General features: G+C 42.8%; 12 protein-coding genes, 4 non-coding genes and 4 pseudogenes across 37 annotated transcripts in view; 13 read left to right on the forward strand and 7 right to left on the reverse strand.

Annotated features, from left to right (window-relative positions):
• Positions 1–3,272: 3,272 nt before the first annotated feature.
• On the reverse strand, positions 3,273–3,380 carry LOC130847253 (small nucleolar RNA SNORA26). The gene has a single exon (XR_009052036.1). It is a non-coding gene; the product is annotated as a small nucleolar RNA SNORA26 (small nucleolar RNA).
• Positions 3,381–5,870: 2,490 nt separating this feature from the next.
• On the forward strand, positions 5,871–5,972 carry LOC130847317 (U6 spliceosomal RNA). Its single transcript, XR_009052088.1, has one exon. It is a non-coding gene; the product is annotated as a U6 spliceosomal RNA (small nuclear RNA).
• Positions 5,973–6,772: 800 nt separating this feature from the next.
• Positions 6,773–6,854, reverse strand: TRNAS-GCU (transfer RNA serine (anticodon GCU)). The gene has a single exon. It is a non-coding gene; the product is annotated as a tRNA-Ser (tRNA).
• Positions 6,855–7,028: 174 nt separating this feature from the next.
• Positions 7,029–60,942, forward strand: KNL1 (kinetochore scaffold 1). Of its 6 annotated transcripts, none has more exons than XM_057724244.1 (26): positions 7,029–7,324; positions 12,955–13,465; positions 14,558–14,597; positions 16,315–16,380; positions 19,772–19,833; positions 27,521–27,573; positions 27,820–27,853; positions 29,844–29,881; positions 32,050–32,102; positions 33,344–38,425; positions 41,042–41,180; positions 41,578–41,645; positions 42,038–42,136; positions 43,853–43,968; positions 45,524–45,614; positions 46,196–46,312; positions 48,009–48,096; positions 51,612–51,689; positions 51,856–51,895; positions 52,856–52,957; positions 53,413–53,513; positions 56,236–56,304; positions 56,965–57,074; positions 57,276–57,394; positions 58,443–58,565; positions 59,306–60,942. In XM_057724244.1, exons 2-26 carry the CDS (start codon positions 13,431–13,433, stop codon positions 59,403–59,405), a joined length of 7,023 nt encoding a protein of 2,340 aa, XP_057580227.1. In that variant the 5' UTR covers positions 7,029–7,324; positions 12,955–13,430; the 3' UTR covers positions 59,406–60,942. The 6 variants fall into 6 exon arrangements, 4 of the variants coding, with proteins under 4 accessions (XP_057580227.1, XP_057580226.1, XP_057580230.1 ...); XM_057724243.1 differs by having other exon boundaries at positions 13,412–13,465; XM_057724245.1 differs by lacking the exons at positions 7,029–7,324; positions 12,955–13,465 and adding an exon at positions 17,789–17,903 and having other exon boundaries at positions 14,564–14,597.
• Positions 60,943–61,369: 427 nt separating this feature from the next.
• On the forward strand, positions 61,370–63,940 carry LOC130844681 (DNA-directed RNA polymerase II subunit RPB9-like; annotated as a pseudogene).
• A 24,634-nt stretch (positions 63,941–88,574) lies between these two features.
• On the forward strand, positions 88,575–90,351 carry LOC130846551 (heterogeneous nuclear ribonucleoprotein C-like). 2 transcript variants are annotated; one of them, XM_057724863.1, is made up of 3 exons: positions 88,575–88,687; positions 88,733–89,086; positions 89,126–90,351. In XM_057724863.1, exons 2-3 carry the CDS (start codon positions 88,770–88,772, stop codon positions 89,691–89,693), a joined length of 885 nt encoding a protein of 294 aa, XP_057580846.1. In that variant the 5' UTR covers positions 88,575–88,687; positions 88,733–88,769; the 3' UTR covers positions 89,694–90,351. The 2 variants fall into 2 exon arrangements, with proteins under 2 accessions (XP_057580846.1, XP_057580845.1); XM_057724862.1 differs by having other exon boundaries at positions 88,733–90,351.
• Positions 90,352–90,706: 355 nt separating this feature from the next.
• On the forward strand, positions 90,707–128,746 carry RAD51 (RAD51 recombinase). Its single transcript, XM_057721716.1, has 10 exons — positions 90,707–90,947; positions 93,666–93,768; positions 95,556–95,693; positions 106,607–106,724; positions 107,952–108,043; positions 116,054–116,148; positions 126,559–126,672; positions 127,166–127,295; positions 127,511–127,632; positions 128,237–128,746. Exons 2-10 carry the CDS (start codon positions 93,682–93,684, stop codon positions 128,358–128,360), a joined length of 1,020 nt encoding a protein of 339 aa, XP_057577699.1. The 5' UTR covers positions 90,707–90,947; positions 93,666–93,681; the 3' UTR covers positions 128,361–128,746.
• A 1,229-nt stretch (positions 128,747–129,975) lies between these two features.
• RMDN3 (regulator of microtubule dynamics 3) lies at positions 129,976–151,871 on the reverse strand. Of its 6 annotated transcripts, XM_057721709.1 has the most exons (14): positions 151,716–151,871; positions 145,791–145,861; positions 145,195–145,388; positions 143,262–143,454; positions 142,710–142,853; positions 137,381–137,669; positions 136,501–136,603; positions 133,745–133,805; positions 132,101–132,176; positions 131,869–131,946; positions 131,546–131,644; positions 131,230–131,283; positions 131,010–131,090; positions 129,976–130,697 (listed from the first exon to the last, which is right to left on the reverse strand). In XM_057721709.1, exons 3-14 carry the CDS (start codon positions 145,379–145,381, stop codon positions 130,644–130,646), a joined length of 1,419 nt encoding a protein of 472 aa, XP_057577692.1. In that variant the 5' UTR covers positions 145,382–145,388; positions 145,791–145,861; positions 151,716–151,871; the 3' UTR covers positions 129,976–130,643. The 6 variants fall into 6 exon arrangements, with proteins under 6 accessions (XP_057577692.1, XP_057577694.1, XP_057577691.1 ...); XM_057721711.1 differs by lacking the exon at positions 151,716–151,871 and having other exon boundaries at positions 145,585–145,824; XM_057721708.1 differs by lacking the exon at positions 151,716–151,871 and having other exon boundaries at positions 145,779–145,809.
• GCHFR (GTP cyclohydrolase I feedback regulator) lies at positions 151,543–155,387 on the forward strand. 2 transcript variants are annotated; one of them, XM_057721726.1, is made up of 3 exons: positions 151,543–151,742; positions 153,513–153,607; positions 154,875–155,387. In XM_057721726.1, exons 1-3 carry the CDS (start codon positions 151,707–151,709, stop codon positions 154,996–154,998), a joined length of 255 nt encoding a protein of 84 aa, XP_057577709.1. In that variant the 5' UTR covers positions 151,543–151,706; the 3' UTR covers positions 154,999–155,387. The 2 variants fall into 2 exon arrangements, with proteins under 2 accessions (XP_057577709.1, XP_057577708.1); XM_057721725.1 differs by lacking the exon at positions 151,543–151,742 and adding an exon at positions 152,286–152,516.
• A 177-nt stretch (positions 155,388–155,564) lies between these two features.
• DNAJC17 (DnaJ heat shock protein family (Hsp40) member C17) lies at positions 155,565–201,037 on the reverse strand. 2 transcript variants are annotated; one of them, XM_057721717.1, is made up of 11 exons: positions 200,848–201,037; positions 165,981–166,050; positions 165,642–165,700; positions 165,326–165,413; positions 163,853–163,938; positions 163,516–163,612; positions 162,885–162,928; positions 162,385–162,462; positions 161,585–161,665; positions 160,980–161,090; positions 155,565–155,764 (listed from the first exon to the last, which is right to left on the reverse strand). In XM_057721717.1, exons 1-11 carry the CDS (start codon positions 200,923–200,925, stop codon positions 155,642–155,644), a joined length of 915 nt encoding a protein of 304 aa, XP_057577700.1. In that variant the 5' UTR covers positions 200,926–201,037; the 3' UTR covers positions 155,565–155,641. The 2 variants fall into 2 exon arrangements, with proteins under 2 accessions (XP_057577700.1, XP_057577701.1); XM_057721718.1 differs by lacking the exon at positions 200,848–201,037 and adding an exon at positions 186,941–187,498.
• Positions 157,462–160,073, forward strand: C2H15orf62 (chromosome 2 C15orf62 homolog). Its single transcript, XM_057721724.1, has one exon. It carries the CDS (start codon positions 158,157–158,159, stop codon positions 158,682–158,684), a length of 528 nt encoding a protein of 175 aa, XP_057577707.1. The 5' UTR covers positions 157,462–158,156; the 3' UTR covers positions 158,685–160,073.
• Positions 180,025–181,679, forward strand: LOC130846670 (thymidylate synthase-like; annotated as a pseudogene).
• Positions 200,995–210,315, forward strand: ZFYVE19 (zinc finger FYVE-type containing 19). 2 transcript variants are annotated; one of them, XM_057721713.1, is made up of 11 exons: positions 200,995–201,360; positions 202,617–202,738; positions 202,909–202,962; positions 203,327–203,469; positions 203,566–203,711; positions 204,057–204,165; positions 206,094–206,303; positions 206,745–206,824; positions 207,137–207,235; positions 207,370–207,497; positions 207,580–210,315. In XM_057721713.1, exons 1-11 carry the CDS (start codon positions 201,307–201,309, stop codon positions 207,656–207,658), a joined length of 1,224 nt encoding a protein of 407 aa, XP_057577696.1. In that variant the 5' UTR covers positions 200,995–201,306; the 3' UTR covers positions 207,659–210,315. The 2 variants fall into 2 exon arrangements, with proteins under 2 accessions (XP_057577696.1, XP_057577698.1); XM_057721715.1 differs by having other exon boundaries at positions 203,351–203,469.
• Positions 208,910–229,094, reverse strand: PPP1R14D (protein phosphatase 1 regulatory inhibitor subunit 14D). 5 transcript variants are annotated; one of them, XM_057721721.1, is made up of 6 exons: positions 228,978–229,094; positions 219,399–219,526; positions 218,774–219,017; positions 209,672–209,755; positions 209,420–209,452; positions 208,910–209,226 (listed from the first exon to the last, which is right to left on the reverse strand). In XM_057721721.1, the coding sequence occupies exons 2-6, from the start codon at positions 219,413–219,415 to the stop codon at positions 209,161–209,163; spliced, it is 444 nt and encodes a 147-aa protein (XP_057577704.1). In that variant the 5' UTR covers positions 219,416–219,526; positions 228,978–229,094; the 3' UTR covers positions 208,910–209,160. The 5 variants fall into 5 exon arrangements, with proteins under 5 accessions (XP_057577704.1, XP_057577702.1, XP_057577705.1 ...); XM_057721719.1 differs by having other exon boundaries at positions 209,394–209,452; XM_057721722.1 differs by having other exon boundaries at positions 218,774–219,526.
• TRNAG-CCC (transfer RNA glycine (anticodon CCC)) lies at positions 215,381–215,453 on the forward strand. The gene has a single exon. It is a non-coding gene; the product is annotated as a tRNA-Gly (tRNA).
• Positions 228,871–239,897, forward strand: SPINT1 (serine peptidase inhibitor, Kunitz type 1). 3 transcript variants are annotated; one of them, XM_057721706.1, is made up of 11 exons: positions 228,871–228,985; positions 229,287–229,826; positions 236,100–236,227; positions 236,443–236,581; positions 236,666–236,836; positions 237,012–237,038; positions 237,368–237,493; positions 237,609–237,659; positions 238,684–238,854; positions 239,077–239,124; positions 239,536–239,897. In XM_057721706.1, exons 2-11 carry the CDS (start codon positions 229,370–229,372, stop codon positions 239,745–239,747), a joined length of 1,530 nt encoding a protein of 509 aa, XP_057577689.1. In that variant the 5' UTR covers positions 228,871–228,985; positions 229,287–229,369; the 3' UTR covers positions 239,748–239,897. The 3 variants fall into 3 exon arrangements, with proteins under 3 accessions (XP_057577689.1, XP_057577687.1, XP_057577688.1); XM_057721704.1 differs by lacking the exon at positions 228,871–228,985 and having other exon boundaries at positions 228,991–229,826; positions 236,666–236,884; XM_057721705.1 differs by lacking the exons at positions 228,871–228,985; positions 239,077–239,124 and having other exon boundaries at positions 228,991–229,826; positions 236,666–236,884.
• Positions 239,898–253,412: 13,515 nt separating this feature from the next.
• Positions 253,413–255,649, reverse strand: RHOV (ras homolog family member V). The gene is made up of 3 exons (XM_057725275.1): positions 255,208–255,649; positions 254,948–255,006; positions 253,413–254,739 (listed from the first exon to the last, which is right to left on the reverse strand). The coding sequence occupies exons 1-3, from the start codon at positions 255,413–255,415 to the stop codon at positions 254,296–254,298; spliced, it is 711 nt and encodes a 236-aa protein (XP_057581258.1). The 5' UTR covers positions 255,416–255,649; the 3' UTR covers positions 253,413–254,295.
• A 15,302-nt stretch (positions 255,650–270,951) lies between these two features.
• On the forward strand, positions 270,952–271,680 carry LOC130845968 (translationally-controlled tumor protein-like; annotated as a pseudogene).
• A 7,032-nt stretch (positions 271,681–278,712) lies between these two features.
• The window catches only part of VPS18 (VPS18 core subunit of CORVET and HOPS complexes), an 11,249-nt gene continuing 6,056 nt past the window's right edge, over positions 278,713–283,905 (forward strand). Inside the window, exons 1-2 of one of the 2 annotated variants that reach the window (XM_057724866.1) lie at positions 278,713–279,125; positions 280,195–280,336. In XM_057724866.1, the coding sequence (XP_057580849.1) occupies positions 279,035–279,125; positions 280,195–280,336 (233 nt within the window). In that variant the 5' untranslated portion in view covers positions 278,713–279,034. Of the gene's footprint in view, positions 279,126–280,194; positions 280,337–283,814 lie in introns of those variants that run through there. The other variant, XM_057724867.1, reaches the window with a different exon arrangement.
• Positions 281,749–282,421, reverse strand: LOC130846672 (craniofacial development protein 1-like; annotated as a pseudogene).

Below are 283,905 nucleotides of genomic sequence, written 5' to 3' on the forward strand. Positions count from 1 at the left end.
TGGTTTTATATATATATATATATATATATATATATATATATATATGGCGTGTGTGTGTGTGTATATTTGGTTAAAAAAAAAAGGAAAGGTTAAAAAAAAAAGGAAAATGATGATTAACACAAAGTTTAGTGAAGTAGCTTTCTCTTTGGTAGGAAGATGCGAGCAGGAAGGGGCATACAGAAAGCTTTAAAGGTGCTGGTAATATTCTATTTCTTTAGTTGGACTGTATATACATTGTATTGGTTTTATGCTTTTAAGCTGTATATATATAATATATTACATGTATGTATTATATCATTGTATGTATAATATCTTTCCAGATAAAAAAATTTTTCTTTTTTTTTTAAATTAATTTATTTTTTTGGGGGGTACACCAAGTTCAATCATCTGTTTTTATACACATATCCCCGTATTCCCTCCCTTCATTGACTCCCCCCCCTTCGAGTCCCCCCCACCCTCCCCACCCCAGTCCTCTAAGGCATCTTCCATCCTCCAGTTGGACTCCCTTTGTTATACAACAACTTCCCACTATCTATTTTACAGTTGGTAGTATATATATGTATATATATAAGTGTTAAAATATCCCTCTCTCTCTTCTTTTAACCTTTGGTTATCTCTGAAATAGTGATTCTCCTCTTCTGGTCACCCACTGCACAACTCCCAAGGACTATTTGACCTCCATGCAGCTGGTGGGTACCACTCCCAAGTGCTTCAGCCATGGGTCACTTTCACCAGGGATGGAAAGAGAGCACCATATGTATGGAATTTTGGAGACTAATGATAAGCAATATATAATAATTTGCAAAAGTGACTGACCACTTTACTATGCCTTAGCAGATTCAAACAATGCCTCATTACCACAACAGAGCTGAGAGATCTAAAAGCAGTTTAGAGTTTTGGTATTCTAGATTTGGCATGCTTTCAGACACAAAGAGAGACCTGTGCATTGAATTTTCTAACACTTTATTTTTGTGACATCTAGACACAAAATTCTTGAAAATACTTCAGTAATCCAAGTAAACAATAAATGATACAATTTTTCTGTTTCTTTTTTCTTGTAAACTTTCCAACGTTTGAAATGCTGGAGTTTAAAGTACGTTAAAATTTTTAAAAGAATAGCTTTATATTTCATCCTAAATGCTAAATCGTCCAGAATCAGAATTGAGCCAAATTATGAGGATTAAGAATTTTGCAAGCAAAGGAATGTTAAAGGTTGCCAGCAAATCACCAGAAGCTAGAAAAGAGATGTGGAACAGATTCACCCTCACAGCCCTCAGAGGGAACCAACCCTATTGACAACCTGATCTCAGACTTCTGGTCTTCAGAAGTGTGAGATAATTTCTGTTGTTTAAGCCAAAAGAAAAAAAAAATTTAAGTCCTACATCATGGGCTAAAATAAAGGTTGCCTCTGTTATTTGCTGGGTTATAATCAAAAAATGATTACTGACAGTCATTGCAAGGAGAGTTGATTTAAAGTGATCCTTTTAGTGAATACTGTCAAGGAGCTATTTCAATTTTCTAAAAGCAAAAGTTTTTTTCAGGTGTCAATTCTGTATCATTCAAAAATTTTAAAAATAGAATTTAAAATCTATAGCTATATTAGCTATCAACAGCAAGTTGATCACTGAGATGACTTAGAATTGTTAGTGGCCTTTTTTTATTACTCAGTATGCTGTCATAGTTCAGAACAAATGTAGCCTTCATTTGTCCATCATAACATTTCTAAGCATTTACTAAAGGCATTTGATCTAGAATTGATAAATGTAAATCAAAAGATTTAGATAAAAATATTGAATAAAGTCAGAATCTTTGAGAAAGCCAGAGGGGGAAAAAGCGCTTTTGACCTTTTATTTAGGCCAAAGAGAAATACAAAAAACCTGACCTTTTACTTAGCCCAAAGAGAAATACAAAAAACTTACTACTTCATAGTACCAAAATCAAAAAAGGAATTATTGCTTCTGTTTCTAACTCCATGGAATCATCAGTCATGTCCTCAGGTCTTGCCTTCATCCATTAATTTCACCCTACTGAAGTTGGGTTTGACCCAGTTTTACTTCATTCAGGAGATTTCAAATGAAAATCTTGAAATCTGAAATCTGGGGCATTGCTCATTCTCACTGTGATGAGAAGGAAAGGTGTAACTGGTTCTTGCTTGCTATCTATCCACAGCTATCTTTGCAGAAGATACAAAGCATGAGATACAAGCGTTTTTTCCCACTTCCCCTAGTCTGTTGGTATTTATTCCCTTTGTCTTCCTAAGCAAATTTACTATAAACTAGATTTCAATTTTTGCTCTATTGATGTTCAGTATGAAAATATTGTTTAGTTTTCAGCTTAGTAGGCATTCCCAGAAGTTATTACAGCAAGGTGGACTTTTCATATTATAGCGTGCAGCTGAAGGAATGATTTGAGGGAAAAAAAAATTTTTGAGTTGGTGTTGCAGACTCAGAGAAGAATGCCTAGATTCATTCTTGAAATTCACAGGTCTTGTCACAACTGTCTTCCCAGAGATGGTTCTCAGTGGGACCACACTTCCTAATGGTACAAAATGAATTCACTTTTGTCATTGCCTGCCTCTCAAAACTAGTCTTTCCAAGTCTTGCAGCCCTGGGTCTGGGTTTTTCTTGAAAGAGTTTAAGAAAAACACTGGAGGCATACCAAAAAAAAAAAATTCACTGGATTTCAATTCTTCCTTCAGAGCTTTGTCATAGGAGGGCTGCTGACAACATAAGGACCTGCCTCAGGCAGCAGACCATCACCAACTAAACACTGTATAGTTCTTCCCAGAGCACCTCATTCTCCAGAGAAAATGGGTCTTCTTGAAGCTGGACTCAGAAAATGAAAACCCATTGCTTGGCACTGAAGTAATAAGAGAGCTGGAATATGCTGGTAATGCATTGGGCTGTGCAATGGTTCTTTTTCTCCCAATCTTCCAGAGGCTGAGGCGTCCTGCAGTAGTTCAGGACAGGACTTGTGAAGAACCCTGCTGTTGACGGAGAATGGTTTCCTTGAGCTGTGGTTTGTTGACAAAGTAGGGGGCGTTATGGGGATCTTTCCTCACAAAGCAGCCATTCCATCAAGAACTATCTAGTCCAAGTCTTCAACTGCAGCTTCTCCAGCAGATGGCACCTCTAACTCTTTTACTGCCTTCTTTCCTTGGTTTACTATAAATGTCTTTTTCCATTACTAATCCCAGCCCCCACCCCCAAACACCCAGGCTTTTAAATAATCAGGCATGTTGTTAATCCTTTTTTTTTTTCTTCTTCTTCTCCAGCTGTGACTCCAGACAGAATTTTTACAATCTGTTCTCTGGGTTTTATGGAGACTTACTTTACCCTTCTATGTTAGCCTTAATCCTTTTGATTTTCTTAGAAAGAGATAAAATAAGCACAGTTCTTATACATCAAGAGAACACAGAAATGCAAAAAATTGGAACTGTTATAGCAACACTTACTGCAATTTCATAAGAAAGAAACCACAAAGGAACTAATTATGAAAACAGGTAAAGAACTGAGGAATAGAAAAGTGAGCTTCCATTCATGTCTTCTTTTTATTCTCTAGACACATTCAGTGCTTTATAGTTTCAGAACTTCTACAACTGAAGATTTTCCTTTAAGAAAATAACCCACTCACGTTTTATTTACAGAGACTGAGTACATTGCTAGACCTTATCAATTTTCCATAGGAAGTGATCACTTCAGCAAGAAGCAGGTAAAACAGAAAAATGATGCAGACTTGCCTGTCTTTAGAGGGGCTGCAGCAGCAGTGGGCAATGTAAATACTATCTGGCAAGTGCTGGGGGAAACACAGGGAGCCACAGGAGCATATGAAGGCCCAGAAGCAGGAGATCACGGGACTAGGTGAGAGAAATCTAAGAAGGAGCTGGAGGTTGCAGGGCTAGGGGAGACTTCTCAATGGCGATGACATCTCAGCTGAGATCTGAAGGAGGAGCAGGAGGCAGTCAGGCAGGGGTTGATGGAAGGAGGCATGGGGCAGCAGGAGTATGATCCAGGGAGAGAAGTAGGTAAAGCATTGGCAAAGGTCTTGGGGAGAGAAAGCAAGGCCTAGTTCAGGGGAAGGTTAAGATCAGTGTCTTGAGGACACTTCAGAAAAGTCCCTCAGGGGCTCTTAACCTTTTTTGTGACATAGATCTTTGGCAGTCTGGTGAAGCCTATGGGTCCTTTCTCAAAATATTGTTTTTAAATGCATAAAATTAAGTTTGTAGGAATAGTAAGTCAACCAATTAAGTTGGAATACAGTTTCAAAATAATTATGTTTGTGATGTAATACCAAGTGAAGTAAGTCAGAAAGAGAAAGAAAAATACCATATGATATCACTTATATGTGGAATCTAAATATAAACAAATGAATTTATCTACAAAACAGAAACAGACTCACAGACAGAGAGAACCGACTTGTGGTTGCGGGGGGTGGGGATGGGGAGATGGATTGGGAGTTTGGGATTAGCAGAGGCAAACTATTATACAACATATAGAATGGATAAACAACAAAGTCCTACTGTATAGTACAGGGAACTATACTCAATATCCTGTGATAGGGACTTCCTAGGCGGCACAGTGGGTAAGAATCCGCGTGCCAATGCAGGGGACAGGGGTTTGATCCCTGCCGCAGAAAGATACCACATGCCGTGGAGCAACTAACCCCTTGCGCCGCATGCACTCTAGAGCCCATGAGCCACAACTATTGAACCCATGTGCCGCAACTACTGAAGGCCACGTGCCTAGTGTCCATGCTCTGCAACAAGAAAGGCCACCACAATGAGAAGCCTGCACACCACAATGAAGAGTAGCCCCCACTCGCCACAACTAGAGAAAGCCTGTGTGCAGCAACGAAGACCCAACACAGCCAACAAAATAAATAAATAAATAAATAAATAAATAAATAAATAAATAAATAAAAACTATCCTGTGATAAATCATAATGGAAAAGAATATGAAAAAGAATATATATATGCATAACTGAATCATTCTGCTGTACAGCAGAAATTAACACAACATTGTAAATCAACTATACTTCAATAAAATAACTTTTTAAAAGCTACTGTGACCTAAGAATATAATGCATGTACTTCCTTATGAATGCATAACATTACGAGATCTAATGGCAGATCCAATAAATACCATCATTTTGAAGTAGCAGTAATATGCATAAAGCAATAACAGTAATGTGATATAACAATATCTGTTATTTCTATTGGTGTCAAAAATCACAGGTAAGAAAATAAAATAAATAAATAAATAAGCAAATAATAAAAGATAAAAAAATCACAGGTAAGCTTAATTACCTTACTAAGGTTAACATTACTGTAGTTTGTTGCTTACCTTTATTGAAGGAAGTGATTACAGTTAGAGATTAATGAAAAAAAAAAGCTGCAATTTTTTTTCACCAACCAAATAACTCATTGAATTCTATCCAAGGACCCCTTGGGAGTGTGTAGAACCCGGGTAGAAACCCTTCCTAGCAGTAAGGTAGCGAATGGATTGAAGATCAAGGCTGAAGGCAAGTGCTGAGGTAACCCTCAGCCCTCAACCCAGGGAGACAGCAACATTTCCAAGGGATTTGGACTGACAAAGGAGGAGCCAGTAGAGCCTGCCAGCAGGGGCTACTGCCTTCACCCTCAAGGCCACAAACTCCGCTGAAGCCCTGCCCGGTGCCACGTACCGTACAGTACAGAGGGAACGTATAAACCACTACGGCAAAGGGATTGATAAACGCTGTTTACTAATTTCCAGCACCATAGAGAATGGTGGTTAAGAGCCACCAGAGTTCAATAGACTTGGGTTACAACGCCTCTTCTGCAATTACAGAAGCTATATAACCTTGGACGAGTTTATCTTTCAGCGTCCTCAACTGCAAAAGGGAGTAATAAAAATGTCTGTCATGTACAGAGAAGATTAACATGGCTCCTGCGCAAGGATGACATGCGAATTCGTGAATCGTTCCATATTTTTTAAACATGAATTCAATTTAAAAAGTCTATTATGATCACAGGGTTATGATGAATTAAAGTGCTTAAAGAATTAAAGAATTCATTGTGGTGCCTGTAGATAAAAACTGGATAAATGAAGGTTGTTAAATGTGAATCGAATGAATCGTCCTGATGACTTTTCAAGAGGGGGAATCTCTCTATTCTTTTTCTACTCCGTTTCTCCCTTTCTGCTTAAATCCAAGAGAGGAATTACAACCTTCTCCTCTGGGAAGGCAGCTGTGTCTTCAGCCTCTGGCTTCTATATACTACCAAGTTTCCACGTGTCGTCAACATCTTTTTAACATTGAATACTTTTCTCGAGCACCTGCAACCTGCTAGGGGCTGTTAGAGAATTCTGAGCACTGTCTCGCGGTAGCTTTTGAAGTGAAACCTGATATTTCATAGTAAGGACAGGTATTAAAAACCCTGGGGTAAGAGTCGACAGTAATCGAAGTCCCTCAGGAGTTGGGTTAAGTAATATAAAGCAGACCATTAGAACATATGAGAATAGCAATACTCGTGGAATTCTATGCACTGTTGTTTGCTTCATCGAAGATATTAAATCATTTTTTAATTAAACGCTGATTCCCTAAAAATGTCTCTTACCCTCCTTTTTCTTTACCTGTAAGGTCAGAATGCTCCAAAAGCCGCCTTTCAAAGATTCAAATCGGAAGTTGTAGAATAAATTGACCAGTAAATCACACTTGGTACAAATATTCAACTGTTTCCATTCTGCAAGCAAATTTACTTACAGCTGTTCAATTCAGAGGCAAAAAGCACTTTCGACGAGGATGGGATTCGAACCCACGCGTGCAGAGCACAATGGATTAGCAGTCCATCGCCTTAACCACTCGGCCACCTCGTCCCAGAAACCTACTCCTTCCTGGTAGCTATAGGGAGTAAAACTGCAGGGATGTGACGCAATGTGATGGAAGCCGCCATTTTGTACGGAAGCAAATATCCGATCCTTTTTATAGCAAGAAATCAAAAGAAGATGGCCGCTCGCATGCTGTGGGGAATCTGCAGAGGGAAGGGACAAAGGAAAATTCGGCAGAAAATGAGATAACCTTGAAAGAAACAAAACTGGCATACAGGCTGGAAAGGAAGTTTGATTAAAGCAGTCTTAGAAAGGCTCGGGAGCCTAAGGGGCGGGGCTGACGCGTTGAGCGGCTTTGCGCATGCGTTTCAACTAGGCGGTTAGATTTGAATGCCTCACTGAGGCCGTCGGGGCGTTGTGACGTGAAGTCGAGGGGAGGCGGTGAGCCGCCTCTCTGAGAAGAGTGCCGACCCCAAACAAGTCTGAGGAGAATTTGTCAAGCAGTTGGGCCGCGGCGGGTAACTTTCGCCCTGGGCTTCGCGGGGGGGTTTTAAGTTTTGTCTGAGCGGTCTGGAGACCCCGCGGTGGGAGGTGGGGGACGCTCCTACCGCTAGGCTGCCTGGGAACGCGCTGGGCTCAGGTACGCACGCTTCTCCGCGGGTGCCGGCCTCTTTTTTTCCTCACCTCGGCCTGTGCGTGTGCCCCCTCCCTCCTCCCTAGTAGTCTCCGTCCACACCTGGGCCGCACGGGCCGCCCCGGGTCGCTGGCCTGCGGCTCTCTCCGCGGCCCCGCCCCGCCCCGCCATCTTCTGTCAGCACTCCCGAGCTCTTGCTCGCACCCCGGTTTCTCTTCCTCGGGGAACTCACAGCTGTTTGCATTTCTTACATCTTTTCTTAGCTATAAATGAAGTGACAGCAATAAGTGATTTTAAACTCTCGGCTTATGATTTATTTACAGTGTCTGATCCGAGTGCTAGCAGCACTGAGCAGATTTTGGATTTCCTGAGGATGTAATAACATAAACAAATATAACCAGTATTTTAGTACGCCACAAATAAGTTTTTAAAAAATCTTTCTCTGTCCATTATTAGGCCAGAGTTAAGGAATCTTTTCGTGCTGTTTATTATCAATACTAGAGTTTAAGAATAAAGTTCTGAAAGAAAGTACATTGCCTATTGGAATTTTAAGGATAGATTTATGGAGATATGCCAGAGAAGACCAAAGCAGAGCTTACTCTAGGTATTAAGGTTGAAGTTTTCAGTTGAGTTGGATCAGTCGAATTCCTCAGATTTGTAGTGGGTTCCTTGTTGTCTTGTGCTAGGGCTGGGAGGGGATGATTCAGGCCCTCATCTAGAGTACAGTCCAGAAAGGGAAAGGATTAATATACACAAATAACTATAAAGCAAACAGTGTAAAGAATTATAGGACATTCTAAAGGAGAGTGGGAGCACAGAAAAGCTTATTTGATGCTTTTTGTTAATGGAGGCTAAAGGAGGCTTCTTGGAGAAAGCATTTGAGGTGGAATTTGAAGGGAAGAATGATGTATAGAGATAAGTTATGTATTGTAAGATTTTGCTAATTAAAAGTTGTATTCAAAGCAGTATAATTCTTCTTGACTATGTGAATGGCTGGGAATGTTTATAAGATGATAAATGTGCGTAAAATGAGTAAAAATGTTTGGAGTGGTAGTATTAATGATGTGTTTGATGCTAAGTAAGAGATGGTAGAAGATATCCTAGATATTGGTTGTAGGACAGTGCTGTCCGATAAAACTTTCAGTGTTAATGGTAATGTTTTATTTCTGCACTGTTCAGCACCGTACTCATTAGTCACATGTGACTGTTGAGCACCTGCAGTGTGGCTGTTGTAACAAGAACTATATTTTAAACCTTATTTCATTTTAATGAATTTAAATTTTAATGAATTTAAATTTAAGTGATATAGACTCTAGACCTGTGTTGCACAGCACAGGCCTGAAGTTATATCATTGGACACTATGAAATATATAAACTCTAGATAGTGGTAAAGTAAATGAAGGAGTGGACAAATAGCTAGATAGTAAATTTTCAGGCTTTGCAGGCTCCATGGTCTGCATCATCTCTGTCACATTTCTTCTTTCTTTGCCTTTTGTTTTGTTCTCTACAACCCATTTAAAATGTAAAAAACAACTGTTAAAACTACTGGCCCAGCAGCCGCAGTTTGTGGACCTCTGGATTATTTAGACTAGTTCCCAAACTTTCTTGGCTCATGATGCCATTAGGACAAGAGAAATACCTAACAGTTCTATTTATTAAGTGCTTAGGTCCAACCAGTTTTAGAAGTTGTTAAGTGGTCCTAGCCACTTAGTAGCCATTTAAAAGAGTAATATATATAAATTGAAGGAAAAGATAATATTTTTATTTTATTCTTAAATAATCACAATTATTTACTAATTGGATATGTGTGTCTGTTGGACACTGCACAACTTTCAGATCTTGGAATCAGATTAGATACTGCCACCCTTGTTTCCTGTACCACATTGATCAAAAGTACTTGCTTTATATCACAGCAACTGCCAAAAGTCCAGCTTTGCAATATGTTATCAAAACTAAATGTAATGTGAATGGTTACTATTTTGAGCTAGCAGTGCTGGATAGACGTTGAGAATTGTTTCTCTCAAAAATTTAAACTATTCCAGAACACCTTTGTGAGTATGCTGTAGTAGCCCTCCCTGAGTGCCAGGTGCAGTTTTGCAACCAATCAGTAATCAATTAATGTGGTAGTGATCAAAAGTTCAACCATAACAGCATTTTACACTTGAAGCTTAATGTGAGAATCTGGAGTCTCCTATTTCTGTTGGAGGTGGAACTTATAGATATGTAATAAATAGAATATTTTTAAAATAGGACATCAATAAGCTTTGAATCTTATTACTTAATTAAGTGCGAACTGGTCTGCTGCTTAGACAGGAATGATGCACAATGAATGTTTCGACAATGAAGATGTTTAGGTGATCCTGATTTGACAGTATTTAGTATTTTTAATCTGTGAATTTTAAATATGTCACTGAATTTGAAAATATTCCAAAAGGAGAAAAAATATGCAAGACATTGATCATGAAGGTAACTTTAAAGAATTTTCTTAATTAGTCATTCATCAAATCTTTATAGCTCATATTACTTACAAAGCACAGTGCTAGATTCTCAGTATATAACAGTGAACATAAGAGACACCAGCCCTATTCTCATGGAGTTTACTGTTCGGGCAAGGGTATGTGGATGCAGATAATCAATAATCAATCTGTAATAAGAATAGAAGAGAGTTTTATCGATGATGAGTGATGACTTAGAGGGCTGGGGTAGGGAGGGTGGGAAGAAGTCGCAGGAGGGAGGGGATATGAGGATAACTGTATAAAGACAGCTGATTCACTTTGTTGTACCCCAAAAACTGGCACAACAGTGTAAAGCAATTATATTCCAATAAAGAGCTTAAAAAAAAAGTTTTATTTGAGCCAAACTGAGGACTGTAGCCTGGGAGACAAGCCTCTCAGATAGCTCTGAGGTACTGTTCTGGAGAAGCATGATTTTCAGCACAGTTTTGTATCTTGTCAGAACAAAGAACATCAAACATGACAAGGGTACATTGCTTCAAAGTTTCCCCAAAGAAGACAGATTAGTATGCGCACAGTGAGTCAGTATGGCTTTGGAGCCTGGGTAGGGAGCCTTATCATTAAAGGAGTACTGTCACTCCCAGAAAGGGAGACATTTATCTCTGTCTTCAAAACAGACATTCTTTACTTCTGGACGGTGTACCGTTTTCTTTAATGGTTAAAGCAGATGTACAACCTATGTTTGATAAGCCACAACACTGGCTGTTCTAATTAGAATAAAGTTCAAGCCAAATCATGTGTAATGCAGAATGGCTTCCTCATACTTCACTATGTGAAAATTTCTTCCATCAGGTAATTTGGGAAGATAAAAGGAATAATTAATTTACATAACAGGCTTTCAAATTACAGTTGTGGTAATGCTTCAAAGGAGACAGACTGTGCTACAAAGAGTACTTTTCTTGGCTTTCTTGGCAAGAGAAAATAGCAGATATAAATTTAATGACTTGGGAAAGAGCTGTCTTGTGCAGGAATAGAAATGCCAATGTGGCTAGCGTAGAGAGTGAGGAAGACAGTGGTATGAGATGAAGTCTGAGAGGCAAGCAGGACCCAAATCTTGCAGAGCTTTGTAGTTCCTGGTAAAGAGTTTATTCTCAGTACAGTGGGAAGCTGTTAAAGGGTTTTACATAAGAGAATGTCTTAAATGTGATTTATGTTTAAGAAAATAACTGCCTACTATGTGGAGAGAGGACTTTAGGGGGATAAGAGTGAAAGTAGGGAGACCAGCGAGGTGGAAATGGCAATATTCTACTTGAGAGATGATGGCAGCTTGAATTATGGTGGTGGCACTGAAGATAGAAGTGAATGATTTGGGATATATATTTGAAATGGAACCACTAAGACTTGTCAGTAGATTGAATAGAAGTAGAAATAGCTGTCATACTTGTTTGATCTCAGGAAAAGTTTTCAGTTTCACCATTAAGGTGATATTTGCTGTTAGTTTTTTAAATAGATAAACTGTCTGTTAGAGTAAGGAATTTACCTTGTATTCCTAGTTTGCTAAAAAAATTTTTTAATGTGAAAGGGTATTAAAAGTCAGCAAACTTTTTTTTATCTGTTGGTTGAGATAATCTTTCAATTTTTTCCTTTTAACCTACTAGTATAGTAAAATGTAAAATTGACTTTCTAACATTAAACCAGTACTGCATTTCTGGAATATAACCAACATGACCATGATATATTGTCCTTTTCACAAATTGCTGGCTCGTTTTTGCTGGTTTTTTTTTAGGGTTTTTATATTTATTGTAGTGAAATTAGTATGTAATCTTTCCTTTGTTGTACTGTATTTATCTGGGTATAGGGTGTCTCTGTGTGTGTATGTGAGATGGAAGTGGTTGTGGGTAAGAAAACTTTAAATACAAAATAATAAAGTAGTGAAGGTGGTTGCTTTTGGGAAAGAGGAGAGTATGTAATAGCTTAAATTTTTTAATTAAAAATACTATTTTAGGGCTTCCTAGGTGGCGCAGTGGTTGAGAATCCGCCTGCCAGTGCAGGGGACACGGGTTCGATCCCTGCTCCAGGAAGATCCCACATGCCTCGGAGCAACTAAGCTCGTGTGCCCAAAAAAAAAAAAAAAAAAAAAATACTATTTTAAGTAGATATGGGTGTTATCTGTGAACAGGGGGTAAGTGAAACCAGAAGAATGGATAAGCAGACAGAGAAAGCGATGGAGGACAAAAGGAGAGGGTCAGAGTTCAAATCCTAGAAGATGCCCATCACATAATATCTATATTAACAGTAAATAAATAAATTGATACTGAAAAATAAGCAGACTTTTACTTCAGGTTCAGGTTCATTATGGAATATTGTTCTTTAATTTGGCTTCTGTTATATATGGTGAAAACACGTAAAATAAGATATCTTTTAAGTACCTGTTTTTTTGTTGTTTTGGTTTTTTACTTATTGCTAAAAGTGTAAGAGCATTGATTCTGACAGTTTACATATGTGTTATTAATTTAGTATTGTGGTAGAAATGCTAATATTGTTGAGTCAGAATCTCTAGCTGTTCTGCTTTTTGAAATCTGCAGTGGAATTTTTTCTTACCCAGGGGTAAAGTTCTAAGGTTAAAATGCATAAAGTGGAAATATAGTTATGGGTAGGTAGGAGCTAAGACCAATTAAAGAAACTTCAGGTTATGATTCTTATTGCACGCTCTTTCCAAGACAGATACTCATTGAGTGGGATTGTAAGCATAATCAACTACACTGTTTAAAATATTATTTTTATGTGTTAAAATTTTTTTGCTGAGTATTTAATGTTAAATTTTCATAAGACAAATATGCATTTATGCAAATATTAGTATTTTGATAGATGATTAGACTACATTTTGAGATTGAATTGTTATATAATCCATAAACTCATGTAAACTAGGGCAAGTTTTTATTTGAACCATTAAAGTCCATATCATTCCAATCAGAGTTAGTCACAGATTTCATCTTGAATGTGAGAATTTTCCAGGATTGGTAATTATAACAGAGTAGCTTAAAATCCTTGGACTTCCTAGATGGCGCAGTGGTTAAGAATCCACCTGCCAATGCAGGGGACACAGGTTGGATTCCTGCTCCAGGAAGATCCCACATGCCACAGAGCGGCTAAGCCAGTGTGCTGCAACTACTGAAGTCCACGTGCCTAGAGCCCATGCTCCACAATAAGAGAAGCCACCTCAATGAGGAGCCCACGCACCACAACGAAGAGTAGTCCACACTCTCTGCAACTAGAGAAAGCCTGTGTGCAGCAACAGAGACCCAGCACAGCCAATAAATAAGTAAATTCATAAAATAAAATAAAATCCTCGAAAATTCTCATGCTTCATAGCTCCATAGTGAAGTTTTTCCTTTTTTTTTCCCCTCCCACAGAAAGTAATCCTGAAATCACAGCTCTGTTCTGCTCTTAATCTCTTCACAGATTACAGTTTCTCTTCCTTTTTTCTCACCTTTTCTCATATTGTGTATTTGTTACAGAAAAAGTTTTTCTTCGAAAATGGATGGGATGTCTTCAGAGGCTAATGAAGAAAAGTAAGTTTGTGAAATGCAGCTAAAAATGTTGAACTCTTTATCAGAGAAAGATACTTTTCCAATTAGTGAGATGTTAATAATTTCTGAAATGTTTTCCTAGTCCTTCCAGGGAAAAGAAGTAAATGTTACAAAGTCACAGCACTCCTTGCCATATCCTTATATAAAGTCATCTAGAGTCAAAACTGAGAGAGACTTTAGAGACCACCTCCCATCTCTTCAATTTAAGGATGAGAAAATTGAGGCCCAAGGAAATGAAATGATTAAAGTTGGTATCACAAACTAGTGGATGTTTACAGCCTATAGGCATATACACATATATGACAAAGAAAAACATTGTCTAAACGATGTTTTTTAATTTTTCAATTAGTTGCCAGCATTTCAAGATTTCATACAACAGTTAGATTTCTAGCTTTTCCTGAAAAATCAAGTGTTGCAACACTGGGCTCATATTCTTGCTTGGCAGCAACTAACCTGAGCAGAGGATGTAGTAGCTGTGACAATCAAACCAGGCAGGAAGGAACTCACCTTTATAATATCAATACCACCTATTTTTCTTGCATCTGCTGTGTTATCTGTTTGGCCACCATAGCCAGTTGAATATTCAAAACCTGGTCTAAAAATCAGAGTAGTAAAACCAGAACTAGAGTCTCTTGATGTATGGTCCATTTATCTTTTTTTGGGGGGGGGGCAGGGCCGAAGCGTGGCTTGCAGGATCTTAGTTCCCTGACCAGGGATTGAACCCTGGCTATAGCAGTGAAAGCACACAAGTCCTAACCACCGAACGGTCAGGGAATTCCCTTTCTTTTTTTTTTCTTTTTCATTTTTGGTCCATTTATCTTGTAGTTGTACTTATATCAACATGGAAAATTGTTTTACTGATTGTTTTCCAAGGGATAGTCTTATGGTATACCATATGTATTTTAAAACACTGACTTTCTAAATACTGAATTTGTCTTGTAATATAAATTAAGTGAAAGTGATGCCAAATGTTAAGTGATGACCAATTTAAAAGCATGTAAGGGATTCTGTAATGGTGGTTTTAGAAATTCAGTCTTTTACCACTGCGTATGTAAATTTTTTTTCCTCTTTCAGTGACAATATAGAGAGACCTGTTAGAAGACGACATTCCTCAGTAAGAAACACTTATTTGAGCTAATAATTGTTACCTTTTATTGAATGATGACTATATACCACAGTAATTTTGAATGGCATCACCATTCCAACCCTGCTGGCTTCTATTGCTTTCTAGATAAAACTCAAATATTTAACCTGATTACACAATTCTGTAAATATACTAAAATTCCTATTTTATGGATTTCATGGTGATTTAGTAGATTGTGTGCTATGTAAATTATACTTTAATAAAGCTGTTTAAAAATGTATTTAAACTGGTGTACAAAGCTGAAGCAAGACACAAAATAATTAACTCAACCCAATTTAAGCACCAAATTTATCGAGTTACAAAACTGAAAAAAATCCAATGATAGGGATGATGTTAGGCACAACTTAACTGACCAGGTGTTCCGACAATAGCACCAGTCGTTCCAGGGTACTTTCACTGTAAGCATCTTTGCCACAAGCACTTAAGCCACATAACTAATTGGCCGCAGTGCAATTTCACTATAAAGTTTAAGTAACTGATAGTTTGATTTCATTTCTTCATTGATACATTACTCTCATTTTTATATTACATAAATCTGAGAGAGGTCAAGGTCTCCAAGGCAGAGTTGAACCCATATTTCCCATAGAATTTTGGAACATCTGTCAGCAGACATATGACATTATGCCAAGAATAAACAACAGTGTGGAAGGGTTTTATAATGCATTACAAAGCTCAATTACAAATACTTATCCTAGTATTTGGAAACTGATAACCTGTCTTAATGAAGGAAGAAATTTTAGTGAAAAAAGGTGCAATGCCAAATGATGAGAACAAATCAGTAAACAAACAAAATGTATAAAATACTGTGAGCAAAAGACAGAAGGCAAGTGATTAGGTACAACCCACAAAATTGTCAGTTATTTGCACAGTATTGCCATGAATCTGCACACATTTTAAATTTATTCAAGTATTTTGTATTTTGCAATAAAGTCTTTAACTTTTTTATTCATTTTTCATATTTCATTATGTCCTTTTTAATGTCCCTCATTTATCTTTTATAGCGAAATTGCCTTACAGCCAGTTAGTTATGCAGCAAAAATGTTTGCAGCAAAGATGTCTATAGCAAAGATGTGTGTGCAAAGATGCTTATGGTGCTAGTACTGGACACGATCACCAGTACTAGGATTTCCTTTCATTTTTTATACTCTGATCATTTCCTCTAGGTAATTGCCATTATCAGAATGGCTTTCTCTCTGTGATTACTACAGTACATCTAGCTCTCCAAACTTCCAGGTTGAAGTCCAACATGGAAATAGTGTCTATTTTCTCAAGATAAGAAACAAACAAACAAAAAAACCCAGAATACTCAGGATTAAATCATGTTGGCTTGATTATCTCAATATGGGTCAAGTCCTCATTCCCAAACAAGTCACTATTGACGAAAGAATACCATGTGCAGATTGTTCTCTGCCAGGGCTAACTGTTGAACCCTAGAGTTCAGTAGGGCTTTACCCAGACCACATGGGATGAGAGTAGGCAAAATAATTGGGGAATGTGGGCAAGGAGGAGGGGATAGATGTCGAATATTTAAACCAGCCACAAAGTATACAGCTGAGCAATATGAATTTGAGGAATTTTGAGATTTTTACAGGAATTTTAGCATCTCCATCTTTCTGCTTATGGTATAACTTGAAATAAAGTGATTATTAATAGACACAGCAGATTTTCTTAAACAATTCTCTTCTAGATTTTGAAACCCCCAAGGAGTCCTCTTCAGGATCTCAGAGGTGGGAATGGGAATGAAACCGTTCAGGTAAGTCTCTGGTACAAATGCTTTATAGATGACTATTTTCAGTGATATTTTTAATAGTTAGGAACTTTATTAGCTATGTGAAGGGAGAACGTCATAAATGATTCTCAATTGAATACGTACAGGTAAGCATCCAGTGGCCTTTGGGTTAAAATCCAAACACTTGAGCAAGCTGACACTCTTGATTTTTAACCCCTATTTACTTTTCCAGCCTTCTTTCTTGCCACTCTCATACATGTATCTCACCATTCAGAATTGCTTACCATTCCCCCAAACAGACATGAACTGTCAAGCCTCCAGGTATTTACATGTGATGTTACTTTCTAGATGGCTAGTCCCTCGTTTTTGTTTATCTGTCAATACTTTATTAAAATTTTTTTTTCAAACACACTGACAGGTAGAAAGAATTTTATGGTGAATGTTCATATAGTCATTACCTAGATTCTATAATTAATATTTTATCATACTTGGTTTGTCATATATTTGTCATCTTCTTTACCTGATAATTCCTATTTGATCTTTAAGACTCGGTTTTGGCATCACTTCTCTTGGAAAATCATCCCTTAACATCTTCTATTGCAATTGTTTTACTATTTGTCCTTTATAAATTGAGAACTCAGGTCAGGACTTTGTTATGTGTTTTTTTTTTAAAATGTATTATGCCTGGTGTATAGTTCACTTTCAGTACATTTTGTTGATTGATGAAATGCGTATAGTTTTGGAGACTATAATTCTCAGTGCTTTCTCTACTTCAGCCTCTCTTATCTTTCTGTTTCTCAAATACACCAAGACTTTCCCTGCTTCAGGGCTTCTGCACATGCTCTGCCTAGAATGCTTTCTCTCTGCTCAACTCTTCATCTGACTACTAACTACTCCTTCTGGTCTCAACTTAAATGTACTACCTCAAAGAAATCTTCCAGGAGTCTCAGGCTATGTTATTTTTTTATATATAGTTTTTGTTCATACCACTCATTATACTTAGAATTTTGTATTTGTGTGTATTTTTTGTTTTAATGTATGTTTCACCATTAATCCCCAGTAGAGTAGGGACTGTTGTTTCCTTTACCATTCTTTTTCCATCACTCAGCATAGGATTTGGTGTGTGTGGTGTTATTATTCTTTTTTAATTTAATGAGTAAATGGCAGATTCATAGACTCATAGAGCTTTAAAACCAACAGGGCTTCAATAGTAATCTTGAATCTAATTCCTTCATTATACAGATGAGAAATATGAGGTCCAGAGAGGTTAAATGTTTTGTCTAAGCCCACACAGTTGGTGGCAGACTTCAAATGAGCTCTAATCTCCTAATTTCTAACTCAGTACTCTTTCTAATATGTGACACAAATTTCAGGTTTTTTTAGTAAGAAATATAGTAGTACTTACTATGTCCATATTATTGTCATTATTAAGCTCCAAGCTGCCTGTAGTGTCTGCCAAGGATCTTAACAGAGAGGATGAACATTCCTGATTCTTTGTTATGACAAAACTTATGCTCCAGTATCCAGAATTAACACAGTAAAATTCTGTATGGATTTTGTTTATTTCTCTCTTTTGCTTTTTGTATTTGGTATCTATGTGAGTAAAAATATTTGCCCTTGTTAAGGAAGATGAGGGAAAATAAAAATAGTATATTAAAATGAAAAGGTGCTCAGCATCACTAATCATTAGGGAAATGCAAATCAGAACTACTGTAAGATATCAACTGATGCCCATTAGGATGGCTACTATTAAAAAAAGAAAAAGAAGGGCTTCCTAGGTGGCGCAGTGGTTGAGAATCCGCCTGCCAATGCAGGGGACACGGGTTCGATCCCTGCTCCAGGAAGATCCCACATGCTGCGGAGCAACTAAGCCAGTGCACCACAACTATTGAGCCCATGTACTGCAGCTACTGAAGCCCACGTGCCTAGAACCCATGCTCCGCAACAAGAGAAGCCACGGCAATGAGGAGCCCTCGCACCACACCAAAGAGTAGCCTCCACTCCCCACAACTAAAAAAAAAGAAAGCCCGCGCACAGCAAAAAAGACCCAACACAGCCAACAAAATTAATTAATTAATTAATTAATTTAAAAAGAAAAAAGAAAAAAAAATAGCAAGTGTTGGCTAGGATGTGGTGTTATATTGGAACCCTTGTGCACTGTTGGTGGGAATGTAACATGGTACAGTTGGCTGTAGAAAATAGCAATTCCTCCAAAAATTAAAATAGAATTACCATATGATCCAGCAAGTCTACTTCTGGGTATATACCCAAAAGAATTGAAAGCAGGGTCTTAAAGATATGTGTACCACTGTTCACAGCAGTGTTATTCGCAGTAGCCAAAAGGTAGAAGCAACCCAGAGTCCATTGACAGATGAATGGATAAACAAAATGTGATGTCAATGGAATATTATTCAGCCTTAAAAAAGAAGGAAATTCTGGATGAACCTTGAAGACATTATGTTAAGTGAAATAAACCAGTCACAAGAAGATAAATATGTTATGAATTGCACTTACAAAATAACTAGAGTAGTCAGATTCATAGAGACAGAAAGTAAAATTGTGGTTGTGGGGAGGTTGGGGGGGAAAGGGGGGGACTTGTTTAATGGATATAAAGTTTCAGTTTTGCAAGATGAAAAGATTTCTGGAGATTGGTTGCACAGCCATATAGAGGTACTTAACACTAGTGAAGTGTACACTTAAAAACAGTTAAGATGCTTGAGTATGTTGTGCTAAGTAAAATAGTCACATAAGGACAAATACTACATGATTCCACTCATATGAGGTGTCTAAAATAGTCAAGCTCATGAAAGCAGAGAGAACAGTGGTTGCAAGGGGCAGAGAGGAGGGGGAAATAGGGAGTTGCTAATCAATGGGTATAAAGTTTCAGATATGTAAGATGAGTGAATTCTAGAGATCCACTGTACAACATTGTGCCTATAGTTAACTGTATTGTACACTTAAAAGTCTGTTAAGAGGGTGGATCTCATTCTTACCACAATAAAATTAAAATTAAAATTTTTAGAAGTGGTTAAAATGGTAAATTTTATGTTAATTGTATTTTACCATAATTAAAAAAATTTTTTAATCTTAAAAATAGTATAACAAGGGTCCCCAGTCTTTCTTCTACTTGATAGCAAAATAACCATTCATTTAAAGGAGAGAGATAAGGTAAGGGATAGTAAGTAATCACCTTCTTTAAATATGTTGTTTGTGTCACTGTGCTTATTATCATTCACGTTGAAAATCATATTCATGTTAAGTGTTTCTGTATTGGAATTTTTTGGAGAATCAAATTAATTATCAAAATAATATCACATTAATTCAGAATAAGACCTGATTTCTGTCTGTTGTAATCTTGGGGACCTAATTCACAGTGGTTTCATTAAAAATCATATCATATATTCTCTGCCCTTAGGAATCAAATGCTTTGAGAAATAAGAAAAACTCTCGTCGAGTCAGCTTTGCAGATACTATAAAGTAAGTTGAAAAGAAAAATAATTAAAATGTTACAGGTAATACTTTTTTGTGTGCCACACCAACTATGTTGGTACTAACTGATTCAGATAATTTGTGTTTCAATTAGATAAGTGTTAGAACATTGTTATTTAAAAGGCTGTTATGCTTAAAAGAGAAACATTGAAAGCATCCCCTCTGAAGTCCAGAACAAAACAACTATGTCTTAACCACTGTTATTTAACATTGTGTTGGAGGTGCTGACCAACAAAAATAAGCTAGAGAAAGAAAATGGAGTTATAAAAATTGGAAAGATGGAGATAAATCTGTCACCTTTGTGGATTAAATAATTGAATATTAGGAAAGTCCAAGAATATCAATTGAAATACCTCTATAGACAGTAGGTGGCAGGATACAAAATTAATATTTGGAAATTAGTATATTTGCTATGTAAAAATAATAACCAGATAGAAGATAAATGTCCTTTTTTTCCATTATATTATATTTTGTTTCTGTAAATTTAATAATAAAGTCATATAAATTATACAGGGATTTCCCTGGCATTCCAGTGGTTAGGACTCCGGACGTCCACTGCAAGGGGGCACAGGTCTGAACCCTGGTTGGGGAACTAAGATCTTGCATGCCCCATGGCACGGCCAAAAAAAAAAATCGTACAAATGAAAATAAGTTCCTGAATAAAAAGATTGAACATCATAAAGATGTCACTTCTCCCTAGGTTATTAACTTAACGTAATTCTTATATGTAGTGTTTTTATGATTATTTTCTTGATGCTCAGCAGTATATTTGTATTTCCTCATTATTTGAAGAGTTGTTTAATTGAGAATTTTAAAATTCTTTTCTGGGTGGTAAAGGCATTTTGTGGTCATTAATTTTCAGTTACGTTGTAAGTGAGAGAATGCTAATCTGTATTTTAATTTTTATTACAATTTTCTGTGTGATCTCGTATATGATCAATTTTTGTGAATGAGCTGTAGGTACTTGAAAAGAAGATATATTTTGTATTTTAGGATGTATAGCTTGATATATATCAATTATATCCATTTTATACGTGTTATTTGGGTCTTCTGTTATTTTATATAATTTTAGTCACTTTAATCTGCATAAATTAGAGAAGTAAATTAGTCTCTAATTGATAGACCATCCCTCTCTAACTCTCTTTATCCAGTAGTTTTTCTGTTCATTGGTGTATGGTCATCATTGTTATAACTTCATTCGGGATTGCACTTTCTAGCATTATGAAATATTCATGTTTGCTTTGTTTATTGCTTTTTGACCTAAATTCTACCTAGACTGATGTTAATAAGATTTCTGTCTCTGCTGTATTTTTGTTTTCATTTTTGTGGTATACCTTTGTGTATTTTTTGACCATGTATGAGCAATGGTAAAGTTAGTCTATTTCCTCTCTCTCCCAACCCAAATTTACTTAATAATATACCTTTGTACTGTTAAATATGCTTAAACTTCGGTTAAAACTTCATTGTTTTATGTGACATCCTTTGGTGTTTATAATGGATGAGGTAATTGGCCTACTTCTTTCTCTCTTTTTCTCTCCCTCCTAATTCCCTTTCCAATTTTTTTTTTTTTTTTTTAGGTTGTATCATCTCTTTCTCCCTCTCTCTCATCTCTCTCTCTCTCTCTGGGTATTTGACATTAGGGCATCTGTTACATTGGTTTCTTAATTCTATTATATATATTTAAATATTCACATCAGTTTTACTACTATAGTTGCCCTAATCATCTCTTGGTTGACTGAGGCTTTTTTCTCTTATGTTTTCCCAAGAAGTGTTCATTGAAACAATATTCCCTGAGTTCTTGGATGTTCAAAACTGTTAGTTATAGCCTTTATACTTGAAGATTTAGCTGGATATGAATCTTCAGTTCACATTTTCTTTTTTTATATATAAATTTATTTATTTATTTTATTGGCTGTGTTGGGTCTTTTTTGCTGTGTGCGAGCTTTCTTTAGTTGCAGTGAGTGGGGGCTACTCTTTGTTGTGGTGCACGGGCTCCTCATTGCTGTGGCTTCTCTTGTTTGGAGCATGGGCTCTATGCACGTGGGCTTCAGTAGTTGCAGCACATGGGCTCAATAGTTGTGGCTCGGGCTCTAAAGTGGGCAGTTGCAGCACATGGGCTTGTGGCTCACGGGCTCTAAAGCGCAGGCTCAATAGTTGTGGCGCACAGGCTTAGTTGCTCTGTGGCATGTGGGATCTTCCTGGAGCAGGGATCGAACCCGTGTCCCCTGCACTGGCAGGCAGATTCTTAACCACTGCACCACCTAGGAAGTGCCACATTTTCTTTAAGGAACTTGTTAATATGGTTCTGTTGTCTTCTGGCATTGAATGTTTCTATGAACAAATCTGAGGAAAGCATGATTTTTTCTCCCTCACAAATGACTGGATCTTTTTTTTTTTGTTATGACTGGATCTTTTTGATAGGCTACTTAACAGGTTTTTTTTTTCTTTATCTTTGAAGTTTATTGACTTTACTAGGATACATCTTCATTTTGACTGTTTGGGGTCTTTTTTTATATATAAATTTATTTATTTATTTATTGGCAGTGTTGGGTCTTTGTTGCTGCACACGGGCTTTCTCTAGCTGTGGCAAGCAGGGGGCTACTCTTCATTGTGGTGTGTGGGCTCCTCATTGTGGTGGCTTCTCTGATTGCAGAGCACAGCCTCTAGGCGTGTGGGCTTCAGTAGTTGCGGCACATGGGCTCAATAGTTGTGGCTCATGGGCTCTAGAATGCAGGCTCAATAGTTGTGGCACACGGGCTTAGCTGCTTCATGGCATGTAGTATCTTCCTGAGGCAGGGATCAAACCCATGTCCCCTGCATTGGCAGGCGGATTCTTAACCACTGCGCCACCTAGGAAGTCCATGTTTTGGGTCTTGAATCTTGAATTAACCCTTTAAATATTTTTTTCTATTCCATTATTTAAATTTCTTTAGGGATGCACTAATTTATAAATGCAAATTATGTTTATATTCTTTGCTTTTCTTCTGTATTATATTCTCTCTTAATTCTTTTTATTTTCTTTTACTTTGTTCAGTTAAAATTTTTTTCATGTCCTTTACCGTATTTTCCAAGATATTTATTCACCCTTGTGTCTCTTCCAGTTTTGCCTTCATTCTGTGATTATTATTATTATTTTTTGCTTCTTTCATTAGTTTAATCTATTTGTGTGTCATTTCCTAATTTCTAACTATCTCTTCTTTGAGTTGTATTTCTGCTTTTGTCTCTTGTTAAAAACATTATTATTTATTATTTATTTATTATTTATTTATTATTTTGACTGTTCTGGGTCTTAACAGCAGCATGTGAGATCCTCGTTGCAGCATGAAACTCTTTTTTTTAAAGAACTTTTATTGAGATACAGTTAACAGACAACAAACTGCATATATTTAGAGTGTACTATTTGGTATCCCAATCTCCCAATTCATTCCCCCCCAACCCTCCCCGCTTTCCCCACTTGGTGTCCATATGCAAACTTTTAATTGCTGCATGCATCTGGGATCTAGTTTTCCATTCAGGAATTGAGCCCAGGCCCCCTGCATTGGGAGTGTGAAGGCTTATCCACTGGACCACTAGGGAAGTCCCTCTGCTTTCATTTCTGTCTTTCATAGAGATGGTTGCTTTGTTATGCTTTTTAAATGCATAGCAAACTGTGTGCGTGCAATTTTCGTTTTCTCTAGGACAGCATTTTTCTGAGTGTTTTTCTTATGTTAATAATTTGTTATGTTTTGCTTTCTTTTAATCTTATGGCATCTTTATGGATTGTATGCTTTTTACTCATCACTGAATGGGTTGGATTTTCCTGAACCAGCTATTTTCAAGACATTTCTGTGAAGGGGGAGGAGATGTGGTGGTATTCCAGGGTAAGCTATCGTTTTGTAAACAGGCCCTCTTTTTAGCTATCATAAAGACAGACTGTCTACATAATATCACCTCTTTCAAATTTTATTTAACTCAGACTGCTTTAACTTGGCCTTTTGTGAGGTGAGCTCCTAGATCAATTTAACCTTGAATTTAAACATTTTAGGATGAGGCTTGATTGTTTCATGTCCAGAAATCTTCCTAGGGAAGTCCTGGCTTTGATCTACATCGTTTTCCATCCCTTATTTGTTTGTCTCTCTCCTCCAGTTCTTTAAGAGAACTTTATTTACTCTATTTATTGTTTTTTGGCTGCATTGGGTCTATGGCCTTTTTTTAGTTGAGGCAAGCAGGGGCTACTCTTTGTTGCAGAGCATTGTTGCAGAGCACAGGCTTCAGTAGTTGGTGCATGGGCTTCAGTAGTTGCGCTCGTGGGCTCTGGAGCACAGACTCAGTAGTTGTGGCTCACAGGCTTAGTTGCTCTGTGGCATGTGGGATCTTCCCAGACTAGGGATCGAACCTGTGTCCCCTGCATTGGCAGGCATATTCTTAACCACTGCGCCACCAGGGAAGTCTCCAAGTTCTTTATGTTAACAAACCTTTAGGATCAGACAGGTTAAAGAAATTCAGTTCTGTAATTGCCATCTAAAACATGATTTTGCATTAGGATAAGTTTATAGTTGCCCAGGATTTCATTTGTGGGGCTATTGGGAACATGTTTTCTTCTTTTCCTTAGAGGAGTAGTAAGTAGATGTTGGTAAGGGGTGAAGAATGGGTTTCCCAGTTAGCATCAAATAGTGTGTGACATCTTTCTTTTACTGAGTAGTTCCAAACAGTAGGTGCCTTCTGAAATATAAATTTGTTGTTGTTGATTGATAGTAATTTTAATTGTTTTACAGCTCTTTTCTATCCAACTTTTATCCATAAATCAATTAATGTCTTTCTGGATAAACATGAGTTGTCAGTATTTCATATGTATTGAATTCTGGGGTTGGGGGGCAGGAAAGATGTAATAAGATTTGGTATTATCAGGGAAGGCTAGCTATTGCCTGCCAGTAGACTTCCCTAGGTTGTGTATTCCTTGGTGAAGTTGCCACTGTGTTCCTAGATCTTGCCCTTGGCTTTTCAGACTCTGTATTGTTTTTTTCTATACCAAAAATGGGTCAGTCTCTTAGAGATGAGCTTCTACAAACCAGATTCACTAGAGATTTGTGTATAAATAAGAGTGCTACTACTAAATATATCATGAGAAACCAATCAAATGAGTCAGAACCCTTATTTGAGTAGATCATTACATTCCTTATAGGCATTCTACCTAAGAAAGTAAATTATCATGGAATATGGCTTGCTGATCATGGAATCTGAACTATTAGTTATTTGAATGATTCAGAATGTTTAATGGCACCAGGCTAATGAATCCATTTCCACAGTAGATACATACACACCTATTGCAAGACCTGCATGTTTCTGTCTGTATATTCACTGTATACTCCTTGAATGACCAAGGTTTAATTTAATAACTCATTTTCTCCCCTTTGTTTCAGATTAACTTTTCCTTCACATGCTGGTTTTTGTTTGTTTTGGTTTTTTGGCTGCACCACTGGCTTGCAGGATCTTAGTTCCCTGACTAGGAATTGAACCCAGGCTACAGCAACGAAAGCACTGAGTCCTAACCACTGGACTGCCAGAGAATTCTCTCACATGTTTTCTTTAGGAATATTAATGTTAATGTAAAAATAACTATTTTAAATTTCCTGTTAAGCATTTGATTGTTCCTTGTGCTGTGTTAGATGTTTTTGTGTAAATTACCTTTTTTCTTTTGAGTTACTTCCTTGGGATTATAGTCCCCAAAGTAGAATTGCCAGGCTTAAAAGAAGAAGCGATTACTTTCATTATTACATTTTGTTACTGGTTTTAGTGCCTCTAGTAATATATTGTTTTTCCCAATACACTGTAAAGATTAGATTTTAATACTTAATTTTGGCTGATTTGATTGATTTTACTGTTATCTTGGTTATTTTAATTTGTACTTTATTTGTTATTACTCTTTTTTCTACATTTTGTTCACTTATGCTTTTTTCTTCTCATTTTGAAGTGTTTCATTTTTTATTTCCTCATCTACCTAGACAATATTGAAGAAAATATTTTAAAGTTTTTGCGTGGTTGAACCCTCTAAATTTGTGTTATTAAAGCATGTGTCTCTCTTGGTTCATAAATAATTTTTGCGACAGATTGTACCTTTGAAAGCTTTCCCTATATTACAGATACTATGTAGGTTGAAAAAAATGAGAGAGCAAGGAACAACCATAATTAAAATAAATATACAGAAGCATAGATATGGAGGAAGAAATTATTTTGCCCTTTCGGTTAGGTGTCTCTATATGTTTGCTAAATGTGCTTTATTAATTATATACATTTACAACTTACTCTTTGCCTACCTAATATGTGGTGTTCTAAAATTTGGATCTTGAGGCATCTAAATATATTTCTGCATTTTTTTCTTTATATTTCTTTCATATTTTTCCTCTGACTTTTTTTTATTTACATGTAATTTGGGTTATTCATTGTTAGTTTTCATTGATAACTTTCCTCTTATTGTATGATAGCAACCTTGTTTAGTTCTAATACTTTTTTGTGATGAAACTTAATGTGTTGGATAACTTCATAATTATCTTTACTTCTCTGTTGTTTGTCTATAGATAATTTTTTAGCTGTGAAAATTTTAAATTTTACCTTATAGGTTGTAGATTGAGTTTAAAATTTTAAAAAATTTAGTCAATAGCCATTTTTTAATAGGGTAGCTCAGCCAGTTTACATTTGTTAAAATCAGTACACCTATTCTCCCTGGATTGTTGGGTAAATTTAACTAATTATTGTTGCAGATTTTTGTTTTGTTTTTTAAACAAGAATGGGTATTGGATTTTATAAATGCTTTTAGAGCATCTATTAAAATAACTATAGAGTTTTTCCTAGTTTAATTTTTAATATGATAAAATAAATTTTTGGATGTTGAATTATCTATCATTCCTGGGATAAATCCAATTTAGTCATAAAATATTCTTTTAAAACATTGCTAGGGAATTCCCTGGTGGTCCAGTAGTTAGAACTCTGCACTTCTACTGCAGGGGATACGGGTTCGGTCCTTGGTCAGGGCACTAAGATCCTGCATGCCACAAGGCACAGCCAAACAAAAACATTGCTAGAGGGACTTCCTTGGTGTCGCATGGTTAAGAATCCGCCTGCCAATGCAGGAGACATGGGTTCAATCCCTGGTCTGGGAAGATCCCACATGCCGCGGAGCAACTAAGCCCGTGCACCACAGCTACTGAAGCCCACACACCCTAGAGCCCGTGTTCCACAACAAGAGAAGCCACTGCAATGAGAGGCCCGAGCACCGACTGCAACTAGAGAAAGCCCACATGCAGCAACAAAGACCCAACATAGCCAAATAAGTGAATATATATATATACATAAATAAAAACATTGTTAGAGGCAGGTTGCTAACATTTGGGGATTTCTGCACTAATATTCATATGTGAGATTGGCCTATACATTTTCTTGTATGCTACTCTTACTTGGTTTTTCTATAAAATCAGTCAGAAAGCTTTACTTTACCTGTCTCAAAACAGACTATAAATTAACGTCATAGTGTTCTAATTAAAACTTGCAGATTTTCGGGAGTTCCCACGTGGCCTAGTGGTTAGGATTCGGGCTTTCACTGCCATGGCCTGAGTTTAGGGAACTAAGATCCCACAAGCCGTACAGCACAGCCACACAAAAAAATTGCAGATTTTTGGTAATCTTTATTTTTCTTTTCTAGAGTATTCCAATCAGAGTCTCATATGAAAATAGTGGAAAAGTCAGAAATTTCAGGTAAACTTGTTACTGTAATCCCTGCTAAATCTGTTTTCTATGTAATTATGCTGTGGTTATCTAACCAGATAATTGGTATAACTTAATATCCATCTTATTGCTTAAAAAGTATAACTTGAGTAGTGGGGGACAGAATGTGAGGTGCGTCATTAGTATTTTTTTTATTGTTGTTAATGTCCTTATGCAGTTTTTCTAATGTTTTATCAGTGTATTATTGAAAAACTTTTATCTTTTCTCTATTTATAGAAACAGAAGCAGGAGGAAATGTCCTAGTTATGCAGTAAGTAAAAAAAATGTGATGTAAATTATACATCAATTGAAGTTGTTATAAACAACTTCAAAGTTGTTTATTCCTATTAAATGAAGTGTTTTTTAAGTTAATATTCTTTCTGTTTTTTATTTTTATTCCCTTTTGTGGAATACTTAGAATTAATTCACAAAACAAATTCTTTGCATAATGTAATATACTGCTATAGCTGATAAATATGTGAATTGTACAGCTTATATTAAGAGGGATGAAACAGTCTACTTTCATATATAAATCCTTAAATACATCAGCTAGTACAAAACAATAAATACCAAGTCTTCAGATTTTTTTCATTAAATTAGTTTTTCTTATAATATTTTTTTAATTAATTATTTATTTTATTTATTTATTGGCTGCGTTGGGTCTTCATTGCTGCCCACGGGCTTTCTCTAGTTGCTGCAAGCGGGGGCTACTCTTCATTGTGGTGCGCAGGCTCCTCATTATAGTGGCTTCTCTTGTGGAGCACAGGCCCTAGGCACGTGGGCTTCAGTAGTTGCGGCACATGGGCTCAATAGTTGTGGCTCACGAGCTCTAGAGCACAGGCTCAATAGTTGTGGCACATGGGCTTAGTTGCTCCATGGCATGTGGAATCTTCCCAGGGCAGGGCTCGAACCTGTGTGCCCTACATTGGCAGGCAGATTCTTTACCACTGCGCCACCTAGGAAGTCCTCTTATTGTAATATTAATACAAAAATTACGTAGTAGAGCTTAACAAATGAAAAGATGCTTATCTTCATCATGAGAGAAATACAGACTATATTGAGATATAATTTTTCATCTAATCAAGACTATAGGTAAAGTTTCTCATTGCTCGTGGGTATATATTGTAGAAGGCAATTGGCAATATCATTCAAAATTTTAAATGCACATGCTCTATGGCTCAGAGATTTCATGTCGGGGGATTTTTCTTACCAATACACTTGTAAATGTGTGGAATGATGAATAAATAAAGTTATTCACTATAGCATTTATTTTAATAGTAAAAGATGCAGAAGATCCCGAAGGTCCATCAGTAAGAGACTGGTTAAATAAATTACAGTTTTTCCATGTAATTGACTAGTGTTGAGCTGGGAAAAAAAAGAGTCTCTTTATATACTGACACAGAAAAATCTCTAGGCCATATTGCTTAGTTAGGCTCCTCACAGATAACCGCTGCTAATATCCTTCCAGAAATGTTATATGTATATCCAAGTGCATGTTTAACTTTTCTTTTTTTAAACAAGACAGAAATGGGATCACTCAGTGTCTTGTGGCACTTTCCATGTTGTTACATATAGATCTACCTGTCTATTATAATCTGTTGTATGTCTCCTCCCTATTGATGGACATTTTGGGTTGTTACCTTTTTTTTAAATTAATTAATTCGGCTGTGTCAAGTCTTAGTTGTGGCATGTGGAATCTAGTTCCCTGACCAGGGATCAAACCTGGGCTCCCTGCACTGAGAGTTCAGAGTCTTAACCACTGGACCACCAGGGAAGTCCTTTACCTTTTTTCTTTTAAAGGTAAATTTCTAGGAAATGAGTTGCTTTACAGGTTATTCTTTAAAAAAAAAAAAATGGAGAATTCCCTGGTTGTCCAGTGGTTAGCACTCTGTGCTTCCACAGCAGGGAGCCCAGATTGGATCCCTGGTTGGAGAACTAAGATCCCACAAGATGCACGGCATGGCCAAAATAAAATTTTTTTTAAATAAAAATCTAAAAATATAAGCAAGTGGCATGTATTAAGCATATTTTTATAATGTTCTTGAAATTTAGATATCTGCAAAAAAAAAATTTAATGGTAAGGTCCTTTAATTGCTGTGTAATTTTTTCTGCAAGTATTAGATGAGTCGTTTTTTAAAGATGTCTTTGGAGTTTTCTGCCAGTCACCCTATGAAAACCTTTTCTCTACCTACTCTTTTAACTGTTGTGATTCTTGATAATTGTCTGTAGTATAGATTTTTAAATTATTGTTTAATTTTTAGGAATAAGAATCCAGAAGATAACTACTGTGAGATAACTGGTGAGTATGATCATAATACTTTTCTTATCATACGATTTTCTCTCCATCTAGATTCCTTGAAAAGTAATATGTAAGAGAACCATGAAGAAAAAAATGTAGAGAAAGTGTTCATCCTTACACAAAATCTTTCATTTAAAATTTCACAAACATATTTCTCTGAAACCTGCTGTTCCTCTTGTTCTCTATCTTCAACTCCCACTCAGTCATTCACTCAAGTTAGGAATTGAGTCATTTTTTACCTTTTCCTCCTTTCCCTATATCTATTTGGCCCTATTCTCTTTCTTTTTCTTTTTCTCTTTCTTATTTTTCCCCTGGCCATGCAGCTTGTGGGATCCAGTTCCCAGACCAGGGATCAAACCTGGGCCCCCTGCAGTGAAAGCACAGAGTCCTAACCACTGGACAACCAGGGAATTCCCCAGGCCCTATTCTCTTTCAATTCTGTCAAAATATCTTACCCATCTGTTACTTATTCTTTGTTCCTTCTTGCCAGTATTTGAATTTAAGTCCTCAGTGTTCTTTCTTTGGCTATAGTATTTAGTTTCTTATCCTTCTAATCCATTCTACATATTTCTAAATCTTATCATGTTACCTCCCAGCTTAAAAAATTGTTCAGTGACACTGTTTTACTTACAGGATACAACCCACACTCATTAGCATAAACTTAGAAAGTGTTTTATAATTTGGCTTGTTTTTTTCTCCAACTTTATAGGCATCCTGTACTCTAGTGCATGAATAACTGCTTGCATGTTCCCATGTGGACTTTTCTCCTGCCTCTGTCCATTGGTAAATGCTATTTCCTCTACCTAAAGTGATCTTCCTACTCCAGTTTGCCTAACAGTCTTCTCATCTTTCACTTAACTTAGCTTTTCACTGAGCTTAACTTTAGTGCTGTTCAAAGTAGCCAGTCCACAAACTGTTACAGTCCATGACTGAAAAGGAACTTGCACTAGAATGTAAATCAACTATGGCAGTAAGCTACTGTTTAGTTACTGACATTTTTTTCTTAGCAAAGCTTTACTGATGAAAGGAATTTTACATCAGCTGCAAGCTCCTTATCTCAAAATGAATTAATTGATAATAAGCAGTTTACAGTCTGGCACCATACATTAAGTAATACTGACTTAAATTAAGCCTTCTCTGACAAAACCAAGGAGTTAGTCTCTGTTTTGTGCTCTCACAACACTCCTTTTACTGTCTATTGTAGAATTTATCATACTGTATTTCAAGTGTTTACTTTTGGCTCTCTTAAACTGGGAACTCTTTGAGTCCGGAAATTTTGCCTTGTTCTTTGTGCTTTAGTATATAGTTGAGTTTTGGGGCACATAATAGGTTCTGAACCAATATTTGTTAAATAAATGACAAGAATGGAAGCTTGATATGTAAATGAGGCTTTAATAAAAAGCTCATAATTACTTCATCATGTTCAGTCAGGGTTGCCATAAACTCTTTAAAATATTCTAAAAATTTGCCTTTAAACTTAAGCATTTTTAAGTGTATTTTTTGTTTTATTATATTTATTTATCTTCAATCCATTCCTTATTTCCAACAACCAGTTTGTTACCTAAACCTTTCTATTTCAGTTCTAGGATGTCTTGAGTCTAATCTCTTATTTCCATTCTTATTGTCTTTTGCCCTGACACACACTCTCAACATGTTTTATCTGAACTATCCGAGTGGCTTCCTCATTGGTTCCTCTTCTTTTGAATCTACTTTCTTCTACGTCTCTTGAATTATTTTTATAAAATACACATCTCATCCTGGGAACGTCTAGATTCCTTAACATAGAATAAAAGATGCTTCAAAATCTTACCTAACATTTTGGTCTTATCGGTTGGTACTCTTTACTATGTAACTTCTACTATCCAGGAAATAAAAATGGAGAAGTGAAGGAGGAAAAAAAGTAGTCCATACTTTCCACCTTTAGAATCCCACCTTTAAAAATCTCTACCACATTCTAAAAATATTTCAGTCACTCAGAGAATACAGTAATCACTGATCTGTCTCTAAAATGGGACAATTTATAGTCTCAGTGAAATTTAGGAAGGACTTAGTAACTGAAAAAACTTTATAAATGTTTGTAACTGATGAAACTCCTAAGAAAAGGAAAATCAGGCTCTTGGTGATATATATGTTTGTCATTGACTATGGTTTTTCTTTTTATTCAATAGGGATGAACACATTGCTTTGTGCTCCCATTCAGACCCAGGTGCCCCAGAGAGAGGTATAAGTTCATGCAAGTGCCTTAATATTTTAATCTTCTTTGATAGTTAAAATTTTTAAAACACAAAAAATATAATGTTAGTTGATATAATTTAGGGATTACTTACCAAAATGGACCAACACAGACTGGAAAAGCTACCTACCTTTGCAGTTAACTAAGTATAGTTATATCACTGCCAGTTTAAATAATAGGGAAATACGTTAATTATATCAGGACTTCTCAACTTTAATGGGCATATGAATCATCTCAGGATTTTTTTAAAATATAGATTCTTATCCAGCATATCTGGGGTAGGTCCTGAAATTCTGTACTTCTAACAGTCTCCTAGATGATACTAATATACTGGTCCACAGACCATACTTTGAGTAGTAAAGAGTTAGACCATGTCTTTACAAGTAAAACCACTGCATTCAAAGACAACTCAACCCCCAAGAGTATAGAGTGTACTATAAGCTAGCCATCATGCATTTATTCCTTCCAAGTCTTTTTTACTTAGAATGAGAATGACCTATCTAATATAATAATTAGAATTTTCATTATAGTTACATTTGGTATTGTAAGTCTTTTCATTTTTTGGTCAGTCTAGTGGGTGTATAATTAACCTTAACTTTTAATTTGTTCAGAAACACTAAAAGTATTCAGACTTTAGAAAAAAATTTTAATAACAAATTATGTGCTACACACCACACGATTGATTCAAACAAACCCATATATCATGAAACCACCATTTAGAATTGTTTATATAAAACTCTTTCTTTTTAAAAATTTTATTTATTTATTTTTGGCTGCATTGGGTCTTAGTTTCGGCACATGGGATCTTCATTGAGGCATGCAAGCTCTTCATTGCAGGCCCTTTAGTTGTGGCACATGGGCTTCTCTTTAGTTGTGGTATGCAGATTTTCTTTCTCTAGTTGTGGCACACAGGCTCCAGGGCATGTGGGCTCTGTAGTTGTGGCGTGCAGGTTCCAGAGCATGTGGGCTCTGTAGTTTGCGGCACACAGGCTCTCTAATTGAGGTCTGCAAACTCAGTAGTTGTGGTGCGCAGGCTTAGTTGCCCTGCGGCATGTGGTATCTTAGTTCCCTGACCAGCGATTGAACTCTCATCCCCTGCATGGGAAGGCGGATTCTTTACCACTGGGCCACCAGGGAAATCCCAGTACTCTTTCTACATAGTACATGTTATAAGATACCTTTTTAGAAGTTTGCATTTGATCTGACGTTACATTTTGCTTTTGTTGTAGATTTCAGTTACAGAATACAACCGTGAAAGGAAACATGCGAATGACCAGACAGTCATCTTTTCAGATGAAAACCAGATGGACCTGACAGCAAGTCACACTGTGATGATTACCAAAGGCCTTTTAGATTGTACCAAAAGTGAAAAGTCCACCAAGATAGATACTACATCATTTCTGGCTAACTTAAAACTTCACACTGAGGATGCAGAAATGAAGAGAGAATTAAATTTTTCCATGGATCAAAATGCTTCTTCAGAAAAGAAAATAAATTTCAATGACTTCATAAAAAGATTGAAAACAGGAAAATCGAATGCTTCTCCTTTTACAGGACCTGATAAAGAAAATTCTGAGATGCCTGTTCATTCCAAAAAATCAAATAGGGCCTCTTCTCTACATCAAATGCATGTATCTCTTAGTGTAGATGAAAATAGCAATAATATGACTAGACTCTTTAGAGAACAAGATGATGGGATGAATTTTACCCAGTGTCATACAGCCAATATTCAGACTTTGGTTCCCACATCCAGTGAGGCCAGCTTAAGGGAATTTAAAGGTGATGATAGTACAATTTATGGCAATGACTTTATGGACTTGACAATTAACCACACTATACAGAAGTTACCTTCAGCAGATAATCTGTCTGAAATAGAAAATCAGACTCAGAATGTCATGGTGGATATTTCAACAGATTGTGAAACTAACGCACTAGGACAGAAGACAGTCTTTAAGGATAAACTGAACACTGCTTTTCAAGACCCTTCCTTAAACCCTGAAGATGACGTACATATTACTAGAAGTCATGTTACAGGGACAGAAAGTCAAACAGTCACACAGACTTCCAACCAGGATATCAGAACATTGGCCATGACCCCAGAATCTACCAGTCCAGCTATTCAAGATTATAAGACATTTTTCTATTCTAGTTGTAATGATGCCATGGAACTGACCAAGTGTCTCTCAAGTATGAGAGAGGAGAAAAGTTTGCTGAAGCATGACAGTAATTATTCTAAAATGTATCCCAAAACAGATGCCATCTCTCTTCTCAGAGAGAAAACTATTTATTCAGGAGAAGGTAGTATGGACATTACCAAGAGTCACACAATTGCAATAGATAATCAAATTTTTAAACAAGTTCAGACAAATGTACAGATAGCAGCTGCACTGGTATCTGAAAAAGAAATGATGATCCAAAATCACATAATCGTGTCAGAGGATGGGAAAATGAATATAAGTTATAGCTCAGTTCCCCATGTATCTAAGGAAAGATTACAGCAGAGCCTGGAAAATCCTTCATTTATTTCATTGACCGACAAAAGGACTGAAATCTTCACAGATGAAGATATGGATTTGACTAAAAGTCACATAGCTAATTTAGGAAGTCAGTCTCCTCTTGCATCTTACAATCTAGCATCTGAGAATACCAGTAAATCTCACTCTCACAGCAAAAGCCCTTCAGATGAATGGGAAGAAATGATGAAAGGTTGTGTTCAGCCGTCCCGACAACCAAACATAATATCTAAAAACATCTCAGCTGACACCTGGGACAAAGAAAAAGATCAAGTTTTGAATATTTCACCCTATCTTGGTAAAGATTCTCTTCAGTCATCTAATATTAACCAGGACATAGCAACAAGCCATAGTATAGTATACTCTCATGGAGATCTTGATAAACAAGTACCACTGGGAAATAATAGAAATACAGTTCCTTGTGAGCAATCTTTGTTTCCTACTACAAAGCCATTATTTTCATCTGGAGGACAGTCTGCCATGAGAAATCATAATACTGCTGTTAACAGTCAAACAGTGAAATCTGTACCAGACCAGAATTCTAAACTGCCTGAGCCACTGAGGAAAAGTTTAGGCAATCCCATGCCTGACTGTTCTCATGACAAGATAATTACTTGTTTAGAGAAGGAGCAAAATATGGATCTAACCAAGAGTCACACTGTTGTCATTGGATTTGGTCCTTCTGAAGTACTAGAACTAGGTAAGACTAATTTAGAAAACACTAACAACCAACTAACAACAGTAAACAGACAGAAAGCTGTGAAAGTTGAAAAATGTAATGAAAGTCCTATAGAAAAAACTGGAGTATTTATTCCTAATGATATCAGAGATGTGTTAGAGGACAAAAGTGTACAGAAAACTGGAATGCTGAATAAAAAGCAAGACGTCAAAATTTGTGGAAGGAAAAGTCTTGGCAGACTAAAAATTGATAAGACTCTTGTATTTTCAGAGGGTGATGAGAATGATATGGATATCACCAAGAGTTATACAGTGGAAATAAATCATAGACCTTTACTAGATGAACATGATTCCCATTTGGTGCCTTTGGCAAGAACTTCTAAAACTGTTTTGTATACATGTGGGCAGGATGACATGGAGGTCACCAGAAGTCACACAACTGCCATAGAATGTAAAACTTCCTCACCAGATAAAGTAACTACTAGGCCTGTGGACAAAACTGTAATGTTTGTAGATAATCATGATGAACTAGAGATGACAAAGTGCCATACTGTTTTCATTGACTACCAAGCAAAGGAGAAAACTGTGCATCCAGACAGACCTAACTTTGAACTACCCAAAAGAAAAAGCCTAGAAAAATCAAAAGTGACACCTACTCCTGCTGAGGAGAATGTTTTCTTTCTAGACAATGGTGAAAGTCATCATTCAGTAACAAAAGTCAGCCACCTAACATTACAGGGGGAATGGTCTAATAGTGATCCTTTAGAGAAAGCTGTAGCATTTACAGCTGATGATAACATGGAAGTGTCTAAGTCAACAGTTTGGAAAAATGACAAAGATGTACAAAAGCCTGGATTTCTGAATGAACCTCTATCCGGCAAAAGTCAGAGAAGGAAAAGCCTTAGATTCAAAAATGACAAGACCATTGCATTTTCAGAGAATGATAAAAATGATATGGATGTCATCCAGAGTTGTACAGTGGAAATAAATAACAAAGGTGTCCTGGAAGTTAGAGAGGACTCCTGTTTGGTGCCTTTGGAAGGAACTTCTAATACTGTTTTGTATACATGTGGGCAGGATGACATGGAGATCACCAGAAGTCACACAACTGCCTTAGAATATAAACCTCTCTCACCAGATAAAAGAACCACTAGGCCTGTGGACAAAACTGTTATGTTTGTAGATAATCACAGTGATCTGGAAGTTACTAAGTCCCACACAGTTTTCATTGATTGTCCAGCCACTGAGAAAATACTTCAAGAGTGCCCTAAATTTGGAATAGCGAAAGGAAAAACCTTAGGTGTTTCTTTTCCTAAGGATGGTAGCTCTGTTCAAGAAATCACTAAAAAACAAGCACTGGCTGTAGAAAACAAAATTGTTCTTCACACTGAGCAAAAGCATCATGTGATACCCTTTGTTCCTACTAATACATTGTCTGGGGGTCAAGGTGAGAGAGAAATCAAATTCCATAGTACTGCTGTGGATGAAGCGGTCATGAAAGCTGTAGGCCAAGCCTGTGTATTGGAAAAAGGCAAAATTGAAAGCTGTCACTTAAATAGTACAGATAGAAGAAATGTGGATTTTACGTGCAGTCCTGCAGCTGCTATTTGTGGATACAGTGATAATTATTCCTGTTTACCTAATGTTTCCTTTTTTGATAATTTGGAGGGGAATGTCGTGTCCTTATGTGATAAAGATGAAGATGTAAAAGCCAGTCATTGCCCAGTGCAAAATGATCTTCCTTACGCAAACAATTTAGCCAGTGAATATTATTTGCAATCTGAGGGACTGCCTTTTTCTGCTCCTTGTTCTTTGTTAGAAAAGGAAAAAGTTGTTCAGACCAGTTCCCAAGGACAGTTGGACTGTGTCCTAACAGAGCTCAAAGAGGAGCCCCCAAATCTATTAGCTAATGAAACTTTAGTATATGGTGAAGATTTGGGGGAGATGACTAAGCTTAACTCAAAGCAAGTATCTTTTAAGCTTCCAAAGGATCAGATGGAGGCTGTTGTTGATACTGCAGAACATAGTTTAAAGAAAACCTTTGTTGGTGATGTTTGTGTTGCTTCTCAGCATCATCTGTCAACCCAGCAACCTCCATTACCTCAACAAGGACAGAGTATCGTCAGTAAAGATGAAACAATATTGTCTAAAGCAGGAAATAAGAATTTAAATATTGTTAGAGGAAATTCCTCTGTACCCACATGTGAAAACAATTCCACAATTCTCAATAACGAGAAACAGTTTACTATGGCCTGTAAAAAAGAACTGAAGAAAAATATTCAAACATTTGAATGTAATACAGCTATAGGTTTCCACAGTAACTCAGGCTTGACTAAGCAAGTGATTCAAACTGATATCAATCCTAGAGAAGCATCTGATCCTGTAATTGCATCTAATGCTGCAACTGTTAGTAGTATCAAACAAAATCTGAATACTTTGAATGGAAAAGCTGAAGAATTTTTAGATTTCCAACCAGTTCATATACCACCTTCTCCAGAACAATTACTGGAATTAGTAAATAAGGCACACAGTGATATGAGTAGAGTGCAAGCTACAGAAATACATAATGTTAACATAGTGTCCAACAGTGTTAAAGATGATAGAGATGAAGATAAAACTTCTCATAATGGAGCTGAAATCAACTCTGTACCATTAATGACAACTGTAAAAGATAAAGTGAGGAAATGTTCTTTGGGAATATTTTTGCCCAGATTACCAAACAAGAGAAATTGTAGTGTCACTGGTACTGATGACCTGAAGCAGATTCCAGCAGACACAACTAATTTAAATCAATTAGAAACTCAGCCAGTCTCCAGTAAGGATTCAGGCATCGAATTTGTTGCAGCTAAACTGAACTTAAGTCCATCTCAATATATAAATGAGGAAAACCTTCCTTTATATCCTGGTGAGATTAATTCTTCAGACTCTATTATAGATACTGAGGAAAAGGCTTTGACTGAGACATACCAAAAAGAGATTTCACCATCTGAAAATAAAATGGAAGAAACCTGCAATAGCCAAAAAAGAACATGGGTACAAGAAGAAGAAGATGATATTCAGAATGAGAAAAAAATCAGAAAAAGTGAAATTGGGTTTAATGATACTGCACAAGATCAAGAGGTGAGTTCTGTCTTGAATTAAGAAATGTTCTTGATTTTTCTATGTCCTTGAATTTTAGTCTTGTGTAAGAAGAAATTGATTATTTCCAGTTATAGGACTGGAGAAATATTCCTGTGTAGAATCTTAGGAAATTAATTGACTAGCAATTTGAAGTGACAGATGGTCACAAAAAATGAAATGGAAAGTAGTTACAAAAATTAATATTGAAATGTGTAATTCTAAATATTCTGTCACTTTCTAGTGATTGTCATGGTGAATTGGCATATGATAATCTAGGCAGGGTATATGTCATTTGACAAGTCATCTTCAGTGTTAAAATATTTGGAGGGTAAAAAGCTTTTTATTATGCAAACTTCATAAAGAAAAGCTGGACTGAATTTTCTTGGCTAAAGAAAATATATAGAAGCTGAGAGTCCATTTCTTTTGAGGATGAGAGAATGCCTAGATCGTCAAGTACCTCAAAGTGAAGTAAGTGAGATTTTGAAGTCATAGTAGGTTCTTTTTTTATTTTGCAACATCTGAGCTTTTTAGATGTCCTGAGGTGACAATGTATGAGAAAAGGTAGAGCTAATGAATTAACCAATTTGTAAATATCTTTGTTGTAATTGATAAAAAGGCAACATCTTGGACATGAAATTGGAAACCGCCTGAGAAATGTATGTCAGGACATGTTCATTTGGTTGGCAGCACAGGGGCAGAAGGAAGTATAAAGGGAGGGATGTATGAGGATGTGTTCATATTTATATTTTGATGATAACCATTGATGTATATACCTCTCTTGGCTGTGCTATGGGAATACATGGTTAAGTATTCAGTAATTCAGTGGAAACATACCTCCTTGCTAATACTTTACTAGTTTAGATCAGTTAATAAATCTTCTTAGAAGCGTTATACTTCTGTTACTTTATGTCACATTTTTAATTCAACATTAAGGGAATGTAGTATTTTAATCATAACTGCCAATATCTTTATCTAGAGGCCTATTGCCATTTTTGTCTTTTATGAAATTTTTGTCACCAAAAAAGGCAGAATTACATTTTTTCCTTCCAGATTGAGTTGGTGTAGTGTATTCTTGGTTATCAAAATACCCAGCTTTGGGACTTTGAAATGGTAAATATTTATGATGTGTGTAAAAGCATGATATATAACTGTATGATCTTAATTACATAAAAATGGATGCTTAGTTATGTAGATACATAAACGAGACGTAGAAAGACACATCAGAGGGTGAACTGCTTGTGATTGTTGATGACTGGTTTTTGCTTCTTGTGTTTTTTGGTTTCCTATTACGCACATGTTAACTTTTAAGAAATAAATCTTATTTTAAAAACCTTTAAAAAAAAGTCATAGATTTTAAAAGTTGAGGGAACACTGATTTGGATAACTTGTCACTTAAACTGAGTTTTATAGGTGGAGAAATAAAGGTTAAAAAGTATCATAGGTTCATAGAAACAATGTTTAAACTCTGTTAAGAAGTATGTAAATAAGCTTAGAAGATGATTTCAGTGGTTCTTTAAGGTGAGATTCTGAGGAAGTTGTTCTTCTGTGAAGCTTTACGAAAGTTGTAACATTAATATAAAATGTGTAACTGAATAGATTCTATGAAAATTAGTATTATTTTGTTTAATAAATATTGGGTATCTGCTATGTTCTAGGAACTGTTTAAGTCCTGGGAATGCTTCAAGTGGGAATTTATGGACAAAAACTTGTTCTCATAGAGCCCACATCCTAGCATTTAGACAAGGAATATATTGCCCTTAAAAACATAAGCAAGTAGGTAGATGAAAATGGCATTTAAGGCTGTAAAGTTAAACGATTCAAATGGTAAAAGCCGGACCGTATGACTTATTTGACTTCAGCCAAAGGAGTGTTGGTCACCTGGGGAAGGAAGTACTAAAGCCTGGAAATAAATTTCTCTGTACTCTAGACAGGGCCACCATGTACAGCCAATATTCTTTTTTTTTTTTTTAATTATTTATTTGCTGCATTTGGTCTTTGTTGCTGCACGGGCTTTCTGTAGTTGTGGGGAGCGGGGGCTATTCTTCATTTTGGTGCATGGGCTTCTCATTGCAGTGGCTTGTCTTGTTGCAGAGCACAGGCTCCAGGCGTACAGGCTTCAGTAGTTGCAGTGTATGGGCTCAGTAGTTATGGCTCGTGGGCTCTAGACTACAGGCTCAGTGGTTGTGGCACATGGGCTTAGTTGCTCCACAGCATGCGAGATCTTCCTGGATCAGGGGAGCCCTACAGCCAATATTCTGTTTTGGTTTTCTACAGTGTAGTAGCCCTGACCCTGGTGACTAATAGCTGAATAATTGGAAAGGTCAACATTTGGTAGCGCATAGGATCTGGCTATAATCTAGATACTTCAGAGAAACAATTTGCTTATATAGTATAATGCACAAAGTTATTTCTATATATTTTTAAATAAAATTACTTTGAACTCTAAAAGCCTAATAAGTTACCTGTTACTTATTCTAATTCTTTACTAAGGTATTTTATATGATTATAGATAAATTTTATGTTAGAAGTATTTCTCTTAACATTCAACATTTAGCCATTATAAGTATACAGCAGCATAGCTTTATTCTTATGATGTTCCTTTATTGATCATTTCAGATTTTTGATCATCATGCTAAAGGAGATATAGATAAAAATGTTAACAGTGTGTTGATAAAAAGCCTGAGCAGGACCCCATCTAGTTGCAGCAGTTCTCTGGATTCCATCAAGGCTGATGGGACCTCTCTGGACTTCAGCAGTAAGACCTTCATGAAGGCTAAATAATAGAAATTATCTGCTTACTTGACTAATAATAAATGTATTTCAGTTCAGGACATATTTGAAATTTGTATAAGCTTTTTGGGAGTTGATAAGTAAAATAATATTTAGTTTATTTTTAATTCTTAATTATTTCAATAAATTGAGAAGTGTTATATTACAAAAGTGATTTTTTTAAGAGGCTTATAATTAGTAGAGAAATATACATGGAGCCTTAAAACTGTAATATTCTTTGCCCTACAGAAGGCTGTCTTCCTAGAAAAATCCTAGCAGATAGTTTCGATAGCATGAACCACACATAAACCTGAACAATAACTAAAATTAAGTTTACATTTTAATTTTGAATTGTTCATCACTTGAATTTGCTTTGCTTCTAGCACACCCCGGTAGTCAAATAGAATCACAGTTTCTCAGAGATACTGTTTGTGAAGAGAACTTAAAGGAGGTATGTTAAAATATTTCTCATTTCTAATGCAACTAATTTCCTTGTTTTATTTTCTCTTGTTTAATTTTTTTTAATTATGAAATATTTCAAATATACAGAAGACTAGTTGTCTTTTTTGTTGTTGTTAAGGACCGGACATGGCAATTAATTATGTGGAGTAGAATCACAATTGGAAGACCTATGTTTTGTTGTTTTTTTCCCAATTTTACTGTTACTGAACAAACTTAAGAAATAATATTAGATAAAATCTGCTCATGTATAGCCTACAAATATCTGGATAATGTTTCCACAAATATATGCAAAGTATTTTAAGCTATTTAGAAACAAGGGAGGCGGTTATAGTCAAAATGACTCACCTTGAATGGTCATGCAAACTTTTTTTCTTTCCTCAGAAACTCAAAGATGGGAGAATAACAATAAAGGAGTTCTTTATACTTCTTCAGGTCCACATTCTAATACAGAAACCCCGACAGAGCAATCTCCCAGCCAAAGTAAGTTCAATTTCTTGGCAAAATAGTTATCTCAGTTAAAATAGACTGTACTTGTTTACTAAACTGCATCAAAGCAAGCATTTATTAAAAAACAAAGAAAAAGAATCTAAGGAAGCAAATCTTCCTACAGAAAGTTTTCCTATAGAAGGTACATTTGGAGTTAGCATAAAAATTGATTTTTTAAAAAATAATCATGAATTTTGAAAAGGTAAAATTTTTATTCTCATTCCTTGCCATCTGTTTTGTTTTTTATACTTTTTTGTGAACATATGCATTTTCCCATTATTATAAAAACCCAAGTACAGCAGAAGTTTTTAATAAACACTTTTTAAAATCAAAAATATATAATCATGGAATACTTAAATAATACAGTCAACAAACTCAGTTTAAAAGATTAATAGACTTAATATCACTTATATACAAAATTACATAATGTTTTTTTCACTTAAGTCTGTCGAACATTTACAAAAATTAGTTATGCCCTTAGCCACAAAGAAAACATTGAAAATATTGAAGAGAAAGAAAAGAGATTTCATGGACATCATCTGGTCTTAATCCAATAATAAAAGGACAAATATCTTAACTTCTTGGAAATTAAGAAACACATTTCTAGATAACTCATATTAAAGAGGAGATCAAAACTATTTGGAAAGCAAAGTAAGGAGAATATTTAATACCAAATCTATGGGATATACAGCAGAAATTATACTTAGCAGCAAAATAAAAGCCTGAGATGTCATTGTTATAGAGGAGAATCTAAAAATAAAGGATTTCTTAATACTCACTTTAAGAAATTGGAAAAAGAACAATAAAATAACATCCATAAAGACAGGAAGACAGATTTAATGCAGGTAAATAATAAAGTTAATGAAATAAAAAACAAAAATTAATAGAAAAGAGAACAGATCTAAAAACTGATACTTTGAAAATGTAATAAAATAAGAAAACTCTTAAAGAGCTTAATTAAGAAAAAGGAGAGGGGGGACTTCCCTGGTGGCACAGTGGTTAAGAATCTGCCTGCCAGTGCAGGGGACATGGATTCGATCCCTGGTCTGGGAAGATCCAGAGTCCTGTGCTCTGCAGCAAGAGAAGCCACCACACTGAGAAGCCTACGCACTGCAATGAAGAGTAGCCCCTGCTCACCACAACTAGAGAAAAGCCAAATGCAACCATGAATAAATAAATTTAAAAATTTTTTAAATGTCCAAAAAACATTTAAGATATTTTTAAAACAACCAAATTTTTACTGCTTTATTTTACGTATGCCAGAAAAGTTTGAGTTCAACCTGGGATAGAAATAAGGAGCAGGACTAGAGAATGAGAATAGAAAAGGATAATCTTGGAAACTGGCATCTTGTTTCTTTCTTTTGAGGAAAAGGTTTTTGGTAAGTTTGAATTTTCAGGTATTAATAGTTTTTAAAATAATGCATAGCCATTTTCTTTCCCCACCCCAAATTTATTGAGCTATAATTGAGAAATAATACATAGTTATTTTCAAATCACTTTCAGTCTTTTGAGTGGAACATCCACAGTTCCTCTAAACATCTGTGGGAAATGGACTTCGATATCAGAGACTTTATTTCAAAGTCCAGCTAGTAGCTTACTAGGTATATATGAATTTAACAGAGTTTTCAAGTTTTTCTTTGTAGAACTTGTTCTTGAACATGGTTTGTTTCTCAAAATATCAGTTTTGAGGGACTGATTTTTTTTTTCCAGTTTACTATAAACACATCAGCTACTCCAGAAGATCTGTTGTTAAGTCAATATGTTTACCGACCCAAGATACAGATTTATAAAGAAGATTGTGAAGCTCTTCGCCAGAAGATTGAAGAGTATGAAAGTTTTCATTTTTTGTGTGTTTTGTTGCATGGGTAAATAATCTGTGTGGCAAGGTTTTGATTAGAATAACACTGGCATTAGGAAAAGTTGATGTCATTAATTGGCAGCGTGATATGGTATATGGGAAGGAGTTTCAGCTTTGTAGTCAGACAGATGGAAGTTCAATCCTGGTGACAGCACTAGCTGTGTAACCTTATGTAAGTCATTTAACCTTCACTTCCACATCCATCAATTGAGGATAATAATACCTATTTAGTAGGTAGAAATGAGCAGTAGAAATAATGTGTATAAAAAGTTTGCATGCCATTCTTTGCAAAGAGTAAGTCTTAATAAGCAATAATTATTAGATTATGATATCATAAATTGCAAAAGAACATCTTTAAAAGAAGATAGTACCCTTTAGAGATTTATATATAGTGTCTAAAGTCAAGATTGACTTTGGATTTATAATGTTATCACATTTTCCCTTGATTTGCATTTATAAAAGAACATGGTTTTACTCAGACTATAGGTCAGTGATTTGGTGTAAATAGATGCTGCAGACTAAGTTGCAAATTAGGTATATTTAGATTTTCGCAGGTAAATCAAGACTTGCAACTCAAGACAATGTTTATATCATACTTATCTAGAACTGACGAACTGAATTTGAACCAATCTAACAAACAGAAAAGAAATAATCTTTTAAGAATCATGTAGTTTTAAAACTTTCATAGTGTACATAGATGTCAAAATATAATGTACACATGAAACTTATATAACGTTATAAACCATTGTTACCACAATAAATAAAAATAATTAAAGGGCATTACGTAGTTTTAAAACTAGAAATTCAAGATGCCGTTAAATTATAGTACTGCAGATTTGCCTGATTCTGGCTCGTTCATTCAACAAGTAGGTATCGAGCACCTACTATGTGCCAGGCACTGCACTAAGTCTGGGGGTTCATCACTGAACAAGACAAGTTTCTTATCTTCATGTCATTTAAAAGAGTTGGGTGTCTCAGGATTTGTCTGAGACTTTTGTTTTGAATGAATTAGGTAGATCTTGTATACAATGAAAAGTTTGTTTAGATGTGGTCTACTGTTTGATGTTGCATTTATGTGCCTGTATATATCTTCTAACTCTGATAAAAATTCATTTCCTCTACTTATTAACAAGAGACTGATATATAACTTTGCTGCTTTATTAATGCTGTTCTATAAAGGTGAGATAAGACAACTCAATTGGGAACCTTTACTTAAAATAATAGCTACAACTTCGCAACAATTATGCATTCACAAGCTTTAAGGATTCTTTACAAGCAACATGTTTTGAAACAAATTGTTGCATTGAGATGAGAATTCCATTATGGAGGGAAGTTTTTTTGAATCATAACATTCTTGAACTGTTCTACAAATGTTGAAATAATCAGGCTGGCCACTGTTCCTGAGTGAACTCCCCTTTTTATGTAGAAAAGTACTAGGAAAAATTAAGTATTCCTGTAGATCTGAGTTGATTCATTCTAGCTGACTTCTGAACTCCATGCTAATGAACTTCTCTATGTTTTAGATTAAAGCTTTCTGCACTGAACCAAGATAAACTGTTGACTGATGTAAATAGGAACCTGTGGGAAAAAATGAGACACTACTCTGATGAGGAGGTACTTTTGTCTCATTTTCTGAATGGGAATCAGTGTAAACATTTTGAGTAATGTTTATTGTGAAAGCAGTAACTGTTACTTGATAATTAGTGGTAAGTTCTTTAATTTACTTGTCAGATGTAATTTGTAATCAAGATTTTATTATACATGAATAATTGTTAATATATAATCTTTTCAAACCTTAGGTGATCAATTTAATATATGAAATATATTTGAAATTTATTTAGAGTTCCCTCCTTGTTTGCTTTTCACTTAGATTTAGATGGGGAAGAGGTTTACTTTGGTTAAATGATAAGCAGCTCACTTTACATTTGCTCTAATTAAAGAGTTTTATTAACTAAGAGCCTGTCATTTTCTAATTTGTAATATAAGTGAATGAAAAACAGGAAACAAAATTGAAATCTTTGGTTCTGGACTTAAACTATTAAATGGAATTAAATTTGCAAATTGAGAAGCCTTAGGAATCAGAGTCTAGGATGGGCAAAACTTAGCAGGCAGCAGCTGAACTAGCCTTCCCAGACCATTTGCCTTTTCTAACTCATTTGTTTTACTGCATTGTAATCTTTAACTTTCCCTTACAGCTGAAGGCCTTTGGAATTTACCTGAACAAAATAAAATCGCGTTTTACCAAGATGGCTAAAGTCTTCACTCACCAAGGAAAAGTAGCTCTATACAGCAAGCTGGTGCAGTCAGCTCAGGTAATTCAAGACAGTTAAAAGCTTAGAAAGATTTATTAAAATTACTTTATACTGGTTGTGGAATATGAAGGATGTTCCTTAGGAGACATGTAAATGAGAATTGGGCAAAACCTTAGGATTTTTCATAAGAGATAGGGTTCAGTTTACCAAAAGTAGTAAATCCTGGCATCTTGAGTGATTCTAGAATATATTTACTAGCATAGGCCTATGTCTCATCTCAAATTTGTTAACCATTATACATTTTTTTAAATAAATGTATTTATTTGCTGCATTGGGTCTTTGTTTTTGTGTGCAGGCTTTCTCTAGTTGTGGCATGAGGGCTTCTCAGTGCAGTGGCTTCTCTTGTTGCAGAGCATGGGCTCTAGGCTTCAGTAGTTGCGGCACATGGTCTCAGTAGTTGTGGTTCATGAGCTCTAGAGCGCAGGCTCAGTAGTTGTGGTACACGGGCTTGGTTGCTCCGTGGCATGTGGGATCTTCCTGGCCCAGGGATTGAACCCATGTCTCCTGTATTGGCAGGCAGATTCTTAACCACTGCATCACCAGGGAAGCCCCCATTATACATATTGAAATAAAACAATATAGAATTCTGATCTTCCACTGCTAAGGACTATACTGTAAGTGTTGTCTTCCTCATAGTCCATACTCAGCTGTGTATGTGTGTGCATGTGTTTAAAGTAGCATTTCCCAAAATGATCATCCTTTAAGAAAGGTCTTGCATAAGGCAGAAATAGAGGCACAGATGTAGAGAACAAACATATGGACACCAAGTGGGGAAAGTGGGGAGGGTTGGGGGGGAATGAATTGGGAGATCGGGATATCAAATTGTACACACTAAATATATGCAGTTTATTGTATGCTAAAAAAAAAAAAAGAGTAACAGCTAATGTGAAAGGGAAAAAAAAAAAAAGAATCTGCCTGCCAATGCAGGGGCCATGGGTTTGATCCCTGGTCCAGGATGATCCCACATGCCACAGAACAACTAAGCCTGTGCACCACAACTGCTGAGCCTGTGCTCTAGAGCCTGCAAGCCACAACTACTGAACCCACATGCCACAACTGCTGAAGCTGGCGTTCCTAGAGCCCACGCTCCTCCACAACAAGAGGAGCCCCCACTCTCCACAACTAGAGAAAGCCTCCATGCAGCAAAGAAGACCCAACGCAGCCAATAAATAAATAAATAAATAAAAATCAATTTTTTTAAAAGAAAAAAAGAAAGGTCTTGCATAAAAAAACTTTCCATTGGCAAATAAGTCTGGGGAATGTTACATGCAGTGTCCTCCTTTTGGAGAAATGTAATAACTAGCATATTAAAGTCTAAGGTCAGAAGTCTTTTTTTTTTTTTTTTTTTTTGTAGTCTAGAAAGGAAAAAATGCTGTAATTCTATTTGACCATTATTTCCCAAATTTGTTTGACCATAGAGCATTTTTTATGAACTCTTTTTAAGTAATATATATTAACATCTTATAGTACATGGAAATGCTAAAATAAAGTACAGAATATGAATTTATATTAATCTGTTATGTATGCTTCAAAAAAAATTTTTTAAGACCAGACTTGAAGATTTGATCTTCATTTTAAGATTTGCCTGTTCATGAATTAGACATAGCAGTTATGTTAAGCAGTTTGAATCATTTATAATGCTACAATGTTTTGTTTGGAGGTTTAACTTGACAGTCTATGATATTGTGTGTTTTAGAATGAGAGGGAGAAACTTCAGATAAGGATGGATGAGATGGACAGCATATTTAAGAGGATTGATAACTGTCTCACTGAGGTGGAAATAGGTAAAGTATCTTGAATACTTTTACAAAAGAAAATGTAATTGTATCTAAATGCTTCCCTACAGTACACATTGCTGGTAGCACTATGCTGAAGCCTGGTATTGGCAGCTTGAGACATTAGAGCAAATTAAAGTTCCTTTACTGTGGTCATTCATAACATAATCAACAAGAAATGCCCAAGATAGTAAGTCTTTTTGGAAAGCTCTTTATAACCTTCATGTTGTATTGTTGTTGTTTTAATAAATGAACTTATCTGTATTTGAAAATTATCTCTCCTTTCATTTCTGTCTCTCATGATCCCAACTTGTTAATATTGTCTTGAAACTGCTTTCTCAAAAATCACAAAATTTCCCATAATCATCAAATTTGGTAGCTCTCAGTCCTTAGCCATCTAGATCTCCTTCAGCATTTGACCCTGCTGATTATTCCTTTCTTCCCGAAACTTTCTTCTCCCTGAACTCTATAATATGGCACTACCCTGACCCTATTCTTTTCTCCTGGCTGTTCCTTTTAACTCCTCTGTTGCCCCTTCTCTAACTAACCCTTGTGTAGGCATTTAGATTTTCCTCTAGGAGTTTTATAGTGTCTGGCCTTACATGTAGGTCTTTAATCCATTTGGAGTTTATTTTTGTGTATGGTGTTAGGAAGTGTTCTAATTTCATTCTTTTACATGTTGCTGTCCAATTTTCCCAGCACCACTTATTGAAGAGGCTGTCTTTTTTCCATTGTATACTTGTGCCTCCTTTGTCAAAGATAAGGTGCCCATGTGTGTTTGGGCTTACTTCTGAGTTCTCTATTCGGCATTTAGATTTTATCATCTACTCATTTCTGTATTCTCTCCCCTCATGCTTTCATAATTAACAATTATGTTTATATGAATAATTCCTAAATTCAGTTAAATTCATCAAGCATTTGTTGAGCACCTACTACATACCAGATACTGTACTTAGCATTAGAAAAAAGATATTATTAACATACACACAGTTTTTTGCTTTTAAGTGGCTTATAATCATTTTTGGGTGAGGGCATCTTTAGCCTCTTTCTCTTGAGTTCCAGATTTAACATTTCTAGCTTCTTGCTGAACTTCTTGGCAAAAATGTCTGTAAGTACCTTAAACATTATGTGAAAAAATGGAATTTACTGTCTTCCCTTTCCAAAATAAAATCTGAAAACTTGTTCTCTCCATGGTGTTTCTCATCTCTGTTAACGGCATCACCATTCTTATAAATTGTAAAAGGCTCAAAATTTTATTGTCTTTGAGTCTCTCTTATCAAGTCCTATCATATCTGCTTCTTCAATATCTCCTGTATTATTTCTCATTCCCGTTAAGGCTATCATTAATTCTGACACCTGCTATTTCAAGTCTTCTAACTAATCTTTATACACTCTTAATTTCATTCTGTCTCTTTCCAGTCTAACTTGCACATTGCTGCCAGATTAATAATTATGAAGGACAGTTTTCATTATGTTACTCCCCTGAAAAACTTTTCTACTTTTCTGTTTATTACAAAATAAAATCCAAACTTCTGAGCTTGGCATTTAATATTCTCTACAGTCATTTTCAGATATTCCTTTCTTATATGATTTTACTATTATTCCCTTACACATCCTAAATTCCAACCAAATCTTGTTATTTGTATGCAGTCCTGCTACTTTGTCTTTGCCTAATGAATTCTCCTTCTCTTTTTTACCAAAGGACATGTTCTCTATCTCCCTTGAGCTACCATGGCTATTTTGTTAGTACTTCTTATAGTACCTATCATATCTACTTGTAATTATGGTTACTTTTGTATAGTTTATTTTCCTAACTAAATTGTAAGCTCCATGGAGGCAAAGATCAGCTTTTATTTTTCTCCATATCCTTCAAAGTTCTTATTTAGTACTATGCTTTACACAGAATAAGTGCCTAGCACATGTTTTCTGCATTGAGTTGATAATAAGTATATGAATTTCATCGTCTTAGACTGTCCCCCCCTTTGTTCATTACCTTGCTTTTATCTATATCAATTCTTTCATCCTTCCTTTCTTTTCCTTAAGACCAATCTTTCCACCTAAACTTTGAAATGCAGCCCCTTTTGTCTTCTTATAGCACTGATATTGTATATTCAACCTCTCTGCCTCCTCCATTGGATATATTCACCTCTCTCTTATCTTTAAAAATACCAACAACCACACTCTTTTTCTAGGTACCACTGAATGGCTCCCTATTTCTTTCTTCATTATTTCTTAAGCAAATTCCTGAGTACCTATTATGTGCCTTGTATAGTGTTCGGTGCTAAGAATACTATGGCCACTAAAAACAACTTTATGCCCTTGTGGAGCATTCTTTTTTTCATTTATCAATACTTCCATTACTTTCTTTTAATTCAAACATTCATACACGAAGAAAGGTTCCCATACTTTAATTTTTTAACATAATATACAGAACCATGATACTATTTCAATTTCAAATTATGGGAGATCACATTCAAATATGCTTGGATTTGACAAGTTGCTGTTACAGTATGGAGAAAAGATTATAAGAATTAAATAGTTTTATGGTAACTGCTATGGAAGAGTGGTTTCATGGTGCTATAAGTTCCTGAAACAGAAATCTGACCTAGTCAGGTCAGGAGAGGCTTCCTTCTGAGGAAGTGGCATTTAAGCTAAGACCTGAAGAATAAGTAGGAGTTAGAGTGAGAAGGGAGGGAAGAGCAGACTATTCAATATGAATAACACAGGCAGAAACCCTTCTATGAGAAAGAAAAGTACAAGGGCCTGAAATAAGGTCATTGTGGCTAGAGTAGAGAGAGCAAAAGGGAACACAGTCTGAGGTGAAGCTGGAGATGTCAGCTTTAGGAGCCAGGCCAAGGAGGGCCTCTTAAGGAGTTTTGATTTTTTCTCAGAACAGTGAATAGCCATTTGGAGGGTGTTAAGCACTGGCCGCAGTATAGATACTGGATTTGAATAGATCAAGAGTGAATATAAGAAGTTAAGTAGTTATTGGATTGGTATGGTTAGAAAGGACAATAGCTTATATTAAGGGAAACTGGTGGTGGTGAAGGAAAAAAGTAGTTTCAGAAAATATTTTTGAGGTAAAAAAATCTAAACTTGCTTTGGATGTGGGGAGAGAGAAGGCTTTTAAGGATAATTCCAAGGTTTCAGAAACAAATTAAATTTAAAAATTTAAATGTATGTGTGTGCATTTGTATACGAGTATCTGTTTCTGCTTAGTCCATGGAGTTGCCTAACAATAACTTTGATATACACAAATAATATATAAACAACTTCCATCTCAGAGTGTCCCCTGAGAAGCTGCTATTGGAGATCATTGCCATATGACTCAAAGTTCACTTGTCTGCCACTAGAAGCAAGTCTTTGTATGAAATTACTATTATAGCTCTGTATTTTTTGGTAAGGAAAGGTGGGGAAAGATGAATGTTTGTGAAATATTCTTAACACTTCATTTGGGGACCATTCATTATTGGTTGTTTAATTATTTTTGACTGAGTTATTCTAATGCATGTTGTCTACTTTAGAAACTAAGAATTTGGAGGATGAACAGAAAGATGATCCTGTGGAAGAATGGGATTCTGAGATGAAGGCTGCAGAGAAAGGTAACTGAATTAATTAAGGAGATAAATGGGGGGAAATTCCTCTGTTCTGATTTTATTTATTTAGATGAGATTAGTGAGGTGGACTTTTCAATAAAACAGATGATTTTTGTACCAATATTTTAATGTGTATGTTCTGATAGATTTGTTTTTGTTTTTCTTTTCAAAGAACTGGAACAGCTGAAAACTGAGGAAGAAAAGCTTCAAAGGTTAGCTTTGTTTGAGTGTTAGAAAATATGCTAAATTTCACATGGCTAAGGGACTTCCTACCTCCAGAAACTGACAAGATTGAGGACATGAATATTGACTAAGGCTAAGTCAGGGCTTCTACTCCACTTTGAACTTGACCTTGGAGGCCATCTTAGTCAATAGTATTTTCTAAGCATTTATTGTTTACAGACCATTAATCCAAGGCAATAGTTCTCCATCTTGTATAATATCAGGATCCTATTAAAAAAAATCTAGCATTAAACTGCTTATATATGAAACTTAAGTATAAATAAATATAAAATGAGGAATAGATCTTATTTAACTATAAGACTAAAAGAAATCGAATACAAATAGTGACAAAACCAATAAAATTCTAACTGAAAACATAAATTTGACAGGTGATAACATTTGGCTAAAATTAAATTGATGCTAGCAAAATGACTAACAAAGTGTAAATTCTGTTTAGCTCTAATAAACTGAACAAAACCAAATGCAGGCACTGAAATTATGGCATGTCTCAATTTTTTTTTTTTTAAGGTTTTTTTTGTGTTTTTTTTTTTAATTTTGTTTATTTATTATTTTTGGGGGGGTACACCAAGTTCAATCATCTGTTTTTATGTCTCAATTTTAAGGTGGGCATTCTTACAGTCAACATTATGCTTACATTTTTAACATCAAAATGAAAATGTAAATTTTAATGATAATCTTAAAGAACATGTGAATCCCTAAGAATATCTTTGTGGATCCCAATGAGAGCCATTGATTTAGGCCTTTCCTAATTAGACCCACACTTCTAGCTTAATGCTTATCAAAAAACAAAGAATGCAGAAATGGATGTCATTCACCTCACTGGGGAGCCATTTACCACATGACTTTTTCTTATAAACTTTTATTTTAATGAAGCCTGAATTCTCTAATAGTGGCCTTATCATTCTGTGAATACCTGGTTTGACTTGCAGAAATCTCTTAGAGCTGGAGGTACAGAAAGAGCAGGCCCTTGCTCAAATAGACTTTGTGCAAAAACAAACCAATAGAACTGAAGAGCTACTGGATCAGTTGAGGTAAGGAAAAGTAGGTGGTATTAATTTGTGTTTTATCCTATACCTTTGTGGTTGTCTAAATCTACTAGTGCAGTTGACATGTGTTTGTAATATGTATCACTGTTTTTAACCTATAATACAATGCATTCTCAAAAAAAAAAAGTTAATATACTCAACACCAAGCTGAAGGTATATAAGGTAGGAGAGCTATGGAATTATAATTTAAAAATATTTAGTATTTTATATTGCCTAGATTTGGTTTTTCTCTGATATACAACTCAAGATTGAGTCAGTTCTTATTTCTTTCAAAAGCATAAGTTTACACATTCGCAATATTGGAATTAAAATAATGATTGTCTCCCAAGCCAGTAGAAAACTCCAGCAGCTGCTGAGGGTACTATTCAGGTGATATAAGAAGTTAACTCTCTTCTTTTATCTCAAAAAATGTTTTTTTGTCTTGTTTAATCTGTCTTCAGCATGTCTGAATGGGATGTCATTGAGTGGAGTGATGATCAGGCTGTATTCACCTTTCTTTATGACACAGTAGAACTCACCATCACCTTTGGAGAGCCAGTAGGTAAGTAGCAAGAGTAAGATAATTCCTCTGCATGTAAATGTATGGCTAAACTTACTGAAGATTCATCTCTGTATTTTAATACAATAATAATTATTGACATAATGAAAGCACTGCTGAAAATCTTAAGAGGCAATCAGTTTAGTGATAAAAGAATTTTATTTTATTAAATAAAAAGTAAAATAAAAATTCAGCTAGTGAAAGTTGCTCTTTGTCAAATTACATTAGATGGTAGAAATTTTATCCAAAATAATGGATCAACATGCTGTTCACATCTATTTACTCTGAGTTCCTTTTTTTCCATCTGTCTTTCGTGATAGAGGATTTACTCTAATGATTATTTTTTTCTTTCTTTTTTGCCTGTGTTTGGTCTTCACTGCTGTACTCAGGCTTTCTCTAGTTGCGGCGAGTGGGGGCCACTCTTCCCTGAGGTGTGGGCTTCTCAGTGCAGTGGCTTCTCTTGTCGTGGAGCACAGGCTCTAGGTTCGCAGGCTTCAGTAGTTGTGGCACACGGGCTTAGTTGCTCCGAGGCATGTGGAATCTTCCTGGACCAGGGATCAAACCCATGTTCCCTGCATTGGCAGGTGGATTCTTAACCACTGCACCACCAGGAAAGTCCAAATGCCTGATGATTCTTGACCGGTTGTTTATTTTGTACTTAAGTTAACCTAAAAAGCTAATTGGAAATTCTGTGTGTATTAGTAGGTTTATCAAAGTAAGTAGGCATTACTATATGGTAATTTGAGTCCTAGCTAGTTTGTTAAAATCTCCTGTCAGTATCTTTAGGCCTTTTCTCTTGAAACAGATACCTTCAGCATAGCCAACCCTGGGTGATCATGGCCAAATGGAAACTTAGGATCTTTATAATAATCTCCCAGCCTCCAAACCCAATTCCCCTTAAAAGTTCCTGGGAATTCCCTGGTAATCTAGTGGTTAGAACTCGGGGCTTTCACTACATTGGCCCTGGGTTCAATCCCTGGTCAAGGAACTAAGATTACACAAGCCATGTAGCGTGCCCCTCCCCCCCAAAAAAGTTCCTTTTCTAAATGAATACCATCAACTTCCGTTTAGGTCCAAAATTAAAACTTAGGAATCACTCTACCTCTTTCTTCCTTACTAGGCATATCTAAATCATGAATAATACTTATTGATTTTAATTTGATATTCATCCACTCTTTTGTGTCTCATCTATAAATAGTCATCTCTAATGTAAATGACTACAATAACACTATAGCTGGTCTTTCTGGGTCTTTTCCTTTTCCTCTCCAATTCTTTCTCCTTCCTGTAGCAATAGTGATTGTTGAAAATTTTATCATGCACCTCCTACTCTTAGACTAATGATCAAAATACTTAATATAGCCTGTAAGGCCCTGCATAAATTGAATTTTTCCTCCTTTTCCTTCCTCATCATACACTGTTCTCTACACATTGGCCACAATGGATTTCTTTCATTTCTTTAAAAGATCATGGTCTTTCATGTTCAGTCATATTCCATTCTACCTCAGCACATACATACTGATGTTTCTTATGCCTGGAAGCTCTTTCCCTTAGTCCTTCTGAGCTGTTGTTTTAAAATTACCATAAACTGAGTAGCTTATAAACAACAGAAATTTATTTCTTACAGTTCTGGAGGCTGGAAGTCCAAGATAAGGGTGCCAGCATGGTCAGGCAAGGGCCCTCTTGCAAGTTGCAGACTTTTCATTATATCCTCACATGACTGAGGCCTAGGTAGCTCTCCAGGGTCTCTGTTGTAAGAGTACTAATCCCATTCATGAGGGCTCCACCCTCATGATCTAAGCACTTCCCAAAGGTCCTACCTCCTAATACTATCACATCGGGCATTAGGATTTCAGCCTGTGAATTTGGGACCTCCCAAAAGTTCTACCTCCTAATACTATCATACTGGGCATTAGGATTCAGCCTATCAATTTCAGACCATAGCACCTGCTCTTCACTAAAGAAATGCCTACTAATAGTCCTTAAGAACTCAGCTAACTTACCACTTTCTCAGGAAAGTTTTCCCTGACTCTCCTTTTACTCATTCTCTCTGCTACTTGCCCTCCTGGTATGTGTTCTCATTGCTTCCTGCAGTTTTCTTAATTGCGCTTATTACAATTTATAGTTCTTGGTGTGTTTATTAGTGCAATTACCTGTGTCCCCCTGAGTTGTAAGCTTCTTTAAAGCATAGATTGATCATATCTGTTTGTCTCACTATCATATCCACAATGCCTAATACATAGAAAATATTTACCAGAGTGAAGAGAATCAGAATTTGAGAGACAGGAGATAACTTTGGTGTCTAGAAGAGCAATCAGCTCTCCTAGCTACCTAAAATTCATTACTATAATGCTAAAAGCATAAATCATTTTCACTGTATTGGTACAAAGATAGTAGGTCTGGGGAGGTTGTAGTCATTTTCTTTATATGGTTCCTGAAAATAATATTATCTTTGCACAGAAGTTAGGGGTCAAAGGAGGAGCCCCTGATAAATTACAAAAACGTTCCACACCTTAAATTTCCATTAAAGGCCTGCCAGTTAATATAGTTCAGCATTCTCAAGGGAAACTACATACACAGAGAATAATAGGATTCAAGGATAAACCTTCAACTGCCTATGAAAAAATCTTGCTACCCAGAAGGAGTAGGATTCTAAAGTACTAAGTTGTATTGTGGCTTTAAGTCAGATAATAAAAAGTAATACTATACTTGTGCTGGTTTTTCCTAGTTGGTCTCCCTTTCCTGGACAAGGCTTACAGGAAGATTGTTGACCTGAATTTTCAATCTCTGTTAGATGGTAAGTTCCAAACATTTAATCCAATAAGACTTTGTTGGAAATTTACGAGTGTAACTTGCTCCCTGAGAACTCTTTTACATGCTACATTAAATGTAAACCACAATAATAATAATTTGTTCTTAGAAATGTGTATTAGACCTAAAACTGCTTGAGTATTATTCCAAATATTGGGTGGGTTTTAAACGAAATTTTGTAAAAAATTATTACTAGATTTTGAACAGTGCTTAATAAAAGCTATTTCCATAATTTACAGATTACCATTATGAGTCTTTACTCTATATCAGGCATGTGTATTACTTATATCAACACTACTCCCCATTTTACAATTAGGGAACTACAGCTCAAAAGAAGTAAGTATTGTGCTTAGAATCACTCAGATAGTTAAGAAAACCAGAATTTAAACTCAGGGTTATGTTACATTTAAGTCTATACTTTTAGCTGAGTTCTATTCTGTATGTGATAAAGGCTTGAGTTTCTATCAGACTGTCTTATGTTCACTATATCTGTTGATTTATGTGTTTGAAAATAAAATGGAGAAGATACTTAGACACCTAGTAGTTTGAAGCTATTTCTAGTTAATATTTCTAGCTTGTATATATATATTATTATATATAATAATAAGTAATACCCTGCTTTTGATTTTTTCCCCCTCTTCTTCAGAGGATAAAGCTCCGCCTTCCTCCCTTTTAGTTCATAATCTTATTTTCCAGTACATTGAGCAACAGGAATCCTGGAAGAAGAAATGTACAACACAACATCAGGTACCCAAGGTAAATTCCCATTGAAGTATTTGAAGGAAGATTGTGTTAACTGTCTCAAAAAGCAGAACTGAAATTTTATATAGTGGATCCTGAAGTGATAAATATCTTAAATTGTTTAACTTTTGGGGGTTCTTTATAGAAGAGCCACTAAACACTGAACTGTTTTCATACTCTCATCTTTTTTTTTTTTTTCTTCCCTATTTTTCCCAGATGCTTCAAGAAATCTCACTGGTAGTGAGCCATTGCAAACTCCTTGGAGAGGAGATTGAGTTTTTAAAGCGATGGGGACCAAATTATAACCTAATGAACATGGATGTGAATAATACTGAGTAAGTATGTTAGTTCCCTAGGGCTGCCATAACAAAGTACTACAAACTGGGTGGCTTAAACAACAGAAATTTATTGTCTCACAATTCTGGAAGCGGAAAGTCTGAGATTCAGGTGTCAGTAGGGTCAGTTCCTTCTGAAGGCTATGAAAGAAAATCTATTCCATGCCTCTTCCTAATTTCTGGTGATTTGCAGGCAGTCTTTTGGCATTCCTTGGTTGTAATCCCAACAGCTCCTTTCATTTTCACATGATTTTCTTCTTTGTGTGCATGTATATGTCCAAATGTTCCCTCTTTATTAGGACACCAGTCTTTTTTTTTTTTTTTTAATATTTATTTATTTATTTTGTCTGCGCCAGGTCTTAGTTGCAGTACACAGAATCTTCTCGTTGCTGTGTATAGGATCTTTGTTGCAGCATGCAAACTGTCAGTTGCAGCATGCATGTGAGATCTAATTCCCTGACCAGGGATGGAACCCCGGCCCCCTGCACTGGGAGCTCGAAGTCGTAGCCACTGGACCACCAGGGAGGCCCCGGACACCAGTCATTTTGGACTAGGGGCCCACCCTACTCCAGGAGGACTTCATATTAACTAATTAAATCTGTCCAGTGGTTAGGACACTGTGCTTCCAATGCAGTGAGCGTGGGTTTGATCCCTAGTCACGGAACTAAGATCCCACATGCTGTGTGGTGCTGCCTAAATAAATAAATAAATAAATAAATAATTAAAAACTGCGATGACTATAAATTAGGTTACATAACTGATGTGCTAGGGGTTAGGGCTTCAACACATGAATTTTTAGGGGACAGAACTCTATAACAGTAAGTAATTAGTTGAAAGCTTATTAAAATAATTTTATTAATGAGTTTCATGACTAATGAAAATACAACCATAATCATACTTTGTTCCAGTTGTTTTACCCTCTGTGTGTTTGGTAAGGACAAAAAATGATGTATACCAAAGTTTCACATGCCATTATAAAAGGAAAATATATTTGTGTTTTGTTCTATTTTTGTTTTGTATTTTTAATTGAGAATCCCATCTTTTACAGATTGAGGCTTTTATTCTCCAGCTCAGCAGCATTTGCAAAGTTTGAGATAACTTTGTCTCTCTCAGCCCATTATCCATCTGTCCCATTGCCTTTCTCTGTTCAAAATCACCTTGGAAACATTGGGTGAGTAAAGGGCCAGCAGGAAAGGGCTTCCAACTACTTCTTTAGCTTTGTTATATCCTTTGAAAGATCTCTTAACGTGTTCAGAAAATGGATAGACCATAGTGAAAGCCAGATGTGACTTCTCTCTGACTTCATTTTGAAGAACTTGTTATTTTAAAGTCAGTGACCTTCATTGCTATCTCCAGTGGATGCTGGAGACAGTTGGTCTATTTTTTTATACTTGTTCCACTTTTTGAACACCCCTGCCTAAAACAGGAATCAAGAAGGAAAAAAAATCCTGCATAAGCTCAACCCATATCATATTTGGAAAACTTTTATGGCCTTAAAAACAGAATAATCACTTCAAAAGCTGTGTGGTCATAATGTTTTTCTCAATTAGTCTGTGTAAACAGACCTAAAAATATTTCATTTCTGCTGTTTATTTTGTGACTTTTTGGACACATGCTGACAGATTATAAGATGATAGAGTTTAGAGTATGCCCATCTCAAATCCGTCAGCAAACACCAACAGGTCTCAATAGCCAAAGAAAATAGCTAAGTCAAGATACCTAACAATTACATACAGAGTTGGTTCTTAGGCTTTATTTTTGGAACCTTAGTTCAAACTGGACAGTCTAATTATTTCCAGAAATGCCTATTTGTGTTTCCTAGCTGACTCAAAAACTGTACTCAAAAATATGAATTCCACTGAAATGAAGACACGTTTCCAGAAAAATTAATTAACCTTTTGTTCTTTCCAGCCAAGATGAAATTGCTGCCATTATATCTAAAGCACCACTGGAAGACAACTACCTAAAGAATGTAGTCAAGCAAATTTACCGAGATCTGCTTCAGCACTGACCGCTATATCTACCGCTAGACCCATGGACTGAAGTTATAACAATCAAGCACAGTACACTTAATATTAATATTATGTCAGGATCTCCGTTGCTGTTTAATCTTCATCTTTAGGTCATAGAAGCCTAGTAATATTTCTTCTGATGATATTATAGTTAATTTGTATGGTTAGTTTTTAAATTTCTACAGTCAGGAATGATGAAAGGCCTCAAATAGCCTGCTATCAACTTACTCATTTTTCTACCAAAGGTTTAAGTAGTAGAACACTTAGGGAAAATTTTCTTGTAACTAAAGTTGTGCTCTCTGCTTTAGTACAAGCCCTAAGGAGTAGCTTTTAAGTATAAGAGGAGGTGTCACCACCTACAAAAACATTAGCCATTTTTCCATATATCAGGCTATGATTTTTAGTTGCTGGCTTTGGCCTACCAGGTATTTCTGGGGTAGTTATGTCTACAAACCACACATTTCTCCTTTTGCTCCATTCCAGAGATGTTATTAAGGGAAAGCAATAGCACTCATCTGTTGGAATGGTTGCCATCTTTTCTTGAAGGCCTTGCCTTCTTTTTTACAGTGTCTATTAGTATTTTCCTAATAAATATAATTTTATAGGGAAAGTTAATTCATTTTTGGTCCAATACATATATGTAAATATATTAATGTTTTTGTGTTTGTGATGTAGTAAGGAGATGTATATAGAAATCCATAAAGATGTATAGAGGGACACCCTTCTGCCCGGGCAGTTTCCATCTTTCTAAAGGATGCTTTACAGCAAGATTCTCGGTCTCCTTTTATTTAATAACCAGCTTCAAACAATATCACACCCAAAACACAGGTTTGTCAAGTTTTAGCAATGGTAATGAACTTAATATAAGTATTGGTTTCTGAAGCCATCCCTTCTCATACACAAAAATAAGCACATCCATTGATATTGAATGATCAGTATTATCTGTAAGATAGACAAATATGAAAAAACTCTACCCAATCATTAGTCAAATCCTAATCATGATAATTTTTGTTTCTCTTATGTTTAAGTCTGAATTAAAATATATTTGCATTTTTAAACTAATTCATCTTAATATATTGCTTTATGCTTTAGGGTCAGGTTAAAGACCTATGGTCCCACGAATGTTATCTGCCCTCTTGATTGGCTTTTACTTCTGAGCTACTAGTTAAAAGAGCAATGGTCTTTTAAGCTTCAAAAGTTAACATAAAACTCATTTGCCATAAAAATCAAGATGTAGATGTTCCCTGTTTCTGTGAACTCCTTGAAAAAATTTTAAAGTCACCAATATGGTCTAATTCTCATGAAACTTAAATTAGTTTTTTGACTAGAGTTGTTTTATTTCTTTTCTGTGAACCTAAAAAGTAGTTTTGTTTTATGTATTTTGGTAACTGGGAATGACCAGTTCCAAGAATGATTTAGCTTGTAATGATGGTCTCTGCTTTCTTGGGCTTAGAGTACATAATTGTAATATTTACCTAGTTATTTGATTTTTTATTTGCTCAGAGTATTGGCTATTTTTATAAAATTCTTTGAAAGTTTTTCTTCTACTGATTGGAAACAGGTTATTTTTTGCACTATTAAAATAAGTTTATTATAGGGGACTTCCCTGGCAGTCCACTGGTTGACTCCATGCTCCCAATGCAGGGGACACTGGTTTGATCCCTAGTCAGGGAACTAAGATCCCACATGCCATAGGGCATGGCCTAAAAAGAAGTAAATACATAAAAATTTAAAAATGAAAAAAATAAGCTTACTATATGAAATATTTTAAAAGCAGTATCTCTTTATGAATTTTTTTTTTACCATGTATCCAGTACATCTTTGAAGATATGCCAAAGAAATCTCCATTTAGGAACACCCGCCTATTTGAAAACTCAAATAACATTAAAGTATGTCAGGACTTTAATGAAAGAACCAGGTACAAACCGTAGTTATCCCTATATCTCTAAAGCAGAGGTCCCCAATGCCCGGGCTGTGGACCAGTACCAGTCCGCAGCCTGTTGGGAACCGGGCAGCACAGCAGGAGGTGAGCGGCAGGCAGGCAAGGGAAGCTTCATCTGCTGCTCGCCATTGCTCTCATTACCGCCTTTTACACACATCCCTTCTCTGCCCTGGCTGTGGAAAAATTGTCTCCCACTAAACCAGTCCCTGGTGCCAAAAAGGTTGGGGACTGCTGCTCTAAAGGACAGTAAAAGAAAACTATTTTGAAGTTCCTTAGGAAACTATAAGTTCTTATGAGTTAATGGAGTGGTTCTCAAAGTATTGTCCCTAGACTAGTAGCATCAGCCTCACCCCAAAACTGCTGTATTAGAAACGCTAGGGGAGGGCTTCCTAGGTGGCACAGTGGTTAAGAATCTGCCTCCCAATGCAGGGAACACGGGTTTGATCCCTGGGCCAGGAAGATCCCACATGCTGCAGAGCAGCTGAGCCCATGCTCCACAACTACTGAGCTTGTGTGCCACAACTACTGAAGCCCACATGCCTAGAGCCTATGCTCCACAACAAGAAAAGCCACCACAATGAGGAGCCTGTGCACCACAATGAAGAGTAGCCCCTGATCGCAGGAGCTAGAGAAAGCCCATGTGCAGCAATGAAGACCCAACGTAGCCAATTAATAAATAAATAAATGATTTTTTTTAAAAAAGGAAAGAAATGCTAGGGGAGGGGACCGGCAATCCGAGTTGTTGGGTTTTGTTACTTTCCTTTTTTCAAAACAACTTTATTGAAATGTAATTCACATGTGACTCATCACTTAAAGTGCACAAATGAATGGTTTTTAGTATATTCACAGATAGGTGCAACCATCACAATTTTAGAACATTTTCATCACCTTAAAAAAACACTTTTCAACAAATGGTGCTGGGAAAATTGGATATCTACATACATAAGAATGAAGTTGGACTTTTACGCCATATGGAAAAAGTAACTCAAAATGGATCAAGGATATAAATGTAAGAGCTAAAACTATAAAACTATAGAAGAAAACGGGAAAGTATTCATGACATTGGATTTGATAATGATTTCTTGGATACAACACAAAAGCCCAGGCAACAAAAGTAAAAATAAATAGAACTATCAAAATTTAAAACTTTTGTGCATCAAGAGATTCAATACAGTGGAAAGGTAATGTATAGAATGGGAGAAAATATTTGCAAATAATGTATCTGTTATACCCAGAATACACAAAGAACTCCTTCAATAACAACAACAAAAACCAGACCACCTGATTTAAAAATAGGCAAAGGACTTTAATAGACATTTCTCCAGGGATGATACACAAGTGGCCAACAAGCACATGAAAAGATGCTCATTATTTGCATTAGAGAAATGCAAATTGAAACCAAAATGAGATACCATTCATACCCACTACAATGACTGTAATCGAAAAGAATTGGAACTTCCCTGGCGGTCCAGTGGTTAAGACTCAGCGATTCCAATACAGGGGGTCTGGGTTCAATCCCTGGTCAGGGAACTAAGATCCTGCATGCCACACAGCTCAGCTGAAAAGAGGGAAAAAGACAAGATAACAAGTGTTGGCAAAGATGCAGAGAAATTGGAACCCTCGTGCAGTGTTGAATTGATAGGAATGTAAAGTAATGCAGCTGCTATGGAAAACAGCATGGTAGTTACTCAAAAATTAAAAGTAGAATTACCATAGGATGTAGCAATTCTACGTCTGAGTACATACCCAAAAGATGTGAAAGCAGGAACTCTAACAGAGTATACCCGTGTTCATAGCATAGTCACAGTGGCCAGAAGTTACAAGCAATTTCAGTGTCTTAACAATGGATGAATGGATAAACAAAATGTTATATACATACAATGGAATATTATTCAGCCTTAAAGAAAAAAAAATTCTGACACATGCTACAACATATATGATTCTTGATATTATATGAAATTAAACAAGCCCATCACAAAAAATATAAATACTGTGTTTCCACTTATATGAGATACTTAGTGTGGGCAAATTCATAGAGAAAATGGGAGGAGGGGAATGAGGAATTCTTGTTTAATATGTATAGACTTTCACTTTTGTAAGATGAAAAAGAGTTCTAGAGATTGCACAACAATGTGGATATACTTAACACTACTGAAATGTACACTTTAAAATGGCTGAGATGTCAAATATTGTGTATTTTACCACAGTTTAAAAAAAAAAATAGGTGTTGCTATGGAAACAGGACCTAGGAACCAGGCTTCATGGTTATTACATTCTGCCAGGAATGTGACATGTTTAACCAAAGGAGGACAAAGAGAACCACATTCTTCTCTACTCATGCCAGAATCGTGGTTACCAGCCAGAAGAGGACAAATGCTGCGTCATCTACATCAGCAAAATCATGCAACTGACCCAGAACATCACTGACGTGTCCCAGGATCCGATGTTGCTAGGAACTGAGCACCATGGCTGCCAAAAGTGCAGTGAAAAGAGGCAGTGTTCTTCCAGTCGCACAGAGCCAGGGCTGAGGAAGCCCTGAGCCTGTACTATATGTGCAGGTCTCCACGCTTTGGCCACCACTGGAGTGAGTGAACCCCCCCAGCCCCACGTGTATAAGTGCTGGTTTCCTCTGTGCAAAACAACAAACAAAACCCATAGCCTTTAGGTATTGCCCTATATCGGCACATCACCCCCACCCACCTTACCCCTAAAGCAACTGGTAATCTACTTTTTATTACTATGAATTTGCTTATTCTAGACCTTTCATATAAATGGAAGCATACAATATGTGATATTCTATGACTGGTTTCTTTCATTTAGCATAATGTTGAAGGTTCAATCAAGTTATGTATCAGGTTCATTCATTCCTTTTTATGGCCAAATAACACTTCATTACATGAATATACCACATTTTGTTTATATGTGATTAGTGTAATGGAATTTTAGAGATTACACAAGCAACAAAAATATACATACAAATTAGACTTCATCAAAATAAACTTTTATGCATCAAAGCATATCAAAGTGAAAAGACAATTTAAAGAATGAGAAAATAATTGTGAATCATATATCTGAGAAGGATCAAGTATCCAGAATATGTAAAGAATTATTACAGCCTAACAATAAATAGACAACACAATTTTTTAAATGGACAAAGGACTTGAATAGACTTTTCTCTAAGGAAGATATACAAATGGCCAACAAAACAAGTACATGAAAAAGATGCTTGACATCATTAGTCATTAGAGAAATGCAAATTCAAACCACAATGAGGATACCACCTTAAACTTACTAGCATGGGTAATACAAGTTTTTAAAAATGGGAAATAAGTGTTGGATAGCATGTGGAGAATTTGGAAAATTATGATTGCTGGTGTGAATGTAAAATGATGCAGGCACTATGGAAAACCATTTATCAGTTTCTGAAAAGGTTTAAACAGAACTACCAAATGACTGAGCAATTCCAATCCTAGATATATATCCAAAGGAACACATATGTGCAGAATATAGAAAAATTGTACAAATCAACCAGTTTGCAAGGGAGAAATAGAGACACAGATATAGAGAACAAACATATGGATACCAAGTGGGGAAAGCGAGAGAGGTTGGGGTGGGATGAATTGGGAGATTGGGATTGCCATATATACATTACTAATAAGAAAAAAATATCAGACTGTACACTTTAAATATATGCAGTTTATTGTATGTCAATTGTATCTCAAAAGTTCTTAAAAAAAGGAACTGAAAGCAGGAACTTGAAAAGATATTTGTACATAAATGTTCATAGCAGCATAATTGATATTAGCATAAAGGAGGAAACAATTCAGGTGTATAAGACAGATGAATGGATAAACAAAATGTGACATATACATACAATGGAATATTATTCAGCCATAAAAAGGAATAAAATTTTGATACAATAAGAATGGACCTTGAAAATACTATGCTTAGTGAAATCAGCTAGACACAAGAGGACAAATATTGTATGATTCCACTTATATGAGGCAAATACAGACCTTATTCAGTTCCACTAGTTTTTATATGCAACTCATTTGTGTGTGTATAGTTTTTTTTAAGTATTATTTATTATTTTTTATTATTATTTTGTGGCTGCATTGGGTCTTCGTTGCTGTGTGCGGGCTTTTCTCTCTAGTTGCGGCAAGCAGGGGCTACTCTTCGTTGCGGGTGCAAGGGCTTCTCAGTGCAGTGTCTTCTCTTGTTGCGGAGCACGGGCTCTAGGCCTGTGGGCTTCAGTAGTTGCAGCATGCGGGCTCAGTAGTTGGGGCACACGGACTCAGTAGTTGTGGCTCACGGGCTCTAGAGCATGGGCTCAGTAGTTGTGCATGGGCTTAGTTGCTCCGTGGCATGTGGGATCTTCCCGGCCCAGGGATCAAACCCGTGTCTCCTACATTGGCAGACAGATTCTTAACCACTGTGCCACAAGGGAAGTGCTATGTATAGTTTTATGCAATTTTATCATGTGTAGGTTTGTGTAATGACCACCACAATCAAGATACAGAACTGCTTCATCACCAGAGTTATGACTCCCTTATGCTTCCACTTTATATTCACACCCACACCTACATCCTTATCCCCTGGCAACCACTATCAGTTTTCCATCTCTATAATCTTATCAATTTTAGAATGTTATATAAATGGAATTATAAGGTATGTAAACTTTGGTACTGGCTTTTTTTTCACTCAGCATAGTGCTGTTGAGATTCACCCAAGTTGCCATGTGTATAAATAGTCTGTTCTTTTCTATTGCAGAGGATTATTCCCACTGTATGGATATATCATAGTTTGTTTGATCATTCCCCCACTGAAAAATACTGGGCTGTTTCCAGTTTCTGGCTATACTAAATGAAGCTGCTATGAATATTCATGAACATATTTTGTATGATCATACATTTTTCTTTGGGATAAATGCCCAAGAGCTTGCTGGGTCACAGGACAAGTATGTATTTAATTTTATAAGAAAGTACCATACTAATTTTCAGAGTGGGTGTACCATTTTACATTCCCACCAACAGTGCATGAGAGATCCAATTTCTCTACATCCTCATCAGCATTTAATATTATTAGCACAATTTTTAAATTTGCCATTCCAACAGATGTATAATAATATGCTTGTGGTTTAAATTTGCATTTTCCTAATGGCTAACATCTTTTTGTGTTTGACATCTGTATGTCTTCTTTGATGAAATGTCTTTTCTTTACTACTGAGTTTTGAAAGTTCTTTATGTATTACAATACAACTCTTTTGTCAGAGATGTGGGTTGCAAATTTTTTTTTCCCAGTCTAGAGCTTGTCTTTTCATCCTCTTTTGCAGACCAAGTTAAAATTTTGGTGAAATCCAACTTAATTTTTCTTTTATGGATTGTATTTTTGGTGGCATATCTAAGAACTCTTCACTTAGTCCTAGTTCCTGAAGATTTTCCCCTCCATGTTCTTCTAAAAGTTTTATACCTTTTGCTTTACATTTAAATCTTTTATCCATTTTGAATTATTTTTTGTAAAAGGTTTAGACTGAGGTTCATTTTTTGCCTTGCCTGTAGAGTTGCTTCAGCACATTTTTTTTAAGAACTTTTATTGAGATACAATTGACATACAATAAACTACATATATTTAAAGTGTACAGTTTAATATTTTTTTCATTATTAGTAATGTATATATGGCAATCCCAATCTCTCAATTCATCCCACCCCAACCCCGCCCCCGCCCCGCACCACTTTCCCCACTTAGTGTCCATATGTTTGTTCTCTACATTGGTATCTCTATTTCTGCCTTGCAAACCAGTTGCTTCAGCACATTTTTAAAAAGTCTATCCTATGGAATTACTTTTCTCAATTAACTTTTTTGGTGTGCAATATTTTTATTGTGGTAAAATACTTAACATTGATCATTTTAACCATTCATAAGTGTACAACGTCAGTGATAGATATTCTAGTTGTTTCTGATGCAAATGTTTCTCTAGGCTCTAGAGTATAGGGCACATTCTGAAGAGAAGTTGCTGTCAAAAGATATGTGAATCTTAAGCTTTACTAGATAAAGCCAAATTGTTTTCACAAGTATATCAATCTTTCCCGAACCTAATCATGAAGATAATCTTTTATCTTCTAAAACTTTATAATTTTTCTATTCACATTCAGATCTTTAATAAACCTGAAGTTGGTTTTATGTATTATGTGAGGTAGAAGCTTATTTGGTCTTTTTTTTTTTTTTTCCCTTATGTGCATACCCAATTGTCTGAGCATCATTTATTCTTTCCCTACTGAGAAATGACTTGTGTTACCTCTATCATAAATGAAGAATCCATGTGTGTATGGGTCTGTTTCTGGGTTCCTTATTTTGATCTTTTTGTCTATAGCCAAGCCAATAAAACACTGTCTTAATTACCAAGGTTTTAAGATAAATTTTGATATCTGGAGAAGAAAATCCTGTCATTTTATTTTTCTTCAGTATCACCTTGGCTAGTCTTAGCCTTTTGCATTTCCACATAAAACTTAGAATCAGATTGTAAAGATGCAAAGGAGAAAGGGAGACTTGTTGGGATTTTTATTGTGATAACATTGACTCAATAGACCAATTTGAAAGAAATTGGCATATTTACAATTTTGAGTCTCCAATCCATAAATGTCTCTTCATTTATATAGTCTTCAACTCAAAGCCTTTGGATAAATTTGATAAGTTTCCCAATAGAGATTGTGTACATATTTTGTGAGATTTATTCTTGTTTCTTGTTACTTTTTGATGTTATACATGATACCTTTTTCAAATGTCATTATTTTTGCTATTATGTAAAATACAATTTTTATGTGTTGATTTTTATAAAGCCACCTTTCTAAAACTTAGTAATCCTAATAGTTTATGAAATTTCTTCTCAGTTTTTTTCATATGTATAATCATATCATCTGTGAAATTCAGTTTTATTTCTGCCTTTACAATAATTATTCTTTTTCTTTCTTTTTCATGCCTTAATGTACAAGATTAAACTTCCAGCACAGTGTTGATTAGAGACGGTGATAGGCAGGCGTGTTTGTCTTGTTCTCATCTCAAAGTAAAGTTTCACAATTAAGAGTGATGTTTACTGAAGGTTTTTATGTTGTCACCATTGCTGTTGATATACCCTTTATCCAATTAAGAAAAGTTCCCTTTACTCTTAGTTTCTAAAACCTTTAACTTGAATGAATCCTAAAGTTTTAATCACACTGTTTATTTTGTTCATCGTGATGACCATGTGATTTATACTTTTATCTGTTAGTGTGGTGAATTCTAGGAATTCATCCATTTCATCTAGGTTTTAAAATTTATTTGCGTAAAATAGTTAATACTATATGCTCTTATTATTTGTTCTACAATGTGAAGAAGATATGTTCCTTTTATTAATCTTGACTTTGGCTATTTGGAATTATTCTTTTTTTATCTTGATCAGTCCAGCTAGGAGATTATTAGCATTTTAAAATAAAAAATCAAAATTTGGCTTTGCGGTTTTCCAGTTTACTAATTGTAACATGTGCTGGACAAGCTTAAGAGCCAGAGTGTGAATTTTAGAACCCTCTTTGTGTTCTCTTTACTGATGATTGGGAGGAAGGAGAACTATGGCCTCCTAGGTCTTCATGTGGAACAAAGAATAGGTCTCAGTAATTAATGATTTTAAAAGATCAAAGGGGCTTCCTAGGTGGCGCTGTGGTTAAGAATCGCCTACCAATGCAGGGAACATGGGTTTGAGCCCTGCTCCAGGAAGATCCCACATGCCACAGAGCAACTAAGCCAGTGTGCCACAACTATTGAGACTGCACTTTAGAGCCCATGAGCCACAACTATTGAGCCCATGTGCTGCAACTACTGAAGCCCACGTGCCTAGAGCCCATGCTTCACAAGAGAAGCCACAGCAATGAGGAGCTCGCACACCACAATGAAGAGCAGCCCCCACTCACCACAACTAAAAGAAAGCCAGTGCACAGCAAAAAAGACCCAACAAAGGCAATAAAATAAATAAATTTATTTTTAAAAAAATCAAAGAATGCAGGAACAACTATCACTGGGCAAGAGAAGTGACTATAGCAGATACAATAATCAATCACAAAATCATCCAGTTCTGAATCAAGGGTAAAGACCAGCCATAAGCACATCCTTGAGCTGTTTTTGCAGAATCTAAACCCCCTTGAACACTCAACCACTAAACCAACTGGAGCTTGAGGATTGATGATGCTGAACTTTGCTGACCATTTTTACTTCACTCAAATAGGTGCCTGGATTTTGTCAACCTAGAGTGATCTTTGCCTCATTTTAATGCTAAAATATCCACCACAAGGGTAGGGGTTGCCACCATTTTTTAACATTAAGTATGGGAACATGTTGTGCTCTCAACTGGAATTCCACCTCTACATGGAAGATCACACTCACACTTTCATGAATATGCATGCACCCTTAGCTTAACATTCCCCTGATCTTGCTGTTCTGGGAGACAGTGCTTTGAGAGCTATCTCCCTGTCTCCTTAATTGTTGCAGGTAATAAACACCTCTGCCTTGATCAAAAGTACTTGGTGTGTTCATTGGCTATGCACCCCAAAGCACAGACCCATTGAGTCTGGTAATAATTTCAGGTGACGCTGGCAGATCCTGATCAGGGACTAGGGTAGCCAGCCACACTGGGGTGAAGCAGTTGGTGAGGGCAGTTCCTCCAGGGCTTACTCACCTCCGATATTGATCGGGCCACCTGGGGTCTCTTGGTCAGTCAGAGGTCTCTTGGTATCTCTCAGTTCAGACTGCTCGCAGGCTGATCTCTGTGGGCAAAGTGCCCACCTGAACAACACTTGTTCAGTGCCAGCAAACTTCAGAGGGTGAGTAGAGTTCAGAACTGGTGCTATAAGTACTAATGTTGGGATAATTTCACTTTTGATTAAAGCAGAATTTCAGGAACGCGAAACGGATTTCAGGTGGGACAAATTAAATCTTGGGTTTCTATAACTCTGAGAGGTTGTGTTCTTCCTGGGAAGGAATCAGAAACCTCTGTGAGTGGGAACTTCATTCCTACTGCTCTGGGATATTTCATTCCTCCTGTGGGAGACTAGAGACCTCTGGGTTTAGAAGTCATGTTTTCTGTGACTTGGGGAGATTAAGTTCATTTTTTTAATAAGAAACAAGTGAACTCTGGGTGCAGGGAATGCAGACCTGGATAGGGTTACTGAAATCAAGTTTCTGGGACACCAGAGACTTACTGGACCAGGCGACTTGTCGCAGTTTTGGGGGGATCAACAGAAAACTTGCCACAACTTAGGAGTTCCCACCTGAGATCTGTTGGACCAGATACTCAACCACATTAGGTTTTTCAATCAGGAGGATGAGAGGTGGGAAACCATTTTCAGGCTCAGTAGGAACAGACTCTGGTGTCTGTAGCTCGCTAGTATCAGTCAGCCCTTGAGAATGGCTTCTTCCCCGTAGTACATCGGAATGGGAATCATTTCTGTTCCCTACTGTAGTCTGTTGGGATGTATTATAAATAATTGGGAATTTTTTGGGTATCAACACGTGACAAAGAAACAGATGGTGATTTTCTGTAATGTTGTCTGGCCCCAAAGTATTAGGAAGCCAAAAGAAATGGCCAGAGAGTTTATCTCCAAATTACAACATTATCCTACAGTTACTTCTTTGCTGCAAAAGGTTAGAAAGATGGATGGAGATTCCATATATACAAGTGCTTAATGGCCCTTTGTCAAAATTAGGAGTTGCATAAAAAATGTAAAGTTGCAGCAATCTAAAAGCCACAAAGGATTAGGAAAATGGTTCTGCCAATCACAGAGGACCTATCAGAGGAAACTCTAGACTCAGGACTTCCCATGGGAAGGGCCCAACCACTTGCACCACCCCCTTACCAGGTACCTCTTACCAGGTACCAATCCCTGACCCTGTACCACCCCCTGACCCTGCTCCGCCTTCCTTGTCAGCACTGCCTCCTGCAGAAGTGAAGAAGGAATTGCCGGTTCCCTCTCAAGCTTTTGGCCTGCCCCTTCCTCCTGTGCCCTCTGTTTCACAGGGAACCGCCTGAAGTGGGGCTAATTATCAACCTAAGGTTCCTGTTTGCCCCCTCAGGCAGGTCCCTGATGCTGAAGCTGGGGCTTACAACCCTCTATGTCCCCTTCTCTACCTCAGACCTCTATAACTGGACAGCACAGACTAGAAGCCTGAGAGAGGATCCAGAGAGGTTCGTAGATTTAATGAGTGGAATTTTTATGACTCAACTCGAATTGGGCAGATCTTCAGTCTCTCTCAACCTCCTTACAACTGAGGAAAAGATGAGTGTCCTGTTGAAGGCTAGGGAAGAGGCAGATAAGCAGCACTTAACTCAGCCAACCACCCGATCTGGAGACCAGCAGCGGAAGCAGTGTCCGCTGTTGACCCTATGTGGGATCCTGTGATTGGGTGGATAGGGCCTGGCTTGCGCATTACCACAGTCTCCGACTTAAGGGGATAAAGGCTGCTGGCGGGAGACCCATGAGTTGGGGAAAAGTCAGAAATATTCAGTAAGAGCCAAGTGAAAACCTGTCAGCATTCCTAGAGATGACTAGAAAATGTCTTTGACAGTATACAACTCTTGATCTAGATGCCCCTAAGAGTAACCCAGTGGTCAATACATTGTATCTCAGAGGGCCCCCGACACATGAAGGAAACTGCAGAAAGTAGCTATGGGCCCAAATACCCCAAACTCCCAGTTGGTAGATATTGCTTTTGGAGTGTTCAACAACTGAGATATGGCTGAGGAAGAAAAGTGGGACAAGAAGCCGAAAAGTTAAGGCACCCTCCTGGTTGTTGCTCTCCAGTTCACCTCAGGTAACCCACAGGCATCGGATGGACCAATGTGGGTGAGTAACTCCGGCCCCCACTGAGGGACCAAAGTGGGGCCACCAGTGAAGTTGGAGCCCAATCAATATGCTTTCTGCAAGAAGGAAGGGCATTGGAAAAGGGAATGTCCTGACCAACCTCAGAGAAGGAAGGCCACAGAAGTCCCAAAGCCCATGATACCACTGGTAGAGGAAGACTGATGGGGCCTTATAATCCCGATAATGTATAATCCCAATCTCCCCAGAGGAACACCGGGTTGTCTTAGAAGTGGAAGGGGAGAAACTAGAATTTTTAATAGATACCTGAGTCACTTAGTCTGGACCACTCTGAAAGGAAGACTGTCCAAATAGAGTGTACTGGGCTTCCTAGGTGGCACGGTGGTTAAGAATCTGCCTGCCAATGCAGGAGACACAGGTTCGATCCCTGCTCCAGGAAGATCCCACATGCCACGGAGCAACTAAGCCCGTGTGCCAAAAAAACAAACAAACAAATAGAGTGTACTATTAAAGGGGTATCAGGCAACTCTAATAGATTCTTTTTAGAACGCTCCATGCTACTGGACTCCTTCCTTTATGTCCCGAGTGTCTCATCCCTCTGTTGGGATGGGACCTGCTCTCAAGAAGTTAAGAGCCTCTCTAAGTGTTGACATAATGGAAAGGCATATCTGTCGGGGGCGGGGGGCGGGGGGGAAACGGCTTTTACTAGCCCTGGGAGAGGGTATAAGAAAGCCTGAGAACATACCTGCCCATATCTTAACGAAGGTGAACCCAGCTGTATGGGCTCAGGGTCGAGTAAGAACTAAAAACACAGCTGATTAGGATCACCTTAAGGAATGTTGACCAGTATCCTCAAACAAAGCAGTATCCCCTTAAGCCTGAGGCAATCAAGGATGAGTTACGTAGGCCTAAGTGAACTGGTGACTATGGTTGTAATTTTTATGGTTTTTGTCTGAAATATTACTGGCTTTTAATCTGTGTTTTTCAGATATAAGGAAACATTTCCCCTTAAGCTAATTATGATTTACAGCAACTTGGTAAATTATACCTATGTAAGCAGAATTGAAGCACTTTTCTCTATATGGCAGAGTTCTGGAATATGTCTTTAGCCAAGAATTTCATCCACTTAAATATGTTTATAACTTTATATAAAGCAAAAAAGAATGTGTGTAACTATAGTGAGCAATAATATTTTGTTCCTGTTATCTGATATTTGCTAAAAGGAAAATAAAAGATGAATGAAAGGAAAAGAAAGAAGGAAGGAAGGAAGGAAGGAAGGAAGGAAGGAAGGAAGGGAGGAAAGAAACACCTTTCTTTCTACCTAATCTCTCCAGAAACTGGAAACTCTTAGGTTGCCAGCAGCCTAATCAGGTGAACAAGGAAGATCACCTCCTGACAGGTGCAGAAATCACAAGGTATTTTGTGATTTCAAGAAGAGAGGAATTTGGGACTTCTTAGGTGGCACAGTGGTTAAGAGTTTGCCTGCCAATGCATGGAGCACGGGTTCGATCCCTGCCCCAGAAAGACACCACGTGCCATGGAGCAACTAAGCCTGTGTGCCACAACTATTGAGCCTGTGCTCTAGAGCCCGTGAGCCACAACTATTGAACCTGTGTGCCACAACTACTGACGCCCACGTGCCTAGAGCCAAGAGCAACCACCACAATGAGGAGCCCACACACCACAATGAAAAGTGGCCTCTGCTTGCCGCAACTAGAGAAAGCCCGTGTGCAGCAACGAAGACCCAATATAGCCAATAAAATAAGTTAAAAAAGAAAAGAGGAATTCATCCGAATCTGTAGGTATCATAGGTGGAATCTGGCAAGCTCTTGTGAGGCTTTTCTGGCCTTGCGAGGCGCTTTAAAGATTCAATCTGAGATTCCTTATGAAAAGTTTCAGCACAGCTAATTGACCCTATATGATCAGTTAGACATGTAAATTATCAGGCCAAGTTTATTGAAATTAGACTTATGTAGCAAACAAATTAGTCTTAATTTGGCTATATTTGGTAGAAATTAGGATAATTTTAGAGAGAAAAATATTACATTTCAGTAGATTTAAATTCTAGTTTTGTTGAGTTCTACATTTACTGTCTAAGACTCATCTCCCAGAGAGATCCTTGTTGTTATGTTACATAACTGTAAGGTTTTTTTTTGAAGTACAGTTGATTTACAATGTTGTAGTTACACATATATATATTCTTTTTTTATATTCTTTTCCTTTATGGTTTACCATAGGATATTGAATATAGTGTTCTGTGCTGTACAGTAGGACCTTGTTGGTTATCCATTCTATATATAATAGCTTACATCTGCTAACCCTCCCACCCGATCCCTCCCCAACCCTCTTCCCCTTGGCAACCACAAGTCTGTTCTCTGTGAGTCTGTTTTGTAGATAGGTTCATTTGTGTCACATTTTAGATTCCACATGTAAGTGATATTCCACATGGTATTTGTCTTTCTCTTTCTGACTTACTTCACTTAGTATGATAATCTCTAGGTCCATCCATGTTGCTGCAAATGGCATTATTTCATTCTTTTTATGGCTGAGTAGTATTCCATTATGTGTGTGTATTTTCACATTTTCTTTAACTATTCATCTGTTGATGGACATTTAAGTTGTTTCCATGTCTTGGGTATTGTGCATAGTGCTGCTATAAACATAGGGGTGCATGTGTCTTTTTGAATTATAATTTTGTTTGGATATATGCCCAGGAGTAGGATTGCTAGATCATATGGTGGTTCTATTTTTAGTTTTCTGAGGAACCTCCATACTGTTTTCCACAGTGGCTGTACCAGCTTACATTCCCACTAAGTGTAGGAGGGATCCCAATTGTAACCTTTAATTAAATTCTTAAAAGTACACTCTAAGTTTGTTTCTAAAGCTTATCACAGCAATCTATCTTTAGATGAAAATCAAATGCTCTATGACCTGCAACCAGGAAATTAGGCATCTGTCTCCAATTTAGATAAAAGGACCCTTACCAGGTACCCTTAACTAGCTCATGTGCAGTGAAACTGAAGGGAATTGATTCTTTTTTTTTTTTTTTTTTTTTTTTGGCACACAGGCTTAGTTGCTCCGCGGCATGTGGGATCTTCCTGGAGCTGGGATCGAACCCGTGACCTCTGCATTGTCAGGCAGATTCTTAACCACTGCGCCACCTAGGAAGCCCAGGGAATTGATTCTTGAATTTATATTTCCCACTTAAGAAGGGCCTCTGCACTGAACTGGTCTATAGAAAGAGCTACTGACTTCAAACAACATCCACAACAGGATGAGAAGACAGCAGCAATGGTAGGCAGAATCTGGACCAGGCTAGTAAGACTCATCCTACTAATTTAATTGAACTGTTTAACAAATGTTTGTAACTGCCTATTAATATTGAAAGTTAATTGTCTTATTTCTAGCCATACTGGTGCCTCCAGTGTTTAGGATGGAAAGAAAATTCTCTAGTGAAGTTGTCACAGATCCTCACTACTCATGACATGTATCACTGCTTGCTTTAAGTCTACTGCTAAAAGCACATGTACAATCTTTGTGTAACAATTTGGTATAATTGATAAATGTATAGCCTATAAAATGTTTCCCAATTAGCACACCTCTGAGCTTCTTCTCTATGGTCTGATTACGTTTTCCCCAAAGTGGATAACTTGGCAAATATCTGTATAAACAAAAAGGAGGCCTATCACTGAGGGACATGATGGACCTAAGGTGAGGAAGCAACCACACTGGCACTGAGAGACAAATGTTTTGATCTAGACAAAGATTTGCAAACAAAAGGAAGAATGATAGAAGAAATCTTTACACTGAAGTATGGGGAAGTCATTCTGGCTAACCCGTAATTAACTTGAACTTTATGCTGACCAGAGTCGCCTGTTTTGAGACCTATCAAACATGTATTGTATATCTGCTTTGGCCATTGAGGAGGGGAATGCATTTGAAAATCAAAATGGAGTGGCTGTAGTTTAGGCATCATCCCAGGTGGAGCTGGATGGCCACTGTGGATATGATTTTTATGCTTTTTTTTCTTTCTTTTTGGCCTTGCCAGCAGCATGCAGGATCTTAGTTCCCCAACCAGGGAGCGAACCCGTGCCTCCTGCAGTGGGATGTAGAGTCTTAATCACTGGACTACCAGGGACGTTGTGCATTTTTATTTAATTTTTTTTTTGGATATGATTTTTAGACACATTCCTGTATTGCTATATTTTCCGAACTGTGTCAAGGATGCTCACCAGTTCTCAAGTCAGTGTCTGCTGCCAGTTGCCAGCTGCAACCTTGTAGTCTCCTCTTTTTTTTTTTAAGATTTATTTATTATTTTATTTATTTATTTTATCTATTTATATTTCTTTTTGGCTGCGTTGGGTCTTTGTTGCTGCATGCAGGCTTTCTCTAGTTGTGGTGAACAGGGGCTACTCTTCATTGTGGTGCTTGGGCTTCTCGTTGTGGTGGCTTCTGTTGTTGCGGAGTACAGGCTCTAGGTGCACAGGCTTCAATAGTTGTGGCACATGGGCTCAGTAGTTGTGGCTCAGGGGCTCTAGAGCACAGGCTCAGTCATTGTGGCACACGGGCTTAGTTGCTCCGCAGCATGTGGTATCTTCCTGGGGCAGGGATCGAACCCGTGTCCCCTGCATTGGCAGGCAGATTCTTACCCACTGCGCCACCAGGGAAGTCTCTTGTAGTCTCCTCTTGTAACTATTCATTTTTTTTATTTTAGATATAGTAACAAATGAGATAACTCAAGCCATAGCCTCCCAGCAGAAGGCACTAGATTCTTTAGCCAGAGTAGTAATGGTCAATAAAATTGCTTTAGATTAGATTTTAACAGAAAAAGGAGATGTATGTGTAGTGGCCAACAGCTCCTGTTATGTGTATGTTAATACTACATATGTTAAAAACCTCCTTAGATAACACTAGGCAGTTGGCTACAGCAAGTCTCCCCAAAAGTGCCAGGTACAGACTGTATTTCAGGCTTATTCTCCTGAATTCCTCAGAGAATAAGATCTATTTTTCCAGGTTTATTTAAGTTCAGGGTGTCACTCCTCCTCCTCCTTCTAATTGAGACTGTTGCACCAAAATGGTGGACCAAGGAACTAAGATCTTAATCATGCGAGAGTAGGGTCCAAGACCTGGAACTTGGGAATATTTCTAAGTAGGTGTCCATTCCCCAGCTGAGGCAGGACTATACCCCATTTTAGTAGGAAGTCGCCAGAGTGGTTATTGCCGCATTCCCTCAAAGATCTGGAGAACTTTAAAACAGGATCGGAGATTAGAACTGAGTCCCCCCAAAACTGAGTTCCCCTGAGTTTGATTAACCCCTCTATCTAAAACTATTTCCTTTCTTGTCCTGCCTCTGTTACCCTCAGGATTGAGGAGTATCAAAGCAAAGGGATTAAAACTGAGCAGGACCCTGTGAGGGCCTCATAGGTACAAAAGCCCCTTGAGTCCCCCATTTCTTATTGTAGAAAAAGACTACGCCTTCTCTGAATTCCAAAGAGCAGACTCAAGCAGTTACTAATTAGGGGAGTGAGGGAATGCACAAACAAAGGAAAAATAGTCAAGAAACAATAGTTCAGTGATAAAACATAGTCCTAGTTCCTCCTCAAGGGATATACATAACACTATGTTGAATATCTTTGAGTTATGCAGAAACTAAGACCCCCTGCCCAGGTGGAAGATGGTGACTATGTGCTGACCACAAGCATGTAGACCCCAGACTGATTAGAACCAGGCTGATGACTGAGATTCTTGAAACACCACCCTGTTACCTTACCACCAACCAATCAGAAGAAAGTCTATAAGCTGATAATGCATGCCGCAACCCTCACGCCAAGTGTTGCCTTAGAAAATACTTCCCTGAAAAACAAAACAAAACAAAACAAAACAAAACTTCCCTGGGGACTTCCCTGGTGGCACAATGGTTAAGAATCTGTCTGCCAATGCAGGGGACACAGGTTTGATCCCTGGTCCAGGAAGATCCTATATGCCATGGAGCAACTAAGCCTGTGCACCACAACTAGTGAGCCTACACTCTAGAGCCTGTGAGCCACAACTATTGAGCCCACGTGCCACAACTACTGAAGCCTGTGCCTAGAGCCTGTGCTCCGCAACAAGAGAAGCCCAAAATGAGAAGGCTGAGCACCACAGTGAAGAGTAGCCCCTACTCTCTGCAACCAGAGAAAGTGTGCATGCAGCAATGAAGACCCAGCGCGGCCAATTAATTAATTAATTTTTTAAAAAAACAAACACTTCCCTGAGGGACTTCCTCGGCACACTTCCAATGCAGAGAGTGTGGGTTTGATCCCTGCTTGAGGAACTAAAATCCCACATGCTGAGCATCATTACCAAAAAAGAAAACAAAAAACTAAAAAACCCCTCACTTCCCTGTTCGGGCCTTTTAAGCATGTTCCCCTTGCTCCTTGCCTGATGCCTTGCAATAAACGCTGTTCCTTCCTTCACCACACCCCAGTGTCAGTAAACTGGTTTTGCTGCACAGCGGGCAAGTGGACCCTAGTTTGTTTTGGTAACAATAGTACCTCATATAAACAGATATATATATTTTAAATACATAGGTATGTTAACCAAGGTTCAGTTTGGCTACTTTCATGGGAAAACTGTATGCCTGTGAGTTTACCGGCTGTGACATTGATTGAAATTCACATTTCGTTGACTCTTAAGGAATCACAACAAAACTGTACTCAGCTGAATCTTGGGGAAATATACTTTTAGAAAGGTGTTTTTTATTTACAATGCATGTCTGCTGCCCAAGGTCTCCTTCCATTTTGTTGGAGTACTAAGGAAATTGAATTAGTAAGGAGCAAATGAGATTGCTTGGTATACATCACCTATATAGTATTCTGATTTTTAAAAAATGCTTAACCTGAATCCAATCATAAGGAAGTAAATAACCAAATCCAGAATCTCTGGACAACTGGCTTTAACTCTTCAAAAGTGTCAATGTTGTTGACCTAAAACAGACTTCCAGATATTTCTCCAGCAAAAAAATGGGTTTATTCAGGATCATCAGAGAATTACAGTTTGAGATCTGCAAACATGGTGGGTCACATACAAGTCCCCACACTACAAAGAAAAGAGAACATTTTTATAGAGAGGAAAAGGAAGCTGGGAGGGCTACAGTAAAAAAAGAGTTCATGGCTTTTTGATGGCTGAGTCCTTGACAGGAAAGGAATCTTTCTCCTTCTTTTTGCTGGGCTCTGCTATCAACACAGGGCATGAGAGCTCCCCACTCTGGTCTCCTGACTCTACTTAACTGAGGTTTATTAATTTTTTAAAAATGTCATGAAACCAAAACAAAACAAAAAGTCAGGGGAAGGACTTCCTTAGTGGTCCAGTGGCTAAGACTCTGCGCTCCCAATGCAGGGGGCCCAGGTTTGATCCCTGGTCAGGGAACTAGATCCCACATGCTTCAACTAAGAGTTTGCATGCCGCAACTAAAAAGACCCTGCATGCTGCAACTAAAGATTCCGCATGCCACAACTCCTGCGTGCTGCAACGAAGATCCTGCGCGCCACAACTAAGACCCAGTAGCCAAATAAATAAAAAAATATTAAAAAAAAAAAGACGGGAACTCTCCTAGATTACGGGAGACTAAAGAGTCTTTTTAAGACCAATGCCTGATCCTTGATTGAATTCTGTATTTAAAAAAAAAATCATAAAGCATATTCTGGGGACACTTGGAAATTTGATTATTAACTATATATAGATAATATTCTTTTATCAATGTTAAATTTCTTGAGTGTGGTAACAGTATTATGTAGGAGAATGTCCTTATTAGGAAATACATGTCTGCAACTTTTTAAAAAAACAATTTTATTTATTTGTTTATTTATTTATTGGCTGCGTTGGGTCTTTGTTGCTGCATGCTGGCTTTCTGTAGCTGAGGAAAGTGGGGGCTACTCTTCATTGCAGTGTGCAAGCTTGTTATTTTGGTGGCTTTTCTTGTTGCGGATCACGGGCTCTAGGTGCTCGGGCTTCAGTAGTTGCAGTGTGTGGGCTCAGTAGCTGTGGCACATGGGCTTAGTTGCTCCATGCACGTGGTATCTTCCCAGACCAGGGATCAAACCCATGTCCCCTACATTGGCAGGAGGATTCTTAACCACTGCGCCACCAGGTAAGCCCTGCAACTTACTTTCAAATGACTTTTTGAAAAATATATATGTAGGAGGGACTTCCCTGGCGGTCCAGCAGTTAGGACTCTGTGCTTTCACTGCAGGGGGTGTGGGCTGGATCCCTGGTCAGGGAACTAAGATCTCACATGCCACCTGTTGTGGCCCCCACCAAAAAAGTATATATGTTGGTATGTGTATATATGAGTGTGTGTAAGAGAGACAGAGAAAATGAGAGAAAACACATACAGCAACATGTGCGATGCACTGTCCTTTCAACATTTCTATAGTCTTTTTTTTTTTCATTTTTTGCCACACCATGCAGCATGAGGGATCTTAGCTCCCTGACCCAGGATCAAACCCGTGCCCCCTGCAGTGGAAGCGCAGAGTCTTAACCTCTGGACTGCCAGGGAATTCTCAGGCTTTAATTTTTTCAAAATGAAAAATTGGAAATAAAAAGAGATTTCCCTGGTGGCCAAGTAACTAGAGGTAGTATAGTTCTGAGAGAGATTTCATCCAGGCTTTAGGGAAGCTGGATGAATCACTTTTGTTCTATAAGGAAGTATATCTTCCTGCAACTGTTTCTGATGTCAAATTTTGTTTCTTTCCTCCATAGACTATGCCAAATTCTTGCTGGTGCTGTATCCCCAAACTTTAAAATTTTTCCAAAATGAAAAATGTTATTAAGTGTTCTTTTTTAAAAATCAGACTTAAATCTGTATTATTTTTAGTTTTGGAGTGGTAATACTTTCACATGGTCCAGAATTCAAAAAGTACCAAAAAGAAAGTAAAATGTCTCTTTTAGTCTGCTCCCAGACACCCAGTTTCCCTTCTTGGAGACAACCAATGTTACCAGTTTCTTGTCCATCATTCCAAAGCTATGTTGAATACAAAAGCAAACATGTATGCAAGTAGGTATGAATGTGTAAATATATAGTTCTTCTCTCCTTTTTTACACAAATAGCACATCAGTACACACTGTCCTTTGCTTTGCCATTTTCCTTTTTTTTTTTCTTTTTTTCTTTTTTAATATTTATCTATTTATTTGGTTGTGCCAGCTCTTAGTTGCAGCAGGTGGGCTCAGTTGCAGGTCAAGGGTTCTTTAGTTGTGGCTAACCGACTCCTTAGTTGCAGCACTCAGGCTTCTTAGTTGCAGCATGCGAAATCTTAGTTGTAGCATGTGGGATCTAGTTCCCTGACCAGGGATGGAACCTGGGCCCCCGGCATGGGGAGTGCAGAGTCTTAACTACTTTGCCTTTTTCACTTGACATATCTTGATAGGTTCAGATCAACACATAAAGAGCTTACAACAGGGCTTCCTAGGTGGCGCAGTGGTTGAGAATCCGCCTGCCAATGCAGGGCACACAGGTTCGATCCCTGCTCCAGGAAGATCCCACATGCCACAGAGCAACTAAGCCTATGTGCCACAACTACTGAGCCTGCGCTTTAGAGCCCGTGAGTCACAACTATTGAGCCCATGTGCTGCAACTACTGAAGCCCACATACTGAAGCCCACATGCCTAGAGCCCATGCTCCGCAACGAGAAGCCACGGCAATGAGGAGCCCACGCACCACAACGAAGAGTAGCCCCCACGCACTGCAACTAAAAGCCCGGGCACAGAAAAAAAGACCCAACACAGCCAATAAAATAAATAAATTTATTTAAAAAAAAAAGAGCTTATGACACACATTTTTCCTTTCTATTAAATTGTAGTCTACTGGATGGAGGTACCATATCGCTATTGATAAACATGTAGGTTGTTTATCACCTATTGCTACTGCCTACTATGCTGAAACTTTGTACATGGATAAGTTTATCTGCAGGATAGCTTCCTAGAAATGGAACTGTTGGATCAAAGGCTAGTTGCATTTGTAACTTTAATAGATGTCACCAAATTGTCCTTTAAAATGGTCAAATCAATCCTACTAGCAATGAGTGCCACAAACTTGCTAATAAAGTACATTCCAAACTTTTTGGTGGTATCTCAGTATGGTTTTAATTAATATTTCTCTCATTATGTATGAGGTTGAGCTTCTTTATATACGGTTTAGAGCAATTTTTATGTCCTTTTCTGTGTACTGTTGATAATTTTTGCCCACTTTTTCTGAGTTTTTATCATCGACTTGTAGAATGTCTTTAAATATGAAAGAACTCTTTGTGAGATAGATTGCCAAATTTCCCACCAGTTTGTTGGTTTATTTGACTTTATTTATGATGGATTTTGCCACTGAGAAATATAAAGATATATAGTGATAAAATGAAATTCATATTTTAAGGCAAGACAAGAAAAATTTAAACATAAAAATTTTCTCTGCCCTTTCAGGCCTCCTCCCTCCCCTCTAGTGTGCATTGTGCATCTGCGTTATGCATTAACAAGACGTCCCCAACAGCAGAAATACCCGCTCAACCATAAAGATCAATTTTTCTTCTTCTGGCACCAGCCATGTAATCCTTAGACAAAATCATTCCTTTCTCAATCCTGAAAGGGGTCATGATGAACCACCACCCACACTGTATGTGTAGACATCTTTGGTGAACTTAATGTATAAAGACAGAGATTGGTCCAGAATAGACTAGACCAGACAAACTGGGAATATACTGGGAGATACTAATGCAAGTTAGCTTAAATATTTACTTACGACTTTATTAATGTTACCAGCTATATTACTTGTATTCTGCCTATTTTACAAGATTATTGTATTTTGCACTACCAAATGTGTGACTGAGCCTCCAGTATAATGATAATGACTAGGGAACTTGAAATGATTGACCAAATATATAGTTTCATAAGATCAATGACTGTAATAGTTTAACTCTTGATATAGGAAGAAGCCGTTTCCTGGATTAGTAAGACAGGCCATCCAGAGGCTTTGGGCTACTGTTAACAGAGCTGAGTCCAGTAATAGCACAGTGAGTAGCCTATCAATGAAATCCTCTCCTGACCTGGGAGTGAGTATTCCCAGTGCTCTGAGACAAATTGGTCATGAAATGCTTCCCATCCTTGGTCAAAATTAAGACACAAAGGGAGGGTTTTGTAAAATTAAGCATGTTGGCCACCGTCCAGTTCTATAAGATTCAAGTCATTAGCAGTGCAGTCACTGACCTACAGTATACCCTAGAAAGGAATTCAGTTTGAAGAGCAGGATTAGGCATTTCGTGCTCTGGGAAAACTGGCAGAACTGGCCTTCAGATAGTTAGATATTTTCAAGAGAAAATTTTATGAACCCAGTTTCTTGCATCTTCCCATACTTAGAAAAGCACTAACACCATTAACTAAGATATCTGTTCCTTTCAAATAGCACTAACTTTCTACCAAGATGTGTGCTTGACTGCACATACCCCTTCGTTAAAAATCACATATATACTGGCCTCCCCCTTTACTTCTTTGGAATAGTCCTCAGAGCTTTCCGAAAGACTGTCTCCTGGGTTACAATCTTCAGGTTGGCTCAAATAAAATTTTCCATTTCTTTCTTAGATTGAATATTAATTAATTTTCCATCACAATAGTCAAATGTATTGATATTCTCCTTTATAACCTTTGGGAATTGTGTCATACTTAGATTTCCCCTCCTGTAAGGCCCATGGTTTCTCTTAGAGCTTTTATGGTTTAATACTTTACAGTTATATCTTTGACCCATTTAAAATTTACCCTAACATAAAATATGAGATAACAATCATAATTTTTTCAGTTGGCTATGTGTTCATCCCAGCACCATTTAATAACTATTTTTTCCCACTGATTCAAAATTCCCCTTTTACCATACACTAAACTTCCCTATGTATTCGTATCTATAACTGAGTGTGGTAAGCAGAATAACAGCCCCCAAAGATGTCCACATCCTAATTCCTAAAACCTGTGAATGTTACCTAACATGACAATAGGGACTTTTCAGATGTTTTGAAGGATCTTGACATAGGGATACTATCCCGGATTAGCTGGGTGGGCCCAGTGTAATCACAAGGGTCCTTATAATAAGGAGTCAGGATGTCAGAGTCAGAGAAGGAGATGTGATGATGGAAGCCAGGGTCAGAGTGATTGTTGGCTTTGAAGATGGAGGAAGGGGCCTCAAGCCAAAGAATGCAGATGCCTCTAAAAATTGGAAAAGGCAAGAAAATAGACTCTCTCCTAGAACCTCCAGAAGGAGCACAATTCTGCCAACACTTTGATTTTAGCCCAATGAAACCCAGAATTTAAGATTTCTGACTTCCAGAATTGTAAGATGATATATCTGTTGTTTTTAGCCACCGAATTTGTGGTAATATGTTACCACCAGCAATAGGAAACTATGACTGGGATGACCAGTCTAGTCCATTGATCTATCTTTTTTGTACAAGCACATTTTAATTATTGTAGTTTTATAATTTGTTTTACATTTATTTATTTATTGGCTGCATTGGGTCTTCGTTGCTGTGTGTTGGCTTTCTCTAGTTGCAGTGAGCGGGGGCCACTCTTCGTTGTGGTGCGCAGGTTTCTCATTGCAGTGGCTTCTCTTGTTGAGAAGCACAGACTCTAGGCACATGGGCTTCTGTAGTTGGGATGTGTTGGCTCAGCAGTTGTGGCTCAGGGGCTCTAGAGCACAGGCTCAGTAGTTGTGGCACTTGGACTTAGTTGCTCCGTGGCATGTGGAATCTTCCTGAACCAGGGGATCGAACCCATGTCCCCTGCATTGGCAGGTGGATTTTTAACCACTACACCACCAGAGAAGTCCCTACAATTTGTTTTAACAGCAGGTCGGTTCAGGCCCTTTTATTTCAGAATTTTCCTGGCTCTTGCTTTTTATTTTACCATATAAAGGTGAGAACTAGCTTCTTCAGTTCCAAAATAAAAACTTTGTTGGATTTTTTTACTGAGATCATATTGTATTAAAGATCAACTAATGGAGGACTGCTATCTTTTAAGATGTTGAGTCTTCCATTACAAGCAGATAACATGCTTTTCTGTTTTGTGTCCTTTAATTGCTTGAAGTTTCCTTTAACATATACTTTTCCTGTTACCTTTATTCTGAGACATTTTATATTTTTGTTACAATTTAAAACTATCATCATAAAGTTAAAACAAATTTGTACAAAAAATTCAAGCCATACAGATGAAGACAAAGTCTCCAAAATCTTACTAGATAGTATCCTTCTACATACTAGGTTCTCTTAGCCATAAAGAAGGGCAATGACAGTTGGGTAGGCAACTGACAGTGATTGCCACAAATCTCACTGGGATTTCTATTGGGAATGCACTGATTTTGGATAATTTTCAACTTTATAATATTGAGCTCTTCTGGGAACATAGTTTTAGAGATTTCTCCATGCAGATCCTGAACATTTCTTAAAGTTCATTCCTAGACATTTACGGTTTTTGTTGCTACTATGAGATTTTTTTTTCTATTACATTATCTAGTTAGTTTTTGTTAGCACTTAATAAAGCTCTGATCTTTTTAATATTTTGTAATTAGTTACACTCATGGACTCTCTTATTGTCCCTTAAGCTAGCCAGGTATTTAATCATATCTGTAAATCTTTTCCAACTTTTATTATTTTTTATCTTTTATTATTTAATTCTTTTATTACATTCAGTAGTACTTTCTACACAACAGTAAATAATAGTAGCGAGAGATAATTTTGTTCCTGATTTTAATGAAAGTGTTCCTAACATTTGCTATTGTTTCTAACACCTAGCGAAGAGATGATGGCAGCTTGTCTGGGATATCTATATCTATGTATTATTGATCAGGTTAAGAAAATATCTAATTCCTTTTTACCTTTTCCCCCCTAAATCAGGAATTTATGTTGAACTTTTTTGGATATGTAGGGGAGCAAAACTTGGCATGCCAAAATGTGTCTTTGGTTTGTGGGTTATTTCGAACTGAAAACAATCAAGGCCCAATCAAGGTCAGGAAGTAACTCTAACCTTCCCCCAGTTGCCTAAAATGAGTCCACTCTGTGTTCCATTGTCTCTGCATGGCCCAACATTTATTTGTCAAACGTTTGCTTTTCCATCTGCTTGTGAATTGCCTTCCTCTCCTTTGAAGTCCTAAACCACTATCCCCAACAACCTCTTTTGCCTTTTGCTAAATAAAGATGGTATTTAAGGTGAGGATTTCTGCTGTTTTGCGGAGTTACTCAGGTTTCCTGGGTCACTTCCAGGTATACATGTTATCAAACTTTTGTTTGACTTTCTCCTTTTAATTTGTCTTATGTCAATTTAATTCTTCCATCAGCCAGAAGAACATAGGAGGGTAGAGGAAAATATCTTCCTCCCTGACAGATGCTTTTCCAAAATGATGAAATTAACCATTTGGTTTTTCTCCTTAATCTATTAGTACAGCCAATTATAACTGACTTCCTATTATTGAATCATCCTTGCACTACTCAAACATATCACGTGGATGTGACATGGGGTTTCCCCTTCTGGATTTCCCTTTCTATACTCCAGGCTGACTATGCTGATGAGACCACTTTCTTTCTTGACACAAATGATCAGATTTCTGCTGATTAAGTTTTGGTCTTATTAGAAGTTGCCTCCTTGAGATTTCAGATAGGTCACTTATATTGTAACTTTGGATATATTCAAAACTTTTCAATTACAGATTTATAAATATTCTCATGGATTGCTAACTTAACTGTTAACGAGAAATCTATTTTGTCTCATTTCCAACTTCTTAGTGGGTTGTCTTAGAGGAAAAGAACATAAAACTACTCAAATTTGTTTAAGTAGAAAAAAAGGGGAGATTATTGCAACGTAAGGGTATCTCACATATCTCAAGAGCATTAAGTGCTGCTGGGCCCCTGAGAAACTGGAAAAATGTGGAAAAGAAGTCAGAATTCAAAACTATTTCTTTCTGTATGACTCTCTTCCACTTTCCTAGTCTCTCAATTTCTTAATCTTTCTGCAGATGGGGTTTCTCTGGTTTGACATCCACACAAACCACAGGAATTCCATTTAAAAAAAAATAATTTCTATCTTTTATTTACTTATTCTTGGCTGGGTTGGGTCTTCATTGCTGTGCGCAGCCTTTCTCTACTTGCCGCAAGTGAGGGCTACTCCGTTGGGGTGTGCAGGCTTCTCATGTGATGGCTTCTCTTGTTGTAGAGCATGGGCTCTAGGCACTCGGGCTTCAGTAGTTGCAGCATGCAGGCTCAGTAGTTGTGGCTTGTGGGCTTAGTTGCTCTGCAGCATGTGGGATCTTCCCAGACCAGGAATCAGAACCGTGTCCCCTGCATTGGCAGGCGGATTTTTAGCCACTGCACCACCAAGGGAAATCCCAAGAATTCCATTTTAATGAAAGGTCAAAGTCATGTATCTTCACTCAGCCAAGAGGGGTTGTGGGTTTGCAGGTGCTCTAACGAAGGGACTATGTGAAGAATAGGAGGATACCATATCTCTGCTATGGGAGGCAGTTCACTATTATCCCCAGGTACTATCTACAATCACTAAGTTAGGTTGACTCTACCTCCAGAATCCTTCCTGAATCTGTTCTCTCTGTCATTGCTCTAACTCGGGCCTTCATCTCTTGCCTGATATATTGCAAGAGCTTCCTAACAGTTTTTGCTGTCTTTACTATCACTCTCCTGAAATCTCTCCTTCAACGCCACAAGGTAATGGTGTGAGGATTAAATAAAAACTTCACGAATTTTAAAGCACACCACAAATATAAAGTAGTGGGGAACAAAAAATAGGTCTAAGCAATGGGTTAAAAACTTTCAATGGTTTCCCCATTACTTAAAGAATAAAGGTCAAAGCTCTATAATGGTCTTAAGCCTCTTCATAGCCTGAAATAAACGTAATTTAACAGCCTCAGCACCTGTTGAGACACTTCCTCCCTCATCAGACAACAGTATTCCTTGACCACATCGTTAATTACCATACCCATACTGCTCTATCCGCTTATAATATATTCCATCTCCTCCTCTTCGCCAAGGAAACCCTACTCACCCTTTAAAACCTCAATCAACTTTCTAGTAAACCACGGTAAGATTTACATTCTCAATATCAATGTCTTCTTTCTCCGGAGTTCTGCAAATCTCCAGTAAAGTATCACAGCTTGACTAATATTTTCAGTCCTTTCTTCCTCTCCTCCACTAGCTCTATGTTGCAATTTCACTCATCCACTCGAGCGTCCTCAGCTCCACCACCTACAAGGGCTTAGAAAGCGCCTGTTTCCGGAATTTGACTGAGTCGGCGGTTCAGAGCAACCTGAAGGGCCAAATGCCCCAGTTTACATACTTACGAAACAAATCAAGAAGAGCTCTCAAAAGCCTATTTCTCGGAAGACTGAGCGGTTGCGGCTGCGTTGCGGACCTCGAGCAACAGCCGGCTTCTCCACGTAGAACTCGGGAGTAGGAGGTTCAGAATCGAATCTCTTCTCCCTCCCCCCTCCTGGTTACAAATCACTTGAAATATATAAGTTAGTGGAACTTGCTTGAGTTTTTCAGCTTTGTGAGGCACCTTATCATCCAAGACAATGGCCAGCAATGTTACCAACAAGACGGATCCTCGCTCCATGAACTCTCGTGTATTCATTGGGAACCTCAATACTCTTGTGGTCAAGAAATCTGATGTGGAGGCAATCTTCTCAAAATATGGCAAAATCGTGGGTTGCTCTGTTCATAAGGGCTTTGCCTTCGTTCAGTATGTTAATGAGAGAAATGCCCGGGCTGCTGTGGCAGGAGAGGATGGCAGAATGATTGCTGGCCAGGTTTTAGATATTAATCTGGCCGCAGAGCCAAAAGTGAACCGAGGAAAAGCAGGTGTGAAACGATCTGCAGCGGAGATGTACGGGTCAGTACCAGAACACCCTTCTCCGTCCCCTCTACTCAGCTCCTCTTTTGACTTGGACTATGACTTTCAACGGGATTATTATGACAGGATGTACAGTTACCCAGCACGTGTTCCTCCTCCTCCTCCTATTGCTCGGGCTGTAGTGCCCTCGAAACGCCAGCGTGTATCAGGAAACACTTCACGAAGGGGCAAAAGTGGCTTCAATTCAAAGAGTGGACAGCGAGGATCATCTTCTAAGTCTGGAAAGTTGAAAGGAGATGACCTTCAAACCATTAAGAAGGAGTTGACCCAGATAAAACAAAAAGTGGATTCTCTACTGGAAAGCCTGGAAAAAATTGAAAAGGAACAGAGCAAACAAGGAGTAGAGATGAAGAATGATAAGTCAGAAGAGGAGCAGAGCAGCAGCTCCCTGAAGAAGGATGAGACTAATGTGAAGATGGAGTCTGAGGGGGGTGCAGATGACTCTGCTGAGGAGGGGGACCTACTGGATGATGATGATAATGAAGACCGGGGGGATGACCAGCTGGAGTTGATCAAGGATGATGAAAAAGAGGCTGAGGAAGGAGAGGATGACAGAGACAGCACCAATGGCGAGGATGACTCTTAAGCACATAGTGGGGTTTAGAAATCTTGTCCCATTATTTCTTTACCTAGGCGCTTGTCTAAGATCAAAATTTTCACCAGATCCTCTCCCCTAGTATCTTCAGCACATGCTCACTGTTCTTCCCATCCTTGTCCTTCCCATGTTCATTAATTCATATTGCCCTGCGCCTAGTCCCATTTTCACTTCCTTTGATGCTCCTAGTAGTTATGTTAAGTCTTACCCTGTAATTTTTGCTTTTAATTTTGATACCTCTTTATGACTTAACAATAAAAAGGATGTATGGTTTTTATCAACTGTCTCCAAAATAATCTCTTGTTATGCAGGGAGTACAGTTCTTTCCATTCATACATGAGTTCAGTAGTTGCTTCCCTAACTACAAAGGCAATCTCATTAGTTGAGTAGCACCTGAGAGCAGCTTTGAGTTAGAGGTATGTGTGTTATACCCCACATATGAGTGCTATGTGGGGCTGTTCAACACAAATGTAACAATGTATTTTTGTGAATGAGAGTTGGCATGTCAGATGCATCCTCTAGAAAAATAATTAGTGTAATAGTCTTAAGATTTGTTTTCTAAAGTTGAAACTGTCGGTTATTTTTGTGAACAGCTTGATGTTTGGGACCTTTTTTTCTCAAAATAAACAAGTCCTTATTAAACCAGGAATTTGGAGAAAAAAAAAAAAAAAAAAAAAAAGCCTATTTCTCAGAGAAGGTGAGGAGCTAAAGCTGCGTCGCCCGCCTTGGTGCATACTGGAAATTGTAGTCTCGGGCGGCCCACTACCTCTTGGGAGTTGTAGTCCTTGATCTGGTAAAGGGAAGAATGACGCAACTTCTAAATTCTGAATTAGTTCTAAGGCAGAAAAAGAAAAGGGGAACCCATAACATCCTGTAAGGTCAAGCTCCCTGGGCCCATCTCTCGGTCTCACGAGTGCCCGAAAGGGCCAGAAGGCGTACCCAAGAAGGGCGGAGAGACGTTACGTTGACGCCGGCGTGACCCTGCCCAATAGGATTTGGCGGGATTTCTGAAAGCTGCAGGCAGAGCGCGCGCTGCCGCCTGGGACCGAGGCCTGAAGAGAGCTGAGGAGCGCAGTGGGGAGCTGAACCTCGCCTGCGTTTCGTGCAGGAGGCCGGAGCGAGGGAGTAGAGAGGTGGGGCGCAGGCGAGGGGGGTCTGCAGTCCGTCGGGGGTCGGGAGCGCGCGGGTCCAGCGAACGGCAGTCGGAGCGCGCAGCCGCCCGAGCGAGGAGCGCTGCAGGCCGAGGTGAGTGTGAGGCACAGACCCGGCCCCTTCCCACCGCTGAGTTAGTCTCCGCGTAAGCCGGACCCGTACCCAGGCCCAGACTTGGGCCCCGGCTGCCACAGCGGGCTTAAGGGCCCCTCCGTGCCAAGTGAGAAACTCGGAGGGGGCGGGGCGGGGCGGGGCAGAGCAGAGCAGAGCAGGGCTGTGCCCGGGCTCGTCCGACCCTCGGAGCTCATTGTGGCGAAAATAGAAGCGCATGCTAGAGTTGGGAGGAACCTTATAGGCTTTCACGTCCAGCATCCACTTCATGGGCGTGGGCGAGGAAGCCAAGATCCATAGAGGTGCCGTGACTTAAAGTCACAGCTCTTAAGCCAGAGCCAGGGTTTCTGGATTTCTGGTCAGTTCCCCTTCCATTACACAAAGTTTTGTTTACAAAGTACCCACCTCCAGTTGCCAATAAGGTATTTGCGTTTTTAATGCGGAAGACCGTTTACGTGATGCCTAGGGAATGATCTGTAGGGAGGTTTGTTGTTTTTAAACTTCTGAAGTGAAGTGTAATATACAAATAGAAAATGCACAGATCAAAAGTGTATACAGCTCCATGAACGTTTACAAAATGAATATGCCTGTGTAATCACCATTCAGATCAAGAAATAAAATGTCAGCACCCCAGAAGCCTCCCTTATGCCCCCTTCTCTAATACTCTCCCTTCTCCCCAGAGGTAACTGTGTTGACTACTAACACCATTGACTAATTTTGCCTGTTTTTGAATTTTATATAAAGGAAGACTATATATTTTTGTGCCTGGCTTTGGTCAACATTTTGTCTGTAGGTTTATAAATGTCTTTCCATTTAGCAGTTCTTTCTTTTTGCTGTGTTGTATTTCTTATTCATTATAGCTATGGTGGATATCTGGATTGTTTCTAGTTTTAACTTTTATGAGAAAGGCTGCTGAGAACATTCCTGCATACGTTTTGGTGCACATGTGTATGCTTTTCAGTGGGTTAATAATACAGAGTTGTGAAATTCCTGGGTCATAGCATTTGTCTATCTTCACCTTACATATTTAATACCATTTTTCTAAAGTTGTCCAGTTTACACTGAAACCAGAGGTGAAATGAGTGTTTAGTTGTTCCACACGTTTGCTAATACTTAGTATGGTCAGTTTTTTAAATTTTAGCTATTATCTTGTGGGTTTAGTTTCAATTTTCCTGATTATTAATGAGGTTGAGCATTTGTTGATACATTTATTAGTTATCTGGGTATCTTCTATTGTGAAGTGCTTGTTCAGATCTTTTGCCTATTTTTATATTGGGTTGTCTGTCTTGCTTGCTGATTTGAAGGAATTCTTTATATATTCTGATTATCAGCCCTTAGTTATATTTGTAGTAAATATTTCCTCTCCTCACTATTTGACTTCGTACTCACAGTGGTGTCTTTTGGTGGATAGAAGTTCTAAATTTAGATATAGTCTAGTTTTTCAGTCTTTTGCTCTTTGGTTATTGCTTTATGTATATAGTTCAAGCCTTAAATTTAAGTTGCATTCGGGTGATTCTGATATTTGGAATTATTGTAAATTCACGTTATGCTAAACATGCCATCTAAGAGAGCTGCTACACTTGAACCAATCAAGAACAAACTGTTACCTTCTGTCAAGTCTCTAAGAATGGAGATTTCTTATCTGTTATCTTTTGAGTTAAATTTATCTTGCTTTTTCAGTTGTCCAGGTTGTTTTGGTGTGATTTAAGTACATTTATTCTTGTGGACATCAAGACTAGTTTGCTTTTACTAATACCTTATAATAAAAACTTTTATTCTTCATTCTTTTCAACCTAAGCAATCTTAACTATCAAAATAACCTTACTTTTGGTATAGGCCTTATACTTACATGGAAGATTTCAAACTGAGCAGGTTACCTCTATGTTATTTATTCATTTGTGCATTCAGTGAGGTCTGGAATTGATTAAAATGGTGATCTTTATGGCACTCCCCTGGCAGTCCAGTAGTTAAGACTCTGAGCTTTTAATGCAGGGGGCACAGGTTTGATTTCTGGTGGGAGAACTAAGAGCCCACATGCTGAGTGGCAGGAAAAAAAAGTGATCTCTAAATTTCATACACTTCTATTAGAAGCAGAATGTGTGACTGCAAGCCATGATCCTTGCCTAAGGTGGGGAGAACTTCTCTCATCTCAGTCCATTGTTTCTCTATCAGGAATGGAGGCTTATGGCAATTATTCTGTACCTTCATTTAATTTCCTATCCCATCATCCCAAAACCCTGCTTGCTGGAAGAGAACAACGGAACTGAAATAGTTTAACCTTTCATCAGTTTTTTTTTTTTTTTTTTAAGCAGAGTCCTGGAAAGTCTGCATTCACCTGCCAAATATTTACCAAACACCTAAGATTTATAATGTATTATGAGGTGTATACAAATAAATAAGACTTGGCCCCTTATCCATAACGAATACTCAGCAGGGGAATAGAGGGACATAGCTGATCTAGTTAAACTCTTCATCTTTAAGAAGCAGCATAGCCCTGGCTCTTCCTAAAGTCTTTCTGATACAGGTATCTAGGTGGAAGGGAAGGTTGGTGAGAGATTTTTTTCTTTTTCCTGCCATGGGTAGGTCAGTGATTAAACCAAAAGCCTAGCAAGTAATTCTTTAAGATATTTACTGTAAAACTATGTTTGCAGCTCTGTACTTTCCCTAGTGTTCTTCCTGATGGCCATCTGTGTTTTTCAGTATTGAACACTAAGTAATGGCTATGCAGATGCAGCTTGAAGCAAATGCAGATACTTCAGTGGAAGAAGAGAGCTTTGGCCCACAACCTATTTCTCGATTAGAGGTATGTGCTTGGTTGCTAATTTTAGAATCATAATGCTGGACGAGATTGTTCTACCTATTGGGAAAAATCACAACCTTTATATAAACCATTGGTTTACTACCTAAGGTCAAAATCCAAATTTGAGTTTTTTCAGGAGAATTGTCAGGGCCAGATCTCTTTTTTTGTCAAGAATTCTCCTACTTCATTGTTCTTTTTTTGAGCTGGATGTGAAAAACTAAGAAGCCCTAGGATCCCATGGTAGAGTCTCTGCTGTTGGTACCAAGTATGAGATTACTGTCCAGGGAATTACAATGGCCTGAGCCAGCTATGCAGGAAGGAGAGAGTAACAACATCTCTCCACTGACCTGGATGTGTGCTGAAGTTACTAGGAAGACAGCTGTCATAGGCAGGGAGAAGGGCTTGGGGTTAAGTTTTAGGAGTTCAAAACTCTGCACAAGAACATCAAGCACCAGAGCTGGGGACTTGCACTTTTTCTGCACATTGTGCAGAGGCCCCAGGGTGAGTGCGGTTGACTTGGGCTGAAAGAAGCAGGAGAGGGGCTTCCTAGGTGGCGCAGTGGTTAAGAATCCGCCTGCCAATGCAGAGGACATGGGTTCGATCCCTGCTCCAGGAAGATCCCACATGCCATGGAGCAACTAAGCCCGTGTGCCAAAAAAAAAAAAAAAAAAGCAGGAGAGAATGCTGAGAAAGCCTTCATTCTTCTGTCTCTTTATGCATATTCCTCCCATCCCCCCTAAGCTTCAACTCTCCGGAAGTTTCTTAAACAGGTTTGAGATAAACATTGGAGAGTTATGTTTTTTTGGGTTTTTTTGGTTTGTTTGTTTTAAGCTCTTTATTGGAATATAATTGCTTTACACCATTGGAGAGTTTAGAGTCATAACTTTGGGTTTCAGTGAGCATCTTTTTTTTTTTTTTTTTTTTTTTGGCCATACCGCGCAGCATGCGGGGATCTTAGTTCCCTGACCAGGGATCAAACCAGCACCTCCTGCAGTGGAAGCTCTGAGTCTTAACCACTGGACCACCAGGGAAGTCCCCACAGTGAGCATCCTTATGCCCACACATGTGTACTGCTTATTACTTAAATATTAATAACAGACCCGGTTTCTATGGTCAGGTATTATTCTCTTCCCTCTCCCAAACCTTCCCTGACCCCCAAATATGTACACATCCCCCTAATAATTCACGCTCTCCCAGAAGTCATGGTTTTGGTGGCTAACAAAACCATAGCTGACTTTGTATATAGGGAGAAAGAAGTGCCTTTGGATGGTTTGTTTTTGAGAAGTGGTGTATAAATGCCTGACCAAAAAATAGTTTTCCCCATTCTTAATATCAGTTGTTAAAGCAGAGCTTTCCAGTCATTGTGCTACATAAAGGTTATGCTAAGGTGTGCAGAACTTAGCTCTGGGCAGTCTTATTTGTTTACCCCAGCTTAGTGTAAAACATATCATTTTTTATGTGTGCTTGATGTGGAAAACATTGGGAAAGGCTGGTTTAAAGTGGCCCTTTAGAATCCCAGTCATTAAAAGTTTATACTTACAGGTTTAATCCAATTCATGGCAAGAGTCTGTTTTAATATACATAGTGCTAGTTTAAAATTACTGGTTTTGATAATGAATACTTTGATGATTTGTTATTAAATGCCTCACATGTAGGGCATATTTTTCAAAGCTTTTGCGTATAATATCACAGTTAAAAAACAGCTCTGTGAAGTAGGTAGAGCAAATATCTATGTTAGGCAGATGAAGGAACCAAAGCTTAGATCTATCCATGGTTTTGTTCACTTGCAGCAATGTGGCATAAATGCTAATGATGTGAAGAAATTGGAAGAAGCTGGATTCCATACTGTGGAGGCTGTTGCCTATGCACCAAAGAAGGAGCTAATAAATATTAAGGGGATTAGTGAAGCCAAAGCTGATAAAATTCTGGTAAGTACTGCTTATGTGACCGAGGGAGGCAGTAGTAGGAGTGGTACAAAAGAGTGCACAATGGAAGCCTGCAGTCTTCCTCCTTCCATCCCTTGTTGTGTCACCCTCTTCCCCTTTCCAGAAGTGACTGCATTACCAGTTAATTATCTTCATAAATGCCTCCTTGCATAAATTGGGATTTTTTCCCAGGGAATTGAAATATCATTGGGTATGATATAAATACTGCCAAACTGACTACCAGTTTGCACTCCCACCAGCAGTGAGTGGTATGTACCTTATTGTTCTAGATATTATGATTTCATGCCTTAGAAATATACTCATTAGTATGCAGCCACTAAAAATAGTTCCGAAGAATATTCATTGACATAGGAAGATGTTCCTGTATAAGAATGCAGGTTAACAAAACATGTGTTTGTGTGCATATATATATATATATATATATATATATTTTTTTTTTTTTTTTTTAATGTGTGTATTTATATATGTATAGCACATACACTGGGGATAAATACACTAAAATATTAACGTTGTTTCTGGATGGTGAGCAGTTTTTATTTTTACCTCAATTTTTTGAAGTTTCTATAATAAACATGTATTACTTTAAATAGAAAAGCTGTTTTTATTGCTTGAATATTAAAGTCTGTTAGGCTCTCAGTGTGTATAATCTGTTAGTCAACTCATCATAAGCAAGATTCTTTAATAATATAAAAAAATGTGATTACAAATCATATGCTTGATTTTTTCTTAACCTTAATAAATGACATAAAAGTGATTTCACTGGCTTAACCTAGATGAGGTAGTAACTTAATAATCCTTTATATTATATAGCACTTTAACTTTTTTTTAATTGAATTTTTATTTTACATTTGAGTGTAGTTGATTTACAATGTTGTGTTAGTTTCAGGTGTACAGCTAAGTGATTCATATATGTATACGTATATCCATGTTTTTTGTTTTTTGGGTTTTTTCCCCGAGATTTTTTTCCCATATAGTTTATTACAGAATATTGAGTAGAGTTCTTGTATAGCACTTTAACTTTGAAATCCCATCCCTTTCATATACACAGTCTTCTCACTTGGGCTTCATAATGACACTGGGAAAGATAGGGCCAATATTATCTCTGTCTTACGGATAAGGAAACTTAGGCACAGTGATTCAATTATTTATCCAAAATTATGCAGTTGAGCACAGAACTAAGACTAGAATCCCATTATTTTCTACCTCATATACTGTGATCCCTTCTCATTTACCTCCAAAGGCTTACAGCTGCTATTCATTTTCCTTGCTTCATATATTCCTTTAGCACTCATAATACTTTGTGATTACATTTTATTTTATGCACTTATCCTTTGGTATCTATAGGCTATACCTTGAAGATAATTGCAGGTTAGGTTCCAGACCACCACAATAAAGCAAATATTGTGAAAAGCGCCATGAATTTTTTGGTTTCCCAATGCATACAAGTTATGTTTACAGTAGTCTGTAGTCTGTTAAGTATACAATAGTATTATGTCTGCAAAAACAATGTACATACTTTAATTTAAAAATACTTCATTACTAAAAAATGCTAATCATCATCTGAGCCTTCAGCAATTCATAGTCTTTTTGCTGGTGAGGGTCTTGCTTTGATGTTGATGGCTGCCGACTGATCTGAGGTGGTGGTTGCTGAAGCTTGGGGTGGCTGCAGTGTTGCAGAAATCGGTCCGTCGAGAAACCAGGCACCACACTCAGAGGGTTGGAGAACTCAGGTTTATTAAGCTGGGGGCCCCAGAGGAGCTAACGCTCCAAAGTTCTGGCCCCCGAACTCAGGGTGAACTTTACTTTTATAGTGCACATGTTTACAGAGCATGGAAGTTTCCAAACAGAAACTTAACAAGAGCAGGTGCAGAACATTCCATTTTTTAGCAAAACATCTTAAAGTTACATTGAATTGTTAGGTCATCCTGTTTTTCTGTTTTTCTCCACACAGCAAGCATATTTCATAAAAGCAAAACAATCATGGAGTTGTTTTTAGCTCAGTGTAAGTTCCTAACTTTCCTCTTCAGCAGCAGTTTCTTAAAATAAGACAACAGTGCAGTTTGCCACATATTGACTCTTCCTTTCATGAATGATTTCTCTGTAATATGCAGTGCTGTTTGATAGCATTTTACCCACAGTAGAAATTTTTCCAAAATTGGCATCAATCCTCTCAAACCCTGCCATTACTTTATCAACCAAGTTTATATCATATTCTAAATCTTTTGTTGTCATTTCACCAATCTTCACAGCATCTTCACCAGGAGTATATTCTATCTCAAGAAACCACTCTTTGCTTATCCATAAGAAGAAACTCCTCATCCGTGAAAGTTTGATCATGACATTGTAGCATTTCAGCCACACCTTCAGACTCCACTTATAGTTCTTTTGTTACCCACCAGGGTTCTTGGCCTCCTTAAGCGGTAGAAATTGATCAGAGGCCAGACAAGAAATTCAGGCAAGGGGCCCCTGCTGCAGCAGTGGGGGAACAAGAGCCTGTTAACAAACAACAGTTTCCATTGCTTGCTTGATCCCAGTGGAGGGGGGGCAGGGTAGGGTGTCACGCGGGCGGAGCTTGTTCTGCCCACACCTTAGGTGGTGTTGTGTATAGGGGGCATGCGGCTATACCCTGCTCTTGCTCCAAGTTCTTCAAAAGTGGCTGTTGGGTTTTTTGGTCTCTTTGTATCTTTTGTCCAGAATTTACTCAAACTGCACATGCGCACAGTTATTTTTAGTCCCATACAGTTTCTTGGTATTTTGTTGCTTTAAGAGAGGTGTGTCCAGGTGCAAGCATTGCAGCACTGCAGCAGAGGGTCCCAGGTCCCAGGTCGCAGCCTGTCTCGCTTTTGTTATTTCCACCACATCTGTATTTACTTCCTCCACTGAAGTCTTGAACCCCATTAGGGACATCCGTGAGGGTGAGAATCAACTTCCAGACTCCTGTTAATGATATTTTGACCTTTTCCCATGAACCATGACTTGTATATATTTTACATTTGGTAGTATATATATGTCAGTGCTACTCTCTCACTTTATCCCATCTTCCCCCTTGCCCCCTCCACCCCGTGTCCTCAAGTCCATTCTCTACATCTGTATCTTTATTCTTACCCTGTCACTAGGTTCATCAGTACCATTTTTTTTAAATTCCATATATATGAGTTAGCATACGGTGTTTGTTTTTCTCTTTCTGGCTTACCTCGCTCTGTATGACAGACTCTAGGTCTATCCACCTCACTACAAATAACTCCGTTTCATTCCTTTTTATGGCTGAGTAACATTCCATTGTATATATGTGCCACATCTTCTTTATCCATTCATCTGTTGATGGGCATTTAAGTTGCTTCCATGTCCTGGCTATTGTAAATAGTGCTGCAGTGAGTATTATGGTACATGTTTCTTTTTGGATTATGGTTTTCTCTGGGTATATGCCCAGTAGTGGGATTACTGGGTCATATAGTAGTTACATTTTTAGTTTTTTAAGGAACCTCCAAACTGTTTTCCATAGTGGCTGTACCAACTTAACATTCCCACCAACAGTGCAGGAGGGTTCCCTTTTCTCTGCACACTCTCCAGCATTTATTGTTTCTAGATTTTTGGATGATGGACATTCTGACTGGTGTGAGGTGATACCTCATTGTGGCTTTGACTTGCATTTCTCTAATGATTAGTGATGTTGAGCATCTTTTCATGTGTTTGTTAGCCATCTGCATGTCTTCATTGGAGAAATGTCTATTTAGGTCTTCCACCCATTTGTGGATTGGGTTATTTGCTTTTTTAGTATTAAGCTGCATGAGGTGCTTGTATATTTTGGAGATTAATCCTTTGTCAGCTGCTTTGTTGGCAAATATTTTCTCCCATTCTGAGGGTTATCGTCTTGTTTATGGTTTCTTTTGCTGTGCAAAAGCTTTTAAGTTTCATTAGGTCCCATTTGTTTATTTTTGATTTTATTTCCATTGTTCTAGGAGGTGGGTCAGGAAGGATCTTGCTTTGGTTTATGTCATAGAATGTTCTGCCTATGTTTTCCTCTAAAAGTTTTATAGTGTTTGGCCTCACAGTTAGGTCTTTAATCCATTTTGAGTTTATTTTTATGTATGGTGTTAGGAAGTGTTCTAATTTCATTCTTTTACATGTAGCTGTCCAATTTTCCCAGTACCACTTATGAAAGAGGCTGTCTTTTCCATTGCATATTCTTGCCTCCTTTATCAAAGAGAAGGTGCCCATATGTGCGTGGGTTTATTTCTGGGCTCTCTGTTGTGTTCCATTGATCTATATTTCTGTTTTTGTGCCAGTACCATTAAGATGTATCTCTTAAATAATAAGACCTGAAAGGCAGAATTACTCCTTGATCCACAGGGTACATAATGGATGTTGTGTTAGCAGGCATGAAAACAACATCAAATCTCATTGTACATCTCCATCAGAGCTCTTGGGTGATCTGGTACGTCATCAATGAGCAGTAATAGTTTGAAAGGAATCTTTTTTTTTTCCTAAGCAGTGGGTCTCAAAGTGGGTTTAAGATATTCCGTAAGCCGTGTTGTAAATAGATGTGCCATCATCTGGACTTTGTCCTTGCATTTATAGCGCAGAAGCAGAATAAATTTAGTACAATTCTTAAAGGCCCTAGGATTTTCAGGATGGTAAATGAACATTGGCTTCAACTTAAAAGTCACTAGTGGCATTAGCCTGTAAAAAAGAGTCAACTGGTCCTTTGAAGCTTTGAAGCCAGGCATTGACTATAATAGCTATGAAAGTCCTTGATGGCATCTTCTTGCAACCTAAGACCGTTTTGTCTACATTGAAAGTCTGTTGTTTAGTGTGGCCGCCTTCATTCATTATCTTGGCTAGATCTGCATAACTTGCTGCAGCTTTTACACCTTGCTCTTGAATGTTATGGAGATGGCTTCTTTCCTTAAACCTCATGAACCAACCTCCGCTAGCTTCAGACTTTTCTTCTGCAGCTTCCTTACCTCCCTCAGCCTTCACTGAATTGAAGATAGTAGGACCTTGCTATAGACTAGGCTTTGACTAAAGGGAATGTTGTGGCTGCTCTGATTTTCTACCCAAACCACTAAAATTTTCTCCATATCAGCAATAAGGCTTTTTCACTTTCTTGCCATTCGTGTGTTCCTGGAGTAGCACTTTTAATTTCCTTTAAGAACTTCCTTTGGAGTCATAAACGGTTTGGCACAAGAGGCCTTTTGGCTCATTTCGACTTTTGGCATGCCTTCCTCACCAAGCTTAATCATTTCTAGTTTTTGATTTAAAGTGAGAGATGTGCAATTTCACTCCTTTCACTTGAACACTTAGAGGTCATTGTAGGCTTATTAATTGGCCTAATTTCAATATTGTGTCTCAAGGAATAGGGAAGCCTGAAGAGTGGGCAACATGGGGGAATGGCCAGTGGGTGGAGCAGTCAGAACACACACAACATTTATCAGTTAAGTTCACAGTCTTATATAGGTGTAGTTTGTGGCACCCCAAAACAATTATAGTAACATCAAAGACCACTGACCTCAGATCACCATTACAAATGTAATAATAATGAAAAAGTTTGAAATATTATGAGAATTACCAAAATGTGACAGAGACATGAAGTGAGCAAGTGCTGTTGGAAAAACGGCATGAATAGATTTGCCTAACACAGAGTTGCCACAAACCTTTGATTTTATAAAAAACGCAATATTTGTGAAGCACAATAAAGTGAAGTACAATAAAATGAAGTGTGCTTGTATGTAGTGAACAGAGTTTGATTAGCTTTACTCTTGAAGTTTTCTACGATGTAAAGCAAGTATTTATAAAATTATATTTTTATAGTTTATGTTGATTACTGTTACAGTTTCACAGAAATTTCCTCTGAAAAATAATCTTTGAGCGCTAAAAATGCATCCTACAGTTTCAGTGCATGTAGTTCTGCCATGTAGCTTAGTCAGATGGACAATATCTGAGATTTATTTAATATCTCATACAATAATATATATACAACCCAATAAATTCTGTTTTATTGGGTATTATACTAAGTTTTGATTTTTTTTAAGTGCTATTATTTTTATGGTGTTAATTCAGTCAGGGCTCAAAGACTGTAATTCTTAATTTAAACCCTTAAAGATGTTGCCATCCAATGAAGTAGAAGTTGTTGTTTATTGGATTGCTGAAATAAATTTGTTGAAGTGGTGTCAATTGAATAAGTGAGAATTCTGAATACCAGATACCTCTTTGAAAGATTGTGATATTAAGCCAGTAGGTGTCTCTAAAGTCTATTTGTTGTTTCTTTCTGGGCATTGGTTTTTGTGACTGAACAAATCTTGACCTTTGCTTATGCTGTGTCAGACTTTGAAAACTCCTACAGATTTAAGACAGATGAAAGCAAGCTTATTATACAAATGAAAGAATAAAAGTCAAGTTCTGCCAGATTAGGCAGTTGGCATGGTTTTTACTGGAAATTTCACTTTGGTTATAATCTGTTCCTTTAAGAGCTCATAGACTAGAAAATGTTGGGGTTAAAATGACAAGAAGGGGAAACATATCCTGTGAGTCTGGGTTTTTTCCTTCATATTTTTGATTAAAATTTTTGAACTTACTGTAAAGTTGAAAGAATTTTACAATGAACACTCATTCACCCACCATGTAGACACTACATTAACAGTTTAATATACTTGTTTTATCATCTATCTGTTTATCTCTCTATCCAGCCATCAATCCATCTTGGGTTTTTTTTAATGCTTTTTGAAGAAAGTTGTAGACATCAGTACGTTTCCCCCTAAATATTTTAGCATATATTAACTAGAGTTTATTATTGGTTTATAGTTCTTTTCTAATTTTCATTAGTCTTTATTCATCCTGAAGATTAGTAGAAGTTATAAGAAAAAAGAAGGGAAGAAAATTCTCAAAGAAATGATACAAGATTTCCCAGAGCTAAAGGGAAGCAGAAGTGTAAGGCCCCACCGAATGTCAAAGACCCACATGTAGACTCCTGAGTGTGAAATTTTCAGTATACCAGTTATAAAGAGAAGATTCTGAAAGATTTCAGAGAGAAAAAAGTAAGTGACCTCTAAAGGAACAAAAATCAAAAAGATAGCACATTTCTTATTAGAAATCTGGATAGGAGAAGCTAGTAGAGCAATGCCTTCAAAATTCTGAGGGTAAACAATTTTAAACCTAGAATTCTATTTGTAGCAATATTATTCACCCAGTGTTAGGGCAGAATACAACATTTTCAGAAATACAAGGATTCAGAACATTTTCTTTCATCCATTTCTTCCTTAGGAAGTTACTCAAGAATATACTTTACTAAAATGAGGGTAGAGGGACTTCCCTGGTGGTGCAGTGGTTAAGAATCCACCTGCTAATGCAGAGGACACAGATTCTGATCCCTGGGCCAGGAAGATCCCACGTGCTGCAGAGCAACTAAGCTCATGCACCACAACTACCTAGCCTGTGCTCTAGAGCCTGGGAGCCACAACTACTGAGCCCACGTGCCACAGTGACTGAGCTCATGTGCTGCAACTATTGAAGTCCTGTGCTTCTAGAGCCTATGCTCCGCAACAAGAGAAGCCATCGCAATGAGAAGCCTGCGCACCGCTATGAAGAGGAGCCCCTGCTTGCCACAACTAGAGATAGCCCATGTGCAGCAATGAAGATACAATGCAGCCAAAAATAAAGAAAATAGTTAAAAAAAAAGAGGGCAGAAAACATAGGATCTAGGTTGGAGTGCCTCCAACTCAAGTAAGTCAGTGAGGGAAAGCTCAGGACAGTAGGTATCCTGAAGAGCAGACAGCCCCATTTGCAGAAGGAGAGGATATCTTCAGAGTATGTAGTAAGATTGAGAGGTTGGAAAATTTGAGAAATGATAAAGTCAGAGAATACTAGAGAAAGACCTAACTCAGATATAAAAGCAGGGTAAAATGGAGCATGATGTTGAAACTAGTGGCATATAAAAAATTCATTTGAATTTGACAGAAACCTTTAAGAGACATCGGTTAACATTGGAACCTTAGTGAAAGAATTGTATCTCTAGCACACCATTTGCTTCTGCAATAACTATAATATAAATAGTGTAAGGAATTTCCAAGTGAAGTGTTAACGCATGTAGAGAAGTTTACAGAATAATGCAAACCTACTATTCAACTATTCATTGGTTTTTTCCCCTTTGTATAAAGTTTTTAAATTACAAGTTCAATCTCTACTTGCTATAGATTTATCCAGATTTTTCCTTCCCTCCCTTTCTCCCTTCCCGCCTCCTTCGTTCCTGCCTGCCTGCTGCCTTTCTTTCTGTTTTTCTCTCCCTCCCTCTCTTTCTCTTCCTTCCTCCTTTCTTGTAACTAACTTCCTTCCTTCCTCCCCCCCCCCTTCTCTCTCTCTCCTTTTTTTTTCTTAAATTTTGGCTGTACCGGGTCTTCACTGCGGCGTTACAGGCTACTTAGTTGCAGCACGTAAACTTCTTAGTTGGGGCATGCATGCTGGAACTTGGGACTGTGGAGTTTTACCCAGTGGACCACCAGGGAAGTCCCTCTTCCTTCCTCCCTCCCTTCCTTCCTTTCTTTCTTTTCAAACACTTTACTGAATTTAGATTCAGGCTCAGCTAATTGTTTAGGGCCTGGATTTGGATTCTTTTCCTACTTAGGTGAGTTATGATAGTTTGTCTTTCTAGGGATTTCTGTATTTCTTATAAGTTATCTAATCTGTTGGCATAGATTTATTTTTGTAACATTGGTAGCAGTGTCCCCTCTTTTTATTTATTGATTTGTTTGTTTGTTTATTTATTTGGCTGCATTGGGTCTTAGTTGTGGCACACTAGATCTTCGTTGCCACATGTGGAATCTTTAGTTGCGGCATATGAGATCTGTTGCAGCATGTGGAGTCTTTTAGTTGTGGCGTGCAAACTCTTAGTTGCAACATGTGGGATCTAGTTCCCTGACCAGGGATTGAACCCAGGTCCCCTGCTTTGGGAGGGCGTAGTCTTAGCCACTGGACCACCAGGGAAGTACCCCCTCTTTCATTTCTGATTTTAGTGATTTGAGTCTTTTTAAATTAATTTTGTTGATTTTTTTTCAGAGAATCAACTTCTGGTTTCAATGGTTCTTCTCTGTTGTTATTTCTATTCTCTATTTCACTAGTTTCCACTCAAATTTTATCTTCTTCCTTCTGCTTGCTTTATGTTTAGTTTGCTCTTTTTTCAGTAACTTAAGGTGGGAAGGTTAGGTTATTGATTTAAGATCTTTCTAATGCAGGCATTTATAGCTATAAATCTCCATTTAAGCACTGCTTTTGCTGTACCCTGTAAGTTTTGGTATGTTTTGTCTTTATTTTCATTCATCTCAATGAATTTTCTAAATTCCCTTGTGGTTTCTTCTTTGCTTTACTGGTTATTTAGGAATGTAATGTTTAATTGCCATGTATTTGTGAATGCATTTATTTTTAAATTTTGGAATCAACCTGTAGACTGATCAGTAATGATTTATTAGTGACTACAAAGTAGGATTAAATGTTCTCAACATTGACAGGGTAAAAGAAAATGTACAGCTGACAAGTGGAAAAGTAGACGTGGAGAGAGCAAAGATCAAAGGACAAATGTCCTCATTTAACAAAGTAGAAAGTTAAGAGATACATTCTGTGGTTGGTAGAACGGGAAACAGAGATTTAAATATGTTGGACTTTGTACTGTATTGTCAGGCAAAGTACATATGTGTTGGTCTATCCTAGTTTTTTATTTTTAACTACATGAATATATTACTTGATTTGGAAATTTAAAAATTAATCTTCTCAGAGTCTCTAAGTTAGCTATCCTTTATTTGCCAGACATAAAATAATCCTAGAACTAGAACTACTAGTATTTTTTTTTAATTTATTCTTTTTCAATCTGTGTGTTTTTTTTTTAATTAATTAATTTATTTTATTGGCTGTGTTGGGTCTTCATTGCTGCTCACGGGTTTTCTCTAGTTGTGAGCAGGGGCTACTCTTCGTTGTGGTGTGCAGGCTTCTCATTCCAGTGGCCTCTCTTATTGCAGAGCACGGGCTTTAGGCGCATGAGCTTCAGTAGTTGCGGGACATGGGCTCAATAGTTGTGGATCATGGGCTCTAGAGCGCAGGCTCAGTAGTTGTGGCACATGGGCTTAGTTGCTCCGTGGCATGTGGTATCTTCCTGGGGCAGGGATTGAACCCCTGTCGCCTTCATTGGCAGGCGGATTCCTACCCACTGCGCCACGTAGGAAGTCCCTAGAACTACTAGTATTTTGATAACTTTTTTTTAAATTAATTTACTTATTTGGCTGCGCTGGGTCTTAGTTGTGGCATATGGGATCTTCGTTGCCACGTGCAGGATCTTGTTGTGGAATGTGGGATCTTTAGCTGTAGCATGCGACTTTTAGTTGCGGCATGCATATGGGATCTAGTTCCCTGACCAGGGATAGAGCCTGGGTCCCCTGCGTTGAGAATGTGGACTCTTAACCACTGGATCACCAGGGAAGTCCCGATAACTTTTTTTTAATAAATTTATTTATTTATTTATTTACTGGCTGCGTTCAGTCTTCATTGCTGCACACAGGCTTTCTGTAGTTGTGGCAAGTGGGGGCTCCTCATTGAGGTGGCTTCTCTTGTTGTTGCAGACATAGGCTCTAGGTGCATGGGCTTCAGTAGTTGTGGCACGCAGGCTCAATAGTTATGGCTTACAGGCTTAGTTGCTTTACAGTATATGGGATCCTTCTGGAGCAGGGATCGAACCCATGTCCCCTGCGTTGGCAGGCAGATTCTTAACCACTGTGCCACCTAGGAAGTCCCCTGATAACTTTTTAAAGAGAAATCATTCTGGAAATTTTGTTAGATGCTATCTCTTCCCACTGTATGCCTGGTTCTTGTTTTACTAAATATATTTTGTTGATTTGACATTTCTTATTTTTCCCCAGACTGAGGCAGCTAAATTAGTTCCAATGGGTTTCACCACTGCAACTGAATTCCACCAAAGGCGATCTGAGATCATACAGATTACTACTGGCTCCAAAGAGCTTGACAAACTACTTCAAGGTGTAGTAATCCCTTATCCTATGTTGTGAACTGCAGTTAGCAAAGCATCCAGGTTATAGAACATAACTAAATAAAATATTTGGGTCAGGTTTATGCGCTAGATAAAATTAAGAAATAAAGAGAAGTATTCACGTTGAAGAAGTAAGACAGCTGGAGGATGAAACTTGACTTAAAAAATACTAAAATTATCTGCCAATTAAATAATTTAATCTCCATTTAATGTTGCATTCTGAGAGTGAGCTCCCTTTGCCTAAAGAAATAATTATAACCTTTTATTTAGCACAAGGTAGAAAATTTGATTTCTACCTTGGACTCATTAAAACACTCCATGCTTAAATACTGCATTGTAGTATCAGTACATTGTAGTGCATAGTAATCTGCAGAACTTTATACAAAGCTGTAAAATTTTTGAACTTTTGAAAGCATTGCTGTCCTACATTTTTGCAAAGTTAGATTTGGTTTTGTTGCTTCCCCAAATATTTGATCATTCAAGTTTCCTTTTTTTTAGGGCACAGAATAACATGGGTTCAGGAATTACACTCAAATTTGAGCATTTGCCTTCTGTCCTGTTCCCCCTCTCAGCATTTAGTGGCTGTATTACATGGTTCAAATTACTTATTGTGTTCTATGCCTCAGTTTTCTTATTGTCATAATGAGGACAAAAAGACTTCCTACCTTATCAATTATTGGAATTAAATGACTTGAGATATATAAATACATAGCACAATGCCAGATATACAAGAGACATTTGGTAAACATTAGATATTATTTATAATTTATTTTTTTAAATGACTGCTTATTAACTTGTGATGGTATAGTTCTGTATATTGATTGTGGTGATAGCAACATGAAGCTGCAGATATTATAAAACTGCATAGAACTACACACACCAAATAAGTGCATATATAGCTGGAAAAAGCTGAATAAGCTCATTGGATTGTATCAATGTCAATTTTCTGATATTGATACTGTACTGTGGTTATGTAAAACGTTAACACTGGGGGAAGCTGGGTAAAGAATTCATGGGACCTCTGTACATTTCTTTGCAATTTTCTATGAATCTAGAATTATTTCAAAATAAAAAGTGTTTTTAAAATTACTGCTTGTTGAAAATTGGGTTTCTAAATTATATAAACATCTTTCTGATGAGCTCCTAGGACATTTCTGGTTATTGTTTCTAAACATTTGTATTGTGCTAAGAGGTGTTTCTTATTGCTCTTTTATTAGGAGGAATTGAGACTGGATCCATCACAGAGATGTTTGGAGAATTCCGAACTGGGAAGACCCAGATCTGTCATACGTTGGCTGTAACATGCCAGGTCAGCTGCTGGGGCTCTCACTAATCGGATCAGCAAGAATGAATTGATTCCTGCTATTAGCAAGCATCTGTTAGCGTGGACAAAAAAGGCACTTCCTCTGTCTTCAAGAATGCTATAGCTAGGGGCCTTTCCTGGCGGTTCAGTGGTTAAGACTCTGCCCTTCCCCTGCAGGGGGCATGGGTTAGATCCCTGGCTGGGGAACATGAGGTGTGCTGCATACCTCATGCCATGTGGCTCAGCAGCCCCCCCACCCCCCACCCCCCGCCAAAAAAAAAAGTGCTATAACTAGTTAGAAGATAGACTGCTACTGCAAAACTTCCACAGCATAGAAACTTTCAGATTATTAATTTCACATACTTTCTTACCATCCACTAGGCCTCCCCTGGCTTCACCTGCCCTCTTCACTAGTTTAGATTTTATGATTCATCATTAAATGATTCTTCATTAAAGTCATTCCTTTACAGATACTCTCAGATTTATATCCCCCATCTGAAGAGATGCCATTCTTAGATGAACCCTACCTGTCTTTTCAGTGCTTATTCCCAAATAGCTGATCATGCTGGAGAAAAATCCTAACATAAAGTTGATTGGCCTCACTTTAAATTCAAGATGGCAAACTTTAACATTCAATACTGCTTGGCAGATCTGTTGAATTTCTCTATTCAGGCAACCTTTTTGCCATTCAGTAAGACCGCTATCTCATGCTTTGTCCTTTATCCTCAAACCTTCATGCTTCTTTTCAACCCTCACTCAGCCAAATGACCAGCCTATTCTTCACATCAAAACTGTAAACCCACCTACCTGTTTTTAAAAACTTATTTTATGAAATATAGTTGATTTATAATGTTGTGTTAATTTCTGCTATACAGCAAAGTGGTTCAGTTATACTACTATATACACTTTTTCATGTTCTTTTCCATTATGGTTTATCACAATATATTGAATGTAGTTCCCTGTGCTATACAGTAGGACCTTGTTTATCCATTCTATGTATAATAGTTTGCATCTGCTAATCCCAAACTCCCAAACCATCCCTCCCCCACACCCCCTTCCCTGTTCTCTATGTCTGTTAATTTGTTTCTGTTTTGTGGCTAAGTTCATTTGTGTCATATTTTAGATTCTGCGTGTAAGTGATATCATATGGTATTTGTCTTTCTCTTTCTGACTTACTTCACTTAGTGTGATAATCTCTAGATCCATCCACGTTTCTGCAAATGGCATTATTTCATTCTTTTTTTATGGCTGAGTAGTACTCCATTGCATATATGTACCACATCTTCTTTATCCATTCATCTGTTGATGGACATTAGGTTGTTTCCATGCGTTGGCTATTGTAAATAGTGCTGCTGTGAACATAGGGGTGCATGTATCTTTTAGAATTAGAGTTTTGTCTGGATATATGCCCAGGAATGGAATTGCTGGATCATATAGCAACTCTATTTTTAGTTTTTTTGAGGAACCTCCATACTTTTTTCCATAGTGGCTGTACCAATTTATATTCCTACCAATAGTATAGGAGGGTTCCCTTTTCTCCATATGCTCTCCAGCATTTTTTATTTGTAGACTTTTTAATGATGACCATTCTGACTCGTGCAAGGTATATCCACCTGCCTTTATACCCACCTTTTCTTATCTTGGGTGTAGATAGTGTCTCTTTAGAGAAAGTGTCTCTTTTCCTCTCAAAGGCCCATCCTAGTGTGATCTGGTTACCATGTCTTGCCACTTTCTCAAGGACCCTACAACTTCTATTTTCTGCTCTACATCTTTATTAAGTTATCGTCATTGTTATACAAACATGCCTAGTATCTCCTCCATTACGGAAAAACCTTTCCTGGACCCCTTCTGTTTCTTCTTCCTTTACTTATGCTCCTGTTCATGGACAGATTTGGAAAGAGACACAGTGAGGTAAACAATTGCCTAAGATCATATCGCATTTAAGTAGTAGATACAGGAATCAAACCCAATTTCAGAGCCCATCTTCTTAACATTTTCATAAAAGTAGAACCTGGCTTGTTAGTAACTGGCCAGTAGTAACTGGCTTGTTCTCTGCTGTATTGCTAGTGCCTAAGTCAGTGCTCAGTAAATACTTAAGTGGATGGAGATGATCGAATAGATATCCTAAGGCATACCTGATATATTATAAAATAAAAGGTGTAGAGGAAGTAGCATAACTGTTTAAGGAAGAGACAGGATTACTTCACCCTAATCATTGAATACTTTATGACAAAAAGAGATTGGACCGGGTTCCTGAGGAATGCTAGTTTTATCAGGTAAATAAAAAGCATTTAACTATAGGAAATGGTATGAACAGAACAGAGGGCAGGAAAGCATAACATAATGAGAAGACTATAAAATAAGCCCATTTACCTAGCTCCGAGGTTGTATTTGGGCAGGTTGTAGGAGATAAACCTTTAAAAGGACACATCAAAACCATTTTACAAGGTCTTGACTTGCAGTGTAAGAAGTTTAGACTTGATTCTATAGAGAGAGGGGATCATTCAGTATTTTTCAACTGAAGAGAAATATGAGCAAATTTTCAGAATATTCTGGTAGCAATTTATTGAATGAACTGAAAGGAGAGGCAAGAGCTAAGGATAACTGAGCTATAATTGTTACAAGCACTAGCTGATCAGGACTAAATAAAATAATGACACTGAAGGGATATAGGCAGAAGATGTAAAGGGTAGCGCTTAACGATTGACAATAAAAAGTACCTGTCAGCCTAACAATGTATTACTTTGGTAAACTCTAAAAAAGGATTTGGGAGAGAGAGACAGTTTTATGGAAAGATGAGTTCAAAATTAGAAATGGTGGGTTTGAAGTGATGAGACAACCAAGTGAAAATTTCTAACAGTATTTAGAGGTGTAGAACTGAGTACACAGAAGTAACGTTGGAATCTCTGAAAATGAAAGATCTATGAGAGAGAGAAACAGAAGAGTAAGTGAACAAACTTTTCACTGTTTTCCACCTCCTAGCAGTGTTTGGGGGAGCACTTTTTCCTCTTTGTGTGGGTTCCTAATGTTTCCTCGCTTTAAGGGTGTGCTGCATACCTTAAAGCCAGTGAGTGGCTAGCCCACAAAGTAACCTGGAACCTGGCCCATTCCCATGGGCCAATCTTTTGAGGTTTTATTATAGTTTTAGGTATTTTGAACAAAATGGCATTACGGAGCTTCCTTGACATATGATAGGGTAACATCTCTGATAAACCTATTGTAAGTTGAAAGTATCATAGGTCAAAAATGCATTTAATACACCTAACCTACCAAACATCGTAGCTTAGCCCAGACTACTTTAAACATGCTCAGAACACTTACATTAGCCTACAGTTGAGCAAAATCATCTAATACAAAGCTTATTTTATAATAAAGTGTTGAATGTCTCATATGTAGTTTGTTGAATACTCTACTGCAAATGGAAAACGGAATGGTTGTAAGTGTACCAGCTGTTTACCCTCCAGCTCAGGTGGCCGACTGGGAGCTGCGGCACATTGCTGCTGCCCAGCATCGTGAAAGTATTGCACAGCATAGTGCTAGCCTGGGAAAAGATTGAAATTCAGATTTTGAAGTACGATTTCTGTTGACTTTGTATCACTTTTACACCATGGTAAAGTTGAAAGATTGTAAGTCAAGCCATAGCTAAGTAGGGACTACCTGTATTTGAATCTAGATAGATTATATTCACTTCTCCCATGGACACAACTTACCGATGGAGTTGGAGAATAACTGAAAGGAATTCTGCCTCAGTGTGTCAGTATGACAAAGGTGGGCTTCCCAGTATCTTTCCATCCAGTGTGAGGTCTTATCCTCTCAGCAAAATAATAGTCATTCTTGGAGCTCATTTATAAATTTAAACATCAAATATAAATTGTTCTCTCTTGTGTTTTTTCCCCTTATAAAACAAGTTATGAACTATTGTTCATAATTTATTCTGTATTTAAATAGCACTTTATAAAAAATGTTTATTACATCATTGTAATGCAGTGCTATAGTTAAAGATGGTATGTGCCATTAAAAAATATGGATTTTGTTAGGATCCTATGTCTTGGGTAGGGTTCACATTTAGTGAAGCACATACAGTCGCATATTAGAAGCTAATATTATGAGACTGATTTTCTAAAGTCACCCAAAAAAATCTGTCTCATTTTTTCATATTATAGTTATGTCCATCAGTCAATACTTCTGTCTTGAAGTAGTGAGTGCCATTTCTCCTTCTTTCCTTCCTTCCTTCCTTCCTGCATGTTTATTTATTTATTTTGGCTGCACTGGGTCTTAGTTGCAGCATGCAAACTTCTTAGTTGCAGCAAGCATGCAGGATCTAGTTCCCCAACTAGGGATCAAACCCGGGCCCCCTGCATTGGGAGCATGGAGTCTTACCCACTGGACCAACAAGGAAGTCCCGCTATTTCTTGAAATAGGAAAATATTTTTGTTCTTCGTGAAAAAAAGTTTATCTAATAGCAAGAGGTCTTCTCTTTTTCTCACTTGTCATTTTCCTTTCTCACTTGTCATTTTGTGTTTCTCTTATCAATTGCTCTACTGATCTTTTCATTGCAACCAAAATGTCACCATATGATACCCACATTAGGATTCCAGTGTCAAGTAGACCTAAGCCATGTTGGCTCATCTTATAAATAACTCTGAGGAGAAGAAGAGTTAGGGGGATAGGAGAACTTTTAGGATAAGAGGGGATGCATTGAGAAGAGAAAGAATGGTATAGTAAGCTGTGGAAGCTATAGCTTATTGTCCAAAGCACCATTAGAAAATTGTTAGCCAAAGGGAAATAGGACTGTTTAAAATATCACCCAGACATAGGTCATTTGATATGATACGTGACTTCGCAGGGGATTGGGGGGAAGGTTTGTGTCGGGTCTTAGTTGCGGCATGCAGGCTCTTTGTTGCGGTGTGCAGGCTTCTCTCTAGTTGTGGTGTGTGTGTTTTTCTCTTCTCTGGTGTGGCGCATAGGCTCCAGGGCAGTGGGCTCTGTAGTTTGTGGCATGCGGGCTCTCCAGTTGAGGCACGCAGGCTTAGTTGCCCATGACATGTGGGATCTTAGCCCCCTGACCAGGTATCGAACCCTGCTCCCCTGCATTGGAAGGCGGATTCTTTACCACTGGACCACCAGGGAGATCACATGACCTTTTTAAATGAAAATGTTTCCCCCTTGTTGTTTTGACAGGGATTCATGTGGAATAAACATTTAGAGTACATTACACAATTTCTATAGGTGCCATGGCAACTCGTATCATGCTGATGCTCTTAAGTTGTACAAACAGACTCCTATATTGGGGATGTTTATTAAGTTGTCACATAATGCCTGTTAACAATAAACTGAAGGAAAATTCTAAAATAAACATATCCTCTCTATAAAAATAACTGAACATTCACAATTGGCTGAATAACTGTGGATCTTTGACATTTTTTGCAGAGAAAAATAACTCTAATTCATTAATAATAGAAAGGATTACATGTCACCAGCCTAAGAGCTGGAACCAGAGGTGCAGAGAGGATGTTAGATTACTATTTAAATCTAAACATTATCACCTCACATTTGTTCAGATTTTTTTTTTTTTTTGGTTTTTTTTTTTTATTATTATTTTATTTTTTGGAGGGTACACCAAGTTCAATCATCTGTTTTTATGCACATATCCCCGTATTCCCTACCTTCCTTGACTCCCCCCCCCTCGAGTCCCCCCCACTCTCCCCGCCCCAGTCCTCTAAGGCATCTTCCATCCTTGAGTTGGACTCCCTTTGTTATACAACAACTTCCCACTGACTATCTATTTTACAGTTGGTAGTATATATATGTCTGTGCTACTCTCTCGCTTCGTCTCAGTTTCCCCTTCACCCCCCGCCCCTTGTTCAGATTTTCTTAACTTAATGAAGTGAAACCCCATTATGTATTAGATCTCTAATAGTGAAGTTATATAAAATTGAGAGCCATGCTTAGATGACAAAAATGAATAGCCCATGCTTGTTCAGAGTTCTAGAATAATTTTAAAATTCTAAGAAGATAGTGTAACATAAGTACCAATTTTAAATGCACATACCCTTGACAGAAAATGTCTTACAGAACTTTTCACATAGTCAAGAATAAATGTATAAAGAATTTATACCATAGCATTATAAAATGGTGAAAGTTTGAAACAACTTGCTTCACTACAAAATAGGAAGAAGAGTTAAATTTCGGTACTAAGCAGTTACTAAAAATAGTTACTTTGTTGGTGTCCCAGTCAGGTAACACAAGACTGAGGGAGAGTGAGGTGGAGGAGAGTGAGGTGGAGGAGACAAAATGTGCTGAGGTGCGGCGCACGTCGTCCATCCCCTTGCGACTGGCCCAGTGATACACTGGGACCACGTCCACTTCTCTGCTGTCAGTCTGCCTATCAGTGCCCTGTCCAGCCACTCATGGCCTCCCTTCTGCCCAAGGAAGTCTGTTTAGCTGGAAAAGAACTCCCTCTCATGCTAGCGCTAAAGATACAAGAAAGTAAGAGAAGGAAGAACCTTATTCATCTTAATTCCTGGGGACTTAGCCCCCTGAATATCAAGATTTTCTCCTCCCCCCCAAACTGAGGAGCTTCTGCTTTCTGTCCTTGACTGGTGGTTTCAAACCTTTCCTGTGTCAAGACGCTCTTGTTGTATACATATCCTTTGCTCCTTCCATGGATTCCTGTGATTTTGAAAGATTTAATCTGCCAACCTGCCAAATGATAACATAATGATTTCCCCCTTTCCACGTTAGCAAAGCCTTCTGTAATTGAGGATATGCTAGTCAGTGCCCTAGAGGTGGAGGATGTCATAAGTCTTCCGAGTACATCTGTATGTCAGCACTGTGCTAAACACTTTGCATGAATTATCTAATCTTCAAAACAGTGCCATAGGTAGGTTTTATCTACATTTTACAGAAAACGTAGAAACTGACAGTTATTATTCACAGGGTCACATAGCAAGTGGCAGAATCACATATATAAATGGTGTTTGTATGAAAATGTATAGCAAGTGATCTGGAAGAGGACTCCCGGGAGATGGGGGTGATAAAGAAGAACTTTCAGTTTTTTACTTGTTTCTATATTGTTTGAATTTTTAATACAAGCATGTAGTACTTTTATAATTTTGAAAAAATACATTTTCTCTGAAATAAGAAAAGACAAAATTATGGTGCTTCCAGGCACTTAATGTAAACTGTCCTGAGGAATTTTCCTCAGAATTTAAATGTGTATTAGGCTCCAAAGTAGATGTCAAGGGTGGAAAGTACACTTTAGTAACATTCAGTTAAAATTTGTAGGACTCAAGGATGTTTGGCATGGGATAGGTAGCCTGAAACATTTCTCTGAGGAGCTCATAAGACAGTTTTTATGGCATTCCTCCATTTTCTTTCCTTTTTTTAAAACTCTTTGTATTATTTTTCCTTTTCTACTTTTGTTCATTTTTAACATCTGTGTGTACTGTTGGAGCAAACACCTTTTTATTCTTTGTTGCTCATACTGTAAATGTGCTAAGGATGCCCCTGGGGTATTGTCAGTCTCCTTTAGCAACCCGAAGAAATGAACTCTGCTCAGTAAAGTGAAGTGTAAGTGTGCTCTGGATATGCTAAAATTAATTGGGTATTAGATCAGGATCCCTTACTTATTAAAGCTAAGTAAATGATCTTCCAAATATTTGTTGTTGTGAGAGAATTGATTAGTCTGTGTTGGTATACAGTCATAGAATTAAAAAAAAATTAATAGTTTATTTTTTTAAAAAAAAAGGAAGAATTTTGTCACCTACTTTGTATTTCCAAGCATTCCAACTCTGGCTAGACTATATCCTCACATGTTATGGGACACAATGAGCTTCATATCTACTTCTAACTGTATTTCTATCAGAAGTGGATGCCTCCTCCCTACCTCTGATTGTCACTTTAAAGTGTCCTTTTGCTTTATTGGGGGTGGGAGGAATTATAGACCCACCATGAGGAAGTTGGTCAGTTATATCAGAAGTACAGTGTCATTTCCACTGTTCTTTTTCTCTCTAGCTTCCCATTGACCGAGGTGGAGGTGAAGGAAAGGCCATGTACATTGACACCGAGGGTACGTTTAGGCCAGAACGGCTGCTAGCAGTGGCTGAGAGGTAGGTTACTGGATCAGATGAGAGAAATATGGCTCCAGCTGTCACTGTAGTGATTGCCAGGGTTAGTCTGGCTGAAGGGTGTCTCTTCTCTTATTGCTCCATATCCCAAAGTTGTATGCGTGTTTCAAAAGAATAACCTTCCTTAGAGAGAAACATGCTTCTTTAGTCAGAAATCTATGAGTTGCTCTCAGACTGGATAAAAAACAAGATCCAACTATATGCTACCTTCCAGAGAACCACTCTAGATTCAAAGACACAAGTAGTTTGAAACTAAAAGGATGGAAAAAGATACTGCATGCAAACGGTAACCATAAGAGGGCTGGAATGGCTATACTAATATCAGACAAAATAGACTTTAAGACAAAAAACATTAGTAGAGACTAAAAGGTCAGTTCGTTGGGAAGATGTAACAAATGTAAACATATACCCACCTAATAGGACCCCAAGATATGTGAAACACAAATTGATATAATTGAAGGGTGAAACAGACAATTCAAGCATAATCATTGGGGACTACTTCACTCTCAGTAATGGATAGAACATTTATCAGATGCCCTGATAAATGAGCGTCTACAAAAAACCTATAGCTAGCATCATTCTAATGGTAAAAGTCTGAGTGTTTTCTCCTTAAGATTGGAAATAAGACAAGGATTTCCATTCACTGCTTATATGCCACGTTGTACCAAAGGTGCTAGCCACTGCAGTCAGAAAATGAAATAAAAGGCATCCAGATTGGAATGGAAGATGTAAACTATCTTTATTCACCAGTGACATGATACTGTATGTAGAAAATCCTTAGGAAGCTACACACACAAAACACTGCTAGAACTAAATTAGTTCAGGGTTGCAGGATGCAATCTCAATATGCAAAAATCCATTGTGTTTCTATATACTAGCAGTTAATTCAAGAATTAAGAAAATAATTCCATTCACAGTAGCATCAAAAAGAATAAAATGCTTAGTAATAAACTTAACAGAAGTTCAAGACTTGTACACTGAAAACTAACATTGCTGGGAGAAATTAAAGAAGATCTACATAGAGAAACATTCCACATTCATGAATTGGAAGATGCAGTTTATTTATTACTTTGGCTGTGTTGGGTCTTTGTTGCTGTGTGCAGGCTTTCTCTAGTTGTGACGAGTGGGGGATTACTCTTTGTTGTGGTGCATGGGCGTCTCAATGTGGTGGCTTCTCTTGTCACGGACCATGGACTTTAGGTGCACGGGCTTCAGTAATTGTGGCTCGCGGGCTCTAGAGTGCAGGCTCAGTAGTTGTGGTGCATGGGCTTAGTTGCTCCGAGGCATGTGGGATCTTCCCGGACCACAGATTGAACCAGTGTCCCCTGCACTGGCAGGTGGATTCCTGACCACTGCATCGCCAGAGAAGTCCCTACAATATTATTAAAATGGTAAGGTAGTTCCCTGGTGGCCTAGTGGTCAGGATTCCAGGCTTTCACTTCCGTGGCCTAGGTTCAATCCCTGATCGGGGAACTGAGATCTCACAAGACAAGGTGTGACCAGAGAAAAGGGTAGTTCTTCCTCAAATTGATCTACAAATTTAACACAACGTCTATTCAGATTCCACCAAGCTTTTTTGCAGAAATTGACAAGCTGATTATAAAATTAATATGGAAATGTCAAGGACCCGGAATAGCCACAACATTTTTTGGGGGGAAAAAAGAACAAAATTTGAGGTCTCAGTTTTCCCAATTTTAAAGCTTACTGTAAACAACAGTAATCAAGACAGTGTGGTGCTGCCATAAGGATAGACGTGGATCAATGGAACAGAATTGAGAGTTCAAAAATAAACTGTTTCATTTATAGTCACCTGATTTTTGACAAAGGTGAAAGTTTAGTGGAGGAAATAAGTCTTTTCAATAAATGGTGCTAATGTAGTTAGATATCCATATGCAAAAAGATAAATTTAGACCCTTACCTTATTTAAAAGTTAATTAATACGTAACTTTTAATACATAAAAGTTAATTAAAAATGGATACCAGGGGCTTCCTAGGTGGCGCAGTGGTTAAGAATCCGCCTGCCAATGAAGAGGACATGGGTTTTGAGCCCTGCTCCAGGAAGATCCCACATGCCGTGGAGCAACAAAGCCCATGTGCCAAAAAAAAAAAAAAAAATGGATACCATTCTGGTGATTCCTCAGAAAATTAAACATAGAATTACAGTATGATCCAGAATTCCACTTCTAGTTATATACTCAAAAGAATTGAAAGCAGGGACTCAGATAGTTATACACCACTGTTCATGGCAGCACTATTCACAATAGTCAAAAGATAGAAACAACCCAAATATCCATCAACAGTCGAATGGATAAACTGAATGTCCTATATACATACAATGGAATATTATTCCTCAAAATGAAAGGAAATTCTCGCAATATGCTACAACATGGATGAACCTTGAAAACATGCTAAGTGAAATAAGCCAGTTGCAAAAGGACAAATGTATGATGCCTCCTATATGAGGTACTTAGAGTAGTCAGATTCATAAAGATAGAAGGTAGAGTTGGTGATTGCCAGTGGCAGGGGTGAGAAGAATGGGGGGTTATTGTTAATGGGTACAGAGTTCCAGTTTGGGATGGTGAAAAAATTCTGGAGATAGGTGGTAGTGATGGTTGCACAACAATGGGAATGTACTTATTGCCATTGGACTGTACACTTTAAAAAAAATTAAAATGGTAAATTTTATGTTATGTATATTTATTATATATATATATTTTAAAACAATGATAGTCCTGGACTTCCCTGGTGGCTCAGTGGTTAAGAATCCCCCTGCCAGTGCAGGGTACGTGGGTTCAATCCCTGGGCCAAGAAGATCCCCCATGTTGCAGAGCAGCTAAGCCCATGCACCACAACTACTGAGCCTGTGCTTTAGAGCCTGCAAGCCATAGCTACTGAGCCCAAGCACTGCAGCTGCTGAGCCTGTGTGCTGCAGCTCTTGGAGCCCACACACTCTAGGGGCCATGTGCTGCAACTACTGAAGCCTGCCTACCTAGCACCTGTGCTCCACAACAAGAGAAGCCACCACAATGAGAAGCCTTCACACCGCAACAAAGAGTAACCCCCACTCACCACAACTAGAGAAAGTCTGCACGCAGCAGCGAAGACCCAACACAGCCAAAATGATAATAATAATAATAATGATGATGATGATGATGATAATAAGTAAATGAATAAATTAAAAAAAAAAGAATGATAGTCCTATATTTAGCTAAAATTACAAAACTTTAAGGAAAAAAACAGAAAATCTTTGTGACCTTGAAGTGGGCAAAGATTTCTCCGCTACAACACCAAAAAGCAGTCTATGAAAGAAAAAAACAATAATAGAGTCAGTTTTCTTTTAATCAGAATTTGAAACTTCTGTGCTTCAAGAGCACTATCAAGAAAATAAAAACACAACCCAGGGACTTCCCTGGTGGTCCAGTGGTTAAGACTCCGTGCTCCCAATGCAGAGAGCCTGGGTTTGATCCCTGGTCAGGGAACTAGATGCCGCATGCTACAACTAAGATCAGCCCACATACTCCAACTAAAGATCCCACATGCGGCAGTGAAGATCCTGCATGCCACAACTAAGGCCCGGGGCAGCCTTAATTAATTAATTAATTAATTAATTAATTAATTAAAAAAAGACACCCCAAAGAATGTGAGATAATATTTGCAAATCATATATCTGATAAGGTTCTAGTATCCAGAATGTATAAATAACTCTTACAACCCAGCAATAAGAAGACAACCCAATTAAGAAATGGGCAAAGGATTTGTATAGACATTTCTCTAAAGCATATAGACAATGGCCAATAAGCACATGAAGAGGTATTCAACATTATTAAAGAGGAAATACAAATTAAAACCACAGTGAGATACTACCACTAGGATGGCTGTAATGAAAAAGATAGTAACAAGTGTTGGGGAGGATGTGAAGAAACTGGAACCCTAATATTCACATTGCTGACGAGAATATAAAATGGTGCAGAGTCACTTTGGAAAAAAACACTGTGGCAGTTAAACCTAAATTTGCTCTATGACCGAGCATATTTCACTCTGGTTATGTACCCAAGAGTTATGAAAACATGACTACACAGAGACTTGTTTGTGGATGTTTATAGTATGGTAGCCAAAACCTAGAAACAACCCAGTTGTCCATCCACTGATGAATGAATAAATAAAATGTGGTTTATCCATACAGTAAAATACTATTCAACAATTAAAAGGAATGAAGTACCAAGACATATCACAAAATGGATGAAAAACATGCTAAATGATAGAACTTAGACACAAAAGACCACATATGATTATATTTATATGAAATTTCCAGAAAGAAAATTGATAGAGGGAATCCCCTGGTTGTCCAGTGGTTAGGACTCCATGCTTCCACTGTAGGGGGCATGGGTTCAATCCCTGGTCAAGGAACTAAGATCCTGCATGCCATGAGGCAAGGCCAAAAAATATAAATCTGGAGAGACAGTAGATTCTTACTTGCATGGGGCAGGGAATAGGGACAGAAAGTAACTGCAGATAGACTTAAGTCATCTTTCTGAGTGATGGAAATGTTCTAAAATTGAATTATGAAAGTCACTGAATTTTACACATAAAATGGGTCAATTTTATGTGATATAAATTATACCTCAGAAAAGCTGGTAAAGAATTTGTACATTTTTGCACATCCCCTAATAGAGCTTTCAAATAAACTCTCAAATTTTTTTACTTAATTTTCGCTTGTCTAGGGTCAAATGTGATAATTTGATCCCTACTACACATTTTACTGAAACCTAGTAATTAAATGCAATTTAATTGCATGTTGAGATGTCAGACTCACGTTGTAACCTGCCTGGCTAAGTTGAGGAGAATTTTCTTTTCTAGTTTTATAATTATAACCAAATTCTGTTCCCAGTTTACAATTTGAGGAATCCAAGCCATCAAAGGTATGCCATTGAGGCATAAAATTAGGTCGGAACAATAATTTTAGCTCTTTGCTTCTGCTTACAAAATCCCTGTCAAGAAGAATTACTTTCTTGCAACTTGATCTTAGTTTTCTGAAGATGAGTATACTAAAATGTATCTTCCCTCCCAAAGTTGTTTTTGGTGTTCTACAGAAATCACACTTCTAATTTTTAAGTATGCTATTTTATTAGTTGAAGAGTTCTTTTGAATAAAGTCATTAAGATTTTGTCCAGTAGTATAAATGGGTGTTCAGATAGGATATATGAGATAGTAGAATGTTGGCTATGAGGACTGGGACTTTGTTTTGATCACTCACTGTATCCCCAAGCCCTAGAACAGAGTATTCAGTATTTGTTAATGAATTAATATTTATTAATTAGAGCCATGTTTATGGCTGTTTTTGTCCAAGAAAAATGTTTAAATAGAAATTTCATTAATTCATTTTAATCACTTCTACCTATCAGGAAAAATTTTTATAATTGAATTTCTGTTTATATATATGGCATTTAAATTTATTTTTCTGAGAAAGTTACAGGACAGGGCCTCCTCAAGATAATTAATACCTAATTTCCTTTCACAAGGAGACAGTCCTCACTGATTAATATTTGCGATGCCCTGTTGAAGAGTATTAACCCACATTCAGGTGACTAGCTTGGGGATTCTAAGACTACATAGCTGCATTAGCATCACCTGGGAAATTGTTCGAAATGCAAATACTCTGATTTCACCCCAGACCTACTGAATTAGAAACAATCAAGAGACTCTGAGGATAGTGTCCAGCAGTCTGTTGTTTTTTTTTTAATTTATTTATTTATGTATTTATTTATTGGCTGTGTTGGGTCTTCGTTGCTGCATACAGGCTTTCTCTGGTTGCCGTGAGCAGGGGCTACTCTTCTTTGCGGTGCACGGGCTCCTCATTGCCATGGCTTCTCTTGTTGTGGAGCACGGGCTCTAGGCACATGGACTCCAGTAGTTGCGTTACGTGGGCTCAATAGTTGTGGCTCACAGACTGTAAAGCACAGGCTCAATAGTTGTGGCTCACAGGCTTAGTTGCTCTGTGGCATGTGGGATCTTCCTGGAGTAGGGCTCAAACCCCTGTACCCTGCATTGGCAAGCAGATTCTTAACCACTGCGACACGTAGGAAGCCCTCCAGAAATCTGTTTTTTTTGTTTGTTTTTTTCTTTTTTTTTCTTTCTGGCTGCGCTGCTCAGCATGCAGGATCTTAGTTCCCCGATCAGGGATTGAACCCGTGCCCCCTTCAGTGGAAGCACAGAGTCTTAACCACTGGACCACCAGGAAAGTCCCCAGCAATCTGTTTTAACAAGCTCTCTGGGTGATTGGGTGCTTGCTGCAGTTTGAGAACCATGGTCACAATTGCTAGCTACAGTGTCCCTACCTTTTTTGAGTATTCTTTTAAGTACTATGAGAGAATGACAGAACCCCCTTGAGGCAATACAGCTGAATTTTTCAAACTTCTACGTTAAGAATCACCTGAGGTTTTTGTTTTTGTTTTCTTTTAACTATGAAAATTCCCATTTTATTTTTTCCTCCAGCTTTATTGAGATATAATTGACATACAGCACTATATAAGTTTTTGTGTGTATATAGTTACTTTATTAATGTACAGTTGATTTACAGTATATTAGTTCCAGGTGTACAGCATACTAATTCAATATTTTTATAGATTGTACTCCGTTTAGTCATTATAAAATATTGGCTATATTACCTGTGCTGTACAATATATCCTTGTAGCTTTTTTTTTTTTGAATATAATTGCTTTATACTCTTGTGCCAGTTTTTGAGGTACATCAAAGTAAATCTGTATTTATACATGTATCCCCATATCCCCTCCCTCTGGCGACTCCCTCCCACCCTCCCTATCCTGCTCCTCTAAGTCATCACCCATCATCGAGTTTATCTCCCTGTGTTATGCAGCAACTTCCCACTAGCTATGTATTTTACATTTGGTAGTGTATATATGTCAGTGCTACTCTCTCACTTCGTCTCAGCTTCCCCTTCGCCCCCTCCCAACCCCGTGTCCTCAAGTCCGTTCTCTACATCTGCATGTTTATTCTTGCCCTGTCACTGGGTTCATCAGTACCATTTTTTTAGACTCCATATATATGCATTAGCATACAGTATTTGTTTTTCTCTTTCTGGCTTACTTGGCTCTGTATGACAGTCTCTAGGTCTGTCCACCTCATTACAAATAACTCAATTTCATTCCTTTTTATGGCTAATATTCCATTGTATTTATGTGCCATGTCTTCTTTATCCATTCATCTGTTGATGGACATTTAGGTTGTTTCCATGTCCTTGTAGCTTATTTATTTTATATATAGTAGTTTGTACCTCTTAATCCTCTACCCCTATTTCCCCCCCTCCCCCATTCTTCTCCCCATTGGTAACTGCTAATTCTCTATATCTTTTAGTGTGTTTCTATTTTTTTATATTTGTTTTATTTTTTAGATTCCACATATAAGTGATAACATATAGTTACTTGTCTTTTTCAGACTTATTTCACTAGGTATAATACCCTCCAGGTCCCTCCATGTTGTTGCAAGGGGCAAGATTTCATTCTTTGTTATGCCTGAGAAATATTCTGTTGAATATGTATATCACATCCTCTCGATCCATTCATCTGTCGTTGGCACTTAGGTTGCTTCCATATCTTGGCTATTGTAAATAATGCTGCTATGAACATTGGGATGCATATATCTTTTCGAATTAGTCTTTTCATTTTCTTCAGATGTATACCCAGGAGTGGACTTGCTGGATCATATGATAGTTCTATTTTTAGTTTTCTGAGGAACCTCCATACTGTTCTTCCATGTATTTTCCAAAGTGGCTGTACCAATTCATATTCCCATCAGCTGTGCATGCAGGTTCCCTTTTCTCCACATCCTTGCCAAAGCTTGTTTTCTTTTTGAGAATAGCCATTCTGACAGGTGTGGGGTGATCTCTCATTGTGGTTTCGATTTGCATTTCCCTAGTGATTAGTGATATTGAGCATCTTTTCATGTGCCAGGTATTTAAGTATGCAAATTACCATGATTCTTCCCTGAACGTTGTGATTCATTAAGTGTGGTTTAGGCATAGGAATTTAATTTTTTTTACAGATTATTCTTATCCTTAAGGACATTCTGGAAACACTAAGGAAGTTGCTTATTTCCAACCAACTTTTTCTAGGTTGCGGGAACTGAAAATTCTTTGTGCTGCTTCAGGAATGTAAGCACAGAAATCCTCACAGCTGTCTTTGTGAACTCTGCTGAGAGAAAAGCCAGGATTGCTTTGTTTTTCTCGTCATCCATATTCTGATAGTAAAAGATAATCTCCATTCCTGATAGTAGAATATATCAATGTTTCTCGAGGCAAGACCAGAAGAATTATATAGTATAGTACTTAGGGCTCTTCAGTCTTTTTTTTCTATCTTACAGTCATGATTTAAATATAAAAAGTTTTATCTCCTCATTGCCATTTGGTTAGGATTCCAAGATAAAACTCTATCTTCACGTCCAGACTCAACAGACTTATCATCATCAGTCCACTTTAACACCAGAGCTAAACTTCCATTTGTGTTGATAATGGCGAAGAATAGGTGGTGAGATGTCCAGGAAAGTACAAAGACTGAGTGTGCCTAACATGATGAACTCATCGTAAGATGTGGAAAATCTTATGATGGGTGGAGTGGGATCTCCTGATATCGAGGTTCAGCTTATTGCAGTGTTATTTCAAGTGCTAGAACATTCTTTTGTTTTTCTATTCTTTTGGGTAGGAAAACTATTTATGGAAGCTAAGTCTCAGAAAAATGGGCTTGACACAGTGTTATGCTTTTGTAATGATCAGAATCTCTGCATAGAATAGATTGCTTCTTTTAAAAGATTGATAAAATCTTAAGCATAGAAACTTTTGGTTCTCAAGGAATTTAGCACATTTTGTTTAAACAGATTACCTTTTGAACTGTTACATAAAGGAGTCAGTATTATACTTCTGGACTATAATGATTTTAGGTAACAATATGAAAATACTGCTTGAGTTAAAGTCATGATATATGATTCTCTTTTGGTTTGGGTTGTGGAGAAAAGCTGTATTCAACATTTATTTAGAATTTACTAGGTATAAAAAAAAAATGTGCTGGTTGGAAAGGCCTAGTCTTTTCCCTTAAGGAATCTGTAGTCTGGTAAAAGAATGACAGGTAGCTCCTCACAAGTGCCATAAAAAGGCCTAAATCAAGTTTTCTGGAAGAGCATAAGAGGGAGAATCTACTTGAGAGGTCTGTTTGAGAGGTGAAGAGAAGCTTTTATAAAAGTACAGGCATTTAGTTGAGTCTTGATAGATGGATAAATCAAACTACCTTTGAAGAAATGGAGTCCCATTGCAACACATTTAATGAGAAGTTGTCTTACTTGAACCACCTTGAGTATTCATGTCTTAGGTAGCAGTTACAAAGGTGAGAAAATATAGATTGTTCTGGACTTCCTAGGTGGCGCAGTGGTAAAGAATCCGCCTGCCAATGCAGGGGACACGGGTTCAAGTCCTGCCCTGGGAAGATTCCACATGCCACAGAGCAACTAAGCCCGTGCACCACAACTATTGAGCCTGTGCTCTAGAGCCCGTGAGCCACAACTTCTGAGCCCATGTGCCGCAACTATTGAAGCCCATGTGCCTAGGGCCCGTGCTCCACAACAAGAGAAGCCACTACAGTGAGGAGCCTGCGCACCACAATAAAGAGTAGCCCCTGCTCTCAGCAACTAGAGAAAGCCCGTGTGCAGCAACGAAGACCCAGCACAGCCAATAAATAAATAAAATAAATAAATAAAATTAAAAAAAATATATAGATAGATAGATTGTTCTAAGAAAATAGGGGGTATTTTTAAATGCGAAGGGGAAAAAAATCATTATTGAGGTATAAGACGAATTAAGGTATCACTTATTTAACCATATTAGATACAAGTCACATATTCTATAACTGTAACCAGTTACTGGCAAGAAGAAAGGGGACAGTAGATGAAATATACTTCTCTTAAACCTCTTACAGTTTTGAATCCTTGCTTAGATTGCTTTCATTCCTATATAACAACAGTTTATGTGGATTTGTTTAATTGATCTCTGAGTGATTCATTGTTTTTGTTTCAGTCCTAATTCTGTCTTGCTGCCCTTGGCTTTTCCAGGAGAACATTGTTTCCTTATATTTGGAAATTTCTCATTCTAGTTCAGGAGTCCTCAAAGAATAGATTTGATTTATTCTGAAGTCCTGCCAGGTGGATCTACTCTAAAGCAGTTGCTGTCATCTCTTTCTCTATAGTTTGCCTGGGCTTCCTAATAGAAAAGGAATTATAGTCTTTAGCCTTTTACTATCACTTCTTACCTACCCATCCAGGTAATTTTGTTGTTAGAGATGAATTTCTCATCTGCCTGAGTTGTGTGCAGCCTCAAAATGTTCTTTCTTCTAGATATGGCCTCTCTGGCAGTGATGTCCTGGATAATGTAGCGTATGCTCGAGGATTCAACACAGACCACCAGACCCAGCTCCTTTATCAAGCATCAGCCATGATGGTAGAGTCCAGGTATGTGGTCAATAGAAGATACTGAATATGTTCCCAGAGCCCTTACCCTGAATCTTGTACAGGCTGTGGCCAATTTCATAGTAGCTTGAGTTAGAAATGGGGAGATTTGGGGCACTTCCCCGGTGGTCCAGCAGTTAAGAATCCATGCTCCCAATGCAGGGCATACGGGTTTGATCCCTGCTCAGGGAACTAAAATCCTGCGTGCTGCCTGGCACGGTAATAAGTAAATAAATAAACACTTTATTTAAAAACAAAAGAAACGGAGATTTAAGTTTTAGTTCCTATTTTGACACTTGCTTTGTGTTCTTAGGTCAAGTCACTGTTAAAATACAAAGCTATAATCCACCTGAACTTGTTGGAGATTTTACTTTGTTATAGGGTAACTCAAAAATGGATGCTGTATAAATAAATTATGTATGTGTGAGGGTGGTGGGAAAGGGAGCAGAATCTGACAGGCTAGAAACAGGCTTCAGAGAATCCGTGTTCCCTGTAGGTATGCACTGCTAATTGTAGACAGTGCCACCGCCCTCTACAGAACAGACTATTCAGGTCGAGGTGAGCTTTCAGCCAGGCAGATGCACTTGGCCAGGTTTCTGCGGATGCTTCTTCGACTTGCTGATGAGGTGAGTTGTGGGATAGGGACAGGCCCCTACTTTCAGGGGCCATGAATTACAGTAGCCTTGTTGGGAGGCCAGGGTTCCAGGGTCTGGTATCATCAAGATAACAGTTCGATATAGAGACTTTAGTCATTCTTTGCTTTGTGGGAGATAGGGGTGGCAGCAGTACTGTTCTTGGAATGTCTGCCCCCAAAAAATGACATTTATCCTTTCCCTGTCAGTTTGGTGTAGCAGTGGTAATCACCAACCAGGTGGTAGCCCAAGTGGATGGAGCAGCAATGTTTGCTGCAGATCCTAAAAAACCTATTGGAGGAAATATCATTGCTCATGCCTCAACAACAAGGTAAAGTGATGGGATGAATGGCTTCATCGTGGAATGTCATATTAATTGTGAAGTAGACATGAAGATAACATTTCCATTTAAACCTTGTTAAATCTGCTGTTCTGTAGTTAGGGTAAGCAAGGGCTCCTAACCGTAACTGTCGTGCTCTGGTTAGAAGAGATATTTGCTTTTAGATCATAAAGGAGGGCTTCCTAGGTGGCGCAGTGGTTGAGAGTCCGCCTGCCAATGCAGAGATCACGGGTTCGATCCCAGCTCCAGGAAGATCCCACATGCCGCGGGGCAACTAACCCGTGTGCCAAAAAAAAAAAAAAAGAAAAGATCATAAAGGAATTAAAAGCTCTCAAATGTGGAAAAATAAATATGAAGAACTGATATGTCTCTTATTATTAAAAAAAAAAGTTTCAATATGGAAAATCCACTGGGGAGGGCAGGGGGTGAGCAGAAATTGATTCCTCTGGATTGGAACTGCCCTAAGGAATATGGAAAGATCTCCGAAGTCCCTCTAGGAAGTATATATGTCTAAAAAAATTTTAAATCTACCATAAATAGGAATAGAATTTTTTAATTATAATAACTTTGGTGCTTCGGTCTGTCTTTGCCTCAGACTGTACCTGAGAAAAGGAAGAGGGGAAACCAGAATCTGCAAAATCTATGACTCTCCTTGTCTTCCTGAAGCTGAAGCTATGTTTGCCATCAATGCGGATGGAGTGGGAGATGCCAAAGACTGAAACATGGGTTTTTTTCCTGTGATAAACCTTAAGTGCTGCAGCCTAATGGAGAGGACTGCTCCCTGGGGTTCTTCACAGGCTTTTTCCTGTTGTGACTGCCAAGAAAAGGCTTCCAGGAAAACAGCTGTTATATCGGCTTTTCTTATGGTGTAAACATGAGACAGGTCAGTAGTCACAAGCTGATCTGAAATGTTTATTCCTTCTAGACTGTATTAATCTCTGTGTGAATTCTTTGGTTTTGGAGGGTAGTTATGAAATGCCTTTGATATCATAGTGTCTTGGGGTTGACTCAGGACTAACTGCTGCCTATTGGCCAGTCGTACGTCTTCAAGAGAACTAACTAAAGCTGGGGAGACCTGACTCTTCTCACTGTCTGAATAATGTTGGAGAAAAAAAAAAAAGCCTGAGCTATGTGGCAGAGGGAGTGGGTCTCCTCACAGGTTTCTTTTTCTGTCAGTAAAACTGTTAAATCAGAAGCAGGTTTTTGTGTGTCTGAATTAGCTCACTTTAGATAAGGGGTACAGAGTAGGCCTGCTGGGCCACCAGCCCTTCACCATCGACACGTTTTTTATATGCTAAGAGCAATTCAGGATAGTTCTGGGATCTTAAACAGTTCAGAAGCTCTTTTAAATAGATTCATTTGTAGGGAAAGTGCTGTTTATAGGAGTTATTCTGGTACAAGCTCAATATTTCAGGCTAGGGCCTTTATAATATTGTTTTGGCTCTGGGTAGGAGTGATCAGTTTCTGTTGCTTTAAAGTTGAAAATTTTAAAGGGAAGTCCCATATTCAGATGATTCACCTTATTCTCCTTCAACCTGATAGAAAAATATCACAAGATGAATACACCATGGCTTTTCTGTGGCCTTTGTTTTTATTCTGTAAGTTTTGTATAGGTCTGGTACTTGCCCAGATTATTCTACTTTAGGGATTTGAGATACTCCTTCCTTTTCAAACTTCTACTCAGGGTTCTAACCAACTCTTCTAATTTCAGAGGGCCTCTCGGCTAATATTGGGAGGAGAGGCAGTGCAAATCTCTGCTGTTGCCTGTGTTGATTTTACTATATGTAGGGAGATAGGAAGACACAATTTAATGCAAGTTTGTTTTAAAAACAGTTCTGTTCCCTGACTTTATAGAACAGAGTACCTTGTAGGTCTTTTTCATTTCTACATCACAAAACAGACCTGAGATGATATAATAAGGCCACAGTGACAGATTCTGGAATGAAAGCTAGGTTCTTATATAAAAGTATCTTATTCTTTTAGTCCTATAAAGTATTTAAGTGACTCTGACATAAAAACTTGTCTCAATTTTTCTTGCAGGTAGGATTTTCTTTTCAGGTGGGATTAGGCTTTGTGCTGTTGGCCCTGAGAGGGTCAGGGAACACCTGCTTAGTTGAACTAGGCCTTGTTAGGCTAAAAATAAGCTCTACCTGTGTTTCACATGTAACTAAAATTTTCTCTGGAAGTAGTATTAACCAAAGAGCTTATCCTAAACTATTTGGTACTGTTTTCCTATTTGTCTGCAGTGGCCTCATAGTAGGAAACAACTGTGGAAGTGTCAAGCAAGCATAAGGAGCTGATAACAAATAAACATAGAAAGGGGATTATAATCACTTCTGGTTAAATTTGGTTTATTTCAAGTTTGTACCAAAATATATTCCAGGCAACTCCTCACATCATCATTTTCACAGCCTCATAAACTTTGTGCGCTGCTGTCGTTCCAAAAGCTGCCAGGATTCTGGAAGTCAAGTGGTCCAGCCCCTCGGCCCAGGAATATAGTTACAATTCACATGATAGGTGAGGAGAGGCAACACCCATGGACTCCTCGACTTTTCCTTTTATCCTGGTAGGTTAGGGTGTGATCTTAGGACTATACACTTTGGTGTTGAATATTAATCACTGAAAAAGATTAGCGAAGACAGGTTCTGTGTTTTGTTCCTATAGCTCTTTGGAGTTCATCCACCTCACCAGTAGTTGGAAGGCCAGCCTTCAGTGCTCTACTCACTCCACCTATAGTCTTGATTTTTTAAGAATTCACTGTATGGAGAGAACAACAGAAACCCAGGCCTCAAGTACTTCCCCAATTTCAGATTAGGTAAGGGATTAGAATAAATTAACCAGTAGACAATAGGAGGAAATTGGGGAATGAGCAGGTAGCAGTCAGACCTAGGAGTCAGAACACTCCCATAACCAGTCTTGCTCAGTTTCCTGATCTAAGCAGGACCTAAGGGGAAAAGACTTGATTTTTTCCCCCTCAAGTCATGAAGGCCGTTGAAATGTGATTATTCTCCTAAAATTACTTCCAATTCTTCCAGGTCCTTCTGGAAAGCTGAATCCTAGGGAGACAAGAGAATAAGACTAGGACTCAAAATCTAAGCCAACATTTCCCAAACCACTGGTACAGAGAACCATTTGCTTCCTTGCTGAGCTGTTATCACAGTCTTCTTCCTACTTTCCCAGGAGAGCCTAGAGCCTATGAAATCTGTCTCCTCCCCTAGGGGAACATGTATATGAAAGAGCCTGCATGCAAAAGCGCAGACTCTCTTTTGGAGGGAAATAAGGCCTCAAGGGAAGACACTTTTTCCTGAAAAGGTCACATAATGACTCAGTGAAGGATGCCAGTGTTAGAAAAGCTCTTAAAGTATTACCTCCTTAGTGACATTTGGCAGCTCCAGGGCCAACTTCATCCACTGTTTAGCTTCAGGGTTTTTCCCTAGTTCTCTGTAGCACTGAGAAGAGACAACAGTGAAAACCTGGGAGAAACACCACCAGCAGACTAGAAAGGGGTGAGTATGTATGCCTTCATAAGTTTCCAGAAATATCAAAATACATATTTTCATCTATGTTGAAATAGGCAGGTGGGTGTACCTTGGAAATATATATCCTTCCTGCTTTGGAAAATCCTGGCTGTAGTTCTTCAGCCTGGAGAAGGGAGAATGCATTTCAGTAAGGGGTTCCAAAGTCCAAGTCAGGCTAAGTTTATTAAACAGAGTTCCAGTCCCCAACATGGAGACTGATTCAGTGAATCTGGGAATCTATATTTTTCATAAATTCTTCTGGTGGTTCTGATTTTCCCATAGAAAAAACTGCCCTCTAGCAGACCCCCCCCCCCCAATAATATCCTTAGGGAAAACAAGGTCCCCCTGGCCTCTCTGGCTGCTGTCCACCCTCCCTTCCCCGATACCTTTAAGAAGCTCTGGAGGGCGTCCTGCACAGTGGCACCGAGAGGGCTTTCAGACAAGGCTGTCACAGTTTTTTTTTCCAACCAGCCCAGGTGAGAGACCTGCCTCCAAAAAGGTCAAGGTGTGACTAAAAACTTAAGTATCGACTATTCTGTACTGAAAGCAAACAGGGCCAAACAGGACTGGGTCCAGTCACCACTAACACGACCATTTGGAGGAAATGACAGGTAAGGCGGACCAGGCTGAGGACCCTGCTCTTCCTTGCAAGGTGATCAGTTCTCAGGACCGTTAGGGCCCTTATGTCAAGCCCTGAAATTTAGCTCACCTGATAGCACCACCTGCCAAGGAGAAAGTGAGCCATGGGGTTTTCTGGCTTGAGAGCAATGGCTTTGTCCACATGCTCCTGAGGGGAAAATATAAGCTAATATCAGATAGCAGAGTTACTAAGGGAACAAGCAAGTCACAAAAGCTGTAGGAACACCTTTGCACGGAGCTGGGATGGAGCAGGGAATCTGGACTAGACCAGCACCAGGGAAAGAGGAGAAGCCTTTCCTCACCTTGAAGCTAAAGCCACTCTGGATGCGCCTCTGGATGCCCTCATGCTCAGCCAGCTGACCACAAAGCACTGCATACCTAGGGGGAAGCAGCAGCAAGCTCAGGGACAAGGACTGAGTACCATCCCTGCCAGGGTTGGGCTTCCCACCCATGGCCAATTGCACTGCCCCTGCACCCTCATCCAGAAATAAAAATATTTCCATCTGTACTTAATTCCTCTGTTCACAGACCTGTGGTCCCAATTCATATTCTTTAGGCTCACAGTTCTCCAAAGTACACTAGGTACAAAAAAGGTGGGTCTTCCACAGTGAAGCTCTGTTATACTTAGTATTAGGCAAGGTCTCAGTCCAGATTTCCCCTCATAATGAGAACAGCCATAGCTGTCATGAAAACTTAAGCAGGTATCTAAAAATCAGCATCAAAGTATGAGACCTGAGTATACTGCTTTTTGTCTCCTGAGCAGACATTAAAAAAGAAGGTCTCATTAGCCTTGGAAGTATACAGGTATATCATTGGGAAGCTGTTTGGGAATGGGGTACTCTAGGAATTTCTAATGTTAGCTTGGGAACCAACAGAAGCAGAGGAAGAAAAGGCCTCCGATTTCAGCCCTCTCTTCCACATCCTCCCTCCTAGGGGAACAAAGCCAGCCAGCTTCCCATCTTCTGCCGTCAAAAACACAGGTCTTATTACCCCATCCCCCAGGCATTATTTCTAGAAGCACAGTTGACAAGTGAGTGTCTAAAGGCTTTTTCATGTATTAACTAAATACCTGAAGGTATTTGTATCAGATACTTCCAGAGGCTCATTTTAGTCCAAACAGTTGTTCCCCAAGAAAAGCTAAGAAAGTATGAAGTAAATTTCCATCCTTGGGAGCCGAGGAGCCCTAAGGGAGCCCACAGGGAAACAGCACCTGTGACACCCATGAAGCAGTGACCTGGCCTCTAAGGAGAGCCACTGCAGAGAGAAAGTTTCAGTAACAGATGGGAGAAACACAGCCTCTCCCAGCTCAAAATCTGAGGGCAGTGTTATGGAAAGCAAGCAGGGAGGTGGAAAAGGAACATTTTTACTAAAAGTCTGAGGCGCTGGAACCAGGCCTCCAGAACACAGGTTGGCCCTGACCCATGCAAGTTGGCAGAACTTTGCCTCACATGAGACCACAGGCAGGGCTGATGGTTTTGTAGGCTAATATTATTGAGTGCTTAACTTCCTAGGGGTGAGCACACATCTAATTTTCCTCACACGAGCCAAGCAAAGAAGCCAAAGTCCACCACCAGCCAGGGATCACAGCTAGGGGAATGAAAAGCTTGTGTGGCAGAGGGGAACTGCCAATGTCCCAGCCTCCCTGAGAAGCCAAGGACCCACAAAGTTTTGTAGCCAGAGATGACTAACAAAGCTGCTCATTTCTCCAAGTCTCAACAGAAAGAAAGTTGTACTACTCCCCCTTGCCTCACCCCCAAGGCACTTCCCAAAGAAAACTCCCCTGGGTCCTGAGCTTGGGGAAGGGTGGGGCATATGGAAATAAAGGCCAGAGCTCCCTCTCCTGGTGCCTCTGGCAAATGCCTTTGTGGCCAGGGCAGAGAAAAGAAAGGGTTTTCCTCCACTCTACCCATGCTGGCTCTTCCTGGGCCCCTGCAGGGTGTTATTACCACTGGTGACACTCAGCACTCTCATCCCCCTTCCTCAGAGCAGCCTCCGCTTCCTCTTTTCCTGTAAGACAGAGGTGACACAGAGTTGACAAGGGCCCCCTGGCACTCCTCCACAGGAAAGGCTGTGGGAAGAATGAATGCTCTAGCTCTCACCAGTCCCCACCCAAGCAGGACGTGTAAATAGTTACACACTTGAGCAGAATGATTTTTTTAAAAAATTTTTTATAACACCCACCTGATGTGCTCGAAGCATCTCAAATATAAAAGGACTCAAAAGCAATCAGAAACTGTCCCTAATAGACCATTACTCTGGAGAGTTTTTGATTTGGGATCTCTGTGGATAGGCCTCAGGGTGTCCATGAATCCCACTGAAGTTGTATATAATTTTAGGTGTATGTGCATTTCATTGAGGAGAGGGTCCACAGCTTTGATCAAATTCTCAAGGGGATCCATGGTCTAGGAACATTAATCATGGCTCCAGGCCAGAATGCCTCATCAGAGCCAAATGGACTGGAATTTGACCAAAGATGACTTTTATGTAGTTCTTGCCCAAGCTTTTCAGGCACCAAAACTAACAGAAATCAAGGCCTAAACACATGCAGGCTCTTGACAAGGGTCCCCAAGAATGTCAGGGAGCTGGAGCCCTCCAGATGAGGACGATCATGCCCACACACTGGAGAAGAGAACACACTGCAAAATGGGACATCTGCTTAGAACGGAGAGGGCCTCCATAAAAAAGAATGAAATAATGCCATTTGTAGCAATATGGATAGACCTAGAGATGATCATACTAAGTGAAATAAGTCAGAGAAAGACAAATACCACATATCACTTACATGCAGAATCTAAAAAAATGATCCAAAGAACTTATTTACAAAATAGAAACAGACTAACAGACATAGAAAACAAACTGGTTACCAAAGGAGAAGGGCCTGGGATAAATTTGGAATTTGAGATTAACAGATACAGACTACTATATGTTAAATAAACAATAAGGACCTACTGTGTAGCACAGGGAACTACATTCAATATCTTGTAATAACCTATAATGAAAAAGAATCTGAAAAAGTATATGTATAATTGAATCACTTTGCTGTACATCTTAAACATTGTAAGTCAATTATACTTTTAAAAATAATAATTAAAGTTTTTTTTAATGGAGAGGGCTTGTAAGGGAACACAGAGAGAATGGAACAGAAGTAATGGTTGAGGTGACAGGCTGGCTAATCTGAAATGCTTCCTAATGTTTAAGTGATAGTAATCATGGTATAATGTATATGCAACAAATACATTTAAAGAGAGCAGATGCGAGCCCTACATTCCCTGTCCAAGCAGAAGAACCATACAGCTCCACCACTGAGGGCATTGTTGCTTAGGGGACTTCGCTCTGCCCCCTTCAGAGCACTATCTCACTAGGAAAATAATGGTGAAGAATGAGGCAACCCATTCCTGCTGCCTCCTGGTCGTCCAGCTTCTAGAGACAGAACAAAATGGAGGACTTTAGGTCCAGCAAGGATGGTCCTAAAAAGCTAGAATCCCAGAGCAGAGCCTTCAAAGACACTCCATAGTTATCTGACCTCCAGCAGGAACAGATCTGTTCAAGGGTGCTATGCTCCAGAAGCCAGACCAGACCAGTGCTGGCTTAGCTGCTCCTCTAACCACTGCCCTACCTCCACCTTTACGATTCATGTTGGCTGTTAGTATTCTACCATATAGTACCCTGTACTATACTGGCAGAATTCTACAACTGTTTAGAATAATGACCTTGAGGTACTGTCAGACTCTACATTATCAAAGATTCAGTGTTTGCAAGGCTGTACTTATAAAAGTGGGAAAACAAACAAATCTACTTTAGATAGTTCAGTTAACTTTGGCTAACTGAACCACAAGATCTGGAAGTCCATTGATGGTACCCGACTCAGGGTGTAGAGTTAGGCAGGACACATCATCTTCCCCATAAAACCAGTCTTTTTCAAGTCCCAGGATTCTCAATGACCTCATGACAGAGAAGGGCAGGCCTTGAACCTGGCACAAGTCAGATGCACCCTACACCTCCGGGGAACAGATTTTGACAACAGAGTTGCTAAGCAGACCCCAGGCCTCTAAGTTAGCAGTATTCTCCCAAGCTGCTCTTTCTGGGCACTCATCAAACATTCCGCTCATTATATTCTTAAACATCTGCCCCACAGGCTCCATAACTGAAGCCAGATTCCTAAGTGACAGCAAAAAACCTCCTCTGATTAAGAAAGGTTTTGCCCTTTGGAGTGGAGGAATGAGAGCAAAGAACTGTGCTGATATGATACAACCACAGCTGACCCTTGAGCCACGCAGGGGTTAGGCGCGCCGGCCCTCTGCCCAATCGAAAGTCCACGTGTAGCTTATAGCCAGCCCTCTGTATCCTTGGGTCCAACCAACCATGGACTGTGTAGTACTGTAGTATTTCCTATTTAAAAAAATCCGCATGTAAGTGGACCAGCGTTGCTTAAACTGTTGTTGTTCAAAGGTCAACTGTACTCTTAAAATCATGTACACCAGTGTGACTCAAGCACCATGATGTGCAGAGAAGCAGAGACTGCTCTCTGTCTCCAGGAGGAAGCAGGAGTCTCTGGGAACCAGTTTGTCCTTAGTGAGTAGTTGAGTCCCAACTGCCCCAACAGCCTGCATCTTGGTGGTTCCCCCGGGCCCCAAGCCAGTGGACTGGTTCCACCATCAGAATCAGTCAGTGGCCTTCCCACCAGGAACCTGTCAGCACCTACCACTTAGGGCATAGGACCTCTTCTCGCTCTCCTCCTCGGCAAGCTCACACATGTCACTGTAGGCCCGGGCCAGGCGCCAGAGAAAGTCCTGCTGGCTTCCATGCTGCAAACCAAAGAGGGATGAGGCCCCCTTCTCTCAGCTGCAGAGAATTCGGGCTCTGCTCTTCCCACACCCTACATTTGAGTGTGTTATAAACATTGATAGCAGGCCACCCCACGTGACCTTTCACAGGCAGTTAGCTGATGCCATTATCTCTAGTCAGTAGACTGCACAACCCACAGAGTGAGGGCATTATCGCCTCCTAATACTGTGAGGGAGAAAGGTCAACTCTAACAGGTAACAAGGCACAGCAAGAGAGAAGTCTTGCTGACAATGAAAAAAATTGGGAAATGCCCAAGAAAAAGGAAATTGTAACTTTGGGGGCATTTGTAGCTAGGTGAGCATAAATTCTGGCAGTGAACCTGAGGAGAAGGGAATTGTGGTTGAGTGACCTACACACTTGTCACTTGCGACAAAAACTTCAAATGGGGCAAGCGCTGTGGCTCTGCCTCAAGGGAAATAAAAAAGGGAAAAAACATTCCAGTTCTTTCCACATTTCCCCCTGTGGTGAGAGGAGGAGCTCTTTTGCAGTAGCTCTACAGGAGGCAGCCGACTGCCCTGGGGGTGGTGGAGGAGGAAGCTCCGGGGCAGGCAGCACACAGGCCCCTGGAGGCAGCGCTCTGCCTCCTTGGAAGAGGATGTACAACCCTGGGGGGTAGATGCAGAACTAGCCATTTCACTGTCATTTCCCTTCCCGTGTCACCTTGCAGGGTCACTGACACATTCGCTGGAGGTTCGCAGGGGAGGGAGGGCAGACAGGCCTCCCTGTTGGAGCCTTACCACCAGCTTGTTGTTGAGCAGCAGCTGGAAGCCCGACCGCTTGCCCTGCTCACTGCCCTGGTGCAGCTCGTCCACCTGCTGCAGGAGGGGCAGCACACCTTCTGGTCCAGGAGAGCCTCCAGCCTCCAGGGCGTCAGGCGCTGGGCCTGAAGCCACCTCCACCGCCAGGTCCAGAGAATCCTTTCTCCCCATCTTCACAGTCTCACAGCTTACTTCATCTTCCCCATCATCGTCACTCTCCTTTTCAGAGTCCCGCTCATAGTCAGACTCAGCGTTGGCTGTTGTGTAACTGTGGCAGAGAAATGTAAGTGACAGGGTCAAGGGAGGGGATTACTTAGCCTCAGATCCCCTAGGGTCTAGCCTCCACCCACAAAGAGGCACTCTCCATGGCACTGCTGTCCAAAGCGCCAACTAAGAACCATTCCCCGCCGCCAACCCCACACTTAGGGGCAGGAATTAGTCCTTGAGAGAAAGCTTCCTATGGGAACTATGGACTGGGAAGATGATCCGGGAGGGGAAGAGTGACCAACTGGGGGCCCTGTGACAGTCAGAGGCCAATATGAGAATCCCCTGCTTAGCTACCACCAAGTCTGCCAGAAAACAAAGAAAAAGAGAAAGCCTAAAAAGATATGTACCAAAATGTCAGTAGATCTCCCAGGGTAGAGGAATTAATTTTCCCCCTATATTTTAGTATTAGATATGATTGCTTTCGTGAGCATATATTCTTCATATAAATAAATAAAAGTTTAAGATAAGAACCTTACGATGTAGGTGGAGCTGATCTCCTGAGCTAGATGGCTCACCAGGCTAAGGGTTTGTCAATCATGTTTCCTTTATCAGCCAAATGCACCTGCCAGAACCAACATGGCTGGGTGCCAGCCTCTGCGGCCATGGGCGGCCACAGATACCCACATTTTCTTTCTCAATTCAATACATACCTCTGTCCCAAGTCAGCAACCAAGTCTAAACCACAACAGGAGTAGCCCTTGGAAACCTTGGGAACTTGCCGGGGGTGGGGAGGGGCTGTTTTGCAGCTGGAAGCAGGAAAGGAAGAAGATGCAAACAATCCCTTGGGAAGGTGTCTGTGGGGCCACTATGAGCCAGGTGTCTCCTGGGGACCCCAACACTGATGCACCCCCTGAAAAGGAAGCCAAGTTTCTCTTGGATCTTGGCCTCCACTGGCAGCTAATTATCGTGTTTTCCCTAATTGCCAACTGAATCAGACAAAAACTGAGCAGAGCAGAAGATAAGGCTTCCAGGGGTCACAACCAGACACCAAAGAGCCCTCCAGACAGTGAAGGAAAAGCAGGTTCCATCAGAGCCACAAGGTCCCAAGGCACAGGGAAGATCTTCGAGTCACTTAAGGATAAGCCTTTCTCCATCCTGGAATGAAAGAGGTAGGATCCCTATGGCTGGAGCAATCAGACCTGAAGGTGTGAATAAAGCCAGTACAAGGCAGCCTGAGGTCGGGGGCTGAATGCTGTAGGCCAAAGTGCTGTCCTCATCCAGAAAGCCAGAGATGACAAGGGGCCAGGCTCCAGAAGGCAGCAAGTGAGCAACCAGACCTGGTGCCCGATCCGCCCATGCTGTTTCTTTATAGAGGAGCTTTCAGACTCATTTAACAAAGGGGCTCCAGAAACATCTATTACGGGAACTCAGGTAACCTTCCTAACCTCGCTTTTTAAGAGGTTATCCAAGTATCTCTCCCCTCTAGCAATTTACAGTAAAAACTTTAGAAATTAAAAGGACAAGGAAAAGTGTTATCAGATTTCACAAGCAACCTGGGTGGTAGGAAGCAAGACCACACAGGGGCAGATAACCTGCCCCAAACGAGAAAGTCAAATCAGCGTCTACAAGTGCCCCTACTCAGCCCAGCCAGGCCCAAAGGCAAAAGGAGTAAATGGATTTTTGGGGGTGTGCGAGCTTAAGTCTCATCACCTCCCACTGCAAAAAGAAGGAGAGATCCCATTCCCTGCTCAGCTGAAGGCTGCCTCAGCAAACCAGGAATCTCCCAGGGAGGGACCCCTGCTCTCATCCCTGCTGGAACACAGGCATCACACGGTCTCTCCAGGGAGCTAAGTCAGGGAGAAGGTCCTCCAATGCTGTAATCCCTCCGGGGTCCTAAAGGCCACAGAGCTCACATGGACTAGGAAAAGGAGAGGTCAGGAGGGGTCTCGCTGCCACCCAGAGTGAGAGCTGGTAGAGCCCTGTGAGGCAGGGAGGCTCTAGTGAGACTGGCATGGTGAGGAGACACTTTTACTGCACCTCAGTCCCACTTCAAGGAGCTCTGCCTCACTAACCTGCAGCCCTGCTACCTGACACGCAGCAGGCAGGCAAACAATGTTGAGTGAGTACAGACACTAGCCCCATGGGCTTCCAGCCCCATCTCTTCCAGAAGTGGTTTTTTGCATGCCAGAGCTGCAAGGGCTGCTGTCTCGACAGTCACAATATTCTCTCACATTTCCTGGACCACCAACGCAGCCTCTGGAGAAACCCACCAGAGAAAAAGGAGTGGCCCTTTTGTTTAACACCCCTGGCAGCTTTTGAGATGAGTTAGAGACGGCAGAGACCTTTGAAGAGGTCTGTGCACTCAGGCAGGACACTTCCCACAGTGGGGCAAGGACCCGAGGCTCCCTTAAAGCAAGGAGGCCACTGTACTCCTTGAGGAGAGCCCCCAAGTCGGTGATCAAGGACTTGGCTACACACGCACCCCCTCCTGGCAATTACGTTTCTTTCTTTCAACTCCTAAGCCCATGAGAGGTGCTGAGCTGAGGCATTCAAAGACAACCAGGCCTGGGCCCTGACCCTGAGAGATTCCCAGTGGCAAGGAAGATAAGACCAAGCGGAACGAGGTGATAAACGCCCAAGAAGGAGTGGTGATGAGGTTGTCGGAGGAGCTGGGATTAGGGCGAGTTGGGTTTTGACAGGGAGGGACTAAAGCTGTGTTTGGAACAATGCCCTGGGAACAAACTCAAGAACCCACCCAGTGATTCTGACTCTACCATATTCAGTTGATCCCTTGGGAGCTCAAAGCTGCTACTTTATATTTGGAAGAAGGAGGGAACACAGCTTTCAGTGGAATAGAGTAGCCCATCAAATCATCTTATCCTTTCATCCCTCAAAGAAGCTCTCCTTCCCCAGGGCCCACATGCTTAAAGTTATTACAGACTCTGTGGTCTCCTCCCAGAATTCTCTCTTGACCATGACCATGGCAAAACGAATGAATCACCATGGCCACTGCTCCAGATAGAAGCCAGCTGACCCAGAGTCTTGAACCACGCACAGCCATGGGCTTCCACAAGCCACGGGACCGGTCATGCAGCTGAGCCTGCTAGAGCTGCAATTAAGAAAGTCCCCCTTCCTCTTACGCCCCCACAAGTGGCTGGCAGCCCTGTCCTGCCCTTTAGGGCCTTGGGAGCTCCAGTGAGCATCCCAAGCTGTGACGTGCCCACAAGCTTCCCTGGTTAATCTCTCTGGCTCTCACTGCCCCTAGAAGTTTATACAATTTCAAAAAATCATCACAAAGGTGTCTGAATTCTATATCCTGGTCTCTGGCAGAGCTGTGACCTCTCCTTCTGTTCTACACTCTTACAACGTTCAAATGTCAAGTGATCGGCTTCCTTCGGTTGCAAAGAGATGCTCCTTAAGTCTCAGGCCCACTATCAACTACGTGTCCTTTCTTTTCAATCCAGACGTGTCAAATATTAATTACATTTTTGCCCCCTCTAACGCAGCCCTCTGGAAGCATGTTCTCAGCCCAGAAGTACTAGGTAAATTGAATAGAAAAGGGCTACTTCTGTGAGCCCTTGAGAATACAGCTAATAGGGCTCAGACGACCTAGGCAACAGTAGTCATGCACGGAGGACCAGAGCTCTTTACCAAGACTTCACTTATTTCAAGAGGCCCCTGAGCGATAATCAAACTCAGCCCAGATGCCCGACGGCAGCGACCGGGAAAGACAGTGATACTACTCTTAATTTCCTTAGGAAACCAGATGAGGAGAGGCAGGAGAAGATAGTGGTTCAAACAAGAAACAAGACTGAAACTTCGGAGGAAGATGTACTGAACAGACCATGCTGCTCTGGGCAGGTCTTCCCTGGGCAGTGAGCCGAGGCCATCCATGGCAAGAGCGCCCCAGGACGGCAGGCAACACGTCTTCCTGTGAAGGCCCTTCTGTGCCCCGATGACCAAGCAGATGAGGCTGGCTGAGCCTGTGCTTAGGAGCTGCACAACCTGGGCAAGCCTCAACCTCGCTAAGCCTCAAGTCTCCACCTGAGAAACAGGGCAAAGAACGTCACCGGAACCGCGTGAGGATTAAGTGAGGAAACACCTCTGAAGTGCTTCGCACAGTGTCTGTCACAGAGGAAGAATAAACGGTAGTTACTATTATAAAGTGTTTCAGCTGAAGGGGGACATGCTGCAAAGATCATCCTGAAAGGCTGGTTGTAGCTCCTAGTTTCCATGTGCGTGTTTTTAGCTAAACCAGTCATTCTGACCTGACAGAAGGCTTGACTGTTGACTTCGTCAGTCTCTTCCTTGAGGAGGAAGAAAGGTCATCAGAGGCCACCAAGGAGAGACCAGCCTCTAGACCTCACACAGGCCACCTGGATGACTGGCCCTCACAGCAGAGAAGGGCAGATGCTGCCACTGACAGCACTGGGCACCGCAACGAAGATGTTCATTCAGACTCCATCCCTGGGACCAAAGTTTTGAAATGGCACTAGTAGTTTAAAATCAAAAAGCCCTTAGCCTGACCAAATTTGGGGGTTGTCCACCAGACTCCTGCCTGCGGCCCCATCTCACCATAAAGCCTATGGTCAGACCTAATGGGCCACCAATGAGTCAGGTGAGTCACCGCCCATCTGTGAAGATGGCAAGGTTGCCGAGCAGGCCGCCCTTTGGGAAAGAACCTCCCGAGGGAGGGAGCATGCTTAGTGCTTAGAGAGCTCTGTGGACCCGGCCCAGCCACTCAGTGAAGGAAATACAGTCATAAAACAAAGCTTACAAAGTCCTTGTGATAACACAGGATGCCCAACCAATGTTACAGGAAAACAAAAACAAAGATATAATAACTAGGTAAAGAAACAAACCCACGCAGAGGAAAATAACAGATGCAAGCACTAACCACTGTTCAGATTTCCATTTGTCTGGATGACATAAGATGGATGGTTTTTCTCATTTCAACTGTTCTGTATTTCATTTACTTATACCCTTACCTTGTTCCAAAAATTATTTACAGAAGCTTGGTGTGAATTTTCCATTATAAACATTACTTTTACAAAACGTAACCTGGCTGAAGCCACAGCTGTCTCCAGGAGAGACAACTCACCCGCCTTCGCTCTCGGCATCTGTGAATGCGGCTCCCGAGGTGGCCGTGAAGTAGACAGAGCTGGAGCCGGTGGAGTCACTCCTCTCCCGGGCAAACGGGAACCTTCGCCGCCGAGCCACTTTCTGGCTCTCTTCCATGTGGGATCTGGAAAGCAGGCTCCATTCTAGAGGGTGCCATTAGGCCCCATCCAGCCCACCTTTCTCCTCACCATGGGGGAGCCTCTTACTACTGCTGCTCATTAAAGGGCCAAAAGGGCAGAAAGTCTTGGGTCTCTACCCTCAGGAGAGCAAGAAGGGCAGCTCGTTGGGCCCAGCCTGCTTAGTCAGAACAAAGCATTTCAGCTGCTACAACAGACCATGAGGGCCCAAAAGCAGCAAGAACTTATGCAAGGCATGGAATCAACCACATGGCTTCCCTGCCAATTAGGTGAGAAGCTGTAGAACTGTCTTCATCCTTAGAGACAGACAGCAAAGGCTGAAAAAGCTGTAAGGGTAGGGAAAAGTTGGGGGAGGTGGGCGAGAACAAGGCAGAAAGGGAGGCTGCATTACTCACCGGACCTCCCCCACAATCTGCCCAGCAAGCCCCTGCAGGCTGCTCCTCAGCTCCTCTACCTCCCGCCGCAGTGCCACCAGGCTGGTGAGCACAAACTCCAGGCGGTCCAGCACCTCCTCCTGCCCTTCTCGGGGAAGGCTCGGCGGCACCGCAGCATCACCAGACTCACCTGGGACTGCCCGCATCGGCCTCACTGGAGGAAGGAGGAGAGGAGACACTGATGGCCATGGGATAGAGTGAGAAAAAGATCTTGCACCCAGAATTCAAGAACACTTGTTTCTCATTGGAGTTCAATTTACAAAGATCTTTGAGGCTCAGAGAGCATATGTTCACAAGTCCCAGGTAACGATTCAGAAAAAAATCAAGGTCCCAACCTCTAAACAAGAGCCCTCTGTTGCAAAAATCTTCCGTAGGGCCCTTCAGCAGTACTGCACACCACAGCAGGCAATGTGAAAGGCTCACAAGGGTGCAGTATCTAGAAGTCAGGACAGCTGTCCTGCTAGAGTAAAAGAAAAACCCTTTACCTGACTATATACTGTGCCCAAATCCCAGGCAGTCAGCGTTAACCACACAGCAAAACTAAAACTGAGCTCACTCAAATTCTGATCTTTCACTTCACAAAGAATAGCAAGGAAAACTCTGAGCTCCTCCAAGAGCTTCATTTAGTATCAGCAGAAAGGGGCAAGGAGAAACGGGGCAGCTACTGAGATAAAAAGGTACACTGGGAAAAGCCCACCCAAACCCCATTGGAAAAACACCATTGCCAAGCCCTGAACTGAGCTCTAGGTAAACGCTAACAGTAAATGCTAGAAAACTGATAGCTACCTAAGGCAAGTGGACCGGAAAATGTAAAAACAGGAAAGAAACCAGGAAGGCAGGACCCACAGTCCAAGCAAGCATAAAGCTATTAAAGTAAATCTAGTAACAATCTAGGTCGGATTACAATCACACCCAACAACTTTCCAGTATGTAAAGCAAGAAAGATCCCTGGGAATGCAGCCACTTTCTCCCAACTTCAGCAGAAGAAAGGCCACTGCTAAGAAAGTACAAACAAAATACAACGAAAAGAAAGGAAGGACACCACACTTACAACACTAGGTTACCACCAGGTTATAAATGCTGACGAACAATTGCAATGTAAGGCGATAACTCTTTGAAGACTCTTCAGAAACTAACTTTTCCAAACCATCCGCCACTGGGTAATCAGAGGAAACACGTGTTCCCATTTAGCACAGGGCGAGATTTGAATGCTCCTCTATGGCACACACAGGAGTGGTTTGAACCAGCCCTAGATACTTTGTTCCAATGAGTTCACATGAAAGTTTTGCAAAACTGGAAGCACCACCCATTTCAGCTGTGGCTGGCTCCCAGCCATATTCAGCTTCAATTGTAATAAGTGCACTCCCAGCCCCATGCTGTGGGAAGTCCATAGGACCAGGTGACCAGGCCCAATCCTGCCACTTGCTCTGTGACAACCCCAGGCAAGTTACACAATATTTTCCAATCTCAACTTATTCATAAGAAGGATTAAAAAAAATTGGGCTAGACAGTCCCCAAGGTACCTTCAAATTTTAACACCTAATTTAAATACACAAGCCTCAAAAAATTTTAATTCCTACTAGTTTTTACTTTTGCCTTCCTTTGGACTCATTAAACACCTCACCCACACTAAACAAGTGCCTTTACTGCATACATAGCACACCTGTGGGCAGAACTAAACGTGAAAGCTAAGCCTTTTCACAGTATACTTCCCTGGGATTACAGGAGAAAGACGACAGAAGAGGAAGGCTGCTTTTCCTTTTCAATAAACTTCCCCGCACCCACCCCTCTATTCCTTCCCCCGTTGTCCCGTCTCACAGGTTCTGCTAAAGGCAGCCCTGACCCCAGGCCCACCCCTCAGCAGTCACTGAGGCCTCAGGGGACTGGCTCCTACCCTGGCGTCCAGGCTCTGAAGTCTGCATGTAGTCTAGGGAGCTGCGCTGGCTCTGGCTCTGGCCGTGGGGCTGGGTCCGTCTCCATCGCTGGCTGTAAAGGGCACACAGGAATCCAAGGCCCGCGGCGGTGCCCAGCAACAGTCCTAGCCCGGCGCGGGCGCCACCCAAGGCCCCCAGACTAGACATGCTGCACCTGCAGCCCGCGTGAGCCACCGCGAGCAGGCGGGCGAGGGAGGGGGAGAGAGATTCGTGAGCGTGGTCCACCAATCCCCAAGGTCGAATCCCTGTTGATAATCTCCTTGCCCAGACCCCGAGCACCCCCCACCCTCACGCTAGTCCCGCCCCTAAGGTTTCTGCTGGCCCCCGGACCCGACCACCGCGCCGCTCACCCGACCTGGACGCAGCCTCCGCGCCAACACGCCCCCTAACCCCGGAGTCAAGTTGCTGGGCCTCCAAGCTCCTCCCCTAGCCTAACGACACGGCAGACCACAAACCCACCGCCCTGGCTGCAAACTCCTTGGCCTCCCCGCCGCGCCCTTTGAAGGCGCCCTGGCCTGTCAGGAGCTCAACTCAAAAGACTCACCCCGCGGCTCACCGGTGTGGCAGCGGCCGCCGATTCGCGCTGTCAATGAGCGTGACGTCATCAATCGGTGCCAACCATCAGCCCTATAGGAAGGCGGGGTGAGAGGATCACCGAGGCTCCGCCTCCGATCCAGGGTTTTTCCAGGGGGCGGGGCCACGGGCACTGCCGGAGGGGAGGAGCCAGCAGAGAGCTGGAAAGGGAAACCGAGGACGGGTTAGAAGCCGGGAAAAGGGGGAAAGCTGGGAGACTGCTTGGGCCGGATGCTCGAGCAGTAGCACCTGCGGTCTGGGCAGCTGAGGTTCCATTTCCCTCCAGTCACACCACATTACTTAGTGTTCCCGTAATATGCTCCGCATAGTCACCCCTTCTACCTTTTCGACCACTGCTCTTTCTGCCTGGGAATGACTTTTTCTACCTGGAAAACGCGACCCTCCTCCCACCTTTCCTTAACACTTGGTAATAACTGACTGTGTTTGGTTTCAGCTTAATCAAACAGATTAACTGATAAATTGTTGGTTATCTACAAGAGGTACATAACCCATAGTCCCCAGGGCCAGCTTTTGCCAGTTGACACCTAAAAACTTATATCGTAGATACACACCCCGTCATTTAAAAAAAATTCTTAAACTTACACTGTCGTTATAACATTAATCAGGGACAGGGTTATAAAAACTATTTTTTATTTCCAGAATGTAAATGAAATTCATTCCTATAATGATAACATTTGTTTAACGTTTGGGCGAGGCTGAAATTTGGATAGATCTCTGATTGCTTAAATTGGTTCAGATACCGTTTCACGTTTTTTTGTCTGTTTTTTCTTGTATCTGTGTTAATCACTGTTTTCTACCCACCTGTGGCCCATAGTTTCTTTTATAATTCTATTTTACTCCTGTGATTTTATGCAACTTGTAAATTTAGAAACTAAAAAGATTTTGTGGACCATGATTCCAATTTTATTGTCAGCATTTCTTAAAAGTTAAATTTTAAGTGAGAGCTGAAATATCTAGACCAGTCCTCCCCAAATACTTGACTAGATATTATTTATTTACTTTTTAATTGTGAGATATTTTACACATTTAAGAGTACACTTGCTGGGCTTCCTAGGTGGTGCAGTGGGTAAGAAAACACCTGCCAATGCAGGGGACACAGTTTCAATCCCTGCTCCAGGAGGATCCCACATACCGCAGAGCAACTGGGCTGATGCGCCAGAACTATTGAGCCTGCGCTTTAGAGCCCGTGAGCAATGCGCTTCACAAGAGAAGCCATGGCAATGAGGAGCCCATACACCACAATGAAGAGCAGCCCCCACTCACCACAACTAAAAGCCTGCGCACAGCAAAAAAGACCCAACACAGACAATAAAATAAATAAATTTATTAAAAAAAAAAAGAGTACATTTGCTGTATAGGTACATTGCAGTGAATCACTGAAAAGCAATGAGGTACCCATCCCACAACCTAAGGAATAGAATTTCACCAATACCTCCTACTCACTTTTTAAAATAAATTTATGTATTTATTTTTAGGCTGCATTGGGTCTTTGTTGGGTGCAGGCTTTCTCTAGTTGCCTTGAGCCGGGGGCTACTCTTCATTGTGGCATGTGGGCTTCTCGTTGTGGTGGCTTCTCTTGTTGCGGAGCATGGGCTCTAGGCTCACAGGCTTCAGTAGTTGTGGCAAGTGGGCTCAGTAGTGGCTCACAGGTTCTAGAGCACAGGCTCAGTAGTTGTGGTGCACGGGCTTAGTTGCTCCACAGCATGTGGGATCTTCCCGGACCAGGGATCGAACCCGTGTCCCCTGCACTGGCAGGCAGATTCTTAACAACTGTGCCACCAGGGAAGTCCCCCTCCTACTCATTTTTAAGGATTCAGTTTGATTGCTACCTCTTGAGATACACTAAGAGGTTAACTATGCTGTCTTGCTGGTGAGAAAGGAATGTTTTTAATATCTTTTTCATATTTTTCCTCATTTTTCTGAAATAAGCATGTATTTCTTCTGTGGTAAGAAAAAATTTTAACTTTCCTTTGGAGGGAATAAAAACCTATTTCCTCTGGGGAACCTTCCCAGACCACCACCTTAGTAGAATTAGTCTTTTTATCTTTCTTTGCTCTTGAGGTTTGGTTATCTCTATTATACTTGGTTCCATGATCATTTGCTTTCTAGACTGTCTACTACACTGGGCTGCTCACTCTTCCAGGATAGAGTTCATGCCTGATTCATCCACTATGTTTAGCACAGCTCTATGCAAAAGCCATCCATAAAAGCTGAATGGAGGAAGGAAGAAAATAAGGAATGACCGATATCCAGCCCCTGCCACATGGACAGTGCTTTTGCTACCAAGCCAGGTTTGTTTGCCCAACGTGTTGCAAGCCAAATGCTGAGACATAGAGATTTGCAGCAGAAAAAGAATTTATTCACAAGGCAGTCAAGCCAGGAGATGGGAGAACAAATCTCACATCTGCCCCTCTGAAGGCTTGAGATATTTATGGCATAAAGAAGCAGGGTGGTCTTAGGCATGGGGAAAGGTGATTAGAAGTAGGGAAAGGTGAGGTAAATGGTGTTCTGTGCAGGCGTATCTGGAGGATATGCTTCTTCATGGGATGCTTGTTCAAAAATGGAGGCACTTAGTGTGATCTGAGAGTGGAGTTTTGGCTCTCTTATGTCAAAAGGTTGTTCACTGGACACCTGTGAGTCCCCAGTTTTAGGGTCAGTGGTCCCAACCAGTCTTAGCCGGCTTGAACTGAACAAGAGCTGATTTCAATTTCCTATAAAACAAGCCTCCCTTACTATAGCAACCCATACTTCAGAGGTATTATCTATACAGGTGGTTAAGGGGTCTTGTGACATACTACCCAGAGTATGTGATGCTTGGAGGGTATGAAATTAAGAAGGGGAAGAAAAACAAATTAAACCTAGCTTAATCAGTGAAGACAGTTTAAAAGCAGAGGGGTTTTTAACAAGCTGTTCCTTATCTGTTGTTCTGTAAAACAGGCTGAAGAATTTCTGCTAGTTACAAGCCTCTGTTAACCCTGTGGGCACATTTTCATTTTCATAATGAAAAGCTGACTTGTAGAAGAACAATTTCTCCTCTTTTTACAGGGGAGGAAGATCTGCTAGATAAACTGATCATGGCAAGAGGCGAGGCCAGATGGGAAGACTAAGCAGGGGAATTCATTTCCCCCTCAATATTAAAGATGTTATCTGGTGTGCATGCGTCTGCCAGGGCAATCAGCAGCGGGGTGGATGATTCTGGATGGAGCCCTCTATCTTATGCTGCATCTGCAGACCAGTTTTGCAAATGTAATAAATCCCTGGTGGTCTGAGATAGGCTAATAAATCCCTGGTGGTCTGAGATAGGCACTGCCTTCCTGTCTGCACCCCACCCCTCCACAGCCCAGCCTGAGAAAGGAGAGTAGAGCAGACCCCAAAGCCCTGTCCTGCTCTCTGCCCAGTAAATGAAAGGCTTATGTACCTGGCTCTTTCAAGAGAGGTGACATATACCTTCGGATGGTGGCCTTACCTCTTGTCTCTAACCTCTAAGACACTTGACACTTTAAAAAAATTGCTCTTATATTTAATGGCTACAAAATAATACTTACGTGTATAAAAATCGAGTATATTTATAACCCTTCGCACTCACATCCTAGTGTAAGAGAACATCATTTTTTTCTTTTAAGAACCCTGCATGTCTGTCTCCACTCCATCCCTTTCCCTTTTCTCAGAGGTAACCACTACCCTGAATATTACATTTATTGTTTCCTTTTCCTTTATAATTTGACTACATATGTCTTTATCTCTAAATCATATTGTTTAATTTTGCATTTTTGTGAGCTTTAGGTAAATAGAATTATTCTGTATTTTCCCAAGATTTGCTTTTTCATTCAGCATTTTTGTTGCTATAGTTTCCATTGTATGAATCAACTAAAAACTTCTCTACTTTTTATGGCCATACAGACTGTTTCCAGGGACTTCCCTAGTGTTCCAGTGGCTAAGACTCCACACTCCCAATGTAGGAGGCCCAGGTTGGATCCCTGGTCAGGGAATTAGATCCCACATGCCACAACTAAGAGTTTGCATGCTGCAACTAAAGATCCCACACACTGCAACAAAGATCCTGCACGTGGCAACAAAGATCCTGTGGGCTGCAACTAAGACCCGACAGTCAAATAAATAAATATTAAAAAAAAAAACCTGTTTCCAATTTTTTGCTAATTAAAAACAGGGCTGTTTTGAATATTCTTGTATGTGTATCCTGATGTGGTCAGTGAGTTTTCCTAGGTTTATCTAGGAGAGGTTTGGTGGGTCACAGTGATGCACATCTTAAGCTTTACTAGATGATATCAAATTGTTTTCCAAGGTGATTGTATGTCATAACACTTTGCAATCCCAACAGTAATGTTTCAGTTGTTAGACATCTTCATCAATATATGATGCTTACACATTATTATTATTGCAAATGTGTAAAGCAGTATCTGTGATTTAATATGCATTTTTGGAATTTCTAATGATATTGATCATCATGTTATATGTTTATTGGCCATTTCCAATAATGGAAATCTCTCTTTGGAAAAGTGCCTATTTGAGTCATTTGCCCACATTTCTTCTATTGCTTTATAAGAGTTCTTTACATGCCCTGGGCATTAATCATCGTCAGTTTAAGAAATCCTTTGTTAAGCATGAACACGTCTTCTCTCTCTAGCTGAAGTGTTAGCCCTGGAGGTTGAGAGCAGGAATAGAGAGTACAGAAAAATAAATGAGACCAGTAAGGATTCTTCAGGGTTACAACTTCCTATTTCCCTTACACTTTTCTCCACATCAGTCAAAGTGCTGGAGGCACAGAGCGTGCCCTGTAAGTACCCTTCAGTGAAGGGCAGATTTTTCAAGAGCCTGGGAGGCAAGGTTACAGGCTGGCTTTGTTTTGCTTTGTTTTTTAAAGAACCAATCACAACAAGGCAGATAAAGAATGTTGAGTTGTCAGATTTTGATACACCCAAATGAAGGCGTGGATGCGTGAGGGTAATCGCTGCTCTCTCTTTGGTGGCTGGTGCCGGGAAGTTTCTTTAGCCCCAGGTGTTGCCTTGTGAGCGCCTGCACGTGAGCCTCGTCTCGCCAGCTTGTTGAGAAGCTCTCTGAACCGACCGCCAGATTCCGTTTGTTTAAATCTCTCCAGACTTGACTTTCAGCCAAGCTCTCAGTTCCTTTACAGATTTACCTACAAGGCCACGGAAATGCGAATTTCCGCCGCTGTACTAGGAATTACAGTCGGGGAGGCGGGAATGCTCGGTGCACCTGAAGCGTCTCCTGCCCGTGTACCGCGCGCTTAAGGAATCTCTGGAGAACGTGTCTTGGGCCGGGAAGTGGGGATCTGTTAAACCTTTTAGAGGCGTCCCTGGGTGGGATGGGCAGGAGCTTGGGAGGCCTCAGTGGGGTCGCCGTTTGCTCCTTGCTCTGTTTCACAGCAGAGAGGCGGCGGCGGGGACCAAGAGGACTTTGGTACCTGTTATTGGAGGTGTTGCAGTAACACGGCGCAAGGTCAACACGCGCGCAGGGCGCCATGGCCCGCCGCAGCCAGCCGAGCCCGGCGGGCCACCCTCGTCTCCAGTCCGGGAGCACCCCCCGCCCCCCCACCCCGATCCCTCTTCGCCGCCAGACAACCCGCGGAAGCGGCGGGTGGCACCAAGGGTCCCAGTGAGCTGCCCCGGGGCTGGGGGCGGGTCTCGAATCTCCGAGCTCCGGGGCGCGTCACGGACGCCCGCTCCTGATTGGCCCGCCGAGGCGGTAACAGGCCAGGCGCTGCGGGATTGGCGCCGCCGGAGGCCAAAGCGGGAGTAACTGGACTCCGGGCGGTGGGTCGTAGTCCCTGAGCCTGAAGGGCAGGCGTCAGCGCCGGGCCCAAAGTCCAGGGAGGGAGCCTGACCCGGACGCGCGCACCATGCCCTACCTGCTCATCAGCACCCAGATCCGCATGGTGAGTACCCGCTGCCCGTCCCTGGGAGTTGACGTTGGGCCCGGGTCGGGGGGGAGGGGGCGCTGCAGACCGCACCTTGGCGCCTCCCTCCCGGCCGACACCGGCAGGTGGCTGGACCCGGAAGCCGCCCGGGACACGCCCCCCTGGGCGGCGGGGAGGGAGGCTGGGGCTCGGACTCAGCTCGTATCCAGGGGCTCGGCGAGCTCTGGCGGCCCGGCGCCTCCAGCGCCGCGAAGCGGGGCCAGGTGCGTGCGTCCCCACCACCCACCGAGCTCCGGGCGTCTGCGGCTCCATCCCTACCTGCCTGCGGGAGGTCGGAGCCTCGGGGAGGGACCCAGGAAGTCCTGATCTCACGTGTGCAGCACCCAGTGCCCTACACAGAGCCACTCCGCCGGGAAGTGGGGAGTGGGAGAAGTGGACTAACCTGAAAGAAAGAGATTTGGAAAAGACGCCAAGACCGCTGTGTCAAGTGGCCCACCCACAGCCACTAGCCGCACCCTTAGGCACTCCCAGGAAAAGCTCTCCCTAGGCCTTAGACAAGGAAGAGAAGAAAGAACCCTGAGAGCCGCTGGGGTTAGAGGTGGGAGAACACCATTCAACAGTCGGAAACCACGCCCCTTTCCCTGGGCGCAGTTTCCTCTGGAAAAAGAAGATGCTGGCTGCTCCGTGAGTCCCCTTTTGGCTTCGGAATAATATGACTGGGTCCTCAATCTGGGTAGCAGGATGCTTCTCTGCGCCTTCCCACTCCCCAATGCTTGGGAGATCCATCAGAAGGTACACAGAGCTCCGTTGGGATGCAGGAATAGCAGATGGGCTCAACCATGGGACAGGAGAGGTCTTGGCAGTGCCACAGGGCAGTGGCTTAAGAACCAGTCAGCTGTGCAGTTGCAAAAATGTATACTCCTGTAACCCTCCCAGACCTCCGCAAGCACTCTGTAAGCCTGGGGTTTGGGAATTCAGTGCTCCTCAGGCAATTTAAAAAAATAAGTTTCATTGATGTGTAACACATATCACCATAGAATTCACCAGTTTAAATTGTACTTTTCAGTGGTGGCATTTGTCTTTTGTTTTTTTAGCTTATTCAGAGCTGTGCAACCATCTCCATATGCAAATTTTAGAACACTTCCATCACCTGAAAAAGAAACCCTGTACCCATACCTTGTACCTAACCAGTCATTCCTCATTTCCCCTGGGCCCCTCAGCCCTAGGTAACCACTAGTCTACTTTTTGTTGTAATATGTTGGTCTTTGGCCTCTTTCACTTACGTGATGTTTTCAAGGTTCATCCATATTGTAGTACACATCAGTATTCATTCCTTTTTATTGCCAAATAAAATTCCATTGAATGGCTATACCACATTTATCCACTCAGTTGACAAACATTTAGATTGTTTCCACTTTTTGGTTGTTATGAATAATGCTACTGTGAACATTCGTGTGCAAGTTTTTGTGTGGACGTATGTTCTCATTTCTTTGTTCTCCAGGTGATTCTGATACACAGATACAGACAGTGGTGCCTGGTGTGAAGGTGCCAGTAGTTGGGCATTGCCCAGCCCAGCCTAGAGGGTCGAGGGAGGCCCCACATTGCTCAGCCTGATCACTGATGGACTCCACCCCTTCCCAGCTTATGTTTAGCCCCCAAGAATCCTTCCCTCTCCCTCCAGCCTTTAACTGAAGTGGACTCAGAGCCACAGGCGGGGAGGAAGGAGAGGTGAGACCACTCACCTCTACCTGGCAGCCAGCCAAGCGGCCTCTGTGACTTACCTTGCAGGAGGTGGGCCCCACCATGGTGGGTGATGAGCACTCCGATCCAGAACTGATGCGGCATCTGGGGGCCTCAAAAAGAAGCGTCCTGGGAAACAACTTGTAAGTAGTAGCATTCTTAAAGATCTTCTCCCCGCCAGCCCCTAGACCTATCTCTGTTCCCTTTACACAACAGGACAATGCCACTGCCAGTCTCAGGACCCCTCTGCCTGCATCCTGGGGATCTGTCCTCTGCAGGGTGGGTCCCATCTGCAGCTTCACCACAGCCCCCCAGGCTTTGAGAGCTTTCCCACGGGCCCCCCCTTCACAAGGGTGCCCCTGGACAAAGTCCCAGGACAGAGTCTGGTCGGTTCCCTGTGTATAGGACTCTGCACGTGGACTGCTCCTTGCCCTGCCCTCTCATCTCTAAGCTGGATCCCATCAAGGCGAAGACAGGTACAGAGAAAGGCTTCTGCCTTGAAGAGCTGGCTGAGTAACAAAGCTCAGCCTAGAAACAGGGAGCAGGGAGCCTGGGTCCTGCTTCCAGTTCAGCTGCTGCCTAGGGGACTTGGCCACTTCTCTTGGCATTCTGCACACCAGCTCCGAGTCTAAACAGTGATCGCTGCTTCCTTTTCTGCCCCTCACCTCTTCCTACCCTGTAGGCAGGGAGAACTCTGGCTATACAGGCTCGAACTCCTGAGAAGGGTCACTAGGGTGTACCCCAGTTAAAAGAAGGCAGAGGAGGCAGGCTGGCTCTAGCCTCTTGGTCAGGGTTGGAAGGATGAAGCCAACCCCATCCCTTTGCCACGAGGCTTTTGTCTGAGATGTCCAGCCTAAGGCTTGAGCCCTTTATCTACGTGATAGCCCTTTAGAATCAATTAACCCTGAGAGAAGGGAAACCAAGCATTCTCTATCCTGGGGAGCAGCACCCAGAGCCAGGAGCTCTCAGGGGCCACCCTCATTGCTCCACGACTGCAGGACAGCCAGGCAGCAAGAGGACAGAGGCCTGGGGGAGGATCCCGGGAAAAGCAGGCTGCTCCTGATGAATGGGCACTGGCGCAGGACACACGGGGCTGTTGTCAGACTCGTATGGGTTTTACTACCTGATGACCTGGGGAAAGCTGCTTTACTCCTTTTGGTTTTCTCACTTATAAAATGGGAAGAGTAACAGTGCCTTCCTTAGGCTGTTGGGAGGAATAAGTGAGATGATGCAAAGTGCTTAGTAGGTGAGGGGCAGGGAATGCGTGCTCAGCCTGGCACCCGGAAGGCACCCAGCAAACGTCAGTCCTGTTAGGAGTACTGCTGACCAGGCCGGGTCTGCAGCAGATACTAGCTTTGTACGTGGGGCTGTTCTGTGTACCCCCTCACGCCACGCTCCTTCTCTTCACAGTTGGGAGTACTACGTCAATGACCCTCCTCGAATAGTGCTGGACAAGCTGGAGCGCAAGGGCTTCCGTGTGCTGAGCATGACAGGGGTGGGCCAGACACTGGTGTGGTGTCTGCACAAGGAGTGACCCTCCCACACTAAGGAGCAGCAGTCACCCCTTCTTTGGAGCGGTTGCCATGGGCCCTGACCCCAAGATCCTGCCTCACTCACCGGCCTGTCCTTTCTTCCCAAATCGTCATTTTCCTCCACCCAGTACCACCGGGCAATGAATGGCTTTCTCTGAAACCTGCCTCAGCCAGTGGGGGGAGGACAGGGCCCCTGGCCCTGGTGCTCCCAGCTGCCCCTCCAGCTTCAGGCCTGGCGCGGGCCCTGGAGGACGCTGTGTTCTGTGGCAGGCTGAGGGGCAGGCTCCCTGGCAGGGAGCTGGGTGCCCCCGCAGAGCATGGCTCCAGGACTGGGCGGGTGGGTCCTGCGTAGCCAGTCCAAGCCAATAAACGGCTGTAATGAGTGGTTGCTCCTCTGCTGTGCTGGCCACTGACTCTCACCGTGCGGAGCGCCTCCCTGGGGTCTGCCCACTCCCTGCGAGGGAGAGCCAGGCCTGGGTGAAGCCCTCTGAGGCAGAGCCCAGAAACCAGGGCCACGCTTGGGCAGGCCTGCACCCTACATCTGTGTGTGCAATAGAGGTAGACTCTTTTAAAAAAAGGAAAAGAAACGTTTATTGGTGATGTTTAAGAAAAGGGCTGTGGGATGGGTGGGCTGGAGGCAGAAGGCTACGTGGGCTGCCCCGCCTGGTCCTCCTGCTGCATCTGGGCGATCAGCTGCTGCCGCTCAGCTGCCTGGCGCATGCGCATCATGACAAGGCTCTCATAGTCCCTCTCGGACCGCACTGAGCCCTGGGGGACAGAGGGAGGACAGGGAGGGGTCAGGGTGGCAGGGCACAGCCCCACACACTCCAGACTTGGAGGACAGGGCCTAGGCAGAGCCGCCGCCAAGAGTCACGGAGGGAGGATGTCCAGGAAGGGAACATCCTGCAATCCCAACTCACCCATGTTCCTTCAGAGCAAGCAGGCCTTTGGCCCCAGGCTAGCTTCTCAGCTGGCCCTCCTTCAGCCCATCTCCAGCAGCTATCATCCACACCCTGCCTCCCCTTTCCCCCGGCCCTTCACATGTGTAGTCAGCTCAGATGAATCACTTCCTCGCGCTCTAGCCAGGCCCTCATCTCCCTTCATTTCCTCCACCCCATGGTTTCTGCTCCTCACAAGCTACCAGTGAAGGGGAGCTGTCAGAGGTGCAGAAGTACGCTCTGCTCTGCTGGGTGGAGGTGAAAGCACTGCCCCCTCCCAGCTGCCCATGCTTGTAGCCTGGCTCCTGCTGAGGACACAAAGAGCCCTATGCTAGACACAGCCTCACTCAGCCCCACCCTAGAAGGAAAGAGGAACAAGCATGAGGCCAGCTCCCCTCCTAAAAATACACACCAGGGCTCTTGGAGGGCAGTGCCTGTGGCTTTTTCTTTTATGATCTTGCCAGCAAAGTGTGGGGGATTAAAGAGTGCAATATTTTAATAATCAAAAGAATAATAAACCACCACCTCAGCGGGCCAAGGCTGTAGCGTGGAGAGGCAGCTCTGCAGGAGAGCGCCGAGCCACCAACCCCACACCCAGATAAGGTCTGCAGTGGGACTTAAATCACTTCCTCCCTCCATGCAGCTGAAGCTGTGTGAAGCCCACCAGAGTTGGCACAGAAGCAAGCCAGGCCAGGGGGGCTGCACAGCAGAGAGCTGCTGAGACCTATTTTGCAGTACCCCAAGCTGGTGCACCCTCGTGGAACAAGCCAGGAAGAAAGTTTGGTGGTCAGTGACCCGGGGAATTAGGAGGGAGTGGCTGGAGTTAAGATGCCAGGCCCTGGCCAACTGGTCTGGAGGCAGGGGTGCACAGAACCAGGAAGTCTTGGCCCAGATCCCCCTGCTCCTCCCGACAGCCCCACGCCTCAGCCCTTCTCTGGGGCAGCAGCAGCTCCAAGGAGAGTTGCCCTCCCAGCCACGCCCACCTCCTAGGCTTGGCCCAGCCCCTTCCCCAGAGGAGGGACCCCAAATGAGGCCCAGGCAGCCTGACAGGAAGGTAGGACCCTGGCTCTCAACTGTCCTTTCCTGCCCTGAGGCCATCTGGGTAAATCGAGGAAGGATGAGGAAGTGGAGTAGTCAGACTTGATGTCAGGCCAAGGGGAGGGCAATCCTCTCCTCCCCAAGGTAAGGTTGCTCTGCTGAGAAAACCTGAAGTCACCCTTGGCACGCCCCTTGCCCGCCCTGGGAGGAGCCAGCCCTTTACAGGCACAGGGCTGCTCTCCGTTAACACCCCCTCGGCCTCCTTCCTTCTCCCCATCCCTGCAGGCTCTGCTAATGAGGGCCTGTCACCAGGCCCCAGGGCTGAGTCACCCACATCAGCAACAGGTCTCTTCCTTCCCCAACAATCGTTCCACACGCCTGCCTTTCAATGAACTCCCACCTCCCTGAGCTCCTCACTCCAGACACACGGGGGCTGGGGAGCCAGGCCTGCCCGTCAGGGCCCCGGGCACTGGGGCTGTGGAGGAAGAGGAGGCAGCGTGGTGACACACAAAGCAGGGCTGCCCCCCAGACAGTCCCCAGAGGAACCTTAAGCTCCCGGGTGCCCCAGGGTGTTGGCCGAGCTGCCCCAATCCCTGCCTGTGGATGCTGCAATTACCTCAGCGTGAAACCCAGATTCCCACCTGACTGAGTCAGCGGAAGACAACAACACACCTCCACCGTCACACACTGGCACAAACAGCCAAGCCACTAATCACAGTCCGGGAGCCACGGGCGGCGGCAGAGAGGCCAGTGCCCGTCGTCCAGAGAGAGGGCGAGCCTGGCCCACCAGGAACCCAGCACTGGGGAAGAAAATCCACCTCTGATCGTGCTAGAGCTGCCCTCACTTCAGCTCTGTAAGTGCTGTTTCTTCCTCCTGGGGTTTTTCCACTGCCCTATCAAGTAACCAGGCCACTCCTGTCCCTCTGAGAAACTCCTGCTGCGGGAACTCCCAGCTCCTGGCTCTCCTGGACAAGTGCGCCCACTTCCCGGGACCTCATCTCACCATCCACGATGCTGGCAGAAGGTCCCTGCTGAGCAGAAACCCGGAGGCCTGTGCTTCTGCTAGCGAGGCGTGCCTCCCTGATTCTTGCCATTCACTGCTCCAGCAGGACCAGATGGTCCCTAGCTGCCCTTGAACCAGGCTTCTGAGGTACCAGGCTTGTTTGCTGGCTCCCCGGGGCCCCATGGAGACCTGGCGGAAAGGCTCCTTCCGCAGCGCCTCGTTCTTCAAGCAGCTGAGCCTGGGGCGGCCACGGAGACTCCGACGACAGGGCAGCGTGCTCAGCCAGGCCAGCACAGCCGGTGGGGACCACGAGGAGTACAGCAACCGAGAGGTCATCCGGGAGCTGCGAGGGAGGTCGGACGGCCGGCGCCTGCCACTGTGGGGGGACGAGCAGCCCCGGGCCACCCTGCTGGCCCCGCCCAAACCCCCTCGCCTCTACCGAGAAAGCTCCAGCTGCCCCAACATCCTGGAGCCCCCGACCGCCTATGCTGCTGCCTACTCTGCCACCCTGCCCTCCACGCGCTCCCTGGCGGAGGCCCTACACCAATCCTCCGAGGAGGACCTTTTGGACACGCCCCACTTCCAGAGGACACCTGCTCCGGACCTCAGCGATCCTTTCTTCTCCTTCAAAGTGGACCTGGGGATTTCACTTCTTGAGGAAGTTCTACAGATGTTGAGGGAGCAATTTCCCAGTGAGCCCAGCTTCTGAATGGGGGAGAGGGTGGGCACAGGTGGGTGAAAGAGCCAGAAGCCTGGGGACCGAGAAAAGGGAGAGGACAGTCATGGATTAAGGTAGGAATAGGAATCCAGGTCCCTGCCTGCCCTCTGGGTCCTGAACAGTTCTCGGAGTCACCCCAGAGTGGAGGGAGAGAGGTACAGAGGTAAGGTGGAAATGTGAGGGGGGCACCTGCTGGCAGGAACCCTGAAGGCAGCTAGCTGGGCTGGAAAAGGGAGGCCACGGCTGCAACCACAGGGACCAGGCAGAGGCCAGCGAAGAGGAAGGGTGGCATAAAGGGCGAGTCCAGGAGAGGAGACACACAGACTCAGCACAACAAATGGGTGCCCTGCACCAGCTCCCTCTGAAGCCACTGTCAACAGACAGGTTACAGGACAGGTCTGGGCAAAAGTGGTCCAATCCAGGCTGGTTAGGAAAGTGGGAGACCTAAGGGGAGAGGGATGAGACAGGCTTGCCCTTGTCCAATATGGTAGCCACTAGCTACACGCGGCTGTTTACAGTTAAACTAATTGAAATTAAATGCAATTACAAATTCAGCCCTTAGTCACATTAGCCATATTTCAAGTGTTCAACAGCCACATATGACTAACAGCTACCATACTGGACAGCGCAGAGTGAACCTTAACATCACTGGAGAAAGTTCTATGGGGCAGTGCAGGCCTAGACCATGGCCTGGGGCCTGGTTGGGGGAAGGGGGAAGCATATGGGGCCTGCAAGAGAAGGGAGGGGCTGGCAGAGTAGGAAGAGTGAGGCAGGTAGAGTGTAACTCAGGAAAAAGGCCAAACAAATCACTAGCAGAAAAGAGGCATGAGAGACTCGAAGTGCCAACACAGCTGGCCAGAGCACTCCCTGGTACCCGAGGGAGGAGGCTCTAGGGAATGCCAGGCACAGACACAGCTTGTGAAGGCGGGCTTTGGGGAATTCCCAGAATTACTAGTTTTGGGAGCCCTTGGGAAATGCAACAAAAAACAGTGGCAGGTTTCCCTCCTTCCTGCACCCATGAGAATATTGGAGGACGGGATCAGGGGATGGACTCAAAGCTCAGGTGGTTCCAGTGAAGAGGCACCGCTCGTCTCCAGAATCCTCACCAGGACCAAGGAGCTTTGCTTTGCTCCAAAGCTCTGACGATGGGGGCTGTGGCCCCACCCTAACGCCTGGCCGGGAGACTTGCAGCCAGAGCCCAGTTGGCTGCATGTGGTTCTGACACCCCAGGCCTTTCCAGACGTGCCAGACGGGAAAAGGGAAGCCTGGACACACGCTGTCTGCACAACTCAAACCTTGTGGCCGCCCCCTTCCCTCCTCTTGTGCGGATGTGCTGAGCTGAAAGCCCCCCTGTGTGTGCAGATGATAAATAAAATTCTTTATAACACAGCCTGTGGAGTCATCTGGGGCTGTTAAATGTTGGGACTTAACAGTGGTCCCGAGTTGGGCTCAGACCAGTTCATTTTCCTCCTCTGACGGGACACTCCAGAGAGCTCCCCATCCTCGTGGCCAGGCGAGGGGTGTGTGTGTGGCGGGGGGAGGCGTGCCTGAGGCAGTGGGAGCAGAACCCTTGCTCACCCACGGAGGGGCTGGAACACATCAGCCTGAGGCTCCCGCACAGACCCCCAGGCACTTCAGAGAAGGAGAGAGCGCCTGTCCCACCAAAGTGGGGGCAGGTGTGACCAGGGCCGTGTGTGTGTATGTGGGTATGGGGTGGGCTGAACACAGGCCTCTGTGGAGCTGCGAGGACTAAGAGCTGGTGTTGGACATGTGTCAGCTCAAGTCTGTGCTTCACTACGAGTCGGGCACCAGGCAGCACCTCGGTGTTGGCAGCGTAGCCACTGTTATTTCTAAACAGGAGATATTGCCTCTTGACAGTAGGTCCCCGTCCGGGACAGCCACAGACACACCTGAAGGGAAGTTGGGGAAGGAAGCAGCCCCTTCCCTGAAGCACCAGGTCATCTCAGCACCAAATGCTTCACACGGCAACCAAGCCACCCACAGGCCAGGACAACGCCTTTGGGTGGTGAGGACAGCCCCCACAGCACTCCAGAACGTGGAAAGTGAGGTCCAAGACTTCTGCGTAGGGTGGGCCCCCCTGGCACTCAGAGAGGAAAGGGGATCAGCAAGGAATCACAGTCCTCCTGCTTGGGCTGGCAGACCTGCCAATCTCTCCGTATTCCCGATGACCGAGATTTGCGAGGAAAGGGCCCTGAGAAGAGCTCAAACAGGAAGAGGTGCCCCGAAGCCTGAACAGGCCCAGTTGGGTGAGGTCTGGTTCCTTACCTGGGACAGTCCTGGGTGGTTGGGGCCCATCAAGTTCTGGGGCCGTCCCTCCAACCAGGAAATCTTCAGAGGGTTATCGATCAGGCCCACTTCATTCTGGACAGCCAGCTCCTGTCAAATACAGCATCCGGTCCTGGTCCCATCACTCCAATCAGCTACAAAGTGGCTCTCTCTACCCCCACAGAAAGAACCAGAACCAGCGTTCTCATCCTCCAAGCAAAGCAGAGCAACCTTCACACAATGGTATGCTGAAGCTCTGACCCTCCTCGTGGGCCACGCGAGCCTTCTGACTGGGGAGTGGGAGAAGGGGAGAAGGCAGTGTGAGGGCCCCAACCTGGAGGCACGCTGGCTTCCAGAGGAAGGTGGAAGGTGTGGAGCCAGGCAGTGGGAAATGAAGCCATCCCTAGAACATTCTCCTGTCCATCCCTTCACTTGCTGTGTCTCTGCTCCTAGGAGCTGGGGGACTCTGGGAAATCTTGGCTCTGAGCTGGCCCAGAGATTCCCTGGGAGTGTGGACACCTGGGCTCAGAGGGCCCACAGAATTGGGTTCCTCCCCCGGAGCGGCAGGGCTGCCGGTGGCCCCCAAAGCCCCACACAGCACTTACCGCAGCCTTGACGGTTGCAAATTCCACCACGGCGGTGCCTGCTTTCTTACTGGAAAGTACCAGGTTGAGCACCTCTCCATACTGTGAGGATATGGGAGTCCCGGTAAGCATGGCTCAACCTTCAGGATGGCCCAGCTCACACCAGAGACAAGCCTGGGCCGCCCAGAGGCCACCAGGCCATTTTCAGCTAGGGGATAACAACTTGTTGCTAGCTTCCCAGAGAGGGGAGATCAGAGATAGGAAAGAAAGTTGTTTGGGTTTTTTTTTTTCCCTAGGAATGCAGAGGACAGCACAGGAGAGCTGGGCAGACATGGGGATTTATGTTTATTTAAAAAAAATTTTTTGGCCATGCTGCATGGCATGTGGGATCTTAGTTCCCCAACCAGGGATCGAACCCGCACCTCTTGCATTGGAAACACAGGGTCTTAACCATGGGACCGCCAGGGAAGTCCCGATGTGGGGATTCAGACTGGCAGAGACGCACAGCTGCCTCAGCGACTGAAGGAGGTGAAGAAGATGGGGCTTTGGTGCCAGACACCCACCTCCTCTCTCCCAACACACCCAGCCAAGCCCTTTGCATCTAAGGATGGCAAGGGCTAGACCGGGCTGCAGGGGGCACATGGCAACACAAGTGACTGGAGGGCCGTGGCCTGGGGAGACGTTTCTAGGCTGTCTTATGGTCTATGACACAGAAAAAAAAAGCCAGGTAGAAATGTGAAGGAAGGTTAGGCCTGGAGACCCTGGGATCTGGGCTGAGGTGGAGATGAGATGATGGGTAAGGGGAAGTCAGCAGGGCAGACCTTTTCAAAAAGCCGCAGGAGGACGTCTCTGGAATAGCCACCTTGTGACTCGGCCTCCTTTTTGCTCTTCCACTTGAGCTGAAAAGACAGCAGTGGGTGTCACCATTAAACGCTACTTCTCAACAGGACCGGACACCACACCTGCGCTTTACCATGTGAGCAGACAGCCCCCCTGGTCTTCAAGGCCCTGGCAATCTAGGGAGCATCCCCCCAAAATGCATTCCACTTGCAAACAGACAGGCAGGTGGCCAGCTCACCCGCACCCACATTTCCAGCCCTATAAGACTCTCCTTCAAGGGTCCCAGGGAGGGCTTTTCATGGCCAGCTCTGAGAGACCATCCTGATGCCCAGGCAGTGGGAAGATGGAAGGATGGGACGTGGGTAGTGGTGTGGCTCCCAGAGATCCAGTGTCCCCGCCAGAAGACCCTGTGCTCCTGGAAGCACCTGTTCTTGCTAAGAGGAGGTGGTGTGAGGTGGCCCGTGGATCCTGCAGGGCTCACCTTTAGCTTGGGAGTTCCTTTGCTTTCAGGATTTTCTGCCATTCCTAGAAAATTCAGGAAAATTAGCAAAGTAGATTATGATGGAGTCAGAGGTTCTCCCAAAGGAGACACAGCCCAGGGCCACAAGGACCTAGAAAAGATCACTCCTGACCAAGGGCAGTATTTGTCCCACCCTGTTGTGGAGCCTGATAGGGCAGGTAGAGGCAATCCCACCCCCACCCTGAGGAGCTGCCACCTTGGGGCTGCTGCCCAGCTGCCTGCTGAAGGCCATGGTCAGCACTCTGCCAACTAAGGGCTTGAACACCTGCTGGGGGGAGAAGGTAGAGGTACAGACACACAGTGCTACTGAAACGAAGTAGCCCTGAGCCTTCCCTGCCCCACCCTGGTGATCTGCTCCAAAACAGAGCCAGCTCTGCTTGGGACTAAGATAAATGGGGCCAGGAGATCTCAGGCAGAGTGAAAGGCCAACAGACTCCAGAGAACTGGTAAAAAGGGACAGGTGGCATGTGTCCAAGTGGGGTGCCCAGCCAGTGGAAACTTCCAGAGCAACTTCACCAAGCAGCCAGTGTGGCCACTCTGGGCATGGGAGCTGCCTCAGAGCAGGAGGCAGGTGTGGAGGACAGACTCTCACCTCTCAACCTCTGTTCCCGTTCCTGGCGTATCTGCTCCTGGATGAGCCTCTGCTGTTCCTCCAGCTGCCGGGAACCCTCTTCTCGCAGGCGTTCGATCTGCAGGGTGGGGGTTGGGGAGGATGACAATTCTGTGCAGATCCAATCCCAGGTTGGCTCACCTTGCAAAGGTCTCTGGGACATTCCACCTGCAAGCTAGGCTCAGCAACCTGCAGGTGGGACAGATGACCCAGCTCCCACAGAGGAAGGTGGAAGGGGCAGGCCCTCGCCCACCACAGCAAGCCCCTGGTTCCACCAGCCTCTTCCTCGTGCAGGTGGCCACAGTGCCTGGATGCTCACCTCTTGCTCTAGCGTCCTGGCGCTCCGACTCTCCTCCTCCTCCTCGCTGCCGTGGGCCTGGGCCTGCCGCTCCCGGGCCTCCAGGTCTAGGCACAAGGGTTGAATGACCCAGCGTCTAAGCAGTTTCTACATGGCCCCAGCCCACCCGGCTCTGGCTGCTTCCGCAAAGCCTCATGTAGCTTGAACCCATACAGTAACTCTGCTCCCAAATTAATTTCCATTGAGAAAAGTCGTAACAAGGAAGAGTATAGGCTCCAGCTGACTGGCTGGGGTCTGGAAGAGTTAAAGCAACTCACGCTGACTAAGCCAGTTCTCCGCACAGTGAACAAGGTGTGGGTGGGTGCTTATGTCAGCAGCCCAGGGCCATGGGTCAGGGCTGCCAGTGGGTGCAGCTGCTGGCCTCTGTTCCTATGGTTTGGCACCACAGCATAACCTGCGACCTTGGCATGGCTTTGATGCTCTTCCCATCACTGAGCTCCAGTACCCACTGTCTCCTCTACCTCCCCATCAACTCACATTTACCAAGCCTCACTGTGGAACCAGCTACAGCGGCTCCTACAGGAACGGCAGCCTCCATGCAAGCATCTCTGCCCAGGTCCTGGAGCCCTTCCCACCTTCCAAGAGAAATCTGCTTGTGGCCCTGTCCCAGGCCAGCTGCTGCGGCAAACACTTCTCTCAGGTTTGGGACCCACTGCTTTCTTTTCTGTTCACTTTACTTACCTAAACTCTTCAGGGTTGTTTGTTTCTGATGGATGTACCAGGATGGTATATGTACATATTAAATATATGGATGTGAAACAAGCAAGAAGGGGAGAAAAATCGAGTAAAGAATGCCTGGACCAATCTTATGGGGGGTGATGAAAATGTTCTAAAATTGATTTACAGTCACAGTTGCACCACTTGATAAATTTACTGAAAATCGCCGAATTGTTCACTTGAAATGGGTGGACGATATGATATACAAAATATACATCAATGAAGCTGTTTTTTAAAAGACAAATGCCTGGATCTCTTTGGATCCTTCTGAGGGGATGTCACAGAGTGAAAGCTCTGTGCAGAAATCAGCTGGGATGAATGAAAAAGATCCAGGACAGCATGGCTGACAAGGACCCTGATGGTACTCATGTCGTGTGGCTTCAAATCCTGGCTCTAGCAAGTTCTTATCCTTTTGGTGCCTTAGCTTCTTTTGTCTATAAAAAATGGGTTTTGTAACACGCAGCTCCCTGGATAGTTGTGATAATTAAAGGAGGCAGGAAAACATCTGTCACAAGCCTTAGCTAACAGCACATCTAGTCACTGTTATTATTCCTAAGACTGTCCTTTAGAAGCCACCCCTGAGAACAGGGTTCTGGCCAGAGGCGGGGCCACAAAGCTCTGAGTTGCTGGAACTAAAGCTGCAGGAGGAAAGGCAGGGGAGCTGCATGAAAATGGCCCAGGGAAACTGTAGGCCACCAGCACCATGATGTCACCTACCAAGCTTCACTTTCTTCCTTTTCTCATCAAGTTTCTGGGTCCTCTCTGCTGCCTGCTTCTTGGCTTTCCTGACCTTGTCATATGCAGCCTGGCAAGGGAAAGGAACACGGAGGAGCAGTGAGCCGGCGAACAGCCAGGGAACACACACAGAGCCAGCCACCTCCCCGGCCCTGCCACTAGTCCCAGAGCCATTGGGAGGCAGTCTGCTGGCTGCGTCTCCAGGCTGCAACTGTGCCACATGGCTGAGTATAGAGGATGAAGCACACAGTGGTCTCTAAATGTGGGGGACAGTTCAGATAAAGGAGGATGCGCTTACCCTGGCAGCAGCATCAGTCAGTACCTCCAAGGCCTGAGAAAGCTGGTGGAAGAGTTCAGCTAAACATAGGGATCAAAAAAGAGAGAGGAGAAAAGTAAAGTTAGACTTGGTGATGGTGTGCTCCCTCAAAAGAGCGCCTCAAAGAACCCACAGGCTGCTAGAAAAGCAGACATCAGCAGATGACGGACCAGCAAGGAAGGGTGAGCGCATCAGCAACTGACTAGACGCCCCAATATGCGAAGTGCAGCCAAAGACAGGCTGCATGCACTGGCCTCCACGGCACTCACACCATGCCCAGGTGGGTTGGCCTCCTTCTCCCCATGCCTAGGAGAGGCTCACCTGCTCTGGGATTATCCGGATTTTTGTCTGGGTGGCAGGAGAGGGCCTTCTGCCTATATGCCTTCTTCACCTGGAAGAGTCAAGATTTGGTTATTTACTCTCTCATCCCAGGACAGACGGGAAAATGCTAAAGTGATAAGGGAAATCTAGGGAGTGCTCTCCATCGCTAAAAGAAAGGCTGCCACACTGAAACGGCCACCTCACAGCCACAGAGGAGACTGGCAGTGCAGACAAAGGCCATGCAGGGAGCGGACAGCTGCCTTGCAGCAGACAGGCTGGGCCTGCTTCCTGCCGAGCACCCAGTCTCACCACTGTGGATGTCAGAGGGCTCCTGGCAGGGGCAGGTGTCCCTACAGCCACCCAGCAACAGGCACTCTCACACACTCTTGGTGTAATGTAATGTAAAGTAGGACAACTTTTCTGGAGGGAAATTTAGACATCAAAATTTCCCTCTGACTTACTCTGTAATATGGATTTGTAGAAGCATGCCAAAATAAATACAAAAGGATGTCCACTAAAACATAGCTTATATTATTAGCCCTGAAGTGAAGCCAATCAAAATCTCCAATAGGGAGACCCATTAAAAAAATTATCATAGACAGAAGTCTATATGTGCTGTCTAGAAAGATCTTTAAGTCCTCATCATGAGAAAAAAAAATCATAACTATGTATGGTAACAAACAGCAAACCATCATGTTGTACACCTGAAACTAATACAATGTTGTGTGTCAATTATACCTCAACTTCAAAAAAAGAAAGGGACTTTCCTGGTGGCCTAATGGTTAAGAATCCGCCTGCCAATGCAGGGGACATGGGTTGGATCTCTGGTCTGGGAAGATCCCACATGCCGCGGAGCAACTAAGCCTAAGCGCCACAACTGCTGAAGCCCGTGCACCTAGAGCCCATGCTCTGCAACAAGAGAAGCCACCGCAATGAGAAGCCTGCGCACTGTAATGGAAGAGTAGCCTCCGCTCATCACAACTACAGAAAGCCCCAGCACAGCAATGAAGACCCAACGCAGTCAATAATTAATTAATTAGTTTTTTTAAAAAAAGGAAGAAAGAAATATCTTCAAGGCATAGTGTGTGAAAAAAACTAGGCTTAGAACAGTATGTATAATGATCATTTTGGGGTTGAAAATAAACAAAAAAATAAAAGAAATGTAAGTAGTTAGAGACACTTGGGCATGTGCATAGTTCTTTTCTCTTCTTTCCTCAAAGCAATCATAAGAAACTTAATAGCGGTTTCCTTTGGAAAGCAGCTGAAAATGGAGGGGAAGGAAATATTTACTTCTCATTTTATACTTTTCTGTAGTTCAAATTTTCAAAACTTAAACAAGTCTTTAGTATCTTTTTTATCGATAACGGGTTATCTTGGTGGGGAGGCTATGGTTCTTTTGTAGTTTTCATCTTTGCACCTCTCTGTATTAAAAAGAAGACAAGCATTATTTCTTATATTAGTAAAACAAACATAACTACCAAGATTCTCTTTTATTTTATTTTTTTTAATAAATTTATTTATTTATTTATTGGCTGTGTTGAGTCTTCATTGCTGCGTGCAGGCTTTCTCTAGTTGTGGCGAGTGGGGGCTACTCTTCGTTGTGGTGTGTGGGTTTCTCATTGCAGTGGTTTCTCTTGTTGCGGAGCATAGGTTCTAGGCGCACGGGTTTCAGTAGCTGTGGCACACGGGCTCAGTAATTGTGGCTCGCAGGCTCTAGAGTACAGACTTCGTAGTTGTGGCACATGCACTTAGTTGCTCCACGGCACGTGGGATCTTCCCAGACCAGGGGTAGAAGCCATGTCCCCTGCATTGACAGGCATATTCTTAACCACTGCGCCACCAAGGAAGTCCCCCAAGATTCTCTTTTATATATTTCCCTACTCATAAGGGAAGGCAGAGCACAGAATCCCAGAATCTACCCTCTTTTTCTTGAGGCCTTGCCCTCACTTCTGCCTGTACACCTTACCTACTGCTCAGACCTCCTGGGAGGAGGAGCCTCTAAACCAGAATCTCTATCAGTAGCTAATCAGACCGGCTTTCCAGGTTTCCCAGAGGGAACCAATAAACACTTCTATCCAAAGTGTGCTAAATAAAGGCCTTCAGAGGCAAGCAGCCAGCACCCTCAGGGGAGGGCCTGTGGGCAGGTGCCTAACTCTACTCCCACCTGAAGAGTTAAGCAGGGCTAGGAGTCACCGCTGGGTTGTGCTGCCACCTGTTGGGCCATGGATAGAACCACACCTTCACCTAGGGCAACCAAGCCCATCTAGCTATCCTGGCTGAGCCTGAGGAAGCAGGAACCACTCCCAGAATAGGCTTGGAGTAGAGAGGGTGTAAATGTGCCTCCCTGCCCTCCAACTTTCCCAACTGCCCACCTATGTTTACCTCCCCACGCCAACTCAGGTCTTCACCATTAAAAAGAAACAACAACAGGGCTTCCCTGGTGGCTCAGTGGTTGAGAATCTGCCTGGCAATGTAGGGGACACTGTTGCAGAAATCGGTCCATTGAGAAACCAAGCACCACACTCGGGGGGTTGGAGAACTCAGCTTTATTAAGCCGGTGGCCCCAGACGACCTAACCCTCCAAGCTCTGGGCCCCGAGCTCAGGGTGAGCTTTTTTCTTATAGGGGTCAGTGCACATGGTTACAGTTAGCACTGGTAGATTGGTTACTTGGTTTACAGAGCATGGAAGTTTCCAAACAGAAACTTACAAGAGCAGACAGCAGAACATTCCATATTTAGCAAAACATCTTATGGTTACATTTGATTGCTAGGTCATCCTGTTTTTGTTTTTCTTTTTCTGTGCAGCAATTATATTTTACAAAAGCAGAACAAGCATGGAGTTATTTTTAGCTGAGTGCAAGTTTCTAATTTTCCTCTTCAACACGGGTTCAATCCCTGGACTGGATAGATCCCATATGCCATGGAGCAACTAAGCCTGTGTGCCACAACTACTGAGCCCACATGCCACAACTACTGAAACCCATGCACCTAGTTTCCATGCTCTGGAATTTGACCCAACGCTGCCAAAAAAATAAAATAAATAAATTTATAAATACTTAAAAAAAAACCATAACAAAATAATAAGGGAGGGGGAGGTGATAGTTATATATAGTCTTACATTTGAAATGTCATCTTTATACTTTAGGCACCTTATCACTCATCTTTTCTCCGTTTTACTCTTTTTTTTCCCTTTTCCATTATGCCCAGAGCCTTCTTTCTTTTTCATTTTAAACCAAGCCTTTACTATATACTCTTTATATTTAAGGGTCCTTTATTTGTTTTTTCAATAGGTAAAACAATACAAAAAATATATAAAGAGAGAGCTAAAACAGTAATGTTCTTTCTCCATTTCCCCAGCCCTCTCTTCACAGTTCATGTTAACTGGATGGTGGGTGTCCTTCTAAACCTTCCCCCTTGATCATTCCAACAAACAGAAGTCTTTGGGGGTCTTGTTTCTGCCTCTCTACCCCTACCTCCCTCTCTCCAATCCCAGGCCCTTTCTCTGAACTGGTTTGAGAGGAAGAGAGGAAGACCAAGGGAGAACAGGGTGCCTACTGCCTCAATTTGCAACACCGCCCTCAGAATGAGCTTCCTCAGGACCAGGATTAGCCTGTACTACTGATGTGGGAGGGTTTTGTGGAAGATGGTTTCTGTTGTATCATGGGGCTCTTTTAAGGTGTTACATGTTCTTTTTGTAAATCTAAGAGGGACAGTAAAAGGGAGAGAGGGGGTAAGAGGGAATAGTATGAAAGCAAAATAAAAGAAACACGGGGGTGCTGGGTAGTAGAGCATTCTTCATTTTCTTTTCTTTTTTTAGAGAATGCTTTATAGATTTTTTTTTGATATTAGTATAATTTTTATTTTTTTCTTTTTTATTTATTTATTTATTATTCTTTTTGAGGTACACCAAGTTCAATCATCTGTATTTATACACATATTCCCGTATTCCCTCCCTCCCTCGACTGCCCCCCACCCTCCCCATCCCAGTCCTCTAAGGCATCATCTATCCTCGAGTTGAACTCCCTTTGTTATACAGCAACTTCCCATTGGCTATCTATTTTACAGTTGGTAGTATATGCTTTATAGATTTTTATTTGAAAAGAATATTAAATATTATTTTGTGTTTTATAATTCATTTTCAATGTTCTATATCAGAAAATTGGTGTGTGTTTTTTTTTACTTAAACAGGAAGACAAAATTGTTCAAAAACCTAATTATATAATAATGGGAAATTAATCTACACATATTAATTTGCTTCCTTATCAATTCTCTTTCCAGAATGTGTCTCTTCGACAAATGTCTTTAATAGTCTCGTCAGATTTTATTTGAAGCAATAGTATAAGTAGATCTAGGTCACCTCACTCCCCATCTGGATGGAACCCCATTTTACCCCCACCCCTCCAGCCTCCCACACCCCCAACATCTACAACCAAACACAACTGCCCCAATCAACTTGATGTATCCTGGCCCCCTATTCCCTTAAGGTCTGGCCTGGACCTCAATTTCCAAATTGCCCTTTAAAGGTGTAAGGGGCTGAACGTTCTGTGTTTCAAGATTACCAGTCTCATGCACTGGCTGGATAAGTAGGGGGAGAGGTGAGGCCAGAAAGTCAAGGTCAGGCTGGTATTCATGCTTAGAGAGGGATGCCTAAGGGTAGGAGGGGAGCTCTCTGAGAGCCCTTCATTATAGCACTGAATCTACTCCACCTCCTAGGTCCACTCACAGAGCATCTAGAAATGGAGGTGCTGAGCTGGAGCTGGGGATACAGAGAAAAATCAGAAATTTTCCTGACACTGAAGAGGAAGGACACTGCTTAGCAAGGAAGATGGCTGTGAAAACAATGAATTACACTGCGATTGTAAGATGCTTGTAAGAGAGGTCCCTAAGAATAGAAACACAAAGAAAAGAGTGGCTAACTTTACTCCTGAAGGCCTCACAGAGGAGGCAATATCTGAGCTCGATCTGAAAGGTGAGCAATAGTTCTCCAAGCAGAGCCAGAAAGGGCATTCAAGACAGAGGGTGTGGGAAGAGCCTGACTTCTCTTCAAGCCCCAGACCAGCTTAGGGAAGAAATACGTTTTCTTTCAATAAGGAAAAAGTACTGAGAACAGAAAAGGACATGAAAAAGGAGAGACATGGTTGCAATAAAACATGGGAATAAAAATAATGTTTTTGTCAAAGGATATTTTGGTTAATTAAAAAAACTTCAACCTAAGAAAAGGAATAGAAGAAAACCCAGAAAAGAATAAATTCATAAAACAAGTTTTAATGCACAAACTTGGGATGAAGAAATGCTAGGGAATGAAAGCATACATGTAGGCAAAGAAATGCAAACTGGGCCGAGAAGAACAGAAAAAGATTAAAGTTAACTCAGGTATGATAAAGAAAATACAAGAAAGTTAACATGACTCATAAGGTACGTATGATTCATAAATTCATAAAACAGAGAATAGAACAATTAGAAGGGAAAGTCCTACAACGTGTATGAGCAGGGCCAGATGTGGAGAGCCTTTTGAGTTCAAAAGCAATGAACCAGGATGAATGACTGAGGAGGCATTTGGGGTCTCCAAGCCCAAAGAATTTGAACCTCAAAGTTCTCTGTGAGCTAATGAAAGTTTATTGTAAAGCACAAAGTCAAGATTAATAGAACATATAAGCATGGCCAAGAAACAAATAGTAATAAATATAAAAATCCAATGTATAGTAAAAAAAAATTACTAAAATCCAATACACTGAGTGAAAAAACAGTGAGCTCTTCATCCCAAACCATATACCAAAATAATTCCAGATAGATTAAAAAAACTAAATACAAAAAAATGAAACTAAAAGAACCTAAATAAAGAAAATGATGGGACTATTAATCTGCTTTTAGGATGGGGAAGAAATTCCTAAGCATTAAAACAAGGGAAGAAATCACACATGCACACACACACACACATGCATACTTACATAAAATGAACGGATTTACAATGAAAAATTTTAGATTCCTCTAAGTAAAACATCATAGACAAGATTAAAAGATGAGGGAAATGATTAATGAGAGAAGTATCTGCTTGAAATATGACAGACAACACAGTCTTTACTATACAAAGAAATCATGCAGAAAACAAGCAAGAGGGCCTTCCTGGTGGTGCAGTGGTTAAGAATCCGTCTGCCAATGCAGGGGACATGGGTTCGAGCCCTGGTCCCGGAAGATCCCACATGCCTTGGAGCTACTAAGCCTGTGTGCTGCAACCCTGAGCCTGCGCTCTAGAGACTGAGAGCCACAACTATTGAGCCCACGTACCACAACTACTGAAGCCCACGTGCCTAGAGCCCATGCTCTGCAACAAGAGAAGTCACCACAATGTAAAGCCCATGCACCACAAGGAAGAGTAGCCCCCGCTTGCTGTAACTACAGAAAGCCTGTGAGCAGCAAAGAAGACCCAACACAGCAATCAATCATTCAATAAATAAATCTTTAAAAAGAAAAAAAGAAAACAAGCAAGAAAACGATAAACTATAAGAAAACAGAACATGAAGAGACAATTCATAGAATATAAATGGTTAATAACATGAAAAATGTTCAGCCTCACACACAAAAATTAAGCCTTTTTCACCTCTCAAGGGAAAAAAAGGATGGTATTTAATGCTGGTGGCTTTGTGGTAAATATGTAAATTGACACAATGATTTTTTTTTTTTTGGCTTCACTGCGTGGCTTGTGGGATCTTAGTTCCCTGACCAGGGATTGAACCTGTGCTCCCTGCAGTGGAAGTGAGGACCCCTACCACTGCACTGCCAGGAAATTCCTGACAATGATTCTGAAAAGTAATCTGGCAGTATATATCAGGAAGCTTTGAAAAGTGCAGACCCTTTCGTCCAGCAAGGTCTCTTCTAAGAGCCTATTGTTAAGAAAAACTTAGACATTTATAGAGTACTTATAAACACTGCTGTTCATTTATAGCACTATTTATAAAAAAGAAAGTCAGAAATCATCCACATTCCAAAACAACAAAAATGGTAGCTAACATTTACCACATAGCAAGCTATGTTTGAAGTGCTTTACATATAGCAAATTACTTAACTCTTAACACATCCCTATGAGGTAGAAATTATTATTATCCTCATTTTACAAATGGGGAAACAGTGACATAATGAGGTGTTCATTATGATACTGAAAATCCATTCAGTGAAAAACGTTGCAATCATTATTTCAGACAACTGTTCTACTCTAGCCATATACCATCGAAAAAACTGTGGCTCGCACCCCACCCATGCCATCAAAGGCTGAACTGGCGGTCTAGACTTCCACCCACACCAGCTATAACAAAGCACCCCAAACCTTTGCCAGAGTGGTGTCAGAGAAGGCCAAGAAGGGTGTTCACCCTCGCCAGAAGAACATATAAAAATATCCCTGAAAGAGAGAGTTGTAGGGACTTCCCTGGTGGCACAGTGGTTACGAATCCACCTGCCAATGCAGGGGACACGGGTTCGATCCCACAAGCTGTAGAGCAACTAAGATCCCACATGCTGCAGAGCAACTAAGCCCGTGTGCCATAACCATTGAGCCTGTGCTCTAGGACCCGCAAGCCACAAGTACTGAGCTCACATGCCACAACTAGTGAAGCCCATGCACCTAGAGCCCATGCCCTGCAACAAGAGAAGCCACTGCAATAAGAAGCCTGTGCACCGCAATGAAGAGTAGCCCCTGCTCACCACAACTAGACAAAGCCCATGCAGCAACGAAGACCCAACACAGCCAATAATAAATAAATAAACAAGTAAATAAGTTTTTTTTTAAAAAAGAGAGAGGGTTATAGTTGACATTAACTTTTCACAATGAGCTTTTATTACTTTTTACATCAAGAAAAAAATTGTTAAAAAAACAAACATAACTGAATTCTCCAATCAAAAGACAGAGTGGCTGAATGGTTAAAAGCAAAAAACAAAAAATAAAACAACAACAAAAATAAGACCCATCTATATGCTGCCTACAAGAGACTCACTTCCGATGTAAGGACACACAGAGAGTGAAAGTGAAGAGATGGAAAAAGATATTTCATGCAAATGGAAAACAAAAACAAAAACAAACAAAAAAACAACCAGCTGGGGTAGCTATACTTATATTAGACAAAATAGACTAAGGACAAAGTCTGTAATAAGAGACAAAGAAGGTTATTATATAATGATAAAGAAGTCAATCTATCAAGAGGATATAACATTTGTAAATATTTATGCACCCAACATAGTAGCACCTAAATATATAAAGCAAATATTAACAGACCTAAAGGGAGATATAGACAGCAATATAATAATAGTAGAAGATTTTAATACCCCCTTTTTATCAATGGATAGATCATCCAAACAGCATATCAATAAGGAAACATTAGCCTTAAATGACACATTAGTGCAGATGGACTTAACAGACATATATGTAACACTCCATCCAAAAGTACCAGAATACACATTCTTCTCAAGTACACATGGAACATTCTGCAGGACGGATCATATATTAGGCCACAAAACAAGTCAATAAATTTAAGAAGACTGAAATCATATTGACCATTTCATGACCACAATGGTGTGAAACTAGAAATCAATTATAAGAAGGAACAGGAAAATTCAAATATGTGGAGATTAAACAACATGCTATCAAACAACCAATGGTACAAAGAAAAGATCAATGAAACTAAGATCAGTAAGTCCCTGACCTACGAACCTTCAAGCTGCGAACTTTCAGAGATGCGAATATGTGTTCACATGTCCAATCATGTAAGTTAGTTCACATGTCTGGCATACATTGTCATGTATATGCATCCTCTACAAGTGGTTGTGCTTTTGTGTACTTTACTGTACAATACTGTATAGAGTACAGTAGTACAGTAACATCAACCACCTTCTCTCCCTCCTCCAGTTAGTAACTCTTCTTGCCTGTTCACTTGATGCCAGCCCTTGGATGCCAGCTGTTGTACTATACTACTGTACTTTTCAAGGTACTGTATTATAAGATTAAAAATGTTTTCTTGGAATTTCCTAGGTGGCGCAGTAGTTAAGAATCCGCCTGCCAATGCAGGGACATGGGTTTGATCCCTGCTCCAGGAAGATCCCACATGCCACAGAGCAACTAAGCTGGTGCACCACAACTATTGAGCCTGTGCTCTAGAGCCCGCAAGCCACAACTACTGAAGCCCAGGCACCTAGAGCCCGTGCTCCACAAGAGAAGTCACCACAATGAGGAGCATGCAGACCACAATGAAGAGTAGTTCCCACTCACCACAACTAGAGAAAGCCCCTGTGCAGCAACAAAGACCCAATGCAGCAAATGTCACAACTAGAGAAAGCCTGTGTGCAGCAATGAAGACCCAACACAGCAAATAAATACATTAAATAAATAAATTAATTTATTTTAAAAAAGATTAAAAATGTTTTCTTTATTTTTTGCATAAAGATTGAGGGATCAATCCAAGAAGAAGAGATAACAATTATAAATATATATGCACCCGATATAGGAGCACCTCAATACATAAGGCAGATGATAACAACTATGAAAGAGGAAATAGACAGTAACACAATAATAGTGGGGGACTTTAACACCCCACTTACACCAATGGACAGATCATTCACACAGAAAATTAATAAAGAAACACAAGCTTTAAATGACACAATAAATCAGCTACATTTAACAGATATCTATAGGACATTACATCCAAAAACAGTAGATTACACATTCTTCTCAAGTGCACATGGAACATTCTCCAGGATAGATCACATTTTGGGTCATAAAACAAACCTTGGTAAATTCAAGAAAATTGAAATCGTATCAAGCATCTTTTCCGACCACAACGCTATGAGATTAGAAATCAATTACAGGAAAAAAACTGTAAAAAACACAAACACATGGAGGCTTAACAATACGCTACTAAATAACCAACAGATCACTGAAGAAATCAAAGAGGAAATCAAAAAATACCTAGAGACAAATGACAATGAAAACAGAACGATCTAAAACCTATGGGATGCAGCAAAGGCAGTTCTAAGAGGGAAGTTTATAGCGATACAATCCTACCTCAAGAAACAAGAAACATCCCAAATAAACAATCTCACCTTACACCTAAAGAAACTAGAGAAAGAAGAGCAAACAAAACCCAAAGTGAGTAGACAGAGAGAAATCATAAAGATCAGAGCAGAAATAAATGAAATAGAGACAAAGAAAACAATAGCAAAAATCAATAAAACTAAAAGCTGGTTCTTGAAGAAGATAAATAAAATTGATAAACCTCTAACAAGACTCATCAAGAAAAAGAGGGAGAGGACTCAAATCAATAAAATTAGAAATGAAACAGGAGAAGTTACAATGGACACTGAAGAAATAAAAAGCACCATAAGAGATTACTACAAGCAACTATATGCCAATAAAATGGACAACCTGGATGAAATGGACAGAGTCTTAGAAAAGTATAACCTTCCAAGACTGAATCAGGAAGACAGAGAAAATATGAACAGACCAATCACAAGCAATGAAATTGAAACTGTGATTAAAAATCTCCCAACAAACAAAAGTCCAGGACCAGATGGATTCACAGGTACATTTTATCAAACATTTAGAGAAGAGCTAACACCCATCCTTCTCAAACTCTTCCAAAACATTGCAGAGGAAGGAACACTCCCAAACTCATTTTATGAAGCCACCATCACCCTGATATCAAAACCAGACAAAGATACTACAAAAAAAGAAAACTACAGACCAATATCACTGATGAATTTAGATGCAAAAATCCTCAACAAAATACTAGCCAAAAGAATCCAACAACACATTCAAAGGATCATACACCATGATCAAGTGGGGTTTATCCCTGGAATGCAAGGATTCTTCGATATATGCAAATCAATCAATGTGATACACCATATTAACAAACTGAAGGATAAAAACCACATAATCATCTCAATAGATGCAGAAAAAGCTTTTGACAAAATTCAACATCCATTTATGATAAAAACTCTCCAGAAGGTGGGCATAGAGGGAACCTACCTCAACATAATAAAGGCCATATATGACAAACCCACAGCAAACATCATTCTCAATGGGAAAAAACTGAAAGTATTCCCTCTAAGATCAGGAACAAGACAAGGATGTCCACTCTTGCCACTACTATTCAATATAGTTTTGGAAGTCCTTGCCACAGCAATCAGAGAAGAAAAAGAAATAAAAGGAATCCAAATTGGAAAAGAAGTAAAACTGTCACTGTTCGCAGATGACATGATACTATACACAGAAAATCCTAAAGATGCCACCAGAAAACTACTCGAGCTAATAATGAATTTAGTAAAGTTGCAGGATACAAAATTAACACACAGAAATCTCTTGCATTTCTATACACCAACAATGAAAGATCAGAAAGAGAAATTAAGGAAACAATCCCATTCACCACTGCAACAAAAAGAATAAAATACCTAGGAATAAACCTAACCAAGGAGGTAAAAGACCTGTACTCAGAAAACTATAAGATACTAATGAAAGAAATCAAAGAATACACAAACAGATGGCGGAACATACCATGTTCTTGGATTGGAAGAATCAACATTGTGAAAATGGCTATATTACCGAAAGCAATTTACAGATTCAATGCAATCCCGATCAAATTACCAATGGCATTTTTCACAGAACTAGAACAAGAAATTTTACAATTTGTATGGAAACACAAAAGACCCCGAATAGCCAAAGAAATCTTGAGAAGGAAAGATGGAGTTGGTGGAATCAGGCTTCCTGACTTCAGGCTATACTACAAGGCTACAGTGATCAAGACAGTATGGTACTGGCACAAAAACAGAAATATAGATCAATGGAACAGGATAGAAAGCCCAAAGATAAACTACAGTCAACTAATCTATGACAAAGGAGGCAAGGACATACAATGGAGAAAAGGCAGCCCCTTCAATAAGTGGTGCTGGGAAAACTGGACAGCTACATGTAAAAGAATGAAATTAGAACACTTCCCAACACCATACACAAAAATAAACTCAAAATGGATAAAAGACTTAAATGTAAGGCCAGACACTATAAAACTCCTAGAGGAAAACATAGGAAGAACACTCTTCGATGTAAATAACAGCAAGATCTTTTTTGATCCACCCCCTAGAGTAATGGAAATAAAAACAAAAATAAATAAGTGGGACCTAATGAAACTTCAAAGCTGCTGCACAGCAAAGGAAACTATAAGCAAGATGAAAAGACAACCCCCAGAGTGGGAAAAAATATTTGCAAATGAATCAACAGACAAAGGATTAATCTCCAAAATATATAAACAGTTCATCTAGCTCAATATCAAAAAAACAAACAACGCAATCAAAAAATGGGCAGAAGACCTAAATAGGTATTTCTCCAAAGAAGACATACGGATGGCCAAGAGGCACATGAAAAGCTGCTCAACATCACTAATTATTAGAGAAATGCAAATCAAAATGACAATGAAGTATCACCTCACACAGCTTAGAATGGGCATCATCAGAAAATCTACAAACAGTAAATGCTGGAGAGGGTGTGGAGAAAAGGGAACGCCCTTGCATTGCTGGTGGGAATGTAAATTGATACAGCCACTATGGAAAACAGTATGGAGGTTCCTTGCAAAACTAAAAATAGAACTACCATATGACCCAGCAATCCCACTACTGGGCATATACCCAGAGAACACCATAATTCAAAAAGACACATGCACTCCAATGTTTGCTGCAGCACTATTTACAATAGCTAGGACATGGAAGCAACCTAAATGTTCATCAATAGATGAATGGATAAAGAAGATGTGGTACATACATACAATGGAATATTACTCAGCTGTAAAAAGCAATGAAACTGGGACATTTTTAGAGACATGGATGGACCTAGAGACTGTCATACAGAGTGAAGTGAGTCAGAAAGAGAAAAACAAATATTTTATATTAACACATACATGTGGACTATAGAAAAATGGTACAAATTAACCAGTTTGCAAGGCAGAAATAGAGACACAGATGTAGAGAACAAACATATGCACACCAAGTGGGGAAAGCGGGGAGGGTTGGGGGGGGAACGAATTGGGAGACTGGGATAACAAATTTTACACTCTAAATATATGCAGTTTATTGTAAAAAATTAAAAAATAAAAAGTTAAAAAAAAGATTAAAAATGTTTTCTTTATTTTTTGCATTTGTTTTTTATGTATTATTTGTGTGAAAAGTATTATAAACCTATTACAGGACAGTACTTTATAGCTGATTGTGTTAGTTGGGTACCTAGGCTAACTTTGTTGGACTTACGAACAAATCGGACTTAGGAATCTGCTCTTGGAACTGAACTCATTCATCTGTAGGCAGCTTACTGTACATTAAAGGATCATACACCATGATCAAGTGGGATTTATTCTAGGGATGCAAGGATGGTTCAACATCCACAAATCAATTAATGTGATACACCATATTAACAAAATGAAAGATAAACATCTTATAATCATCTCCATATATGCAGAAAGGGCATTTGACAAAATTCAACATTCATTTATGATTAAAAACTCTCAACAAAGTGGGTATAGAGGGAATGTACTTCAACTTAATAAAGGCCATATATGACACATCCACGGCTAATATCATACTTCACTGAAAAAGCTGAAAGCTTTTCCTCTAAGAATCAGGAACAAGGCAAGGATGTCTACTCTCTCCACTTTTATTCAACGTAGTATTGGAAGTCCTAGCCAGAGCAATTAGGCAAAGAAAAGAATTAAAAGGAATCCAAATCAAAAAGGAAGAAGTAAAACTGTCATTATTTGCAGATGACATATTATATACAGAAAACCCTAAAAAGCCCACCAAAACAAAACAAAACAAAATAACCTGTTAGAATAAAAGAATTCAGTAAAGTTGCAGGACACAACACCAATACACAAAAGTTGTTGCATTTCTATGCACTAATAATGAATTATCAAAAAGAGAAATTAAGAAAACAATCCCATTTACAATTTCATCAAAAAGAATAAAATATCTAGAAATAAATTTAGCCAAGGAGGTGAAAGACCTGTACACTGAAAACTCTAAGATGTCGATTAAAGAAGTTAAAGAAGACCAAATAAGAGGAAAGATATTCCATGCTCGTGGTTTGGAAGAATTAATATTGTTAAAATGTCTTTACTACCCAAAGCAATCTATGGATACAATGCAATCCCTATCAAAATTTCAATGGCATTTTCACAGAAAATTATTTTAAAAATCCTAAAATTTTTATGGAACCAAAAAAAACCCCCAAATAGGCAAAGCTATCTTGAGAAAGAAGAACAAAGCTAGAGGCATCACACATCCTGGCTTCAAACTATATTACAAAGCTACAGTAATCAAAACTGTATGGTATCAGCATAAAAACAGACATCTCAATCAATGGAACAGAATAGAGAGCCCAGAAATAAACCCACACATATATGGTCAATTAATTTACAACAAAGGAGCCAAGACTATGCAAGGGGAAAGCACAAAGGAGCCAAGATGATGCAATGGGGAAATAGTCTCTTCAATAAATGGTGTTGGGGGGGGGAGGGATAAATTAGGAGCTTGGGATTAGCATACACACATTACTGTATATAAAATAGATAACCAACAAGGACTTACTGTATAGCACAGGGAACTCTACTCAGTATTCTCTAATAACCTATATGGGTAAAGAATCTGAAAAAGAATGAATATATGTATACATATAACTGACTCACTTTGCTGAAACTAACACAACATTGTAAATCAACTATATTCCAATAAAAAATTTTCCCCAATAAAATTTTAAAATATAAAAAATAGCCCCCTGCCGCGCAGAAGCGGGCGCTAAGCTGCAGCTGCCACCACCGCACGGGGAGCTGTAGTACCTGGGACAGGTCAAGCACATCCTCCCCTGTGGCTTCCATAAGGATGACCACACCGGCACCGGCACCCTGTCGGTGTTCGGCATGCAGGCACGCTGCAGCCTCAGGGATGAATTTCCTCTGCTGACAACAAAACGAGTTTTCTGGAAGGGTGTTTTGGAGGAGTTGCTGTGGTTTATCAAGGGATCCACAAATGCTAAGGAGCTGTCTTCCAAGGGAGTGAAAATGTGGGATATCAATGGGTCCCGAGACATCTTGGACAGCTTGGAATTTTCCACCAGAGCAGAAGGGGATTTAGGCCCAGTTTATGGCTTTCAGTGGAGGCATTCTGGGGCTGAATACAAAGATATGGATTCAGATTATCCAGGTCAAGGAGTAGATCAACTGCAAAAAGTGATCGACACAATCAAAACCAACCCTGACGACAGAAGAATCATCACGTGCGCTTGGAATCCAAAAGATCTCCCTCTCGTGGCCCTTCCCCCATGCCAAGCCCTTTGCCGGTTCTACATGGTGAACAGTGAGCTGTCCTGCCAGCTGTACCAGAGGTTGGGAGACATGGGCCTGGGGGTGTGCCCTCAACATCGCCAGCTACACCCTGCTCATCTACGTGATCGCACACATCACAGGCCTGAAGCCAGGTGACTTTGTACACACTTTGGGAGATACACACGTTTACCTGAATCACATCGAGCCATTGAAAATTCAGCTTCAGCGAGAACCAAGGCCTTTCCCCAAGCTCAAAATCCTTCAAAAAGTTGAGAAGATGGATGACTTCAAGGCTGAAGACTTTCAGATTGAAGGCTACAATCCTCACCCAACTATTAAAATGGAAATGGCTGTGTAGAATGCTTTTAAAGGAGTTGTTTGAAGGATATTTACACCCATGTAAAAGTTAATTTTGCTCTAAAGGAGAAGGAACTAGGTTAAAACCTGTTGGTGATCTATCAGTTATCATTCATTAACTTTTAAGGATGTTGCCACTGGCAAATAGAACTGTGCTGGTTCTCTTAGTAATCAAAGGCCTTGAGTTTGGGTAACTCACTGAAGATGTATGTAAATGCAGAGATTGTGAATAACTACAGGAAAGAGAAAATTTACATACTCCTAATTCAAACTTCATAATGTTTTTATGAAAATGGTCAGTGAATTTCAAGAATTATATATATATTCCCCCAAATTTGGGCAAGCTGGATAACACCATCAGTCATGATAATGCCTAGTGTGGTTATGAACAGTTAAAGTTGTATTTGTTTTATATCTTGCTATAATAAATGTTCTGCATTCATGTTTTTTTAAAAAAATAAAAAAGTAAATGGTGTTGGGGAAACTGGACAGCCACATGCAAAAGAAGGAAACTGGATCACAGTCTTACACCATACACAGAAATTAACTCAAAATGGATTAAAGACTTGAATGTAAGACCTGAAATCATAAAACTCTAAGAAGAAAGCATAAGGAGTAAGCTTAATGTAATGATTGGAGAGCAAAAGCAACAAGCAAAAAATAAACAAGTGGGATTACATCAAACTAAAACGCTTCTGCACAGCAAAGGAAACCATCAACAAAATGAAAAGGCTAACTATGGAATGGGAGAAAATATTTGCAAATCATATATCTGATAAGGGGTTAATAGCCAACATATATAAAGAATTCATACAATTCATAGCAAACTCATACAATTCAATAGCAAAACCAAAAAAACAACCCACAAACAAACAATAACAAAAAAACCAATCTGATTCATAAATGGGCAGAGGATCTGAACAGAAATTTTTCCAAAGAAGATATACAGATGGATAACAGGTCCATGAAAAGGTGTTCAAAACCACTAACCTCAGGCAAATGCAAATCAAAACCACAACAAGATACTATCTTATACCTGTTAGAATAGCTATGATCAAAAAGACAAGAAATAAGTGTTGGTGAGGATGTGGAGAAAAGGGAACCCATGTGCACTATTGGTGCAGTCACTATGAAAAACTGTATAGAGGCTCCTCAAAAAATTTAAAAGTAGAACTACTGGCAATTCCCTGGCAGTCCAGTAGTTAGAACTCCACGCTTTCACTGCCAAGGGCCTGGGATCCATCCCTGGTCAGGGAACAAGATCCCACAAGTCACACAGTGTGGCCCAAATAAATAAATAAATAAATATTAAAATATTAAAACAGAATTACCAAATGATCCAGCAATTCCACTTCTGGGTATTTATCCAATAGAAATGAAAACACTAACTTGAAAATAAAATGCACTCCCATGTTAATTACTTACAGTAGCCAACACATGGAAGCTACCTAAGTGTCTACTGATGGACAAATGGATAAAGATAATGTCAGATTACACACACACACCCACACACACACAGATGGATAGATATACTCAATGGAATATCATTCTATCATAAAAAAGAAAATCTTGCCATTAGTGACAATAATGGATGGACCTTGAGGGCATTATGCTGAGTGAAATGAATCAGACACAGAAAGACAAATACCATATGATCTCATTTACATGTGGAATCTAAAGAATAAACAAACAAGAAACAACTCATAGACACAGAGAACTGATTGGTGGTTGCTAGAGGTGGGCAGTTGGGAGAAGGGGGAGCAAAATGGGTGAAGGCTGTCAAAAGGTACAAACTTCCAGTTATAAAATAAATAAGCCATGGGGATATAATGTACAGTATGGCAACTACAGTTAATACTGTATTGCATATTTGAAAGCTACTAAGAGAGTAGATCTTAAAAGTTGTTATCACAAGAAAAAAAATTTTGTAACTACGCTCAGTGATGGATGTAATTTAATCAGACTTATTGTGGTGATCATTTCACAATATATACATCGAATATTGTGAATCATTATGTTGTATACCAGAAACTAATATAATGCTATGTGTCAACTATATTTAAAAAAACCAAAAAGCAAAAAAATCAGGGATGTTTAGCTTCTTTCAACTATTCTAAGCTAGAAGGCAGGGACCTCCCTGGTGGCTCAGTGGTTAAGAATCCACCTACCAACGCAGGGGACACGGGTTCAATCCCTGGTCCAGGAAGATCCCACATGCCTCGGAGCAACTAAGCCTGTGTGCCACAACTACTGAGCCTGTGTGCCACAACTACTGAAGCCCATGTGTCTAGAGCCCATGCTCCGCAACTAGAGAAGCCACTGCACTAAGCCCATGCACTGCAATGAAAAGCAGCCCCTGCTCACTGCAACTCGAGAAAGCCCGCACGCAGCAACGAAGACCCAGCACAGCTAATAAATAAACAAATAAGTAAATAAATGTATTAAAAAAAATAAGCTAGAAGGCAGCAAATTTCACTGAAAGAAAGCAGGTTCTAGAGTCTAACATGTATTTTCAAAGTTTGAATCTTCTGAATACTACTAGCACAATCCTGGGCAAATTAATGAACCTTCCTTAGCCTTAGGTTCTTCAACTATAAAGTGTGGGCAGTATCCCCTAGGGCCATTGTGAGGATTAAAGAAAATAATCCATGTGAAGTACCTGACAAAAACCAGACACTCAATATAAGGTCCAAACCTCTTGTTTATCCACTCCTGGGAAGGAGGTAAATTGGGCCACCAGCCCAGGATGATGCCAAGCTGACAGGAACTCCTGGGATGAACACAGGTCCACAGTGGGCCCAGGTCAGTCTAGAATGAATTCTTGAGCTGTACAAGGCTGGTTTCAGGTCTGTTGGGGGCAGTTCTAAAATCCTATCCTTGGTTAGCCCCCAGGGGCTCTGAACTATTCTCATTCAAAGCGTAGGGGGCACGAGTAGGTAGCCTGAGATCCTCCAGAGTGGCCATGAACCAAAACCCAGCTGGCCTAAGAATACTGCCCAAGTGTGTCTGTCCTGATTAACTAGTTATTACTATTGTTAGCTGCTAAGCCTGCCCTGGGCAAGGCCCATTGCTGGGTTTTAGCCTGGAAGGCCAGTTCTGACTCTGAACCAGTTGGCCTGGAGTTTGGTATTTTGTGTTACAAACAGGACTCCCAGCTTTGCCCAGCCCTCCTGGAGTGACTGGTGCCTGAAGAATTTTTCATCATGTAAACATAACTCTCCTATAGCAGGCCTTTGAAAAGCTTCTGTGACAATATTGTTTATTATGAAATATTCTACCTTATTAGCAGCTCAAGAGGCTGGATTCAGGTCAAAAAGATGCAACAGTATGTTTCTTAACTATGGTAAGTTGGGAAGGAAGAGAAACTTTCAGAACAAAGAAAGAGAAGGACCCTACATGTAATAATGTGAGAGAAAGATAGGACCATCTAATACCAGGCATTGGGGTTGGCAGCTCCTCTATGAAATCGAGTCTGCAGGTGCTGGGACACCTAGACAGGGTTGAAGCAGCCACTGGAAGGTGCCAAAGGCTACTGAATTGTCTTAACATTTGCAGTTTTCCTTCTTTACCTATAGGTTTCTCCTAAATCCCCAGGTCTCCCTAGCACTTGGAAACATTCATTTGTATTTCCTGAGACTTCACAGAAAGGAGCTAGGTGACAGTTGAGGGGCTTCTCACTTAATGCCTCCTGCCCAGACTATAGTTTTTCAGAGGACCAGGCTGTCTCCAAGGCCCAGCCCCAGAATGACAGAGATCTCAGATGAATGTAAGCTCCACAAGGACTTTAAACTCCTATCTGCAGAAGTGTGGTCTTTCTCCTCATGTCTTTCTAAAATATTACTCCCCTTCCCCATCCTAGGACACTACTTGAGTTTAACCTATCTTCCATATCTCAGGATCATCATTCAGAACAGAAACTACTGAACAGTATACAACAAGTTCAGATGCTACTGAGGGCAGAGTCAGGCTTTCCCTATGCTTCCTTAGGTGGTGACGATCTTAAATTCTATTCTTTTTGTAGTTTTTCTATCTCTTCCTTAGTCAGCTTATACTAGACTCTGCCAGATACCAGCATCTTTCTGGAAGTGCTTATAATCTGCTGTTTCTTTTCTGGTATGGTCTGGAAAAACAGATAACTGGTTATGATTTTACCTCAAATGAGAACATACAGGTATAGGAAATTATAGGGGTTCTTCAAATAAAGGGAATGTGCTTTAGGGGGCAGGGAGTTTTGCCTATCCCCAGGGCCCAGAACAGTGCACTAGACAGCACCTGGAACTCAACAGGCACACTGGAAATATCTATTTAATGAAAGGGGAAAAGGTTCATTTGTTCTCAACTAAACACAGTTAGGAAGCCTCAAGTATGTCAATTACTTCAGGCCTGTTGAAGAGCAAAGGAAGTGGGAGCTGCCCAACCCTAGGAGATCTTCCCACACTATTTTATAATTTCCCCTTCTACCTGTTAACACTTCCTCTTGAGAAACTAAGCCTGGAAAAGGGAAGAAATCACTATAGCAGACGGATAAGAGAACCACTGTGGGAACTAAATGTTCTCCCCCCAGAGCCCACATCACAGAGGAGAAGAATGAGTCATAAATTAGCAGCCATCCACCCAGCCCTTCCAGGGGCTCCATAACTGGTTTGGCCACTCACAGCAACCTGAGCCCAGAGCAGGGAAAGGAAGTTGGAGCTGGGTCTCCCGCCATCTCCACTGGGCTTGGCACCAGGAACACAGCAGGGCCTCTGACAATCCACCTGCCTCTAGTTTCACCTCTTAAAAGAAATAAACTCCTGACTCACACAAAAAAAGCCAGGCACTAAGGGGTCCAATAAATATAAAATAGCCATCATTAACTTAAAAGAAAGGTGCCCTACAAAGAAGAGATTATTATTTTTTTAAAAGTTGCTATCCTTTCTTATAATAAAACTTGGAGCCACATAAGTAGTACAAGTAATTAAGCACAGTTCTCAAAAGCCAGACTCGTAGGTCACACTCACATATAGAGGACCCACAGGGAGGCCACTCTGTGCAACAACAGGTACTGAATGAACAAACCATGCTGGTGAATCAGCTAGGAAGCCATCACAGACCCAGTTCCAGGAATGGGAACAGTCAGTAATCTAGGCCTGGGCAGTCATTTCTCCCCAAGCCTAGGGGAGGTAGACAGCTCCCCAACCCTGCACTAGCCACAACACCAGACGCTATGTGACTGCTTGATGTCATAGGCAGGAAGTTAACCTCAGAGCTCTAAGCACTTACCTGGAAGTCCCCTCTGCCTAAAAGGTTGGCCATTTTCATCCCTCATAGCCTGTGGTCAATACGGCGACAGCACTACAGAGAAATCCCCAAATTCCTGAAGAAACTGAACTGTTCCTAAGGCTCTGAGCAAGCAGGGTGCCAGCCACCCCCCAGACCAGCATCCTCACCTTCAACATTCCCAAAATGTGGGCCTGCTGGTGGTACCAAGATGATTCTGGGGGCACCTGGACCTCACATCAACATCTCTTGTAGCTTGCTAACCACAGCCCACAGTCCAGACTCAGGACAGTGACCTGTGCAGCCTGAACCACCAGAAACCATGCACAGAGTCTGGGCTGTTTCTCCCCATATGTTGCCCCTATGCGCCCTAAAAGATCTGGATGGCCAGACCATCCCTGAGGTCACCCTTCTGGTCCTCCCACCCCTCGGGCTGTCACCTCTGGGTGAGAGCCCTTTAGTGCTCCCAGTGTCCCTTCCTGGGCCTCAACCCTTGCCTTGCCCTCCTTCTCAGCCCATTTTCCCAAACCAGCTACCCACTTGGAGCCCAGTCTACAGCCCTCCTCCTCCTCCTCCTCTTCTTCCTCCTCCTCTTCTTCCTCCTCCTCTCTCAAGCCCTGCCTCTCCCTCCCACTCTTACCCCAAGCAGGCTTACATCATGCTCAGACTCCAAAATCCTCGCCTGTCTTCTTCTCTCAGGTTGGAGATTCCCACCCCTCAGATCTGTCAGGTACCCTGGGTCTGGAGGCCCCTCACCTCCCCCACAGTCTGCTGTCACTCTCAGCCCCTGGAGACCTGAGTCCCTATCCCCAAAGCCGCTCTCTCTGCCCAGGCGCAGAACTGTTCCTTTCTGGGCCCTGGTACTTCCTACATCTCATTCTTTTTCCCCCTTAACACACTGGTTCCTTTATAAACAAAATTGTATTAGTAAAAAGAAGTGAGTCCATTTAAGAAAAAATAATAATAACCAAATAACAGAGTTCAGGAACAGCAAAAATAGGGAAAGCAACTATGCAAATGGAGACTATTTTGAATTCTACCTTAGCTGAAATGAACACTCCACTCTGGTGGTTTCAACACAAATTTTAACACACTTGCTCAAGTTGTCCGGGTGGGCTTAATACCCTCCGAGTTCACCCAGGTTGTGCAGCTTTATTCACAGAGTCAAATCTCTATCTGTGTCACAGATGGGAACGCAAGGCTTTCTGGGGCCTGCAGACCCATCTCTTGTTGCCCTAATTGCTCCTGAGGTGTGGGTCATGGAAAACAGCTATGAAAGAGGAGTAGAAAACGCAGGGTTTGGGCAGGCGCTCTGCATTTACTAGCCACCTTATGCTGGGCAAATCAATTAAACTCTGTCAGTCTCAGTCTTCTCATCTATAAATTGGAGCTAATAGTCCTTGCATAGCTCACAGGCTTGTTTTGAAGAGCACATAAAGTGAGATAATTTATGTGAAAACACTTTGGTGTCATATAAATGTGAAGTATTTTCTTGAATGCTAATGAATAGCTTATAAGCTTACAAACACAAATGAATCGTTCCTTTTGACTTAACAGGCAGCCAAGTGACTTCACAAATTCAGAGCTTCAACCAGACAGCCAAGCCCAGGAATGAGTTAACCATCAGAGAGATACCGAAAGGACCTGGAGGCCTGGCTCCTGGTCCCACCCATTGCTGGTCAGGCCCTTGGTGAATGAACGAACAACGGCTGTCAAGTGAAGCCAGGCGCAGTGCCCAACCTTGAGGCCTCAGTGCCTAGTCTGGAGGTAAGAGACTTTGGGAAAGGCTCCCATTGGTGACAGTGGACTGAGTCAGGCATACCTCAAATCCAGAAATGGCCCACAGATGCCCAAAGAATCAAGTCCAACCACCCTAGGGCCTAGAGACCCAGAGACACCACATTTTTTAGATTAATCTCCTGCCACATCCTCAACAAACCCTAGGCAATGCCCCATTCCTTGTTATGCCAGGAACTTTAACTTCTACACCTTCATGCCACTCCTCCAAGTCCCTCTCGGTCCTCAAAAACTTACTTTTCTTAAATCTGTAAGAAACAATGTCAGAGTGTCACATTCTAGGGTTTAACAGAAATAAGCGATTTAAATAAAGGTATTAGCTAGCAAACAGGTAAAATAGCCTTTTCCTTAAAGCAATAATAAAATATAACCTGAAAAGGTCAATGTTAAGCTTCCATGGTAGTTTTCCTGGTAAATACATTTAAAACTTGAGTCTTCAAAGAGCTGATCCAAATGCATTTTTAAGCACCTAACTTCACTAAGGAATACCTGCCAAGATACAGTGGGTTATATACCCTTCAAAGGGCTTCAAATGAAAGGCAAGGCTGCTATAGACAGGAGAGAAATTCATGTGTCAGCTGCAGGGCAGTGGAAGGAATATTAAACTGAGGCTCTAGTTTGGCCCAACACTCACTCACTGAGTGATCTCAGCAAGTTCCATAACCTCTCTGGACCTCCACCCTCCTGTCTACAAAATGAAGACAGTAAATGACCAGGATGATTCCTTTCAACCCTGCTGTGATATATTCTTTTCTCCTCTCAAGGTCTTGCATGAAAACATCTCCTCAGGGGAAGTCTTCCGTGATCCTGCCAGTCAAATGAATCATGTCTTCCTCTTTATTCCAACAGCATTTTCCTTATATACGTTTTTTCAACCTCTTTCACTCTGCCTCAGAATTCGTTGTTTACTATATTGTGTGAGCTGTCAGAAAGCGGAAGTGATGTCTTCTTCAGCTCTTAAGTCCCACCATGCTCACACAGTACCTTGTCTGTGGTGACATACTCCATTTATTTGTAGATTCGAACTGAACAGTGCACTCTGCGGATCCTCAGTTTTGTTCTACCTGATGCCGCACCTCCTTTCTACACCGAACACTGCCTCGGTCAAGAATCACTGGTGTAGTGTCTGGTCTATCGGGACAGGAATGAGGGAGAAGGGGAGAGGAGTGGAGGGCAAGCTTGGACATGAGCTTGTGAGGCAGGTTAATAACAAAAACAGGGAAGGACAAGGCAAACATAGGAAAATGCAAGCCCCAGGGAATAAATAACTTATGGCCTCTCTCACAAGACTCTGCCAGGGGCAGTGCAAACATCTGGGTCAACAAGATAAGGAAGAACTAATGTATGCACTCTGGCTTCTGTACATTGCTTCTACATAGATAAATATAGCTATAGGCTCCCAAAAGCGAGGGAACTGGTCTATAAAAGGAGAAGCTCTCCTTTGGTTCGGGGCTCAGTCTTTGGATGTGAATCTACTGGGCCTGTACCGGTACAATAAACATTGCTTCCTGCATTATAAGCCTTGGTGTCCTGCCTACCTCTACCGATTCCTCCAACACTTGAGAGATGTGCACTGGACATTAGCGCTGCCAGTGTAAGGATGGCGAAGCAACAATGACAACAGCATGAGCGAACTTGTAGTGAGCCTGTGCCAAGTGCCTTGCTAAGTGTTTTGCCTGGATGGAACCTCACAACAACGCCGATGAGGAGGGACTGCCATCATTCCCATTTCGCAGACGGGAAGCCAAGGCATACAGAGGTTAAATATTTGCTCAAGGTCAAAAATTAGGTAAGTCATGGAGCCAATATCCAGGCAGTCTGACTCCAAAGTCCACTTTCTTAACTGTCACTGAAGATACGTACAAAGATGATTAAAAAGGCACATTTATTCCATCAACAGATGAATGGATAAAAAAGATGTGGTACATATGTACAATGGACTATTACCCAGCTGGAAAAAGCAATGAAACTGGGACATTTGTAGAGACCTGGATGGACTTAGAGACTGTCATACAGAGTGAAGTGAGTCAGAAAGAGAAAAATAAATATCATATATTAACACATATATGCGGACTGTTGAAAAATGGTACAAATCAACCCATTTGCAAGGCAGAAATAGAGACACAAATGGAGAGAACAAACATATGGACACCAAGTGGGGAAAGCAGGGAGGGTTGGGGGGGAATGAACTATAAGATTAGGATACCAAATTGTATATTCTAAACATATGCAGTTTATTGTGTGTTAACTGTATCTCAATAAAAGTTCTAAAAAATAAATAAATAAATAAATAAATAAATAAATAAATAAATAAATAAACAGGCACATTTACAATTCCCAGCATTGCTCAATGTTCTGTATTATGATTTCCATCTATTCCCAACACACAGTAGACGTAACAAGCAACAATTCTTGGCCTTATTTGTTAAGATTAGTTATAAAAGCTCTCATTTTCTATACAAGTTACACTGTCTAGGAAATCACCATCTGATTAGAAAGCATCACCTTCTAGAATTATCAACTTTAACTTCTGCATTTCAAAATGATGGACCACAAAAGCAAAAGACAGAGAAGCTGGAAACAGACACGATGGGGTGACCCTCCAGGGACCACTCTCTTCCCATTTGTATCCCTAGCATCAGGCTCTGAGATAGGTGTACAGTAGGTAGGCACTTAATAAAAGTTTGTGGAATCTGGACTTCCCTGGTGGTGCAGTGGTTAAGAATCTGCCTGTCCAGAAATAGAGACACAGACGTAGAGAACAAACACCAAGTGGGGAAAGCTGGATGGGGGCAGAGGGATGAATTGGGAGATTGGGATTGCCATATATACATTACTAATAAGAAAAAAATATCAAATTGCACACACAAAAAAGATTAAAATATGCAAAAGGAAGTAAACATTTTAAAAATTAAAAATATGTAAATTATTAAGTAAAAATTGGCAAATAAAATTATAAGTAGAAAATGTTGAAAAAAGAAAAAAAAAAGAATCTGCCTGCCATTGCAGGGGACAGGGGTTCTAGCCCTGGTCCAGAAAGATTCCACATGCCGCAGAGCAACTAAGCCCATGTGCCACAACTACAAGCCTGTGCTCTAGAGCCCACAAGCCACAACTATCGAGCCCACGTGCTGCAACTACTGAAGCCCGACCACCCAGAGCCCATGCTCCGCAACAAGGGAAGCCACTGCACTGAGAAGCCCACACACCAAAATGAAGGGTAGCCTCCTGTTCACCGCAACTAGAGAAAGCCCACACAGCAACAAAGACCCAAGGCATCCGATAAATAAATAAATAAATTTATATTAAAAAAAAAGTTTGTGGAATCAAATGGTGTTTGTGGGAAATGTTTCTACACTCCTCTAAAACACAGATGGAGGGACTTCCTTGGCAGTCCTGTGGTTAAGACTCCATGCTTCCACTGCAGGGAGCATGGGTTCAATCCCTGGTCATGGAACTAAGATCCCGCATGTCGCACGGTGCAGCCAAAAAAATAATAATAATAAAAATAAAATAAAACACAGATGGAGAAAGGGAAAGAAAACCAAAAAGACTCAGGAAGAACACTGTAAAGTCTGATTTAATGAAGTGTGAGGGTGCAAGGCGCTGGGGACATAGAGTGCTATTTTCAAGAGCCAGGACAGGAGCTGCCAGCTGAGAGATGGGCGATTTCCTGCCTACCCAGTGGGAGTATAAGATAGCACCACTTTTCCAAAAGACAATTTTGAAAAAGCTTTTAAATACATTTACTTTTGGTAAATATATTTGATTAGTCTAGTAGTTTCACTCTGTCACAAAATATTACTGCCTAAGAAAGTAATAATGCATATTCAATCACTCAACAAGGATTGACTGAACACCTATCAAGGGCCAGGCATTGTTCTAGGTGCTAGAAACATAGCAGTAAACAACAAAAAGAGGAAGTCTCTTCCTTCCTGGATTTTTTACATTCTAATGGGGGAGACTAATGGTAAGCAAATGGGCATGTAATACAACGTGTAGTAGTTAGATGTACAACTTCTGAAAACCTCTGAGGGGGTAGGGGTGATACTTGAATGGGAATCTGAATAAGGTGTGGGAGCGAGATATACAACTACCAGGAAAAAGATGTCTTAAACAGCAGGACTAGCAAATGCAAAGGCCCTGAAGCAGGAATATGTTAGGTGAGTTTGAAAAAATATCATTGGAGGCCTCTTTCATACCCATTAGGATGGTTATTATCCAAAACACAGAAAATTATAAGTGGTGGGAAGAATGTGGAGAAATTGGAACCCTTGAGCATTTCCTGTAGAAATGTGCAATGGTGCAGCTGCTGTGGAAGGCAGTATGGCAGTTCCTCAAAACATTAAACATAGAATTACCATATGATCCAGCAATTACACTTTAGGATATATACCCAAAGAATTAAAAACAGGACTCAAATAGATATTCATACACTCATGTTCCTCACAGCACCATTCACAACAGCTAAAAGGTGGAACCAACCCAGATGTCCATCAAAAGATGAGTGGATAAACAAAATGTGTATATTTAAATGATGGAATATTATTCAGCCTTAAAAAGGAAGGAAATTCTGATACATTCAACAAAACGGATGAATCTTGAAAACATTACATTAAGTGAAATAAGCCAGACACAAAAGGTCAAATATATATTTGTATGTTCATTTATACGATGTACATAAAATAGTCAAGTTCAGAGAGAAAAAAGTAAAATAGTAGTTCACAGGGGATGAGGGGAGAAGAGAATAGGGAGTTGATGTTTAACAGTATGGAACTTCGGTTTGGGATGAGAGAAAAGTTCTGGAGATGGATAGTGGTGATAGTTGCATACCAATGTAAATGTACTTAATGACATTGAATTGTACACTCAAAAAGGGTTTAGGGACTTCCCTGGTGGTGCAGTGTTTAAGAATCCGCCTTCCAATGCAGGGGACACGGGTTCGAGCCCTGGTCCAGGAAGATCCCACATGCTCGGAGCAGCTAAGCCTGCACTTTAGAGCCCATGAGCCACAACTACTGAGCCCACGTGCCACAACTTCTGAAGCCTGTGCGCCTAAAGCCCGTGCTCCACAACAAGAGAAGCCACTGCAACCAGAGGCCCGTGCACAGCAACAAAGAGTAGCCCCCACTTGCCACAACTAGAGAAAGCCCACGTGCAGCAACAAAGACCCAATGCAGCCAAAAATAAATAAGTAAATAAATAAATAAATTTATTTTTTAAAAAAGGGGGAGTTAAATGGAAAATGTTATGTTATGTATATTTTACCACAATTTAAAAAAATCACAGGACTGAGGGGGGCGGGATAAATTGGGAGATTGGGATTGACATATACACACTACTATATATAAGATAGATAACTAATAAGAACCTGCTGTATAGTACAGGGGACTCTACTCAATATTCTGTAATGGTCTATATGGGAAAAGCATCTAAAAAAGAGTGGACATACGTATATGTATAATTGATTCACTTTGCTGTACACCTGAAACTAACACAATGTTGTAAATCAACTATACTCCAATAAGAATTAAAAAAAAAAATTACAGGACTGATGTGGCTGGAGCACAGTGAGCAAGGGTCCTAAGGGCCAGGGAGGGCCTTCAGGCTTCATTCTAAGACTGATGAGAAGCCCCTGGGGAGCTGGGAGCGGAGGTAATACAATCTGATTTACCATCTAAAGGCTCACTCTGGCTGCTGTGTGAAGAGGCTCAAGGGGTCAAGAATAGAACTAGGAAAAGGATTAGAAGGTCATTGCAGTCACCTAAGTAATTCCTGAGGTTAATTCAGAATCTCTTCATGGTTTGCAAATGGCATTAATCCATGACCTACCCCTCATTTTGGCAGGCTCTAGGGCCTGGCCTTGTCCTGTGAGTGTGTGTGTGCACGCAGGCACATGTGCATTAGCACATAAGAATCTGGGACTTACTGGCAAGCCTGGGTCCAAACCTGGTCCTCAACTCAAGGCTTTCCTACAAGAAAAGGATACCTTGCCCCACCTGTCTCCTCTAGGGCTGGATGAGGAACAAAAACATCTACCTTTGGGACTTGCTGACTCTCTAAATTCCCACGACACATGTTCTTCTTTGTTTTTATTTTGTTTTGCTTTGGTTGTTTGTTTTTATTGTAAAATATATAATAATAATAATATATATACAAAACACAAAATACATATTAACATAAAAGTTACCATTTTAACCATTTTTAAGTGTACAGTTCTATGACATTAAGTACATTCATATTGTGCAATCACCACTGCCATAAGTCTCCTGAACTTTTTTCATCTTGTAAAGCCGAAACCTTTTAAACACATCTGTACCATTTAAACATTCCACACCCACCCTCCTGCCCCGGACTACCATTCTACTTTGTCTCTGTGAATCTGAATACTATCAGGAATCTTGTACAAGAGGAATCACATCATATTTGCCCATTTGTGACTAGCTTATTTCACTCAACATCATATCCTCAAGTTTCATCCATATTGTAGCATGTGTCAGAACTTCCTTCCTTTTCAAGGGTGAATAATATTCCATTGTGTATATATACCACATTTTGTTTACTCATTCATCTACTGATGGCCACTTCAGCTGCTCCCACCTTTTGGCTATTGTGAATAACACCACTATGAACATGGGTGTACAAATATCTATTTGAGTCCCTACTTTCACTTCTTTTGGGTATACACCCAGAAGTGAAATTGCTGGATCATATGGTAATTCTATTTTTAATTTTTTGAGGAATTGTCATATTGTTTTCCACAGCAGCTGTACCACAAGCAAGGCACAAGTTCGAATTTCTAATTTCTAAGGATTCTAATTTCTCCACATTCTCACCAACACTAGTAACTTTCTGGTCTTGGTTTTCTTTAATAGCCATCCTAATGGGTGTGAAGTAGTATCTCACTGTGGTTTGTTTGTTTTTTTTAATAACTTTTATTGAGATACAGTTAGCATACAATAAACTACATATATTTAGAGTGTACCTCACTGTGGTTTTGATTTGCCTAATGACCAATGGTACTGAGCATCTTTTCATGTACTTATTGGCCATTTATATATCTTCTTTGGAGAAATGCCTATTCAAGTCCTTTGCCTATTTTTTAATTGAGTTATTTTGTTTTTTTGTTGTTGAATTGTGGTTGTTTTTTTTACAATCGCTTTAACATGAAAAACCATTCTTAGCTCATGGGTCATTAAAAAACCAGGTCATGGGCCGTTTGACCCCTGAAGTCATAGTTTGCCCAACTCCCTCATGTTACCTTTGAGGAAAGTCAGGCTCTGAATGAGGCCCCAGGTCTCCTGATTCTCAAGCCAAGTTTTTCCAGTGGGCGCTGTAGCCGCTACTTCCTTCATTCAACAAATATTTATTGAGAGCCTACTCTGTGCCAGTCACCAGGAAGGAGCTGCTACAGAAGTGAATGGACCAGACCTGCTCCTCAGAGCTAAGAGTACAGAGGGGAGTAAAGCATGAGACAAATAATCACACAAATGGGACTACCCTGGTGGTGCAGTGGTTAAGAATCCACCTGCCAATGCAGGGGACACAGGTTCAATTTCTGCTCCAGGAAAATCCCACATGCCGTGAAGCAACCAAGCCCGTGCACCACAACTACTGAGCCCGTGCACCTAGAGCCCATGCTCCACAACAAGAGAAGCCACCACACTGAGAAGCCTGGCACCACAACGAAGAGTAGCCCCCCTTGCCACAACTAGAGAAAGCTGGCACGCAGCAATGAAGACCCAACACAGCCAAAAAAAAAAAAAAAATCACACAAATGAATACATACTTGCAAACTGAAAAGGAGAACTGGTTGCTATGAAAGAATAATAGACAAGGCCTCTCTGAGGAAGTGCCATTTAATCTGAGTTCTGAAGGAAATGTAAAAGTAACCCAGATTAACAGAAGGGGAGGAAGAGCATTCTCAGCAGATGGAAAAGCATGTATGAAGGGTAAGAAATTCTATTGAGTGTTTTATTAAAAGTGTGATAGGGTTTTAAAGGTGCACCAAGATTATTCCATTTTCTGTGAGGAGAATAGATTGGAGTGCGACAGAATGGAATAGCATAGATTGGAAGCAGGGAAATGAGTCGGCAGGCTACTCTAATTGTTCAGATGGAAGCTGATGAGCACTTGGGCTGGAGCGGTGGTAGTGGAGATGGAGATTAGTGAACAGGTTTGGAGATTATTTGAGAAATTAATTCATTAGGACCTGGTGATGGACAGATGCAAGAGTGAAAGGATAGGGAGGTTTCAAGAATGACTCCTGGTTCCTAGCTCAAGTGGATGGATGGTGGTGCCATTTACTGAGATGGAGCAGTCCAAGGAAGGAGCAGGTTTGGAGAGAGAATTTCAAGAATTTGATTTTGGGGACTTCCCTGGTGGTGCAGTGGTTAAGAATCTGCCTGCCAATGCAGGGGAAATGTGTTCGAGCCCTCATCCAGGAAGATCCCACATGCTGTGGAACAACTAAGCCCGTGTGCCACAACTACTGAGTCTGTGCTCTAGAGCCCGCAAGCCACAACTATTGAGCCTGTGTGTCACAACTACTGAAGCCTGTGCACCTACAGCCTGTATTCCGCAACGAGAGAAGCCACTGCAATGAGAAGCCTGCGCACCACCATGAAGAGTAGCCCCCGCTCACCGCAACTACAGAAAGCTGCACACAGCAACGAAGACCCAAAGCAGCCAATAAATAAATTAATAAATTATTTTTTTTTTAAAAAAAGAACTTTATTTCAGATGTAGTAAGATTTAGACCACTGTGAAGCATCCAAATGGAGAGATCAAAGAGGCAGATGGATATATAGGTTTGGGATCCAGAGAAGTAGTCCGAATGAAGGCTGGATTTGGTGTTGGTGCTCACCACTACCACTGAGCTGTATGTTGCTGTACAGTGAGAATGACACCGTGGAAGGAGTACCAACCTGGGCTGAACTGGGAGCATCTGGGTTCAAGTCCCCATTTTGTCATTAACCATCCTCTCTGAGCTTCAGTTTCACCATCACTAACACAGAAGGCTGGTCCAGACAGAACCTCCTCTAACTTTTTTTTTTTAATAAGAATTACCTCCTCTCTGGGACTTCCCTGGTGGTCCAGTGATTAAGACTCTGTGGTGCCAAAAACTAAAAATAGAGTTACCATATGACCCAGCAATCCCACTACTGGGCATACCCAGAGAACACCATCATTCAAAAAGACACATGCACTCCAATGTTCACTGCAGCACTATTTACAATAGCCAGGTCATGGAAGCAACCTAAATGTCCATCGACAGACGAATGGATAAAAAAGATGTGGTACGTATATACAATGGAATATTACTCAATGTAAAAAGGAACGAAATTGGGACATTTGTAGAGACCTGGATGGACCTAGAAACTGTCATACAGAGTGAAGTGAGTCAGAAAGAGAAAAACAAATATCGTATATTAACACATATAAGCAGAATATAGAAAAATGGTACAAATCAACCGGTTTGCAAGGCAGAAATAGAGACACAGATGTAGAGAACAAACATATGGACACCAAGTGGGGAAAGCGGGGAGGGTTGGGGGGAATGAATTGGGAGATTAAGATTGCCATATATACACTACTAATAAGAAAAAAAATCAAATTGTACACTTTAAATACATGCAGTTTATTGTATGTCAACTGTATCTCAATAAAAGTTCTGAAAAAAACAAACAAACAAAAGACTCTGTGCTCCCAAAGCAGGAGGCCCAGGTTCAATCCCTGGTCAGGGAACCAGATCCTGCATGCCGCAACTAAGAGCCCACATGCCACAACTAAAAGATCCTGCATGCTGCAACAAAGATCCCGTGTGCCAAAACTAAGACCCAACGCAGCCAAATTAATTACTTAATTAATTAATTAAAAAAAAAGAATTACCTCCTCTCCTCCAAAATAAATACACAAAAAATACTATACACGATTTCAGGGATTTATTCAGTTCTTGGCACCTTTCTTTGGACCCCAAATTAAGAACTCCTAGGCTGGGACTTCTTTGGCATTCCAGTGGTTGGGACTTCACCTTCCAGTGCAGGGGGTATGGGTTCAATTCCTGGCTGGGAAGCTGGGATCCCACAAGCGTCGTGGCCAAAAAAACCAAAACATAAAACAGAAGCAATACTGTAACAAATTCAATAAAGACTCAAAATGGTCCACATCAAAAAAATCTTAAAAAAAAAAAAAAAAAAAAAACTCCTAGGCTATGTGACCAGACAACCAAAGTTTAGGAGGATATATATTTTAAACATCTGTGCCCCTAGAGACTATGATAAGCACCGAACCAAGGAGAGAGGACCCAAGACTCTAGGTCTCCTTTGCTTTCTACAAAAAAGTATGCATTATCATGAAGCCAACCAGTGTATCCGAAGGCCCTAACCTACTTTTCAAGGTTTATCTTCTTTTACCCTTTCTTCTTGGCCTATGCTCCAGACAAATTGGACTATGCACACTCTCCCCTTTCTCAGAATACCCTTCCTCCACCTCCACACATCCAAACTGTGACCGCTCTTCAAGGCTTCAAATGCCTTTCTCCTGCCCCCTCTACCTAACTAGAAGCAACCTCAGCCTACTGTGAACATTCACAGCACTTTCTCTGTATCCCTCTTAACGAAATTATCATATTCTTCCTTGTATTACAGTTGTGCACCCCCTACTAAAAGGCCGGAGCAGCACTTGTTATCCTTTATAAAGAGTTTTCTCACCTATCCCTTACCTAGCCTGAGTGAAAACTGCATCCCAACCTCACTGCCCTGTTTAGACCTTGGCCTCTAGCCTAGACAACAGCCCCACACGACCCCCTAGTGGCAGCTCCTATACCTGACCACTACTCATATCCTTTCTGCACACTAATGTTGAATATTTTCTTTAAAATCTGATTATGTCACTTCTCGATTAATATATATATGAATGGCTCATAACTGCCTTCTTCAGGATTTCTCAACTTCAAGGTTCCAACACACTGGCTAGATCTGGTATGAAACATCTAAAGTCATTTCTCACTAATGAAGTACTAATTGAACTATTTACAAATGTGGAATACTTAGAACAGCGTCCAGCACATAGTAAGTATTATATAGATGTTAGGCATTACTAAGAGTGAAAATGTAAGACCTATGAGATAGGTGGAACAGATGCTTTTGGTGCTCTGTATACATCCCCATGGCCCACTTCTGATTTCAGCTGCAGCTGCAGGGAACAGTTCTGTACAGGCTGACAGTATGCCTCCTCGAGGGCCCTATGGGTCTCCCTGCTTTTCTGCCCCAGGTCTTCCACTTCTCACAAGCTCACTCAGCCAATAAGCAGAGCAGTCTGGAGGTACAGGGGCATCTGTAGGCAATAATGTCCATCTGGTGACTTATCTGCCTCCCTTTCCTACATTGCTACAGATACCACCATAATCCAGGGGAAAGTAACAGTAATGTTAATTACAGCTTGATCAGTGTTCCACTCCCTGGCACATTTATCAACACGTTCCTGTGAAACTCCAGGTCATCTACCTTACCCTTCTGATCCTCCTGCTCTTGGCCCACTAGCACATGTTGATAGGGCAACACCTGAGCATCTGCTACTTGAAAAGAGTCAAAGGGCTGGGGTGTAAAAGAAAACAGAGATGGCAGAGTCATAGGTCACAATGCCACGGAGGGTATGAAAAAGGAATGGAGGAGCCTTGAGACCTGGTCTTTCTTACGCCCTAGGCTCTAAGCAGAATTAAATCAGCCAGCAAGAGAGAGAGAACGAAGCACCTCCAACCACATTCTAGACAGGAGCGAAATCGGAGGCTGACACTGCGCAGGCGCAGGAAGTAGGCTAGGGTTGCCTCTCAAGCTCACCCCGGCCTCTCCTAGACAAGGGCCACCGGGAGAGCACAGTACAGTACCCCGCACTAGGAGCCTCCCTGTCGTGCCCCCTCTTTCTCGTGAGTCCCTCAGACCATTCAGGAAAGGTCTGGAAACCCACCTTCTGAGGCCGTCGGACCGCCCTTCGGTCCCCACTCAGGGCCTGGTCGAACCTGAAAAGCTAGTAGTGCCAATCTCGGGCGAGGCGCCAAGACAAGAAGGGCCGCCAGGTCGCTTGGGATCGGCCCTTCTCGCTGCCGTTCTCACCTCTTTGTCCGCCGCCTTCTCCTCGATACCTAGTAGCGCGTACAGGTCCATCTGTAAGAGATCCTTGGTCACCGCCATGGTTCCAATCCTGACTGGATTAGTACTACAACTCCCAAGAGTCTAAGCGTGTGGGGGTTCCCGGGGACTGTCGGCCCCAAACCAACGGAATGGCGCTTAGCCCCCTGGGAAATGTCGTGATCCGAGCCAGGTTTGACTGCCTCTGAGAGGGGCGAGCTGTGGCGAATGAACTACGACTCCCAGCAGCCCTCGCGCCCGCCGCCGCGGCTCTCTGGCTGGGGTGACCTTCGTGATTCTCCTGTCAGAGTGCTTGGCTGGCCCGCGCGAGTGGGCGTGGAGAGTAGGGACGGGGCTGGATGAAGGTGCCAGGGGCCCTGGACCTAACCTAAGAGAGCTCTGCTCTGGAGACCCACGCCGCGCCGCGCCGTTTCGGGAACCAGCATGGAGAGTAGGTGCTACGGCTGCGCTGGCAAGTTCACCCTCTTCAAGAAGGAGGCGAGTGTTCTCTCCCCTAGGGCTAGAGGGCCAGGGAGAACGCGGAGTGGAGGGAAATACACAGCACTTGCAGTCCGTAGGCTTGGTTTTGGGGCCCCTCTCCGGCTGTGTGGTTTTGATGAAGTGACTGAGCATCAGTTTCCATTTCTATAAAATGGGTCTAACACTCCGCTTTCGGGGTTGGTGTGAGGATCCAGTGAGGTGCTGGAGGCGAGCATTCCCTATAAAGTGTAAATCGGGCTCCTGTCATTTTTGGAAAGCTAGGCTTTTTTATCCGCCAAGTGTAGGATCCGGCTGTTTCCTTCCCTCCACCCTGCTCCTCTGCAGCCCCGTCTTAGTTAATACTTTGTGACCACTCTCCGTCACACTATGCCCGTTAATCTTTCTGCTCTGAAACCGTCACCATCAAGCAGCCTGCCCTTCCCCTGTTTCTTCAGTTAGATTACCGCCCTTTCCCCTGCCTCAGGGCACCATGGCAAAGTTTCACTTGTTCTCAGCACAGACCTGCCAAGTTCCCCTGGTAAACTGCAGGCTTCCTCGGCCTCAGTTGTGACCAGGAAATAGGAACCAGATAGGATGAATGAATAGCAGGTAGGGTAGCAGATCAGAAACCTGGCTTTTGAAGTCAAAGTGGTCAGGATTCAAATTTGAGCCCTGCTGCCATTCATGGGGTGACCTTGGTTTGGGGAAGTCATGTAACCTCTCTGACCCCATTTAAAATAGAATAATAATGGTGGTCATCAGGATTAAGATAGTATGTATAAGTTGTAAGGGTTAAATCAGGTGATGAATGTTAAGTATTGAGTTTTGTGCCTGGCACACAGTATATGGAGGCTTAATAAATGGAGGCTATTGTTACCATCCCATCCTGAGTCAAGCCTCCTTCCATCTCTGCTAGAGCAGAAAAGGCATGGGCTCTGCACTCTGTTTCTCCTTTGTTGAAGTTAGTGACCTGAAGCATGGGGCTTTGCCTATTTGTCTTTTACACTCCAGTGTCAGGGTAGTGAAGACAGAGTAGAAAGCATGGGAATTTTGCATGAAGTTTTACGAGATTTAAGTAGAAGACTGGAGACTGAGGAATCACTTTACCCTCGACCCCTGGTGTCTCCCCAGTGCTTAGGTGCCCTACTCCTCATCCTCCTCCCAGCAGCTGGTCACAACTTCAGTGTCGCCTCTCTGTGTGTGTTCAGAGAGTCCTAGGGAGGAGCCTGCAGGTGCAGGTGAGAGGTAGACCCCTTGCTTCATGTTTCTTGTAGTACGGCTGTAAGAACTGTGGCCGGGCCTTCTGTTCCGGCTGCCTTAGCTTCAGTGCAGCGGTTCCCCGGGCTGGAAACACCCGCCAGAAAGTCTGCAAGCAGTGCCATGAGGTCCTGACCAGGTGAGAAGCCAACATGGGCGAGGATTCAGCCAAGCATGGCAGCAGGCAGCTGGCCAGGCCTTGCAGCCTTGTGCTCTGTGTCTCGATGTCAGCTCAGGAAGTGTTTGGGGTGGGGAGGCGCTTATAGGCAGATGGCAGGTGACTTCTGACACTAGATTTCTTCTCTACAGAGGATCTTCTCCTGCCAATGCTTCCAAGTGGTCACCACCTCAGAACTATAAGAAGTAAGCACTGAAGGGACAGAGACTAATGGGGATGAGGAAAGGACAAAGGAGCCATAGGGTAGGAGTCTCTTCCCCACCTCTAGATCAAATGAGCACAGGGTCAGGAGAATATCCACCTCTCAGGCTCCTGACTGCCCTCTTGGACTCAGAAAGCAGCGCATCAGTCCTTTCCCCACAAAAGGTTCTTGGTAGACCTCGCCCTCTCAGCTGGACCCTCCTGCCGTTCGGCTGGGTTGGGCTGCAAGGTGACATGAGCAAGGGCCACAGAAAATTATCCGTTGGAGGCCTCCCTAGCTGCCTAGAAATGATTTGAATGGGAAACAGTGAGTGGGTGCCTGAATCCCTCCCTTCTGCATTCTTCAAGAGCTTCTATCTCATGTCCTGCCAGGCGTGTGGCAGCCTTGGAAGCCAAGCAGAAGCCCAGCACTCCCCAGAGCCATGGGCTGACCCAGCAAGACCAAGTCATTGCTGAGCGCCTAGCACAGCTCCGCCAGGAGAACAAGCCCAGTGAGTTGGGGCAGACAGGGTGGAAAGGACACTATCCGGGGCTCCTGGGACTAGGATTCCTTTGGCTCTTACAAGGCTTCTCTATGCCAATTGCAGAGTCAGTGCCCTCGCAGGCAGAGATAGAAGCCAGGCTAGCTGCACTGAGGGATGCACCCCGGGGTTCCATCCCTTCCACCCAGGAGATGGAGGCACGGCTTGCTGCACTGCAGGGCAGAGTTCCACCGTCTCACACCCCCCAGCTGGTGAGTGCTGTGGCTTTGGAGGGATGGAGGTCCTGAGATGAGGACCCAGCCAAAGCCCAGCTACATGTATGCTTAGATACTTTGCAGGAGTACCTTCCGCTCCTGAGGCCTGCTGCCAGGCCAGGGAACCAGGGACAAGCAGCAGGATTGGGTGGGGCAGGAAAGAGTGGCCCCTTGGTCCTGTTGGGGACTGCCAGACCTACTTGATTGCGTGGGCTCTGGAATTGTTCCCTTTCCCTGAGCTTTGGGAACTCCCCAGCATCCACCCCTGACCTAAACCATTCTGAGCCTCATGGTGTGGCTTCCCCCACCCTGCTCCCCACTGAGGTTCCCTCCTCTGAGCAGGCACGTCAGCCATCAGACACCAGGACGCAGGCGCAGCAGGCACAGGATGTGCTGACACAGCTAGCAGCGGAGGTGGCTATTGATGCGAGCTGGGAACGAGGAGGCCCAGGTATCTTCTCTACCTGGGTCCCCCAGGACCTGCCCCCTACTCTTTCCCCAGGTGGGAGAGGCTCTGCTGCCCACACCCTGGGAGATGAATATAAATCAGAGAATAATCAACTACCATTTATTGGGTGTTTACTCCAGTAGGAGCCAGTGTACGCCTAGTGGATAAGTGTGTGGACTGTGACTCCCTGTTCTACCATTAATAGCTGTGTGATCCTCGACACGTTACTGGACCTAAGTCTCACTTTCCTCATCTGTAAAATGGAGGGCTGTGTGGTAAAAGCTACCTCATGGGGAAGTCATGAGGAGTAAATGAGCTAATCCAGTAGTGCTTAGGACCCTGTCTGGCTCATAGCAGCTGCTCAGTGAGTGTTCTCTGCAATGAGGAGGAGGAAGAAGAGGCTATTTAAATTTAATTGAAATTAAATAAAATTTAAGATTCAGTCCCTCAGTGGTACCAGCCACATTTCAAGTGCTCAGTAGCCACACGTGGCTCATAGCTATGACCTTGGACAGCATAAATACAGACCGTGATACGGAATGATCCCGTCATCATAAAAAATTCTTTCGGAGACTGCTGTTCAAAAGCTTCAAAGCAGCAGTTCTCAACCACGGATGATTTTCCCTCCAGGGCCCATTGGGCAATGACTGGAGACTTTTTGGGTGTCACAACTCAGAGGGTACCACTGGCATCTAGTGAGCAGAGGCTGAGGATGCTGTTAAACATCGTATAAAACACAGAACAGCCCTCACAACCAAGAAGTACAGGCATACCTCAGAGATGTTGCGGGTTCAGCTAGGACCACTGCAGTAAAGTGAGTCACAAATTTTTTGGTTTCCTGGTGCATATAAAAATTACGTACACTATACTGTAGTCTATTAAGTGTACAATAGCATATTTTATTTATTTATTTATTTATTTTTTTTCTTGGCACACGGGCTTAGTTGCTCCGCAGCATGTGGGATCTTCCTGGAGCAGGGCTTGAACCTGTGTCCCCTGCATTGGCAGGCGGATTCTTAGCCACTGTGCCACCTAGGAAGCCCTACAATAGCATATTTTAAAAAAAATGTACATACCTTAATTTAAAAATATTTCATTGCTAAAAATTGCTAACCATCATCTGACAACATAGGGTTGCCACAAACCTTCAATTTGTAAAAAAAAAAAAACAACAACAACAAAAAAAACGCACTATCCACGAAGTGCAATAAAGTGAAGCTCAATAAAACAAGGTATGCCTGTATCCTGTCCAAAATGTCACCAGACCCAAGACTAGAAACCCTGCTTTAGAGATACCATCTCATTGTATATCTTCAGTAATCCTATGATTACTGTTATTATCCATACTTTATAAATGAGGAAACCGGCCTGGTGAGCTTAAGGAACTTGACCAAGGTCACACAGCTATTAAGTAAAAAAGCTGGGACTTGAACCCAAAGCTGTCTGACTTCAAACGTCTTGCCCTAAAACTCTGAGCTAAAGGGGACCATGTCAGAGCCAAACCCATTCTGGTAAAATTCTTCCTGCCTAGTGACATTCAAGATCTCAGCTTCCCTGAGGTCCTCTCTGTGCTGCTCCCTGGAAATGCTGATTCCAGCCTGTAAGGCAGAGAGCCTGGCTGGACCTCGGCCTCCCCATATCCTGCTCCTTTCGGGCAGTGATTCTCATGCCATGGGGCACCCACCTTAAGGGCAGCATGTTAAAATATTAGGTGGGTGGGGATGGATTATAATTGAAAAAACGAGGTCTAAGATTACTAGTATTTTACATTTGGGAAAATGGAGGAAATACTCATTTTATTTGTAAAATAAAGCAGAGGAGCTATTGCTGAACAAAAAGCTGATAATCTATGGTTGTTGAGAAATGGGCTCAGTGGTTTCTGATTAGAGATCATGAAATGTCTGCCTCCCTGAATGCACGACTCTTTCCAGCCACCTCTATCCAGAACCACCTCAACCAGGGGGGCCCAGGGGCCCAGAGCACCCGCTCCAAGGGGCAAGCCACCTGGTCCCTGGAGGAGGAGAAGGGGAAGCTGCTGGCTGAGGCAGAGGTCGAGCTTCGGGAGGAGAACACGAGGCAGGAGCGGATCCTGGCCCTCGCCAAGCGCCTGGCTGTGCTGCAGGGACAGGACCCCGACAGAGGTAGAGGCTGGGGAGCAGCCACTCACTCATGTCCACTGGGAAGGCCCCCCACTATCACCCCCAGGCCAAACGCTGCACAGTGGCTGTACTCCCTGCCAGGCTGAGTCAGGGGCCGGGGGGGTCCCTGTGAACAGGGGTCTGTCGCGTTCTGCCCAGAACCGCAAGGAAGGTGCTGGGGCAAAGCAGTGGATGAGGAACAAGTAGCAGCCATTAGGGGGCAGGGGACCCTGGGTCCCTTCAGGTGCAGAGCCCTCTGTTCATGCTCTCCAGCCTGGCAGGGTGGGGCAGGGTCTGATCTGAGTGGCTGCAGAGGCTGCTCTGGAACAGTTTTGGAACAAGTGCCACTGGAAAGCAGACCACTCCTGGGGACAGGAGTCCAGCCACTCAGGTGAGCTCTTAACCTCACTCCTCTTCCTCTACTCCCGTCTCTCCCTCTTTAAGTGACCCTCCAGGACTACCGTCTTCCTGACAGTGATGACGAAGAGGACGAGGAGACAGCCATCCAGAGAGTCCTTCGGCAGGTTGGCCCTGCCTTACCCACCTGACCACCCCTGTCCTGTCCCTGCCACACTGCCCCACCACCAGCCTGGCCCCATTCACTCTGCCTCCGCTCTGGGGCTCGATGGCCAGTAACTCTGCAGCCCCCATTCTGGCTGAGGCCCCCCTGCCCCTGTGACACAGACCTGCCTCCAGCCCCTTGAGATGGGGTATCAGCAGCCATAGACAACAGATAAAGGAAGATGGGTTGAGAGCTAAGGCCACAGAGTACAGAAATACTGTGTGTTGAGGGGGTGCCTGGGGCGGGGAGCTGTACCTCTTCGCCCTGTCCACAGCTCACTGAAGAAGCTGCCCTGGATGAGGCAAGTGGCTTTAACATCCCTGCGGAGCCAACTCTCAGACCCCAAGCCCAATCCTGCAGAGCAGAGCCCAAGGTGAGAAAAAACCCAGACACAGACCCCTGGGCTGCCACCACAGCCTCTCTCCCCGCCTGGCCGACTGTTCCTGCAGCTGCCCTCCCAGACACCATTGGGTACCTTATTCCCCCGTTCCTCCCTGGTCCTTAAAGGCCCAGGCTGTGGCTGCCAGGCCTGAGGCTGAGGAAGAGGAGCTCCCCTGGTGCTGCATCTGCAATGAGGATGCCACCCTGCGCTGTGCTGGCTGCGATGGAGACCTCTACTGTGTCCGCTGCTTCCGGTGGGTGCAGGTGGAATGTTCTTTGGGGCTGGGAGAGTTCCAGGGCCGCCTGTGATCCCTGACCTATATCTGTGCTCCACAGGGAAGGCCATGATGCCTTTGAACTTAAAGAGCACCAGACATCTGCCTACTGCCCCCTGCATAAAGGCCAAGAGCATTGAGGGAACCCTGGTCCTCCCGGAAAGGCCATCCTATAGGCAATCTCACAGGCTGGGGGGCCTTCCAGGGCACCTGATGGGAGAGCACAACAGGGCAGACTGCTTATGAATGTGCCCTTTCCTGAGCCTCAGTCTCTGGAAGGAGGAAGGATTCTCCATTGGAGACCATGACCGGAGGAGCCAGAGGGAAGGCAGAAGTCAGGAGTCTCCAGCATTGACGTCTGGACTGGGAGTGAGGGGCATGATGGGAAGACCAGCCTGAATCTAAGGAGGAGCCTTGAAACTTGCTTAAGGGCCCAGGGCCCTCCACTGGCACTTAGGAGATTTAATGAAGTATGTTGATTCATTGGACCCAGCATCTTTTATCTATAGAACTCTGTGAGTCCTGAGCCTGGGCCCTTGGAGAGGTGGCAAGAGCAGAGTAGGCTCTAAGTCCAGTCCTGTGGGGTGAGGAAAAAGGTTGAGCCATCCCGCAAGCTTCTCCAGGCGGGAACAGTCACACCCATCCTGGTGGTCTCATATACAGTTGGCGTGAATATTCATTCTATTGAACTGAACGGTGCCTCCTGCTCTGGCAGCCCAGCTCAGCCTCCAGGCCCCACCATCTTGGATTACTCAGCCTCTCTAGTACTCAAACACTGCATGCGCAGACGATGAATGCATACCCTGCTAGCATCCTGCCTTACTTCCAAGGGATGCCACCTCCAGGGCTCCTGTCCCAACCTGCCTGCCATTCGGACCCAAAGTCTGTTTCCACCAACTCCTTTCTGATCTGATTCCTGGCCTCTCAGCCTATATCCTTTACACCCCTGTGCTTAGCCCTTGCTTTTTCTCTTTCTGCCTCTGACTTGGAGCTGACTTAAGAAAGAGTCCTCAGCCTGAGGCCTCCTGAATCATTTAGTGGGGGGGGAGGGTTTAGCTTTCCCTGATGCCCTGAGACCCAGCTAGGTTTTTTTTCCTGTTACCTCACCTATGGGTCTTTGCCACCTGGGCTCCTATTGGTGATGCCAGGATGCTGTGTGTCTTAGCCAGATGCCCTCTGCTTGGCCTTGGACCTTGCTTGATGGTGATTTCTCTGATGCAGAACTGTGACCTTTATCTTTGAATTCTCAAGCCCCAGATAGATGGATGGATGGACAGACAGATGGGTGAGGTATGTGGATACAGCCTAGTGACTCAGGATGCTGGCCTATGGTATAACACTCTCTCCCTCCCCCATCCCTCAACACAGATATGCTCCACACTCCATTCAGCTGGGGCTCCTGAAGGTTTTATCCACTTGGCTGCCAAGGAAAGCACTGGGCAACATCCATGACTGGCTCCCAGAAAGCCCAGCTGACAGGAACTAGCTGTGATTGCACATAGACAGGGGTGTCCAAATGTCTCTCCTCATTCTCCATGTTCCTTGTCTGTGTCCCAAGGAGCTGTTTCCCTCTCAGCCCAGGATCCAGGGGTTCAGAGCAGACCTGGCAGTGCTGAAACTGATGAAGGTAGTCTCACAAGGCTTATTTCTGAGGCCGACTGAGTCTCCGAAATTTCTTGAGTTGACTGAGCAGCTCAGAGATAAAAGGCTGAGAAAGAAACAGGGGTGAGATCAAGGTATGGGGTCACACCCACCCAACACACTGCTCTCCCTAATCTCCACCTGACCCCATCGCCTCAGAGTCAGGGAAGGGGAGAAGGACCCAGCACCCAGCTTTCCTCTTCACTAGCTGTGCCCCACTGGGTCTCCTCTTACCTCCAGACCAGCAGAGCATCCCTTACCTCTGTGGGGCGGGGGCAGTTTTGGAGAATAGCCTAGTGGAAGAAAGCAAAGAGTTGGTCCTGGAGCCACAGCACTTTTTCATGAGACCTCAGTCAGTCTCCCAGCAATTCTCCCCTCTAAACTGGTTCTCCCCACACTGGATGCAAGGGCAGAACCTGGGTTCTTGGGTTCCCCTTGGTCCAAGCCCAGCTTCCATCCCCCAACCCCTGGGCCTGGGGCCCAGCTCCCCGCACCCCCCCCCCCCATTCTACCTCCAACTGAGTGTGCTGCTCCTCTGTGGATAGTTCCATGAGAGCCTCCAGGTCGATCTCAGGCTCAGAAGGAGTTGATTGATCCTGTTTGGGAATCACATGGGGCTCAGAGGAGCCTGGCCAGCTGGTGCTGGAGTAAAAGTTACTGTCAGGGGTTCACCTATCTCCTACTCTATTTGCCATGTTCAGTTCCTTTCCTCAGCTTACTCAAACCACCCATTCATCCTTCCATTCAACAGTTACTGAATACCTACTATGGTCTACCTGAAACAGTCTAGGGTTCTTTAAAAAGAGTATCTGTTTGGGGCTTCCTAGGTGGCTCAGTGGTTGAGAATCCGCCTGCCAATGCAGGGGACACGGGTTCGATCCCTGCTCTAGGAAGATTCCCACATGCCACGGAGCAACTAAGCCCATGAGCCACAACTACTGAGCCTGTGCTTTAGAGCCCGTGAGCCACAACTATTGAGCCCATGTGCTGCAACTACTGAAGCCCACGTGCCTAGAGCCCATGCTCCACAACAAGAGAAGCCACGGCAATGAGGAGCCCGCGCACCACAACGAAGAGTAGCCCCCACTCACCGCAACTAAAAGAAAGACCATGCACAGCAAAAAAAAAAAAAAAAAAAAAAAAAAAAGACCCAACACAGCCAGTAAAATAAATAAATCTATTAAAAAAAAAAGAGTATCTGTTTAATTTCAAGAGATATAGACATTGTTAGTAGGGATGTAAAATGGTGCAGCTGCTTTGGAAAACAATTTGGCAGTTCCTTAAAGTGTTAAATATAGGGGACTTCCCTGGTGGTCCAGTGGTTAAGAATCCGCCTTCCAGTACAGGGGATGTGGGTTGAATACCTGGTCAGGGGAACTAAGATCCCACATGTTGCAGGGCAACTAAGTTCATGTGCCACATCTACTGAGCTCAGGCGCTCTGGAGCCTGCATGCCACAACTAGAAAGTCTGCGCACCACAGCTAGAGAGAAACCTGTGCGCCGTGACAAAGAGCCTGTGCACCCCAACGAAAGATCCTGCATGCTGCAACTAAGACCAGACATAGCCAAATAAATAAAAAATTTTTTTAAATGTTAAATAAAGAGTTATCATCTGACCCAACAATGCCACTCCTAGGTCTATTCCCAAAAGAAGTGAAAACATATGTCCACATAAAAATTGCATATGAATGTTCATAGCAGCATTATTCATATTCATATGTCCATCAACTGGTGAACGGATAAATAAAATATGATGTAGACATACAATATTTTTCAGCAATTAAAAAAAAGCAAGAAAGCAAGAATAAATTCATGCTACAACATGGATTAACCTTGAAAACAGTGAAAGAAGCCAGTTACAAAAGGCTTCATGTTCTATGATTCAATTTGTATGAAATGTCCAGAATAGGTAAATCTATAGAGAACCAAAGTAGATTAGTAGTTGTCTAAGGCTGGGTGTGGTGGTAGTAGGGAATGGGGTGTGACTGCTAACTGGTACAGGGTTCTCTTTTATGGGTAATAAAATGTTCCAAAATCAGACTGTGTTGATGGTTGTACAACCTTGTGAAGATACTTAAAACCATTAGATTTTATACTTTAAGTGGGAATTGTATGGTATGTGAATCATATCTCAATAAAGCTATCTTTAAAACATTATAGTCATTGAAAAAATTTAAGCGATACAGAGTTTATAAAATTAAAAATGAAAGAAGCTAAAGAGAATGAGAGACCAAACCACAGAGTAGGAGAAAATATTTGCAAAAGTTATATCTGATAAAGGACTGTTATCTAAAATATACGAATAACTCTTGAAACCAACAATAAATGAACAGTCCAATTTAAAAATGGAGAAAAGATCTGAATATCTGCCTCACCAAAGAAGATATGCGGATGGCAAATAACATATGAGAAGATGCTAAACACTATATGACATTAGGGAATTGCAAATGTAAATAACAGTGAGATACCATTACATACCTATTAAAATGGCAAAAACCAAAAACAAACCTAAAACACCAAATGGTGATGAGGCTGTGAAGCAACAGGTACTCTCATTCATTGCTGGTGGGAATGCAAAATGGCATTAACCCCTTTGGAAGACAGTTTGGTACTTTCTTACAAAATAAAACATACTTTTATTATACAAAACAGCACTTGTGTTCCTTGGTATTTATCCAGATGAGTTGAACACATGTCTACACGAAAACCTGCACATGAATGCTTATAGTGGCTTTATTCATAACTGCCAAAACTTGCATGCAACCAAGATGTCCTTCAGTAGGTAAATGAATAAATAAATGGGGGTACATCCAAACAATGGAATATTATTCAGTGCTAAAACAAAATGAGCTGTCAAGCCATAAAAAGACATGGAGGAAGCTTAAATGCATATTACCAAGTGAAAGTAACCAATCTACATAGTCTACATACTGTACAATTCCAACTGTATGACATTCTGGAAAAAGCAAATCTATGGAGACAATAAAAAAATCAGTGGTTGCCAGAGGTTAGGGTGGAACGAGGGATAAATGGGTGGAATGCAGAGGATTTTTAGGGCAATGAAACTACTCTATATGATACTATAAGTGTGAGTACATGTCATTACACAGTTGTGAAAACCCATAGAATATATAACACCAAGAGCGAATCCTAACAGAAACTGTGAACTCTGGGTGATTATGATGTGTCAATATAAATTCATCAACTGCAACAAATGGACTACTCTAGTCAGGGATGTTGACAGTGGGAGAGACTGCTTGTGTGGGGACAGGAAGAATATGGAAATTCTCTGTACCTTCTGCTTAATTTTGCTGTGAACCTAAAACTGCTCTAAAAAATAAAGTCTTATTTTTTTAAAAAAGATGCACAGCAAAAGAAACCATTGACAAAATGAAAAGGCAACCTACTGAATAGGATAAAATATTTGCAAATCATGTATATGATAAGGGGTTAATATCTAAAATACATAAAGAACTCATACAATTCAATAGCAAAAGAAAAATCTAATTTTTAAAAAATGGGCAGAGGATCTGAATAGACATCTTTCAAAGAAGACACACATGTGGCCAACAAGTACACGAAAAGATGTTCAAAATCACTAATCATGAGGGAGATGCAAACCAAAACCACAATGAGGTATCACCTCACACCTGTTAGAAGAGCTATTATCAAAAGGACAACAAGTATTGCTATTAGTTGGTAAAGACATACTTTTCATTTTACATCTCTGTGTACCATTTTATTATTTAAACATTTTAATCATGTGCATGCATTTTAAAAATAAAATAGCAAAAAAAAAGTGTTGGTGAGGGTGTGAGAAAAGGGAACCTTTGTGCACTGTTGGTAGGAATGTAAATTAGTGCAGGCACCATGGAAAACAGTATGGAGGTCCCTCAAAAAATTAAAAATAGGGCTTTCCTGGTGGTGCAGTGGTTAAGAATCTGCCTGCCAACTCAGGGGACATGGGTCTGATCCCTGGGCCGGGAAGTTCCCACACGCCACGGAGCAACTAAGCCTGTGCGCCACAACTATTGAGCCTGTGCTTTAGAGCCCGTGAGCCACAACTATTGAGCCCATGTGCTGCAGTTACTGAAGCCTGCACATCTAGAGCCCGTGCTCCACAAACAAGAGAAGCCACTGCAATGAGGAGCCCACGCACCACAATGAAGAGTAGCCCCCACTTGCTGTGACTAGAGAAGGCCCATATGCAGCATCGAAGACCCAAGACAGCCAATAAATTAATTAATTAAAAAAAAAAAGGTAAGTGCTGGGACTTCCCTGGCAGTCCAGTGGTTAAGACACCATGCTTCCCTTGAAGAGGGAATGGGTTTGATCCCTGGCTGGGGAACTAAGATTCTGCATGTCATGTGGTGTGGCCAAATAAATAAATAAGTAAATAATAAAAAAAAATAATAAAATAAACTTGTTAAAAAAAAAAAAACCTCCCTCTCTGTTTAAAAAAAAAAGTGCTATTTGGGGAAATGTTCCGTATCTTGATGGGGTAGTGGTTATATATGGCAAAGTGCATTCAAATGTGCACTTCAAAAACAGGCAAATTTTATTGTCTGTCAATTATACTTCAATAAAAGTGATTTAGAAAAGAAAGAAAGAAAAAAGATGCCTCACTTACCCTCTCATTCCTTCCACTACCAATGGGTAACCACTGTTAACAGTTTTGGTCCTTTTATACACTTTTAAAAATAAAGAGTGCTAGGGCTCTAAGTTAATTCTTTCACCCTAAGCTCTAGACTTTCCCCTTTGCTTCCTTGGTTTCTAGCTCATCTGATTTAGCATTCATTCACTAAATGCATATTTATTGAGAGCATGCTGTGCATCAAGCATTGTGATGAGTCCTGGGGCCATAACAGCAAGACAGACAGACATGATCTTGCCCTTGAAAAGCTTATAGTCTCCTGAGGGATACAGACAAGTGAAATGGCAGTTATAATACAAGGCAATAAGCACTCTGATGAGACACTTTGGGAGCACATGGAAGGGGAACCTCACCAAGGCTGGGGTTTAAGAAGTCTTCCAGGAAGAAGTGGCTTCTAATACGAGACCTGAAGGCTGAGTAGGAGTTACCAAGATGTTAATCCTTCATGATGGAGTAACAGGGACTGGATTTATTCTTTCAAAATAAGTAACTAGATAACTAGACAAAAATATATGAACTGTGTTTTCAGCCTTTAGACAACAGGTTGCTCAGCACTACCTGGGAAAGAAGGGAGACGAAAGAGGTAAACTCTATAATTGTCCTGGATGTCTTCCTGAAGAGAGGGCGATCCCAAGCAGAGCACAGTGGTCATACTAAACTGATATGACAGATATCAGAGTTCAGGGTTGAGGTGGCTGGAAGTTGCCAAAGTTCTGGAAAGGAGGGAGTTATGAAGAAAGAGACCTCCAGAAATCTGCATATGGATTCTCCTGAGTCTTTGCTGAACACAAGATACACATTCACAGGGTAAAACTTCACAAGGCCAGGTACTATGAGGCACTGTAGGCACAGAGATGAACAGTTGCCAGACCTCATGGAGGACTGACAGACAAGTCAAGTTCCACTCAGTCAGAGTGGACAGTTATCACTGATCATACAGAAATCCAGGAGACCTCAGAAGGGCCCTGCTTTACTTGGGGAGTAAATTATTTCCTAGATTAAAGGCTACTCTAGAATCACCCCAACAGAACATAAAAACAAGCTTCAGAAGGGTCAAATTGAACCACAAGTAGCTAAATTGCATTCTAGAACAAAGTCCAACACTCTAAAGGAAGAAAAAAATCCAGTTACCCAACAACATAAAATTCACAACGTCCAGCATCCAATCAAAAATCACTAGTCATGCCAAGAAGCAGGACATGTGACCTATAAGCAGTAGAAAAAAAAAAATCAATAAATAGAAGCAGATCAGATATGACAGAGATGATGGAATTAGTAAATGAGGAAAATGTGAACATAGTAACGAGAGATATGGAAGACATGAGAAAGAACCAAATGAAGCATCTAGAGATGAAAAATATAATATTTTAAAGAAAAAGTTACTGGATGGAATTAACAGCATATTTGACACTACAGAAAAAAATATTTAAATTTGAAGAAATAGCAAAAGAAATTAGCCAAAATGAAGCATGGAGAGAAAAAAAACTGGTAGAAAAGAAGAGAACAGAGCCTTGGTGACCTGTGGGACCATATCAAGTGGTCTAACATATGTATGATTAGGGGAATTCCCTGGTGGTCCAGTGGGTAAGACTCTGCACTCCCAATGCAGGGGGCCTGGGTTCGATCCCTGGTCAGGGAACTAGATCCTGCATGCATGCCGCAACTAAGAGTTTGCATGATGCAACTAAGAGCCCACATGCAGCAACTAAAGATCCTGCATGCCACAATGAAGGTCCTGCATGCTGCAACTGAGACCCGGAGCAGCCTAAACAAATAAATAAATAAATAACAACAACAAAAAGCCATATGTGTAATTGGAATCCCAGAATGTGCAGACTGGGGCCAAATAATAAAAACACATTCTCATGATTATTACTCCACCTCTAAAAAAGGATTTGTCCTTCTCCCAAAACCATTTTATATCATTTATGACATTAACTATATGTATATTGAACATAGGGAATGTATATCACTGAGAGTCAGATTGCCACTGCAGTCTGGTGTTGAGAACATGGGCTTAAATCATAATCCAAAATCTTCTTTCCCTCAAGCATATTTTTAATTCTCAGAAAAGGAGCAGATATATCAAACAACTCTGACTGAAGTGAACAAGTATGGTCCACTTGTGACTCGGTATTACATGTGGTGGTTTCCTGCCGGATGCTGCCTGATTTGACCCCTTTCTCAGCTCCACTCCATTCACTGTTCCCTTACTCCTGATCTCTCTGCCACAGAAACCAGCAATCGAGTAAAGTTCAGAGAGGAGCTAACACATGTTTGTTTCACATTTCATATATATACAAATGTTTCATATTTCATATACCTGGGCCCATGGCAGTGAAAGCACTGTCCAGTCCTAACCACTGGACCACCAGGGAATTCCCGACAATGCATTTGTTGTTGTTGTTATTTTTTGGGGGGTACACCAAGTTCAATCATCTGTTTTTATACACATATCCCTGTCTGACAATGCATTTTTAAAGTTGTAAGTTTAATAGATTGTTTCTTAAAATGTCATCACTTTAAAAGGGCTGTATCAAAATGCATGGTGTCATAGAAGCTATAAGAAAGGAATGTTTCAAAACTCTGGGTGGTCAACAGTGTCCCCTGCTGATGTGTACGCTAGATTTAGCCCCAAGGTAGCGATAGGTGACTTTGCCAAGAGGGCTCAATAGAGTGGTGGGAACAGAAGTCAGATTACAGTGGTTTGAATAGGAAGGGAAAGAGTAAGTAAAGGCTCTGAGTTGGTACAAATCCTTTAAGGAGCCTTGTAAAGGAGACAGGAAATAGGGGATGGTAACCAAAGAGGGGCATGTTACTAAACAAGAGTCTCCTTAAAATAGAAGAAACTCCTATTTCTGGAGAACAGGAGCTCCAGGCCCCCAGGTCAGTTTGTATTGTTGAACCCAGACTTGGCTCTAAAGCAGGCTGCACACCCAGTAAGAAGAGGTGGAGCCCTCCAACAAAGAAAGGTTGGGTCACACTAAACTAAAGTAAACAAATAGTGACACAACCTACTCCTGGATCCATTCCCAGTGGTGCTATCCAAGGTGGGCATGTGGTGGGAAGCCCCGGTGAGTGGAGAGGGGCTCCATGAAGGAAGAACTGAGGCAGGGTAAGCCTGGAGACTGGGTTGCCTCAATCTCTGCCCAAGATGACCAGCCACCTGGGGCTTCCCCAGCCACTTGCCTGCTTCCTGCTGAAAAGAGCAGGGATTAGGAGAGGAACTAACACCTGGCACCTTTGGACAATTGCCATGGCAACTTTAGGCCAGGTATTTTATTCCAGTCATTGCCTGGGAGCGGTCCTCCCACATGTCCTGATTTCCAATGTTATGAGCTCATTACTCTACAGCTTTCCCCCTGCCTTGATCTTGCAAAACAAGATTCTTTGGCTAGTGTCTCTCTCTGAGGCCTGGAAGGATTTGCCCTGAGGTGTCTGAAATATGAGACTTTTTATGCAAAGGCACAACAATCTGAAATTGAAACTGATCCAGAGAGGGAGGGTGTGGGCAGGAGTAAAGGGCAGTGGAGATATCCTGCAAGGTCAGAGTAGACATAGGCTGAGAAAGTTTGCCTCTCCTCTCCCAGCTCTAGGGCATCTCCCTCCCCTCAAGTGGTCCAGGATGCCACCAGGGACACTGTCAACACTTGGACCAAACCGACAAATGACACAGTGAGCCTCACAAGACAGCCTGGGCCACATGCATCACTCTTCCCCACCTCCAACCACAGGACCACTGACACAGCCTTTACCTGGGAGAATCACAAGCCCTTGCTGCCCCCCAAAGAAAAGACAGGACCTGAGTAAGGAAAGAAAGAAACAAGGACCATGGCATGTGGACAAGGAGGACTCAGGTGTCTGGCTTGGTACAGTGGTTCTTGCTGGCCACATGTTAGAATCAGCAGTGAAGCTTACGAAAAAGACCAGTGCCTGGGCCCCACCCTAGTAGACTGAAATTCAGTTGAAGTGCAGCTTCAGATTATTTCTGAAATACTTCAGGTGTGGAGAACCACTAGCAGCTTGAATAAGTGCTCAGACGCTACAGGCAGAGTCCCAGCTCCTGGTCCTGGGGGTCCCTTGGGCTAGTTACTCAACGTTTCTAAGCCTCCATTTCCTCCACGGTAAAACAGTACCTACCTAATGGACTTGTGGGGAGAGCTGAATGAAATAATTATGCCAGGTGCTGGGCACTGTGCTTAGTGCATAAAGTGCTCAAAATGTTGTTGTTGGAACAGCATGTATTCCTACACTAGGATCCCAATTTTGAGGTATCTAGATTAAAAAAAAAAAGTGCTACTCTCCCAGGGCGGGGTTGAGGGGAGTCAGTCAGAGCCACGGCCAAGGCTAGGCCAGGTGCTGGGATTAGCGCTCACTATTGGTCACTCTGACATTCTAGTCCAGCACCCTGTTTTGAGATGATGGAAATGTTCTGTATCTGTGCTGGCAACTTGATAGCCACTAGCCACCTGGAGGTATGGGGCACTTGAAATGTGGCTAGTGTGACCTAAGAACTGAACGTTTAATTTTATTTAATTTCCATCAGTTTAAAGCTGAATAGCTACACATGGCAGATAGAGGCAGGAAAGAACAATGTCGCTCTAGACATGTTCTTGTGTTGAGTATGAAAGTAAATAAAGACATAAAGAAAAATAGCTCCTCTGCTATCTCAACTGAGCCTCAAAAAGTCCAACAAAGGAGATATGACAGGCAATGATAGCCCCATTTTATAGATTAGGAAACTAAGTCTTGGAGATGTAAAAAGACCTGCCCCAGATCATGAAGAGAGAAGGCAGAGCCCAGACCGGAAGCAGGCAGATTTCAGGACCGCAAAACCATGCTTCACTTGTGGGGAAAAACTTTCTTTCCATGGGAGCATCTTTCATTTGCCCTCCAGCTTCTCCTGAGGCCTCAGAGCAGGCTCCTTCCCAGCCCCCTGACCCCCCACGTCCTACCCACCTGGAAGAGCTCCTGAACCTGGGCGTCCACCCACTGCTCCATCTCCAGCCAGCGCTGGAGCTGCCCCCGGTCATACTTCACCGTCAGCCGGCTGGGTTTCCGGGACCTGGACACTTTCGAGGGGTCGGGCTGGGACTTTGACTCTGAGTCTGTGGATGACGTCCTCCTGCTCCTCCTAGAAGCCCACTGGACCTTCTTACTTGGATTCTCCTTGTCCGGGTTGGGAGATGTGCAGGAAGTAGGGCTTGAAGACAGCATGGAAGGATTGGTTTGGGCAAGAAGCCGGGAAAAACTTTTAGTCAGAGCAAGAGAGCCAGGGAATGAGGAGACAGAATCGAAGGCGAGGGCAGCAGAGAAGAAATGAAGGCAGGCGGGAGGGAGGGCCAAGTCTCCTGCAGAGGTGGGGGTCAAAGATCAACAGGCCTTTGTCTGATGCTGGGAATGCCAGTCTTCTGGCTCCCGCTGCCAGCGAGTGGCACTCCTGAGCCGTGTCCCGGCCTCCCTTTCTGCAGCTGCTGGGACCTAGTGATATACCGAGCAAAGGTCAAGAGGGTGCTATGCCTCTGGAGGAGGAAGAGGCCCTTGGATCCTGAGGGTGCAGGACTCTGACCCGAGTCATACTCACCTGAGAGGGATCAGCATCCCACTTTCCTGGGACTGGATCCACCTGGGCCCTCAGATGCTGTGGTCACACAGACCCTGCAGGAGTAGGGTCCCTGGCTGGCAAGGGCTCCTGCTCAGCATGTGGTGCTGCTAAGGGCAGAGTCACATCAGGGATAATTAGAGGGGTGGTTATCCCTGGCCCTCGTGAGGTCAGTACCCTCTCTGTCTGAGTGTGAGCTGCCTTTAGGAACGTGAAGGAAGAGGCACTCCCCTGGCCCTGTGTGTTTGCAAAGGTGAGCTTGTCTCCCAAGCCCATTCCCCAGAGGCAACTGCTTAGGAAGCCATGTTTATCATCACATGACCCTCCCCTGACTCACACGTCCTGGCACACTCACGTGTCCTGCAGACCTGGCATTTACCCAGGTGTCAAGCACTATTACTTCTAGACATACTTGCATTCTAAAGGAAGGATTTTTTTTAATGAGACATACTTGCATTCTAAAGGAAGGATTTTTTTTAATGAGACATACTTGCATTCTAAAGGAAGGATTTTTTTTTAATGAATTTATGTTTCAATTTTTGGCTGTTGGGTCTTCGTTGTTGCACGTGGGCTTTCTCTAGTGTGGTGAGTGGGGGCTACTCTTCATTGTAGTATGAGGGCTTCTCATTGCAGTGGCTTCTTCTGTTGTGGAGCACAGGCTCTAGGCGTACAGGCTTCAGTAGTTGTGGCATGCAGGCTCAGTAGTTGTGGCTCGAGGGCTCTAGAGCACAGGCTCAGCAGTTGTGGCACATGGGCTTAGTTGCTCCGTGGTATGTGGGATCTTCCCGGACCAGGGACTGAACCTGTGTCTCCTGCATTGGCAGGCGGATTCTTAATCACTGAGCCACCAGGGAAGTCCCAGGAAGGATGTTTTTGTTTGTTTATACAGTCTTTTGTAACAAAAATTTCAAAACTTTTTAGAAAAGTTACACAACAGAAGAATACTATAACTTTTGTTTAATGAACAGCTCAGAAGGACAAAGGAAAAATGAAAGTGTCTCTCTTCTCCCCACTCCTACTCCCTAGAAGCAATCCCCCAACAGCTTCTGGTTTTAGTTCTCCTGTGATCACCGTTATTCCTGTGTGTGACAGCATAGATTTGCCCATTTTAGATAGTATCTCTTGTCTCTTCAGTATGAACAATGAGAAATCAATTCCCTTACTCACAATCCCTCATTCCCTTTGCTTCCCACATTCCAATTTTTGTTTATGTATTTTTTTTCTTTTATGTATTTCTCTTCAGGTCTTGTAGTGATTGCCTTTATGATGTTGAGTTTCTTTTTCCAAAGTATCAATTTCAACCATCATACATTGACTCCTAAAAGAGAGTTTTAGACACAAGCCAAGGGATGAGTATTTTTATTTTATTTTTTTATTAGTTGTCTGCTTTATACATATTAACATACATGTGGCTGTCTTTTTTTTTTTTGAAGGGTATTTATTTATTTTTGTATTTATTTATTTATTTTGCTGTACAACAAAGTGAATCAGCTGTATTTATACATATATCCCCATGGATGAGTTTTTAATGATGAAATTTTAGGCACTAAGTTAACAGGTTGGGGAGGTGTTTGAGGGCTGGAGGCCAGAATGGTAGCCTGGAAAAGCCCAGGCTTCAGAGGAAGGCTAACACATCCCAACTCAAACTCAGCTTTGCACTGCATTGCTTTAATAACCTTCAAGTTTCACAACCTGAGTGTGTTTTCTCATCTGCAAAATGGGGTTTTGGAGAGGATTAAATGAGATGATGTATGTAAACATTTAGCTTGATGTCCAAAACAGAGTCCCTTCTCAGTAGACATCCCTTCCCTTCCTTTCTTTGCCTTCTCATCCTCCCTACCTTCCGGGTGAGGCTCTGTCCGTCAAAGACTGGCCCTGGAATTTCTCTGCAGCAGCTTCCTTCCTGGCCCTCTTTGGAAGAAGGTGGCAATAAGACAGAGGTAGGAAGGCCTCTAAAATACAGCCTGTAGACTCAGCTCTTACCTTGATGACCTGTTACACTCTGTGATCCGCGTTATTATGGCCGTTCCCTCCCTCTTCTGTTTCTGTCTACTGAAGGGTTTGGGAGCCCTTTCAGGAAAAGGAACAAGATCAGAAGAGTCCATGTGTTTTGTTCACTCATTAACTCATTCATTTAACAAAGATTTTATGAGTTCCTCTGGTAGGCTAAGCATTATGCTCTATACTGGGGATTGGTGATCCAAAAAAGATACAGTCTCTGTTTTCGTGAAACTTACATTCTAGTGTAAAAATAAACATTAATCAACTAATCAAATAAATGTAAAACTGCAACTGTACTTAATGATCTGAAGAAAAAGTAAGAGGTGATATAGAATGTCCAGTCAGGGTGTGACCTAGCGAGTGGTAACATTTGGACTGAGTTCTGAAGGATGAGTGGGAGTTAACTTAGGCAGAGGGTCCAGCAGGAGTGGAATTGGCAGAAGGCACAGCATATGCAAAGGCCCTGTAGCAGGAGGAAGAGGGTGAGTACAAGGGACTAGAGAAGGTCAATGCAGCTGTAACAAAGAGTGAGGGAGGCAAAAGTGAGCCATGAGGAAGACAGGGTGGAGGTATCTACGTAGGGCCCTGTGAACCATGTTAAGGAGTTTTGTCTCTATCCTAAGAGCATTGGGAGTCACTGCAAAATCTTAAACAAGTGTTTAAGGTTGGGCAGACTGACATGTCCAGATTTAAATTTCCAAAATATCGCCTTGGCTGTTGAATAGAGAGAGGATCAGAGGGTGCAGAAGGCTTGGAGGTCAGTTGGGAGGCCATTGCTGTAGGGCTTGACTGGGGGAGGTAGTGTTGGTGATACTAAGAAGTGGACAGATCGGAGAGCTAATTAGGGGGTAATATTTAACAGAACTTGTTGATGGACTGGAATATGCAAACTTCACGAATGACTACACAGGAACACAGACAGGTTCATGCGTGGGGCCTCTCTGAGCAGATTTCCTCATCTGTAAACTGGGGGTTGATGAGATTCTGCCTGAGCACACAACATGGCCCCAGTGAAGCTCGATGGTACATAAATGAGTTATGCCCATTATTTATAGCGTAAGCCTCCTTATTTACATTCTTTCATCTCAGCATTGACTTACGCGTGTCACCATTCACCAAGAAGTTTGCTCAAGATAAGGGAACTCAAGGTTCAAGATAAGATGTGAAGAAAAACCACCCAGACCATGGGGTCACATCAGGGCTGGGAACTAAAGAGGGTGCAGGCCTGGGCAGAGGCGAGGGTGTCTGCCCTGCTCTCCTGGCCTGGCCTGGGTCCGGTGGTGGGCTAAAATAAGCAGCAGGCAGACCGCATCAGAACTAGACAGCTTTGTTTTGGTTTTGTTGTTTTTTTAAAAATTTTTTGGCCTGCTGTGCTGCATGTGGGATCTTGGGTTCCCCAAACCGGGACTGAACCCAAATCCCCTGCATTGGAAGTGCAGAGTCTTAACCACTGGACCACAAGGGAAGTCCCAGAACTAGAAAGTTTTTAAATGACTCTTTTTCTTTCTTTATCTTATTAAAAAAAAAAAAATTTTTTTTTTTTTTGGCCGTGCATCTTGGCACGTGGGATCTTAGTTCCCCAACCAGGGATCACACCCCTGCCCCCTGCAGTGGAAGCACAGAGTCTTAACCACTGTACCACCAGGGAAGTCCCTAAAATTTTTCATAATGAAAGAAAAACATGTTCATTTTAGAAACATTTCTAAATTTTCTAAAACATTAAAAAACTCCCATAATCCCACCACACAAAAACCATCACTGCTAGCATTCTGGCAAGTTTTTTTCCAGTCTTTTTCTATGCATATATATTTAGCATAGTTGAGAAAATGCTATATATAATATATAATTATTTAGAAAACTTTAAAAACTATTATCATTATTATTCAAGAAAAATGTTTAACAGAAACAGACTCACAGATATATATAACAGACTTGTGGTTGCCAAGGGGAAGGCAAGGTGGGAGAGGGAAGGCCTGGAGTTTGGGGTTAGTAGATACAAACTATTACATACAGAATGGATAAACAACAAGGTCCCACCTTATAGCACAGGGAACTATATTTAGTATCCTGGGATAAACCAAAATGGAAAAGAATATAAAAAAGAATGTATATATGTATATAACTGAGTCACTTTGCTGTACAGCAGAAATTAACATGACATTGAAAATCAACTACCAACTAGACTTCAATTAAAAAAAGAAAGAAATTTTAAAAAGACGTTCATTGAAGAAAATTCTAAAATATAGATAGAAGTATAAACGATCTGTTTGGTGTATTTTCCATTTTTCATATAGATTTACTTACTTTGGATTTTCATAACTTATATTTTCATAACATACTTTCATAACATATTTTGAATACTTTTTATGTCATTAAGTAATTTTATATATATCTTTTTTCAACACTGCAGAGTTTTTCAAAATTTGGATCATGACCCAGAGTAAGAAATTTGTTTAACCTCATGACACACACACATACAAACATGAAATTAAAATTCTTATGAAGCAAAACTTACCTTTACTCTATTTTATTTTTTCAAATGCTGTTGGCAAGTTACTTTGTTTTCAAGACTCACTCATGGATTCCAACCTGTTCTGTTAGGGGCAATTCCAAGATCTAGTTACTCAATCCCCTGCTATTAGATATATGGACTGCTACCAATTTTTTGCCATTATAAATATTGCTGCTCTGAACATCTTTGGAACTATTCCTCTTTTTAGCATCTCATGATTTTTCCTTTAGTGAATTTTCTAGAGGTGGAACTACAAGGACAAAGGAAATGTGAACTTGCAGGGGAGTTTGATGTTATGGCTATATTAGCTCCCTGAAAGGTAGCATTTTTGAAGAATTCTGCTAATGTCAAAAATGCTCACAGCATTTCAGTGTGGTTGATAGACTCTAAATGGTCACCAGTGATCCACACCTGCTGGTATTCATGACCTTGTGTGTGTAGTCTCCCCTTCAGCATTGCTGGACCTAGTGATTGGCTTCAAATGAAGTCATGGGATGTCACCTCCTAGATTAGGTAACAAAAATACTGTAACTTCCATCTTGCCTCCCCTCCCTACACCTCTCAGTGCCCTGACTCTGGTGGAAACCAGCTGCCATGTGGTGAGTAGCCCTCTAGAGAGCTCCACATGGCATGGAACAGATGTCTGACCAAACAGCCTTGGTCCGTACCTGGCTTGCACCCTGCTGAGAATCCCTGAGCCAGAGGAATCAGCTAAGCCACCTACTGAAACAGTGATATAATAAACGCCTATTGTTTTAAGCTGCTAAATTTTGGGGTAATTTGTTACACAGCAGTATAAAACTAACATATTCATTAACTGAAAAAATTAGGATATCAAACTATAAACAGTTTATTTGGTGTGCAGTGGTTAAGAATCCACCTGCCAATGCAGGGGACACAGGTTCAAGCCCTGGTCTGGGAAGATCCCACACGCTGCGGAGCAACTAAGCCCATGTCACACAACTACTGAGGCTGCGTTCTAGAGCCTGCAAGCCACAGCTACTGAAGCCCACATGCCTAGAGCCTGTGCTCTGCAACAGAAGAAGCCACTGCAATAAGAAGCCTATGCACTGCAACAAAGAGTAGCCCCTGCTCACAGCAACTAGAGTAAGTCCTCATGCAGCAACCAATGCAGCCAAAAACTAATAAATAAATTTTTTAAAAATTCTGTTTTAAAAAAAAAATGAGTTTGTATATATACGAAACAAACACATTTGCTCACAATTCTGCTACTTGGGCAGAGCTTCACAGGTGTAGATAACCTCTGTTGAGGCAAGTCAACTGGGGCTAAGAAGCAGGACAGCTTCACGAAGCTAGCCAGCTGAGGTGACTGTGAGATAGCCAGACCCCTCTCTCTCCCTTCATAGTCTCTCATCCTCCAGGGTCTTGCTCTCTTCCAGTGGCCTCTCTCTTCCTCAGGGTAGTCAAACTTCTTTACATCACAACTGGTTCTAAGAGGGGAAAATGTAAGCCACAAGGCTGAGGCCTAAAAGTCATGTGGCACCACTTCTGCTCTGTCCTATTGGTCAAAGCAAATTACAGATTCAAAAGGAAGGAAAAGATAGATGACACCTCTTGGTGGGAGGAGCAACATGCATTTACAAGGAAGGTGAGATCCTGTCTACCATCTTTGATTGCCAACTTCATAGACAATCCATTATACCTACACCAGACCACCATCCAAGACAAGGTACTCAGTGTTCCTTTTCTAGTAGTGGTGTTAAGGACTGAATGTTCTCACTAAACCACCCACCTCTAAGGTCAATAGTTGGAACTGGTGGTATGGCAAATATGAACGAAACCTCTAGCATAAATCCAGGCTTTCTCTTTCCCAAGTTCATAGAGAGGGAGTGAGCCATGTGGTCTAAAAAAGAGCTAACTCACCCACACAGCTCCCCTTGGGCCTGCAATGTACAATTAGAAAACAATATCATCTGGAAATGCTTTGCAGGAAGGCAGATCAGAATCACAGAAAGGGCCCAAGATTGGCATTTAAGAGACCTGAAATCTGGAGGTGGCCTCTGCCACATACTGTCTCTGTGTCTCTGAACAAATCAAGGACAAATCTCTGGGCCTCAGTTTCCTATATGTAAGGGGAAGGGCTTTAACCAAGGCCCCCAATAGCTCTGATGCTCTCTGCCTCTCCACAAACCAAACTTTATGAATCCATCCAGAGGAGAGCTGGCTCTATACACCCTGCTAAAGAGCCTCTTGGGGGTCACTGAGGATCTGAAGAGGTGAAGGACAGATGAAGGCAGGGCTGGAGGAGCGAACCTCATGCCATGTGCAGGGTGGCCTGGAGTACATCTGGAAGCTGGTACAGAGCCCAGAGTAAAGGCAGCAATGGCAACAGACAAGAATGGATGGATGTGAGCAATCACCGGGGAAGATTGCCAGGACCCAGATGTTGGCTGGATGTTTGCAGGGAAAGCCAAAGAAAAGGCAGGGGGCACAGATGACTCCAAAGTGACTAGGACAGTGAGATCAGGAGAGAATATGGAGAGAGAAGTGATTTGGGGCTAAATATGATGAATCTGGAGGTTGTTATAATATAGTTTTCTCTTCATCATGGAAACATTCCATGCTCATTAAAGGAAACTTTGGAAATAATTTTTAAGCTAGGAAGAAGAAAATGTTACTCCAAATCCCAAATGCCATCACTTTCACCACTTTGGTGGACTATCTTAGTTTTTTTCCCCCTCATATGTAGTTTTTCTCTTTGGATGTAAGAAGCAACATCAGGTAGTGAGAAAAGTGTAGTTTTTGATGTCAGAGACGAGATAAAATTCTGGCTCTGTCACTTTTTTCAGGTAACATTTATTGAGCACTCACAGTGTCAAATGTTTTATCTGTGTTAACTCATTTAACCCTCATACTAACCCTATGAAGCCCTACTTCACATGCAAGGAGACTAAGACAGAAGGGCTAAAGAAGTTGCCAAGGGCCACACTGATTTTAAATGGCAGATGAAAGAGTTAAACCCAGTAGTCTTGAGTCTGAAGCCCACAAGCTGAAACCGTACACAGTCTTGCCTCCCACTCTTGCCTCCCACTCTTCACTACGTGACCTTGATGGAGTTTAGTGAGCCTCTCTGCAAAGCAGAACTATTCTCTGAGCTGTTGTGAGCATCAGAGATCACAGAGGTCAAGTGTCTGGCACACAGCAGGCATCTCAAATGGTGGCTAATTACTACTTGAACCTTTGTACTTCAGGCAAGTTGAATCTGAGGTGAGCGTGGAATTTCCAGCTGAAGTCAGAATTGCAAGTGCAGTAAAGCAGTGTTTAAGGACTGAGGCAATGGACTTGGCCTGCCTGGACTCCAGTCCTTGCTCTGCCACCTAACTGCCATGTGACCTGACAAGCTCGTTCACCTGTCTGAGACTGTCTGCTCATCTGTAAAAGGGGGATAAAAATAGTACCTATTTTCTTGGTTTGTTTTGAGTATATGGGGCAATGTGTAGGAAGTACTTAGGAACAGGGTTTGGGCATTGGTCAAGGCTTGATAGAAGCAGTAATGGTGATATGATGGAAGTAATGGTTAATCTGTAGGAATATTACCATAAGGTAGTTGTCTCCCATGTTAGGATTCTTGTATGTATAAGGTATTGAAGGAGGCAGGAATCAAGTCTCAACAAAATCCTTTCTTTCCAGAAACTGCATGATCATATGCTTCATTCCTGACATACCATCATTACTCTATGTTCTCCCTGTGCCTAGGGCAGTGGAAAAATCCAGAAAAGTCCACAGAAAGGGAGACAGACCCCAGATTGCCACCCCCAAACCCATAATGTGGGCAGCTAGGGAATGTTGCAGTTTAGCCAGGAAAATGATTGAAGGGCTGGCTACAGGACCTAGTAGGTAAAGCCGCTCTAGATAAGAAAGTAGGAAGACTTCTCATTGGGCTCAGGTCTGTTACGTCATCATGAAAAGGCGTGGGATTTCTTTTGGGGGAAAAGCATTAATAGGACCAATCTTGCTCGGTAAAGAATAGACTTTAAGAGAAGTTCTTCTCTCAGGAAAAGCAATGAGCCTGGCTTCAAGGAGTCCCTGGTTCTGTGAAGGTCATTAACTCAGTGACATTGGTGAACAGGAACCGCCAGCTTCCAAGGATGCTATATACTTCACTGCAAGAAAGCAGCCAGCTCCTAACCGGGAGCCCCCCCCACCTGGTGAGAGAGAAGAGCTCCAGAGAAGGGATCAGCCGACCAACGAGGCTGACAGGGACTCAGCTCCGACAGTGACCCGAATGTAAACGTTAGTACAAGATAAGGAAGGGCCTCAAAAAGAAACCACTGCGGGTCAAGCAGGGGAGCCTGGCCGCGGCAGATCTCCTGTTTCTCGCTCTGACAGAAAGGAGGGCTTCCGGAGTTGACAAAGGTGGTGACAATGGAGCAGGCATCCCGCATTCCAGTCACCAAAGGTGCAGCCACACGGCTTCTGGGATCTCTTCCCGCCACAAAATGGAAACGATTTCCCGAGGGCTGACGACGACGACAGCCAGGTCATTTGCATCGGGCTTTCCCCCATTTCTCCTCCCCTAGAGCCTCAGGCCTGGGTCTGGGAATGCTGGCCTAGGCCGGAAAAGGAGACCGGAGGCAACCGCCCCAGAGCGCCCGACCCACCCTCGGGTGCCCGACTTCGCTGGAGCGTCCCCTTGACGTGTCCGGGCCTCCGGGGATAGGGGTGTCCTTCTGGGGCACGGGGACCCCCGCGAGGCTGCGCTCGGTGGAGCCAGCGGCCCAGGGCAGGGTGCCCCGGCCACTGAGCCCCTTTGGGGACCAGGCTACAGGAGAAGGGTCGGAGATCGCGGGGATGCGGGTAGGCGGTCCGGAAGCTGGGGCTGCCGGTGCGCACCCGGCGTGGGCGGGGCTGGCGGCGAGGGGTTGATGTCTGCCCCGCCCCCGCCGCGCTGACTCAGTTTCACCAGAAACTAGTGGGGGAGGAGGTGGCCGATCCCCAGACACCGGATGCCGGGGCGGAAGCCGCGAGCCGAACCGCGCAGGAAGCCGGGACCGGAACCTCGGCTGGCCTGGCCCCACCCCACTCACCTGCGCAGGTAAGCGGGGCCGAGGAGAGCGGGGAGGAGGCGGAGCGGGCTCTGAGCATGTTTGGCCCTTTGTTCTGCGCTCGTGCGTGTGTCGGGGTACGTGAGCTCCTTAGACGTCCGTCTGGCCGTCAGTCGGGCGGCCGGGTCACCGGAGTGTGCGTGGGGGGACCGGGCCCGCGTGCCCCTCTTCGTCCCCGGGGTGCTTCGGTGCTCCCCGGTCCTCCCCTTCACTTCCTCCCGGCCGGCCCGCCTACCTTGAAGCCTGCCGGCTGATCCAGTGTCTCCTCCTCCGTCCCCTCCCCTCTCTCAGGTAGCAATCACCCTCGGAGCCCAGAGGCCCGCACTGTGAAGGTGACCCCCTTGGGGAGGAGGGTGACGGTCCCTAGGAGGACGATGGCCGGGGCCCCCCTCTCCCAGGCCCGCGTCCCAGCGGTCGCCGTGTGGCTCCTGTGCTCGCTCGGCCTCCTGGGCACCGAGGCCGGGCCGCCGCCTGTGCCTCCCGGTCTGCTCACGGCGGACAACTGCCTGCACCGCTTTACCCCCGGGGTGCCTGCCTTCGTGCTCGACACCGACGCCTCGGTCAGAAACGGGGCCACCTTCCTGCGCTCCCTCACCGTGCGCAGCGGCCGGGACTGCGTGCACGCCTGCTGCAGCTCCAACAACTGCAATCTGGCGCTGGTGGAGTTGCAGCCCGACGACGGGGAGGACACCGTCGCTTCCTGCTTCCTCATCAACTGTCTCTACGAGCAGAACTTCGTGTGCAAGTTCGCTCCCAGGGAAGGCTTCATCAACTACCTCACGCGGGAGGTGTACCGCTCCTACCGCGAGCTGCGGACCCAGGGCTTTGGAGGTAAGGACGAAGGTGCCAGCATTTGGGGAGACTCCGAGGAGGGACTGGCTATGGAGTTATGCGCGAGTCCCATTCGATCCCAACTCCTCCTTAGAAGTAGGTGGTACAAACGGTAAATAAAGGACAGGCTACAGGAGTGGGGAGGGCTGACATCCTAGAGCCCAGACTGGCTCCTGAATTCAGGATGTTGAGTGGGCTGGTGCTCTGGGATGTGTGTAGGCGAGAGAGGAGGCAGCTCCTCGGGATTCCCACATCTGGTCTTAATAAGCAAAGTCAGGGAGTTAGCTGTCTGGAGGCCACCTGGTGACAAGATAGAAGATAGGCCTGGCGGAGCGCTGTCCTAGGCACCTTGGGGTCTTGTCAATTGAACCTAGTGAAGAATAGGCTTCTTCTCCGCTGCTGGGCTTGGGACTGGTTATAGCATCTCTCTGCACTCCTCCTCCCATGTACTGATCTTTTGGTGGTCTGGGGGAAACTGCCAGGCCCCCAGAGTCTAAAGAACAAGCCCAGTCTGGGGGCAGCCCAACTCCCAACTGAGGAGGGGGCAGTATTGAGGGCACAGTAGCCTAGAGGCTCTGGGGTGGGGGTGAGAAGTGTTGCTGGGTGAGTCAACCCACTGATATGTATACCTGGTGGGGAAGGGATGTCAGCTGTCCAGGAGTGTGTGTGTGTGTGTGTGTGTGTGTGTGTGTGTGTGTGTGTGTGTGTGTGTGTGTGTCATAAGCCAGGCAGGGCTCTCCCTGCTTAGGATCTGATAGCCAAGCTGTCTGCTCACCTTATTTACTTCCAGGATAAGGGGAAAGTGGGGCCCAGGGCTCCTCCTCTTTCCTCCTGGGACTGAGCAGTTAGCTGGGATCAGGGCCCCTCCAGAGACCTTTGTTCCCCATTCTCTCCACCTGCTGTTCTGGCCAGGTGGGGCTGCAGGGCAGGGATGGGTCACACTGATAACCTCTGTTAGCACTTTACAGTTTGCTGATTTCTATGCCACTCAGCCTCTCACTTAGGCATCATGACAACCACCTCTGAAAAAGGTGCTATTAGTAGTCATCCTACTTTTTAGATGAGGAAACTGACTCCCATGTTAAATAATTTGCCCAGGATAACACTGCCCACAAATGAGAGACCTGGGACTCAACCCCAGGCAGGACCTCCAAAAGTCCTGTGCTGTTCCCCACACAAGACCACCTTTCTGGTAGAAATCTGTCTCTGATTCAAGACAGCTCAGTGGACAACAGAACCTGAGACCGGGGCGCCCGGGGGCCAGGATTGGGCTGGGTGGTCTCAATTCTGGAAAGTTGAGAAGGGACTTACCTTTCCAGCCTTTCATCTTCTCCCTATCCTTCCAATTGCCCTGGATCTCTGAGGAGAGGTGTAGTGGAGATTCCGGGAGGGGGACACTGTCTCTGGACCAGGCTGGGCTGAGTCCCACTGGGCCAGGGCCTGAGCCTGTTCCACAAGGAAGCAGCAGGGAGGGTAGATGGTGAGGATTCTAATTGAACTGAGCTGCCTGCCCCCCTAGCTCTGACAGGACCCATTGGAGTCTCTCTGCAGGGCCAGTGCCTGAAACTCTGGGGTCTAGTCAGGAAGCTGAGCTGGATGGGGCCTTCCTCATCTGGAAACCTCCCCACCCCGTGGCTGGCCTAGTTGGCACAAGACAGGATTTCCTGGGACCTGTGGGAAGCTGGGTAGAGCTTAGACTTACTGTGGGCCCCAGGCCACTTCAGGGCCCCGCAGTGTTTTGGGGAGTAGGGGATGCTGTATGCATGTCAAGGAGTCCATTCTCAGCTGAGTCCTGCTAGAGAGGTTGGAAGTACAAAGAGGGTACAAAGAGGGTCAAGCCATTATGGCATCCCGGAGGCTAGGCTAGGGTAGACCAAGGCAGGAAAAGTTGGCAAGTGCTCAGGGCTTCTAAACCTTTGATTCTTGTACTAGGGGCATCCGCCCCAGGGTGGCTTGGTCTGTTCCCCCTTTCCCTGCCTCTGGCCAGGCCAGTGCAGTCCGGATTGTTGGGGCCTCCTAAGCACCCTGCTCTTTCCTCCTCTCCCCTTTTCCTGCCTTCCCCTACTTTCCACTGGAGGAGTGGTTTAGAAGGTGGAGCCTGTGTTTCCCTGGAGAGTCCTGAGGCCTGGCAGCTGGGGGAGGGGCTGGCTTTATTGCTGCTCTGGCCCTTTGCTCTCTTGGGGGTGGGAAAAAGGGAGTGGTAGGGCAGAGCATCTGCCCCTTGCTCCTGGGAGCTGGGCTTGGAAAAGACCAGCTGTGTGTGGGTGGACATTGCTGATGTGGCCCAAGGTCTGACGTGGCACTCTGCCTGCCACTTCCACCCTGGGGGCCAGTGGGGCTAGCCTGTCTTTCTGCTAGTAGACTGCCAAGCAGTCTGTCTTCTTTCCCCTTTGCCACTGCTGATTACTTTCTGAAAAATGCAAGGAGGGAGGAATGGGCTCCTCCCAACTCACTGCCCCCTTGGCTTGGCCTCTCACCTCGGGGCCTGAGGCTGGCCCTTGTTGAGCCTTCAAGCCACTGGGCTGGGGCTTGTTTCCAGACAGGTACTCTCCTGCTCTCCCGGGTCTAATTACCCCTCAACGGAGGTTCCCTTTTCTTTTTTTTTTTAATTAATTAATTAATTTATTTATTTGGCTGTGTTGGGTCTTCGTTGCTGCACACGGGCTTCTTCTAGTTGCAGCGAGCAGGGGCTACTCTTTGTTGTGGTGCGCGGGCTTCTCATTGTGGTGGCCTCTCGTTGCAGAGCACAGGCTCTAGGCGCGTGGGCTTCAGTAGTTGCAGCACATGGGCTCAATAGTTGTGGCTCACGGGCTCCAGAGTGCAGGCTCAACAGTTGTGGCTCACGGGCTTAGTTGCTCCGTGGCATGTGGTATCTTGCTGGGGGCAGGGCTCGAACCTGTGTTCCCTGCATTGGCAGGTGGATTCTTACCCACTGCACCACCTAGGAAGTCCCCCTTTTCTTATTCCTGTAGGCCTCTGCACCATTTGACATCCGTGGAAGTTCTCCCCTCCCATCCCTTTGCTGTCACTGTGTGTCCTGGTCTTCTCACCTCTGGTACCACCCTCTGTGAGTCCCTTATTGGCTCTGCTTTCTCTGCCTCATCAAAGAGGAATCCCTGTGACTCAGCCTCCTACCAGATGTTCTTATCTCTTTAGCTTCTCTTCTTTGAACTCTTACACTTGACGTAACCCTCCACAGAGCCTCTGTGGAGGGCAGTTTGGCAATATCCACCAAAAGTGTACATGCACATAACGCTCAACACAGTTCCACTTGCAGGAACTCATCTTGCGGCTATGCTTAAACATGTGTAAAACAACTTAGCAGCCAGTCAGTCACTGTACCATTGTTTATAATAGCAAAGAGTTGGAAACAATATCAGTGTCTGTCAACATATCCTATAATTGGATACTGTGGTGCTGTTTTAATCATAATAATAAACCCTGAGGTAGCATGGGTTAGTTCTTAGTAGGGAGGGAGGGAGGGAGGGAGGGAGGGAGGGAAGGAAGGAAGGAAGGAAGAAAGGACGGACCGAAATCAAGAGAGACTGGTGGACTGGTTAAATGTGTTGTAAATTATTATAATTATTGTGTATTCATACAGTAAGTACTATGCAACCAAAAAAAAAACAAAGAAGAGGAAGTTCTTTACGTGTTGCTATGAATGATTTCCAGTATATATTAAGGGAAAAGCAAGATGACAAACTTGCATGCTTGTGAATTCAGTGCTCTCTCTCTTGATGTTCACACATACACACACACCCAAATTAGTAATTGAGAATACCTCTGGAGAGAGGAACTTGGGAGTTTAAGAATAGGGGACATAATTCTCACTACCCTTTCATATTTTTTAAATTTTTCATCACGTACATGTATTACCTAAGATAAAAACAAAAACAAAACCTGAAGATTATAAAAGTGATAAAAAAAAAATCATACTTCTAAGCAGGTATGGCCTGCAGCATGGTATTTTGATGTTTTGGAGAGAGCATGAGTCAGACCAGTGTTCAAACCCAGCTCTGCTGTTTAGAAACGGAGCGAACCTGGGCAAGTCATTTAACCTGTCTGGTGTCAATTTTCTCATCTGGAAAGAGGGGCGAGAATGCAGCTGTGGCAGGATGGTTAAGAAGGTAGGCGATGTAGATCAGGGTCAGCAAACTTTCTGTGAAGGTTCAAATAGTAAATATTTTAGGTTTTCTGGGCCATACAGTGTTGTTTACAACTACTCTGTAAATTGCTGTTGTTACGTGAAAGCAGCTGTCCACAATTTGTAAACAAATAGGCAAGACTGTATCTTAATTTATGGACACAAATTTGAATTTTATCATGCCTTGAAGTATTATTTAATTTTTTTTTTTTAGCCATTAAAAAATGTAATAGGTGGTGGGCTAGATGTGGCCTGCAGGCCATAGTTTGCCAACTCCAATGGAGATACTGCAGGTAAAGTACACTGGGCACACGTTCAACGAGTGGCAGCTTTGTTACTATGACTCCAGGTCTTTCTCCACCTCTGATTTCTCTTGGAGCTCACATTGTACACCTCCCTTCCCTCAAATTCAACTTCTCGGGAATTCCCTGGCAGTCCAGTGGTTAGGACTCCACGCTTCCACTGCAGGGAGCCCAGGTTCGATCCCTGGTTGGGGAACTAAGATCCCGCATGCCACGCAGTGCGGCCAAAAAAAAATTCAACTTCTCTATGCCTAAGGCCACAGAGGTCTGGTTTGCTCGGTCTGGTTTCCCTTCCTCCTGTGCCCTGGCTCTCCCTCCCCAGTTCCCCAGTGCCTGTCGGACAGGCAGCCCGAAGCGTCTGCCCAGCGTTCTTTCTCACATTCCCCTTTCCATCCCTTAGCTGTCCCATAATTCAGACTGCTCCTGTTGCATCTGCCTTGAACTGCTGCACTGGTCTACTCGCCGGCCTCCTCTCTCCATAGAAATAACTCCATTGCAAACAGATGGGTAAACAGTTGCTGCCTGGAGCTTAGGAGTTCCCCTGCTGCCCGGGCCCTTGGCCCCTCCCTTAGTACTCCTGGACCTCGATCAGGCATCTAGGAGGTCAATGTTTAATGCAGCTGGCGCCTCCAGGACTCTGTGCCACTGCTCATGGCCAGTGTCTATCTCCTTCCTGTACCACCAGTTGTTAAGTATTTGAATCTATGTCCACATGCCCTGACCCAGCGTCCAGGGCCCTTTGAGATCTGTCCCAGCCCAGCCGGTCTCCTTAATGTCCACCAAACCAGCCTTGCAAATTCCAGACTCCTTGCTTTGGCTCATGTTTACTGCTGTCATCAACAACACAGAACATTCTTCCCCACAACCAAACAAATAAAAACAAAAGAATCAGCAAATCCTCTGTCCCTTCTTCACAAAGCCTTGCCTTTTTCCTCCAGCTTGCTGTGGTCTTTTCCTTCTCTAAACATCCACTTCCTTGTCTTGTACGTGTACCACAAATCCCTTCATCTTGTTGGGTCTTTTCTCCCATTTTGCTTCCTGTTGTTGGGTCTTACCTGCCTGACTGTACGATAATACCCTCAAGGGCAGGGTGTCAGTTTTCTAGGGCTGCTGTACCAAAGTACTATAAACCGGGTGACTTAAAACAATAGAAATGTATTGTCTCACCGTTCTGGAGGCCAGAAGTCCAAAATCAAGGTGCCAGCAGGGCCACGCTCCCTCTGAAGATCCTGGTTGAGGGAGGGTGTGTCAAGCCTTGCGTCCCCTTGTAACCAGAGGCAGAGTCTGTCCGAGGGGGTAGAGGCACCCTCCTCCTGTGCCAAATCACCGTGGGACGCCAAGGCTTGACACGGTGCTGCCCGGGAACTCTGTGCTTAAGGCCTCTATCCGGGTGGGCTTCTTGGCAGTGACCTGGACTGCAGAGTGAGGGGTGATGGTGTTAATTACACATTAACTTATTTGACTTTTTAAAAGTGTTGTTACTCTAACTTTTTAAGGCAATTAGCACAAGTACCTGCTTCTTGTAGAATATAGGAAAAGTCCCCCTTCCAAATATATGTGCATATATATATATATATATCTCTCCCCCCCAAATGGGATCAGATGGCAATGCTGTTTAGTTATTTACGTCAGAAAGTTTGTTATCCAACATAAAAAGGTCTTAAGTACAATATATCTAAATAGAGGGCAGGAAGATGCTTCGTCGTGAAATCGCCTGTGTGTCTCATGCAGGCTGCCGAGTCCTAGACCCATAAGGCACCAGCACCCCACTCCAGCAGATATCCTGTCCATTCAGTGAGAGCTGACCTTGCCTTACCTTCCTCCCAGGGTCCCGGATCCCCAAAGCCTGGGATGGCATAGACTTGAAGGTACAGCCCCAGGAACCCCTGGTGCTGAAGGGTGTGGAGAACACAGACTGGCACCTACTTCAGGGTGACACAGACGTCAGGGTAGAGGTGAGACCCTGGGCTGCCTCCCGGACCCCCACCTCAGCTCTCCAGAGCCACAGGCCAAGCTGCGGCTCCACACGGATGGGGTGGATAGAAGCTGAGGGTGCGTTTAATACCAAGTCCCTCTGCTCCCCACAGGGAGGCGGGGGGCTGACTGGGAGGGCCTGGGGCAGCCCAGGGGCATCAAGGCGTCCCAGCCTGATGGCCACGCCTGTGTTTAGAGGAGCGATGCAGACCAGGTGGAGCTGTGGGGACTCGAGGAAGGCAGCTACCTGTTCCAGCTGACGGCGCCCGGTCCAGAGCAGCCAGGGAGCACCTCTAACATCACAGTCACAGTGCTGTCCCCCGAGCAGACTAAAGGTGAGGAGGCAGCCCCGGGAGCCATCCCTCCCTCTGCTGAGGGGCCCCTCGGAGCCCCCTCCTCACCAGCTTTCCTTCCCCCAGAATATTGCCTCGTACCCAGCAAGGTGGGCCGCTGCCGTGGCTCCTTCCCCCGCTGGTACTACGACCCCACGGAACAGATCTGCAAGAGTTTTGTTTATGGAGGTTGCTTGGGCAACAAGAACAACTACCTTCGGGAAGAGGAGTGCAAGCTCGCCTGCCACGATGTGCAAGGTGGGCCTTTGCGAAGCAGTGTTGGGGCTCAGGCGGCACTCCCCCAGGGTAGGTGTTCTCTCTTCACGGGTCAGGGAGGTGGGCGTGGGAATCCCCCGTCCCCAGCCCCGCTATCAGCTCCTCCCTGCTGGGGCCTGGCCCTGCCTCCTCTCACTTCTCTGTTTTTCTCTCCTAGGCCCCTCAGTGGAAAGGCATCATCCAGGTGGGCTTTGCTTCTTTCCCTATTCCCCTCACCCCTGCCAGCTCTTCAGCCCGTATCCAGTCCGGGCCCCTGACCACACTGCCCTGGCCCAACGACCCATTCCTACCCTTGGGATGAAGGCCCCACCCCTGCAGCGCAGGATCCTCCCATCAGCATCTGCCCCGTTTTGTGTGTAGGAGGGTTGCGGGGGCAGGGGTGGAAAGGAAACAGGGGTTGTGTTATGATGCCGCCTTGGGGTAGAGAAGGCCAGGTAGATGATGGACCCTTGGTATTTGCTGGCCTCTGCTCGAGCCTGACCCCACCATCCACCCTGCTGCATCCGCACCCAGTGTGCTCTGGCACCTGTCACTCCAGCCAGTTCCGCTGCGGTGATGGCTGCTGCATCGACAGCTTCCTGGAGTGTGACGACACTGCCGACTGCCTTGACGCCTCCGACGAGGCCACCTGTGAAAAATGTGAGGCCCGGGGGATGGAGGGCAGTGGGCGGCAGTAGGGGAGGTCCCGACCACTCACCCTGCACCTCTGGGAGACCCTTGTCAGGTCTGCACCTCTGATCGTTCATCTTTGCAGATACCAGAGGCTTCGATAAACTCCAGAGGATCCATTTCCCCAGCGATAAAGGTGAGCTCCTGCCCAGATCCCCTGGGTCAGGGCTGGCACTGCTCTCCTCACTCATCCCATCAACGTGCTGAAGGCGCCTGCTGTCTTTACCAGGCTGTGGGCAGAAAGCGGGAGTGGGGGTGTCCTGGACTTTCTTTCTGTGTTTCCCAAGCATCAGACATCCCCGCCCTTTTTAAAAAAATATGTATTTATTTGGCTGTGCCGGGTCTTAGTTGTGGCATATGGGATCTAGTTCCCTGACCCGGGATCGAACCCAGGCCTCCTGCATTGGGAGCTCAGCGTCTTAACCCCTGGACCACCAGGAAAGTCCCCAGACATCCTCGTAACACCTTCAGAAATTCTTATTTATTTATGTTTTTTAATTTATTTTTGAACATTTTTTTTTTTGGCTGCACCGTGCTGTATGTGGGATCTTAGTTCCCTAACCAGGGATCGAACCCAGGCCCCCTGCAGTGGAAGCTCAGAGTCTTAACCACTGCACCACCAGGGAACTCCCAACACCTTCAGAAATTTAGCTATGCCTACATGTCACTGAGATGTTATTGACTTAATGTATTAAAAAGGAAATTTCACATCACTACCGTAAATGAAAAGCCACTATTATATGCCACAATTTGAGACTGACTATTAAAATAAGTGTAATAAAACATTGTAATAAATTTTAGCTGGACATTGTTGTCTGCCAAGGCTCAGACCCTGAGCCTTCTTTGTTAAAAGGTAGACCATTAAGTGCTGGAGAGAAGACCAAGACCTTGATACAATCGTGAATGCTGAAAGAAAACTGAAAAATAGATAGTTATATAAGTCAGGGTAATTCTGGGCTTAAGCTTACTCTCCTGGATTTATCTTCCTTGCAACACTGCAGATGGGCCAGATATTTCTGGGGCCCTCAGGCCCTCACTGAGTCACAGCCATCCTCAGCGTGAGGAGGGTCAGGAGGTGGCAGACAGCAACCACGTGGAGCCTGGTGGTGGCAGAGAGGCCCCATGGACACTCACCCCTTTGCCTGCTCCTTACCCCCCAGGCCACTGCGTGGACCTGCCAGACACGGGCCTCTGCTTAGAGAGCATCCCCCGCTGGTACTACAACCCCTTCACTGAACGCTGTGGCCGCTTTACCTATGGCGGTTGCTATGGCAACAAGAACAACTTTGAGGAGGAGGACCAGTGCCTTGAGTCCTGTCATGGCATCTCCAGTGAGCGGGGCAATGGGGGAGGAAGATGGGGAGGGGAAAGTCTTAGCTAGAGCATTCAGCTCTGTCCCAAGGCCTGGGCGGATCACACCTCATTCTCACTCCACCCTACCCGGAGTAGCGGTGGGAGAGGATGGCAGTGGGGGGTCTGGGGCACTGCTGAAGAGCAGCTGAGTCTTCAAACCCTTTGCATTGATTTTGTCTCTCCCCACCATCATTTTATAGAGAAGGATGTGTTTGGTCTGCGGCGGGAAAGCCCCATTCCCAACACCGGTAAGCCCCCATCTGCCCTGTCGCCACTGAGTAGGTCTCAACTCAAGGGTCAACACCACACAATTGGTTATAACTGCCTAAGCCTGTGTTGAGAAGGATCCTGACGTTGGCTAAAGGGACAGAGTGCCATGGTCAATAGTGATACCTGCCAGGGGCAAGGGAGAGAAGCATAAAAACGCATGCCAGGTGTGTGTGCCGTCTGCTTCCGGGGCCTTTCCCCACACTACCTGAAAGTAGAGCAACCTGGAGCCAAGACCCAAAGCCCATCAGAATCCCTTCCGCCAAGCTCACGTGCTGAGGTCCTTCCACACCTGGCACCCATCTACCTTGGTCCCTTTGATACAGTGTGGGGGCAGGCATCAGAACGGAGCCCTGGGAGGGAGCGCCTCAGCCGGCCCCTTCTTCCCCCAGGCTCCGTGGAGGTGGCCATTGCAGTGCTCCTGGGCACCTGCATCGTGGTGGTGGTAGCCATCCTGGGTTACTGCTTCTTCAAGAACCAGAGAAAGGGCTTCCACAGACACCGCCACCGCCACCCCCCACCCGCTACCCCCACCAGCTCCAAGGTCTCCACCACCGAGGACATGGAGCACCTGGTCTATTACCAAACCACCCGACCCCTCTGAGCCTGGGGCACGCAAGGGCCCTCGCCAGCTCTCACCTGGCCCTGCTTCCTTCTTGCCAAGATGGAGGCCTGGGCTGGGGAAGACTTTGGGACCAGACTTCTCCAGCCTGTTTCCCAGGCCCGTTCTGCCTCTGAGGCCAGGGCTCCAGCCCCTCTTGGAGGCGTCTCAGCTAAGCTCAGGCTATTTGTTCCTGAGAAAACTCAAGGGTCTGAGAGGAGCAGAAAACCTTTGAGCCAGGAGTCCCGCACATGGTTTGACCTGCCTGCCTAAGATTTCAGAGGAAGCTGGAATTTTGCTCCCTGTTCAGAGCTGCCTGACCCCACCCCATGACCTTGGGAAGGGCCTGGGGCAGCGTCAGAGCCTGGAGGCCCCAACCCTGTCCTCCAGAGCCGCCCCTCCCGCTCTGCAGGGCTGGGGTTGGAGGGCAGACTTCCCTGTATGTTTTGTGTTGTACAGAGTTGCTTTTTGTTTATTTAATGCCGTCAGGGGGTGGGAGGTGAGAGGAGTGGAAAGTGGCTCTCTGGGCCCTGCCTCCTTGTCCCCTGCCCCCCACAATGAGCCCCAGCCTGGCCCGGTCAGGCACACAGAGCCAGAGCCTCCGCACACCCAGGACTCTCCCACCCGCTCCCCTGCTGCCCACAGGCCCCAGTCCACCCACAGTGTAATAAAGGGATTTGTCCTGTGAGTCTCCTGCCTCTGCTCTGTGGGCCAGAGCTGCCGGGGTGGGGGAGATGGGACTGCCCCGTCCAACCGGTTCAGACTTTGGTCACCCTGTTTAGCAGGTTTTCCCACCCTTCCCGAAACTGTCCTAGCCCTAGCCCCTGAGGGTGGAGAGAGCTGCCAAGTCTGACCACTAGAAGGGAGGGGAGAGGAGGGGAGGGGAGAAAGGGCCATGGGAATAGGGGCCTAGGGAGGCCACGGAGTACTGTTCCTTCCGGGTTTGAGACTGCAGTGTGTAGTTGAGGACTTGGGGGGTGGGGGGGGCGCTGAACCCTGGTTCTTTTTTTCCCCACGGGATCTTAGTTAGTTCCCCAACCGGGGATGGAACCTGGGCACCCTGCAGTGGAAGCACAGAGTCCTAGCCACTGGACCGGCAGAGAAGTTTCCATTTCTTCATTTCTTCAACAAATCATGCATTGAACTCCTACGTGCCAGGCGCGGCCAATCATTAGAAATTTAGTATTGTTAAGATAAGCACATAGGAAGCACTATGTAAGTGCTTTACATATCTCAAGTGATTACCTCAGCACACAACTCTGGGATGAAGGTACTATTATTATCCTCATTTTACAGGCAAGGAAACTGACTCAGCAAATTCAGTTCCTAAGGTCCTAGAGCTGGTACCAGAGGACTGAGTTAAACCCTTACATTGTGGCTCCAGAGTCTAGTCTTACAAAAGAGATACTTTTCAATTGTGATAAGTGTTATACAGAAAAATCAAATGGCTGGGACTTCCTTGGTGGCGCAATGGTTAAGAATCCACCTGCCGGGAATGTAAATTGATCCAGCCACTATGGAGAACAGTATGGAGGTTCCTTGAAAACCTAAAAATAGAGTTACCACATGACCCAGCAATCCCACTACTGGGCATATACCCAAAGAACACCATCATTCAAAAAGACACATGCACTCCAATGTTCATTGCAGCACCGTTTACAATAGCCAGGTCATGGAAGCAACTGAAATGTCCATCGACAGACGAATGGATAAAAAAGATGTGGTACATATATACAATGGAATATTACTCAATGTAAAAAGGAACAAAATTGGGACATTTGTAGAGACATGGATGGACCTAGAGACTGTCATACAGAGTGAAGTGAATCAGAAAGAGAAAAACAAATATTGTATATTAACACATATATGCGGAATATTAAAAAATGGTACAGATCAACCGGTTTGCAAGGCAGAAATAGAGACACAGATGTAGAGAACAAATATGGACACCAAGTGGGGAAAGTGGGGAGGATTGGGGGGGAATGAATTGGGAGATTGGGATACCACATTGTACACTCTAAATATATGCAGTTTATTGTATGTTAATAAATAAAGTAAAAGAAGCTCAGCTAAAAAAAAAAAAGAATCCATCTGCCAATGCAGGGGACATGGGTTTGATCCCTGGTCCTGGAAGATCCCACATGCTGCAGAGCAACTAAGCCTGTGTGCCACAACTACTGAAGCCCGTGCGCCTAGAGCCCGTGCTCTGCAATAGGACAAGCCACTGCAATGAGCAGCCCGTGCACTGCAATGAAGAGGAGCCCCCGCTCACCACAACTAGAGAAAGCCCTTGCTCAGCAATGAAGATCCAACGCAGCCAAAAAAAAAAAAGAAAAGAAAAGAAGAATCAAATGGTAGTGTGAGAGGCTGGGGGCTATTTTTAAAGAAATGAAGAGCAACGGAGGTGAATGTCCGTATCTGAGTCCTAAGTGTACATGAGTTTCTGTAACTGAACCCACGCAGGAGCCAAGCACCCAGATCAAGAAGCAGAACCTTAGCAGCAGCCCAGGATGGGCCTCCTTTTGATGGGTAACTTTCTCACACCTCTGTGTTCTTGTACCTGTTGTATTCAGCTTGGACCACCTCCTGCATACACATAGCAGGGGGGCACTCCCTGTTCTACATGCCTCTTTCTGCTAACAGGACCTTTAGCACAGAGCACCCCCTTTTCCTTTCTGTTTACTTATCTGTCTTCCCACTGGGTTGTGGGCTTCTGGAAACACAGGTGACATGTTAAGTCATCTCTGGGTCTCCCACATCCCCTCTGTGACCTTAGTAAATGGTAGTGGTTCAGTAAATATTGAGTAGATGCAGGCTGTTCCCATTTCATCAAGCGCTATTTTTTGTTTTTGTGTTTGGGGCCACAGTGCACAGCTTGTGGGATTTTAGTTCCCCGACTATGGATTGAACCCAGGGCCTCGGCAGTGAGAGCACAGAATCCTAACCACTGGACTGCCAGGGAATTCCCAGTATTCCCACTGTATTTTTGCTTCCTACCTTGCCAACCACTCATCCATCTTTCAAGGCTCGAAATGGGCTCGATTCCTCCTCTGGTCCCCCCAGCACTGGGAACAACCTTCGTTATCCCTTTGTTCTCTATGAGCACTTCCAGGCTGAGGTCACTTCTGTATCCCAATGCCTAGAAGAGTAATCAACACAGAATAAGAGCTTAATAAGTGTGTGTTGGACCAAAGGGAGCATCATTTCTGTATCCCCATGCCGAGAAGAGTAATGAGCACAGAATAAACCTTAATAAGTGTTTGCTGGACCAAACAACAAACACTTAGGGAGGGGTGGAGATGAATTAAGATGATAGCAGACAAATCACCTTCCCTAGGAAGAGCTGCTGGGAGGGAGGAGCGCAGGGCTGAGTCAGCTAGGCGACGGGAGGTGGGATCACAGAGGAGCCGCTAGGGGGCGCTATCACCACTGATGGGTGCTGTCCGCTGCGAGGGTTGGATCCAGAGTACACCGTCCCAGACAGGTGTCAGGTGTGGAGCAATAAAAGCAGTGCCTGCTCTTCTGGAGCTTATACTCTGGAGTGCAGGCAGAAGGAATGCGAATACTGTAACAAAACAATTTGGTCCCCAAACCACTGGGACATCCCCAGCTGTTCTCTGCTCCATCCCCAGCCAAATGACTCCCTTTCTCAGAACTTTCATACCTCCCTTTCTTTGCACATGCAGTTGCCTCCACCTCAAATACCTCTTTGCCCCCTGGAAAGCTCCTACTTACCCCGCGATCCAGCTCAAAAAGGCTTCGCTGTTTCACCAGCCAAAGTTCATCGCTGCGCTCTCCATTCTCTCACAGCTCCGGCTGCATACATGTGACTCATGTTAGCATAACCTCTGGGAGGGTTGGGGACCGGGTCTTATTTACCTCAGTATCAACCATGCCAGATTCTGCTTGTGGGTACAGGGTATCCCACAAATGGCTATTGCATAAAACAGAGGCTGGTCAAGCCATGGAGATTAAGAATGATGCTGAGGGCTTCCTAGGTGGCGCAGTGGTTAAGAATCCGCCGGCCAATGCAGCGGATACGGGTTCGATCCCTGCTCCAGGAAGATCCCACATGCCGCGGAGCAACTAAGCCTGGGCACCACAATTACTGAGCCTGCGCTTTAGAGCCCATGAGCCACAACTATTGAGCCCATGTGCTGCAACTACTGAAGCCCACATGCCTAGAGCCCACAAGAGAAACCACCACAATGAGGAGCCCGCGCACCACAACGAAGAGTAGCCCCCACTCACCGCAACTAAAGAAAGCCCACGCACAGCAAAAAAGACCCAACACAGCCAATTAAATAAATAAATTTATTTTTTAAAAAGAGCATTTCTGTTTAAAAAAAAGAGAGAGAAAGATGTTGAGAAACGGCTGCATGAAGGAGGTATAAAATGAGATGAGCAGGTGGGTGTGGGTGTTTCAGGCATAACACAATCATAGTGAGTGAAAGCTGGGCAGCAGAGATCATGGGTCTTGTTTTGATCGGGGTCCAGAAAGCTGCTCAGTTTGGCTCCAGCATTGAGAGGAAAAGCTGAGAGGCTGGTGAGTAGAGGTCACCTTGGTGGGCACTTGGGGATTTGAGCAGAGGAAGGGGTAATCCAAACTTGGCTTTAAGGAATGGACAGGTAAGCAGGCGATATCACTAGTGGTCACAATGCAGGGAGAGGGGAAGGAGGAGGTAGCCACACGAAGTAAATTAGGTAGAAGTGAAGTTCACAGTAGATGTGCAGTAAAGGCTAGTTGGAAAGGTTGCATGCTGGCAGCCAATCGGGCTGTGACCCGAACAATGGTTTAATTTCTTTAATTAGTTACTAACATTTAAAGAGTTGTGAAACTTCATTTTTTAAAAATCCCATATTTCCAGCTTCTTGTGAAACGGAAGACTGGCAATCTGGAGCCCACATTCCTGCAGCAATTTAGGTCTTAGGTCATCTTGAGCCCTCAGGCGCTAACCCTCCCCAGCCCCCATCCACCCTGCCGCTCCCAAGGTTAGGCGCTTGTCTGGGCCCTCCAGGCATTCAACTTTGGCCTCCCATCATCTTATCCCTTGTAACCCATCCCCCTCTCCTCATATCGGGGTCCCAACTGTTCAAATAAACACTGACAAAAAATGGGTTGTTTTTCCCAAACACATCCCTGCCCACTTGAACAAACAGCCCTGAATGAGGAGTGGTTTGCCCTATTGCACAAGACCACTCCCTTCCCCACCCACCGCGTCTAGAATGAAAGTACTTCTCAGCTCCCCCCCACCCCCCCAAGGGCTGTGGTCAACAGTGCCACCTGGAAACCCCAAACCCGGAAGCCTGCTTCAGCCCTGGGAATGGCCCAAACTCCCCCACAGGCTCTCCTCCCCCACCTGCAGTAGCTCTTGGGGTTCCATCAGGTGAGCCCAGAACCAAGAAGACCAAGAAAATAGGCTGGGAAAGAAACTGAGAAGCACCCTGTCAAGGAGCCGAAAAAAAAAAAACTTTTTTTACACAAAACTGAAAAAAGATATTTACCCAAAAATCCATAGTGTTGTTGTTGATAAAATTACAGCTGGTTTTCACTTTTTTCTCTTTGTTGACCTGTATTTTAAAAATTTTCTACAATAAATATCTATTGCTTTTGTAATAAGAAAAGGTTATTTTTTGGAAGAGGGATCGAGATCTATTTCAGAAAGAAACAAATCATCAGACCAAGAGGCTCATCAGACCAGGAGGCTCCGAGGTGGGATAGAGACCACGGGGCTGGGAAAGGAGAGAGGGCGGCCGGAGCTCTGGGGAAAGGAGAAGCTCTGAGACCTGGTGACGGACTGGCTCAAGCAGAGGGACAAACGGAGTCAGTGGGGCCTTCAGATTTTCTGGTCGGGAGCCTGGCAGTGCCACCAACAGAAACAGGGCCCGAGGGGAGGTGGGGGGCAGCTTCAGGAGAACCAGGCAGAAGGTGAGGGGTCATTAGTTACCAGATGGAGACTGGTTTTACTGATTTTATTGTGGTTACTTAGTTTTTGTTTGCTTTTGACTAGCCTTACTGAGGAAGGATTTAAAGACAGCTGAAAGGGGTCTATAAACTATGAGATAACATGAGTATAAAGTAGGAACAAGATTAAAAAAAAAGAAGGAACATAAAATCGGGCTAGGAACAAGGCAAAAACACACGCGTCTTGTAGTCTTTGGGCCGCGCGCTTAGCTCTGTGTGCCCGCTGTGGGTGCACCCTGGTGAGGCCCCCAACACTCTGGAGGGGAGCTTGCGGGCCTGGTGGGGGGAATGAGCCGTGTGAGGGTGAAACCGAGGAGTAGGGAGATGACGGAGAGAGAGAGCGCGGACCCAGGGAGGAGAAAACGAGGACAGAGCCTCTTCTTGGAGGAAGAGGAGGAGGAGTCGGAGGCGCAGCGGGAGGCCCAGGAAGAGCGAGGTTTCAAAGCCTGCTGGGCTCAGGAAAGGAGGGTGCTGGGAACGGGGAGCCAGCCGACCATCGCGAATGCTCGAGGAGCCAGGTGGAAACCCAGCGGCGGCAGGGAGCAGAGTCGGGATGGAGGCTTGGTAGGAATGGTGGAGAAGGGAAGGAGGGCTGTGGGGTGAGGAGAAACCCATGCTGCATTTCAGGCCTGGAGGGAGAGGCTGAAGGTACAGGGACAGTCAAACACTGATGGAGTACAAAGAGTTACATTGTTGACCCACCAAATCACTTGGGGTTGTCTTCCCAGTGGATTTTCTCTGACCTACTTACCCTCTCCTGCTTGATCCTTTTTGCAGCCAATTTATGACCTCAGGTTAACCAGGTTAACCAGCGTTAGTCTGTGGCCCCCAGAGACCCCATGGTGATCTATGAAAAGCAAAGGACTTGGACTAGATGGCGAGATCCTTTCTATCCTAAAACTATGGTTACAGGTTACAGGCTCTAGGGCCCCCTGAATGCACAGCTGGGGAAGGCTGTCAGAGCCAAGTTGTTGAGGCCCAGAGAGGGGCAGTGATTTGCCCGTGGTCACACAGCCAGTGGTTGGGGATAGAGTGGATTGGGAGGCCTGAACCCCAAACTCTTTGCTCTGAAATCTCATCTCCAGATGACCAGACTCCTGGGTTCAATTTCTGTCAGTGGGAAAAAGGAGCCAGGAGCCAGGCCAGGAAGCTGTCAGGTCTGTTCCCAAGCCTCAGGAGGCTAGGATCCCAAGGTTCACACCCATGTAAACACAGGCCAGTGCTGATACCTCTCGCTTGGCTCTTGATAGCTTCCTCCAAATCAGTTCCCTGCTATTATCTTGCTTACCCCTGCAGGTTCCCTGGGAGCCAGGGAGGGGCAGAGAACACGAACATCACTTCACAACTGGGAGAAACTCAGACAAGGAAGAAGGCAGTCATTTGCCCAACGTCGCCCAGCATGTCAGGAATAGGACTGGAACAGGAGAACCTGTGGGAGGGACGTCCCTGGTGGTCCAGTGGTTAAGACTCCTCGCTCGCAGTGCAAGAGGCCCGGGTTCGATCCCTGGTCAGGGAACTAGATTCCTGCACACAGCAAAGAAGATACCATGGGCCACAACTAAGCCAAATAAACAAATATTAAAAAAAGAGAGAGAGAGAACCTGTGGGAGAGGGTAGTCAGCAGAGCATATGGCCTGTTGGGAGGGGGTAGAATGGTGCCATAGGGAGAAAAATGCACGCAGCCTCAGGAACCGAGGGTCCCCTGTCTCACCAGGAGATGGATCTCACCATCCTGAGAGCGAGACCTCTGAGGACAGGCTCTGGGGCGGGGTCCTGGGGAGGGAGGAAAGATGGACAGAGGCAGCGGAACGTGGCCACAGAGAACACAGATCTGAGGGAGAAACTAATCATGGGTCAGGCATTGCCGAGGGGGGACTGGGCTGCCTGCTTCTCTGCCAGATTCAAGGAGCCCCTGGGCATCCCTATGCACACACTGAGCCCAAAGCTCCCCTGCCGCCCCTCACTGCCAAGGGGCCAGGGAGTCATCTGGACACCTGGCGACAGAAGCAGATTGGTGCAGGCAAGGGTCAAGGCAGCCACGGAGCTGGCCAGTCAAGGAGGCCAGTGACTGGCTCTGCCTTCCAGAGAGGTTATGAGTAGGGTGACCATAAACCCAGATTATTAATAGAGTTCCCATTCAATCTCAGAAATATCCTGAGTCTGACAGTGAATCCCATGGTCATCCCAGTTAGGGGACAAATCTGTTCAGTGGAGGAAGCCTTGGGAAGATTCCACTAGGAGGGCAAGCCTGGATCAATGCTAACATCTCTCCTCACATCGCACCTCAGCCCCAGCCATGTCGCCCTCTGCCCCACTCCTGAGCCTAAGACAACCTTATCTTTCCCATAAAATATGCCTCCCAGCCCCGCCCTCTGAGAGATCCATTTCTAGGGGGCAGAACCTCCCAGGTGGCACACCAGAAAGAAGCCTGGACCAAGGGTCAGGACTCAGGTCCAAGCCCCATCTGCTTCACCTGGGTCGTGTAGCTCTGTGCTTAAGTCTCCTCAACTGAAACTTGGAGTTAATAAGAGCCACCTGGCCCCTCTTGACGTTCGGTTGTCAGAACGGAAGGCGATAATGGACGAGACCAGGCTGCCTAAGCATTGCCGCGTACAGGGCCAGAGAGCAGTGGTTTCCTGGGACAGCCAGCACTGCCCAGGCCCGGGAAGTCACTCCCTCCTGTTGCCACAGCGTGACTAATGTGGGCCCTCGGCTAGCTGAGTTCCGCTCACCGGAGGACTTGGCCCAGGCCCAAGGAGGGCGCTGACAGCGCAGCTCTGCTGGGAGCCGGGTTTCTTTCCTGGCAGCCAGGCACAGTGGGCAGGTCTGACCTGTGAGAGCCTGGTTACCGCCTGGGGCCTGGGCTGGTTGCAAAAGGGGCCGGTGCTCCTGACGCAGTCTGCTCTCGGTCTCACTCTCTCCTGAGCTGGTTCCCAGGAGAATGAGGAGCTCAGAGGGTGCGTCACCTCTGCCCTGGGCACCACTCTGCTCCCGGCAAGGCCCAGCTCCCTCAGGTGTGCACTCGCTCACACACCAGCCCAGCACAAAGATGCATGTGGAGAGAGACCCCTCTCCCCCCACAGACCCACACAGAATTGAGCCTGGGCACATACAGACGCATAGACGTACAGTCCCCAAGAAATGAGGCCCAACCTAGATGTGCACACACAAGCACAGACCAACTCACACACCCACACACACACATAGAGTTGTGTATAATACACACTCCTGGGGCCTCCCTGGTGGCACAGTGGTTAAGAATCTGCCTGCTATTACAGGGGACACGGGTTCGATCCCTGGTCCAGGAAGATCCCACATGCAGCGTAACGACTAAGCCCATGTGCCACAACTACTGAGCCTGGACTCTAAAGCCCAGGAGCCACAACTACTGAAGCCCGAGCACCCTAGAGCCTGTGCTCCACAAGAAAAGCCACCGCACCGAGAAGCCTGTGCACCTCAACAAAGCGTATCTCCTGCTCGCCACAGCTAGAGAAAGCCCGCGAACAGCAACGAAGACCCAACTCAGTCAAAAAACAAAAAAACAAAAAAAAAACCCCACTCCTAAGGGCAGACATGATGTGGATACACAGACACATGTGGAGCTATACACATCTCGCATAGACACCCACGTGTACAGACATGGATACTCAGACTTCTGCACATATGGAATCATTCAGAGGCTTGCACAAAAGTAATACCCACTTGAAATACACAAGAGCAAACACAAGGACACAGAGGAAGGTACATGAACACCACTATGTCATATATAAACACCTCGTCATCATTTAGTATTTATTGAACACCCACAATCTGCTAGTCACGCACCAACAGAAAGAGTCCCCCACAAGCCACACAGACACAGAAACCCAAGTTCCCTCATAAGTGCCACTGGGATTATATGGGAGCCCTGACTCCAGGCCAAAGATGAAGGATGTTTTTTCTGCAGATGGTCACCAACCCATGGTGGGAAAAATAATCAACTGTGGATATAGTCTCATTTATAAAAGAAAAAAAAAATATTTAAAAGAAAACCACCTAAATGCCCCCAAATGGGGATCTAGTTGAAGAAATTATGGTCAGGGTAAAATAGTAAACATACATATATGGTTACAGGTTCTGGTCAGAGTTTATAATGACATGAAAAAACTGTTAAAATTTTAAGGATACAGCTTTCGTTAAGATTCACTTTGTTGTACAGCAGAAACTGGCACAACAGTGTAAAGCAATTATACTCCAATAAAGAGCTTAAAAAATTTTTTTAACGAAAAAACAAAAAATACAAAAGTGTATGTACAGCATAATCACAAGAAATATTTCAAAAATATGCATAGAAGAAAAGACTGAAAGGAAGTACATCAAAATGTTATTACGGGGCTTCCTAGGTGGCGCTGGTTGGAATCTGCCTGCCAATGCAGGGCACACGAGTTCAATCCCTGCTCCAGGAAGATCCCACATGCCACGGAGCAACTAAGCCCAGGTGCCACAACTACTGAGCCTGCACTTAAGAGCCTGTGAGCCACAACTATTGAGCCCATGTGCCACAACTACTGAAGCCCACGTGCCTAGAGCCTGTGCTCCACAACAAGAGAAGCCACAGCAATGAGGAGCCTGTGCACCACAACAAAGAGTAGCCCCCACTCACCACAACTAAAAAGAAAGCCCGCGCACAGCAAAAAAGACCAACACAGCCAATTAAATAAATAACTAAATAAATGTACTAAAAAAAATGTTATTACTGATTATCTTTGGGAGTTAAGACCATTAGTACATTTTCAATCTTTTAGGTCTTTGGATTTTCCAGTTTTTCCATAAGCATTTATTATGGAAAAAGAAAATAGACACTTAAAAAAAATCAACTAAGGACTGGTTACACAGACATTAAAGATAATTTACATCAATAAGCACTAATGGGGACTTCCTAGGTGGCACGGTGGTTAAGAATCTGCCTGCCAATGCAGGGCACACGAGTTCAATCCCTGCTCCAGGAAGATCCCATATGCCGCAGAGCAACTAAGCCCATGAGCCACAACTACTGAGCCTGCGCTCTAGAGCCCGTGAGCCACAACTATTGAGCTCATGTGCTGCAACTACTGAAGCCCACGTGCCTAGAGCCCGTGCTCCACAACAAAAGAAGCCACTGCCATGAGGAGCCCAAGCACCACAATGAAGAATAGCCCCCGTTTGCCACAACTAGAGAAAGCCCATGTGCAGTAACGAAGACCCAATGCAACCAATAAATAAAAATTAAAAAAAATAAAAAATAATAATAAAAAGCACTAATGGAAGACTGTATATGTAAGAAACATACACTTTTACCCATTTAATATAATCGATGTTCCTTTAAATTTAGATTCAAGAGCAGAGAAAGCAGGGGAAAAGAGGCAAATGAAAGCGAGATAAAGAGATAAAAACAGTCCCAGAAAAGTAGAAAAAGGCCATGTTACAGAGAGAGACAGAAGCAGTGAGACGGTGGGTTTGGAACCAGAGGTACATCTCCTTTGCTCTGCACTGGCTTGGGCCCCCATGTCTTAGAGGATCTTTCCAGCAAACCTTTGCTCTTTAGGCCTGTCTTCAGGCCTGACACAAACCTGAACTTTACCCTCAGGGTCCCCTGCAGGGCTCACTGCTTGGCTTGTTATCTTAAGCACTTAATGGCCAGCAGCAAACACTGCCTGAGCCCTAGACCCTGTGGGAGCACAGGGCCGTGAATGGGACTTTTTCTCTGTCTATTTAGCTGGAGAGATGCAGCCTGAGCAAGTGACCAAATTCAGTGTGCTCCCTCAATGTGCCAAGACAGCAGTGCGGACACTAATACAAATCCTGGGGAAGGGGAGTATTGATTGGATGATGGGTAAAGGAGAAACGGGGCACCAGGGGGTCGGGGTTACTTTCCAGAGGATTTGGCAAAAGCAAAGACTTGGAGTCAGAAGTAAAAAAAATTATTGGGGATCAGGGAGTGGGGATCACTGGGACAGGCTGGCCTTGTCCAGGTGGGTGTCAGATTTAAGGCCTTGAGTGCTGAAATGAGAAGCTGGGAGTTCACTGAAGGCAATGAGAGCTAGTAAGTCTTGAGTCAGGGAGGTGCCAGAGGGAAGGAAGCAGCACCAGGGGGACTGGAGTGGGAGCGGCAGTGGCAGAGACATAGGGGCGAAGCTGACAAGGCTCAGTGACCCAACAGGAGAGGAGACATAGTGACACGGATGTACTGGTACAACAGAGAATTAGGGAAGAACTTGGGGTGGGGTGGGGGGGCAAAGATCACCTGATTAGGCTTCCTCCCTGACCCATGGCACCTCTAAGTCCCCTTGGAGCAGTTTGAAAACCTCTGATCCAGAATCTTGAGTGTTTCATTTTGCAAATGAGGAAAGTGAGGCACAGAGAAGGAAAAAAAATTGCCTAAGGTCATGGTTGATGCCAGAGCCTGAACTTGAACCAGGGTCTCTGCCCCCAGGAAGGGAGTGTGTCACGCTGGGTTGAGGTAACAACAGGCCATGGAGCAGGGTGTGAGACCCCCATCAAGACCTGGCTGCAATGGTGCAGCTCAGCACCTCCATCTGAGGGGGCAAGGGGACAAAGGGAGACAGGTGGCTGGAGCTCTGGGGGATGGGCCCAGGTGCGGCAGAAGATGGACAGCCTTGGCTAGAACTAAACTTGGGGATTATCTGAGGTTTCACTTGGCTAGGATTTCTGTCCCTCAGCCACGCTCTTTCTCACACACACACACACACACACACAACTTCCTGCAGAGGGAACTGGGCAGGGACAGAGGGCTCACCTGGCCCATTAGTTGCCTAGCTGGTGTCCCAGGTGTGCCTTAGAAATACCTCTCCACAGAAATAACACTTACCCACGTACCAACTCTAGAGTTTGCAAAGTGCTCTTATAACCACTTAGTAATAATATCTCACATGATATATCTTTTTTCTTTGAGCCTCTCTTTCCTTATGGGTAAAATAAAGTGGTACCCACCCCCCCACACCCCCCCCACAAATGCGACCATTAAAGTTCCTTCCAGCTCCAATTCCAAGGAATGTTCTCTGGATCCCTGCTCCTCTCCAAGTCCTCAAGCAATGAATGTTCTCTCTCAAAGGATTTCTGGGACCAAACTTCTATTTAAATTGTTGACAACTGGCATCCTGACCTTCACTACATCTTTATATGGACTTTGAGTGTTAAGGCTGAAGACTGGGTCCAACCAACCCACGTCTGAGAAGTTTGGCCAGTGGTTGAGGTTTAAGCTGTATGGGCATCCCTTCATGCTCAGGGTCTGAACCAGCGGGTCCCCACCACAACCTGAGGCCTTGGGCCGTGTGGACTATTGGAAGGATCAGAGCAGGAAGGTTAGAAGGCTCAGGATTGCCCCAGAGCCCAGCACTGAGCACCATGCTCTATAAGGGAGGGGGAGGGGGAGGAGCACCACCCGCCTGGTGAGGTCATGGGAAAGCAGCTCTGGCGCTGACACCTGGGGAAACCCGTTTCCAGGCTGCTTCCCACGCTAGCTTTCCTGGGAACCAGCTAAGCCCCAAGCGGGGAGCCCCAAACCCGCCCCCCCAGTCCAGTTCCCATCACAGTCCCATCTAGTTCAGCCCCCACCTTTCAATCTAGCCTCAGTCCTTTGTTACCCAGCCCGTCTCTATCCAAACTGTCGGGCCTTGAGGGACCAATGTGCTGACCGCTCCAGGAAATGACACAGAGACAGCAGCTTCAGAAACTTAAGGCTTTATTTGCAGATTCCACACTGCCTTATCTTCTAGGCTATGACCTTGGAGAAAGCCCCTTCTTCCTTCGGGCTCCAGCTCCTCCCCCTCCTCTTGCTGGGCCTTACCTCTCACTTCCTGCCCCACTCCTGGCCCAGCCAGTTTGGGCAGTGCTTAGGGAGTCCTGAGACTCAGTTCTTCCCAGGGACCAGCCCCGCCCTCCCTGGCCTTGAGGGTTGAGGACAGCCCAGGTATCAGCCTTGCTCCTCAGCTGCCCCACTTCTCTCTCTCTTCCTCCTTCCAAGCCTATGCCTCTGATCTGCCTCCTCCTTCCCAGCCTGTCTCCAGTCCCAAGGCTCCAAGCCTTCACTTTCTGCTCTCTCTCAACCTCTCACTGACCTGTCTTACCCAATCCATCTTAAACTTCTCTCCAAATCAGGGCCGGACACCTTCCAGCCTCCGAGATGCCCGGCTGTTCCCCAGGCCCTTCCTCACCCGTGTGCCAAGGAGGGGGTGGGGATGACCAGGAGGGGTCCTAATTCAGCCAGGCTGAACTGAGGGCCCATGATAAGAAACTGGGAATTGGATCCCAAACTGCGGGGAAGCAGCTGACACTGTGAGGATCATCCCATGAAAATCAAAGTACTGGGATTTCTCTGTGAGCCTTGACCACAGAAGTCCAAGTCAGAGCCTTCCCTCCTCCAGGCCCTAGGCTCACCCTGGCACATAAGAGTGGGCAGTTAGAGGCCCGCGTCGCCACAGTATTCGGGTGGGAACGGAGTCCATGGGGGTGGCCTGGCCCTGCCAGCAGGGCCCTCAAAGGCCCTGTGCCCCAGGGTCTAGGAGTCTGTGGCCGTTGGCCTACTGATCATTTTGCTGCCACAGCTGTTCAGACAAAGCAGAAGAACTTCTTCCAGCGGCAGCGGGAGAGGGTGCGCACGCCTTTGGCGTTCAGCTTCTTCTCCAGCCGGGCTTTGTGCTCAATAGCACTCAGAATGGCCGAGTCGAACACCTCCTTCAAATTCTTCTGCGTCAAGGCAGAGCACTCCAGGTAGCAGCAGGCCCGGATCTTCTCGGCCAGACCCTGAGCCTGCGGCTGAGGCACGGGGCCTTCCCGGCCCCCCTGGTCCAGCTGAATCAGTACATTGACATCGTCCCTCAGGTCGGCCTGGGTGCCCACCAGCAGCACGGGCGCCTGGGGGTTGTGAGTGCGGATCTCCGGGAGCCATTTCTCTGTGATGTTTTGGAAGGAGCTGGGCTGCACCACGCTGAAGCAGGCCAGGAAGACATCCGTATCCGGGTAGCAGAGGGAGCGAAGGCGATCAAAGTCTTCCTGGGATGGAAAGGCCAGGCCATTAGTAGGATTATTCCCTGCCACAGGACGCGGGAATCCGCTTGTCACCAGAGGTTGGAGACTAACACTCGTAACTAAGGGCCCAAGGCCTTCTCCGTTCCTGATGGATCTGGGGTCCTCCCAGCCTCCAGGCCACCCCCACCCCCACCCCGACCAGCAGAAGCAGAGGCCGCCCCCGACTTCTCACCTGTCCCGCAGTGTCCCAGAGCTCAATGCGCACCGGGGCTCCATCAACCAGGACTTGCACTGCGGGGGAGGGGCAGGGGAAAGTCCGAGTTAGAGCGTCCTGGACGCCACCAGGCCTCAGCAGCGCCACCTCGGGGCCTGCTCCCGCCAGCCTCCCCGTGGGCTTCAGTGCCCTCGCGCCTCAGCGCCGGCCCCGGCCCCGGTCCCCCGGGTGCACAACCCCACCCCCAGCCAGGCGGCCGCCGGGGCCGTTGAACGTACCGGAGAAGGTGTCCAGCGCTGTGGGCCGGTAACGCGCGGGGTACCCATTGCAGGTGTAGCTGACGATGAGGCTGCTCTTGCCCACCGCGCCGTCGCCAACCAGCACGCACTTGATGCCCAGCTCCGGGGACGCGCTGCCCCGCCGCGGGGGTGGGGTCGGGGCCCGGAGCGAGGACGACTCGGCCTCACTTAGCGCCCGCGGGGGCATGGCCCGCTCCGGGGACGGCCGGGGACCAGGCTCCGCTGTGCTCGGCGCGGCAGGTTCCACAGCGCGCCTCTGACTGAACCTACCCAGGCCCGGCCGTCCCGCCAGCCGCTACCCGCGGGTATTTGTGGGGGCCCCGCCCACCTCATCTGCATATCCCTAGAGGCCTCGGACCCCGCCCACCCTCCTGGCCTCCTCCGGGACCTCCCTCCGCAGAGCCGAGCGCCCGGCTGGAGCCATCTCTAACTCAGGGAGGAAGAGAGACAGGCCGAAAACTGACGCTCAGACAGTCACACAGGTAGGAGGACAAAGAATCGCCCAAATGAGGCAGCATCTAGGTATCTTGGCAGAGAAAGACAGCCAGGATTTACTGTTAGAAGGAAGAAGCGAATTGCAGAATACACAATGCTGCCTATTCAAATTAAACCTTTGTTCAAATTAAAACAAAAAACTAGACATGTTTGTACGAGTATAAAAAAGTCTGGATAATAATTTTATTAATTAATGAATTATTTTTTAAAATATAGAGATCTCGAAAAGGCAGAAGATAAACTCAAGGGTGAACACAGCAGGCAGGAATATATGTACCCCTTTCCATGGAAGAGCTTCCTCTAGGCTCAGCCTGAAGGCAGGCTTTAAACACCTTCACTCTGCTCCTCTAAAGGAACTCAGGGTGCTGGAAAAGCTAGCTGGGGGCGATCTTCAAGGACAGTCCTCCAATTGGCTATTTGATAAATCCCCAAAGTTCTCAATATTAGCTTAACCATCATCATAATCAAAAGCACATGGTAATTGCCTGTTTGCTGCTGCCTTTCTGGGCTACCCACTGCCCTTGCCCTAGAAGTTTACAGATAGAGACATGATATCCCAGGTAGCCCTAGGAAGGTCACCAGGAGAGCAAGTGAAGAATAGCCTGATGCTAATTTCATATCTTTATGGCAGCCACAGCAAGTGACACCAGGCCCAGAATCTTTTCTCTGAATTCCAAGCCTGAGCAAAGATCTCAGCCTATATAAAGATTGCTGAAAACACCTCATTCATCAGTTGTTGAAGGGAGAGTGTTGGGAGGCAGATAGGGCAGTGAATATTAAAGAAAAGAGATAACCCTATTTCTCAAACAATTGGTACTATAAAAATCCCTAAGTCCAAATCCCTAAATCTCTTGAAAAAAGTCTCAGGATCCCGGGTTTTTATTTATTTTTATTTTTTTTCCCTCATTGTTGGTCAAAAGTTGAGGACAACTAGAAAGTTGGTGATTTAACCATTAAAAGCTTGACTGTGGGGAAATGGTAAGATCCCCAGTACCCACTTCTGTATCCCACTTCTGCATTCCCTACGTCCGAGTGTCTGGGAATGCTAATAACCCCTAATTATAGCCCCAATGACTTCTCAGACACATCCACATAAGTTTATTCATCGAGCAAGTGAAAGAAGCCTTAAAGTGTTGTCTTGCCATTATATCACCCAGAAGGTCTAGAAGCTAATCTTTTTTTTTAATATACATATTTATTGGAGTATAATTGCTTTAGAATGTTGTGTTAGTTTCTGCTGCACAAACAAGTGAATCAGCTATATTTATACATATATCCCCATATCCCCTACCTCTTGAGCCTCCCTCCCACCGTCCTTATCCCACCCCTCTAGGTCGTCACAAAGCACCAAGCTGATCTCCCTGTGCTGTTAAAAGGCATTCTTTTTGCTCTCCTGGAAAGGGAGGCAAGAATGGGGATTTTAAAAGACCTAGGGACTTCCCTAGTGGCACAGATAAGACTCCGTGCTCCCAATGCAGGGGGCCCGGGTTCCATCCCTGGTCAGGGAACTAGATCTCACACGCATGCTGCAACTAAAAGTTCACATGCCACAACTAAGGAGCCCACGTGCTGCAACTAAGACCCAGCGCAACCAAATAAATAAAATAAATAAATGTGATATATATGTACGTATATATATATGTCAGCTCTTTAAAAAAAAAGACCCACACATCAAGAGACCTGTCCCAGTATTCCTAGTTCTTCACCTCATTAGCTGTGTGATTCCTGAGAAATCACTTGCTCCATCTCACTATAAAATGCAAGGTGAAACATATTTATTTCTTAAGTCCTTCTGGTGCTAGCAATCTGTGATTCTGGGAACCTAGGGAAGTTGCCCCAGCCCAGATGTCTGGGACAAAATTAACACACACACACACACACACACACACACACACACACAAATGCTCTTCTTCATAGCACTCTTGTCCTTTTACCCAAGCTTTAATAATAGTTTTATTGTAGCTGTGAATTTGAGGGTAATCCAGTTTAATTCTTTCTGCAGGTAGAAGGGGTGTAAATAATACACAAATGAGGGAGGCAGGGAGTATCAGCTGGGCATGGTTAAAGCCCTAACTTGGCCTGCAACAGGCCATTCTTCCCTGGCCCCTTGGGTGGGGACACTTTCTAACCTAGGTCCCTCTGTCTGAGCTGGCTTAGGGACAGGCTTGTCAGCAAGAGGGGGAGGGAGGAGACAACCTGGGGAGCTGGTGAGTCACCTGTTTCTCAGCTAAGGACTTGTAATTCTGGCTGCTGCTGCTGGGAAAGTCCCCTCCCGAGGGTGGCTTGAGTCTTATTCCTTCCTGCCCACCTGACAGATTGTCTGTTCCAACTTCCAGTCGGATACACATTTGCTAAGACTAAAACGCTGCCTTGACTTTCTCCTTGGAGAAATGATTGATTTTAGGATTGGAGCAGGAAATATACAAGATGAGCCTGGAACATTTCGTAGTACAGAAAGTAAGGAAGTGCTAAACAAACAAACAATACAACAGGAAGGAGGAGATACGTTAGAGGACACAGGAGCCAACTGAAAGAGCCAAATCTGGGACAATCTGAGCAACAAAATAAAGCATAATTAGACTAAAACCCAAAGTATAAAATAGCCACAAGTCTATTCTGATAGAAATAAATGATTGAAACATAAATAAATGGGGCATAATAGACAAATCTCCCATGAAGAATTGCAAATAATGTATGTAGATACTCCACCCTCAAGGAGGACTGTAAACCACCACTCCTGTGGGCCGTGCATAGTGACTTCCTTGCAAAGAGGACAGTCTGAAAAGGGTGGGGGGGAAAGTAACTTAACAGTGGGGAATCCTGACAAACACTCCCTCAAGCAGGTGATCAAGACTGAGATAAGTCAAGCTGATAGCATCTACCCTTGAAGTGATGTGATGAGAATGACATTTGATTTCTGAAGAACTCCAGTATAATCATGAGAAACACATCGGAAAAGTACCAACTGAGAGACAGTCTACGAAATGCTGGCCTAGTACTCCTCAAAACTGTCAAGGTCATCAAAAACAAGGAAAGTCTGAAAAACTACCACAGCCAAGAGGAACCTAAGGAGACATGACAGTTAAATGTAATGTGGTGTCCTGGGTGGGATCCTGGAAGAGAAAGAGGACATTAGGTAAAAACAAAGGAATTCTGAATAAAGTATGAGCTTTAGTTAACAGTGATGTACCAATGCTGGTTCATTAACTGTAACAAATGTACCATGTAATGTAAGATATTTATAATGGGGGAACCTGGGTGAGAGATGCAGGAAAACTCTTCTCAATTTTTCTGCAAATCTAAATTGTTCTACAATAAAGTTTATTAAAGAAACAAAAAAACTAATAAAGTATGGTAATAGACTAATAACAGACAAACATGCTAATAAAGTATGGTACTGGAACAAAAACAGACACATAGATCAATGGAACAGAATAGAGAGCCCAGAAATAAACCTTCGCTTATACAGCCAGTCTACAACAAAGGAGGCAAGAATTTACAATGGGGAAAAGACAAGCTTTTCAATAAATGCTGTTGGGAACACTGCACAGCTACATGCAAAATAATCAAACTGGACTACTTTCTCACACCATATGCAAAAATAAACTCACAATAGATTAAGACTTAAATGTAAGACCTGAAACCATAAAACTCAGAAGAAAACACAGGCAGTACGCTCTTTGACGTAGGTCTGAGCAATATTTTTTTGGATCTGTCTCCTGGAAAGGGAAACAAAAGCAAAAATAAACAAATGGGACTTCATCAAACTAAAAAGCTTTTGCACATCGAAAAAAACTGTCAACAAAACATAAAAACAGTCTATCGAATGGGAGAAGATATTTGCAAACAATATATTTGATAAGGGGTTAATATCCAAAATACACAAAGAACTCATACAATTCAACGAAACAAAACAAAACAAAATAAAACAACCCAATTAGAAAATGGGCAGAGGACCTGAATAGACATTTTTCTGAAGAAGACACACAGATGGCCAGTGGGTACATGAAAAGATGCACAACATCACTCATCATCAGGCAAATACAAGTTAAAAGCACAATTGTCAGAATGGCTATCATCAAAAAGACAACAAATAACAAATGTTGGCAAGAATATGGAGAAGAGGGAACACTTGTGCATTATCACTTGGATTGTAAATTGATGCAGCCACTATGGAAAACAGTATGGAGGTGCCTCAAAAAATTAAAAATAGAACTACCATATGATCCAGCAATTTCACTTCTGGGTATTTCCCTGAAGAAACCAAAACAATAATTTGAAAAGATATATGCACTCCAATGTTATTGCAGCATTATTTGCAATAGCCAAGAAATGGAAACAACCTAAGTGTCCATCGATGGAGGAATGGAAAAAGATGGTATATATGTACAAAGGAATATTACTCAGCCATAAAAAAATGAAACATTGCCATTTGTCACAACATGGATGGATCTAGAGGGTATTATGCTAAGTGAAATAAGTCAGAGAAAGACAAATGCCGTATGACCTCAGTTCTATGTAGAATCTAAAAAACAAAACAAAACAAAACAAAACAAAACAGGGACTTCCCTGGTGGTCCAATGGCTAAGACTCCGTGCTCCCAATGAAGGGGGCCTGGGTTCGATTCCTGGTCAGGGAACTAGATCCCACCTGCCACAACTAAAAGATCCTGTGTGCCGCAACTAAGGCCTGATGCAGCCAAATAAATAAATATTCAAAAAAAAACCAAAAAAACCCAAAATAAAAACAGACTCATAGATACAGAGAACAAATAGGTGGATGCCAGAAGGGAGGAGAGTGGTGGGGGGTGAAATACTGAGGGGATGAAGAGGTGCACACCTCCAGTTATAAAATAAATAAGCCATGAGGATGTAATATACAGCATAAGCAATATGGTCGATAATATTGGAATAACTTTGTGTACCAACAGATGGTTACTAGACTTATGGAGATCATTTCATAATGTATGCAAATGTCAAATCACTATGTAGTACATCTGAAACTAACATAATATTGTATATCAACTGTATAAAAAAAACCCAAAAAAACCTAAGCCTTAATTTAAAAAAAAATAATTAACTAGCTTAGGGAGAGCGTAAGATTAGTAAAATAGCTTTAATTAAAAACAAAACAAAGCAAAAACAAAACTAAAACATGGCCCTGACGTTGAATCAGGGCAGTCATAGCATTTTGTTTGCTAAGTGACCAATGCAAGGTATGTGGAACTTTAGACTTGTAAAAGTGCTTTCGTTTGCCCTATCTCATAAGAGATACCCAAGTGCAATTGCTGGGGGGTATGAGGGGTGTGGGAGGAGTATTTGGGGTGGGGGTGGGACAGAGAAGTTTGGAGACTAGCCTCAAGATCAAAGAAGCTAGTAAGTGGCAGACAGTCCCAGAACCAGCAATCCATAGGTTCACCCTCAGGTGTGGTCAAATTCTTAGGCATTTCTGTTAAGCCCTTATCTTATTTAAAATTACTGCATACATTGGAATACCTACAGCAAAACCTCAACTCAGTAAGAATAAACCAAAAGAAATCTACCCATATCCCACCACCATGATTTTCCTATTGCTGAAAAAGGCATTAACAAAAGAAGACTTTACTCAGAAAGTTCAATGCACAGTCTTCTTGTGAGTGAAATGCACCTCAGGTAGTGTTTTTCTATTTCCTCTGCATACTCCACTCCAAGGCCTCTGAATCAGGCCTGCTGCTCAGAAGGAGCCCAGAGACTCAATGGGCAGGTCAGAAAGCTTTGAAATAAAAAGAGGATGCAAGAAAAAGAATTTTATATCTAACACTTAATTTCTTTGTCCACCGTACTTCAATAAACGTGGGAAAAACACTACTTATTTACCAACATACTGATGATAATAATAATACAATAATCAGACTGCATACTTGCCAAGCTTTCCAGTTAATTGAGTTTTTCTCTGCTCGATGTGCTTGTGTCCTGGGAGGGAGTTGGTGGAAAAATTCTGCGGCCTGGGCCGAGTCAGCCTTCTGGTGCTCAGGCAACAGGATTTTGCTAGTCAGCCCTCCAGCCCCTCCATGCCCTCTGTCTCAAGCACCAGGCTGCCTCCGGGGCTTCCGCCCTGCCCTGCCCACTCCCCCACACCCAGCCTTAGTCTTTGTTTCTCCCTGCCTTTCTCTCTGCCCCGTCTCCACACACCTGATCCCAACTGCTACTGCTCCCCTCAAACCTCTCTTTCCTGCCCAGATTTTTTTTTAATAAATTTATTTATTTATTTAATTTATTTATTGGCTGCATTGGGTTTTCGTTGCTGCACACGGGCTTTCTCTATTTGCTGCAAGCGGGGGCTACTCTTTGTTGTGGTGCGCAGGTTCCTCATTGTAGTGGCTTCTCTTGTTGTGGAGCACGGGCCGTAGGCACGTGGGCTTCAATAGTTGCGGCACATGGGCTCAATAGTTGTGGCTCATGGGCTCTAAAGCGGAGGCTCAGCAGTTGTGGCACACGGGCTTAGTTGCTCCGTGGGATGTGGAATCTTCCCAGAGCAGGGCTCGAACCTGTGTCCCCTGCATTGGCAGGTGGATTCTTTACCACTGCACCACCTAGGAAGTCCTCCTACCCAGATTTTGCACTCAAGCCCTGGCCAATTTTTTCTTTTTTTTTTTTTTTTTTTAACTGCCTTCAGGAGTTGCCAGCTAAAAAACGTTCATGTAAAAGGACTCCCCTCTCCTTTCATTAATAGAGCTCCCCTTCTAACTTCCTTATTTCTGACAACGGCAGCACAATTCTCTCAAGCTAATGAATTGGAAAGAGTTGGAGCTGAATAGTCTCCAAACCTCACAATGCACTTGGACTCCTTCCTCTCCATCCTCTTCTGTCCTCAGTCCTTTTAGTGAAGTGCTTGACACCCCTCTTCCTTTTGGCATCCCTTGCCCAAAGAATCACCACCTGCTTGCCTCCCTGGCTTTGTTTTGCTCATTTCTAGTGCACTGAAGCTTCCTAAGACAACAAATTTATTCTGTCACTCTCCCACTCAGAAACCTACAGTGAATCCCTGTTTGCCACCCGATAGAGTGTATGAGTCCCTGCTGGCATCCCACAGTCTCCAATTACAGTACACCCCCAGCATGGGATAAACAGCCACTGACATAATCCTTAAGAGAACTTCCATATATGCAGTTTATTGTATGTCAATTGTATCTCAATAAAAGTTCTTAAAAAAAATCCTTAAGAGAACTTCCAATGAAGTAGAAAATGTTAAAAATAATGTTAAATGATGTAGAATTATATAAGCAGTTTGAGCCCAAGTATTTTTTTTAAAAAAAGTTTACCATTAGAATAGAAGAGAGTCCTACAGGAAGGACATAGACCAAAATGTGGAGAGTCATTGCAATTGGGTAGGAAGCTTGTTTTGCCTGATATGTAATGAACACTAAGCACGTTAGCAATTAATGTTATGTTGCTTTGTCATCATTTTCTCTCCTTTTTCTACAATGAACATGTTACTTTTACACCAAAAAGAGTTGCTGAAATTAAAACATACATTTATCGTATATTTAGAAAAAAAGAGGAAATGCACCAGCATGTCAACGATGACTACCTCCGAATGGCAGGATTATGCAAGTTTGTTCTCATTGATTCCTTCATTCCATGAGGTTCTTTTCAAACCCACTATGGGACAGGCACTGTGGAAAGTGCTGAGTACACAGCGATGAACAAAACAAGGCTCATCTGTTCCCTCACCTTGCTCTACCCCAACATCAACCCCCCTTCTCTAAACTCGTTGTCTGTTTCTCTCGTTTTGAGAACACCGCGTGATTCCTGTGCGCGTGTCGTATACTTCAAGCAGCTGGGAACAGTGAGGGTCTCATACGACTTCTGGCTCTTACTGCCCCAGCCCAGCGGCATCCCACTTAGGAGGAGCTTATTAACTCCTTGCGGAATGAATAAATGAATGGTGAGGCATGATTTGTCAAATGGTAAAGAGACGGATGGGCAGCCCGACTCGCCCTCATGTCACAAGCACTTGTCTAAATGCCTAAGCCCTGGGCTCAGTCAAATCCTTAGCTGCTTCTCCTCCAAGACTGGCTCTGCTGGCCCAAAGCCTCCTCTTGAATAGAAGTTGGGACCTGAGACCACCAAGGTCCACTCCACTCTCTGGGGTTAACCCTAGAGCATGTGTTTTCCTTTGATGACGATGACGGTTCTGAACATAAGCAACTTTACAAAAAGAAGACCCAATAAACAAGCGTTCAGTTAATAATGATATCCAAACTCTCTTTTCGGCGTCGCTTATGTAAATTCACATTTTACATAGTTTTAATCAGGGATAATATTTACATTATTTAACAACTGGGGACTTCCCTGGTGGCGCAGTGGTTAGGAATCTGCCTGCCAATGCAGGGGACACGGGTTTGATCCCTGGTCCGGGAAGATCCCACATGCCACGGAGCAACTAAGCCCGTGTGCCACAACTACTGAGCATGCACTCTGGAGCCCAAGGGCCACAACTACTGAAGCCCGAGTGCCTAGAGCCCATGCTCCACAACAAGGGAAGCCGCCGCACTGAGAAGCCCATGCACTGCAACAAACACCCAACGCAGCCCAAAATAATAAAATAAAATAAAAATAAAATAAAAAATAAAATAAAAACTTCAATCTGTAAAAACAAACAAACAAAAAACTGGTATTGCTGCAGAGAGATGCTGTCCTTGTGCTGGAGCAGCTTTTTAGAAGGCCTCTAGTGTGCCTGATATTAACCCTTTAGTGGCTGGCTCCTGGGGAGGGGTGACGGGGAGGGGCACACTCAGGGAAATGGATATTTTAACAACTGGTGTGGCCATATCGGTGTGTACCTACTGAACTTCATCAGTCGGGTTGGGTTTGGAATGAGTGTGACCCAAGCAAAGCGGGCTTGGAAACAGCCTGAAGAAACAGAAGGAATCAGACCCAGAAGGGAAAGAGTCTGGTCCGTTTTGGAACCAAAACTGGCAGAGGAAGAGAGTGGTGAGAAATGAGCTGGAAAGGGAGGCAGGAGCCCGACCCAGGTCACATGACAGCTTTTCTTTTCCTTTGGAGTTATTTCACCAGGGAACGGCGAGCCTGGGGTGGCCAGGACTAGGGGATATCCTGGGTCACAGAGCTTTCAATGCTAAACCCGGAAGAGCTGGTCTCCCCAGCTAGACCTGTGAGTCCATTGAGGCTGCTCTTCAGAAAGACCACATCAATTCAGACGAGAAACAGAGCAGGATTTTCCAAACCAATACGAAATCAGCTTTCACTATTTTTTGTAAAAGTGCTGATAGGAAAGATACTCAGTGTTGTTCACATTTAAGTTTGTATAAAGTTAGTATATCTAAATCGACTTTCTTTCCCTGCCTGTATTGCAAATTATGCTTTCGTCAACAAGAGACAAGATAGCTTGATGGTTAAGAGCATGGTCTCTGAACCAAAGCACCTGGATTGGTATCTGGGTTGTGTCCCTTACTAACTGTTGTCTTTTCTGGGCCTCAGTTTCCTTGTCTGTAAAATGGGATTAAAATAATACCTTCCTCATAGAATGTTGTGAGGATTAAATGAATTACGGACAATGCTCAGAACAGTACCTGTACAGAGAGAGTGTTCTGCAAGGGTGCACTGGGTCTTCCTCTGGGTCAGGGCAAGTGTTTTCAGGTGAAGTCATAGCCCCACCTGAGACTGAACAACACAAATTTGTCAGATGTTGTATGTTTGGAATTTTGTCTTCTGTGACCCAAATAGAGAATACAAAAAGTCATCATTCTAATGTACTGGTATTGTTGTTATCTTTACAGGTGAGGAAACTGAGTCTCCATAAAAAGTTAGGTGACTTGCCCAGGGCCTCATGGCTAAGACAGAGCCAGGATCACAGAGCCCCATCTGTCACTCCACCACCACCTGCTTTTCAGTTACCCCCTTAAAAATGATGGCCTACACCATCAACAGATGTGGTTTAGGAAGACATGGTTTAGGAAGACACACACACACACACACACACACACACACACACACACACACACACACTGGAATATTACTCAGCCATAAAAAAGAATGAACTATTGCCATTTGCAGCAGCATGGATGGACCTAGAGAATATTATACTTGGAGAGGTAGGTCAGACAAAGATGCTATTTTATTATATCACTTATATGTGGAATCTAAAAAATAGTACAAATAAATCTGTATACAAAACAGAAACAGACTTATGGACATAGAAAACAAACTTACAGTTACAAAAAGAGAAAGGGGGGGAGGGATAAATTAGGAGTATGGGATTACCAGATACAAACTACTACACATAAAATAGATAAGCAACAAGGATTTACTATATAGCACAGGGAAATATATTCAATATCTTGTAATAACCTATAATGGAAAATAATCTGAAGAAAATATATGTATAACTAAATCACTTTGCTGTACACCTGAAACTAACACAATATTGTAAACCAACTATACTTCATTTTTCTTCATTTTATGTTTTATAAATTTATTTATCTATTGGTTGCATTGGGTCTTCGTTGCTGCATACAGGCTTTCTCTAGTGTGGCAAGACGGGGCTACTCTTTGTTGCGGTACGCAGGCTTCTCATTGCCATGGCTTCTCTTGTTGCGGAGCATGGGCTCTAGAGCGCAGGCTCAGTACTTGTGGCACACGGGCTTAGGTACTCCGCGGCATGTGGGATCTTCCCAAACCAGGGCTTGAACCCATGTCCCCTGCATTGGCAGTCAGATTCTTAACCACTGTGCCACCAGGGAAGTCCCTGCTTCAATTTTTTAAAATGTGAAGAAAAATAAAGAATTATGGGCTACAAAGCATGTTACCTGTTGCTTTATTATCTTTTGTCTTATAAACTCTAATACCCATTCTGATATTTGGGCAGAGATCTTTTTTAATTATTATTTTTTTTTAAATTTATTTATTTATCTTGGTTGCACTGGGTCTTAGTTGTGGCATGTGGGATCTTTAACTGTGGCATGTGAACTCTTAGTTGCAGCATGCAAGCTCTTTGTTGTGTCATGCATGTGGGATCTAGTTCCCCAACCAAGGATCAAACCCGGGACCCCTGTATTGGGAGTGCAGAGTCTTAGCCACTGGACCACCAGAGAAGTCCCATGGGCAGAGATCTTTTTAAAATTTGGTATTGCAATCAACTTTACTGAGATATCATTTACAGCTAATATGCACCTGTTTTAAGTGTATAATTTAATGAGTTTTAACCAATGTATCCACCTATGTAATCACCACCACCACAATCAAGATACAAAACATTTCCATCTAGCCTAAAAAGTTCCTTCTTGCTCCTTTCTAGTCAATCCTTTAACCCCATGCCAGGTCCCAAACAAACACTGATCAGCTTTCTGTTGCTAAAGTTTAGTTTTTGCCTGATTTAGAATTTCAAATAAACAGAATCATGCTCTGTGTACTCTCTTACATCTGACTTCTTATGCTCAGCATGTTTTTGAGATTCATTCATGCTATTGTATGTAAGGGTAGTTTGTTCTTTTTTATTGCTGAATAGTATTCAATTGTATGGATGTACCACTATTTGTTTATTCTCTTATTGATAGACATTTGAGATGTTTCCAGTTTGGGGCTATTATGAATAAAGCTGCTATAAACATTCGTGTTCAGGACTTTCTAGGTGGCGCAGTGGTTAAGAATCCACCAGCCACTGCAGGGGACATGGATTCCATCCCTGCTCCAGGAAGATCCCACATGCCGCAGAGCAACTAAACCCGTGCGCCACAACTATTGAGCCTGTGCTCTAGAGCCCGTGAGCCACAACCGTTGAGCCCATGTGCCACAACTACTGAAGCCCGTGCACCTAGAGCCTGTGCTCCACAACAAGAGAAGCCACTGCAATGAGGAGCCGCGCACCACAATGAACAGTAGCTCCTGCTCGCCGCAACTAGAGAAAGCCCATGTGCAGCATTAAAGCCCCAACGAAGCCAATAAATAAATTACTTAAAAAAAAAAACCAAAAAAGTCATTCGTGTCCAAATCTTCTTGTGGACACATGTTTTCTTTCTCACAGGTAAATACCCAGGTATGGAACTGCTGGGTCATAAAGTCAGTGCATGTTAAGTGGCTGTGAATGGTTGCACTATTTTATATTCCCACCAGCAATGAGTTCCAGTTGCTTCACAGCCTCACAACACTATGCATTGGTGACCTTTTTGAACCAGTTTGGATTTTACTGTTGTCGTTGTGTTGTTACTCTTGTTTTTAGTACAAAAATCTCATTATTTTTAAAAGCTTGAAAACAGTTTCTGCAAGAGGTCATGTGGATGAGTACACAGGCAAGTTTAATTCAGACATATGCAGTGTGACAGTGTGCATATAAATGCACATTAACGTGTCAAGTCATGCATTCATTCAGCAGGTACTTCCCAAGTACTCACAGCGTGTCAGGGCTTATGATCTAAAAGGTTGGAGGCAGGATAAGAGCTGGTTGTTAGATTTTATTGGATTTCACATAATCAGAGAAGGCTTCCTGGCTGACGCATCTTTTGAAATGTATCCTAGACTAAGGGATAGATAAGAAGCGTAGAAACAGTCTTGGAGGCAGTGCCCTGAAAACCATTATTCCCTGGGCACTGTCCCAAGTGTCTCTAAATAGACAGCAAGAAGGGTTTGGTTTTCAGAGAACCACAGACTGTTAGAGATGGTCTAGTTCTACCCTCACCATTTACAGTTGAGGAAATGAGAGGAGTTCAGAGGGGCCAGGTGACTTGTTCAGCAACATCTGTCTGAGTTAGGTTCCGTATCCTGAAAAGAATGGGGGTCTGGAGAAAGCATGGGAGGGTGGTGGTGGAGAGAGCAATGGCCAGCCTGGGAAGGGCTCCTGGCAAGGTGGTGCTGGTACAAAGAATGCACCACACTGAGACTCCCAAACTCCCTAAAAGCATATAAAACTATAGGTACTGACAACTAAAACTTTTCATCTTAAGACCAAATAGCTGCAGGGAATGCCACTTCTAGCATACTGCGAATACTAACGTTTAAATAAAACTATGATCTCACTCTTTTACATATACACGTTGGAATCTAAAATACCAAAGGAGTTTGATATCCTAACATATCCATTTAAAATAATGTGAACAAGCTGTACTTTAACAGTTGGAAAGTTTATGTTATTCATTTTTTCTTTCATTGCTCCCAATCTTACTGTAACATATATTATGCTTAAAAGTTTTATTGGTACCTTATCCTAATTGGGTGTAATTAGTATATACATTTTTAAACATTATAGTGTTATATATCTTGTGACTGTGAGGCTCTAAGTCAACATTGTTTTCTTTTGAATTAAATTATCATGACAATTACTCAACTCATTAAAACATAAATATATTACACATTTTAATATAGTTACACCAAAAGTAAAATTATACAAGAAGCACATCTTTTGATGAGATGCATCAGGTTTTTGGGGTTTTGTTTTCAATTAGTTTACATATTCATGGATAGAATGTTCAAATGCGATAAAGTTCAGCATCAGTTCTCTTACTTTTTTGTTTTCTTTTAACTGTAGAGAAAGCTTGTTCACACACATCTCTAGATAGGAATGGAAGGAGGTTTGGTATAGCAATGTTACTTGACTCCCTTCCAAATTATATGCCAAAAATGTTAGCAATTTTTTTTTTCAGTCAGCTAAAACATGATTAGGATCTCAAATCGTATTCAAATTAGAGACCTATAAACCATTTGATGTTTTCTTGTCACCTGGTCTTCATTCTCTTGGCGGAAGCACCAACAATAATTCCAGTGGTCTCTGTGCTGGGCTCCCTGCAGAGCTCCCTGCAGATCTTTATGCTCTGAAGCAATGTGCCATGGGGTGGGGAGTTTGCATTTAACCATCCTGGTGGATCTGTGGGGCACTTTTCTCCTGAAGAGTTAGGAGCAGGGGAGGCGGAAGAGGACATAACCTTGTTCCCAGGGGCCTTCTCCGGCTGGTCACTTTTATAGCCCAGGGAAACTCTGGATACTGATTCCTTTAAAACTATTTGGTGTGCTCTCCTTGAGAGAGGCTTCTATACCCCTAAGGACCTGTGAACCCCAGTTTGAGGACCGCTGACCTGAGGATGCCTTCATTTCCCACCTAGACAGGTGACAAAAAGTGTCCTATCTCCTCCCACCCAGTGGCTTCTCTGGAGTCTTCACAACCCTGGAAGGTGGTGGGAAGAAAGAGGGCAGGCTGAGTCTACACACGCCTTGGGCAGGGCTTTGTCATTCACTCCGTGAGAGAAGGGGTGACAGCAATGGGGCGGGGAGGAGGCTTTTTAGGACTGGGACTATTTTAGGTAGATTTGGAAACATCTAGAAGGGAATCAAACAGGAAGAAGAGATTTACCTCTTATAAAGAGTTGTAAAGAGGTGTTCTGAGTGAGCCAAGGACCTTCTTTCCTTCAGCATATTTTAGCAGGAGCCAACAATGTGCCAGCCCTGTGTCAGGAGGGGGTCTGCAAGTCACCTGTCCCTGCCTTCACGGAGCTTGTACTGTACACAGTTGGCCCAGGGAGGGCGGCAGAGGAGAAGAGAGTGAGAGGGGGAGGAGGGGGGCGGTGAAGGAGGGGATGGAGGAAGAGGAGAGAGGGGTGGGGGGGAGAAGAGGGAGCGGGAAGGGGGGGGGGTTACTCGGCAACTGTAATGCAAGGCAATCCATCACGCGGTGGTCAGCACAAAGGGCTGGGGGGGGACCCAGGAAGGGCCCTCATCCTGGCAAGGGGAGGGGTACCAGGAAAGAAGCCAGTCCAGAGGAAGCAAACACCCCAAACCAAGTACTCAGGTGTCGAGGGGTGGGGTGCATTTTGGGAGTACCCTTAGATCAGCACTCAGAGGTAAGAACAGACCCGATGGCGTTTAACTGGGTATGAGGCAAAGGACTGCTCTGTTTCCTGTTTCCTTAATAAGTCTTATAGTGTGCGCGCTCGCGCTCTCTCTCTATATATCATATATATGATTAAAATAAAAAATTTATAAACAAATTCCTAAATCTCCTATGCAGAATTCCAAATGATTCGTACTTCACCCTTGCGTGAGCGTACATCTCCACTCCTTAAGTGTAGGCTGTGCACACTAACTTCCTTCCAAAGAGTACAGCCTGGAATGGAGGGCAGGAGTAACTTCACAGCTTTTCCCGCTCCTCCCCCCGGAGTGCGGCTCCAGCTGCACCGCGCTGGCTCTGAGCTCCGGGCTCCTAGTAAACTAGCGCCGCCGTCGTCTCCCTCCAGTCGCCATCATGACCATCTACCCAGACCTCATCAGCCATGATGAGATGTTCTCAGATATCTAAAAGATCCTGGAGGTCGAGACGGGCTGTGTCTGCAGGTGGAGGGGAAGATGGTCAGTAGGACAGAGGGTAACACGGATGACTCGCTCATTGGTGGAAATGCCTCCGCTGAAAGCCCTGAGGGCAAAGGTACGGAAAGCACAGTAGTCACTGGTGTCGATATTGTCATGAACCATCACTTGCAGGAAACCATCTTCACAAAAGAAGCCTACAAGACAATGGTGAGGCAACTTCATTTGACCAGTTTATAACTTGTTGTGGTGTAGTGTGTAAGTCAACTTTGTAATAGTACTTGCAGTTAATTTTCTAGTCTCCTTTTATACTGCTGATTATATGTCTTTAGTGACTACCTGCTATTCTAACTGAATAAAGCTTAGAATTCTAGGAATGCAAAAAAAAAAAAAAAAAAAAAAAAAAAGCTTGCAGGAAGTGCATCAAAGATTACATGAAGTCAATCAAAGGGAAGCTTGAAGCACAGAGACCAGAAAGAGTAAAACCTTTTATGACAGGAGCTGCAGAACAAATCCAGCAGTCCTTGCTAATTTCAAAAACCATCAGTTCTTTATTGGTGAAAACGTGAATCCAGATGGCATGATTGCTTTGCTGGACTACCATGTGGATGGTGTGACCCCACGTATGATTTTCTTTAAGGATGGTTTAGAAATGGAAAAATGTTAACAAATTTGGCTGTTACTTTGGATCTATCACCTGCTCGTCTTAGCTGGCTGGTTGCTGCTTTTCATCCACACAACACCAGGAGTGAGACAAATGGGACTGATGTCATCTTGAGCTCTTCATTTTGACATTGATTTGTTTGGAGTGGAGGCATTTTTTTTGAGAAAGAGAAACATGTCATGTAGTTTGTCTAAAAATAAAATGCATTTAAACTGAAAAAAAAAAAAAAAAAGAGTAACTTCACAGTGGAGAAACCTGACAAACCTCAGTCAGGGAATCAAGGTCAACAATAGTGATAAGTCGTGTTGATGGTATATACCCTTCTTATGATGTAATGATAATGGTACTTTACCTCTCAAAACCCCATAATCCCACTCTAATCATTGAAAAAAAGATATCAGACCAATTCCAATAAAGAGCATCTTAACTGCCCAGTGTTTCTCAAAATTGTCAGTCACCTAAAACAAGGAAAGTCTGAAAAACTGCCACAGTCAAGAGGAGCCTAAGGACAACTAAATACAAGGCCATATCCTGAATGGGATCCTGGAACAGAAAGATATTAGATTAAAACTAAGGAAATCTGAACAAAGTATGGACTTTAGTTAATAATAATATATCAATATTGGTTCACTAATTTTAACAAATGTACCACACTAGTGGATAATGTTCTTAATGAGGGAAACTGGGTGTGAAGTTTATGGAAACTCTCCATTATCTAAAAAAAGAAAGTCTCAACAACAACAGTCTCTTTTATTTTTTATTTTATTTTTATTTATTTATTTATTTTATTGGCTGTGTTGGGTCTTTTTTGCTGTGCGTGCGCTTTCTTTTTAGTTGTGGTGAGCAGGGGCTACTCTTCGTTGTGGTGCGCGGGCTCCTCATTGCCGTGGCTTCTCTTGTTGCGGAGCACAGGCTCTAGGTGCATGGGCTTCAGTAGTTGCAGCACATGGGCTCGATAGTTGTGGCTCACGGGCTCTAGAGCACAGGCTCAATAGCTGTGGTACACGGGCTTAGTTGCTCTGCGGCATGTGGGATCTTCCTGGAGCAGGGATGGAACCCGTGTTCCCTGCATTGGCAGGCGGGTTCTCAACCACTGCACCACCTAGGAAGCCCCCAGTCTCTTTAAAAAAAAAAAAAAAAAAACTAATTACTTTGCAGCAAGATGGATGGACTTAGAGATTATAATACTAAGTGAAGTAAGTCAGAGAGAGACAAATATCATATGATGTCACTTACATGTGGAATCTAAAAAAATGATACAAATGAACTTATTTACAAAACAGAAAGAGACTCAGACATAGAAAACAAACTTATGGTTACCAAAGCGGAAAGGTGGGGGGGGGAGGGAAAAATAGGAATTTGGGATTAACATATACACACTACTATACATTAAATAGATAAACAACAAGGACCTACTATATAGCACAGGGAATTCTACTCAGTATTTTGTAAAAACTTATATGGGAAAAGAATCTGAAAAAAAATATGTATAACTGAATCACTTTGCTGTACAGATGAAACTAACAGCATTGTAAATCAACTATACTTCAATAATAAAAAAAAATCAAATCTACTATCAGCCTAAGGCTTCCTAGTCAGAAACAGTCTCAGATACTCTGAAGTGGAATAATAAATGTAGGCTAGGGGCTTCCCTGGTGGTGCAGTGGTTAAGAATCCGCCTGCCAATGCAGGGGACACGGGTTCAATACCTGGGCCAGGAAGATCCCACATACCACGGAGCAATTAAGCCCATGTGCCACAACTACTGAAGCCCACACACCTAGAGCCCGTACTCTGCAGCAAGAGAAGCCACCATAATGAGAAGCCTGTGCACTGCAACAAAGAGTAGCCCCTGCTCGCCACACTAGAGAAAGCCTGTGCGCAGCAATGAAGACTCAATGCAGCCAGAAAAAAAAAAAAGAATGTAGGCTACTTTTTGGATATTCTGGGGTCCTCCAGTGGTTAGGACTCCATGCTTCCACTGCAGGGGGCGCAGGTTGAATCTCAAGTCAGAGAACTAAAGATCCCACATACCTAACCCTAAGCCTAAGATCCCGCAAGCCATGCGGCCAAAAAAAAAAAGAAAAAAAGTAAAGTATTTTTTTTTCAATGAAAAGAAAAACAAATTACTCACTTAAGTCAATTAAATAATTTCTTTTGGTCTGGGTCTTCATTCCGTCAACAATTTCTACTATAGTTAACTTGTACTGAGCATTTTCCTAGGTATATGTACAGCGCAGAGGGACTCGCATAATATCCTGTAGTATTCACAACACTAAAAGATAGATTTTTCTCCTTTTACAAATTAGAAACTGAAGCATAAGAAAGCTCATTCATGCAATTGTTTAATAAACAATTAGTGAATGCCTCACAGGTGCTAGGTCTCTTGGAGTAAATGCCCTGCAGGGGCCTCAAATGCAACCATCCAGATTGAGCTCAATCATGTGACCTCTGTCCCACTCCCACCCAGCTCTTCCTCCTCCCAGACAAAGTTGTCACTGTGCCACCTGCCAGGTGTCTCAACAGCTGTCCTGCACTCTTCCACCCTGGCTCCCCTCCCCCCAGTGTCTAACGACACTAAGGCCAGTGGCCCTTCCCTCCGAAATGTCTCACCAGAGTCTCCCCAGTCTACTCTGTCTTTTCCAGGTTGAGCCCTCACCACTTCTCCTCTGCTTCTGCCTCAGAGCTCAGCCTCTCTGATGTGGACTCCACCCAAGTCACCACCCATCTTTCCAGAACCCACATCAGATGGTTTCATCCCCAGCCAAAACCTTCTGATGGCCATTCAATAGCTTTCACAATTTGGCCACAGCCGGTCCCGGTCCCATTTCTCCCACTGCCCTACTCCCAGTGCTCCAGCTCCACCCCCCCCCCCCACACACACAACATCACACTATTTGCAGGTCTTTGCTCTGGGTTTTCTCTTTTTCTTTAAGGAAATGTATTTTTTAAATTAATTTATTTTTAATTAATTAATTTATTCATTTTTTGGCTGTGATGGGTCTTTGTTGCTGCATGTGGGCTTTCTATAGTTGCAGAGAGCAGGGGCTACTCTTCAGTTGTGGTGCAAGGCCTTCTCAGTGTGGTGGCTTCTCGTTGCAGAGCACAGGGTCTAAGCACTTGGGCTTCAATAGTTGTGGCACATGGCTCAATAGTTGCGGCTCGCAGGCTCTAGGGTGCAGGCTCAGTAGTTGTGGCACACAGGCTTAGCTGCCCCCTGGCATGTGGAATCCTCCTGGATCAGGGCTCGAACCCATGTACCCTGCATTGGCAGGCAGATTCCCAACCACTGCACCACCAGGGAAGTCCTTGGTTTTCTCTTGAGGCCTGCCTAATGCTTTCCCTTTTTTACCGTTGGAAATCATACAAGCACTTCAAGTCTTAAATTCATCAGCTTTCATATGCCAATCTTCTCTTTCCCTGGCCCAGCAGTCAGCCCTTACCTGTCTCATGGCAACTACCACATGGGTTTTGAGGGGTAGGAGCTGGTGGATCTGTAACTCCAGCTGTGAGTTTTTTTTTTTTTAAAGGAAAAAATAGATTGGACTTTATTAAATGAAGAAATTTTATGTATCAAAAGATAATATCAAGAAAGTGAAATGCCATGTACAATTTGGAAGAAAATCTTTGCAAATCATGTATCTGATAAGGAATTAATGTGCACCATACATAAAGAACTTCTACAACTCAGCAACAACAACAGAATCCCAGTTGAAAAATGGGAAATTACTTAGACATTGATCCAAAGGTATAAAAATAGTAAGTACATTAAAAAGTGAAAGATGTTCAACATCATTTATCGCCAGGAAAATACAAGTCAAAAGCACAAAATGATACCACCTCACACACGAGGATAACATTTCCAAAAAAAAAAAAAATGGAAAATAGCAATTGTTGGTGAGAATGTGAAGAAGTGAGACCTCCTGCACTGCTGGTAGGACTGCAAAATGATGTATCTGCTCTGGAAAACATTTTTGTAGTTCCTCAGAAAGTTAAACATAGATCTATCATATGACACAGTGATTCTAATTCTGGCTATATATCCAAAGGAATTGTAATCATGGACTCAAACAGATACTTGTACACCAGTGGTCATAGCAACATTATTCACAATCTCAAAATGAATGGATAAATAAAATATGACATATACACGCAATGAAACACTATTCACCCTTAAAAAGAATGGAAATTCTGATATGTTACAACATGCATGAATCTTGAAGACATAATGTTAAGTGAAATAATGCTAAGTCAGAAAGAGAAAAATACTGTATTATTCCACTTACATGTTTTACCTAGAGTAGTCAAAATCATAGAGACAGAAAGTAAAATAGAGGTTACCAGGAGTTGGGGAGTGAGGGGAACAGGGAGTTATTGCTTAATGACAGCTGTGAGTTTTTAAGGAATCTCTGTTTTCAGGTGTTCAGGAATGTTTGAGCTACTACCAGTCAGTTTCTGTTATATAAAAGCAAAATGCCCATGCTTCGTAATTAGGTGCTAGTAGAGGTCTATACAAGGAAAGCCATAGCAGTTATGAGGGAGGCTTCGTGGAGGAGGTGGACTTGAGAGTCCACTGTCAGATTAAAGCCACATTTAGAGTGTATTGAGGACGTGCTGTATGTTGGACACTGTGCTATCACATAAGCTTTCACCTAGATCACCTCATTTACTCTTCAATACAAACCTACTAGGCATCATTATATCTATTTCTGTAGATGAGGATCCCAAAGCTAAGAGCATCAAATGCACACAGTGTCGCAGCTACCGAGTGCTGGGCAGGAATAAGAAGGCTGGTCTCTGACTCTTACTCCTAAGTCCAGCCTAACATTATAGAATGAGTATGTGGGAGGAAACCACTGTAATCAACTCAACAGAGATTATGTACTGAATCTGTAGCAATCAAGACCCACTTAGGCCCCACCCCATACATCCCAGAGAGCAGTGGAACCAAGAGGAAGGCTCTGGGGACAGTGAGGAGGTGGCTAGAAGGACGCTGTGTCCCTGAGACACCCCTCCTATGCTAACCAGCTCCATGCAGGCAGGATACTCTCTCTGCACTGTTCAGACCCAAGGATTCAGCTGTATACCCCTTTCCTCAGCTTGCACATGGACAGTGTGGTGGTGAGCATCTGCTTGGATCTGAATATTGCCTCCTGGCTTCCCCATTTCCTGGACGGCCACATAACCTTGGACAAATTGCTCCACCATGCTGAATTTCAGTTTCCGGTTTCATAATATGGGGGAAAGAGCAGTGCTATTTCGTAGCGTTAGTGTGAAGGTAAGATGAAATAACATTGAATGTTAGCAACTTTTAGTGTGGTGCTCGGCACATCGTCGGTAACTCAGAAAAGGTATTTCTGGTTATTTGACCTCTGTCTGGACCTATTTGTGTTTCCGTAAATGCAGCAGGTGATCTGGGGTGGAGCCTTCCACATGAGCAGCTCCCTAGCTGGGATCACTTTTCCCAGGACGGAAACCTCCCCACCTCCCAGCTCGGGCACCCTCCCTCCTGGGACCTAGCCTGCGGCGCAGCGCCCCTGGCGGCACAGCCGCTTCGTGGCCGCAGGTTTCGAGGAGGAGAAGCCGACCCGAGAGCAGCGAGAAGTTATGTTGGACAGCGAACCAGGCCGGGGCCACTCCAGGCCCAGAGAGCCTTCGGTGAGGGCCAGTGAGGGTCAAGTCCTCTCCGCGTATCAGAAAAGTTCGGCAAGAGAAACAAAACCACACAATGTACAGTGCACATCTGGACGCTTTTGAGAATAAAGGGGGCGCTCTCAGTCATTACTCTCGGACTACCGGTTAAAGCCGGGACAGTGGTGACCCTGGCCTAGAGCCTTCCACTTTAGCAAGGTAGCAAGGCCCATGAGCCCCAAAAGGGAACAGACTCCGTCTGGGTCGCCTAGGAGGGTGGAAGAGGAAATCCAGCAGCAGTTGCACCCAAAGCCTTGCTGTTCCGCCGCTCTGGACTCCCCACCTGCCTCCAACATCACTTGTCCCTCGTTCCTGCCAGGCTCTTCAGGCACTTGTTCCCGCTCCTCCATGCTCCCACAGCGCTGTGGCCATGTCCCTGGCACACATCACGGGGGCTGACTTTCGTCTGTTCTGTTCTCGTGGTGCCCTCGGAGCCTGGAACCGTGCCGGGGACAGAGTGTGTGTGCTCACTTGTGGAACGAGTGAGGTTCTGAACAAATCATCAATAGCTTTTCTAGCATTAATTATCTATTTACTGGCCCATCGCCCCTGCTGGATTATGATCTTCAAGGACCGTGCTGTACTTATCTCTGTGACTCCAGCACCTAACCCAAAGCCAGGCACAGAGTAAGTGCTCAACACCCGGGAGATACTACGGACCAGAGTAGAGGCAGGTTAGGTAGTACATGACTTCCTGCTGGCTGAGCCACCAGCTCTGCCACTTTCTGGAAACTGGTGGGACCCTGGATGTGGGAGAAGAGAGGCCAGTGCCTTGTGAAGGTAGGATTAAGAGGGCGATCAGATTGAGGAATGGGAGGTTCTCCTGGGGACCTAGGGCAACGGGCTGTTTTAAAAGGTGGGAACGGGAGCTGGAAAGAGGCTGAGCTGGAAAGAGAGGCTGAGGGAGGGAAGTGTGGGCATGAAAGCTGCTGGCAGGGGACCCGCTCCGAGGCTGGGGCTGGATTGCGCTGGGCGGGTCGGGGAAGGGGGCTGAGAAAGCCGGGATTGCCTCCTGGTGTCCAAGTCTGCAACTGCAACAGGGTCCGGGAGGGAGGGGCTTGTGTTCAGCGGGGCCCGCCCATCTCCCCCTCGTCTGCAGCTCGGGCGAGTGCTGAGCTGCCCCCACCATTCCCCCGCCTCCCGCCTCCCCCCTCCCGCCGAGAACGCCGCACTCCCCTGGAGAGACAGATAGGCCTTGGCCCCGCCCACCACCATGGCCCCGCCCCTCCCGCCGCAGCTCTCTCCGCACCTCCCCAGACGGCCCCGCGACCTTCCTGCGCGAGCAAACGTGAGCGTCCGAGAACCCGGAAGTTACGTTGTAGGCGCGCGTCCCGGGGGCGGGAGTCAGCTGAGCTGCTCGGGCGAGGTTGGGATCGCCTGAGATGCGCTAAGGGGAGCCGGTGATCTCTTGGGGGCGGGAGTTGGGTGCAGGACTGCGCTAGATTCAAGGGGGAGGGCTCCCTGGTCTACTCGCTCTATTAGGCGAGAGTGAGAAGATCCTCAGCATTTTAAAGAGGAGGAGTCGGCGGCGGCGGATTGCCAGGATCTGTCAGATCCTTGCCGAGGCTGGGGAGTCGCAGCTTCCAACCCGGGGAGACGGGGATCCCTGGGGGGAGCCCTGCTGTAATCCCTGGGTCCGAGACGGAGGACCCAGAGGCCAGGCACCATGGCGTCTATCCTGGATGAATATGAGGACTCCCTGTCCCGCTCGGCCGTCTTGCAGCCCGGCTGCCCCAGCGTGGGCATCCCCCACTCCGGTAAGGGAAGTGAGGGCGCCGCTGTACCTCTCAGTTCTCCTGGCACCTGGAAGAGAGGAGCGGAGGGGGTGGCTCCAGGAGCTCGGGTTCACCTGGACGTGCACTCTGGGCTAGGCCCTTGATTCTCCTCAGGCTCTCATGGCCCCCAGCTGGTGGATGGTCGAAGTTTGAAAGAGCAGCAAGAGCAGCTGCGTGATGTAGGCCCTGACACTAGAGTCCTTCTAAGAGGGAACTGGGACCCAGATAAGGAAGTGACTTGCTTAGAGGGCTGCAGCTGGGAAAACTGAGAATAGGCTCAGATGAGCACAGGCTTCATCTGAGTTAGTGTTTTTCCCACCAGGCCCCTTCTGGAGGTGAGAGGAAGACAGTGGACAAAGAACTGGTGAAATGGGAGTGTCGTAGGGGAAGGAGGGGTGGTCCTACAGGGAACTTTGTCACTGAACAGGGGAAAATGAAGTATTTTAGGCTTTTGCTAGAACTGTGTGCAGCTGGGCATTGAGGGGAAATTTTTGTAGAAAGTAGTACAAAGTTGGCATAGGGGTCTGAAGCAGTGGAATATTTTGAACAGTGCTAAAGGAATGAGAGTAAAGGCTAGAGAGAAAGCACCAGCAGTTTGTTAACCAACTGACTGGAAGGGTTCCCCAAATATCCCTCTGTCTTCATTCTTCTGGAGACTCACTGAGAGCATTACTGCATAAGTAGGGAGGAGGGGAGAGAGTGGAACTAGACTACTTTAGTTGAGCTGGGATTGCTTGGCCAGAGGCTGGTAAGGGAGAACACCCAACCCTTTCCCCCCGTTACCACTGGAAGCAGGTACATCATGGTGTAACAGCATCCCAGGGGTTCAAAGAATCAACCCCTCACTGCTTTCTGAGGTGTGGGAAGAGCCCAGAACCCCTAATGTAGCCTAGGACTAATGTAGAGGTGATTAGCAAACTGCTTGATGTATTGATATTAAAGTGTTGGCTAACCAGGGTCCTGGGTAGGAACATGTTGGGAAAGTGGAGAGGAATATGTTGCCCTTCCTCCCTCTGTTCCATAGCTAACCTTTCCTTGGCTCCTCACCTAGGATATGTGAATGCCCAGCTAGAGAAGGAAGTGCCCATCTTCACAAAGCAGCGCATTGACTTTACCCCTTCCGAGCGTATCACCAGTCTTGTTGTCTCCTGCAATCAGCTCTGCATGAGCCTGGGCAAGGATACACTACTCCGGTAAGTGAGGATCCAAAAGGTTTAGGAGTAGGAAGTGGACTGGTGGTATTATGGAACTACTGAATGACCGGCCTTCCTTCCACTCTGGGCAGGTGAAACAATAGATTTGGAATTTTCAGGAAATATCCTATCCTTTCCTAAAGAGAACTGATGTAGTATAGTAGACCTGGACTCTGAGCTCAGCGCTCCTACTTAGCAGCGATGGAATCTTGAGCAAGTCACTGAGTCTTTCTGAACATGTCCCTTCATCTGTTAAAGGCAGTACCAACCCACAAGTTAGTCACGTAGATAAGCAGAACGGTCTAGAGTCCTGAAATAAATCCACTATAAATGGAAATAAAATATCTCAATGAAACTGGAAATAAACATGTAAGTAAATGGAACTAATATATGACAAAGATGTCAGCAAAAGTGTTTATCTATCCAGAATAACCATTTGGGATGAAACAGAGCTAAACCTCTGTATCATAAACATGAATTCTAAGTGGAATAATTATTTAAATATTAAAAATTGTGTGACTTTTAAAAGAATATTTAATAAAATTCTGTGTTCTTGGGCTGAAGGGAGACCTTCTTACTCAAGCTAGAAAATCCAGAATCCACAAGGGAAAAGGTAGATGGATTTGACCATGTAATTGCTGTTATGACAAAATTAAAAAAAGCACATGAAGCAGGTCAGGACAAAAGATGGTGGGAAAATAATGTTTTTCCACATATGACTAAAGATTTACATTCCTATTCCTTAAAAAGCCCTTACAAATTAATAAGAAAAAGACAGTTCAGGGAATTCCCTGGTGGTCTAGTGGTTAGGACTCAGCGCTTTCACTGCTGGGGCCCAGGTTCAGTCCCTGGTTGGGGAACTAAGATCCCGCAAGCAGTGAGGTATGGCAAAAAAAAAAAAAGTTCAGTAGAAAGGGAGGATAAACTATATAAAGAAGCAAGCAGTTCACAGAAGAGGAACTCCAAATTTCCAGTAAACATTTGAAAATATTTTCAACCTGTGGGAAATGCAGATTAAAATCACAGTAAGATACTATTTTTTCTAACCTATCAGATTAGCAAATAAAATTTTTTTAATTTATTTGTTTTATTTTTTATTTATTGGCTGCATCAGGTCTTCATTGCTTTTCACAGGCTTTCTGTAGTTGCAGAGAACAGGGGCTACTGTTTGTTGCGGTGCACGGGCTTCTTATTGCGGTGGCTTCTCTTGTTGTGGAGGACAGTCTCTAGGTGCTTGGGCTTCAATACTTGTGGAATGTGGGCTCAGTAGTTGTGGCTCTCAGGCTCTAGAGAGCAGGCTCAGTAGTTGTGGCACACGGGCTTAGTTACTCCGTGGCATGTGGGATCTTCCTCGACCAGGACCCAAACCTGTGTCCCCTGCATTGACAGGTGGATTCTTAACCACTGCGTGATCAGGGAAGCCCCATATTCTTTTCAGTTTTGCCTGACCCAGCAGGAAGTGACAGCAGAACTGAAGGGACATTAGCCTGGGGTTTTTCTCTCTCATTTTGCTGGAAGAAGGATTTGGCTTCTGTAGATGTAGTATCCACTTCTTTAGTCACCCTGACTTCTTCACCAGCAAAATCAAATACCTTGGTGATTTTAACTTTTTCTGTTTCTTTAGGTTTCTCTAGCTCTTCTGCTTTGATCAGCAATTTACTTGAACTTGTCTCTTCAGTCTCCTCTCCTCTTTTAACTTGTGTACTTGGAGGCACTTTTGATTTTGGTCCTAATCATTGAGGAAGCTGGCCCATCTTCCTTCTTTTTCCTTGCATCCTCTGACTCAATGCCTTTTTCCTGCTCTGCAGCTGCATCTTCCTCCTCACTACTGCTTCCTCCAGATTCCTTGTTGGCATCCTCCTCGTCCTCTTCTTCTAATGAGAGGCCACCTTGTTTTCTCTTCCTGGCTGGAATGCTCTGAGCCTTTCTTTTTTTCCCTTTGGTTTTCTGTGCCTGCTCTTCACCACCCACTTCATCTTCCTTCACTAATTCATTTACATCATCTGCACTATGCTATCTACCCAACAGCACGTAGTCCTCATCCTCCTCCAAGGTGGAGAAGTCTTTGGATTCGAATTCCTCCATGTCGCTGCCGTGTGAGGCGGACAGGGCCACCTAGCAAACATTTTAAACAGTAATATATGTGCTGGTGAAGACACACAGAGATGGACACTCACACATTGCTGGAAAGAGTATAAATTGCCACCATCTTTTGGAAAAATAATCTGACAATGTCTGTTAAACATTGAAATATCTATAATGTTGACCCGGCAGTCCCACTTTGGGGAATACATACCATAGAAAGAAAAGTACCAGTTTGTAAAGGTATAGATACAAGGATGTTGACTGCAGTAGTATTTGTGGTAGGAAAAACTGGACCCAAGCTGCATGTCGATCAGTAGGAAAATGATTAAGTTATGGTTCACCCATAAAAGGGAATATTATGCAGTTATTAAAACAATGAGTTAGAGCTGTATCTGTTGACCCAGTGGGATGTTCATGAAATATCATTGAGAAAAGCAAATTATAGAGTAATATGCATACACACATATGTATACAATGTGAAGACATTTTTGTTAAAACAGTGATAAAATAACCTTATTTATATTTTGAACATGGAGAAAGATGTTAACATCAGCTTTTTCAGTTGGGAATAACAAGAGTTTGGCAAGAAAATCATTAACTTTTTCTTCATACACTTTTGCACTGATTCTTTAGTTAGAATGAGGATATAATTTGAAAAGAACTTAATAAGGGAAATACCTTAAATAGGAAATAATCTTTTTTAATATAATTTTTAAAATTAATTAATTGATTTTATTTATTTTTAGCTTCATTGGGTCTTCGTTGCGCTGCATGGGCTTTAGTTGCAGTGAGCGGGGGATACTCTTGGTTGCTGTGCGCAGGCTTCTCATTGTGGTGGCTTCTCTAGTTGCGGAGCATGGGCTCTAGGCACTCAGGCTTCGGTAGTTGTGACATGCGGTCTCAGCAGTTGTGGTGGACGGGCCTAGTTGCTCTGTGGCATGTGGGATCTTCCCAGACCAGGGATCGAACCCGTGTCCTCTGCATTGGCAGGCGAATTCTTAACCACTGTGCCACCAGGGAAGTCCCAGAAATAATCTTAAGGGAGTACCCCTCAAGGTTATTGTGAAGATTAATTGAGATCATACTAGCTCAAGCTCTTGGCATGGTGCTTGGTATGTAGAAAGTGCTCAGTAACTAGCTACTATTACTGAGCTGAAAGTGCTGCTTATGTAGCTACTATGTGTTGTTCTCTTTTTACCCCAGCATTCTGGGATACCCCTGCCTACCTTCCTAGATGCACTGGAGGTGTGTTGAGCAGAAGGAAAAGACTTCCGCTCAGTGACTTCTCAAAATGAAGTGGGGGATTTTCAGAGCTGAGGATTCTTAAGGAGGACCCCATATGTGTTTCAGCATTCCCTTGGGATTGTATTCAGAATTTTATGTGTTTATGTAGATTTCCGGGGAGAAAGGCTGGGCCTTTCATCAGATTATAAAGAGGTCTGTGATTCAACAAAAGGATCTGCCCTTCTCTGGAGTGATGCTGT

This window comes from Hippopotamus amphibius, chromosome 2 (genome assembly GCF_030028045.1).
Source record: "Hippopotamus amphibius kiboko isolate mHipAmp2 chromosome 2, mHipAmp2.hap2, whole genome shotgun sequence".
NCBI classification, from domain to species: Eukaryota; Metazoa; Chordata; class Mammalia; order Artiodactyla; family Hippopotamidae; genus Hippopotamus; species Hippopotamus amphibius.

Excerpts from the sequence above, each read along its gene's own strand:
- KNL1 (XM_057724244.1), top strand. The coding sequence starts at position 13,431 with ATGGATGGGATGTCTTCAGAGGCTAATGAAGAAAA. Across the intron at positions 56,305-56,964 it reads TTTTCAATCTCTGTTAGATG|AGGATAAAGCTCCGCCTTCC; the intron begins GTAAGTTCCAAA and ends CCTCTTCTTCAG. Across the intron at positions 57,075-57,275 it reads CACAACATCAGGTACCCAAG|ATGCTTCAAGAAATCTCACT; the intron begins GTAAATTCCCAT and ends TATTTTTCCCAG.
- LOC130846551 (XM_057724862.1), top strand. The coding sequence starts at position 88,770 with ATGGCCAGCAATGTTACCAACAAGACGGATCCTCGCTCCATGAACTCT.
- RAD51 (XM_057721716.1), top strand. The coding sequence starts at position 93,682 with ATGGCTATGCAGATGCAGCTTGAAGCAAATGCAGATACTTCAGTGGAA. Across the intron at positions 116,149-126,558 it reads CTGCTAGCAGTGGCTGAGAG|ATATGGCCTCTCTGGCAGTG; the intron begins GTAGGTTACTGG and ends TCTTTCTTCTAG. Across the intron at positions 127,633-128,236 it reads GCTCATGCCTCAACAACAAG|ACTGTACCTGAGAAAAGGAA; the intron begins GTAAAGTGATGG and ends TCTTTGCCTCAG.
- RMDN3 (XM_057721709.1), bottom strand. The coding sequence starts at position 145,381 with ATGTCTAGTCTGGGGGCCTTGGGTGGCGCCCGCGCCGGGCTAGGACTG. Across the intron at positions 142,854-143,261 it reads CAGATTGTGGGGGAGGTCCG|ATCCCACATGGAAGAGAGCC; the intron begins GTGAGTAATGCA and ends CCTGCTTTCCAG. Across the intron at positions 130,698-131,009 it reads TGCCAAATGTCACTAAGGAG|GATTCAGCTTTCCAGAAGGA; the intron begins GTAATACTTTAA and ends TTGTCTCCCTAG.
- GCHFR (XM_057721725.1), top strand. The coding sequence starts at position 152,466 with ATGCTTCTCTGCGCCTTCCCACTCCCCAATGCTTGGGAGATCCATCAG. Across the intron at positions 152,517-153,512 it reads CTTGGGAGATCCATCAGAAG|GAGGTGGGCCCCACCATGGT; the intron begins GTACACAGAGCT and ends CTTACCTTGCAG. Across the intron at positions 153,608-154,874 it reads AGCGTCCTGGGAAACAACTT|TTGGGAGTACTACGTCAATG; the intron begins GTAAGTAGTAGC and ends TTCTCTTCACAG.
- C2H15orf62 (XM_057721724.1), top strand. The coding sequence starts at position 158,157 with ATGGAGACCTGGCGGAAAGGCTCCTTCCGCAGCGCCTCGTTCTTCAAG.
- DNAJC17 (XM_057721717.1), bottom strand. The coding sequence starts at position 200,925 with ATGGCGGTGACCAAGGATCTCTTACAGATGGACCTGTACGCGCTACTA. Across the intron at positions 166,051-200,847 it reads AGAAGGCGGCGGACAAAGAG|GTGAAGAAGGCATATAGGCA; the intron begins GTGAGAACGGCA and ends TGACTCTTCCAG. Across the intron at positions 155,765-160,979 it reads ACCACCCAGGACTGTCCCAG|GGCTCAGTGCGGTCCGAGAG; the intron begins GTAAGGAACCAG and ends TCTGTCCCCCAG.
- ZFYVE19 (XM_057721713.1), top strand. The coding sequence starts at position 201,307 with ATGGAGAGTAGGTGCTACGGCTGCGCTGGCAAGTTCACCCTCTTCAAG. Across the intron at positions 202,963-203,326 it reads CCACCTCAGAACTATAAGAA|AGCTTCTATCTCATGTCCTG; the intron begins GTAAGCACTGAA and ends GCATTCTTCAAG. Across the intron at positions 206,825-207,136 it reads TCCAGAGAGTCCTTCGGCAG|CTCACTGAAGAAGCTGCCCT; the intron begins GTTGGCCCTGCC and ends CCCTGTCCACAG.
- PPP1R14D (XM_057721719.1), bottom strand. Across the intron at positions 209,453-209,671 it reads AGCAGCACACTCAGTTGGAG|GCTATTCTCCAAAACTGCCC; the intron begins GTAGAATGGGGG and ends TTCTTCCACTAG. Across the intron at positions 209,227-209,393 it reads GATGCTCTGCTGGTCTGGAG|CCTTTTATCTCTGAGCTGCT; the intron begins GTAAGAGGAGAC and ends TTTCTTTCTCAG.
- SPINT1 (XM_057721704.1), top strand. The coding sequence starts at position 229,370 with ATGGCCGGGGCCCCCCTCTCCCAGGCCCGCGTCCCAGCGGTCGCCGTG. Across the intron at positions 236,228-236,442 it reads ACACAGACGTCAGGGTAGAG|AGGAGCGATGCAGACCAGGT; the intron begins GTGAGACCCTGG and ends GCCTGTGTTTAG. Across the intron at positions 237,039-237,367 it reads AGTGGAAAGGCATCATCCAG|TGTGCTCTGGCACCTGTCAC; the intron begins GTGGGCTTTGCT and ends ATCCGCACCCAG.
- RHOV (XM_057725275.1), bottom strand. The coding sequence starts at position 255,415 with ATGCCCCCGCGGGCGCTAAGTGAGGCCGAGTCGTCCTCGCTCCGGGCC. Across the intron at positions 255,007-255,207 it reads AGCGCTGGACACCTTCTCCG|TGCAAGTCCTGGTTGATGGA; the intron begins GTACGTTCAACG and ends CCTCCCCCGCAG. Across the intron at positions 254,740-254,947 it reads TCTGGGACACTGCGGGACAG|GAAGACTTTGATCGCCTTCG; the intron begins GTGAGAAGTCGG and ends TTTCCATCCCAG.